This window comes from Trachurus japonicus, chromosome 13, assembly GCF_045865225.1.
Source record: "Trachurus japonicus isolate A0001 chromosome 13, Traja_1.0".
NCBI lineage: Eukaryota > Metazoa > Chordata > Actinopteri > Carangiformes > Carangidae > Trachurus > Trachurus japonicus.
Window position 1 is genome coordinate 16,439,432 of NC_140919.1, and position 288,358 is coordinate 16,727,789.

The 288,358-nt window shown below is 41.7% G+C and overlaps 4 protein-coding genes and 2 long non-coding RNA genes across 12 annotated transcripts; 5 read left to right on the forward strand and 1 right to left on the reverse strand.

Moving 5' to 3' along the window:
* The first annotated feature begins 409 nt into the window (after positions 1-409).
* On the forward strand, positions 410-17,218 carry alp3 (alkaline phosphatase 3). The gene is made up of 11 exons (XM_085795001.1): positions 410-646; positions 2,606-2,722; positions 3,004-3,119; positions 4,141-4,315; positions 6,360-6,532; positions 7,007-7,147; positions 7,829-7,898; positions 9,332-9,466; positions 11,843-12,034; positions 15,007-15,123; positions 16,596-17,218. Exons 1-11 carry the CDS (start codon positions 577-579, stop codon positions 16,910-16,912), a joined length of 1,623 nt encoding a protein of 540 aa, XP_085651127.1. The 5' UTR covers positions 410-576; the 3' UTR covers positions 16,913-17,218.
* Positions 17,219-20,570: 3,352 nt separating this feature from the next.
* fam131ab (family with sequence similarity 131 member Ab) lies at positions 20,571-52,748 on the forward strand. 6 transcript variants are annotated; one of them, XM_085795008.1, is made up of 6 exons: positions 25,530-25,681; positions 29,858-29,997; positions 40,077-40,170; positions 40,955-41,137; positions 48,288-48,419; positions 51,978-52,748. In XM_085795008.1, exons 3-6 carry the CDS (start codon positions 40,101-40,103, stop codon positions 52,709-52,711), a joined length of 1,119 nt encoding a protein of 372 aa, XP_085651134.1. In that variant the 5' UTR covers positions 25,530-25,681; positions 29,858-29,997; positions 40,077-40,100; the 3' UTR covers positions 52,712-52,748. The 6 variants fall into 6 exon arrangements, with proteins under 6 accessions (XP_085651131.1, XP_085651134.1, XP_085651132.1 ...); XM_085795002.1 differs by lacking the exon at positions 25,530-25,681 and adding an exon at positions 25,764-25,823; XM_085795005.1 differs by lacking the exons at positions 25,530-25,681; positions 29,858-29,997 and adding an exon at positions 20,571-20,687.
* A 3,629-nt stretch (positions 52,749-56,377) lies between these two features.
* Positions 56,378-57,425, forward strand: LOC146975769 (uncharacterized). The gene is made up of 2 exons (XR_015037360.1): positions 56,378-57,153; positions 57,184-57,425. It is a non-coding gene; the product is annotated as an uncharacterized LOC146975769 (long non-coding RNA).
* A 5,190-nt stretch (positions 57,426-62,615) lies between these two features.
* Positions 62,616-67,669, forward strand: hspb12 (heat shock protein, alpha-crystallin-related, b12). Its single transcript, XM_085794424.1, has 3 exons — positions 62,616-63,007; positions 65,010-65,161; positions 67,292-67,669. Exons 1-3 carry the CDS (start codon positions 62,767-62,769, stop codon positions 67,490-67,492), a joined length of 594 nt encoding a protein of 197 aa, XP_085650550.1. The 5' UTR covers positions 62,616-62,766; the 3' UTR covers positions 67,493-67,669.
* Positions 67,670-72,123: 4,454 nt separating this feature from the next.
* On the reverse strand, positions 72,124-241,692 carry LOC146975771 (chloride channel protein 2-like). Of its 2 annotated transcripts, XM_085795009.1 has the most exons (25): positions 241,372-241,692; positions 185,943-186,093; positions 156,299-156,430; positions 155,238-155,366; positions 154,301-154,434; positions 151,439-151,516; positions 145,384-145,462; positions 145,164-145,289; positions 143,133-143,217; positions 138,270-138,371; positions 136,889-136,973; positions 133,380-133,535; positions 121,438-121,507; positions 120,212-120,322; positions 114,989-115,202; positions 109,406-109,539; positions 107,068-107,258; positions 104,533-104,644; positions 101,638-101,708; positions 101,105-101,182; positions 99,161-99,193; positions 89,155-89,193; positions 85,308-85,412; positions 75,558-75,644; positions 72,124-72,450 (listed from the first exon to the last, which is right to left on the reverse strand). In XM_085795009.1, the coding sequence occupies exons 1-25, from the start codon at positions 241,420-241,422 to the stop codon at positions 72,256-72,258; spliced, it is 2,748 nt and encodes a 915-aa protein (XP_085651135.1). In that variant the 5' UTR covers positions 241,423-241,692; the 3' UTR covers positions 72,124-72,255. The 2 variants fall into 2 exon arrangements, with proteins under 2 accessions (XP_085651135.1, XP_085651136.1); XM_085795010.1 differs by lacking the exon at positions 99,161-99,193.
* Positions 212,819-214,144, forward strand: LOC146975772 (uncharacterized). The gene is made up of 4 exons (XR_015037361.1): positions 212,819-212,874; positions 213,246-213,317; positions 213,498-213,609; positions 214,077-214,144. It is a non-coding gene; the product is annotated as an uncharacterized LOC146975772 (long non-coding RNA).
* Positions 241,693-288,358: the final 46,666 nt, after the last annotated feature.

Consider the following 288,358-nt stretch of genomic DNA (forward strand, 5'->3'; position numbering starts at 1 on the left):
AAAATAGATGGCTGTGTGTTTGTGCCATTCAGCTTCAGTCCCTGTGGACTCTGTCTTTCTCACTTACATAACTGTGTCCCCTATCGTATTATCTGTCAGATACAGTCCATTCATGATTAGAACACACACACACACATACACACGTCATGCACTCTTTCCAAAGCTGTTTGGTAGATTCGCTTCCATTCCCTTGATCTTTAGAACAGCATCATAAATTATGCACGAAAACCCCAATCATTAAGCTTTAAATAGTGTTAATAATTAATTCTTTAGATTTAAACTATTTGTTAAAAACTGTTTACAGACTCAAGTGGACACATCTCAACTTTATTTATTGTTCTATAGCAATTTAGCCACATTTATAATTTTTCCTGCAGTTTTTTTCCCCAGCTCCATTCGAACTACAAGACTTTCCAGTCAGAGGTCGTAAAATCCACCAAAGGCCAAGGGGTCATTGGGCATTTATGACATGCTGTTGAAGATGATTGGCAGCTGGCGACTGGTGGAGAAGAGCATTATATCAGCGGAGGAGTTGATCGAAGATCAGAGGAGCTCATCTCCAGCCTGAACGTGGCCATGGAGTCGACTCGAGTGGCCGTCTTGGCTCTCTCTCTGCTGCTGGTGTTTGGATCTTCCAGTGCCAAAGGTAAGAAAAACAAATGACTTTGTTCATGTCTTCAACTTGTATTTGCAACTTTAAGGTTACTTTTATTCTTTGAACGTAAGGGAAATTTAAATTGTTCTGCTCCTTTTTAATGATCTGTGCTCCTATTCAGATTTCATTCTTTCTGAAAATGTACAATCTGCCCCTTTTTTGTTGCTTTCAAAGCTCAAACTGTAAAAACTCGACCATCCTTGAACCGTTTTGTTCTTCAGCCTCTTGAAACTCATTCATATTTTCAATCAGAAACTTCAGACCGTATCCACTCTTTGTACTTCATCTAATTAATTCAGAACAGATTCAGATTCATGTTTTGGTCTATAATCTCTTTAAGTTTCTGTCTCTTTGTGTCACAGTAACTTTTACCCGCTCACACTGCAGCTGCTCTCACTTGTTACCTGTCAGAGAACAACTTTAACTTACACTTAAACTGACACTTCACCTTCTTACAGTGAACCACTTCCACCGTTTTCAGCACTCTAAATATTCTGGTATTCAGCTTAATTCAGCTCACCCTTTTTTAGTGTCACCTCCACTTCACAGTCTGAGCTGCTTTCATCTTTAATGTGCCACTTCAACTGCTTTCAATGCTTCCACATCAGTTTACATTTGTGTTGTGTTTGCATTTTACTTTTCAACTGATGTTTCAACTTCTTATATTTTTCACATACGTTTTCCACACAACAGCTCATCTGCTTTCAGCATTTACACATCAACTTTCTTTTACTTTTCAACTGAAATTTGAAACTTTTTTCAGCTTTCACTTTTGATTTTACACTTCACCTGTTTTCATCTTTAATTACCAAACACTTCCACTGTTTTCAGTGGTTACTTGTCATCTTACATTTCAGCTGTGTTTGTTTTTCACCTTTCACCTGACATTTCAACTTCTTTCATTTTTCACTTTCGATGTGACGTTGCAACTGCTTTCGTCTTTTCTTTTTCCACTTACTTCATACTTCAACTGCATTCATTGGTTCCACATCAGCTTACATTTCTGCTATTTCTTTTACATTTTAATTGACATTTCAACTCCTTTCATCTTTCATTTTCTTGACACTTCAACTGTGTTCACTGGTCACTATTCAACATACATGTCCATTGTGTTCTTCTTAATATTTTCATCTGGCCTTTCAACTTCATTCACTGTTTCATGTCAACTTCAATTTCCTCTGCAGAGTTATTTCCCTTCAGCTGACATTTCGTCACCTTTCAGCGCTCACACTTCGACTGACTGCACTGGCTGCTTTCACGCAAACCAACACATTTTGATTTTTTTTCCCTTCATGATAACATCATGGTGGCCCGAAAATGTTCAGCTTGATGTGTGTCATTCACCTTTTCACCCTGGAGTCAGACACATTTTCTGTTTTTCTATGCTCTGCTTTAAAAACGTAATCATCTCTGGTTCAGGACTGATGTTCTACTTCTGCCCTCATTTCATTCTCCACGTTTTCTTTTCCTTTTCTTTCTTCCTATTCTGATTCTTCAGCTTCCATCTGTTCTTTCATTCTTTGTGATATTTCACTCTTTTGTGCACTTTCCTACCCTCTCTCTTTTTGTTAAGGGGCTCCTGAACTTTTCAAATCGGCACACTCGGTACTTGTGGAGTTGTGTAACTGGCTGCTATCAGTACTTAACAGCTTGTTAGTGGACGACTGTATTAACAAAACGCTACCTGTTACAGCCTGGAGAGTTGAACTGTTGATAAGGGAGCATGTGAGAGAGGTATGACAGGTGCTGATACAAACAAACATGCTAATAATAGACATATTAGAGCCCTAAAGCCTTTAGACTCCCTGCGTTTGTCATATACCTGCTTTAAGTTACACCTGTAGCGAGATGTGTAATACCACGTCCTCTAATCTTTACACCAATGTTCCCAATAACAGCAATATATTTGTACTAACTCCAGTGTGACTTGTGTGTGTTTTTGCCCATCAGTTGAGGAGGAGAACCCGGAGTATTGGAGGTCACAGGCGCGGAGGACGCTGCAGTCGGCTTTGGACAGGAAGCTCAACACCAACGTTGCCAAGAACATCCTGTTCTTCCTTGGAGATGGTAAGTTACACAACACATTAATTGCCTCACACTAATAACTCCCGACAGCCGTGCCTGCCCGGATGAGTCAGTACGACAAGCAGAATCGGGAATCACTGCCTGACCCACTTCTTTTTACAAGTAACGTTGCCACCTGTCCACCTGTCACAGATTCAAAAAGAACAAAAAATAAACAAGAAATTGCAAATATTTGAAGAAAACAATGTTTAACTACTTTTAAGAAGCATGGAGTGAATTAAAGTGTGTGTGTGTGTGTGTGTGTGTGTGTGTGTGTGCAACAGGCATGGGAATCACAACCTACACAGCGGCTCGTATCCTCAAGGGACAGCTGCAGAACGAGACAGGAGAGGAGACAGTGATGACCATGGACACCTTCCCCAACGTGGGACTGGCTAAAGTACATGCGCACGAACACACACATGCACACAATTGACAAGAAACACTTTTTGTGAAAGATAGCTGGTGAGATAGCATTAGCTTTCTGCTTCTAATGTTTCATATAAACACTAAATATGCATTGTTTAAAGCCCTGGTACGGAGCTTTTAACTGGATACGCAAAAGTCTCTGGTTTCTGCTGATGTGTCTTTGTTACCTACAACAGCAAATGAGCCCATCAGTGTGAAGATACGCAATTTCTAAGTAGTCTAATTCTACACCTCTGGAAGGCATGGTCGGGTCGGACCACTGACAAAACGATATAATAGATACATTACCTCATCCATATGCAAAAAAAAAGTTCCACACACAAAGCAAGTCCCGTCTTCTTTCTGACGTTTCCAAAACAAATCTACACGCGCCGGCCAGACAAACGTTTTCATGACAGTGGGAAATGCAGTCTTCATTCCGGCAAAACACCACCGCTTTTGTCCACAGGGGCCGCCAAAATCAACACTAAATGAAAAGTCTGTACAGGGGCTTTAAAGAAATTATTGTGACAAAATAACTTTATTTCTATCTCAATTGAACCTTGTACTATTGTTCTTCCTAGCCTGCTGAGTACTGTTATTAATCCAGATTAATAATTTCAAATTTATTGTATCATAAGATTGAGATTGATAAGGGTAATGTACAAGATAAAACACACGGTCAACATAAGATAACAGAAAAAAAATCCAATTTTACATCGATTGGATTTGATGGATCACTTCTGTGTACGAATGGAAAGTCAGAGAGTTACAGAAATAAACTTAGTATTAGAAAATGTAAGTGTACTGTTACAGTTCCATTTACGTGATAGATTACAGTGCTGTAATTGTTGCTTATTTTGCTCTTAATGCCTCATTTGCTCCTTCCTTAGTACATTGTTTTCTTCTTTACTTTTTTGTTATTATTATTTTCTGATGGAACAGCACATTTCCTATATTGGGAACATTAATATCAAGAGGTATTTCTTTTGTGTGTGTGTGTGTGTGTTCAGACCTATAGCGTGGACTTCCAGATTGCAGACAGTGCAGCTACTGCCACGGCGTATCTGTGTGGAGTCAAAACCAACCTGAACACTGTCGGCGTGAGTGCAGCCGCTCGCAATGGAGTCTGCAAAACTCAGAAGGGCAACGAGGTCACGTCCATCCTGAAGTGGGCCAAAGAGGCAGGTGAGACAAACACAAAGCAACAGTGTTAAAACAAACAGAAGAGAATATATCATCTCAAACTTTAGCGCAAACATGCATTCCTTGTCTTATTCAATAATTTTTCTAGACGAAAGAGCGCCTCACCTTCCTACAGCAGGGCCTTAAAAATGGCAACAGAACAATTTCAACAAAATGTCTATGATAAATATGAATGAAAGCACCACAGCTGCGCAGGATGATGCAGGAATAAAAAGTCTTAAATCAGAATATCTGTTTGGTAAACATTGAAAACTGCTCCTCGGAGCCACTCCAGACGATGCCGAGGGGACGATAATGCAGGATGTCTTCACATGCTGCTGTGATTGAAGTAACAAATTGGATTTTTTTTTTACTTTTTCTTGAGCAGCAGGCCCTTCTGTACCACACTTCACTTCTTGCTCCTGACAAAAGAAAATCCCTCAAGTCTTATAGCAAAACCTGATTTTACAGCTGAGCGCTCTGCCATGAGCTCCGTGTCCTGGCTGTTACAGGCGCCACCGGGGAGCTGAGGGCAGCAGCCGCCTGCGGCCGCTGGTTTCCCTGCCAGATGACACGCTGCACAAGGAAGCACCTTGACTCTTATCATGTTCCAGTGTTATCTACGGACATAAATATCTCATAACACACAGACACACAGCAGGCCGCGGCCCTGACCCCGGCACAGCAGCAGGGACTGACGCCAGGTGTGTGAGTGTCTTTGACCAGAGGACGACTCTGTTTCATGTCATAAAAGCACATTTTTTAGAAATAGATCATTCAGCCTTAAAGTCATTAAATGGCTCAACTTCCGACTCAAAGAAACCACCTGGAGACCAGGACCAGGACAAAAAAAAAACTTGCTCCTGCTCCTCAAAATCAATTATTTTATTTAAAAGTTTGGTAACCCTTTAATTTACAGGCTGATAATATCAAGAAATAAATAAGAAGTAACAATTAATTGTCCAGTGATGTCAAGAAATAGCCTAGAAACAATGGTAAATTTCATAGTAATGTCATGTTTTTCCAAAAGGCAAAAGATTACACATGCTTTTTATGCTTTTAATTTTTGGGGGAAAGGACAGAATTTTTCTCCACCAAGTCTTCTTGCAGTGGATGGATCTTTCTGGGCTATTTCTACGCAATCAACCGTTATTTCTTGGCCAGTTCTTGACATTATCTTGTAATTAACGGCCTGTTAATTAACGGGTTACCATTCAGATGTTATCACATTTTACAGCCTAACTGATGGTTTCACTGGACTCATTAGTCTGCAACACTCCTGCAGAAAACTTTTCAGTTCACTCACCACAACACACCAGTGGAACCATTAGTCATTGCTTTGCATTTTCATTGTCTTTATTCCAAATCCTGCCTCTTTAGGCATAAAATAACACATAATACAGGACATGACATCATCAAGCCTGTTGATTTTCTTCAGAAACAATCCCAGCTCCCTTTTCTCAGACTCATATTTGCACCTGGGTGAAAACAGTCACACAGCAGCTGTTTGGCAGTTTATGCCAGTCTGAAATGACACCTTGTTTTATTTGGAACTAATAAAAAAATTGTGTTCAGTGCAGCACAAATTGTTGCAATGCACCATTTAATTAATTGAAAGTGCCACAAAATAACAATGCAAAAAGCTTTGTTGGCTTCAGACAGCCGGGTGCAAAGAGCATCGTCCAAAAAATTACCTAAAGCTGCAGTGTGCAGATATTTTTTGTGCGTGATTAGAGCAGCCCTGAATTTGAACGTTTATTTTGTATTTAACAGATGTTTGTAGGAAAAGGTGAGTCTGTGTATTGCTTCCAGCTCGTTTATCTCATTGTCCAAATCTAACGAGGGATTCTGGGTATAAAGGTTGTTGAGAGGACAACAGCTGTATTTTCTACCCTACAGTCAACAACATGTTCATAATAACAGTACATGTATCCACAGGAGGAGGAGAAAGCTGCTGATTAATGACTGAAGCAATCACCTGACCGAACACACAGGCCTATTTAAATCCACTGCATATTAACCATTAAAACAAACTGGTCTTGTGTAGGGAAGTCTGTTGGGATCGTAACAACCACCCGGGTGCAGCACGCCACTCCAGCGACCACCTACGCCCACAGCGCCAGCAGGAAGTGGTACAGTGACGCCGACATGCCCGATTCCGCCAAGAAGGAGGGCTGCACCGACATCTCCTCCCAGCTCCTCAAAAACACAGACATCGATGTAAGACAGTCGGCCATGATGTTAGTCTCTTTTTAGGGGTGAATTTAGGGGTGAATTGAGAATAAATGGGTAACCTTTTAATTTACAGGCCGTTAATTACGTGATAATGTCAAGAAATAGCCACGAAATAACAATTAATTTCATAATGATGTCTAGAAATAGCCTAGAAATAATTCAAAGCATGAAAAGCATGTGTAATCTTTTGTCTTTATAAAAAAAACATGACATTACTATGAAATTGACCGTTATTTCTAGGCTATTTCTTGACATCACTACGCAATTAATTGTTATTTCTTGGCTATTTCTAGACACTATCACATAATTAACGGCCTGTAAATTACAGTAAAGGGTTACCCTATTAAAATAAATTAAATAATAAAGACTTGAAATGTTTCATTCTGTGTGTAATGGATATATAGAATGTATTAGTTTCATGGTCTAAATGTGTGTGTTTGTGTTTGTGTGTATTTGCAGGTGATCATCGGTGGAGGCAGGAAGTACATGACCCCCAGGGGCACCAAGGACCCAGAATACCCCAGGGATTACTCCTCTAGGGGCAAAAGGAAGGACGGACGCGACCTCATCAAAGAGTGGCAGACCCAGAAGACCGGAAAGGTGACACATTGTGAAAAGAATAAAAACACAGTCTTTAATCTTTAAATCTGTGTTTTTTATTGGCACGTGGCTGAAGACTAAATGATCAATACACTATCCTCTAATATTTCCACATAAATAGATGTAAACTTGGATTAATGAACATCTTCTACTCTATTTTATTTTAAACTTGTGCCATATTTAAATGAAAACTTGTTTTAGTGTAGAAGCACAATTTCAAATTTGCAGCGCTGTCGCTTGTTTAATGTTGTTTATTTTGCACGTCATTAAAACTTTGCATGCAAATGTTGTGTTTAATCTGCTGTGAGTATAATTTTACCGTGCACGGCTTTAAATGCAGATTCACTGTTGTTTGTTTCTTTGCTGGCAAGGAGAAGTGGAAGTGTCAGGGATGACACAAATGTTTACACTCAAAACACTTGATTAAAGAAGCGGTGTGTTGTTTTTTAATCACCGTAACGACTTTCTATTGTTCGTCTTTAATTACCAGGCATACGGTATAGTATGTACATCTTTTGTCTTTTTTGAAGGTTTGTTATCAGTGCTTATAAAGAGAAAGGTGTTTGTGTTTGGTGCACGGTGACTCGTGCGAACTCATCCAGTGACTAACAACAACAAGCACAAAGACCTTTACTATCCTCCTCCCACTCAGTGTTTTCAATGTGTTTGTGTATCACGCAGGTAGCCCACTATGTGTGGAATAAAACAGACTTCGATGCTGTTGACCCTGAAAAGACCGACTACCTCATGGGTGAGTTCTTATTTATTTATATATTTCTCTTTATTTTGTATTTTCTCTTTTTCCGAGCAGAACAGTATGTGAAGGTGAAGTAGTCCCATCAGACTTTAGAAGAACATTATGCCAACAGATATGTGATGTCATGTGGCGTCTTCGCTTTGCCCACCGGCTTAGTCACTTCGTCTTCAGATGTCAGTTTGAATACGACTGCTCATGTTTTCACTCCAACCACTGTACCTGACCTACATAAGGTTTTCAATGTGTGAAGACATTCACATAAACTCACTCGTACAATCCCACAAAGGAAGAGTGACCCTGCACTACTTTCTACAAACAGTCCCACAATGCATTGTGCCACATGTTCGAGATGCATTTGATTGCATGAGTCAGTCTGAAATTTCAGTTTGCTGCTCACTATTGAATAAACCGTCATTCTTCATTTAAAGATACAGTGTTAGGTTGTTTTTTTGTTTTGTTTAGTTTTTTGACCCTGGGGGCAGTGGATCAATATTAACATCAGTTTAATCTGTTGTTACAACAGAAATGCAAACAGGGAGATGTGGGAAAAATTAGCATTAGCATTGATCTAAGGTCCAGTATTCACACTTCTAGCTCTGTTTTTGGTCTCCACCTACTCCTGGACAGTTGCACAAATCACCTTCAGTTAAGAGCTTCCTTAAAGTCTGAGTTAAGATTACCTTTAAATAGAAACTGTTGCACAATAAACCCCTAAGTTTTATCTGCAAAGCTTTCTTAAAATTTTTTCTCCTTATCTTGGCCTTACACTTAAGGAATCACTTCAAGTCAAAAAACTGTTGCACAAAAAACCACAGCAAAAAAATTAGAGGTACATCTGACTTTACACAGCTAATTTTATGGCGATAGATAAAGAAAATTAAAATTAAATCAAAATTAAACATCCAAAGATGAGTGACCCCAACTATGATCCAGTAAAATCTCTTTCATTGGTGCAAATGCCTTAACTTTTAAAGAGGTTCTTGACAAAACCCTTAAAAATAACTCCCTCAGTGAAGGAGATACTAACCCTTAAGTACCATACTGAGGTAGAAAAGGTGTTTTGTGCAACCTGCCTCTGGCTCTTAGCAGCTAAATGGACCATTGAATGTGTTCACCAGCCAGGTGCCAACTTGTTTTTCTGTTACTGGGCACGAAGTAAACTCATAGTGGTCTTAGTGGTGTGTAACGGTGCGGAGGAGATGGAGAGATCCAGTCATCGTGCTGTTTCTGGACTCCTGCACTTTTCCTCTGTGCTTTATGACATCCTGTTTGAGCTGAAAATAGTTTTAGTAGTAGGAGGATGGGACTTTCCTTTGTGCTGCTCCTCCACTGTGGGCTGATAAAAAAAAAGAAAAAATTGATATGCTTCACTTTTACCCAAAGCTGGTTGTTTTATGTGGCGTTACCTCTCCCCCTGCTCTGCTCAGCTCTGTTTGAACCTGGTGACCTGCGCTTCGAGGCGGAGAGGGACCCCAGCATGGACCCGTCCATCGTCGAGACCACGGAAAAGGCCATCCGCATCCTGCAGAAAAACCCTAAAGGCTTCTTCCTGCTAGTGGAGGGTGAGGACAAGAGCTTCAACAAACCTTCCCCACACACTCCCATCAATTACTCTGCCAATCAAAGGTTGGATAACCAAATCCCCTGGTGGATGATGGCGCTGCTAAAAATAGGGGGGGGGGGGAAGGGACACGTGGTCGGCCCCCTGCGGATCAATTGAATAGCTGACCCGGTAACGATCACAAAGGGAGTTCGAGTGGCAATTAAGAAGCTACAATACAGTATAATTGGTGGTTGTTTGCTAAAACTTCAAGGTGTGTTTCATATATGTCTTTTTTCATCAATGTCATTGGGTGCGCTTGAGCCGATCCTCATGGAAGAGACAACCTACAGAATATATAAGGTTGGACAACAGTGGACCTGCTGACTTGACATTGATTGTTCATACAGTTCAATGAGTTTGCCGCAGTGTGTGTGTGTGTGTGTGTGTGTGTTTGCGGAGTGTGGTTGGCTGAGGTGTTTTCGTTCCACACGGCTGCCTCACCGGCCTCCTCATTCATCTCTGCTTTAATCTGAGGCAGCTGCCCGGGGACTCCATAATGCAACCGAGTGTCTTCACAATGACTTTAAAATAACAGGCAAATGTATAAATAGAAACGGGCATATGGTGCACCCAATCACTGACAGCTCACCGAGACCTGCAGCTTATTAACCGCAGTCTACTTCACTTTCCGGTGTAGCTGGTGAAGAGGACAGGTGCTCGATGAATTTGATAATGAAAAAAAAAAAAGAAAAATAGATGTTTATATGAGCTGCATCTCCCAGCAAGACGACTGATCTAAAATTCAAGTTTGATTCTGTGCAGGAGATTGAGGGAACTCTTTCCTCAGAGTCATTTCCTTTTAAGAAATCATCTCATCTCACCTCTAACAATACGAAGGGAAATGTAGCTTATTGCATTTTTAACAGGGTCCAAAGGCACAGCGTAGCATATACATACATATGTGTATACATTAATATATATGTATACATTAATATATACAGATATACTCCAGGCACTCAACTCTCGAGCTTATTGAAATTGAAATTCACTCCCCCTTGTTGCACTGCACAGGAAGATAATTTTTGATTTTTTGTCCAACGTCCACCCATGACACAACATAACCCCTTGTCCAAACAACCGAACATGGACATACTCATACAGCCACTGAGAAACAGAAAAAAATGTGAAGAGACGATTAACAACCATACTTAGAAAGAAATGAGAAAAGAAAGAAAAAACAAAACAAAGAGGGGTGAAATACATAGGGAAGAAAAAAAAAATCGGGGATGTTTTCTGAATGTCTCATAGACTAAATACGTGATTCAGAGTGGAGCCGTCCAATGACACGTTGAGTTCAAGTCTCAAGTCATTTATGACAGCGATAAAAGTCTAAAAACTAATTTAAGACAAGTCAGAGTCAAGTCTTTAGTCATCTAAGACAAATTGGATTCAAGTGTCAAGTTTTCCAGGAGAAGTTCCTGCTGTTAAGTCTCAAGACGTTTAAGTGACAGTTACAAGAAAAGTCACTGATCTAATATGAACTGAAGTCAAGTCTAAAATCTTTCAGGGCAAGTTTCTGCCAAGTCACAAGTCATCTAAGACATCTGGGACAGTGACAAAGCCCAAAAATCATTCAATCATTCAATCATCAAATGGATTCAACCCTAACCCTGGATTCAAGAGTCAAATTATCTAGTTCCTGCTGTTAAGTCTCAAGTCAGTGACTAAGTCTAAAAACTCATTGGAAACGGGTCAGGATCAAGTCTTAAATCAAACAAGACAAGTTCACGTCAAATCTCGTATCATTTAAGACAATGACAAGGTCCAAAAAGTCATATGGGACAAGTCTCAGTCAAGTCTTTAGTCGCCTAATAAGACAAGTCAAGTCTCAAGTCATTTAAGACAAGTTGCTAAATTCTCAAGTCTTAAGACAGTGGAAAATGTCATCTGAGAAAAGTCAGAGTCAAGTCTTTACTCTACTGAGATGAACAAGAGTCAAGTCTCAAATCAACCAGGACGACTTCCTGTCAAGTCTCAAGTCATTTAAGAAAACAACAACAATATCCAAAAGTCATTAAGGACACTCAAATCAAATTAGAAAAAATCCGAATGACGTTTCAACTGTCAAGTTATTTGGACCGGTCCAAGTTGGACTGAATCACAGTAGACGAGACAAGAGCGACGTCTCAAATTTCTGTCAAGTCGTTAGAAAAAGTTGGAGTCAAGTATCAGATCTTCAATCGGTACCGACGACAAGGTCCAAGTCGTGTCCTCTGAAGTAAATCAAACATTTTCTTACTTTTGTTCTCTTGTCACTTAAAAAACCCACTCAGCACCAGTGGCTGTTTCCTTCCCTGGTCCTCGTCTTTAACCCTTTCCCTCCCTCTGTGGTCAGGTGGGCGCATCGACCAGGCTCACCACGCCGGCCGGGCCTTCATGGCGCTCCACGAGGCGGTCGCCTTCGACTACGCCATCGCCAAGGGCCTGGAACTCACCAAAGAGGACGAGACTCTCACCGTGGTGATGGCCGACCACTCCCACCCCTTCACCTTCAACGGATACCCCTTCCGTGGGCAAAGCATTCTGGGTAAAGATGAAAAGACTTCATATGGTCGATGTGTTGTGAATCCTTGTAGCAACCCAAAATGTAATAATGACCAATAACGTAATCATTTTCGCCAATTTAAATGTAATAAAACCAATAGCGTAGCCTAATAACTTGCCAATAATGTAATAAAATGTTGCAGACAATAATGTAATAAACTATTACATTAATATTACATTAAATGTGATTTGTTTGGCAGTTTCTCACATATGTTTTCTAACAGGAAAAAAAAAGCATTGTAGGCTATCAACAACCTCGTTGTAACATATTGACATCTTCTACCCTGAAAAAACCAAACAAATAAATAAAGTTGGACATATATTATTACATTATCAACACCTGTTATTACATTTTCAAAGGGGTTTTTAATACTTGGCCAATAACGTAATAACCAGCCAATAATGTAATAACTGACTATATTAGTGGCAAAAAAAAAGTTATTGCGTTATTGGATCAAACATGTTATTACATTATTGGCAAGTTATTATGTTATTGGTTTTATTACATTCAAAAACTGCCAAAATTATTACAATATTGGCAGTTATTACATTTTGGGTTGCTACAATCCCCTTTTTTTTCCAGTTGAGTTGAACTCCTCCTTTTTTCCCTCCATCCACCTACAGTATTCCCCTCCAGGTGTCATCCTGTGACAATAGACACCCAAGGTGGCATTTTGTGTGTGTGTGTGTGTGATGCCTCTCAGTGTCTCTGCCACCAGCAGCTTGACATTTCCTCTGCTTTCTCTCCCCTGCAATTACAGCCTGCGTAAACACACATAGCCGGCAGCCTTTCTGTCCCTCGCCTTTTCTATTTCCGTCTCTCTCCTCCTTCTACCTGTCGCTGGCTGTCGCCCCTCTCTCTCTCACTTTACATTATTCTCTCCTGAGTCCTTTTCTCGCTCCAGTCGGTCTTCCTCGTCCGTTAATCTCCCTCGTTATCGACCTTACTTACCCACATTCCCCCCCTCAACTCCGTCACCTGTCGTCCTCTCTCCTTTTACCTGGAACGTCTAAAAACCTGAGATGAACCGACCACATTCATTCACAGAGGAACCAAGGGTTAAAATGATTTATCGGTTCTCCTGTATTGTACTGTAGTGTCCTTCTTGCTTCATTACTCCATCTCCATCTGAAATTGTCATGTTTTGTTTTGCGGACGCTTTTGATTGACAAACATTTCCTGTAAGTAAAAAACAAAAAACAACCATTGGAAAAGTTGTGTAACTTAAGAGCTCTGACTCAGTGAGTGAAAGAGTGTGGCTGATAAAATTACAATACAATAACACTGAATTACACGCTGCATCCTTAAATTTGCCATTGACAATAAAAGCTACTACAAGGAGAGGTAATCACACAACATAAACACATTGATTGGCTGCTACAGAACAAAAATGTTGACCATAAATAGAAACAAAAACTTTGGTTTGGTTTGGTTTAATGAAAGTCGTTCTTCAAAGCCGTGAGCATGCGAAGAGGTGGAAGAAATCTCAAAAAGTCTGAACAAATTCCAGGAAACTATCATTATAGAGCTGCAGGGAAATAAAAACTAAACCTTTTAAATGAGTGAAGCAGTCGCTCTCTTCCAAAGCTGCTAATCTACGTAAAAGTCGTCAGTGTCTAACGTCTTGTATCTCTGCTGTTGAACTCACCAGGAGCAGGTGTGATTTTTGCCATCATTACGTTTACATGACAAGAGGTTATAATATTATAATGTAAAAACGTTAGTCACTAAGGTAAAAAAACGCTCCATCGTCGTGTTCCCGTCTAAAGGGTAAAAACGCATTTACGTCACAGGCATGCGCCAGTACAGGAAAATACCAACAAACATGTCGGATTCCACAAACTTTTGCGTTACCGTATGCACAACGCAGTTTTCCCCCCAAAAAACGCTTGTCTAAACGTGGAAGAAAAAGTGAGAACGCAACACCACTTTTGCATTTTTTGTTCAGATCGTTTCCGTGTAAACGTAGCCTAAAAATCTAATCTAAAAAATCTATCCCGACTTCTCAGAGAATCAGTTGTCTGACGTCACACAACAGTCTGCACCCGTGCAAAACCACACACTGTCAACGGTAAAACATCGATTAAAATGCATTTAAATGCCAAAATACATTAAAACTTTCTTTTATAATTTTTTTTGTGCCCTTTGTAACGTTTTCATGCCTTAGCTACTTGAAGCAATTTGAATGCAAAGTTTGTCCCGGTCCGCCATGTTTTTGGTTATTCTGGCGCAGCGCGTCTCCAGCACTTTGAAGGAGTTTTTCAACTGGGAGATTCTGCGTTGCGAGTTGTCTCAACCGCAGCATAAGCAAAGAAATGATGTTGATGTTGATGCTGAAGCTGAACCTGCAGATTTGTCTTCTCAACAGCTGCAGATGCTAACGTTAGCTACGCAGCAGCAGCAGCAGCTCATCCTTATACATATCTCCTTTAATGATTCACCACCACAGAAATAAATCAGCGTCAGAAGCCGTATTGATTGGGTATTTGTGCTGTTTCCACCTCTGTGTGCTCTCTCTTTTTCCTGTCCTATCCTTAGTTTACCCTCCTCCTCTTCCTCCTCCTCCTCCTCCTCCTCCTCTCAGCGGTGCAGCAGTGATTAATGTGCTTGTGAAACTCTGAGCTCTTCATCAGCGGGGAGACTCACCAGGCTAATGGCTCATCTGGAGAGAAACACTGAGATACTCAACGAGCTCTAGACCTCCTGCAGCCCCCCGGGGATCCAAAGACCTCTCCTGAGTGTGTGTGTGTGTGTGTGTGTGTGTGTGTGTGTGTGTGTGTGTGTGTGTGTGTGTGTGTGTGTGTGTGTGTGTGTGTGTGTGTGTGTGTGTGTGCGCGTCTGTGTGTGTTTGCATATGTTTAGCAAATTGAGGCAGAGAGAAGCAGCAGCAAAATGAAAACAATAACTCAAAGATAATTTCTGAAAGTCTACCTGTCTCTGTGTGTGTTCTGCAGGTAAATCCCCTCTGTGGGCTACAGACCTGTTGCCTTACACCACGCTGATGTACGGCAATGGACCCGGACACAAAATCACCGACGGCAAACGCCCCGACATCCGCAACGTCAACACCAGTAAGACACACACAGTTTCTTCACTTAACCTCTTTAAGATAATTAGTAATTCATAGATGTTTGTCTATTTTCTTCAGTTTCACTACGTTGAAGGACAGAAACACACAACAAAAGTATATCCCACCCCCCCCAAAAAATAAAATAAAACTGGATTGACCTTTAGATTTCACCCGTCTGTATTTAGATCCATATCCACTAACACGCTCTAACCTTTCCTTATAATGTCATTACCTCCCGTCTCTCTTTCGCTGACATTTTTGTGATTTGATTTTCATATATATATTTTTTATAAGCCATGAAAGAAAATGACAGTTCAGTTAAGGTAATATGGATGATCATGATGATGACGATGATGGGACCCATGGAAAACAAATAACTCGACAAAAAGAATCAATTTAAAGGAGTTTAAGTGTTCAAGTAAGAAATAAAAACTATAAATAGTGTGTGATCATTACTTTCCCAATATGGATGATTAAAATGTAATCTTTTTTTATCTGCATTAGTCACTTATATTCATACACACTTTAATTAAAACTGCATTTATTTATATTTTTGGCCACTTGGGGGCAGCGCGACAAGCTGTAATCACAACACACCCCATGGCTAAGGTGTTAACCCTCCTGTTGTCCACATGGGTCAAGGAAGGAAGGAAGGACAAAGGAAAAGATGGAAGGAAAGAAGGAAGGGAAAAAGGAAGGAAAGATAGATGGGGGGAGGGAACAGATTTGTTCAAAGAAGGAAGGAAGAAGGGAGGGAAAAGGAAGGAAAAAAAGATGTAGGGTCAATTAGATCAAAACAGGAAGGAAGGAAGGAAGGAAGGAAGGAAGGAAGGAAGGAAGGAAGGAAGGACAACGGGAAAGAAGGGTGGAAAGAAGGAAGGGAAAAAGGAAGCAAAGAAAGATAGAGGGTCAATTGTATCAAAAGAGGAAGGAAGGAAGGAAGGGAAAAAGGATTGTGGAAAGAAGAAAGGAAAGAAGGAAGGATGGAGGAAGGAAGGAAGGACAAAGGGAAAGAAGGAAGGGGAAAAGGAAGCAAAGAAAGATAGAGGGTCAATTGTATCAAAGGTGGAAGGAAGGAAGGAAGGAAGGAAGGAAGGAAGGAAGGAAGGAAGGAAGGAAGGAAGGAAGGAAGGAAGGAAGGAAGGAAGGAAAGAAGGAAGGAAGGAAGGGAAAAAGGATTGTGGAAAGAAGAAAGGAAAGAAGGAAGGATGGAGGAAGGGAACAAATTGGGTCAATTTGACCCAGAAAGACAACAGGGGGGGTTAAAGTTGTTTATTCACACACAAAGTAAAAACTGTGCAACATCAGCATTTGTTTTTTCTTGTGTCTCTGTAGTTTAAAGTTATATTTTAATACATAAAAACGTTGATTATAGCAGTTTTTAAGTGAATTAAACCATCAGATGCAGTTGAAATGTAATATAATGTAAATATAGACAAATAAACCTAATGTAATATTTCTTGTGTCTTCCAGAAACTAAGGACTACGTCCAGCTGTCCGCCGTGCCCACGGAGTCGGCCACCCACAGTGGCGAGGACGTGGCCGTGCTCGCCCGCGGACCCATGTCCCACCTCTTCCAGGGCGTCCACGAGCAGAACTACGTCGCCCACGCCATGGGCTACGCCGCCTGCGTGGGCGCCGACCTGAGGCACTGCCGGGGACAGACCCAACCGCCCGTGGCTCACTCCACCATCACCGACGGCTTCAACGGGGCCGCGGGCGCTCACGGCTCCGCGGTTCTGCTCAGCAGCCTCCTCAGCGTGACGGTGGCGCTTACGCTGCTGATGTAAGACCCCCCCCCCCCACCCACCCGTCCTTGGTGGATCCCATTGATCTGATTCCAGTTGCCACTTCAAAAGGGATTAGAGGTCAGGGTCGTAGAGGATTCGGGGACTTTGCTCAGGGAGCGGAGGTTGTACCGCTGGGGCTCATCGAACCGGGGGTTTTCCTTGTCTCCTAAAGGCTGAAAACAATCATTAACGTCAGTGCTCAATCTCCAACTGATGAAGACAAATGAGAACAAACAGTGTCCAAATCACAACAAATCATCTTTATACTGAAGCGCTTTTAGAACAATAAAGCTTCCCTTGAAAAGAGAGTTGTTCCGTTGATTTATTACATTAATCAGGATATTGCTCTCAGGCTTGTTCCAGTGCATTTTACAGCTGATCAAAAAAAGTTTTCAGATGATTATATTTAGGCCTAGCTGCTCCAAATTTCAGATCACCGGTATATCACCTCACAAACTACCAGCACATTCCTGGGTGGATTTGGAAGAATGCGTCTGTCAATAATTGTTACTATCAGACCTCCTATTTCACTCAATCCAATACAAACAAAGCTGTTTCAAATGGTTTATTTATTGTAAGACTAAAGAAGTCATACATTCAAATTTACCAAATTGGAGACATTGGGAAAGCAATGAGCGTATACAGTAGGCTTTAAAAAAAAAATTGTCATTCTTACCACCCAGCTCAAATGTAGAAATGGCTCTGCTGCTAAAAGTTAAAAAGTTTTCTTGCCGCCATCAGAAAATTCACTCCACTCTTTTGAATGCTATTCATAATTAATATTATCAATACATTTGTTCAATTATCATCATTAAAGATACAGAATGAGAAAAGAAACGGATATACAGAAACCGTTTGACACAGTCAAATACAACTGAAAGTGGTACAATAAAACCAAATCAAACAGAGTGGAGGACGTACTGTATCGAGGATCTTTGACCACAGGTTGTATGTATATTTGTCTTTATCAGGACAGTCTTTGTTTTATGTTTCTGTTAATGTACAGATTAAAAAAAACACAAGATACAGATAGAGTATGGTGTTTATGCTAAGCTTAGTTACATTTACATTTAGCGTTCCTGCACACAGAGGAGTGGTATCTTGACTTCTCATCTAACTAACAAAAATACTTCTTTAAGTTATGTTTGTATTTACACAGTAGTCAAACATGAACTTATTCCAAGATACATTTTTAATACCCATCTGGCATACAGTGATATCCTCAGACTGTATTTTGTCAGAGTATGTCAGGATACATTAAATGGACTAGTACATTTTAATGTACATCATGTGTCAGACCAGATCTGTGTGATTAAATAGCTTTGTGTATTTGTATTTAAACACCACAGATGACTCTTCATTGCTTTGATCCTCTTCTCTAATATCCGCCCTGCTACCTGAGATTTGAGGACGACTGGGTTTGACGACATTAGGCCTACTACAGCAATCCATTAATAATGCAAAAATACTTAAAGATCACCTATTTTTATCTGCGGGAGACAGATTGTGGTAATTATTTTGGACATCTGTTGGGGTTTGGAGTTTATTAAACCTGATTTTGACTCTCCTTGTACTCATTTAGACCGGCCCGCGGGCCGTCGTTTGTGTTTCAGATGATGGGGCCCGTTCTCGTCTTTTTTACACACTTTCAGCCGGGGCTCATTTATAGATCACACAGTGGAGGGAAGCTCAACAGGCGCAGGAGGAAGTCTCATCTCTTCTGTCTGGTATTGAAGTTATATTTATGGGTAGAAAGGAGGCGGTGATCAGAGACGGTGTCTCTTTCATAAACACATGTTCCTGCTGTGTTTAACACATCAGCTACAGTATCTTCTATATCTCACAGTGGAAATACAGATTTAGAGAAGAAAACCTGATACCACTCTCATGTGAATATAAAGCAACCAGCAGTCGTAGTCCAACGAAATCCTTACATGAGAGTCAATAGCGCCTGACACAAAAAGGTCCATAAAACTACACAAAAACCTTGTAATATTCCCCCATACTGCTTGTCTGCTGCAATCCAAGTGTGTGTGGGGCGTGCTCTCACATGAACATGAACAGGACAGTTTAGGCTGTAAAATGTCCTAAAAGACATTGTTTCGGGTAAACTCTGGACTATATCCCCTCAGGACACTTGGATTGCAGCGGACGAGCAGTGTGCAGGAATATTACAAGGTTTTTGTGTAGTTTTATGGACCTTTTTGTGTTGGGCGCTATTGACTCTCATATAAAGTTTTCGTTGGACTACAAACCGCCCTCCCAGGTCTCCAGATGCACTTTGAGGAATAAGAGACTACTCCGGAGTATTCACCAGCATGAGGGTGAATTTCATTTTTTGGTGAACTATTCCTTTAACATCAGGACTGGAAACTGGCTCCATCTGAAGTTAACAAGGCAACAGCTCTTCTCAAGCTAATTATTTAATATGCAATAATGATTGTTTGATGCCTTTTGCAGTTGAATTACATCACACATGAGTTTTATTGACCTGTCTTTTACTTCACTATATTATATAATGATATATAACAACAATGACAAAGACATGGTTTCCACTTTTGGATCTATAGCAGACATGTCCCTTACAGGGACAGGAAAACCACATGAACTTCACATGTGATTCGTGAAAAATCACATGTGTGTTTTTCACATGGGAATCATGTTATTTTATTTGCACATGTGGTTTTGGCTGAATTTTTTGTGAATCACATGTGAATTCCGAGGTGGACCCATTTCCTACATGAGGTAACATGTTTTACACATGCGCTTTGTGAATTCCCATGTTTCACATTATGATTTACATAAAATTGGTCCAAAACCACGTTTCCCATGTGCAAATAACATGATTCCCATGTGCAAAACACACATGTGAAGTTCATGTGGTTTTTCTGTTTGTGCAGCACTTCATAACACACACACTAGAGGGGAAAAACTATATCATAATAAAAAACAACATATTTTTGTGATATAGATTGATTAAACACAACAAATCTATAGAAATAAACACAACAAGAAAGAAGCTTTTTTTTTTTTGATCAATAAGTTTGTGAAACCCATTATTCAAAAGTCCACTTGTTTCCCAGCACTGTGCGCCGTGGGCTGCTGCCAAGTATTTACAAAAAATACTTTATTTCCCCCTCCCTCTCAAATATTCCCAGTTGTTATTCCCTCGCTCCACATTGTCTTGTTTTCTTCCTCTGAACCTACATTTAAGCACCAGTCAGTATTTTATTGGCAGTGAAAGTGCACTGTAAATCACAGGCTGTATATTATAGACTGTTAGTGACAAACACTAACAGATAAAGACCGAATGTTTTAAATCAGATCCCTAATGAGAAGACATGGAGGAATCTGCTTCTTGTCTTTCCCTCCCTCTCTGTCTTTCTGGTTGGAGCCAGGACTCTTCAGCTGTCATGGCTTCCCTGACTTGTTTTCCTGCTCCAGATGAATACTCCTGTCCATCACAGCTCTCCTGCCTCCGTCCTCCTGGCTCTCGCGTTTGAAGCCCTGAGGGGACAGGACATCTCCTGCTGCCACAAGGAGAGACGCCGGCTCTCCCTACATTCGGCTTTCTTTCACCTGGGTCAAAGCATCTGTCACTCTGCTGTTCTCCGCTGCTCCTCAGCTCAGCTCATCCTCATCCTCGTCCTCGTCTTCCTTCTCAAGACTTTCCAAGAAGCTGAAATCTTCGGGGCCTCCCTTGATCAAGATCTCCTTCTTATCTGCGGCCTCAGCACTGAGGAAGCGTGAAACTCTGGAGAAGATGGATGTTACGGTTCGTTTGCGCTGCTGGCAGGAGGAGAGCTCTGTTTCATCACCAGCCTGATGTTCTATGCTGCTCTCTGAAGCTTCATCACTCAGCTCCAGGTCCAAACGTCCACACACACACATTTTGCTCGACAGGGTTTTCGGTCTGGTTTCCTCCACAGACCGGTGAGCTGAAGGCCTGTTATTCAGCTGACGGGTTGAGGGTTGATTTATGGTCAATTGCTGCTGCTGTAAAGGCTCCGCTAAAGAAGGTTTGGACCCAGAGGTGTGACTGATGAAGTAAAGGTAAAGTTTTCTGGAGGTGGACTCGTCTTTGTTGCTTTACATCACTTTGTAAAGGGTTTAAATCTCACTCAGCTTCCAGTCTGTGTTGTTCACTTGGCCTCTTGTTGTTTTTTCTTCCTCTTTTCTTTTCTCTATCTGTTAAGATTTGTATGGTGGCCCTGTTTCCTCTCTCCTCTTTTGGTTTGTGAGGTTTTGCTTTTTGAATTTGCATCATGATGGAAAAATACTGAGTGTTCATTTAAAGAGATAGTTCAACATTTTGGCAAATTGGCCCATTGCCATAATCCCTATAGTTTTAGGAGTAGGTTCATCACCTTTAATTGTCGGTGCAAGCTATTTTTAGAACGGTGGAGCAGAGTCGTGAGCTGCTCAGAACTATGCTATGGAGGCTAATGGGATTTCTTGGTTTCCCTCATCCAGCTCATCAAATACACAATCCAACAACTCCAAAACGCTCTGGTGGACAAGTTGTGACCTGCACATTCACCACGCTATGAGATAATAACAGAACGTTACGAGACGGAGTTGTTTTAGAGGTAAATTCACATTCATGATGCGCGTTCCTGTCTGGGGCAGTTTTTTGGGCAAGCAGTCTCTGCATTTACCTCTAAAACAACTCCGTCTCATAACGTTCAGTTATTATCTCATAGCGTGGTGAATGTCACAACATGTCCACCAGAGCGTTTTGGAGTTGTTGGATTGTGTATTTGATGTGTTTGATGAAGGAAACCAAGAAATCCCATGAGAATGCAGCTTGTTGCTCTGCTCTGACATTCTAAAAACAGCTTGCACCGACAATTAAAGGTAACAAACCTACTCTTAAAACTATAGGGATTATGGTTTGCCAGTTTGCCAAGATGTTGAACTATCCCTTTAAACCATGTTGATCATATGTCCTGTCTTGCATGAAAGTTTTGTGAGAAACTGTCCAGTTTTAATTAGCAAAGCGACCTTGAAGATAGTGGAGGTATGCAAACGGCTTTTAGAGGTACTGTAAAGTTTCGAAAACATCTTCCTTGCAACGTAAGAAATAACGTCGCAGTATGCGTTGTACTTGACTTTTTCTGTTCAGGAAGCTCTTCTCTCATGACTCTGTTGTGGGAGATTCTGTGCACAACTTGAATGAAGAGACATTAACTTCAAGAACCTGAGCGGTGACTCTTTTTCACCCACACGTCACATTTGTGTCTTTGCAGGTGTTTACTTGAGTTCAGATTCAGATTTCTTTATTGTCATGCACTGGCAGAATGAAATTACGTTGCATCGGGCCACAATAAAAACATGTGGATCAAACACTACAAGAAAAATAACCAGGTTAAAAAGAAACTGTGAAAATATATACAAATACATTCATAATAAAGATGTGTGGAGATGGGTATAATAAATAAGTGTCAGTGTCTAGTATAGTTGCAGTGTGTTGACCTCTTAGGGCTGCCGTAGTTTCAGCCTCTTAAATCTTTACACTCTTTTTTAATCACTCTCTCTCTCACCACCTCGATCTGCAGAAATAAGCAGATCCACGACTGAAAGCTTTAATTAAAACTATATTTCAGATTCAGATTCAGATTGCATATAATATATTCAACTCAGTTTCACCCCCAATGTGCCAGTTAAGTGCTTCATGGTTCAGTCACACGCTGCTCGTATCTTATAGAAACACCAGGTGTACCGCAAAACAATTCAACCCTGATGTTGAACTCTACGTTGCAGCTGCAGTCCAACAAACTTTTAAATACTTGTGTTGAGAATGTAAATCCAAAGCTGCACCACTTTGATAAAAAAAAGCTTCTCATCCACTTAAACAAACCACAAACTTTGGAACAACCTGATTTTGTTTTTCATCATTTCATGCACAGACACCCAACCATCTATCAGACTGATCCCAGGTCAATTTAAGAGGCAATTCAACAGATAGCTGTCCTGTTTTGTTTATCAATTTATTGCACGTTGATAAATGGTTTATATTAGTGGATAAAACAGCCATATAAATGTGGATTCAAATGCACAACACAACGCTTACTTCAGGTGCAACAGTGTCTGATACAAACCACTGGAGTGAGTTGTATGTTACGTATTTGTATGAGAGGTTTGCAGTGATGCTGTTCAGGCTGTGATTACGGCATCTCCTCATGTTCCCCCATGCAGCACAGCTCTGCAGTCACACACTGTACTGTACTGTACTGCGCAACAGGCTCCCCACTCCACTCCCCCTCCTTTTCCTCCTCCTCCTCCTCCTCCTCCTCCTCCCTGCAGCCTCCTGTGCCTCGGCGCGTCCTGTCGGTGGCGCTCGAGCACCAGACATACATGCAATGCCATTGTGTGTTGTTACGGCACAGAAAAAGGAGCAGCAAGCGATCGGGGTAAATGAGCTCTGGCTCTGCCGCAACTGTGATGTGTTATGAAATGAGAGCTGAGTGCGCAGTGCAGGATGAGAGAGGGAGCAGAGCAGATCACAGCAGCTCTGAGGGGGGAAAGAATCACACATCAGGCGGAGATAAAGTCTGACACATGTTTAGTGTCTGGATTTAAAGTTTATCTTCCACTTTTAGGACTTTTTTCCCCCTGTCAGTCAGTTAAGTTGAGTATTGGTAATTTATGATCTCTGAATGTTCTCATGGTGACACTGAAAGACACTGTTCAGGCTCACTCTGCGCAATTCTTTGTCTTCAACGCGCGTATTTACGCACGACGACGAAGATCCTTAATTCTCCCTTTGGGTGTTTCGCTGCCAATAGCTTTTAGATTTTGAACGAATCAAAAAAGGCATCCTCCCCTCATACTTTTCTGTAAAGGGCTGAAATTCAAGTGTATCGTCACCAAGACCCACTAAACCTCCACTGTGCGTAATTCTCTGCGTAATTTGGGGTAAATTTAATGAAACATTTGTTGATCCTTTCATTAAAAAAATATCACACTGTGCAGCTCGGTGCGCATGATTAGGATCAGTACATCATGAGTAAATCATAATCTGTGCGGGTAAGTAAATGTGGCTCTTTAATTGTAACCGAGCGCACACAGTGTACCCGTGTATAGCCTATGTGTGCCGTGCCGTGCCATTCAGGCCCGAGTCGGTGGTGGATGAATTGAAAGCTTGTCTCTCAGAGGAGGAGGAGGAGGAGGAGGAGGAGGAGGAGGACCCCCGGGTGGATCTGCTCCGCTCTCTGGTGTCACATAATAGGCGCAGTGAAGAAGATGCTCCAGCTTCAACCTGCATGGAGACCAGAATAGGTCTCTTTCAAAAAGGCCACAATGGACCCTTCTTTCTTCTTTAAATCACTCACGCCCACTTCCAATAGGGAGGAAAGGGTCAGTCTGATTGACCCTAAAGGATTATTTCTGGCCACGGTGTCTATATTTAGACGCGTGGACTGTGTAGTATAGGCTGTACTCTGTGATCTCCAGAGACTCGCGTGTGAAAATTGTTACCTTCCGCACATATACATAATTGGACCGGTCTCATTATTACATCACACTGCAACACCAGAGCTCCCGCGCATTTACAGGACCAAGATTATTCTCCATAAGGGGAAAAAGAAGTCAATGTCTCACATTATTATTATTATTATTATTATTATTATTATTATTATTATTATTATTATTATTATTATTATTATTATTGTTGTTCTTATTGTTGTTCTTATTCTTATTATTGCGCTCCAGGCTGCATTTTCCCATTCAGACCTGTTGACATAAGCACCGTGTTGCCTCTTTATCATGATGTCAGCTGATTTATGGATGAGGGGGAAACGCAATCCCTGAGTTGACAACTTGCTCCTCTTGCGCTCGCACCACTAACCCCGCCCTCACCCCCTCCCCCCTCCCCACCATGTCGGGGCTGGCATGTAAGGTGACACCAGCCAATCACGTCTCCTTCCGCTTCTACCTAGCACAGACAAACGGCACAAGGAGGCGGAAACCCGTTCCGGAGGGGAGGGGGCGGGGCCGGGTGGGGTGGGGGTGAGGGGGGCTGTACACATATATATATCTAAGCGGTGAAGCGTGGGATTTCTGTATCAACGTGTCACCCCCTCCGGTCGGTGGTTCACTTCACCGCATACACGCACATGCAACCAAGAGCGCATCACGCTGGGGGAACCGGAGATCCGTGATCCGTGGAGGTGGTAGTGGTAGTGGTCGTGGTGGTCGGTGCTTGTGCAGCTTTGTGTGACTTTGACCGGGGCTAAAGGGACCGAGAGGAGAGGGAACCCCCGCGGGAGCCTGCAGCAGCAGCAGCAGCAGCAGCAGTAGACCCCCCCCCTCTACACCCACCAACCCACCAACCCACCCCTCAACACAACACAACACCTCAGGCCGGGACCGAGACTCATGGTGCCGCTCGACGTGGAGCTGTCCGTCCGCTGTGGTGCTGAACCTGAACCTGAGCCTGAACCGCAGGACTCGACCCTGCAACCGGTGACGTAGAACCGAGACTCAACTAAAAGTAAAAAAAAATAAAAAATAAAAAGATAGATAAATAAATAAATAAAAACCAAACACTTTTATTTATTTATTTATGCATTTACATACATACATACATATATAGGCTACATATATGGATTTGAAGCAAGTCAACGCGGAGCAGAAGTGATGATGGCTGGACTCCCCCCCCCCCGCCCTCGGCGTCACTCCGGAGGTCTGAGCTCGCTCGCTCGCGCCGGAACCCAGCGGAGCCTCCGTAGATGAGGAGGAGAGTGACAGAGGCTTTCGATCAGTGAGGTACGCTGGTCGTTTCTCTTAACACGAGGGGAGAGATTGTATAGGGCAGGAAACATTATTTTGTTGATAGATTGCTTCCAGTGTAAAGAGGCTCTACATGCAGCTGAGACAATGGGCTGTATCAGCTCCAAATCGCCAGTTGGTAAGAGTTGTTTTTAATCTGCTCTTATTAAATAAAGCACGCTGGGAAGGAAGCCTGGTTCTGTTTTCTCTCTTTTTTTCTTTCTTTTTTCTTTTCCTTTTTTTTTACGCATTTTGTTTTGCTGCAGCCTTTCACGGGTGCAGAGGCTTTATGGGAGAAATTTGGGTGCTTGTGGTGCACAGCATGCTGTGACACATGACAGCGCTGCTGCTGCTGCTGAGTCATATATATGCATAATGCGAATAAGGAGCCTAATACATCTAACAACCTCATCTTATATGTGCGGTATATTTGAACAAGTCTCAGTCTCTGCTAGTAGAGGTTACATGGTGTAGCCCTATATGTACGCATGCAGGAGGTAGGTAGGGAGGGAGGGGGGTAGTGTTTTAGTGGTGGTGGTGGTGGTGAGGGGCTGGTATCTGCAGCCTAAACATCGCGATGCTACGAGAGTTGCAAGAAGGTTTTTTGGTGAGCACGCCAGGCTGAGACGGAGAGGGAAGGCAGAGGCGCTCGCTCTTGACACCGCTGAGGGATGCGCTGCTGCTGCTGCTGCTTTTGATAAACGGCCGTTTTTGTTTAGTGTGTGTGTTTGTGTTTGTTTGTGTGTGTGTGTGAGGAGGAGACACATCCGGACACGATGGTTCTGACCGCGCTGACCCAGTTTAGTTGCAAGGTAGGACACGTTTCTGCTCCTTTTACGCACGCAGGACATGATCATAACAATAAAACCCTCGGCTTATACATCACTGCTTATTTCTAAGGAATCTCCTCTTGGCGTTAAAGTGAAAATACACGGGATGCGTGCACGTTTTGAAAGGGGACTCTGGGCTCACACATGCAGCAGCAAGCAGCAGCAGCAGCAGCAGCTTGTTGCCAAGAGACGGGCTTCCTGTTGCCACCGCATCCACTGGCTCTCACGGTTGTTTACACCTCGGCCGTATAGAGCATCTACGTGTCTGTGTCTCCCATCAGGCTTGATGTCGCTCCTCTGTGGATGCTCTAGAAAGACCACGACCTCTGACGCGTAGATGTTGCCCCCAACCACCAACACCACAATATAGCCTCCATCAGTCAAACCTGCCCCACATCCATCCATCCATCCCTCCATCCATCCATCTTCGACCTTCCACTCTGATCCATCCGTCACATCCACGCACACAGAACAGATCCGCCGCTCCGCCTCTAATTGGTTGTGTAATCTGTCGCCTCAGTCACTTGATGATTATGGCGCCTCCTTGTCCCCGTCTCCTTGTCTCGGAGAGCTGCGTAAAAGGACACATGCCCCGTGGTCCCACGAAGCCACCGGCACCAGCACCACAGGCGTGCACGCTCCTGCGCGTTTTTGTCATACATACATATATACAGTAGGTTAATCGCAGCCACCTGTTTGACTCGCATCTTTTAGCCTGTGTGTATATATATGTGTGTGTGTGTGTGTGTGTGTGTGTGTGTGTGTTTGTGGGAGACACGTCGCCGCCGCTGCTGCTGCTGGTCTTGACCTAATTGTGTTGATTCGCTCATAAAGTCTCACAGAGAAGAGATGCGCGGCAGGCAGAGGTCTCTCCATCTGCAGTTTCCACGACAACGGCAGCTACACAGATAGAAGGTGTGTGTGTGTGTGTGTGCGTGTGAGAGAGAGAGTGAGACCTGAGTAAAATAGGCTAAATAAATAAATAAAAATAACAGAAAATGACTGCGATTGCCGTTGTCTCCGAGGGAAAGAAGGAGAAGAAGGAGGAGGAGGCGCAGAGATCACAGGCATGCAGGAGGAGGGGGAGGAGGAGCTGGAGGGGGGGGGTATTGGAGATTCATTAAGATAAAAAGACGTGGAACAAATGAAAAGATCAGCCACAGATGGAGGATGAGCTGCCACAAGTTGCAGCAAGAACGAACGCACCCAGAATGCACCAGTGTTTTATTTGTCCCTTTATTTCCAGCAGTGATTTCAGTTGTGTCTTTGCAATGACTCTGGGGTCAATGCAGCAAAAAAAAACCCCACATATGCAACACTGACTATAAGTGCTGATTAGTGCAAACAAACACCAGGCCTGTTTCTGTGCACAATCAGTGTCTCAGTAAGAAAACATTCATCACACGAGGAGGCGACACGCGTGTGAAACATGAGCGTTTCCTGACAATTAAAAAGTTGCTGCCGTGTCACAATTTACATAAATAAATACATAAATAAATGAAAAGCAAACCCAGACTGGGCTCAAGTGACTGTCACATCATTCTCATCAATCCACGTGTGCATCCCTCACTCACCCTCACCCCTCACAATACTTTTCATTCATTGATAAGGATGCCCCAGATTCAGCAAACACAAAGCATCCCCCCCCCCCCTCCACCCTCGAGGGGTATAGCCACCTGATCTCATCACACCCAATTAAATGGCAACATATTGAATTCTGCTGGTGGGCAACTTGAGCTCGGCGCGCTAAACGGCAGGTCTTTGACCCGGAGGAGGTGTTGATATTGGGCTCAGTATTTGAGCCGGGTGCCGGACAGTTGTTCTTTTCACCGACAGTAACTAGAAACGCTTCCCCCTGCAGCGGAGTGGAGGGCTGGAAAGAGGAGCCCGGCTCTGACATTTAGAGGGGCCCGCCTCTTAATCTGTTTTTTTGTTTTGTTTTGTTTGCAAATCTGATTTTGAAAAGAGTCTCTTTTATGTGTGACTGGACTGGAGCTGTCCAGGGTGCTGAAATCTGCTGTATAGGTGTGTTTGACGGTGCCAGGCCTCATCCACACACACAGACACTCTCACACACACACACACACACACACACACACACACCACCTGCAGACGGTTTCTAAGCACCTCTGGTCCTCTGTGGTCCAGGAGGCTGTTCGGGGTCACGACGATAGCAGCTGTTAGAAAGGTTAAACTCACATAATCCATACCTGTATGCCATTAAAGTGACGTTTAGCGACCAGGAGGTTACTCAGTGACATTTGTGGCGCTGCTGGGTTGTTGTTGTAGAAGCTGTTTCTGGTTCATGGTGAGAAATTTGTATTAGCTGGACAACATGTGGAGGGGTAGACAACGTGACAGTGTAGGAGCCTATATCTACAACTGATGCCATCTCAGGCATGTCCCTTATTCTGTGCTTTTTATTATGTTTTTATAGTAACCGCTTACCTCTCCTCCTCTGACAAAGCAGAACCAACTTCATAAAATATCAAACAGGCTTGGACTGCAGCCAGAGCCTTACCTGCATGACATGGCATGGCTTTAAAGTGCATGGATAAACACCCTCCCCCTCCTCTCCCCTTCCTACACCCCCCTATGTTATCTCACTACAAGTAATCTCTACAGAGTTTGCTGCAACAAAAAGGTTCCTGTTAAGGCCGAGCCCGAACACTTTGACTTGTACCATACATAATAGAAATAAAGGATGGGTGCTCCAGAAGTAAACCCTTTGAAAGTGCATGCATGGTACAAGCCCAAAGAGCTTTTTTCCTATATTTTTTATTTTAGTTCCACAGCACCCTCAGTGAAAGCCTAACTACATCCTGAGGGTGCTGTAAAAACTATTTAAAATGTATATGAAATCTTCAAACAAATTCCTTTGAAATACATTTGAGCTGTTTTTTTTGTTTGTTTGTTTATTTATTTATTTTTCCAATTAAATACTTTGAATCTCTCTTTTCAACCCCCCTCGGCCCCGTTGTTTGCGGGCTACGATGCATCTCTTATCAGAAAACCGTCTGGTTTGTTTATTTTTCGGGGGAAACTGCAGTGAGATATAGGCAACCTTACATTCCCTTTAATAGTCATCGCCCCTCAGTGGCTGCCCTGGAAACCCCCTATGGTGGCATGGGTTGGCATGGTGATTGCAACTATAACTCATAGTTGTAGCGATAGAAACACACGTATTATGAACAACAGCGTTTTTGCCGCTACGTCAAAGTGGACGCGTTGTTGTCATAATAGTGAATTAGTTACATTTTTTAAAAATATGGATCGATAATGTGGTTTCGGAGCTTTGTGCTTTGTTATTTTCTTTTTCACGTGGCTCTCTTCCTCCTGACAGTGGCGGTTGACGGTTCGTTGCGCGTGGACTGGAGCGCGGCAAGCTCCCTGTCTGACCTCGCGCTTTTGGGAAGCACGCGGACCTGCTTGGCGCGCAGACTGATTCTGACAGCACCTTTGGGCGTACTGGACTTCAGCGAGGTGCTCTCCCTCTCTTCATTTTTCTTCTTCTTTTTTTTTTTACTCTCTTGCCGTCTCTTCAGAAATCTGGTATGGTTTTGTTACATAGTCTAGTTTAGTTAACATAGCCTGGTTTAACTGACGTAGCCTAGCGCTACAGTCAGGTGTTCTGTCGATTTATGCTGCTTTGTCGGAAATTGCTACCGCCACATAAACCGATAGGTCTGTCTCGCTACCCTATCAAAAAATGCTACTTTATGGTTTTCTACCTTTGTATATCGAATGAAGGCATAAAGTAAGTGCTTTCTTCTCTCATGTGTCTAATGTACAAAAAGTGTAATGACATTTATTTCAGGGGTAGCATATTTTGATAGTCCAATCAAATAATGCTCCCTCTACTCTATGCATTCATGGAAGACTACTGATACATCTTTGAAAGGCTAAAAGCAAATAGAATAAGGAAGGACATTTTCACTGTTGATGATGACGTGAACATGTTGCTAAAGGCTAGAAAATTAACGTAACACGTGCAAATAAAAAATAAATAAATAGATAAATAAACATGTGCAAAAAGTGCTTACCAATAATACAACAGTAGTACATGTCATATTATCGACAATTATTCAGAATTTGCAGACTGTTAACAACAGCGTGGACTGACGAGCTGCAACACACGGTTTCAAAAAAATATGGGCGTGGAAATGAAACTTGAAAAATCGCCTCTGCGCATGTGCAAAACCACAACGTAGCAGTTCTTGAAAAGTAGCAGAAATCGACAACACAGGCCCAAGGCATAAGCGAACTAAGCACCTTCTTAGGGCCCCGTGACCACTAGGGGGCCCCAAAGAGCAATTGACTTTTTTAAAGCTATAGTGACTTCGTAGCTTCTGACGATCCCTGGAGAAATCCTGCGTAACTACAAAAACCCTTAATTGTTGCAAAGCATTGGCTTATTTTGTTACTTTTAGTTGAAAATGCTTTCCATCTCTGACAATTGTAGGAAAAAAGAAACAGAAAAACAAAAAGATAAATAAATAATAAAATATCACTTAAACAAAGGAAGGACACTCTTCAGAAAGGCACCTAACTTATAAATAACTTTTGCTTTATCAGCCTGTAGTAACAAGATTAGTTTAAACATAGATGGCGACTAACATAATGCTTTGGGAGATATTTTTCTCTGAAATTTATAATACTTGTGTTCTTCCTTGCACTCAAATAAAATATGAAACTCATTACCAAGACGGTTATCTTAAAGCAGAAGTAAGCGATCCGGTCGTTTTGGCTAACTTCTTGTCAGCCGATGGAGTTAGCAGTTCCCGCCCTCATCATGGATCTATTGGTCCTCGTCTCTACGTCACCACATCCACGCGCATCCCTTGGCTGCACACACAGCCCTTCATGCCGTTCTCTCTCCTCATTGGATAAAGCTTGTAGGATACAAGGAAGTATACAATAAGTTTTCTCCTCGGCTTACAGCAGAGCAGAGTGACTGACAGACCCGTGTTTCGGACCAAACACTCTATGTAAGTGATTGCTGTCGGAAGATATAACTATTTAAGACTTATATTAACACAAACATTCCGCTTACTTCTGCTTTAACAAATGTTACAAACCTCTGACTTCTATGTGGGCCTTTATACCTTCCAATGACTTTTGGTATTCTAGTGTTATTCACTCTAAAATTGCAGATGGCCTGTCTATACGTTGGATTTGGACACAGAGGTACTTTTCTAATTTGAACTCTTGTTTAAGCTCTATATAAATGTCACATGACATGACGTCATGCTACCAACTTCACTTTGTGGGAACCGATCTTTTAGTCTCTGTTCAACAGTTAGCTCCAGCCAACCAGTGTTGATACATTTTTGGGAGAGCCAAAGATACCACAAACCGCAGTCATCCAATATCTGCAGAATCCATGGTGACACAAATACACCTGAGTTATACAGGTTAAGTAGACAGTTCAATTTACTTTATTTACCTAGCATCCCACTTGGTACTATCACTTTGAATGTGAAGTGTAAGTCAACCCCAGGCTGCACTTTTAGCTGAATTTGCGACTATTTCAGATTAAAAACCAAAGATTGGGTTGAAAACATGCCAGGCTGGAATGATGAAGTTTGTTGCAGGTGTGTAAATGAATAAATAAGATTTCGCTTTTAGGGCCCCATGGAGGCTTGGGCAGACCCTGGCGCTAGTTTAACATTAAAGGGATAGCTCAACATTTTGGCATTTTGGTATTTGATGCGTTTGATGAAGGACAGGGAACCTGTACCATTCACCTCCATTGTGTTCGCTGAGCAGCTCGCGTCTCTGCTCTGCGGATCTCAAAACAACATGCACCGATAATTAAAGGTAATGAACCAACTGCTATGACTATTGGCATTATGGCAATAGGCGAATTTGCCAAAATGTTGAACCATCCCTTTTAATTAAATGTTAAGCCTTCAGGCATTGTTTAAAAGAACAGATTGTTGTTTCAGATTAATTAGCCTGGATGCTAATGTATTGCTAGCTTTGCCATCACTTCGCAGGACTTTGAAACCATTATTTGAAATATGGTAGGGCAATTTCTGATAATATGGGATTTGTGAACTGTGACACAATTCCAATAAAACACAGTATACAACAACAACTATTTTTATTTATTTATTTATTTTTAAGTATATTTTTTTGGCTTTTTTTTGCCTTTATTTGATAGATCAGTAGAGATGGACAGGAAAGGGGGAGGCAGAGAGAGGGGGAATGACATGCAGAATAGGGCTGCCCGACGCAGGATTCGAACCGGGGCCGCCTGCGTTGAGGACTATAGCCTCTACATGGGGCGGCCGTCTTAACCACTGCACCACGCACCGCCCCATACAACAACAACTTTACTGTTTGAAAAGGAATAACTAACTTGTTCGGATGGGTGTTGCTTTTTAGGGGTTCGACCGATATGGTTTTTAACTGATAACCGATGTTTAGAACCGATATTCATTTGCAGTAAAAATGAAAACGTCGGTGTCATAATTTAGAATAACACACCTGGGATCAGACTGAATACAATATAGTGATTGTTTGGGTTTTTTCTACACTGTAAAAATCTGTGATAAAAAGACCATGGGCCCTAGTTTGCTGGCGCAGCGCAGGTGGCGCAAGGTAACGCAGCTGGTCTAATGCAAGTTTCGACCAGCGCAGCCTAGCGCAAAGTCAGATTGGAAGATTGGCAGATCGCGCTGCGCTGAGATAGGCGTGGCCGCGCAGCAGGGGGAGGCGTCACAGATTCAGCTTGGTGCAGTGGAAGTTTTGTGCGAAAATGTCCCGCCGAGGTTGCGCTGAAAGCTCGCCACCTCCAACCAGGTCTACTCTCAGCGCAGGGCGGAGCGCAGCAGGTGCAGTGGAAGTTTGGCTGACTGACCTGCAGTGCACACACGTCACCAAGACCTCACAGGCAGATCTCCACAGTTCCAGACACATTTCAATGCAATAAATATCCACAATAACCACTATTTAATGCAACTAATGGAATCAACACGTGAATTTATATCTATATAGATTGTCCCGTCACATCTGACGTCAGATCAAAGCAGAGATCAAAGGCTGTGGCACGCGTAATGGAAACTCCACCTGAATTAACACAGCAGGGACGAACTGGCACTGAAAAGCAGCTGTGGATGTCCCAAGCAGGACTGAGGGTGGATGACTGCATGTCGCTGCCGTGTTGAGATACCACTCTGCCCTTGTGATGATCGCTTTATTTATTTATTTACTTGTTAATTCATTCGCGCGAGCGACCGCATCACGCAGCCGTAATGAAAAACAAAACACAAATCTTCATCTCTCTTAGCCCACCACAACAGCCTCGGTATCAGATAGTCAGTATATAGCCTACTACAGTATACTCAGCATCTCTATCACAGAAAAAAAGAGAAAAAAAGAGACGGACAGAGAGAGAGAGAGAGAGGAGGACAGAGAGAGAGAGAGAGAGCGTGCGTCCTTTACGCTGATTTATGTTGTGATTAGTGTAGGCTACACCTCTCATCTGTCTTACACAGGGAATAATACATTGAAATGAATAAATGTGAGTTTCTTTATTAGTTTATTAGTTGTTGTTTCTTACATTGGGCAGGGGTTCTCAGTGTATCAGATCAATCCTGGTTAAGTATATTAGTAAACTCATTATTCGGCCACTCTGAGCTCGGACCTCCGGACCAAAACAGCTGTTTCCTCCTGGGAGAGGTTCGGCCTCTGGCGTCGCTGTCTCCTCCGTCCATGTCAAAGTATAAAATGACAAACTTGCAGTGCGCATCACCCGCCGCGCAGTTAAAGGTGAGGAGAGGAGCTCCTTTGATTGGTGAAGATCCGAATCGGCTGTGTTAATCCCACTTCTCCTCCTCCTGTCTCCCTCCCGCCCTCTCTCCTCCCTCTTTGCCGTTTGCGCCGGTGGGAGGGACGAGGGGAGGGGCTGCGCTGGTCTAAGTCTGACTGCGCGGCCCACCAATCTTGCGAAATGGACCTGGGCCACACCCCGTTGGCGTGGCGAAGCTGCGCTGATGTTAGACTTCACCTGGTCTAAGAAACTAGGGCCCCATATTTTTGTAGAATGACACAAACACCAACACAAACCCAGTTCAGTGGCGACTTCACGCAGAGAGACGACTGCATCTGAGCCAAAGCAGCACATTTTAGAATAAATTTATTTGATCAGTTATTGGTGAAAAAAATGTCCAATACCGATTATGGTGAAATTGCCGCATACATCAGCCGATATCATTGGACATGCTGATAATCGGTCTATCCCTGTTGTTTTTGTGACCTTTTAGGATACACTTAGTACAGTTAGCAAACCACATCAGAATTGCCGACTGTATTAATTAAGTGTTAGATACAGTAGGGTTGTATAGTATATTTAAAGCCCCCCAGGTAGCTGTAATATGATCCATTTAGTAAATAAACTAACTTAACAACCCCCTACAATAGATTCTAAATATAATTTTTAGTAGTAGTTTGTCAAATAATTGTTAGATAATTTTGTTTTATCTGCCATATGTGGCCACACAAGCGATAAAAAGACATTTATACTGTGCCTAAGTGTTTAAATCAGCCTGCACTATTATGTTTTACCTACAATGTAATGAAAAGTCAGTCTCAGTTAGCTAATTTGTGAAAAATAAAGTTCTTAGGTATTGGTTTTTCTTCTAATATGAATTATGGGATGTTCTGCATACATCACCTCACGTGATTTTAGCCAGGCTACGAGCAGCCCAGTGCACCAAAACCTAGGTGGGCACCTAGCAGATACGGCTAATCAAAGCTGACAGTCTGAAATGTAATGCGCCATGTGAAGCAGAAAATTATTTTCTCAACCCTTCCTGGTTTAATAATTACCTTATTAATCAAGCCATCCAAGTCTTTAATGTGTGTTTCAACTCTGAGTTCTCTCTCCATTTTAGTTTTCATTAGTGTTAACCAGTTGGTCTCTAATTATTTGCAAGTCATTCAGCATAATTAGCAATTAATTTTTAATTTAGGATTTTTAATGAATGGAATCTCATGTGATACAGAGTGTAATGTAATGCTGCTCGCCTTTGGACAAAATGTAAAATGAAAGTTCTTCCTGAGAGGTGCGGTCAGTGAGACTTAACTGTTGTTGGCTGGATCAACTCCAGCTACCTTAAATATTTAATACAAGTCAAAAGCCTGCAGACACAGTTTCCTTTTCTGCTGGATTCTGGCCTGTTAGAGGCAGATTTAGGTGGATTAACAGGCTCGAACAGGCTCCAGTGACTTTTTGGTTGTCGGTTTAGCTTTGTCAGTGGGAGAATAATTTCAAAGACCTTGTGTTGTCTTTTTCTCTAATCACAGCTGTAAAGAAAATGTTCTTTTATGGCGCTCTGTTGTGCTGCAAACCATTTCATTCTGCTGCATATCACCTGCACTGTATTTATATGCAGAATCCCTGGACCTTAAGGCAAAGTACTGGCTGTGCTTTTTTAAGGCAATGGGATGCTTATAATTGTCTCAGATGATGATGATGATGATGGTAATGAGGATGATGAATCCACCTTGCCTCTTTTTATCCATCCATCAGGCGCACCATCTGGGTGTGAATCTGATGTGTCGCAGTGAGCCAGCGAGGTGACGATTAGCGGCGTCTAAGTGATCCATTATGAAATGCAGCCTCTCGGTCCTCACGGAGCGGGCCGGCTGTTATTGAATACTGGCCGTGGTGGTGAGAGACAGGTTTGGCTGGACTGCTGATCTTATCACATCTCTTTTAAAGAGGAAGGGCTGTCGAATGCTTTGCACTTTAAGTACCTTCCCCCTGCCCCCCTTCCCTCTCTACCTCAGATGTTTTACAATGCAACAAGTGAGATTGAATTCGGCTGCAGTGATGCAAAGAGCCCCGTCTCTGACGTAGTCTCGTCTACATCGAGTGCACGTGCAAGAGTCATCATTCATCTGGTTGTTGTGGTGGCCGTCGGGTTTGTGTTTTGAGTGCGTGACATCATCAGTGATTGAAGCGTGCAAGCCTGCCGGGAGGCATTGTTACATGGCGACCGGTTGCCATAGAAATGTTCCCATTGTGGAAAAAAGTTGAGATAGAGAGAGAGGGATGCAGAAACGTGGCGTGTCAGAGAAGGAGAGGGATGTTCAGGTTATTTTCCACCAGGGAAAGCAGATATCACGCCAATCTGTTCCACTGAAACCATTCATTTGGTTTGGTATAATGAAGTCCATGTAAATGTGTAGGTGTCTGTGTGTGTTTGTGTGTGTTTGTTTGACAGGAAACTGAAAGAGCAATCCAATCAACAGGCGAAACGCGTCTGTGTTGTTGTGTTTTGCGGCTGAGCTGACGTTTGATAAATAAGAAAAAGGAGATTTGACTCAATCAGCCAGTAAAATGGATTTAGTTTTTTCTGCTCTGATGTAACGTTAATTAGAACAATCAACACAAATGCGTCTTGGCGATCAAGGACATGAGCTGTTGTGCTAATGCAACACTAAAAGAAAGAAGTGTTTGCTGGGGAACAAACATTTGTTTTCCAAGTCATATAACTAACGCTGTGCAAAATGTAGTTGCCCTGATATTTCAGTCTTTAACCCAGTGTTTTTCAACCTTGGGTCGGGACCCAACGTGGGGTCGCCTGGAATTCAAAAGGGGTTGCCTGAAATGTCTAGTAATTACAAAAAATTACAATTCTTAAATTATTCTTTTTAAAATTGTGATTAAAAACACCACACACAATCTTAAACAACTGTATTCTATACTTTCACTTTTGCGAATATGAATCGAGTTCAAATAAAATGCAGCATATAAGAATATGAGCTGGTGCATCTTCATTGACAGTCGCCAGAAATGTATGATGTATAAAAATGGGGTCACAAGACAAAAAAGGTTGAATGGCTTTAACCTATAGATGATGAAATCTGGCTTATCAAAATAAAAGTCTCCAGATAATGATCTAGATTTTTGTTTAAAGTGGATATCATTATATTCATTGAGGTTTTGATGTTGTTGTCATTTATTTCACTTCAAATCTGCATTGTGATTTTGAATAGAGCGTCTAACCTGAAACATACACACCCAAAATCCTTGAAATCTTTGAAGTACTGTATACTGGATTCAAGGTGATGCAGACGGTGAGACACCAGTCACCTGCTGTCAGCCTGCAGCCTGTCTGCTCTCCACTCCTAACAGGTGCATCGTGTTGACGAATCTGTTGTGTTTTCTGTTTTTTTTTCTTCCCTCCTCTGCGTTGTCTCCAGGCCACGTTTTATCAGCCGCACTCACTCACTGATGGAGACAACGGTTAACCAATGATTTAAAAGCCAAACGTGAACCTGAGCTGCATCAACAACAGCCTCTCCACTGTCTGCGTTCACCAGACCATGAAGATTTACAGCCTCTTGGCGTTGCGTGTGTGTGTGTTATGTGTGTGTTTGTGCAGGGCCAGATAGATCAATGTGAGTATGGTAGTTTAGGATATCCAGCTTGATCTGTGTTGTTTATTATGTCCGTGTGCTGTGTGTGTGTGATGTAAAAGATGTGGCACAGTCTGACGGTCTGCTCTGAGCACCGCTCATGTCTTCGCTCTGCTGTTCAGTAGGGCAGTGGGAGACCGGAGGGGGGAGGGGAGGAGGGAGGGGGCTGAACGAAGGAGCCGAGTCGGCAGAGTGCAGCAGCAGTGCTGTTAAATGAAGCTGTGCGGCGTATTGATGCTCAAGTGCTGGTTACTAAAAGCTCATGTTGATTCATACCTACTATTTTGTGCTGCCAAACTCCAGAAATGATGCGATTTTTTATTTCTTTTTTTTTGCCTGAATAGAAGTGTCTCTAAAATCATCACTGGGTGTGTGGAACAACAACAAAAAAACGCCTCGCATCTGACGTTTAATTAAAACAATAAGGCCACAAACAATATATCATTGGAACACTACTCGAGGGTATATGTCACATCTCCAGCAGATTATCCTCCCTCTGATCTGTGAGCTGCTCTGCGGCACAAGAGGATTATCACGCCTCGCGGCAGCAGCCGCTGATGCCATCGTAAGCCCGGGATCCCCCCGCTCCGCTCCTCACAGATAATTTACTTGTTTGTTTGTTTTATTTGCCTTGGGTTTTGTTGGCTGTTAAAACGTGACGTGACAGAACGAGGGCAGAGCGACGAGCTGACTTCGCTGCAGTCATCCTCCTCCGAAAAACTAAAGCAGGTTGAAACTCACTGCACGCAATCTGTACCTGTTGAGATGCAGGCGCTGGTTGTCAGATCGCTCAGTCAGCCATGTGTGTTGTTGTTGACCCATATTGAGTAACAACAGGGCAGCGTCGGCTCTGCATGTGGCCTTTTACTGTTGACGTGTCCGTTTCCCACGTGAGCACAGGTGGGGCTATAAAAAGGGGGTTAGTAGACAAAGGGACCTGTCAACACCTGATACTCCCTCTGTGGTTTGACTTTACAGTGTCGACAGATTTGACGGACAGACACTGAGGGAGGAGGAGGAAGAGGAGGGAGATGGGGAGGGAGGTCCATCTTCAGCTGACTGTCTGATTCTGTTTGGCAAGGAAATTACCCATCAGGCCATGCAGGCACAGACAGAATGTGATTATCACTCTCTGCTGTAATTAATTCAATGTTTGCAGTTGCTTCAAAAATATCCTAATGACCACATCTGGCTGCAGAGGTTCAATATGCTGTGTGCACATGATGTGTAAATATATATACGCATTATGCAACTAACGGAAAACCAAAGATATGTACACTGCAGCTGTAATTACAGCAAAATACTCTGAGCTGTAGTTTGGAGGTTTCAGCTCAGTTAACTGACAAATGATTAGTCTGCTAATTATGGCTAATGTAACAAACCACTCCCACAGCTAACATGTGGCTACAACTAGCATCTAGTGTTGCTGCTTTTGTTTTTAATAGTTGTTTCCATGCTTCTTATGTAACGGAGGTCTGCGGTTAAAGCCACAGTCACGAGGTACCAGTGAGGAGAAGTGACGGCATGTGGTGGTAAGCGGTACTGAAGTTAAACTCACTCGTCCATAAAACAAAAAAACGTGCAAACCCACTTACAAAGTGGTCATTGACCTCTTGGCGAAACGCTTTGCATCGTCGCCTGCTGTGCGGGAGACTTGGGTTCGAAACTCACTCAGGGCAGGCCAGACAAAATCGGTCACACTTAGAAAAATAGTTTATGAATCAGATGTTAGGTCGAGATTGTTTGCAACCTTTTAAGATGCTACATAGCTATGTGCTTAAATTACACGATTTACAAGCAGTGACATATTTTAGTGCAGTTCTGTGCATGCATGCACATGAATGCACGTGTATGATGTTGTGGCACTCAGCTTTTGACTTATTAAAACATAAATCAATGTGCAAAGAGAAAAACCTTCAGTTTTCTTGAGGCCTTGAAGTACACTGCAGTAGCTGAAGTAGGCTTCTCGTGAGTTTCTCTGTCGCCCGTCAAAAGACAACGCTGGGTTTTCCAGTGACTCATAGCAGGACGTGTTCAGACTGAGGCTGTGCTCTCATTCATGCTGAGCTCAGCTAACAAACCTGTTTTCCGGAGAGTCACACTGTGTTTTTTTCCTCTTGTCATTGCAGGTGAATGTTGATGACACCATTGAAATGTTACCAAAATCAAGAAGAGCTCTTACCATTCAAGAGATTGCTGCGTTAGCGCGATCCTCCCTGCATGGTGAGTACAACATTTGCACTGAGACCACAGATTTTTGACCCCCCTCCCCTCCCTCTGAAGTATGCATATACAGGTGCATCTCAATAAATTAGAATATAATGGAAAAATCCATTTCAGTTGTTCAAGTCAAACAGCCCCAACCTAGTATTGGGTGCATATGGTGGACATACTTTTCAGAAGGCCAACATTTCCATATTAGAAATTTAAAATTAACCTTTTGTAATATTCAAATTTTTGGAGATACTTAATTTGAGTTCTTCATTAAATGTAAGCCATAATCATTACAGTTAAAAGAAATTGAAAAAATAAAGAATTGAAAGTTTTCATTCTGTGTTTAATGGATCTATAGAATGTATTAGTTTCACTTTAACCCTTTAAGTCAAGAAACAGGCTAGAAATAACGGTCAATTTCATAGTAATGTCATGTTTCTCATAAAGGCAAAAGATTACACATGCTTTTCATGCTTTGAGTTTTTTGGGAAACAATTTTTCTCCACCAAGTCCTTGCAACTGACCGTTATTTCTGGACTATTTCTACGCAATCAATTGTTATTTCTTGGCTATATTTCTCAACATTACTGTGAAATTGACCGTTATTTCTCGGCTATTTCTAGACATTATCACGTAATCAATGACCTGTAAATTAAAGGGTTACCAGTTTCACTTTTTGAATTGAATTACTGACATAAATAAACTTTTCCGTGATATTCTAATTTATTGAGATGCACCTGTATATTACAAGGTAATATGCTGTAGCCTGACTGCTAATGTTTTTGCCTTGTAGGAATCTCCCAGGTAGTGAAGGACCATGTGACGAAGCCCACAGCGATGGCTCAGGGCAGAGTGGCCCACCTGATAGAGTGGAAAGGCTGGTGTAAGCCCATAGACACTCCGGCGGCCCTCGAATCAGACTTCAACTCTTACTCTGACCTCACCGAGGGAGAACAGGAGGCACGCTTCGCTGCTGGTAAGACTTCTGTTGACTGTGCGTGGGATTTTGTTTGTTACATAAATATTAAAACACCCCGCTGTGCTACGTGTTTGTTGTATTTGCACGGGCCAGTTGACAACACACAACACACACCGACGAGATGACTCACACACACCTAGGGGCAAGAGAGAGAGCTTCTGAAAAATGTGTGAATTAACGATGAAAGATCACAGACGGGATCCTAATTACACGGAAAACCATCACAACAAAAAGCTCAACATGTTTTGTTTTTTTGTTTTTTTTAAAAGGAGCAGATGAATATTTATCTGGTCATTAATTCCAGTCAGTAACGATCAAGATGTTAAAAGTATCGAGATAATTAAAAGGGAAACTCTTCCCAGCAAGTGTTTGACAGACATGGATGTGCTGAATTAAGCTTCAAACGAGTTCAGTTTTTCCACATTACTGTAACATCATATTAACACAACGGTGGGAATCGTTTTGAACTGATGTCAGAAAAAAACAAACAAAAAAAACCCCAACTTGGATTCTGGTTGCAAGCAGAAACTCACATTATTAGCCCATTTAAAGCTGCTTTTAATGTGGACTTTGATATCTTATTTGATTAAAGAAGTAAACGTACAGACTGTAGAAAGCTCTGGCCATTCAAATCAGATTGGGCAGATGCAGAAGAGAGGCTCACATCCTTTTATTCATTAGTGTGGGTTCAGCTCAAAACCAGCTTATTTGTACATACATACAAATCCACATCTTCGAAACTCCACCGCTGTGACGTCATTAGGGTTCATTTCTCAGACTCTAGACCAGTCATCATCAACCTTTTTACAACCAAAGAGCTCGGCCAAAAGAAAGTCAATAAGTCCAACATTAAAATGAATGACACCAAGAATGCATTGTAATAGCATTAAACTAGAATTTCACAATAAATCACACTTACAATTCTAACTAAACAACTAATTTAATTCTAGTTTGTTAATATAAGATAAAAAAAGTTCACGTTTACAGTGAACAAATCATTTTAAGTCCCATTATTAACTTTTCAGCTGAACTGAAGAGTGTTAAAGTTGCAAATTGTGATCACATTTACCATTTTTACAAAACAACTGTGATATAAACAACAACAAAATTCTCAAACCAGTAAATCGAACTGGTCACGTGAAAACTTTGTTGTTTTGTTTTTCATAGTATTTGAGTCAATGACTGAAAACAGCGCCATTCCCTCATTGTGGTGGAAGGTGGAACTGCAGCTTCAATGACAGATAGAAAGACCCATATCTCTTTACGTTCTTCAGCTACAAAAACATCTATATATACTGGCGGTGCACATTTCTTCGAATGTGGACTAGTTTTTCTTTGTTGGGAGAAAAAAAAAGTCCATCCAACACCTTCAGGAGTCTCTTCTACCTTTCAAAGTGCACGTCAGAAAACTTTTGACAAACACTTCTTCAAAATCAAAATCAAGTAGCGCCCAGTCTGCACCTGGCCAACTTGTCCCGTCCACCTTGATACCATGTGTCAATCGTCAACTTCTTATTCTGCAGCTTTTCAGCCACATTTCTCCTCTGCTCATCTATCTCTTCCATCTTTCTCTCCCTCACTTCATCTCCTACTTTTCTCCCATTCGTTTCCTGCCCAGATTCATTTCCTCCTCCTCCACCTCCTCTCCCTCATTCACATTGTCCCTTCTTTTAATATTCCTCTCCGCCCGTCTCTTTATCTCCCCCTTTTTATTCACTCTTTTTCACCCCCGTCCGTCCGTCCTGCCTGCCCGCTCTCCCTCCGTTCTCTCGCTCGCTCCCTGCAATGCAGACTCTCAAGGTTAATTTGCACAGTAAGGTTTTGCTCCTGGCTAGTGCCACCATGACTGAGCGATTTTCCTCTGTGCCTCCTCTGTTCTCCTTCCCCCTTTTTTTTCCTCTCTCCGTCCGTCCTCTCTTTTATCTTACTATTTCCATGACTTCTCTTCTTTTAAGATCCATTTCAATGCTCTTTGGCTATGTGCGGCTTTAATGATGATTCGCACAAGCCAATTTATGAAAATGACAAAGTTCAAAGTACCCCAAAATTATCCGTCAAGTTTCTTTAAAAAAAAAAATCTGGCATTTCATTATTCTTTAAATAGGTTTCACTGCTCTTCCTCTATATATATTCTATTTAAATTTAAAACAGTTTGAACCTGTTCATTCATGTTATACATGATACACTTGTACTTTAAATGGGACAAATCCTGGGGAAGTTATTGCTGCATGTTACACTTCTCCTTGTCTCATCAGCTTACATCATCATCATCGCCACCGTGCACCCGCCCCATCAGGGAACTGCCACTTGTGCTGACTCCTTTTTATTTTTGTCATCCGTCTCCTTGTAACCCCGGTGACGGTGTTCCTGTGGGTGACTGGACACAACCGCGTGAATGTCAGTGAGCGCGTTAGCACATCAAGCGAGTGTGTTCGGAGGTGTGAAGTGAAGCTTTTGGTGTGTACATACAATCTGGTTACAGTAGAACACGCCACTATGTGTGTGTGTTTGTGTGTGTGTGTGTGTGTAGGGATGCATCCTAAGAATTGGAAGTTGCAGTTGTGTGTAGTCGTCCTATTGACAGACTGACACACGTGCACACACACATAGTTTTGTAACACTGCAGTGACTCTGTTCTGCATGAACCTGGCTGCCTGCCTTGACCAACACGCAGAGGAGCTTATGTCACCATGTGTCTGTGAGTGTGTATGTGTGTGTGTGTGTGTGTGTGTGTGTGTGTGTGTGTGTGTGTGTGTGTGTGTGTAAGAGACCAGCCCAAGTCACGTTTACACTTTCCCAGCAGCAAACAAACCTGTTGGGAAATAAAAAGCAGGAAATCAACACAGACAGTACTGCGAACTGCATCATCTCTAAAGCACTTGTTAGATGTCTCATAACTATGTTTAATTTGAAAAGTGAGTTACTCATCAGGATCAATCTTCAGAATATCATCACTCAACCCTGCAGTTCCTCTAAAAAAAGAGAGTTATAGAACTTAAATTAATCAAGATGACAAGAAACACAATTAGAGTTTGATGCTTATGTTTGTCGGACAAGGTGATGCAACAAATTTGTCGTATAAACTCTAAAACTACACATGATTATTTTGTTTCCATCAACTGGACAGAAATACCTATGAAGGACTGCTTTAACGTGATGCTGTGTATAAACATCCAACCCAAAGTGTTGTCATTTTGTTCAAATTCATTAGTAGTCTATGGATTATTTGTATGTTTGTTAAAGATACATGTTTGATTGACAGTTAATTCATGCACAACTGTGCTGTATAGTGATAAACCCGTGGTGCTGAAGTCACAGAACCGATTCATACAAACTCTCACCTGACATATAAACTGTCTCTAAATCAAATATGAAGTTCTCTCAGGACATTTTCAGAGACATATTGTACCAATGTCCAGAGTGACCTTGGTTTCCTGCAGCAGTGAAGCAGCTGTTATCAGAGTTAAATGCTGCTTCAGTGACCTCTGACAGCGTGACGTCCCTAAAATCTCATATATTAGAATTATAAACACTGTTTCTCTCCTCTCTCTCTCTCTTGCCTGATTGAGTTGCATGTGCTGCAGTAACTGAACGTGGGATGACAGTCATCTTCTCTGTGCGTAGCTCCCGAACTCGTGTTTTACCAATAGCCTGGTCGTGACGCATTCAGGGAACATCAGTACATTTTAAACAACCTCTTGTCCCTCTAAACTGCACGAGTCTCTATTTGCGCTTCAGTCACGCAGCCTGTGTGAGTCACCACTTACTTCTAAACAACTGAATATTTATGAGAAAAATATATAAAATCTCACACTTTTTGTGGCGTTGTTTAGCTCAGTTGGTAGAGCAGGCGCCCCATGTACAGAGGCTATAGTCCTCGCTGCAGCCCTGTATCGAATCCCGACTTTGGTGGCCCTTTGCTGCATGTCATTTTCCCTCTCTCTGCCTCCCCATTTCCCGTCTCTCTCCACTTAACTATGAATTAAAGGCAAAACTGGCCAAAACTATACTAAATCAAAAAAATCTCACATGTTTTACTTTAAATTGACATAAAAAAATTATTTAAACTACGCCTGGCAATCAAGCTAACCATGACTAACTGCAAATTAATTGCATGTTTTTATTTGTTTAAAATGTACCTTACAGGGAGATTTTTCAAATGTTTGATACAGTAATAGACCAATACTCTACTTTATGTATATTTAACTTAACCAAAATAACATGACAAATATTGTCCAGAAAACCTCAAAGATCTCACTGCATTCAAATAAAAACATTTCAGCTCAGTCAAAGTGGAAACCTGACTGCAGCTGATTTGTTTCCAGGCCCAAAGGTCAGTATAAAAGAACATGTACTAGTATGTTTTACTCATATTTTGTATTTTATGACTGGTATTACGTAAACCAGGTTCCCTCCCACATGTTGCTATCTCTTTATCCCAATTTATTGTAAAGGATTTATGTGTGGATGTGGGTCAGGGACATAGAAAAAGCACATATGCAGGTGAAAGCCTCTCTTTCTTCCTGAATAATAATAAATAAATAAATAAAGATAGAGTAGAAGCTTTCAAAGGAGAACTTGAAGAGAAGCATTTTTCCAGAAGATGTGCCAGTGTCTGCGAGGAGAGTTCAGGGCCCTGGCTATACAGTGGAAGATGAATGAGAGCATCGATCTCTCTCTGTGGGAGACAACACATGAATACTGAGCAATAACCAGAGTCAGAGAGAGAGAAGAGGGGAGGACAGAGAGGGAGAGCCAGAGAGATAGAAATCAAAATGAAAAGTGAGGGACAAGGCTGAAAGATCGCTCGGCAGAAGAAAAGAGAACGGCAGCAGGAGCAGAAAGAGGGGGGAGAGGAGGAGGGAGGGAGGGAGGTGAGTCGATAGAGCGTTTTATTGAGAGGTGGAAGAGTGGAAGAAAAGGCAGGAGAGAGAAAGAGAGGGTTTAGAGAGAGAGAGAGAGAGGATGAATAGAGAGGAATACAAAACAGATGGATCGAGAGGAAAGAGGAGGCAAGTAGGGAGACTCTGATTGGTCCGACGCTGATGATAATTGGAGGCGATTGGTCGCTTGGACCTTGTGGCTCACTGGTTCTGGCACATGCTGAGTCACCTCAACCAAACAATACAGACAGTCCATGATGTCCTCTCCCTTTGTGTGTGTGTGGTCATAAGTTATAGAGGAGCTTCAAATCCCAGGTCTGACATTAATTTGCTATTGTTTACAGGATTATTACTTCAATATGGATGAATTTTAGAGCCGCAGAAAAAAAAGCACCTGCAGTGTTTTGTTTTTTTTCTAGGTTTTTTATATTCACACACAGACTCATATGAGCTTCACAAATAAACCTCAAGTACTGTCTGGGGCCTTTATCCACCTCAGCTGCTACAGGAGCAGGTTTATTTTAGACTTTCATCCCCTAAATTCTTCTTGTTTCCCTGTTCTGGGTTAATTTAGCCTCCTCTGTTGATTTATGATGATCTATTATGGGTGAAATTCAACACTTCCTGCAGTTTTGTTTTTTATTTTCAAATTAAAATTAATTTTATTCCGGCTTTTATTAGTAGGCTTTTAGCTTTTTGTGCACCAGCATGTCTGTTTGGGAGGAAAAAAAAGAAAGAAAATACAATCTGATAGTAGCCGGGTGGTGAGAAGTGTATCGATCGGCTGTGCTGATGGAATTGTTGCTCCAGAAATGTGCATCATGCTGAACTCACCATGTGAGCCATTAGGCTGCAGGTAATCCCACACCACTCAGTGCTTCTTTCTTTCTTTTTTTTCCTTTTTTCCCCGACCTGCCCTTTATTGACGATCTGTTCTTTTAGTTTTATTTATTTCCTTCCTCCATTTGCACAGAAGTTACGGTAAGACATAACATGATAAAAGAAAGGAGCAGCAAGAGAGAGAGAGGAGGGAAACCATTCATTTCAACCAGTCATTAAACATGAAGGCTACATAAAGAAATAGAACATCAAATTAAAAACACTGAACAGAGGAAAATAATAATGATAAAAAAATAAAATAAAATAATAATAATAATAATAAATGAAGACCGAAGTTTGAATTCTTTAAATGTGATGGTCACAGGAACGAGGTCAAAGGCTCAACAAGCGCCATATTAGTTTACAATAACCTGCAACAACAGATAATTATTTCTTTGTTTATTTTATAATTTATTTCACAAAAAGTTCTGCAGGTGCCACAGGTACTGGGCTGTTGCTAAGCAACACACAAACATTTCACCGACCCTGCACACAAGCTTCCTTCTTTGTCAGGTGTTGGCTCACTGAAGCATCTTCTGCTTCCCTCCACATTCCTCTTCTGACGACCAAACATCATTTCATTCATTGGGTAACACTTTATAACAAGTACACACTATTACGCATTAGTTATTATTTATAACACATGAATACTCATTAGTATGTAGTTTATAAACACAGTTAAAAATGTTTTACTCATCATTGATAAGCACTAACTGTATTTATAAACTACATAGTCTACTAATGAGTATTCATGCGTTATAAATGAAGAATTCAGTACTTATTAATAAATACTTAACTAATGCTTAATAGTGTGTAATTATTATAAAGTGTTACCCATTCAAATGTTGTTGTTTCTTTTGGAAATACATTTGTCTTTGCAGAGATCGACGACGTCTGTTAATGTGTCGTTAATTAACCGTTAATTAATGACCTGTAAAGTAGGAGTGATACATGGGAGTTACCTCTGGTTTAATCAAACCACTTGTTTGGAACCAACTGTTGTATTGAAGTAATTAAAGATGATGATGATGATGATGATGATGATGAGAGCTTCTACCTGAGTCCAGGTGTTTTTACAGGAAATAAACATTTATACCTACTCCTGGTGTTTTCCTGTGACGTAGCTACAGATGTTTGTCTGAGCTGCACAACGACAAACTGTCAAGACAGCCATCTTAAGAGCAGCACACACACGACGGCAGCCGAACAACACACACAAACACACACACAAACACGCTGCCAATCAAATAAACCCCACATGACACAACGGTTCTGTTCTGTGTTCTTGTTACCATGCCAACCGTGTGTACATGTGCAGCTTGTGTGTGTTTATTTACCTATACATATATATTTGTCTTTGTGTGTTTGTGTGTGTGTGTTTGAAGGTGTGGCGGAGCAGTTTGCCATCGCGGAGGCTAAGCTGAGAGCCTGGTCCTCTGTGGACGGCGACGAGTCCAACGATGACTCATATGACGAAGACTTTCTGCCTGCCAACGAGCCCAACACACAGAGCACAGGTACGCACATACACACACACATATACACACACATAAACACACACACAATGAACCTCTACACCACAATAGCCGCTGTGACACTAAATCACATTTATTTCCTTCATATTGCGCCCTTCCTCTTTAATACCCCATCACACCTCCTCCTCCTCATCCATCTTCCTCCCTCCGTATCGCTCATTGTCCCAGTGCCCTAGTTTTCCTCCCCTCCCGACATTTTTCTTTTTTTTTTTTTTGTTCCCCGGCGCAATTTGATATCCCTCCTGCAAGTTTAATATCATTTCCTTTGCTGCAGAGACAGTGTCTGTGTGAGGAGGGTGCGTGACGGGGTTATAAATACACACTGTGTTTGACCCTCTGTGTGTGTGTGTGTCTCTACCAGAAGCTTTCATTTTGTTCACCACCAATAAACCTGTGCATGCAGCAGCTAATAACATTCATAACACACAGTGGTGTCGCTGCTGCTGCATCTTTAAAAACCTCCATCGACGACGGCGGGCGTCTGCAGCAGAGACCGTTTAGTGAATGAAACACTGAGTTTCACATGAACCGGTGACATTAATCAACTCTGTGTGAAACCTGATCAGAGTCGACGCCGCTACACGACCTGATTCTTTACTCCACTGTCACACAGATGTTGACCTTCAGCGCTGTTGTGGACACATAATCTAGAGAATGACAGTCAAAAGTCACAGAGCATATGTCATCATTTACATTTTGCAGCTGGGTATATGTTTTTCTTTTTTTTGCATTTTTCTTCTCATGGTATATATTCCTTATCTACAGTGTTATAGTTTTTCTTTGTATTACCTGCTTTCTTTTCCCTCATCTGCTTGTACTTTCCATTCCCTATTAGTTTATTAAAGGACAATTCCGGGCGAATTCAACTCTGGGGTGTATTTTCATATCATTTTAGGTCTAAAAGAATGAATCTGAAGATTTTCAGTTTAATCGCTCCTGTTTTGCGGTAGTTGCGTCTGTCCCCGCGTCCCCACGGCAGCAATGAATGGGAGTGGATGTAAGTTCCGCTGTTTAGGCTGTTTCCAGCCCTCAAAGCCGCAATTTTTTTCCACAGACAGCGTCAGATGGCTACTCAAACATGCACCGAGAAGTTTATTTACTTCAAGCAAGCCGGCATGTTTGTAAAACTAGATCTAATTCAAAGTCTCCCGGAGTCTCGCGCGAGCCCGAAGTTGCAGTGCTGGTGTATTCAGGCGCAGTCGGAGCTACCATTTGTGTCATAAACACAGGAATATCAACTCTTTACTTGCTTGAAGTGTACATTTTTTTCCACAGACAGTGTCAGGTGGCTACTCAAACATGCGCCGAGAAGTTTTTTTTACTTGAAGCAAGTAAAGAGTTGATATTCCTGTGTTTATGACACAAACGGTAGCTTTTCCCACTGCATGTGAACACACCGAGCACGGCAACTGGGTCTCGCGCGAGACTCCGGGAGACTTTGAATTAGATCTAGTTTTACAAACATGCCGGCTTGCTTGAAGTAAATAAACTTCTCGGTGCATGTTTGAGTCGCCATCTGACGCTGTCTGTGGAAAAAAATTGCGGCTTTGAGGGCTGTAAACAGCCTAAACAGCGGAACTTACATCCACTCCCATTCATTGCTGCCGTGGGGACGCGGGGACAGATGCAACTACCGCAAAACAGGAGCGATTAAACTGAAAATCTTCAGATTCATTCTTTTAGACCTAAAATGATATGAAAATACACCCCAGAGTTGAATTCGCCCGGAATTGTCCTTTAATTAATGCTGACTTAAAAAAAAAAATTTCATTTCAATGGTAACCAGTTCAGCAACACAGTTGGCTAGTTACTAAAAGTGAATGCAATGCTTTGCAACAGTTTTTCTTGGTATCTAATACTTCAAAGTGATTTTTCTTTTCTTCCTTGAGTAATTAATAATTATACAGTATAACAGTACAGTTTTCAGTCACACAAAAATTGTGTGCAACAGCTATGTTTATATTAATTCACAGGTGAAAATGAACTTAATGTGGGCAAAATTTTATTGTGAGCTCCTGCGATACAATTAATAATCAGTACAGAGGTGAGAGTTCAGAGTCACTGGAGTTCTCTCAGAACATGTGGACAGATGTTAGCTTTGTGCCACTTTTATTACATGGTCATCTTAAAGAGGAACTATGCAAGACTTTTACCTTAACTAAGCTACATTTTTACCTTAATTAAACAGCTTGGGAGTAATTGTGATGGTTAAATAAATGACTTGTAACTTGTTAAGGGGGAGAATGGAGGCTCTCTGCCTTCCACCTAGCGTCTCTTGGCTGAAAACCAACCTTGTAAAATCAGAGCCTCCGACCCGGTGTCCTGGCACCACGACAAAAACGCGCCCTGTAATCTCTTGTTTATGAAAGATAAGACTACACAAATATGTCGTAACACATACTGTATGTGATAAATAACATTATCCACCGCTTCATGGATTGATTTCTCGCCAGATTCATTGAAAACAAATGCACATGGCCGGGAGGAGCGGAGAAGAGAGACTTGCATAGTTCCCCTTTGATGGGACAGAAACCACAAAGTAATCATCATAAAAATGTTCTTAAAGGTATTCAGAAAAGAAAATTGAATTTGAGCCCACTATGGATCTTTAAATTAGTCTAATCACTCATCTATCAGATGATGTAGCCCAAACTTTATGCAAAATTCTATTTTTGAGTAAATCCGGGATGAAAGTGGGGTAGTTTTTTTCGCATTGGATAATGCAGGTGCACGAATTATGCTCACGATTCATCAGCCACTGATACTGGATCCGTCACCCATCAATCAAATGTCTGAGAAAAACGAGGAGACTCGTCCACCACCACGGACACAAACTCTCCTCCATCTGTACTACTCTCTTCAGATCCCTGCGGTCTATCACTTAGCCACGCTAGCTAAATTAACGAGCTACAAAGTAGCAAGTCTACTAGCTAACAGTTAGCTACGTTTGCTAAAAACACTCGCACACACACCGAGCTCAGTCCCGCCCCAAACATTGAATATCCCGCCCGCTCGATTATGTCCAATCAAATTTGTTTTCTTTACTCGGGTAAACTAGTGCGGCAACTCATGGAAACTTGTGGAAGGAGGCGCGACAAACAGGACAAACGGCCATTTCTGAACACCGGATGAGATTTAATCTGAGTGTGTTTTGATATTAGGTACGAGTCAGGTCTTGGTTGGTTCTGGACTCTGGAGCTTCGTTTCGTGAAGTATCTTAAACACATTTGAGGCCTAACAAACATATTTAATAACATCCTGCCATGTGCTTTTGGACGTTTTTGCGCCACTGCTGCCAACTCTCAGTCGGTGGAGGAGCAGGAAGCTGTTGGCAGGTACATGTGTTAGACAAACCTGAGATACAAACACAACTGAGGCCCGATCATCAAAGTGTTGCTTTATGGGGCCGGCGGGTGGTAAAAACTCTCCACAGGTGATTTTAAATGAGTCAACAAACACCGACTGGAACGAGTTTTTAGTGTTTTCACATTACGAACACCTGATGCTCACCTCACCGTCTGTGTCGTTGTCTCTCTCTAGATGTGCCGTCTTACCCTCCCTATCTGAAGGACCTGATCCACAGCCAGCTCTGCCAACATCTCGGCCTGCGAGGGCCTTGTTGTGATGGCGGCGGTGGCGGCGGTGGCAGCGGCGGCGGCGGAGTAGGAGGAGAGGGAGGCGGCAGCGGCAGCGGCGAGCCCTCCCCGACGGCGGGCTCTCCGGACACCCTGTGCTCCAGCCTGTGCAGCCTGGACGAGCACCACCCGCTGCTGCGTGACCTGGGCGGCGGTAGCCATCGTGGCAACCACTCCCACAGCAACGCCGCCGAGCTCGCCGCCAAGATCCTGTCGGCGCTGCAGGGCGGGGAGGAGCTGCTGGCGCGGCTTCAGAGGGTGGGGCAGAGCGGGCTCGGCGGCGGCGGGGACTGTGTCTTCCACAGCCTGGGCGGAGGAGGAGGAGGAGGAGGAGGCGGCGGTGGAGGTGGCGGAATCGGAGGAGGGGGGCGCGGCATCAGGCCCTGCGGCGGCCAGGACTCTCCCTGCTACTCCATGTCGTACTCGGAGACGTACCTGTCGCCGGGCGAGGACGACGACGACGACACGCCCTGCAAGGACTACGAGAGCCCCGTGTGCCAGGTGGAGGCGCCCGACTACGACCTGCGCAGGAGGGTCTCCGACGTGGCATCCTCCGGGGTGGTGTCGCTGGACGAGGACGACGAAGAGGAGGAGGAAGAGGAGGAAGAGGAGAGGGCAGGAGCGCCGAGCAACCAGTGACTCCTCCCTCCTCACCTCAGTGTTCGATTCCACTCATCACCTCGAGACAGACTTCTGCGCATGTGTGTTTTTTCTTCTTTTTTTCCCCCACATCTGACTAAAATGTAAAATCATCCGTCTTTGCCTTACTCGCAGCATTTCGACCTCCCTCCTCCTCCTCCGCTTCCTCCTCCTCCTCCTCCTCCTTCCTCTTCCTCCTCCTCCTTCAATGTACCAACTCTTTTTTGTTTTTCTTTAAAGGCGTCCAAACAATCTTTTTTATCAGTGTGAGAGCAGGAGCGTTGGCGGTGGCGGTGGCTCCGTCCAACGACTTACTGTACCCGCGGCGGGTATGACGCTCTTAAGTTTTCAGCTCCGTCTCTACCTGTGAAAGACCTGTGACAGGAAACAAACAAAACAAACTAACAAACTAAAAAAAAACAAAAACTAAATGGACGCCGACACCTGGGGGCAGACAGAAAGACTGAGTCCAGAACTCTTAATCTTTGCATGTGTTTTTGCAAGTGCTGAAATCGATGGGGCTGACCCGGTCTTGAGCACGGTTTGTAATCTCAACTGTTCTGTATAACCCCCGCCCCCCCTTCCTCCCCTTCCTCCTCTTCCTCCCCTCGGGATCTCCCACAGTGGGGCAGGTTGACACTGCATCCTGGGACCTGCCCTTACCCCACCCCACCCCCTCCCCTCCCCCAAAAATCCCTCCCCTCCTTTGCAAGAGACAAAAAATAGCATCCATTTGAGGCATGGCTTGCTGAGTATGCCAAACTATTTAACCCTGTCACTACCAATTATGAGCAAATGCTGGAATGTCTTTCAAAAAGTGACAGGAACATAGTATGTATTTTAAAAATAACGACGTTTAAGAAAAAAAGAAAAGAAAAAAAGAAAAAAGATTTGTCACAAACGATACGATAGAAATGATATGCTTTTAAATGTACTAGTTTTCTATCACTCCAACATGTTGTTGTTGTTCACATTATTCCAAGCATCGTTATGACGGACGTGGGTCATAATGATGATCAACCAATAGCTACTGGGCTGGGGGGCGGGCGGGGGCGGGGCGGGGCGGGGGGTTGTTCTCTGGATTCTTGCGAGGAAGACGCGAGAACTTTGGCTGTCTTTGAAGAAAAACAACACAACAAAACAACAATTGCAGCAACAGTGACGACAAACACAAACAGAATGTCCCTGAAGTGACCGTTCCTCGCTGAGGTTGAAATGAAAAGACAGAAAACGTTTTTTTTTTTTTCTCTGGGTTTTTTTGTTTGTTGTCTTTTTTTTTGTGTGTGTCTGCGAAGAGACGAAGTTGCATCGGAGATTTTTCTATATTTTTGTATGCGTTGTCTTGCTTTGATCTCTTTGCCTATAATGCGGCGTGCCAGTGTAATGTGGTTTTTTGCACGAAGCTAACGTGGCTGTAGATTTTCCTCCTTTTCTTCGTTATCACTGTGTGATATAGTCTACTGGGAAAAAAAACAAAAACAAAAACAAACAAAAAAAACAACAACAACAAAACAAATGTGAACAAAAAAGTTTTTATTTTATTTTTTATTTTCAAAAAGAGGATACTGTGATACGGTTTGTTATTGCCATTTGTCATGATCCTCGCGAAGAGCTCTTGTTTTTTCTTTTGTAAAAAAAAAATTCTAATTGCTCTTCCTCCTCCTCCTCCTCTTCTTCTTTCTTCTCCGTCCTCCTCCCCCCTCTGCTCATACTGAAAAGCTTTGGCCTTTTACTCTATACTTTCCCCTTCTTTTCTAATGATGTTTGCAAAAAGGGCGTGTTTTATTGCGACACATTGCAGAAAACTTCCGTAACGCGAGGAGCCCCCGTCGAGGTTCTCCCAGAGGGACCGTCATTCATACAACTCAGGAAATCCCATCGGACCAGAGCATCAAATGCATCCTGCCGCACCGCATTACACCACTCCACTCCTCCTCTGCCACGCGCATGTGTGTGCATGTTTGTGTGAGTGTGAGTGTGTGTGCGCAGTTATTTTCTACAGATAATTAAAGCACAGATCCTGTCCCTTCTGCATCCTTCTTTTATGTTGTTTAGAAAAAAAGCCTCAATGTGTGAGTCCGGGAAGTTTGTATGTACGTGTGTGTGTGTATTGTAAGATGTCAGCAAGCTGCTCAGGCTTGCACTTGTATATCCATTCCAAAAACCCCTCCAACGCAGCGATTCCCTTTAAAAAACAAAACAAAAAACAGTGTCTGGTGAAGCTGAGCTCTCGTTGGAGGCTGGACGGTAAATAAACCAGTGAAGAATTAGAAGAAGAATTAGAAGAAGACGTAGACGAGTCTCAGTCAGGAAAGGAAACTGAAAAGACAGTGACAACTCAGGGGGAACCATTGAAGCTGTGCCTTTCATTCGTCAACTTTGACCTCTCATCCTCATCCTCATCCTCATCATCATCACCATTCTCATCTCTGTCACTCAGGCCATAGCTTGGCTTCCTTCCCCTCTTTTTAAATGAGCATGAGTTAGAAGAGTGAAACGCTACCGGGTGAGTGAGTGAGTGGGTGAGTGGGGAGTAAATATCCTGTTGCATCTCCACTGTGTGTGTGTGTGTTTCTGTGTGTGTGTGTGTGTGTGTGTGTGCGCGCTTTCTCTTGCCGTAGCTGGAGGTTACAGCGGCCCGATTTGCGTCATTGTCCTTTTGGTTGACATTAAAAGCCGGGCGATGCTGGCGAGGCGAGGTTGTGCTTTTGTCCGGGCGCAGTGACGCGAGCGCAGCATTGTTCCTCCCTCCCTCCCTCCCTCCCTCTCTCCCTCTCTCTCCATCCACCCACCTCTATTTATCAGCTCACTCTCTCCACCGCTGTGCATTTTTGCTCAGTCTGTCTCCCCCGTGTCCCCCCTCCTCCTCCTCTAGTAACGAGAGTGTGTGAGTGAGAAGACGGGCACCTTGATGCGATGCACTTTTCATTCACCCGCTTGTCTTCTTCTAACTTTTCCTTTAACCCCATCCTGAATCTAACAGCAACACTTTGTCGACTCCCCACTGACACACACACACACACACACTCACACACACACACACTCACACACTGCACACACACACACTGCACACAGACAGCCTGATGAATGTCTCCCCTCTCCATCCTTCTGTCTCTGTCCTGTCATTTCCTGCCTCCTCCTTCATCTCCGTCCTTCTCCTTTTTTTTTTTTTTGCTTCCACTCTCTCCCCCCTTCCCCTTCCTCCCCATCATCCATCCATCCATCCATCCATCCTTTCCCACAAGGGGGTGGGCGAGAGAGGGGGGAGGAGGGGGGCTCATCATTACGTAACCGAGAGGACATCTGAGTGCTACCTTTGCTGACAGGCAATTAGCCCGTGATTATAAAACCGCCTGACGAACAGGAGATGCGTATCTCTCTCCCCTGTCTTTCTTTTTTCCCCTTCACTCCCCCCCGCCCCTCTCCCAACCCGCTGTCACAATCTTTTTCTACGTGCCATCTTTTGAGGTTGGCTGTCCCAGAAAGCTCCTCGCCGTTTTGTGTGGAAGGGATGACGGGTTGATGAAGGGGAAGTGCTTCTTCTCTTCTCTTTGCTCGCCTGTCTGTTTGGAAGTGATTAATAACATTTCATAGTCCAGTCCAGCGCTGTCCTTGAGTCGGACCGATGTCTTGAGCGTGAAACATGTCCCATGCACGTATGTATGTGTTTGTGTGTGTGTGTGTGGGTGGGCAGTGTGTGTTTTAGTTTGTTGCTCCAGGCAAGTGCTGACATTGGATACTTATCAGAGAGAAGTGCTCCAGATTCTGTGTGTGTGTGAGGTTGTATGTATGTGTGTGTGTGTGTGTGTGATAGTGACGGAAGAACCCAGCGCTATAAAAAGACATCAAAACATCTGTTGGACAGTGTCAAGGCAGGAGGGCAACGCATGAATATTCAGCTGCTGGTGGTGGTGGTGGTGGTGGTCGCCTGTAGCCTACTTTCCATTTTAGAACAAAGCTGAAGGGCCTGGGGACTGTTCATGCCAACCCCCCCACCCCGTCCACCTCCCAAACACACACACACACACACACACTCAATCCCACCCCCCTCCAGCTGTGAACATCAGGACAAAAAAACGTGCAAACACATAACTAAGAGTGTGAAAACTGCTGGAGGATCTGAACACAGAGAGAGACATGTCTGTGTTTAACCCACATTAGCCTCCAACGTCTTAATTAAAACGTCCCACAGTCCTCTTGGGGGGGGTGCACACAGTGACACCAGGCACACACACACACACACACACACACACACACACACACACACACACACACACACACACACACACAATGTGTATTGAATAGAAAGAGACCTACAGTGAAGACAGCATGTGAGAGTTCAGACAGCAAAGCCATACAGCTCAAAGACACTATGAACTAACAGGGTACGAGGAAAACAGATGACCCTGAATGAATGTACTGTCCCATCCACTGCAGAGTGGGTTGTGTATCACCATCAGCATCAGCATCAGTCACACACACAAACACTCACACACACACTCTCTCTCACACACACACCTTCTCGTCCCTCTGAAATCTCAATCCCGTCTTTCTTTCTTTTCCCCCCTTTTTTTGTTCCTTTTAAATACTTTTCTTCCTCTTTTGGCTGAATGTAATTATTTGAATATTGCCACCTTGGATTTGACAAATGAATCTTTGTTTGCTGCATCTGATATGATTTCGAGTTAATAAAAATATTGATAAAGTTGATAAATTATTGTTATTGTTCTTTGCAAAAAAAAAAAACACAAAACAAAGAAATATGGTGTTGTGTTAACATGGGTTTGCCCTCGAGTAAAAAACGACCCCATAGGACGTTTTTAGCAGCTTATACATATCGATATCAAGAGATTCTTGTATGAAACTTGTTGATTGAAGAGCGTTAACCAAAATAATAATCTTTTTCTAACTCAATTTGAGTACTTTAAGTGACTGAACCCAATGAAGTAGGCCTAGTTTTTGTGTCTAAACCCAATGAAACCACAACCGCTACAAGACGACTGCTACCTGCTGCACAGTCACTGTTGTTACTGTGACAACCATAACGGCCGAGTTCCATTACTGTGTGTTCACACCAAATGCAATGGAGGCAATGTCATCGTCCGTAACGTGAGTATCGCCTCGCTTGGTCACATTTGTCACATTTTTGATCACCGCTTCAATTGCGAGTTGATGCAATCCACCTCTCACTATTTTGACATGGTTGGATATCAACACTGATCAGGTGTCGCATCACAGCGTCACGCGATGTCGCTTGAAAAGTTCAAATTTTTCAACTTCAAACGACACACGCGATGAGGCGATGGACGTGATGGACGCTTCATCGCGTCGAGATTATCGCCCTAAACACGTCGCCTGAGGTGACATTGATTTTCAATGGAAGCGTTCATCGCCTCCTTCGCGTTTGGTGTGAACACTCGGTTATGCGTGACTTTGCTGTATAGGCCTATATTTCAGAAAACGTGTGAGAAGGTAAAATAACAACCACCTGTGTGGAAGGTATTTAAGACATGACCGTTATTTAAAGAAAATGTAATTTGATCCCACCTCGGGTCTTAAAATTAGTGCAATGACTCATCTATTAGACGATGTAGCCCAAACTTTGTGCAAACTACTATTTTCAAGTAAATCCGGGATGAAAGTGGAGCAGTTTTTTTTTTGCATTGGATAATGCAGGAGTGTGAAATATGTGTCACTGTTTCCATTGGATGGGCAAGGCTGAGCTTTGGGTGGGCCATGCCCTTCCCGGCCCACCTGTAGACACGCCACTGGGTTGGAGGACTTGTTGAGAGAGTAATTTTCAGTGTTGTGGAACCAGATGAGGGCATATAGGAATCTACATTAATCTCACGTATATAGGCTAGTGTTTTATGACTCTAATTAAATAATGAATTATCACTACTGGATGTTCACTCCGGTGCACACACCATAAAACCTGCTTCAATTAGCGCCCCCCACCCACCCCAGATGACATGACGACATCATCATCATTATTAAGTTATTACCGGGGCAGAGGACGCAGTCGGAGAGACACCAGCACAGGGTCGAGCTGGTCTTAGTGATTCTACAGCAGTGAGTATTTCATCTTTCCATGACATCATGGGTCCCCGGGGAGCGCTCTAATCCAATTGGTCGTTCAGGGAGGGAGAGGAGGGGGGGATATCAGAGCAGGACCTGATGGATTTCAAATCAAAGCGTGTGTGTGTGTGTGTGTGTGTGTGATCATGTGGTTTTCTTTTTTAGACATTTGGATCTCCTACATGTCCGGTGTGAATAAGATGCTCCATGATGAGGTTTCTAAAAATATGAAAATGCAAGGAAAAAGGCTCTATGAATTTTCCTATCTATCTATCTATCTATCTATCTATCTATCTATCTATCTATCTATCTATCTATCTATCTATCTATCTATCTATCTATCTATCTATCTATCTATCTATCTATCTATCTATCTATCTATCTATCTATCTATCTATCTATCTATCTATCTATCTTTTAGATTTTGCAATAAATCTTAAATCTTTTTGTTTTGCAATAAAGGCCTTGATCAGACCAACACAACTGCAGCACAACACCTTTATGTTGTGGATGTGGCTGGGTTGCTGATGAGTTTTGCTAGGTGAAGTTGGGTAATGACTTGCACAGAGAAAGACTGTTAAACAAAGCCTAGCCAGGTCAATCAGGTCAGGTAGGTACGAGGGAGGGAACAGAGGTACACTGGTTGCCAAGGATCAATATATTCTTGTGTAAAAGAACAGTATCTCTGCTTTATTTAATCCCGATTCCCAACTCTCATTCAGTCTTTTTATTTTCTCTCCACCTCCAGGTTGTCTTTTCCTCTGATGATCTCTTGTTGGCACATAAATTACCCGACAGACAGATCACCAATGTCCTTCTGAGATGAGAGAAAATGAAAGCCTGAGCCAGATGCTGCATTTCTGATGGTATAATGTAATGTATTAGATTCCTAAACAGACAGAAACGTCCATGAATTCCTTTAATGATTCAAACACCTCATGCAATGTCACAATCAAAAGGCTGGTAAAAAGAATCTTGTGCATAAAGAGTTTTTGTCACATCATGTCAGTGAAAAACGTGCACATACTTTTATCCTCTTCTAGATCCTTGTACCTACTGTACATTATACAGCAGATAAATGCAGTTACAAAACAGTTACAGGTACAAAAAATGACTCCTTTGAGGAAATCTTATCTGGTGTTGGCCATGGAAACAGGTTGGAACCATGTCTGATTTCCCCCGGTTCAGACAACCATGAAAAGATCAGATCTCTGTAACAGAGCGGGAAATCTGATGTTGAGGCTTGGTTGGCTGAATGGCTGCTGCACGCGCTGTGAACTGAACATAACCCAACAGTATTTGGGTCAAAACGTAAATAAATTCTCATTCATCTCTCATTCTAGTTCTCATATTTTTGAATCTTAAGAACTCTGTGACTGCTGGAATCCAAATTATCAGTAGAAGACTAATACTGTAGCTGTGCAGGTTCACAGTTTAGTGTCAGTGAAGTATTCCCGTTAACAGTAGCTCTTCAATAGGCTGTATTGAGGGAAGTAGCCTGTGTGAAGACGCTGCTGTTGTTGTCACCATCTTGACAGTGCCTGACTCCGCCTACTTAATGGCTAATCCAAAAATGCTAAGACTGAGTTCATACTGGTTTAGTAAGTTCCTATGAGCACATCTTGCTCAAAGGCTAAATCAAGGCTAATTTTGTTTAGTTTTTTTAGTTTATTAAAGGGACAACCAGGAGTTTTGGAAAAGCGAAGCGTTTTCACACTACATTTATGAGCCTCCGCGCACCGTAAAATTCTTTGACCGGCGCAAGACAGACTCATGTTTTCATTCATCAATAATTAAAGTCAGAGGTTCAAAGAGGTTCACATACCGTCGTAGTTCCGACCATAAACGACGATTCGGCGCCGTTATTCTCATGACTCGCCACGAAGGAAATGCTGGTCGGCTCGACCAGCATTTCCGCCACCACTAATAATAACAAAATAACGATAGAGACAGAACGATATATTTATCGAAAATGGGCCCATTAACAAGTGTGGGTAGCGAAGATTCATCCACATTAACATGAGACTTTTTTATAACCGAATAGAAACTCCTCGTTGTCCCTTTAAGGGGCAGTGTGCAATGACATTAATCATTTGCAGAAAATGAAGAGATGCACCAGATTTAGCTCACAGCTAATTTCCATCTGCAGTCCCAACATATAACACAGAAAACACAGACCACAAACTACTATACATGGATGATACATAGAATGACACAAATAGACAATAGACAACACATAGACAATACAGAATCACAGTTTCCACAACTAAAAAGACCAGGTCAAGTGCAATACATTTGAAGTTTAGTAGGCTAATTACCTAGTTATCAACTAAAGCTAACAAGCTATCAAAAGTAGCTACTGTAGTTTAGGCTCATTAGACAATGAAACTACAAAGTCAACATGTGCAACCATGGTCTGTGAATACTCTAAATTTAAAGATACTCCCAGACATTTGCTTTTGTTTATAAAATAGTCTCATATTAATGTGGATGAATCTACATTACCCACACTTGTTAATGTGTCCATTTTCAATAAATATATTATTTTGTCTTTATAGTTGTTTTGATAATATTATTTAGTGATATATGTCTAGGATTACATTTGAAAGGAGCTCTACTATAGCAGTTATAGTTTGAGAATTTCTGCCATTTATCCACCATTAAGTTCCTCTTCTTTCTCCAGCTGCTCAGTGTCTTGTTTGCTTTCGCCTTATTAACCTCAGGTCATAGTTTTCTCTCCTGTGAACTGAGCACCTACTGGAGATTCACCATCTGTCAGAGGTCTGTAGAGATCCTGTGTACAAGGCTCTGGAGACCACAGTGTTCAGCCCAGAGAGTAAACCCACTCCCCGTGGAGCTGCTGGACGTCTGGCTGAATATCTCAACTCCTCTGTTGCTGACAGCTGAGTCTCTACATTTTAAAATCTACTTTATTTTCTATTATCCTGCCACTTTTCTAGGTCAAATTGTATGTGTATAAACTGAAGATCTTTAAAAAAAAAAAAAAGAAAAGAAAAGAAAAAAACTCTGCTGTAGAAGATTTATCAATGCATAATATCTTACACAAGGACAGATACAAGTGTTTTGCCTGAGAGCACAAAGTGGGACTGTCATGTTGATTTATGCTGCTGTTATTAACTAGTATCTTCAGCTTTATAGCTCACACGTTAAGTGTCCCTTACTATGACTGAAGCACCATTATTCTGAAGGGCAAAGTATTACACATCCTTAAATGAAAACACACACACACAAACGCACATATACACACAGTACACACATATTAATAAAAGTATTAATATGACAGTCTTGAATGTCATTGTGGACATACAGCAGCACTTGGAGGACAATTGTGTCAATAGGCAAATGTCACCACAATTAACGTTTTTAAAAGCAGGAATGTAAAGGTCGACTGGGGACGGCAAAGAAATCACCCGGTTTCTGTGATTTTTTGGCCTCAACTTTGTTCCCACAGGAAGCTCTCATGGTTTCAGATGTAAACTTTAGAGTGTATCTGTTATTCCATTAGCAGGTAAGCAGAACTTAAATGGTCAATTTTCTCTTGCATTATTGATAAAGTGCTCATTGTGTTCAGGCTCAGTGCATATAACGGACGACCTGACCATCACACACCACTTTGCTATTTCTGACCACATGCCAGAAGCATCTCGAGACCCCCTTCATCCTTATCTCGACTGTGTGCGAGTGTGTGTGTGAAGAGGAAGGGGGTCTTCACTGCTTATCAGTTTGTCCGTTACATTCTTGGCTCCACTTGCCAGACCAACGGCCATTTATGGCTAAAGGAAGAACACAATATAGAGCTCAGGCTGTGCCCCACTGACCCACAATGCACCAGGACTTTATAAAAACCCCACAACAAAAAGCCCCTGGACAGTGACAGAGAGGTTAATAGCTTCTGGTAACCCACTTTCTGCTCTGAGGAGGCTTAACATTTTATACTATACCACATATCCTCTCCCATGGCGTCTCTGACATCGTCCAGCAGAAGATCGTCCTCGTCCTACCGATCATCGTCACGTTACAGCACCTCCAGCTCGTACCGGTCCGAGGGTTCGCTGGGCAGCTCGTCCGACTGTCTGGACCCCCTCTTTGAGCCGTTTCTGGACTCAGCTGATCGCTCCAGTCTGTTTGGAGAAGAGGGACCCGGCAGCTGCTTGACCCCCTTCAGCAGACAGAGCCGATCCTCCTATGGACTCAATGGTGAGAGAACTGGTGCTAAACCTGCAAAGCTTCTGTTTTTACATAGCATGCATTTTTTGATAGTAAAAATCAAAAGTACCACTGTTTTTTTTATAATAAAATTGATTTCATGTTGAGAAAATCTGGTATTTCTGGCAGAAATTTGATAAATTAGCCCATGTTAGAACAAGTCTGACTCAATATAGCCCAATTATGATACACATACAATTTCTGAAATAGAAATTTAAAAGCATAGGTATTTCTTATTCCAAATCTGTGAATCTGTAACCCCTTAACACTCTATGGCCTGTGGGTTGTGTTGCTTCTAAATGCATGCTGGGGTTTTTAGGGGTTAACTGAAAAAGAGGAACCTGTGAAACAACTTCGATATAAAGGCCAACCAACAGCTCTGGAGCTGTTGAAATGTTGGTGCCTCACTCATGGGCACTGCCTTGGTATAACAGAGTGCCTTTTTAATTCATTTTCTCCACCAGCAGGAAAGCAGCATTAGTATCTCACATTACAGTGATGGGTTGATTGAAAGAAAAAACAGAAGAAGACGGCACCATGGAGTAGAAAAAGACCTGCGGCTCATAGAGAGTAATGATCCAGCGCCGTAAGAGCTGCTGTGTGAGAGTCTGAGTCTGCAGGACTCCAGACGCCGTCCACTGGGCCACATAAAAAACTAATAATGAGAAGTGAAAAGAAAAGGGTGGAGCACTGATATAAAACACAGAAGCTTCTACAGACTTAACATAAAGTACTGAAGAATAAAGCAGTAAAAAGCGGTTTATTACCAGTGTGACGATGCATTATTTAAGTCGGCACTGTGTAAAAATGACATGAAAACTGATTGTGCCTCTAAAAAATTTCAGTAAAATGTCTTCAAAAGAGGACCCACAGGTGTTTGATGATCTAACCAAGTCTCTTTTTTTTAATGATAAGCATTTTTCAAACTTGTAGCCTAGTAACACATTTACAGCTTGAAAAGAGGCTTTAGTATTTTGCTTCAATAAAATAAATGTATATAAATAGGCTACATAAAATAAATGTCATTCTGAAATGCTAGCAGATGATAAACAAGATAGCCTAATAATAAATCTGTATGTAGTATTTTTTTTTTTAGCAAAATAATTTCATACATTTGTATTTCATTCAATGTAACTTTATATCACATTTTATTTCACAATAACACTTTTGCAAAGGTGTTTCCCCCTCATATTTCAGCCAGTCACAACACGCTATAGCACAACAGCTGCTACTACATTTAGCCAGTTAAAGCAGAAGTAAGCGGAATGTTTGTGTTAATATAAGTCTAAAGTAGTTATATCTTCCGACAGCAATCACTTACATAGAGTGTTTGGTCCGAAACACGGGTCTGTCAGTCACTCTGCTCTGCTGTAAGCCGAGGAGAAAGCTTCTTGTATACTTCCTTGTATCCTACAAGCTTTATCCAATGAGGAGAGAGAACGGCATGAAGGGCTGTGTGTGCAGCCAAGGGATGCGCGTGAATGTGGTGACGTAGGGACGAGGACCAATAGATCCATGACGAGGGCGGGGACTGCTAACTCCATCGGCTGACAAGAAGTTAGCCAAAACGACTGGATCGCTTACTTCTGCTTTAACTCTTGTTTGCCAGAGTGACATCATTTCCTACTTACATTCACTCATTTGAAATGTACAATCTGGATTATAAGAAAACTGATTGAGAAAATATCATATCATCAACATATATGCACAGTACAAATCTATAACAACAAGAACAATACATTTCAATTTCTCCTTTTACATTTACAAACATTTAAAACAAGATTAGAGGCTATTGTTATTCCATTTTTTAACACTTTCTGAATGCAATGGAGATCCAATAGCCTATTTAAGTTCCTATCGCTCATTTTCTTTTAAAAATATTTCAAAGAAAAAATGTTTTTCAACATTTCCATTTTAAGCAACATACCAGTGAATTACAACTATTTAAACGTCCTTTCACTACATTAAATACTAAATGTTTCTGCTCCTCTAGGTGGCTCTACATCAGGTCGTCAGAGCAGTACAGGCGGTGGTGTGTGTTGCCTTGGAGACAGTTACTACATGTCAGCTGACGTCAGCCAGTTTGAGCCTCACGACATCGTGGTGATGGCCTACAACCACCATGTCGTCATTCACGCCCAGAAGGTGTGTGAGTATGAACAAGCTCAGGTGTCTTTTACATACGTGAGTGTGTTTTCACTCTTCACACCACAATTATCACGTTCATCATGTATGAATCAGAGCTTCAGATGAACCCACTCACGTCAGCGGCCTCACTACTGACACACATAGTTTAAAGATAAAGCCACATATACTGTAAGCTACTGTATGTGCCACCGCATAAAATGTGATTTTAATTCAATGCATTATTTAGTACAAGCCATATATTCTGGAGCCTGTGCTGTTGTGTTTTCTAAAAATAAACCCAATTAAATGTAAGTGTTAAAAAATGTTCAAATTCAGATTGAAGTGATCATTTAAAGTTATTGTTCACATACGTATTTAATTGAACAAACTAAAACAAACTAAACAAACAGTAATAAAGAAATCAAACAAACATAATTATCATCATATAGCCCTTTTTCTGTGTTTTTTTTCTTTCTGTAGTATTTTGGGGTTATCAATGTATTTTCATTTGTCTTTTATGAACAAAACAAAACAACAACAAAAGAAACCAGAAAACCCATAATGTCCCAAGAAAAAATCTACGATCAAGATCAATGGTTTATATTAATAAATAAATAATGATGATAGTAATATATTCAATTTACCATGCATTTTTCATTGACCGTTGACACTCAGTCACCAAATTAATTTGGTTTAGGCCTACTGCCCGTCCAAAAATAAGTCACACACTCTAATATTTCATTGGACCGCCTTTAGCTTTGAGGACAGCATGCATTTGCTGTGACATCGTTTCAATGAGCTTCTGCAATGTCACAATATTTATTTCCGTCCAGAGTTGAATTAAAGCAGAAATAGAGGAATGTTTGTGTTAATACAAGTCTTAAATAGTTATATCTTCCGACAGCAATCACTTATATAGAGTGTTTGGTCCAAAACACGGGTCTGTCAGTCACTCTGCTCTGCTGTAAGCCGAGGAGAAAACTTTCCTTGTATCCTACAACCTTTATCCAATGAGGGGAGAGAACAGCATAAAGGGGCGGTCCTCTCTGTGTGTGCAGCCAAGGGATGCGCGTGAATGTGGTGACGTAGGGACGAGGGCGGGGACTGCTAACTCCATCGGCTGACAAGAAGTTAGCCAAAACGACCGGATCGCTTACTTCTGCTTTAATTTTTTAAAGATTCTCCGTGGGGTTCAGGTCTGGACTCTGTGGTCACATTGGACCACATTTCTTCCTTGAAGATGATGGTTCCCCACTATAGGCCTATCCTTCCAGTCTTTAATAATGCGTTGGACAATTTCAGTTTCAGCTATCTCCTTAGATATTTTATTTGCTTGATGCCAATAATTTGACCCTTCTGGAACAGATTAACATCTTTTTCACGACCACAGGATGTGTCTTCTGACACGGTTGTTTAAGAAATGAGACTCAGTTACAGTAGGGTTACAGAGCCAGCTGTAGTAGGCTAATTATCCAATGGGAGGCTTTCACTAATTAGCAAGTTAAATCCAAGTGGTAACTTTTTTTTGGGACAGGCAGTGTATTAGTAATACTTAATTTATAGGCCTTGGAAATATCATGAGTGCTATGAGGAGGCGTTAACATGCTATCATGAGCATGTTCTGTCATTGTAGCATGTTAGCATGTAGCTCAGAGCCCCGCCCTGCTGTGTGCAGCTAACTGCAGACATTAATCATGACAAAACCAACAAACAACAAACAACAACAGCTCATCCATCATGCTGAGTGAGCTGGTGTGTGTAGAAGCTGCAGCTCTGTCATTTTGTGTTTTGTTCACAGTTTGACGTTAATCGTGTTTAAAAGGAGCGCGAGAGAGAGAGCGGTGGAGTGAGGTTCACTTTAACTGGGGTCAGAGCACAAACTGGTGAAACTCCCACAGCCGCTCGGCTCGCTTCGTCTTCAGAGGGAACTCGTCAGTTTTCATCTCCTTCCTCCTCCACCTCCTCCTCTCTTGTGTTTTTTCCTCTCTGACCTCTTCTCCTCCGTCTCTTTCACTAGTTCTCACCCTCTTTTCTCACCCTTGCGCCTTTTTTCCTCGCCCCCCGACCCTCTTCTCACTTCTCCCTCTCTGCTCCGTGACCTTTTACAACAGAATCAATCTGTTTCTAACTTTCATCCTCTTCCCTCAGGTTCTGGATGATGGGAGCGTCAGTGACACCTTTACCCATAAGTCCCTGCTCCCCGACGACATGGACCCCCTGTCGGTCAGCGGGACCCTGGACCCCGACGGTACCCTGGTGGTGAGCGTTCGCCGGACCGCAGCGCTCAGCGGGCTCGAACCTGCGGGCGCATCTTCCACCTTCCACAGTGAGGCTCATCTTGACCTCTGACCTCTTCTCAGTCGCTTCTCGTCATTTCAGCTGCTGTAACTTTTTATATTATCACTTAATTACAGTGTTTTCAGTGGTGATAGAGTTTAAATGAATGGAAATATTATAATATTATTGGTTTTATTATTTACAGTTTATCCATGACCTTATGTGTCACAGCTGTTTGTCGCTTTCCCTTTATCAACATTTTAATATCACCATCCACCAAAACTTGGATATTTTTTGTATGCTTTTTTTTGCAGACACCATTTGTTCACCATATATTATTCATAATTAGCCTATAAAAATGATAATAATAATTTCCAGGATAGTTTCCTTTTTTCTTCTTTTGCAAGTAAAGTGAAGATCACAAAATGTTTAATTAAATAAGAGAAATAATTGAGAAATAATCCTGGATTTTTCACCATTTCACCCAATAATAAAATGTATAATAATAATAAAAAATAATGTGTAACTTTATCACTATTACTATAATATGAGTTATATAATTAACAAAAGCCATTTTTTTAATTTCAAAGAAAGAAAGAAAGAAAGTGATCCTGTACCACTGGCCCTTCAAGGCTTCCGTATGTAACGGAAAATTTAAGGGTTTTGTTGTAGAAAAAAGGCACACTTTTTAGTGTTCATTCATTTTCTTTTTTAATTTCATCTTGTAAAATCATACATGTACATCAGAGAAAAACATTAAACTTGAGGTCACTAACTTTTTCTGTTGTGTCAAACAATATGAAGCTGCAGTGAATAGCCTATATGTTTAATGAGAAAATGTATAATATCTACAATGTAATAATAAATATATTTTGTTAACTGTAACCATTGTTTCTTTAATGTAAACTTTGCACCACTCCCCCTGGAAACACTTCAAGGCTGAATTTGAGAGTTTGTGTGTATGAATGTATTGTGATTCTTATTTTTCTTTTTTGCAGTGCATGTGTTGATGAAGATTTTCTCAAGTCGCAGTGTGTTGAGTCCTCAGGGCCACCGTACAATACGCCTCATTCCATCTTTATTCAGTGAGTTTAACTTGGAAACATCAAATGTTTGTCTATTAAAACAAGTGTTTAGGGTCAACCTTTCGTCCAATTAGAAAGCAGGGTCAGGAACAAATGTTGCTCAGGGCTTTATAGCGATTTGGGGACAAAATGTTTTGAACATTGTGTTTCCTCTGGGAGGATGGGCATGGGGACATAAACATCCACTCCAGGTGTTTTCCAGCTGTTGCTAAGAGGAGAAAAAAACTCAAAAACAGCTGCAGATTCTGGGACAAAATGAGACAACACGTCAACAACATACTTGTTTGTTAAAATCCAATTTATTCATCCCTGATATACAAAACAAAGTTTCATTTTTCTGTGTGAAAAATAAGCTCTGGGTTTTGTTCAGCTCCTTCTGGTTTCGGCCCTCGGGGGTCAGGTGGGGGGTTGGTAGGGGTGGAAGGGGAAGTTGCCGTAACAAAGGTGGCGTCCAGTATGTACAGTTTATAAGAGCAGAGAGAAGACCCCCACTCCCCCTCACCCGCCTTCGACAGCTGATATCAGATCAGGTCTTATCAAAGGCTCCTCAGAAGGTCGGAGGTGATAAAACTGACCCAGAGTCAGCTCTTCATGGTGGTGGGGGGGGGTTCTTGTACGAGAGCGCCGGCTACGGTCCATGCAGCAGGATTCACCAGAAAGCCTTCAGAGACCAGACGGAGAAGGTTTCCCAAAAGTCGACATGCGATGAGTAAATTGCTGACTCCAGTATTCGCTGAGGCTTCTGGGAAACCCCCTCCCCTCCCTTCCCTCCCTCCCTCCCTCCCCCATCTCATCTCTTCTCTTCTTTCGTGTCTCTTTTTGAACATGAGCATCGCTTTTCATCACACCGGAGCGTCAAGTTCTCCTCATATACATACGTTATACTTTTTACACTTTTCAGGTTTTTCTTTACAAAAATAAGGTTATCTCGCATTCATGTCATCGATTAAAACTGGGTTACAAAGTGAGATGAACAACCGTTATTGCACAAAAAATCGATTACCAACAAATAAATCATCCATAAAAAGAAATGAAACAACAACAAAAAAAGAAAAGAAAAAAGAAAAATTCTACTTTTGATTAATAGAGACTAATAAATATGCATCTTCTACCTCAGTAGAGTGTGGTGGCAAATGAAATATTTTGTGGTGAAAAGCAAAAAAAGAAATCAGTCAGTCAGTCCCTGGGGGTGAGGGAGGGAGGGAAAAAGGGTGAAGGAAGAAGGGAGGGAGGGAGAGAGTGTATGCATGTGTGAGACGACGGTGACAACAGGTTGCCACGGTGACAGCTGCACACACACATCATCCCACCCTCTTTCCTCCACGTTTCTGTTTTGTTATTTGCTTGTTCCCGTTGATACAGTCAGAGGAGTTGATGCAGGCACTTGTGGAATGAACATGCTAACGCTAACGCTAACAGACCACACACACCGGACCCTCGGCTTTACATTCTGTGACCTTTGACCCCGACGATAATATTAATAATAATAGTGTTTTAATTGCAATTTACAAAAAAGAAAAAGAAAAAAAAGTCTTAGAAATGTTTCAGACACGTCAACATGAACAAAAACAAAACAACATAAATGACAGCATGAGAATCAACATTAAAAATCATCAAACATCATATAATAACAAGCCCTATAAAAAAATCAGATTGGTTAAGACATTAAATTATGATTTTATATTACAGGAATGATGTTAAATATATTAATCTGTAAGTATAACTAAAACCACACCCCCTGGTTTTACATCAGTCAACAGATAAAGCTCATTGGGTGAACGGAAGACGCCAAAAAAAAAAAAAAAAATAGCTTGAATAAGATAAGATAATAAAAACACACAGGCACACGATGGCAGACGACAGGAAGACGACACATCGCTCACTCGCGTTTCTCTTCGTTTTTGTGTTTTTTTGGTTTCGGATCCCATTAAAAAAAAAAAAAAAAAATCAATCCACATGCGCTTGCCTCTCATGCAGAAGTCATGCTGTCGTTGTTTTTAAAAAGGCGATGGCGCCGGAAAGAAAAAAATTCATCCATGCAGTGGAAACGACGAGGAAGCTGAGAGTGAGAGTCAGTGAGTGTGGGAGTGAGTTTTCTTTTTTATTATTATTATTATTATTATTATTAAGGCATCCAAACAGTGGAGGGGTAGAGAGAGGGAGGGAGGGAGGGGGGAGTGTTGTAAAGGACAAACAGTGCACAGGAGAGAAAAGGTAGAATAATAAATATGGAGGTGGAGAAGATGGAGAAGACGGAGGAGGCTCCAGCAGACATGAATTTTTAAATACACAGTACTCATACGTTTTCTGTCACGTCCGCTGCCGCACTTCCTGGTTTGAGGCTGGCTGGTTTCCTATTGGCTGAATCTCACTCGAAGCTTCGCTACTGGTCACTTTTCCTGTTTCCTGTTTTTATTTTTTCTGGTCCACATTAATCAAATTGCCTCCGCTCACTCAGAGTGAACCACAGCAGCTGATGTCTTCAGTCTTTCAGCCATCCATTTACTCCCTCCCTCCCTCCCTCTCTTCCTGCCCTCTTCAGCCCCCCTCCTCCATCCTTCCCCCCTCTCCTCCTCCATCCTCCTCCTCTGAAATGGTTATTAAGAGCTATATTTAGATAAACAGAAAAACCTCGGCTGTGGGGAGTGCGTCGCTGTGTGTGTGTGTTTTCTTGTGATGTGAGGAGTGTGTACGTTATGAAAAAATAATCTTAAAAAAAAAAGAAAAAAGAAATGGAGCTACAGGTGCTTTGTCGTCTGCTTTTGCATAGACCGGACTCTCCACCTGACGATGATGAGACGAGATGAGACGAGCGAAAAGAAAAAAAAAAAAAGAGTTGAAAAACACAGAAAAATAAGAAAACTAAGGCAGCTGTCATGACGACGCTCTACGAAAGAAATGGCGCAAAATATTTCCAGTTAAACCCAGACGACCTGATCAGTCAGGAAAAAACAAAAGAAAACAAAAACTGAAATGTGTCCTACAGGCAATAATAATAATAATAATAACAATAACAACAATTATAATAATAATAAAAATCGTATAAGAAATAGTCGTTTGCTACCTCCTTCGTCACGCACGCTCACATTTTCTCACCTCACACACACACTCTCTCTCTCTCTCTCTCTCTCTCTCTCACACACACACACACACTTATTTATTCTTCCTGGTCATCATTCGTATTTCTCTGGAAGACTCGTTCAAGAGGAAAAACTCCTTCAGGTCCAAACTTTGATCACGACTCTGAAGACACATGAGCTAAAAGTAAAGAAACATCCCTTTTTTTTTTCTTTTGAGTTTTTTTGTTTGTTGTTTTTTTTTTAAAGACTCAGCCCGGTCCCTTCGTTGAACTCCACCATCATGATCATGCGTCTTTTTTGTTGGTTCTTCCTCCTCCTCCTCCTCCTCCTCGTTCCTCTGATCCACGTCAGCTGGAGAGCAGGAGTTCAGGGGGAGATGTGGTTCACCCTCCTGTGGAGTGGTCAGTGCAAAGCTCCAGAGGAGGGAGGGATGGAGGGAGGAAGAGGAGGAGGAAGAGGGAGCGAGAGGAAGAGGAGCAGGTGAGGATTGGAGGAGGTCGGCGTAGCAGTTACGACTCTTCCCAGAATTAAATATTGATCCTAAGCCCTGAGGATTTTTTGCATGTTTGTGGCTTTGGGGGATTTAAGACTTCAATGCCTCACTCCTCCTCCTCCTCCTCCTCCTCTTCTTCTTCCTCCTCCTCCTCCTCCTCCTCTTCTTCCTCCTCCTCTACTGGGATTTCTCGTCGGACTCGGAGGGCGTGTGTTCGCGGGGCAGCGACAGGCTCTTGTGGCGGTCCCACAGCTTGTGGAGCTCGGTGGCCTCGTTCTCGCTGCTGCTGGTGCCGCTGTCACGGAAACTGGCCAGAGGAGGACGGACCTTCACGCCCTTCACCGTCACCGAGCCCTCGATGGCCTTACGGAGCTGCAGGAGGAGAGACAGGGACGGTCAGAGGTCAGAGGTCAGAGGTCGGAGGAGGAGTCACGCGGGTATGTTCACTTTAACAACAACAACTTAAAGTGGTATTCTTATCGATATTATTATTATTACTATGATTAACAGATGTGGGCAGGTGAAATTTCTGCTTTAGCATTTCATCCAAAGAAAAAAAAATGCTGACAGGTTGAGATGATGCATTTACTGTAACAGTTTCTGGTTAAACGACGTTTTATCTCAAACATTTGTTGGATATGTTGAAGGTGAAAGTGAAGATTTCGTTCACTGTCCAACAGAGTTGTTAGAGTTACGATGCTGAAATCACATTAAAACTCTTTAGTTTACTTGAGCTAATTTTCAGTGTTGGCTGAATGTTTCCTGCTCAACATCTACAGTGAATAAATAACATTATCATATATATCATATCATATCATATCATATATTTGTCATATGAATGATATAATGAAATACATGTACGGTAAATCACCTGTAAAATGGAGCCAATTTAGAACAAAAACCAAAGATACAATCTGTAAAACTACTAATATAAGAATAAAGACTGTAGTTCTGATGTCACAAAATCCTACAGAACAAAATCTGAAAACTGTTTATTTTGCGGGGAAAAGTTTTGTCTTCATCACAGCTACAGTGAAAGAGAGTGAGAGAGGGAAACAGATACATCCAAAAACATCCAATATTCAAAATATTAAACATGAGGGAGACACAAGACAAGACGACGCAGCATCAAAAGGAGATTTTTTTGACTCAAACTTATCAAACCACTCAGATGACATCACCACACTGACTGAAAGTTCAGGTATGTGGCTCTCTGGAGTTGGTGAATCAGTTTTCTATATAAAGTTCAGTGTTTGTGTTACATATTCAATCCTCAGTGTCTCGACTCCTGTGAAATGAAAGTGTGAACTCCGACACGGCTGCACAGAGTTCGATCATGCAGTTTGAGTCTGTTTTGAGCTGGTGAAATAAAAATGGCGGAGGTGGTGGTGGTGGTATTTCATGATCAGAGGGCGACGTGCACCACAGAGTGAGGTCACGGCTCGTCCATTAACGCGTGTTCCTCCTACGAACGAGTGACCGAACTCTGGGTCAGAGAAACGAACGCTGCCTCAGAGGAAAAGACGGCAGCAGCTTCTTTTGTGCTCAAGTCAGAACAGCTTGATTCATGTGTTTTATTATCGTGCTGGAACAAAGTCACACATGAGGTCAGATCAACTTTACACCTCCAGTCCGCACTGCCGCTGTTATTCATGCTGACTTTAAAATTGTAATTCATTTAATGAATTTTATGAATTTTACCTTTTATTTCTGTTCCCTTAACTATTTTATTGGAAATCTGTGTCTTTTATGATGTAAAGTGTCCTGGTGCGTGAAATAAAGTTGCCCTGACTCATACAGACTCCGACAGGACTTGAGAGCATCAGTCATTGGTATTAAACTCTATTGATTACTCATCAATACAGTTTATAATCTACCAGCACCATGAGGTCCATGTCAGACTCCCTCCAGACAACACAACAAGATCCACAGCCAGTGCTGCAAGGTGACTGCCTGTCTGAATTGTTTTTAACTATATTAAAACTATGATAATAAAACCATAAACTATTATGTATTGAAAAAAGAATATGATTATATTAAAAGATTATGACACAAATTATGATTATGGTAACAGATAATAACGTAAACTATGATTATATGAACAAAATTTAGGTGCATCTCTCCCAAATGATTTAAAAAGGAGTAATTTAAGAAATATGAAAGAAGCTGGTAGAGTACAAATATGTGAATATGTAAAAAGTAATCTACAAATATACTGTAAATGTTACTAGTGCATATTAACAGATAATGTCATAAATCATGATTATAATAACAGATAATAATGTAAACTATGATTATCTTACATGATAGATAACCAAAGTGAATACTATTACAATAGCATACGACTTCTATTTCAACGAGACAATTTAGTTTTTATTCAGAACAGAAATCCAAAATCTCCTCTCAGCACCTTCAAAATAAAAGCATTTCCTGTGGAATCGTGTTTTGTCTGATATCTGACAATTAAGGGTGAATAATATATATTAACTATATTTTTCAGCATCTTTATCAGCTCTTCTTCTTTCTACCACTTATCAGTTATATGGATTATTATGTTATGTATTCATGCGCCGGCAGTGACAGGTATTTGTTTGCTTTTTATCTGTTTGCATGTTTCCTCATGTTGCAGCTTCAACAACTATCCACACTTTATCAGATTGTGTATCGTTCAGTCTCCCGACGCCGCGTGGAGGTGAAGGTTCAGACTCTTTGTCGTCTCCTTCGTCCCATCACTCACTCACTTCGCTCTCTGTCTGAGAGTGCATTATTGAATTTTACAAGTTTTGCCAAGTTTCTCATTTGGTTGATTAGGACTAAAAAAAACTAAAACAACAACAACGTCTGGACGCTGCTGCAGTGACGAAACTAAACATCCCAGTGATGCCTCTTTGTCTGTATGGAGCAGAGAGGCTGTGGTGTGATATAACAGAGTGTCTGCAGAATGGGTGGGGGGTTATGGTGTAGAGCTGTGGTGGTGGAGAGGGGGGGGATTTTTTTGTCTGTTGAAAAAAGAGACTAAATGTCAGGGACGGACGAGCAGCGCTGCACTTAGCAACAATCCTCTCGCCACTTCATGGACAATTCACAGAGAGAGAGAGAGAGAGAGAGAGAGGGTTTTTTTTTGTTTTTTTTTTAACCCAGTTGTTTGTGAGGCAGCGCAGATGGATGGAGAGAGGGAGGGGGGTGACGAGGTGAGAGGAGGGGGGGAGGACAGACAAGAGAGACAACAGAAAGAGACAGCAATATTAAGCAGCCTTTTGTCTGTCACAGTACATAAAAGACAGAGGGAGGAGGAATCGATGCTGATTGAAATGTCTGTGTGTGTGTGTGTGTGTGTGTGTCTGCGCACAGCGGTGACAGTGATTTTACAGTCACAAAAGCAGTGAATGTGTTGCCAGTGTGAACGACGACAGTCACGACTTTTTAGTTGAAGAAGAAACAAAGACACACACACATATGAGGAAGAAGACGAGTCTTACTTCTTTGAGGGACACCACCCCGATGAGACGTCCGATGCTGGTGACGTAGGCGTGGTCGAGGCCCAACAGGGAGAAGATGGTGTGAGTCTGTGAGAGGAGGAGGAGGAAGAGGATGGAGACAATTAGAAACACAATAGAAACCAGTAGAAACCAGTAGATACAGTGAAGAGCTGTGGTTTCCTGCATCACTGATTTCAATTATCCAACAGTGACGAGTCCGTTCACACCAGGTTCATTCAGCTTCTCACATATTCAGTTGGAAAAATGGGAAAAACGACCACTTCAGGGACATTCAGAGAATTTCCGTTGTAAAGGTAAAAAGCTGCTGGAGGTTGGAGAAAGACGACCTTGTGACATGAGAGAGAGCTAGCCGCCGTTTTTATATGTGAGGGTGAGAAATTAGGTCATAAAGAGAAAAACCATAGCAACAAAGTAAAGTCCTGCTGCATCCTATAGCAAAGCAAAATCGAAGATGAGATCTCCTTTATGTCACATTTACATCTCCTAGATATAAATGAGCACTAATCAAGACAAAAGTGGTTTTCTCATTCTTCTCAAATGTCTCTCCTGAGAATTAAGTCTCACAGTGAGCACTGTGCAAGTTCTCTAAATTCTCTCACAGCTGTCTCTTTTCCTGATCTCAACTAAGAGAAAAATGAGACATGCTGTGCCGCTTTCAAATATGTCTCAATTTGACCTCAGTTATGTCTCAGTGAGAATTCTGTCTCTCACTGCTCACTATTTGAGTTCTCAGATTCTCTTACAGTTGTCTCTTTTCTAGTGTTTCAGCAAAAAGAAAAATGAGAGTAGTGCAAGCTCTCAAATTAGTCTCAACATGAGACATTATTTAATATTATAGCCTACCTCAATCATGTCTCAGTTTATCTCTATCCTCCAGACCAGAAGGGGGCGGTAGTGCACTGCACAACCGCCGAAAAACAAAAAGAGGAAGAAGAAGCAGCAGCTGAACCGTTTGCACGGCGGGAACATTACAGACGTGACCGTTAACTACGGGGGAGGGGGGGGCACAGGTGGGACAGAGAGGAGTGTCCGTTGGTCGCTGCTGCTGCACAACGTTTTTCCCCAGCCACGCCGAGACTCGAAGAGGTAAGAATGAAATTATTTTTGACATTCTCATGAGGTGAAAAATTAACAGTTGTGGCGACGGAGCGGTCCGCTGGAAGGTGGGGATTAGGTAATTAGGCGTCTGTCCAACAGAAACTCCGAACTGTAACGGTGGTAATGGTTAGCTAAGCTAGCTGCAGTAAGATACAATGGCAGATAAGCTAACGGCTAACGGCTAACGTTAACTCCAAGCTCCAAGGTTGAAACAGGGCTATTTTTTATTTTTATCATTTATTTCAAACCACAATCGAATTTTTCTATTGTCTGAGATGGAGGCAGATGACGGTTTGGAGGTAGCTTTCGTCACCGGCCACCAGCTCCCCGACCAATCAGCACCGGCTGCTGCCTGCCGCTAACGGTTGCTAGGCGCTCTAGCTGCTCTGCTGCGGAATCGTTAGTGCGGCCGGCGCTAACGAGCCGTTAACGAGCCGGCGGATCGGTTGTAGATGCTGTGTCACGGCTCTGGCGTCCTCTCCTAGTAGTGTCCGAGCTACTAGTGCTGTTAGAGTCGCTCCTTAGTAGCTCGTTAGCGCTAGCAGAAGTGTCCATGTGTGTTTATTACTTTTTTTTTTCTCTTTTGTGTGATTTCGCGGGTGTGAATTACTGTAAGTTAGTCCTAGTCTGAGAAATAGCCGATCTACAAGCTCACAAACCTACTGAGAACTTGCAGATCTAGCTATTTTAAATAAATGCCCACTATTAAATCTTTTATGGGGGTCTCTGGCAAAAAATATTTTCTAATTAGGTTCTACATTGCATATCAAACTGGGGGTCCTTGAAATTAAAACAGTTTGAGAGCCACTGAGTAAGTTAACTTGTGAAATCTCTAATTGAAATATTGATTACATGTTACCAGATGTTCATTTATTTATTCAGTTTCTTTGACTGTGAAATTCTAGGGTGTGGCAATTCTTGAATCCCATGATTTGATTTGACTTTTGATTTTTAAAAATTAAGGTCACGATTTGATTTTTTCATTCTCTCTCTCTCTCTTGCAGGATCTGGCTAAGCTGCCAAAAGGCCACCCAACTCCACAAAAAATAAATATGTTAAAAGGTGATGAGCCATCAGACTCAACGTCAGGGTCTGACACCATTATAATAGATGAGAGCCCAGTCTCTAAGCATGGCGAGAAAATCCCATCGCTGAATCCATCACCTGACGGGGGACATGCAACACAGTTGGACCACCACCCTATGGGTAGGTTTGTCATAATTATTACATAATCGCCTGGGCCCACATGTTCAAAACTTTTAATCATTATCCTATCAGATTTGGTGAAGTTCAAAACCAAAAAAACAGCAGTAAGATAACTTTGTTATCCAAATGCAAGGTTATCTAGGCATGTTTTAATTATGTTCAAAAATGAACTTGCCTGCCATTAAAGCTGAGTAGCTTGGTATTTTCTCACTCCTGTATTGTTTGTACTATTTCTCCCTTTCAGATCCAGGCCAGGTCAGAGAGCTTCAGACTCTTTGCGACTTAATTGGAGAGTGACATCGTGACAGCCCATCTTCATCATCAGGCCAGCAGGGGCTGTTTCCTGGGAGAAGCATGTTCGTCTCATCATTCTGCCTTACTGCCATGGATCACGCATGCATGCGTCTGTTCCATGCACTTTTTGAATCCTAAGTAAGTTTTTTCAAAAAAGGCTCTGTTTTTAGGCCAGGATAGTGGGAATAATGATTATATCCAATTAGGACAGTGTAGCAATGATTAATGATGCAAAGTCTGCAAACTAGTTCAGGCAGACAACTCAAGCTGCGCCCATCCTGATCAGCTGATCAGTCACATGCCCTCCTCATCCAAATAGGGCGGGCTATTTAAACCCCCCAGCTTACCTGCTCATCCCTGGCTATGCTGCTGCTGCCGTTGCTATTTTCTGCATACACTCTGCTCCTGCTGCTGCTGCTTCTGCATACATCTCACTGCTGCCGCACATGAGGTTTTGCAAACCCACCACCTCCCTAGCATCCACCTGTGGGCTCTGTCTCTATGCTTCATTCTGCTTCATTCCCTGTAATGTCTTGCAAAGCAGATCATTCAGGGAACAAATTTCTCAGTCAGAGCCTGACACTAAACCTGCTGCAGCCATGCTCAAGGATACCTATGCTGTGCTTCAGCTTGCAATGCATGCTTATAAATGATTTGTACTTATTTCAGAGTTGTCTGACTGAACTATCAGAATAGAAGTTTAATATCAGAAATTAAGTGTTATCCAGTATCACTTACAGCACTTTTAAGGATAACACTGTTGTTTACATTTATATTTATGATTGGCCCCAAAATCTTACTTGCTGATTTGCAATTCTCTGAACTGAAATGGACATCTCACGGTGTTATTTCCTTTTAACCTGAAGTGCAGTTGTGTATGGTCTATGTGGTAAGTCTTTTCGTCAAATTACTCACGACAGATTTTATGCTCTTGTCTTACAGCTTATGACCTGAGATGTGCAACTCTACCGGACTGGGAACCAATTGAGGAGGCCAAGCTCAAGAAAGCCTTTGTGAACAAATGTAGGGCCAGAGCAGGCTCCAAAGAGTAGGCCACTGGTATAGCCTGCCCTATGTGGACTGCTTTCTCTCTCACCCTTCTTTTTTTTTTTTTTTTTAATTTTTCTCATTCATTTTCATGGACCAGTAAATGCCAAGTTCATTTTGAGGTCTGGTAGTATGCGAGTTGTTAGTAGTAGTAGTAGTAGTAGTAGGTTCTCAGGTCCTTTTACGGTGGCCTGGAGGTGCAAATCAACATAACAAAATCTGAAACACTTTTACAAAGCTTGAGACAAATTTACATTTTAGAAAACATTTTTACATATCCTGAAACAAATTTACATTTCAGAAAACAAATTAACAAGAAACTAAACATTTTTACAAACACAGATAAATTTGCAAGTCCCAAAACAAATTTACAAATAACATCAACTGGAAAGGGAATGCACCAACTCCGGGGTTGAACCAGAGGTGATAACAGAAGCAGCCAACCGGTGTTATGGTAATGTAATTTTGTTTTATGATATGTAAAAATGTTTTCTAAATTGTAAATTTGTCTCAAGCTTTGTAAAAGTGTTTCAGATTTTGTAATGTTGGTTTGCACCTCCAGGCCACCGTACATTGTTGTTCCACGTACCACAGCAGTGCTGGTCAGTGTGTTTTTGCTTTGTTGTCTTTTTACAATCTGGAAGTGTTGTACGTAGTAATGGTGTCACAGAAATAAAGTTTTCAACTTTTCAATATTAAGAATTGTTTTTACAGTTATTTCTAATTACTAAAGTTTATTCATCTTTAAATTACATTCTCAATTTGTTCTCGTATTTCTCAAATATAGCTCAGATATCATTCTCATATATAGCTTCAGAAAGACATTTAAGAGAAATAATTAAGACATGGAAGAGACATAGGACAGACAATGATAAGATCTCTTTTAAGGCTCATACTTCTCAGATTTGTCTCATAAAAGTCTCAGATTCATCTCATGTTATTCTCGTCAATTCTCATTCAAATAACCAAGACATAATTGAGAACAGGGGTATACAATTATGAGATCTCATCTGTTTATCCCAATTCTCAAGTATTGCTCAAATTGTTTTCTCAATTCAACCTCCTTTGTCTTACTGGTGTCTTGTCTCTTCTTAGCTTATCTCTTGCTCCTAAGGGACCCTTAGGAGAAATAATTCAGAAACAAATGATCACAGAATGATACGAATATGAGAAGCTCAAATGTATCTCAAGAGACGAGATTGAACAACAGATGAGCAACACATTTTTCCTATGGGATTCAAAGACCAGAGGTCGGATTATCTGTACCAGACCCGACCTGGTCTGGAGGTTGGATAAATGTTGATTAAAAAAACTCACCCTTACCCTGTTGGAAAAACAAACAAAAACCTAAGAGCCTTAAAACAGTGAGATGAAGTTGTTGTTGTCACGGTTGCTAAGCAACAGGTGGTGGGCATCACACAATAAAAACATCTCTCCACAGACCAGAACGTCTCACTGTGGCTCAGACTTAACAAAGACCACATCTGAAGGAACAGCTGAAGCTCATCAATTATTTCTACAGTATATGAATCGATCTATTGATGTGAAAAAAGGCCAAATACTGAAGGTGACATGTAGAAATAGACGATTTACACAACAGGAAGTAGAGTGAAATCTTGTTTCCTGGAGTTTAACTTTCTAAATAAACAATATTTTCTACATTTATAAGACAGAAATGATGTATTTTAAAGGGACTACGAGGAGTTTCGGAAAGCGTGAGTGTTTTCAATTTCCCATGAGTGCACGGTGAAATTCTTGGACCGGTGCAAGACGGACGAAAGTGAAAACATTTTTCAAGAATGTTTTCATTAATCAAGAATGAAAGTCGGAGGTTGGAAGATGATCAGATATGGTCGTGGTTCCGACCATAAACGATGCCAACTAGCGATCCGGTGGCGTTACTCCCATGACCCACCGGGCAGCGGCCGGGAAACTGAAACTAGGAAATGCTGGGCGAGTCGACCACTAAATAATAATATCAAAAGACAAAACGATATATTTATCGAAAATGGACCCATTAACAAGTGGGTAATGTAGATTCATCCACATTAATATGAGACTCTTTTATAACCAAAAGCAAACTCCTTGGAGTATCTTTAAAGAGTCTGGGGGAAGTGATTTTAAAAGGAATATTTAAAGTTTAGTGTTGATATAGAGAGACGACCACACATTAACCTGCGACAGGTGTTTCATGAACTGGGTCAAATGCAGGTTGAGAAAATTTGTTTTTATAACGTATAAAGTCTGTGTGTTTTATATTTTATAATTAATGTAAATATTCTTATTTTAAACGATCTTGTCTTATCTCGTATCGAAGGATGTAAATATTAAGATGGAGTTGAAGCCAATTTCATCATTTACTTGATTCTATTTTATTTTATTTTATTTATTGAAGGGACATTTAATCACCCTACACACGTGGAAACTGTCACAACATTTCTTTCTTCCGTCATGTTGGAGGAACTTCTTCTTTGTCTTTAAAACAAAAACCCAACAACAACAATATGACAAAAACAACGGAGCTAAAATGTTCTGTGGATGCGCCGCTCTTCATTATGTGTCACTCATGTCATTATTCTTCTGTTCATTGATTCATCTATTTATTTATTTTTTACTTAGCGTTCCCGTGGTGATAAATGTCGCTCCTCTATGATCCCATGACCCTGTTTTTTTTTTTTTTGCTCTGTGTATTAAAACCTCTCTGGTCTATTAGTGCTGCATTAGCTGATGCGATTACTCAGTTTCCCCACAGGAACCATTAAAGTTTCATTTAATCTCATCCTCACCGCTGGAGTCACCGTGGACGACAGTGGGCTGTAAAAAAACAAACCAAAAACAACCCAAAAAACTGAAGGAAAAAAACAGAAGAGAACACTTCAGCAGGACCGACGCCAACTGGACTTTTAGTTCTGGACCCTTTTAACGTTTAATGGGACGTTTGACATTGATTGAAAAGATTGTTAAGTGTTTTTAGGCAGAGGCCCAGCTGTAATGTAATCTGCCCCCTCAACCACTGCCCGAACCCCCCACACAGGAGGATATTTTACCCTCTCTGGGGAGTCGATGTGGGGGGGTTGGAGTGTCACCTCTGTTTCAACCCATTCACATCTAGTACAGCTGCTATTCATTCACCTGATTAACGGTGTCGCCATCACTCAGTGTTTGGGATCGTTTTGTCCTCTTCTTCTAATCAGACTGAAAACGGCTTACACAAAGGTGAAGAGGATTTTGGGAAATGTGGTTTCAGTTGGTTTCAGAGGCACAGCCCAGAAAAGCCAGAGACAGGAAGTCTATACCAGTAACAGTGGTTTTGTGGACACTGAAAGGCCGGGGCCCATTAGTGGACAGTGATGGGTAAAATCAATACTATTAGAGATCCACGACGACCAATGAGGAACCTTCAAGACTTAAAGAAATAAAACCAACACAGATGCATGAACACCTGCAGGTCCTCTAATGGCCACTAGAGTGAATCTCCATAGACTTACATGTTAAAATGTCCAACTCTACAGCAGAAACAAACATGTCTACCACCTGTTTACATAACTCTGTAACATTTATTGACGATTAAAGTTCTGCATAATTGAGTGGGGGCGTGGCCTATTTGATTGACAGGAGGTTGGGAATTTGTCTCGTGCTCCTCCTCTTTGCCCATTTTAGACTAGCTAGAAGTCGAGGGGCGGAGTCAGACACTGCCAAGTAGGGGTGGGCAAAAATATCGATACGGCAATACATTGTGATATTTTGTATCGCGATACGATATTGATATTCAAAATTTGAATATCGATATATCGATTTTTTTCAAATAATAAATCATGTTTCAGACGTAAATCCAGTACAACTTCCGCACCTCTGCTCTGCGAGGTGTCACTGTACTGCTACCTCAGACAGTGTGTTGTTCATGCAAATATGTTGTTGTAACTTAAAATGGCATGGATAATTTGAATTACATTGTTTTGACTCAGTTTGTCCCATGAATTATCACTATCATCTGATGTACGTACATATAACTCGGATTTTGAGATGCATAATGTCTTTTACATTTTTCAGTGAACTATGTAGAATATCACAATATATCGCAAAATTTGGATATCGCAATATCATATCGTATCGTGACTCAAGTATCGTGATGCGTATCATATCGTGAGGTCCTTGGCAATGCCCACCCCTACTGCCAAGTGGTGACGGCGGAGCAGCAGCTCACTTAGAGCTTCAAACCACCCTTCATAAGTTCACATTGATGATTATTATATATATGTTAGGGATGACAATCGATTCACATATTTAGTAAATTGATGGCACATTTGAATTTGCATAAGATCATGGGATCTTTTTTTCCAAGTGTTTAATAATGGACAAATGTGCTGCTTTGTGAAATGAAACAGATGAAAGTTACCCCAGAGCTAAATCGGGCACAATATATGTATTGAGCTTTGTCTCTGTCAAATAAACTAAATACAAAAATAACAAATATCGCATTAAGAATTAGAGGAAATATGGTCAAATGATAATATTAATAGCGGAGACGGTTTAGCCGGATTAAACTACAGGTTGGGTCAAAGGTCAAAATGACAGAATATGTGTTAATCCTGTATAATAAAGTAGCATAAGGGATCTGCATTCACTTGTTATTATACAGCTCTGATACATATGTATATGAATATTTCATATGATGCTTGTAATTCAATGAATGATTTACTCCTGTTTTCCTCCACCTCACATGAACCGACAGCAGCTTCAGGGCAAAACTCAAAGACACATATTGTATTTTAATATTCAGAGGAAGTAGATTAGTCTGTTATTATATAAGACCCACAACAACAACAACAAACAACACACAACACAATAAGAGTAAGGAGCACAGGATGAATGGCGACCAGATTCTGAGAGAGCAAGGAAGAACAACTACACACACACACACACACACACACACACACACGGGCCTGTACATAGGGGCGTAGGGCGCTGTTTAATATGCTGAGGGAGATTGTGCGTGGTATTGGCTTTTGGCGGTGTGCAGCGGAGGGCGGGGGTGAGATGGATTGGTGCAGGATCCCTCTCTTAAATGTTTAAAGAGTATTCACACCGAGCCCAGAGGACACAAAGGGTGTGTGTGTGTGTGTGTATTTGTGTGTGTGTGGTGCAGCAGGTAACATTATGAATGGACGACATTAGGCAGCGCCACAGCCGCCGGCAAAACCAAACCACAACGTCAGAGTTTGTGTGTGTGTTTGTGTGAGTGTGGTGGACGAGCTCTGAAGAACTAAAGCTGCTTTCATGAGGTTGTTTTCTCACTTTTCTCCTTCACACGGAGGAAAAAATTCGACTCAGTGTGTGTTTGCGTGTTTTTTTTCCTGCTTTGTGAGGACATTTGGACCAAAGACATCATCACTCAGTAAGTTTTAACCTCTGGATTTCTGTTTTATTTATATCGTTTACTATTGTTTTATGAATGTGGTTTTACTTTCCTTGTAAAGCAGAAAAGAAAAGTACTTTATAAACTCATTATAATGAGACTGTAGGTTCAGGTTCAGGCATTATATCATTATGTTAAAGTTGATTTCTAGGCCAGTGGTTATGTCTAGAGGTTGTCCACATTAGAAACCATGAGAATAACTATAGAAAAGTCTTTTGACTCAAGGTTTCAGACTTTTATTCTTCTCTTCTACTTTATTCTCTCTTCTGTTTCTATTTTTAAACCTCATCTATGTGTCTTTTTTTAGTCCTGCAGCAGCTCTTTTGTATCTCGCCGCCTTTGTGTCTATAACGTTGAGACGCTGAGAGTCAGTCGTTCTCCTCGTTGCCGTTCGGCCTTGTGGCTGCTTCACAAACAAACTTGACTCGACTAAATCAATGAGTACTACTGCTGATGTGCACGTCCCCATGAACTGAAGCCGTTATTCTACACCGGCGAATCACAATCAATCGGATTCAGAGGTATCACAACACTGAACACACCGCACCTGCTTATAGTAGGAGAAAGGATGCACACACACACACACACACACACACACACACACACACACACACACACACATGAAGACACACACAGAGGTTGGACAGCAGCTGTGTTTGTAATCAGACCTTGTGCAGCGACGTGCGCTCCACCAGCTGGAACGGGGCGGGGTCGATCTTACAGTTGTTGAAGTTGACCTGCTCATCAAGCTGCTTCTCCTCCCACTCTGAAATCTGCACCAAAGAAGAAAAAACACAGAAGAGGAAGAAGAAGAAGAAGAAGAAGAAGAAGAAGAAGAAGAAGAAGAAATGAGCAATGAGAGTTTTGCAGCATTTACAGACTAGTCAATAAACAGGGCTCTGCTGTGTCTCTCTTGTTGAAGTGGCATCGTCCTCACAGGTTGATGCACACTTTGCACTCAAAGTTTGTCGCCTGAGCTCCTCTATGCGTTTACTGTGACAGCTACTGAAACCATGGAAATGTAAATATACAGTTCCACTGGTTGAGCATAACCGGCTTCCTTTTGTGATGTTCGAAAACATGTGGATAGCGACATAATCTAAACATACATGAGCCGACAGATATGCACACGTCTTTTCATATCAGAATCAGAAAGCCAATCAGAATGGTCATAGCTAGCACACAGCCAATCGGAGTATCCGATGGTCGATGCTTCATGTTGATTCAGGCCCGGCGGCTTCCGCGCGATCCTGACGAAGCTGATTACTGAACAGACACGTACCCAACCTCGTCCGTCTCACAGCAAAAATGGGGCAAGTGTGAGGATTTGAGCGAGTTTAGCAAGGATGACTGGGCCAGATCATCTGAAAAAGTGCAGCTCTTGTGGGTCGCTCCCGGTCTGCAGTGGTCAGGATCTACTAAAACTGGTCCAAGGAAGGAATGGACCGTGGTGAACCACATGCAGGGCCACAGGGTAAAGGGTCGGGCCAAGGCTCATTCATGTACGTGAGGAAATGAAGGCTGCATCAACAGACCAGCTACTGTTGCTCAAACTGCTGAAGAAGTTCATGCTGTTTCTGATAGAAAGGTGTCAGGAAACACAGTGCATCACAAAAGGGGGACCGGCAAAATGTGACACAGGTGGTCATATTGTTATGCTTGATCTTGAATTTAAACTTCAGGTAAATGAACGGTACTCAAATCCTAAAGCTTTTCCACAAGGATAAACCTTATTCTTTCTAAACAAGAGTGTATTCATCACACATCTCAATACTAGGAAACTCTACTTTTTCTGTTCCAGTTCCACCCGTCAGAGTGTGTGATAGCTGCTGTTAACAGATGACGTCTTTATGTCTGGTGTCAGTCACTAATCAGGAGTCAAAGCCGGTGAATAATCCCACACAACCTCCTGACAGATCACCTCCCTCTGATAGACAATCAATGGACCGGACACCGCACTGAACAACTCTATAAATCACCCCAGACGCAGGACGAGCAGAAGTGAACGGTGACGGTGGAGGCAGAGGTGGGGGATAACGAAACGATGACACGGCAGATGTATGGGAGCGAATGAACGGTGAGTGGGGGGGAGGAAAAAGAAAAAGAGACAAAGAGGGGACGGAGGAGGAGGAGGTGGGAAGCGTGAGGAATGTGCGGCTGACAGAGAGGAAATGAGAGGTGCTGTTGATGGATGAATTATGAATGATGTCATATCCAAAAATATAAGACTCCGGGGTAATCTATCCGTCTGGGGATATTGAGAAATCTGGGGGGGGGGGGGGCAGTGCGTGACGTCATCGAACGCTGAGACGAGGTTCGAGTTCTTTGAGGCCGATGGGATCAAACTGGGTCTGTTTCCTCCTGTCGATAGATCCCCAACCAAACATCAATACCTGCTATTAATTATCAATGACGGACGGGTCTGCTTCCCTGGTGCCACACAGATTTGTTATTGTCTAAAAAAATATCAAGAACACATCAATGAACCACAATGAGTAATATATTCACTCTTGTCCATAACTACGCACTATTAATCATTAATAATGAATGAATCCATCATTTACAAATCATTCTTCATACACTGGTACCAGTCAGTAGTTTATAAACAGACTTTTACATGTTTAACTCTTAATTAATAAAGCTTAAAACATCTATTAGCATACTCAGTAACTATTAGTTAATGCGTTTAAGTGCAGCAAATATTAATTCAGTTTAGTTCAACATTTTGGCAAATTGGCCCATTGCAATAATCCCTATAGTTTTAGGAGTAGGTTTGTTTCCTTTATTTGTCGGTGCAAGCTATTTTTAGAACAGCAGAGCAGAGCCGCGAGCTGCTCAGAGCTACGCTACGGAGGCTCATGGGATTTCTTGTTTTCAAATACACAATCCAACAACTCCAAAACACTCTGGTGGACAAGTTGTGACCTACTGTACACATTCACCACGCTATGAGATAATAACAGAACGTTACGAGACAGAGTTGTTTTAGAGATAAATTCATGCAAAACCGCTGATGCGTGTTCCTGTCAAGGGCAGTTTTTCAGCAAGCAGTTTCTGCAATTACCTCTAAAACAACTCTGTTAACTTTCTGTTATTATCTCATAGCGTAGTGAATGTGCAGGTCACAACTTGTCCACCAGAGCGTTTTGGAGTTGTTGGATTGTGTAATTGATGAGTTTGATGAGGGAAATCAAGAAAACCCATCCGCCTCTGTAGCGTAGCTCTGAGTAGCTCACGGCTCTGCTCCGCCGTTCTAAAAACAGCTTGCACCGACAATTAAAGGTAACGAACCTACTGCTATGACTATAGGGATTATGTCAATGGGCCAATTTTCCAAAATGTTGAACTATCCCTTTAAATAGTTTATTGATCATCTACTGGCACTTTATTAATGATCTTATGGACCACTGACATCGACTAAATAACTAGTTAGTGATTGATATAAAGCTTAATTATCTATAAATGCTGAATCCATCATTTATCAGGCACAAAAATACAACAATTAATCACAATATAGATGAGCTCATTATTCTAGAATTAATCATTTATATCTGTGTGGTATCAAAGTAAGACTTTATAAATGATAAATGAATACTTAACTGGTGCTTAATAGTGTGTGGTTACAGTATTATAACGTTCATGTTGCAGTTGGGAAAAATGGGATTTTCTGTCATTTTTCAGGAATTTTCTCCAGGGACCAAGAACTTTTTGAGAAACTTTACACACACACACACACACACACACACACACACACACACACACACACACACACACACACACACACACACACACACACACACACACACACACACACACACACACACACACTGTGGAAACTGATCTGTTTCTAAAAAAGCAGCTGCAGCTGACTGTTTAGTTTTGATTCTGCGTTTTCTCAAGATGGAGTCCAAGAAGAAAGATTACGACAGACAGACTGACAACAAGCTGCAGGCCTCGCTCAGCGTTTATATAAAAGACGGCGATGTACATCGGGAACTGGAAACGATAACCTGCATCACCATTGGCCTGATTTGCATAATCTTCTTGTGACTTTAGGTGGAAACATAGACGACAGCAGGTCACAAGAAACTTTTACTACCTGAAGAAAAAGTGCACGGATCTTACTTTTTGGTCATAATGCACCTGTTTTCACATCTTGTTTTTTCCTCTGTGGTACCATGATTCATTGCGACACATTTTTTGCACTTTACCACATCGTAGTTTTACTAATATTTCAACAATTTGACTGTAAAGAGTCAATACAGCAACAAAAGTGTGTTAATCCACAGCTGGAAATAGACCTTATTCTCCTTTGTGGGCCTTAGAAACAGCATCAGCATCAACATATCTTTGCAGGTTTGTGCTCAGTTAGTGATAAAGACTACAGTGCAAGTCTCTTTACATTAGAAATCAATACAGTAGGTTAATAAATGAAATATGCAAACATCATGTACAAGTTAAATCTTACAGAGCTTGAGGAGGAAGGAGGAGTGTGTGTGTGTGTTTGTATCTCACCTCTCTGATGGTCATGTCGTCCTCCGGGTCTGCATCATCCTGCAGAGATGAAGGGAACGGTAACACAGTCAGAACAGAAAACACACACTTGCACACAAATAACAATGTAAAAAGCATGATGATGAAACGGTAAACACTTTTTTGTCCAGTTGCTTTTTTTTTTTTAACTCCATAAACATTTACTTTGTAGCTGTTTCACCTCTGGCCTCAGCGCACAGAAGGTGAAGTGACTCTGGAAACACATTATCACCCATGCGTCACATCGTAAGTGTTGTACGGCGGCGGTGTCGGCGCCGTGTTGAGACAGATGGACAGAAATGGAATGAGCGACTAAAAGAGCGACTACAGTAGATCTAATGAGCGCGGGGGATGTGATGTATGACATGTCAGAGCAGATGATCATTATGATGATGGATCTGCGGCGAATCTCTCTCTCAGCTCACGGCTCTCGCCACTGACAAGCTGATACCGTTTGACACGCCGGAGTCAAACCGGCAACCCTGGCTGCAACCACTACAGAGGTACGGGAGTGTGTGTGTGTGTGTGTGTGCGTTACCAGGGTGTGTGTGCGTGCGTATGTGTGTGTGACGGGCTGTGAAATGCGATTTCAAAGTGTTTAGTCATGTGCTTGAGTATAAGTATTTACTTTCTCAGGATTGAACGCAGGAGAACATGTGTGTGTGTGTATGTATGTATGTGTGTGTGTGTGTGTGTGTGTGTGTGTGTGTGTGTGTGTGTGTGTGACCCAGGGGCTGATGGGAGCCCTGAGCTCATTTATCCCCATCGCTGTGGCGGCTGACTTGTCGGTAACCCTGGCAACCGCTGCCGCAGGGTGGAAAAAGAGGTGCCCTACTGTAGGATTATGCAAGCAGAGGCCAGACGTGCCTGGAGTTGATGAGACAAAACAAACAATACACACACACACACACACACACACACACACACACACACATACACATACACACATACACACACACACATGTACACACACACCTACAGCCCTTTATCACTGCTGTCTCACTGATCATTCTGCTTGTCACACAACATAAGGGCACTCTGAATGTCGCCAAGACACACTGTTGTTACCGGGTAAAATGTAAACTAAAGAAAGATGGAGGGATCAAGTCACTTTGGTGTGTGTGTTCGCAGGAGAGTGTGTGCAGGAGAGAGAGAGAGAAAGAGGTGGGTGTGTGCATGTAAAACAGGTGCTTTCAGGAAGATTAGCTGCTCGATTAAGAGAGCAAATCCGTGCTTTCAAAACATGAGTGAGGCGCAAGTGTGTGTGTGTGTGTGTGTGTGTGTGTGTGACAGTGAAATCAGATGCACTGTGTGGGCACAATTCAAATGAGATTTGAGTGACGAGCTTGCAAGTGTTTGTGTGTTTGTGTGTGTGTGTGTGTGCAGAGGCATGTGAGAGGCCACAGAGCTCGGTTGCCGTGACGTTTCTGAGACCAACAGACAAAAGAAACGATCCATCTTCACTTCCGTGCAGCGACCGCATTCATCCAATCAGTGGCTACTGTCAGTCCAACACCGGGTCAGAGGGGAGCACACAAGCTTGCACTTAAAGACTGCTGCATCACACACACAGACACAGACACACACACACACACTGCAGGATTATGTCGAGAGAGTGTGGTGATGGTGGAAGTTTGGATAAGAAGGAGCTTCCTCTCACTTTAAACTGAGCAGAAAGAAGAACAGGTGAGTTCTTTACACCTGCAAGTTTTTAACATCTGCTTCTTCTATAAAAAATTCAGTTCATCCACAGAATAGTAGCTATATTTACACCTAAGGGTATTTAGCAATGCAAAAAAGTTTTGGTTTTATTTGGAGTGTTTTTATAAGTTCTAGTGAAGCAGCGTGCATAAATCAAAAAAAGAAAAAAAAAAGGCCATAATTTTTCTAGTGTGAAGGGTTTATTTCGGCACAAACTTCACCATCTTTACTGAAAAAAATAGAAATGAAAAACATTAGATATCGATTTATTTAACAGATAAAAAGATGACCGTCCAGTTAATGTGCTAACATCGGTTAATTAGCACTAAATGTTAAGTACAGCTGAGGCTGATGGGAATGCTAACAGTTTTAGAGCAGTTTTGCCATAAACCAAACTAATGGATAAACATTTTGATTTGATGGTGGCGCTAGATGAAAAATGTACTGTAGCATGCTAGTGTGTTAACATTCACTGACAGAAAACTAACCATTCCAGTTTAGTTTATTAGCATCTGCTAATTAGCAGAGTTCAGTAGTGGCTAATGGGAATGTCAATGCTTTTTTTTTTTACACAGATATTTGGCTATACAGTATCGAATGTATTGTATTCATATTGGAACCGTATCAGATTTTAACTAAGATGTTTCCACTAACTAACTAACTAACTAACTAACTAACTAACTAACTAACTAACTAACTAACTAAGTATTAAGTACATAAGTAAGTAAGTAAGTAACTAACTAACAACATGAACCTGAAGTCAAAACCTTGGTAAATTAAACTACAACCACCTGTGTGGCAGAACACAACTTGAGGGACAAGAGAGGTTATTGAAACTAACGTCATTATTTCTAACCTGAGAATTAATTCACTCCAGTTTTCAATTGTGCGTTGGAAGCAGCTTGTATTAATATGTGCAGATCTGATTTTAGCATCATCGTCATTAACACCCTCTCCAAGTGTCTCAATGACACAAGACGCTATCAAGTTTATCTCTCATGCTAATTTTAGTCATGTGCGCTGTTTCTGCTGCTGCCAACACACACACACACACACACACACACACACACACACACACACAGACCAACACACCACATGGTGCAACAGGGACACATTGCAACAATAATTAGTTACCACTCATGTGCGACCAATGCTCGTTTTGCTTATTGCTTTCACACTCTATTGCCGCTCTGTTTGTGTATCTGATTGGACTGAAGAGAGTTTAACACGACTGTGGAACAAGATCTTTAACGACTTTGGTCAAACTACTGTGACGTGTGTGCAACAATGACGCAAAAACCAGTGGTACCCTGCAAAGACTACCTGAATGACACCCATCAGACGCCCAAAGCTCTTTTTAATAACAACACTGGAAGAGAAACCTGCAGTGGAGTCCTGACCCCGAAAGTATCCGGTATCAGACATTGCATCAGTTCACCCTCAAAACAAATTACAGTCAGTGTGTCGCACTCATCTCCTCCTGATAAGTTCACTCTGTCTGCTGTATATCTCCTCTGTGTTGTCTGAAATTATTCAGGAAATGAAAACTTCATCCCGTCCCCTGAATATTCCTCCTATCAGATACCTGAAGGACAGTTTTTAATGGAGTCGGTGTCTTTGTAGTAGCTACAACTTTAAATAAAAAAAAAAACTTGCAGCCATTGGAGCCTATTCTGAAAAAGAGCTAACACTTGACCCTGGTGATTTAATAATTACTGCCCCATTTCACTATTCATCCTTCTTGCTCTTTGGTTCTTTAACTGTAATCTCTTCTGTTTTATCAATGAGAACAGTGTCCGTTTGATAAGAGATCATCACAGCCGCCTGTTACTCTGAAATCCATCATCACTCGTCCTCTTAAACTACATTCAACAGTGGTACGCCACATAGGAAATCATTATCCTATTGAACTGTCTGGACTCGTCTTTTAGCAACAAGCTCATGTTAGTTTGATCAGTTAGATTATACCAGGCTGGAACTCATACTAAAATGGTTTTTCATTTAGCAAAGAATAAATCTATTTAGACTCAATCTGCACTGCAGTAATGAAAAGCTGTTGCAACCAACTCCAAGAGTATTTTCCAGTATTATGCAATGGTTTTGATGACTAAAGATCCTGCTACAACTGCCTGACCCTGTTGTTCTTTACTGACACACTGGCTTCAGTTAATCTGTTGGGTTGTATTATGCTCATCACAAATTCATCTCCTTGTTGGTATTAAAAGTTGTTCTTTGATTGACAAAAATGCGCTTCACCATTAAAATGTAGGTTTTGAACTCAGTGTTATCGATGTGTAAATCAGTCACCAGTGCTGTTCAGGGAAAACAGTCAATAATGTAAACAGGACGTGATGGTAGCATCACGATCAGCTTCAACAGGAGGAGTTTAGATAACTACACAACTAATGTAACAAACCTGATATGAGTTTGGTATCCTTACACATGCAAACATAGTGAGATATTTCACTTTATATATAACTTTTATACTTTTTCATGTATATACTTTTCACTTTGATTTTATCACTTGTCTTGTGTTACTGTATTTTCAAGCAGAATAATTTCTTGTCATCTATCTCATTTTTGCATTTCAGAGTTGGTAGTTGTGTTTGAGAAATATCTAATTATGCCAATGTACACAACAATATTTGCTAATCCAAGCTAACAACAGTAGTATTTTATTGTTTGAGGAAGTGTGTCTTTGCAATTTTTGTGAGACCGAATTCAAAATCTTTCTGATCTACATTGTTGGTTACAGAATTTGATCAAGAGTCAAGTCAGTGATCAATTTTAAGTAATTTCCTTTTTGATCTAGAAGGGTGAGTGGACCAACATTAGTTGAGTCACCTGGATCGATCACTACCACCTGGATGATACCAGGTCTAAATGTATAGTAACATCTAACGCGTAGGAACATCCCGGGTGTTCGAACTCTAAATGTCAACCTTCGACTTCACGCCGATGACACTGACATTTACTCCAGCTCTGTCCTCCAGAGCAATAGAAAGAAAGAAAACTGCACTTTCTCTTGAACTTAATGTCGGCCATTAAGGACAGAACGTCCTTAAATGTTGTGCAGCTGGATCCCAAAAAACATTGACATGTGTGTAATTGGACTCAGCAGTTCGACTCCAGATGTCACAATGACTTAGCTCATTATCTCCGAGCGTCGGAGATAATTCTGCAGCAATTCTTCATAATAATGTAGGATAAACACGACAGGCCAGTTTTCGAAGTTCTACTTCTTTTTCAGCTTGTGATCAAATCCTTCCTCTCTTGTCATTCGTACTTTTACATCAGTCTCTAGCAGAGCTGTAATTGTCTCTAGGAGCTGCTGTTCTCTCACTACATTTCTCTATCATTTTCTCAGACTGCTTTTCAAGGTGGACGAGTGGAAAGACGTGAAAGTATAAACCCAGTTTTGTGGGGTTTTTTTGACCCAGGGGTTTGTTGCTGAGCAGCCAAACAACAACCGTTAAGGCGACAAGCGATGGAGACATATATTACTCCTCCAACACTTCAATGCAACTTGTCTTTTCTCTCTTGCATCAAGTGTGTGTGTATTCCATGCAACTATATATAAATATATATATATACATATATACGTCAAGAAAGATGCACATCCCCAAATGATCTAAAGAAACAAGAAGAAGAAAGGAGAAAAACACTCAGAGAAATAAAGAGGGGAAAAACCGAGATGCCAAAAAAACTGAGCCCACAAGCCATCATAAATAAAGCATGGCTGCATTACAAAGATGCAAGAGTGTGGAGGGAGGAATAATGAGAAAAAACAGTGAGGAGAGAGGCTGAGCGGCATTATTCCTCGGAAACAGACTCCTGATGTCATTTACCCTGCATCAATATTTCACAGCCTGGATGGAGGGATGGAGGGAAGAAGGTGGGGGCAGATGACAGAGATATAAAAATGGCAGGAGGAGGAGGAAGAAGAGGAGGATTTTAGAAAGGAGGTAAGCTGCAGAGATCCAAACAAGATCCAGAAAACAAAGAGCGAAGGGAAACGATGAGAGCGGAGCAGACGGAGGACGAGGAGAAGGCGAGGGAGGAGGTGGAGGGAGGAAGCAATAACTCGATTCTTCCTCCACCGTGGGGGCGTATAACTCGGAGGTCTTGGGAGAAAAGAAAATTGATACATTTATTTGTCCACATTTTCGACTCAGGCCTCGACGGGCCTGGAGAAACCCAGTAATCAGCAGCGTTTCTCTGGCACGTGCACTTCTACGCTCCTGATGACAGGGAAATCAGGACGGCTGGCCTGTGCTACTGTAAACACACACACACCGAGTGCTACAGGGGTTCATTTACTAATTAGCTCACTGCAAGGCAATAATGACTAACACGCTTCTAGGCCCACTTAACACATCCAAAATTCATTGCACTAATAATACACCATCTGTCTGAGCGCTGACCGGACGAGACGCTCCTCGCAACAAATCACTGGACTTCATTAAATTACAACCAGCAGAGGCAGACGGGGGCCACAGGAAGCTTGACCGACGTCCACCAGCTCAGGTTAAACTCTGTAAAATATAAATAAAATCTGACATACTGTATGGTAAAATAGCCGTAAGCAAAAGCCGAAGTTAGTTAGTCACAACTGAACTGGCACTAAGATCTATTCTTATGTCCCAGACGCCCAAACAGTTTCACACTTGAAAGCAACAGATTTATATTTATTATCTGTGGAACTAGAAAGTTTCTGGTGCAACAGATGAGTTTAGGAGGACAAATAGTAAATAAATACATATCTCGGTGTTATTTACACCATTTGTATCAATCCAGAAGATTAACATTTTATTATGAAATTTAATGTTTATATTCTAATATTGCCTAATAATCTGCAGGTCTACATTGAAGACTTTTTTTAGATCTTTTTAAGACCATCAATAATGCAATTTTAATGCAAAACCTAGGGTATAAAGGAAAAACTGAAGGAATTACATGCAAAATACTTATTAATGACAATTAATTAACAGACTGAACCTTCCCAAGTTGCAACATTCCCCGCAGATGCCCTGTTAATAAATTAAAAAAAAGAAAAAAACACTAGATAAAACTACTTAAATCACATTTCTTATGTCAAATTTAGTCAAAAGTAAATACTGTTACTACCTTTCTTGTTTTTCATTTTTATTCAGGGACTTTTTGTAACAGAAGAATTTCCAATTCAATAAAGTAAATTCTGATTCTGATCAGTCCACTAAAGCGCTTAAGGAAAATAACACTACATCAACATTAACTACATTCATTCCTTTCTCTGGGAACTCTTCAAAGACCCCTCGGGGTCCGTAGTCCTGCTTTTGATAACCATTGTTCAAACTACAATAGTTTCTGTCCTGCAGGCTAACAGATACCAGATGTCACTGACAGCTAGACCAGTAGGGGGTTGGACTTATGTAAATGAGATGCAAATGAGCAGCACTGTGTTACCTGGCTCCCCAGGTAGGTGAGAATTCAGAACCGTTCAGGCTGGATTTCTCACTAAACTAGTTTGAGGAGTGCCTACATTCAAATGGCCACATCTTCTTTTAATATTTTCAGATTTCCATGTGTTAAACATCGTTGGAAAGCTTAGAAACTACAGTTTTAGGATCTGTAAATAACTTGCACATAAAACCTGTCACTACTAAACAATACATACATACTTGCATATTTACAATGGATTGTGTAAAGATTGAAATATGTAGAGTATTGTAATAAATGCAGCACAGACACCACATGCTAATTAACTACTGTCCTAAAGTAACATTTGGAAAGTGGAGAATATGAAAAATGATTCAGCAGCTTCTATTATTATTGAATTACATAATTTCCAAAATGCTACTCATGTGTAGCAGCACTTGGGGACACGATTTGATTCATAGACCAAATATCAATAAATGAGCTCAAGTGATATTAAGAAGTAGCTGAGAAGTTTTTAGTGAGTCTGTTGAAAGGTACAACACTCTTTATGATCTGCCGTGTAACAGCGCTGCAGCTCATCCTTCAAGGCTTCACTCTGAATTTCATTTCACAGCTCCTCTAAATGGGTCTCCGTGCTGCTCGAGCTTCCTAAATCTGCACCTAAACCTGTAATTGATGGAGTTAATAACCTTCTCTGCAGCCTCGATTATGTCCAACTCGGAAGTAGGAGTTTAAATAGGGAAAAAAAAAGTGGGATGACCTCTGTTTGAAACATGTTTGATAATTTGCCAAGCAATGTTTTCAGATTAGAGGAGGATCCTGTGTCCTGTGTGAATAAAGCCAAGAAGCCTCCCTGCGTCCCTGAACGCCACACTGTACCCACTGACTAACACACTTGAATGGAAAGATGTCATTTTGCAGGAATAAAGCTCCACCACTGTGGCGAATTAACAATGAGAGGTTTGAAAAATGAAAACTGTGACATTGCACTTACGACTTCTCAAAGTCTTTTAGAAAAAATTCTGACCTTTAACGTAGCGAGCAGCCCTATCAGGACAATCAATGTCAATTTAGCCGCCAGTGCACACGTGCTGAGCTGTTGCAGACGGACCGTGTAATGAGCTGCGTTTGTGCTGTAAATACGAGAAACTGGTACATCTTCTCTCTATTTTTCATTAATCTCTATGATTATACAGTTGAAGGAATGTGTTTCCTCATTCACCTCAAACTAAAAGTTCCTCCACTGTGTTTCAACGGCAGCTCTGTGGCGTCATGGTGTGAAATACAAGCCTCAGGGTTCACATTTTTACGCCTCTGACAGAAAAGAAAAAGGAAAAAAGAAAGAAAAAAACTCCCTCCTCTGTTATTAATTTTCTACTTTTCTTCAGGCGAGTGTGTGTGTAATTGTGCAGCATGGATTGTGTTAAGGAACCAGGAGTGTTTGATTTTGATTTTTGGGACCATATTTTTTTTTATATTTTATGGTATTTCATAAGTGGAGAGTGATGATTTCAAGAAACCACAGAGTTGGATGTTAGATGTTTCGATGGTATCTGTGCACAGTCTGAGGAGCTGATGTTGTCAGTGATTTTTCTCTTACATACCAACAAGATTAAGACTTCACGGTGTAATTTATTAGCTGTTGAACCACGAGTTGTAACAAAGCCCGGAGCAACAGATGACGAATGATCTGACACTGCTCTGTGCTTGTGAATGATTGAAAATGTGTACAAGACTTCAATAGTTGTCACTGACATGTGAAACTAATGGAGCCCTTAAAAGTGCCTGAAGTCTAAATCATTAATAGTGCTAATAGAGTTACACTGACACTGTGACTGAGAATCTCAAGCAATGTGTTTATAATTATACCCAAGTGACGTTGTGGACAAATAAACATTTCTATCAGGGTCAATAGTTCACATGATGTCATAGCAACATAGCGTAGATTAGGTAGAGTTAAGGTCTCCAATTAAGACTGGGCTGCTTTTTGAGATAATTATAGTTTAATTAACTGGCCTTTGGATTCTGCTAAAAACATTTTGATCATCTGAAAATTAAATCAACAAAACATTTTGCTTTGCATCATTTCTTTCTTCTTTCTTTTTAAATTTTTTTTAATTCATGTTTGTTTTATGTGTGTAATTTGTCTTGCACTGGTTGTATTTCTCTGTATTCACATGAAGTGCCCTTTAAAATGCTCCCTGGGTAACCAATAAAGTTTCTTGAATTGAGAATGCCATTTCATTTCACATCTGTTTAGAGTGAGTTATCACAATTTCATACACAGACAGTGAAAAGACAGGATTTTTATGGGAAACACACACTACAAGCTAGTTAGCAATTAATAGTAGCTACTTCAGCAAAATGGCTAACAAAGAGTATCATCTGCCAAATCAACCCACAAATTATCATAATATACACTAATCTAGTTGTCACAGGATGTAGCATGCTAACAACGCGCTAAAGGGTAACTTTAGATAACCACCCTTAAACTAACAAAAACTGTATTATGTTTTGAAGTATAAAGTAGAAGTCAATAAACACAATATATAACTATTCAACAGCTGTATTTACGTTACTATACTGTACCCTGAACACACTTTTATTTGCCTGCTGTCCCAGACAAAATGTCTCTATCACAACTGTTGTTTCTTTAATGTTGTTTTTGGATGATTAAAGCACTGAATTAGTAGAAAATGTGTGCAACAACGGAGACTTTAACAACCAGTGTACGAGATGATCAAGAAGACAAAGATCCACTGTGTTCATTAGCGAGTCTGGAAGTCTGTTTCTGCTCTTTCATCTTCAGACTCAATTGAAATAAAAAGTAAAAACAGACATTTAGAAGAAATGTGGACATCATGCTCACCCCGTAGAAACTCTTTAAGTTCGGCGGTGGCTCCTAGTGAATGAAATGACATTACACGTGATGAGTGAGAGGCGATTTCACGGTGATTTGATACGAAAGGCTTTAAATGATTATAAATGAATCACTGATGTCGAAACATGTTGAAAAATTGTGTTTTGATTGTGTAAATTTTAATAGTGTTTGATTTTTTGGGGGGTTGGACGTCGTCTGATCGATTGTCATGCAACGCCGGATGATCTGGTATCGTGGGAATCATTTGTCTCAATTCACAATCACACGCTCGTTCCATTGATTGACATGCATCGCTGCTTGGTCGCTGGTAATTGGACAGCGACGGGCGGCGGCTTCTGCTGCTGCATCCCAGTTTGTGGCTGATATCTTCCAATAGCTCCAAGGACTTCTCATGCATCATCATCATCATCATAATTTCGTCCGAGCTGCTGCTGGAGCGCTGTCGTTCAAATACCTGCCCGCCGCTAATGAAGAGATATGATGCTCCTATCCTGGAATTTAACGCTGCATGCACACAGGAGCTCACACCCCCCCGTCCCTCCCTCCCTTCCTCTCCTCCCTCCCCTCCATTGCACATTAAACACATATATAGCATGGCGACTTTCATCAATTACAAAGAAAGCGATGGGACTGTGGGTCACTCCAGGAGCAGGGTGGGGGGGGTGCGGGGGGGACTGCTCTGGGAGGCCGTCACTGATCGGACGCCTCGGGTGACACAGCTGATGATGGACAGCACAGCATGCTCGGTTGAACGGCCTCGTCCTCGTAGACCACTTGCCCGGTAATTTAATTTTAGAAGATGTCAGCAGAGGGATTTAATTTCACCCCATGAACCCAGGGCTCTGATGGGACTTCACAGGTTTTGAGAAAAACTTAAAGCGATAGTTCAACATTTTGGCAACTTGGCCCATTGCCATAATCCCTATAGTCATAGCAGTAGGTTTGTTACCTTTAATTGTCAATGCAAGCTATTTTTAGAACGGCGGAGCAGAGTCGCGAGCTGCTCAGAGCTACGCAACGGAGGCTAATGGGATTTCTTGGTTTTCCTCATCAAACTGATCAAATACACAATCCAACAACTCCAAAACGCTCTGGTGGACAAGTTGTGACCTGCACATTCACCACGCGATGAGATAATAACAGAACGTTACGAGACAGAGTTGTTTTCAAGGCAAATGCAGAGATTGCTTCCCCGAAAAACTGCCCCCGACGGGAACGCGCATCATGTATGCATAAATTTACCTCTAAAACAACTCGGTTTCGTAACGTTCTGTTATTATCTCATAGCGGTTGTAGTTGGATTGTGTATTTGATGGGTTTGATGAGGGAAACCAAGAAATCCCATTAGCCTCTGTAGCGTAGCTCCGAGCAGCTCGCGGCTCTGCTCCGCCGTTCTAAAAATAGCTTGCACCGACAATTAAAGGTAACGAACCTACTGCTAACACTATAGGGATTATGGCAATGGGCCAATTTGCCAAAATGTTGAACTATCCCTTCAAATCTGCTGATTGAAATTGTAGCGAAATAACTAAAGTGTTCCAGATGCTGGTCAAAACAGAAGTTTATGTGAGTCAAAGATAAAAAAAAAAAAGATATATTATATTAGATAAATAGAATATTTGACACATTGTTTCTGCAACCTCTGCTGACCACACGACCAGTTAAAGCTGATCAAGACGAATGGATCCAGTGAAAGGTGAGTGGGCGGGGCTTACAGGTTGGACGAGGAAGAGGATGTTCAACGCTTTTTTTGTTTGTTTGTTTGTTTGGGCACAATGGCACGGACGGGCTTTTGGCTGAGCCTGGGCCATCGGCATTTTTGGGATTAGCCCTGAGATGGAAATGACGGTGGTGGTGGTGGTGACGATCGATTGATTGGCAGATGAACCTGTTGCCGGGCGGATTCCGGTAGCCCCGATCGGTGGCTCTTACCACGACAGATATCCTGACTCGTTTGGACGGCTTCCTGAGCTCAGGAGACGAGGGGCGGCTCTCCATGTTGTTGTTTTTCTTCCCGGGGACGACCAGAGACAAGCACACAGCGTTACAACAACAACCTCAACGTCAGAGTGACTTTGCAAAATAATTGAAAAAAATAAAATAAAAAAGTGCAATTCTTCCTTGCAAACGCCACTTTGACATTTGCAAACTTCACTGCAATGCTGAGAGGAAGAGAAATAAAACTGAGAGCTTATTTTTTATGAAACAAGCCATTAGCAGCAGGAGCAGGTTTCTCTGGAAAAGGTTTTAAATCGAGGCCGACTGAGATACAGTGTGTGTGTATGTGTGTGTGTGGGAGGTGCTGTACTGTAGAGCGTGAAGGACTGTATGTGAGAGATAGCATAGGACTGTGTGGGTGCACAGAATGTGTGAACGACAGGATGCGAGACACCATGTGTGTGTGTGTGTGTGTGTGTATGTGTATGTGTGCGTAATGGGTGTATTCGAGGACACGGCTCTCTCACCTCGAGGCCTTCTGTGTCTGGGCTGGCACAGAACAGGTTCTTTAAAGCAATGCCCGAGTTATCATTTGGACCTGAGAAAGAGAGAGAGAGAGAGGAGAAAGAGTGAGAGCAGTGAAACCATCAGAGATCCCGGCTCTCCATCTGTTAGATAATCGGCTGCCGTCTGTTTGCGGACCTAATCTTGCCGCTCTGGTCTGAACAAGTGTTACAACAACGGTTACATCATGAGCAGAAAATCACTGAAACCTGAACCTGGAGGATGAATCTACACAGTTTTTTTTTTAAAAACTGATTAAACATGAAACTGAACAATTTACAGGTAATTTCACCTTGACAAGAAAAACTTTCTGTCTGTGACATTAATAACGTGCACATCATTTTCCAGGAGATTTTCAGTGATGATCTTTGCTCCAACAGGTCTGAAGACGAGTCATTTTCTACGTTTCTTTATTGTACATTTATTTACTCAGATTGCTGCTGTGATGATTCCTCTCCTCCACCCTCATTAATGTGATTTAATGTGTCCATTTAAAACAACTGAATTTATCATAAAGCTGCTCTCAGTTATGCATTCACAGAATTTACGGTTTCTGTTGTCAGAAAACGAAAAAAAACAAAAAAACATGTTTATCTGAGTCTCTTCCAAGCTGCTGTTTTATAACCTAAACATCATCTGACAAAAAACACCAACAAATTTCCTGTTCCACATCAACACACAACTTCTAAATCGTAGAAACAGAGGTAGGACAAATCATTTTCTGGGATGTCTAAATCTTTTTTCTTTTATCTCTCCCATTTTCCATGTGTTTTTTTCCACAACTGGAAAATTGTTCAGAATTGTTCATGTTTTCCAGGATGCATGAGAACCTTACTAATAAGTTATACAGACAGTCCACTGAGGCTACGTCCATACTTTTATATTTTACATTTAAAAGGCAGCTCCTCTGCCATGTTTTCACTTCTCGCCTGGATGGGTCTAATCAGCCTCGACTACCAGCAGTGAAAGCAACATGGAATATATCATACTGTATTGTATATAACTACCTGAAGGAGCCAAAACTCATACAGTAGCAGAATAAAAACCCTTAAGTCAACAAATATTTCTTATCCACACAGCTCTTGTTAATGAAATTTAGTTTCCCTAATTTATAATAAAGTAAAAAAAAAGCTGCACTAAAAGTCTACAGATTCATCCACAGTTTGATTTCGTCCACAACAAGATTCACAACATAGAAAACTCTACAGCTCCACACTTTTTTACTTCACAGTGAGTTTATACACTGTTAGATCAAAAGCAGAACCAAAAACAAACATCGAAATGTAAATGAATCAGCAGTTGGTCCATGCAGAAGGATCTAACATGTAAAAAATAACCAAACACACTCAAACCGAGAGCTCCAGACCTTCATTAGCTGTTGGACTCAGCAAACATAAGATATTGTTCTGCCCACAGCTGCTGCGTGTGTTTTGGTGGATGTCTGAAATGTTCCAGTTAGTTTAAAATCCAGTGGAAACACAGAAAGAGTCCAGACCCAGAGTCTCATTAGAAATAAAACATGACATATAAGACAATGACGATGGCACCAAACCTGGACGACAACAACCACCGGACATCTGTGACAGAACCAGAGTAAACTTCAGCACAGAACAGAACAAACTGAGCAGCAGATTATTTGGGCTCAGTGAGGAAGATAATAAATAAATAGATAAATAAATAAATAAAACACACACACACACACACACACACACACACACACACACACACACACACACACACACACACACACACACACACACACACACACACACACACACACACACACACATACAGACCACAGCCTGCTGGGCTCTGAGACTGGTGGACACAAACAAACAAACAGAAGAAAACAGACTACGCCAGCAGAAAAGCACAGACTCAGTGTTGACCAGAGGAAAAACTCACACTGACGACCAAGCAGCAAAATAAAATATATTAATTAATTATAGTCTTTAACTAAATCAAGTCTTATATTTAACCATGTTCTCTTACATTTATTATTGTAGTTACTGTGCATCTTGTACAAAGAGCTGTGGAAAACCTTCAAACCTTCAAACTGGCTGAAAATTTCAAACATGTTGGTGGAACCAGATCCAGAAACAACATAGAGGCCAGATAAAACAGCTCAGAGCACTTAAACCAACCTGTTTTATCAATCATTGATGATTGATCATCCAGAACCAACTCAGAGCAGGGAGGATCAATTTATTTGTTTATCTATCTATCTATCTATCTATCTATCTATCTATCTATCTATCTATCTATCTATCTATCTATCTATCTATCTATCTATCTATCTATCTATCTATCTATCCATCTATGAAGACATTTTTCTTTCCAACAAAACTGTGCTGAAACTACTAACTAATACAGAATGATTGATTGATTTATTGATTGACTAATTCATCTAGAAAATAATCAACAAAGCTTTTTTTTTTTAAATCCTACTGTATATTTATGCATTAGAAAAACTTACAGTTACAGGCGAACATTTAATTATTTAAAAAAAAATCTTTCTATTGAGAGTTTTTAGAGAACATCCCCATTTTCTACACCATACATTTTTTACAGGGGAACATTTAAATATGACGAAGTGAAATGTGTGTGTATCATGTTGAGAAAAAGAAGACAGAAAAACGGGAGGGAGAGAGAGAGAGGTTATTTAGGTAGAGAGACTAAGAGAAGCTTTTAGTGTTATTTGACTTTAGACAGAGAGAGAGAGAGAGGCCATTACAGACACACTCCTTCCGGATCTATTAAATCCATCATACTTTCCTTTCTTCATTGCATCAACTGTCTACTGTTTGGAAAGTGTGTGTGTGTGTCTGTGTGTGTGTGTGTGTGTGTGTGTGTCTTACTGCTGGGGATCTCGGTGGGCCGCTCGACCACAGACGATCTCTTCAGAGCGGGTTTGAGGGGTTTCTGAGGGACGGGACGAGTGGGACTGAAGGAGGACTCCTCTGTAGAGATCTGCACACACACACACAGAGACACACAGACACACAGACACACACACAGATAAGAAACAGCGCTCCTAAACCCCCGTCCTGCTTAAAAGATCAACCCCTCTCTCCGTCTCTTACAGGGAACTCATTAGACAAATGGATGCACTTGTGCAGAGTGATGAGATGGAGGAGAATCAAAAGAGCGAAGAGAGAAGAGGCAAGAAAAAAGAAAAAAGAAAAAACACAAAAAGAAAGAAAGACATAAAAAAGAAACAGCTGGAGCTCAGAGTTAAAAGACGAACTCTCATGATGTTAAATTTCATGACTTCAATGACTTTCCATGACCTAAAAAAAAAAACAGAACTGGTTTCAACCATAAAACATTTCACAGATCAAATACTTGTGTGGAATTATTTATAATTCTGTGAAGTCGCCCATTTTGTAAATTCATTAATATTCCTGATACATGAGGCTGCTGTCGTCCTTTGATTATTGGACATCGGCCGGCTGGAGTTCCTTCAATAAAAACAACTCTTCCTGTTCTGTTTCTTTTTCTTTTTTAATAATTCTCCTTTTTGTCTTATGCAAAATAATGAAGAAGGCGGAGAAGCTGAACTATACTAAAAAAAACAAAAAAACAGAGTAAGGGGGAGAAAGGAGTTAAAGTTACAGATGTTAAAAACGTCACTATCGAGGGCTTTGATAAAAAGATGGCCTCTAAAAACCTGCAGTCAAATACGCCGAAAGTTACAGAGAGAGTTGGAGGGATGGTGTTAAGTCAGAGAAATGAAGAAAAGAGGAGGGAGATAAGGTAAATGAGCATCACACACACACACACACACACACACACACACAACACACACACACACACACCACACACACACACACACACACACACACACACACACACACACACACACACACACACACACACACACACACACACCAGAGCCGGAGGGTGCTCCACTCAGCCACTCGCTGCAAACGGATGAAATTGAAATGAAGACGGAGAAAAGAGATAAATCGACATTTGGAGCAGCAGAGTGCAGGAACCAATTTATACATCCAGCTAAAACCACGGCCGCACATCTCCAATTGTCTCTCTTAAACACACACACACTGAGCCTCATACGATCTCCTTATCTCTGTTATTGATGGCTTAATAACACATGTTAATGCTCGGAGCTATCAACCTGTCGCCCACACACACACACACACACACAAACAAACACAGAAACACACTTTGTGTTTCTTTACCTCCTCTTCTGTTGTTTTAAACCACCAGGCATATAGCGTGTGTGTGTAGAAGAAGTGGAGAATTGCAGCAGATGCAGTGCGTTCAGAAAGTTTTCAGACCCCTTCACTTTTTACACTTCTTTTATTGCGCTGTTGATTATTTCTAAATGGATAAATTCATCATTTTTGCCCATTTCACACTGAATAACTCCACTCCAGAACAAGTATTCACACCTTCTGCTTTAATTATCTCTGACATGTAACTAAAACTCAATTAAAAACCGGGACAGAAACTGAATCAGGAAGTCCAGTAAACTCTCTGTTCACCCAATGCTGTGTATTATAAGTAAATAAAACTATTTCTGAAGCTTTCAGTGTTTTCAGAAGCTTGTGGCCTCAATTATTGTGAAATAGAGGAAGTTTAGAGCCACCAGGACTTTAAAGCTGTAAAGGCCTGGGTCTGAATTATATTATGAATGAGACATTGCACTTTTTGTATTAACAAATTGGCAAAAAATGATCAATAAACTGATTATGAATGACTGATACTGAGTGTGGACTGATGGCAAAATAATCAATTTATAATTATATCTACAAAACAACAAAGAGTGTACACAGTGAAGGGATTTGTGTGTTTTCTGAAGCAACTACAAACAACTGTGCAGAAGATCTTGATTTCTTTCATCAAGTCGACTATTCTGTTGTTGTTTTTACTTATTTGATGCGTCAGTCTTAATTTTAAATGTTAAAACTTTTAAGAACCTGGACTAATTTTTTTTTATGCACAATGTGATTTTACATCAAATTTCTTTTATTTGAGGTTTTATCTCAGTTTTTTCTGAGGCTCACCTGGAAAACACTGTTGTCACACTAGTGAACCAATCAGGATTAAGCGACATACAGAAGCAGGATGTTATTTCTCTGAATGCGACATCTATGTAACTGAATTTTAAGATATTTTTCTCTTTGAAATAAAAATTTTGTACAAAATGTTTTCATGCAGTCAATATTCAGGATATGGTCAATATTCCGGTTTCTTAAACATTCGGAATAACCCGTTAATAACCTGGTTGGAACTGTCTTTTGTCTGACCACATATTCATATATTTGAAAAAACTGCACTTGAGCATCAGCAGCATGTGAACAGATAATAAAGAGCCAGACGTCGCTGTCTCTGGCTGTTGTGTTCCCTCCGGCTGCGGTGACCCTGACCTGGAAGCGGACCTCCTGACTGGCCCGGTGGCTCTCGTCCTCGCTGCAGGGGTTCGACACCACGGACATGCGCTTCTTCTCGGCGGCGGCTCGCTCCCTGATGTACTCCAGACGTCTGGGGCGGCCGAGCTGCAGGGAGAGCAGCGCCTGGAGCTGGGCGCGCTCGATGGAGCCCAGCAGGATCATGGACTCTGGGAAGGAGAGGAGGGTGAGGATGGGAGAGGAAGGAGAGGATGGGAGAGGATGGAGGAGGGGGGGAAAGGGGGATGAGAGGAAGAGAGTAAAACAGTTTTAGTGTGAAGAGTGAGCAGACTGCAGGAGATTCCTAACACATGTTGCAGCACTGCAGAGAGATCAGCTGAGTTACATAACAAGAGCCCAGAACACAGTGAATGTGTATGTACCAGCGTGTGTGTGTGTGTGTGTGTGTGTGCATGTGTGCATGTGTGCGTATGTGTGTGTGTGCAGGCGGGTGGCAGCTTGCTTGCTTTAAGTAATTGCCTTTGTGACAGTACTTGCTGATTATGTATTTGGTTAAATGCCGGAGCTAATTGTTCCTGCGCGATTACATAATTGAGACAGTGTTGGAATAACAAATCTGCACTTCAGCTGCGAGGTGGCGAGCGCCGGCCATCCCTGTACTGTCAATCAATCAACCAATCAATCAAAATCGCAGACTAATGAATGAGCACGTCGCCAAGGTCGACGGTGGGATTTGTTTCGGGTACACAGTGTGAGGGAACGCTCGGTCCGGCATCGAACGCGGACATCGATGATACGACGTCAGAGTCAGACGCATAAAAGACCTCATCATCTCAACAGCTTTGAAACATCAGATGAAAGTAGATCCGTCTTAAAATTATGAGCTTCATAAAAAGTCTGTGCTCCCCTGATGATTTATTTTCTCCAATACTTTTATTTAATCAAGTAAAGTGAAGAGGGTCAACACTTTTTGGTTTCATCTGAATCCTTTACATCTGCACACAGTGTAAATCATCAGGCTCTCATTTTCATTTCTAGACTTTTTATTTATATTTTTGATACCTGAGTTTTGTTTTACAGTATTCATTGGAAATCCTATTATTTGCTTCTTTAAGGGTCTTAAAGACCATTGACTAATTGGACACGATATTTGCACACGAAGCAACAAAACAGTGAACAATAAAAAGTGGCCATGAATATGTTCCCAAATATCAAAAATACTTTATTCTATTTATTAAAGCTGCAGTAGAACAAGCTACACACCATCACTTTATTATGGCAGTGATTCCCAAAGTGTGACCACTGCCCCCTGGTGGATCATGCAGATACTGCAGGTGGTCATTTACAATATACATAAAACGTTTTCAGGATGGTTAAATTTCAAATCTTTTTCTTAAAGCAGATATCAGTGGAATGTTTTTGTTAATATAAGTCCTAAATAGTCCTATTTTCCGTCAGCAATCACTTACATGAAGTATTTCAGCCTAAACACGAGTCTCTCCGTCACTCTGCTCTGCTGTAACCCGAGGAGAAAATTTTCCTTGTGGGATACAAGTGTTATCCAATGAGGGGAGAGAACGGCATGAAGGGCTGTGTGTGCAGCCAAGGGATGCGCGTGAATGTGGTGACGTAGCACGAGGACCAATTGATGCCTGACAAGGGCGGGGGCTGCTAACTCATGGTGCGTTCAAGGAAACTCGTACTTTGTGTTTTTCCTTCCTGTGAAGTCATACCAGTTCGATCTGGTACGAGTTCACGGGTCGGAAGTTACGAGTGGCCGTTATAGGGAACTTTCACAGACAACAGGACGGTAAAAACACGAGCTACGGGTTACCTGGAACGCTACCAAGTCGTAGTTGTGACTTGAAGCTGTAACTTACGGTTTCAAAAGCCTGCCTTGAACACAGCATTAGCCGAAACGGCCGTGCCGCTGTTATCTGCTTTAATCTTTGTTTCTTCAGGTTTATATTGTGTCAGATGTTGTAAAATTTGCATTAAATTTCTAGTAAGTAATTCGTATTCGTAAATTTTATTTACCAATTGTTATGTGTCGACTTATATAAATGACTTATGACATTTATAGGGGGTAAGTACAGATTATGCTCTTAAAGTCCATAGATATAACATTTGGGGGAACAATTTCTGATTTGTATGTGGGCTACAGCATTAAAATCTGTTTTATTTGTGGAAAAGTTTTATTTGTGTCCAACAATTCCTCCTTTTTGCTCCATATTTGGTCTCCACCAGTTGGTCTCGCGCTTTAACTACTTTAACTACTTTAACTACTTTAACTAATAATTTTACAATTCACAATGTTATTTATTAGTAGGCTAATTGTTGAGTGTTTGCGTCTCACCTGCTGATTCCACCAGGGCCAGAGTCTTCAGGTGACCCGTCAGCAGGACGTTATGGAGGTCCCGGTAGCAGCAGTTGAGGGTGATGTATCTCACATCCCGCACCATGATGTCCTCCACACGGATGTTATACTTCCTGTAATAAGGGGAAAAAAACAAAAACAAGAGGAGAAGGGTTTAAAAAACTGGCGATTGACATGAAGGGATGGAGGCGAGCTGTGAGGTGAAAGACGGACCCATTAAAGTATCAAATAACATTTTCCCTGAACATGCACACACAGCTGAGTTTTACAGTTATACATCGACTGCACAGACTTGGCGCGACATTTTCTGATGAGTTGTCACTGAACCATGACCTCACAGCGACACTGACAGCGCATCCTTCCTGCAGCTGACCGCCCAGTCCAATAACACGCCGCGCTGTCAACACGTCATCCGGATGTTAGCGCTAGCACCGGCGCGGCCATGTGTGACATTGTGTGAGCAGATCTTGCCTCAGCACATTCACACGCCTCGGCTACAGCAGTCATAAACACTCAGCTCGCTCTTCCTGCCCGACTCTGCCAAAACCTGCAAACACAACAGCAGTCACTCTGCGGTTTCCGCTGCCAAAGTACCCGTAAGCCGTGCCAGGACACGGGCTTCGGCCAACCCCTCCGTCCGCTCCTTGTTGCGGTGACAACTCAATACATTGACCTCTCTCTGAAATACAAAGTTAATTTGATGACCGGCCCCCACAGCTCCACTGCTGCTCAACAGAGCGCTAAGTTGGTCAAGGAGCCCTGATACAAATTCCTGCTGCTGTCTTCTGAGCTCTGGCCAACATCTAAACCTCTTTATAAGGTTCTCTATGGGAAGTCATAGAAACCACTTTAGAATATATATTATCATGCAGTAGAGTCAGTTAATTAAAGTTATTCAAATGATAAAGAAATGTATATTTACTTTCATTTTAAAAATTGTGAGAAATCGGAGTAAATGTCAAAACCAAGTGGAAAAAAACTGCAGTTCCTCAACTGGCCACTTGAGGCTCCATAAGCAAGTAAATAAAAATTAAATAAGTGAACATTCGCCACACTATGAGGTAATAACAGCACGCTATGAGACAGAGTTGTTTTAGAGTTAAATGCAGAGACTGCTTCCTGAAAAACTGCCCCAGTGCCCCAGACAGCAACGAGCATCAGCGGTTTTGCATGAATTTGCCTCTAATACAACTCTGTCTCGTAACGTTCTGTTATTATCTCAGAGCGTGGTGAATGTGCAGGTCACAACTTGTCCACCAGAGCTTTTTGGAGTTGTTGGATTGTGTATTTGATGAGTGTGTATTTTGACGAACCTACTGCTAAGACATGGGCCAATTTGCCAAAATGTTGAACTAACCCTTTAATTAAGAGAGACAAGTTGTTTCTTTGTTATTTGGGTGAACTGACCCTTTAACGGGGGCTTACTGTAACTGAGGTCCCCATTTTGAATTCTGGTGCTCACAGTGTCAGTGCTGCTTCCTCCAATATCACCTGTCAATCAAACAGTGCAGGCCAAAGTCTGTTTTATTGAATTTCGCACTTAAAACTTCCCTTCTTCTTTTTTTTCTTCTCGCTGCTGTGACAGACATCTATCACACCGACTTCTCAGCCTCGTCCTCCTGCACCCACCGCTGTCAATAACACATAATGAAATTGACAGGGTGAATCTGATATATCAGTGTGCGATGGAGGATACAAACAAATATGGAAGTGAAAAAGGGAAAAATCGCCCTTGAAGGAAGCTTCGTTTTCCTGATGAACTGGCAGCCTCTTTTAATTTGCCAGTGGATCTGAGAGAATAATGTAATGCATGCCTCTGAACTGACCACAACCGCTGCCAAGACTAATTTCCCTCGGGGATATCAAAGGCAGTTGATGAAATCTGATTGGTTTCCTCTTAATTGAACCTCCTCCTCTTCCCCCCGCACGGGGCCGAGGCGATACATCTGATCAGTTGGAGCTATCTCGCTTTCATCCACTGGCTTATAGATTTAAGCCAAGATAAACAGAGTTATGGGGTTATGAATCCAGACTTATAGATCATCCATATTGTCCACAGCAGAAAAGGATGTTTGAAATGATCCGGAGAAAATGTGATCATCTCCTGTGGCTTCGCTCGCCGTCGGACGAACAGAGACGGAGACAAAGGTGGACCGAAGACGCTTCAACGCACTGTAATTGGCCGTTATGAAATGCTAAGAAACACACAGTGACAGCAATAGAAACAAATGGGACTGCACACACACACACGAACACACACACACACACGGAGAGTGATGTTATGTAATTGTTCCCACACTTGAGAGAGAGACTGGGCTGAAAAAAAAAGAAAAAAAGGAAAAAGAGGAGGAGGAGGAGGAGGTGGAGGAAGAGGTTTCATATGTGCTACTGGGTATGATTAGAGAGAAGGAGTGAGTACCAGTATATCTGTAGTGTGTCTGTGTGTGTGTGTTTGTGTGCATGTGTGTGTTCATATCTACAAAAGCTGCGCAGGAATAAAAGATAAGGAATCCAATTCGCTGCCTGTCGGCGTGGGTGTGCGAGCAAATGTACATGACATCATATGTGTGTGTGTGTGTGTGTCGCATGGCAGGCGTTACGTGGGTGTTCCTGTGATTTTGTGTATGTGTGTGTCTGAAGAAGAGGGGTGGGGGGGGGGGCTGGTGGGTGGACGGCTGCGTGGGTGTAAGATGGATAATTTCCAGTTTGAGTGAAAAACACATCCAGCTTGGAGGAGGCCAGGCTACCTACAGCGTCTCCCTCCTTCAGCCTCCTCCTCCTCCTCCTCCTCCTCCGCTCACGTATGCTGCAGTAATACAACACACACACACACACACACACACACACACACACACACACACAAACCCATAAAGGCTCACTGATGGAGTCCAGTGTGAGAGGTAAGAAAAAAAGTACAAGACGGATGGAGGAAGAAAAAGAGGCTTTCTTCTGCAGAGCAACTAAAGTTCACAATGTGTGTGTGTGTTATTAAATATAAATGATTTAAAGAGATAAGAATTGTGTGTGTGCATGGGGGGAGGGGGGGGGCTGACTTGTTTACACAGGGGATTCCCGACCGTGTCTTCGTGCCTCGTCAACTTTAAATATTTTTTGAAACGTGTCATTATGTCGAGATAATTTTTGTATTTTTTATTGATCAATGATCGTGCCATGATTTATGTTCACTTTGCACACACACAGATACACACACACGCTGACAGTTTCTCAATCATCTTAAAGCCTGGGCAACTTTTTACATTTAGAAACTGTTTGTCATTAAATATAAATGACTGATTGTGTGTCGATGATTGATGATCGTCTTGTGTTGTAATGACTCTGCGCACAGACACGTAGACGACGTCTCATGTTTTCCTTTCTAATTCAATTCACTTAAATGTGTTGAAACTTCTGATCATTAATATTTGACGAAGCTTAACAGACTTTGCGAAGACAGAGTTTGTCTTAAAGGGATACTTCACCCAGAATCGATAATTCACCAATTTTCTACTCACTGTCATGCCAAGGAAGGGTTCGGAGAACTTTCATTAGTCGTTGTAAACCATTGGATGTCTGATGTAAACACGGAAGAACATCAACACAGCCACTGGGAGCTACTACTACATCAAGGCTAAAAACAGAGATACAATTATTTTTTTAGGAACATCTTTTCCATGTGGCGGCTTCAGGACACTTGGGTCAGTACGGACGAGCAGTATGGAGGTATTTGGATGTTTCATAGTGTGTGTTTTGGACGATTCAAAAGTGAACTCTATTCGCCGCCATTATATGAAAATCCGTTGCCAGCCGGACCCCCCCTGGAACTCCAAAAGCATTATGATGACTCTTGCACAACCCAAAACTAACAATCCATCTAATAATCCATGACTGCACTGTATGCATGGAGGGTCGGTGTGTAAAACACCCAGTGGTAGTCCGGATGTTGTTAGGACACAAGGACCAATTCTTCCAATTTGCCTGGAATACCCACAATGCAACTTGGCTTGTTTCCTTTAATTCAACTTCTTTCTATGCATGCACACACACAGAGGACAGGAGAGTGAGAGAGGGGTGAAAGTGTAGAAAGTGAAGGACACAAGATGAAACTCTTCGGGGGGGGGGGGGGGGGGACGTGGGAAATGATGAACAGATGGAGGATGGAAAAAAAAAAATTCCCTCATTACTCCCAATTTGTGAATGATGCGCCGGCACTATTATCTCCACCTAATGATTTGCCAACATCCATAACAATAATTGCTTCCAAACAATTAAATGAAAAGTGCTTCTGTGTGGTTTCAGGCAGCTCGGAGGACACCAAGCAGCTGCTAATCCCATTCACTATTTTTTTTTGTGGTTGGTATAAATCATTAATGGGTGGTGGTGGCATTTTAAAAAGCCATGTAACGCTGAACCACCGCAGCCTGGCACCTCCACCCACGTCCGTCTCGCTGAGAGTCAGGGAATGATTCAGTTTGCAGTTGAAACACCTAAATTAAAAGCAACATTTGAAGCCATTAAGACTCACTGTGCTACTCGGCTTTCACAATTAAAACCTTAGATTAAGAAGACGGCAAACACAGACGCAGTTTCTAAGCCATTATGTAACTAATTAACCTTCCACAGTTGAAGAAACAAACCTCTGCAGAGCAAATAAAAACGCTCTGTAGCAACTCAAAATAAACTGACTGTGTGAAGTGAACTCACTGGCACCAAGTTTAAAAAGTGAAGTCATATTTGATGATGTGCATTTCCATGAGGATGCTAGCATTTGATTGACTGAGGGGGGCGGGGCCAATATGGAGGTTCAGGTCTCACATGATCTCACTTTATTTAAATTAATGATTTGCAGTATTTTCCTGTTGCAGCTCTACTGAATATCAACACGTTGATATTAGATGGTAAATATAATTTTTTTTTTTATTTTTGTCTTTTCTGTCATTTCCAAAAGATTCCATTCTTTTTCATCTTTAATCTGTTAATGCGTGTATGTATTCATTAAAAAAAAAAATACAGATGATATAAAATAAACCTTTTCTAGGGAACTCCATCTCAAAGTTTAGCTCAACTTTCATTTAAAAAAAAATGTTGTATGAATGTAAATCGCTGTAATAATGTCTTGAAGATTCATTCTTCAAGTTAATGCTGAGTTTTTGCAAAACTTTCCATAGAAAATAGTTAAACTGAAACAAGAATGCATGTTTCCATACTCACTACAGTACAGTATATGTATGCTAACATGCTAAAGGTTGGATACTTCTAAACTTGCTAACATTATCTAGACACTAACTTAAATATAATACAGGTAAAACCTAAACTTAAGCATGTTAACATTTAAAAATGCTGCTCAGTTAAATTGCTAAAGTCCTTAGCCGAGCAGAACGGATAAAACAAAAATGATGTTCAATACTAATTTTGAAAATCAGTAACTTTCACAATGACACCTTTTCTTGAAAAATCTCTAAATCAGCATGGTTGTGTGTTAGGTGCACATGCTATAATCCTGTAGCGTGTTATTTTGTTAATCAATAATGAGTATTGGGGGTTATATATACAGTATTTACGTACTCGTGGTGTCCCCAGCCGAGCTCTGGGAGGTAGGGCAGCTTCTTGATCCTGATGATGGAGTCGTAGAGCGACGGCTGCAGGGACTGGGCCACGGCGTTGGCCAGGATCACCGCTATCATCACCGGCAGGATGTGGGAGATCTGACCCGTCAGCTCGAACACGATGACGGCCGTGGAAACCGTGTGGGTGACCGCTCCCGACAAGGCCGCCGCACCTTTCAGGGTGAGAGAGGAGAGTGAGGTAGTGAGGGGTAGTTAATGTGGTTTCAAGGGCATCATCCATCTAAATGAGAGAGAGTTCAATATTGACTAATATTAATCAATCTTTCAAGTGCAATACACCAATAAAAAAATAATAATATGGGCAATAACTGAGGACTGTTTGTGATGTTAAGTGAGTAAAGACTTTTATTATTCAGGTCCTGTTATAAAGGTACAATAAATATTCCTATGCAAACAACCTCAGACCAAAGCGCTTTTGGCTTTCCTCCAACACATTTATTTGACAGTTACTTTAATGCCTCATGAAAAAGTCCCTAACAGATGTGTAGTTGTTATTATGTCGTATACTTGTTATTATATCACTTAGTATATTACTTTATTGTCTTCTTGCAGAACGTAATGTGAGTATTTGGTGTCTACACAGTCTTACATTCACACCACCTCACATGGACCCTAACGAACCCTTTATGGCTCCTTTAAGATAAATATTTACATTATATGATTAGCTTATATGATTTTATATGATTAGCTCATATAAAACAGTATTTTATCATATATGAAACTCTCTCTAAAGCAGTTGAGAATGGGCTTTACTCCACTTCCTACAGCATAAAATAAGGTTATTTTAAGATGAACCATAGAAATAAATAAATTACTGATAGATTAATAAACATCTTGGACAATTATTTGTACCTTTACCGCACCAAAAATGTAGCCTCGTAAACCAGCCTCTCGCGGAAATGCATTTCATTTCATTTCTCGGGAGAGTCTGGCCTCATCCCCATTCTAAGCGTTTGGACTGAAACCCTCAGAAGGCTGAGCCAATCAGCGTCGCCCGCTGTGATTGACACAGCACGTTGGCCAATCAGGGACCGACTGGTGCAAAGCCCCGTCACTACACCAACTTGCTGATTGGCTGAATGGGGTTGTCTGTCACCGCTACTACCAAAGATATTAAACCGTCTTTGCTACTACTCCCGCCCAGCTCCCGCCCACCCCAAACGCTTAGAGGGGGGATGAGGCCAGACTCTCCCTCGGAATGAAATGAAATGCACTTCCGCGAGAGGCTGGTTTACGAGGCTACCAAAAATGTATAAAAAGATTAAAAAAAATAAAATAATAATGATCTTAATTATGGTAATGGTTTGCACTTTGCTCCATATTTCCACATGCACAGTGCATGTGGTAAATAGTATTGAGTTTTACACCTACCAACATGCAAGAGTACAGGAAATCAATATTTGTAACAATCTCTCCAATATTGGAACATTCATGGTTCAGATCATACAATATAGTGTACATCCAGCTTTATTGATCCAATCTATAAAACCCCACTTCAAGTTATCAGAGTTATCATCCCGTTTTAAGTTTCCTCGACTCTCCTCTCCTCAGTTTACTCCCCGTCCAGCAAACTAGATTCATATTTTTTTATTCTCATATACTCCGACAGCAAAGATAAACTTATTCCACTAATTCAATACAAAATTGGAGCCTCAATATTTTCTAATCTTTTTTTTCCCCTTTCGTTTTCCTCAATAAAGTGTTGCAAAGAAAAAAAAGGAGCAATAAAAGAGCAGACGGAGCAGCCTAGGCCGACGTGAGGCGTCGTTGCTCTGCAGAGAAAATGGATGAATCCAATCCAAGGAATGAGATGAACACTGGGGGAAAAAATAGTAAAAAGAATAAAAGCATTAAACTGAAGTGAAAAGCGAGAAGGGAGCAGGGAGAAACAGATGGTGGATGAGAGAGCGCACAAAGGCAGGTTTCACTGCTCTGTCTCCTAAGTTAATTAAGCCTGTGTGTGTGTCTCCGAGCCTCCTCAGATAAATGCTGCTGCTCCCTCTGCCCGGCCTAACATTTAGTCCTTAAAGCGAGCTCCGCTGTGAGTTGAAAGAGGCTCATCAGACTGTCAGGCCTGTAAAGGACTGAGTCATCAGCTGCTGCATCACCACCAGCAGCAGCACAACAACATCAGCAGCAAAAAAAACAAACAAAAAAAAACAGCCGTCGCCAACTCAAGACGGTGGCATAATCATCGCGGCTGTCAACAAGTAGCACAGCGGAGGGGGAATCACAACACTGCATCTCATTAAACACACGACTTCAGGAAGGATGGAAATGTTGTGGTTATGGAGGGGACAGCTGGTGTACGCAAGCTACGAATAAATGAAGGAGTTTTCTGCTTAAAACATCACATTGTTAAGTCTTTACTGTTTTAAGAATAATGATAACTTTATCTGATCAGTTTTTAAAGCTTCATATATCACACGTATCTTGTGTTTACATAAGAACATAAATTTGTGGTTTTAAGAACGAAAAACCATCTCAGTGTAGCTTTCCATCTTCTCTCAGCTTCTCCCTGGAGTTCTAGTAACAACAGGTTGGTGTCAGCCAATCAGAAGAGAGGAGGCAGCTCTGAGCTTCTTTTTGATTGGCTGATTGTTTTTTAATGTGATCTAATAAAAACAGAGCAGATTTCAGAATAAAACACTCAGAGAAACCAAATCCTGCAAGTTGTTGGATGGATGGTGGTTCCAGGTGGTGAGGGGGCGGGGCTTTAGGTGACTGCTTTGTTGTGACATCACAAAGTGACAGGAAGTACTGACGGCTGGTTTTAAGGCTCAGTTTCTGAATACAGGCTGTGTGCATTTCTCTGTGGACTGAGGCTTTGATACTTTCACAGTATTAATATAGAACCTAGAGCTGCTTTATAATCACACTACACATGGACATCTACCTTTATACCGTATGGAGCTTTAACACAAACATCTACCTTTATACTATATGGAGCTTTAATACAAACATCTACCTTTATACTGTATGGAGCTTTAATACAAACATCTACCTTTATACTGTATGGAGCTTTAATACAAACATCTACCTTTATACTGTGTGGAGCTTTAACACAAACATCTACCTTATGAAGCTTATATACCGTATATTCACATGTGCATGTTCCAGTACCAGTTATATTATGTGCTCGATTTTTATTTTATCCCAAAATGTAAGAACTCAGACAAATGACATGTAATTTGATGGGATCCGATGACTACAATTAAATATCTTGTTATCTTTTTGTCTTTCCTTTGTTATTTTCTTCTCATTATTCCACGCTATATATTTTTTTTCCCAGTTCTCCAATTATATCGAAGACAAGCTGTTTTAAGCTCCCACAGAGTGCGGGAGATAAAGTTAGTGTTGTACTCACATTTCATAGCTTCTACTGTTAAACTGTTAATAAAAGCTTGACTTTTCCTGCAGTTGGCTCCCTGTTAAATCCTTATCTGCATTTCATGGGGTATAATCGAAACCGTTTATGTGCTGTTTCATTACTGAGGGAATTGCAGCTGCACTTTTACATATTAAAACAAATCAAACAGGACTGAAACGTGGTCTAAATACTGAGCCTGACAAAACTTTGTTCATCTCTGTCCCAACGCTGTGAAAATGTTTCCTCATGGACGTTAAATGCTCTGCTGGCTTCCTCAGCAACACTGACACTCTAAACTCACCTGTTTAAAGCTGCTTTTAACTTTTAACAACCCGCTCTGTCATCGATGCTTTTATAAGAGAGTATGTTTTATCTTCTACTCCTCTACTGTGCTTTTACTCCTGCTGCTGCCTGCTTCTGTATAACTTCTTTTTGCTCATCATTTATCCATGTAGAACATCTCTGAGTGCCTTTAAAGTGCTGTATAAATAAAACTATTATTTTTATTACTATTATTTAAGCAGGTGGTGACATCTGAATACTAACTTAGCTCCCTGGCTCGGCTACCAAGGGACAATGTCTCGTAAAAAACACCTACGCATAACAAGAATCACACATCTTAGAGTTGTGTGGTGAGATCAGGGAACAGAAAGTCAGCTCTTCTTATAATTTGTGTTACAGACAACTGTTCACATGCGTGTCTGTGCAATTACCCAATCAGCCAATCATGATCCTGCAGATACAGGTCAGGAGCTTCAGCTAATGTTCACATCAAACGACAGAATGGGAATAAAATGTGACCAGGTTTCTGCTGAGGCTCACAGATGGTCAGGACAGATTCTGGCTTCAACACTGTGGATTCATGGACCCAACCTGCCTTGTGTCAACAGTCCGGTCCAATGGTGTGTCCAATGTTTTAATGTTTACCATGTGTTTAACATCTTATAATGGCTGCTTCCAACAAGATAATGCTCCGTGTCACAGGGAAAACGTTATTTTATGAGAATGGCTGTGAGTTCAGGGAACACCAGCGTTAGGTGTGAACACTTTTGTGTTCACAGCATAAGTGTGCGTTATTATTATTTCCAGAGCAAAGGGAGTCCCACTCAGAATTAATATTGGGTTGCTAATAAAGTGCTTCTATATTGTATCTGTTTTAATTATTGAACTGATTTTGTTTGCATCTTTTGAGTCTCCTCACTTAAACTAATATATCTTTGCCATTTAACTTACTCCATGAGGTAACACAATGTCTCCAGAGATGTTTGAGGTTACTATCAAGCTTTTGTCAAATATTTCTGCAGGGGAATTTTTTGTCAAGTCTGATCTGGTGATCTAGTAAATGAAGTTTGAGTCTGTCTGGAGTGAGAGAGTCTGATCATATTCAATGTCTCCTTTAATCTGGGTCCATTTACAGTCTTAGCTTGGAGCCGTAACTTGAGCTATAGGAAAATAGCCTTTCACATTTATTCATTTTCTGTGAGTGGTGGAGAGAAAGGTAAAAGTGGCCGCACAGATTCTGCACAGAAACCTAATGAGAAGTTAAAAAAAAGAGAGAGAAATGTGCAGCTTCCATCTCGAACAGACTGAATCACTTAACCGAGCTGCTTATGAATGGGAAACATTTTCGCAGTTAATACAAAAATGGCAAGTGCCAAAGCCCTTAAATTTTAATGATCCGAGTCTGACAATAAAAACGGCTTTCAAGAAATAAGTAGAAGACGGAGGGGGTAAAAAAAAAAGAGGAAGGTATTAGAGCACAGAGTCTGGATGATTGTCTCTTTAACTTACCCACGACAGCGTAGCCTCCTGGCACTATTGGGTAGATGGTGCCATCTGTGTTAATGCCATCTGGGAACCAGGCTGCCATGCTTTCTCCAACCAGACGACCAAAAGCTGCCCCTAAAAAACCACAAACACACAAACACGAGGAGAAAAACACATTAAGTGTAATTAAGACATGAGATAACATTGGTGTTACTTCCCACTGCTCTTAGTGAAAAGTGTGATGCTAAACTCACAGTGTTTCCTCGAGACTGGTAGCTGCAGCTGCTAATGCTAATGCTAGCTATGTAGAAGGTGCAAAACTCATTTACGCTACAACAGAGTTACAATTAAGTTTTCTTTCTTAAAGGGATAGTTCAACATTTTGGCAAATTGGCCCATTGCCATAATTCCTATAGTTTTAGGAGTAGGTTTGTTACTAAACTAGCTTGCGCTGACAATTAAAGGTAATGAATCTACTGCTATGACTTTAGGGATTATGGCAGTGGGCCAAAATGTTGAACTGTCCCTTTAAGAAAAGACAAAGAAAAACTTGATAGCTGAAGGCCCCTCTATTACTCACAAAAAAACAATTTTTTCAATGTTTTAGTCTGAAGCTCCCGTTTGTTTTATCAACAAAGGACTATCCACTCAGAGGCACGACGTTTTTGTAGCAGTAAGAGAAAATCTGGCTATTGTTCATTCTACCTGTAAACACACTGAGTCGACTTGAAACAAAGAACATAATTCCAGAGTCTTTATGGCTTTCTTGTTTTCAGATTGACTAATTGTGTTGATGTATTGTTTGATTTCCTTTTCAAAACAGCAAAAACATGGCGTTTGATTACGGTTATGAATATGAGCCTTGGCTAAAAATAATAGGTTCATTATATAATATTGATGTAATTGGGGGATGGGATTGAAAAAAAACCATACAATACATTTTGATAATTTGATAACAACGTTTTTTTCAATGTGTTGACAGAGAAAAGTAGTGATCTTTTGCAAAAACGTCTGCAGGTGAAGGCATGGCCTGAAGAGGTGCTGCAGATCTTCTGGAGTCTGTTTGTTCCTGCCAACTGACTGTAGCTTCATAATTAGGCACAAGTGTCAATAAATGTCAAATTATTATTATTAATTAACAGTATCACTGATGAATATTAAAGAAAACTTTTCCCACTTGTTTGTAAATCACACATTTCTACCAAACACATATCTACCCACGCACACACACACAGTTATTTGCTTCTTACCAATAACAAACACTGGCATGAAGGCTCCGCAGGGCACTGGGATGGTGGTGGCCAGGGCAGACATCCAGAACTAAGAAATAGAAAAGAAAAAAAAGAAAAAAGAGGAAGATAAAGAAAGAGAAGACATAAAAAAGAAAGAACAGGGTGGCATTTCAATTAGCTTCAAAGTGCCATCCTGTGTGCCCCTAGATGATAGCCAAGTTGAATCTCTCCACCAGCAGTGAGGAGGCGGCCATGCAAGGCTTATTGCTGAGGTTAGATTGAGCTGTCACTTTCACTCTTCATTTGACAAAGACCCTGAAATGAACCCTGGGTAATGAGCGGTCTCTGCCGATTGGCCGACACTGCGCCAGGGCGAGCGGAAGAGACTGCTAATTAGGAAAGACAAACAAAAAGGGAAATGTCACGACTGACAATGTGTGAGCACTATTGTCAGGTGTGTGTGAGCTTAACTTAAAGCAGAGGGTTCAACAGATATGATACAAGACAATTTGTCTGGATTCATCATACTGTATATAACATTAGGTTGCTCATTAAAACTCTTTAAACTTCAGCTCCACACCAGTCTGTCATTGTAATATTGATCAATTCTACAGCAAATATTTGATCAATATCTATACCGTTGACACTAGAGGCTGACACCACCACTGTTTAATGCATGATCAGTATTGTTCGTCTAAATGCCAAATCACACACCAAAACAGCCGCCCGTGCCATTATTCTCCAAGCCCACGCCGTGACACGACACTTCACGCCACGTTTCTATTTCCAGCTTCGCCGGCCGTGAAAAAAAGAACAGGCTGTGTTTTGTACTCTGCAGCTTTTGTAGCAGCTTTCTCATCCTCGTGTTGTCTCTGTTTCTTCCTCTTGTGTGTAAAAAAAGGACGAGTAGAGATTTGTTGAGGTCAAGGTAATATAAAGAGCTATATGTCCCACATTCATGTTATTATAGTAGCAAATATTGTTGCTATGGATGGTTCTTGACCCTGTGGCTATGCAAGTTGTTGTCACACCTGTACATTTGATCCACACCCACAGTTCTGGTCATTTCCAATAAACTCAAACAAAAAAAGAGCTGTAAATACAAACACACAACAGGACTGACTGGAAACAGTGGTCACAAAACTGATAAGATCCAGACAGCAGGAAAGATCAAGATTTTTACACTGTAGCAATATTAATGGGTGAAAACAGACCATTCTCCAGCGTGGTTACCCTGAACTAAACCAAACAGGTGTGAAAAACATTCATCAACTGAAGTAGAAGTAAAATCTACTGTAGTTGCATCCATGCAGAAGTTAAAACTGTTGGTAAAGGACTCAACTACATAATCCTGAATTACAGTATTGATAAACATTTGTTAACAAACTCACTAACTACATGGTTGACCATAAAGTTGGAATAATTATGTTTAAAGACACATGCCTTGTTTTATTCCTATTATATAGTTTAATTGTGGTTTGGTTTCCATTGTGATATGTTTGGAACAGATTGATCAATAGAGTTTTGAGATAGATATACACTTTATCTATCAAGAATAAATCACATTTTCACAATCATTTTATGAGAAGAGTTATACCAACTTTATGGGCAACTGTGTATTAGTGCATGCAAAGTGCATGTCCATTTACTGACACTATAAATCATCATAAACCACTGAAATCTCCTAAATAACTGGTTTGTAATGATATAATACTTAATAATTTATTGATGATAAATATAATTGATCAAGTATAAAAATACAATCAATAAATGTGTATAGATGAGCCTATAGATTACATACTTATTAGTGTAAATGTAGGAATAACTCTATAAATTATAAATGAAGTATTAGATAATGCTTTACTAATGCTTAAAGGGTGTAGTTAATATAAAAGGTGAAAATTTGCAATTAGGATGTAAATGAAGAAATTAAAAGTAATGAATCAGTAACTATTGTAAAAGTTGATTAAATATTGAAATCACTTCTTGAAGAAGAGAAGCCGATGGTTCAATCCCGGTCTTCTTCCAGTCGGCATTTAACCCCAAATTACCTCCCATGATGCAACACCAGTGTATGAATGTGTGAAGACCATTTACATCCAGTGTTTGCATGCAGACAATAAGAAGCAGGAATTAGAGTATTGTACAAGCCATTACACAAACCTCATCGATGTAATAATCTCACGGTTTCAAATAGACTTTTTAATTACACTCATTGCTCTGTCTCTCTCTCTCTCTCTCTCTCTCTCCATCCCTCCCATTCTCTCCATCTCTTCTCGCTCCCTCTGCTCCGTCTATAGTTAGCTGTAATTAAGGCCGGCTGCCATGGTGAAGTAATGGATCTCCTTCTGTAACCTTACACTGCCGCCGTTTTCACACCCCGCACTGCACACACACACACACACACATACATATATGTGCGTAGGTGTTCACACACACACCTACTGTGACACAGACTCAGTGCTGAACATCACAGAGTGTAACAGACGCACAACCAGTTGAATAGACAAAATAAGCCTCGTGGGACAATGAGACAGTCATTGTAATAATTCTTTACACTTCTCTTGTACTGTCTGTTTCTCTCTCTCTCTCTCCTCCTTCCTCTCTTGTTCCCTCTCTTTCTCTACAACGTTCATAAGAGCCAGAAAGATTTAAAGGATCTAGGAACTCATAACATGAGCTTAACTTTATTACAGAGGCCATGAACTCGGCGGCAAGTGTGTGCTTGCACCCCCCAAGTGACGCTGTGGGACAGAACGTCTAAAACCACACTGAGCTGAGAACAATGGAGTTTGATCCAGCTGTAAATTTACAGTTTGCCCATAAACTCCACAGAAACTGAGAGCAGCAGCTGTTCACAGATGTTCGCGCCCACAGGACAGTAGCTCATCCTCACAGTGTGTCACAATGATGTTAACTAAGTCGTACAGATGTGTAACAATACATCTGATTAAAAATCTCATCTAGCAAACTATAAAGTCCTGATGTGCTACTACAATAAAAGCTATCAACATATTATATGCATATAGTGGTTGTAGCTGTTTAATGGTGCACCGTTCGATAGAAAAAAGGTCTTTTATTAGTCTATTTGTCACTCTCTTATAGTTATCACTGTAGAAAATATTAGTAGATAATATAGCAAATACAGAAAAAGACACAAAGATCCAACCTCTGTAGATCAGCAGATCATAACAGTACTTAACAATGGCCATAAAAATGTGTTAGTGTTTTTGTAGAGTGCAAACACTAAAGGACTGGGCTTTTCAAATCCAGTCTACAGTACAGAGTGAATAAAGAAGACGACAACCTCCAGCTCCCACTGTTGTATTTAAATATATCAAACATATATATGTATCCATATTTTACTCTGTCAGAAGATGGTGTGACTGTACACATGAAAAAAAAGAATAAATCGTGACATTTTCTGCATTTAAAACATGATGCCTGTGATGACAAAGAGGAAATACCACATGCTGGTGGCGATGCAGATGACAGTGTAATCTGGACCAGCTGCTTGTTGTTCACTCATAACAACACTGTGTCACTCAGAGCCACTTGAACACAGGTGAGTGTGACAGCACGACCAGGCCGAGGCCGATCACCCACCGTCTGCAAAGCGAAACGCCGGCTGACCCCCGTGGCTCTGCTCTCCTCCTGGATGTCTCCAGGTTGCCATGGAGATGCACTAATGGCAATAAAGACTCAATTCCCCTCTGTACTGGCTGGAAAATTTAGGTCCACGTGTATTGTGTATTAATGCTTAGTGTTACGCAGTTGTAACAACACAATGCAGACTGACGTAGAAAAAATAAATACAGTGGTATCGTCTGCTCATTATGCAGAATTGCCCATTCCTGGATGTCATTTTATTAAAGTGTATACTGTATATATTATAGCATAATAATGTACTGGATTAGCATATATATCTACAAGTATGCAGCACTTATATGCTGTAGCAGGTCAAGGTTAAATATACTGTGCTATGTAGTTCAATTTGTAACAGTGTCTCCTATTTGACAAAGAGATAATGAAGTGTTTTATGCACAAAATCTTATTCTGTAAGTAAATAGGTACTAGTTACTGTTCTTGCCTTGGTATGAAATGCGCTATATAAATAAAGATGCCTTGCCTTGCCTTGTTTATGTAATATTTTTCTTTTTATATTAACTATATTATATCATAGAGATTATTAGCTATCTGTGTTGTTCTTGGTGGTTAAATAGTTAATAGTTGGACTAGGTATGAAATGTCAATCAAAACTGTATTTTAATAAATCCTGTGTATGCTATATGTTATAAACTGATGGGCCCACACCAGAAATCCCATCTAAGGATGGATATATGCTAATTTCGGAAAAGAATAGCTCTCGTTAAGCTTTTGCTGATCTCCTTTTTTTTTTTTTTTTTGCCAATATGGGGCATAATTATGTGTTCTCATCCTGCTGACATACTGTACATAATGTAAAACCACACGGTGTGTCATTTACATATAAGAAACAACATCCAGTGCGTGACATTTGAGTGGGGTCTCCTGTGAATGCTGATGCACTCCCCTCCACGGTGGCCTCAGTGATGAAGTCACACTGACTTTGTGCCATTACTTCAATAACACAATGTGCTTCCCTGCACTTTCATACACTTGTATATTATTATACTGTAGTTGCCATAAAAAATGTGGATGGGAAGCGAGTCACTGCAACCTTGACTCTGGTCCTCTAGTGCATGGTTTATATATCAGCAACAGTACAACATCAACTATACTCTGAGTCTGAATGTGCAAGAAGGATAAAAACAGCCTGACAATTTATCTGTAACATGACGTAAAAAAAACAAAAACACATTTGCATTAGTCTCTGAGTCATCTGAGAATCAGCATGACCTGATGTATAACTCGATAGGTGAGTGTGTTTACAAGGTCATAACCTGGTCCTGCTGAAACTCCTGTTGGAGTTTACAAGGTCTTAGAGAGCTGGAGTCTGCAGGACATTCACTATGACAGGAAACAAGCAGAAGGACGGTCCTGATTGACATGGTATCAAAGCCTAATTGAGAGCTGATCGCTTTTGACGAGACGCATTAGCATTTTCCGGACATATTTCTTTGCCCTTTATTTGCTCTATTACTATTTATATCCTCCTTGCTATTGCTTTATCCAATTCTTTGCGGCAGCAATGACTCACTTTCCCCTGGAGGAATCATTAATTTTTCATCTAATCTAATCTAATGTAATCTACTAAGTGTACATCTCACTGAGGTAGCGCACAACCATCAAAATTTATGAGGATCTGTGACCTCCAACTGAAGGAGGATTTCGACGAAACCACCAGAGGAAGCCGGAGGACTCGTGGGAACAAACGCGAGCCAAAGACTTGACTTGTTGTCAGCTGGGGTTGTCGGTTTCAAACCCTACACGATGAGGCAGCGGACACGGAAACCTCTTTTACACGAAAACCTCCTGCATTAAAATCCCATTAAAAATTAGTTAATGAGCCACATGAATTCTGACGGTAGCTTTAATGAGACTTGCAATGTAAGTTATAGAGCTGCTCCAGGGCTAAACTATTTTAGAGGGGAAAAATAATTAAATTCAGTCAAAACATACGACGAAGCTTTCATCAGCAGACATGATTAGAAACGTATTTGCTGAGCTAATATAATAACAGGGTCCTTTTTAAATATAATTTCAGCTGGATTCAAACATTGGACTTAAGTTCAAACAAAGAAACCTGAGAAACCCTTTAACCTTTATTATTAAATCTACTTTGTATGCAATTATGAAAAAAAAAAACTGCATCAATGTTTGGTGCTTCACGTTCCAAGTTGGTACTGTAAGAGCTTCACATACTTGCATAGATATTATCTACTCCGCCAGACAAGGAAAGTTTGTCTTAACCTTTAAATTAAATGATATGAAGCTAAATTAGCAATTTGCTTCATTAATAAAGCGGCCTCCATCTTTATTATACATAGCACTTCCTCTAATTCTTTTATTGGCCTCTGGATACACGTTTGAGATACTGCTGGCTCCAGCAGCCTTTCTGCAGTTAATACAAACTGTCAGAGTGATAAAGGAAAAGGGAGTTATTTCGTAAGCTGAATTTATGGTTCTGTTTTAAAGCATCGGTAGCTACAGGGAGAGTGTTTTGTCAAAGCATTCGATGGTGTTTTCCCCTTAAAAGTTTCCAATACTGGTAGAAATTGTTGAAAGTGAAGACAACACTAAAGAAGTCAAAGAAAGATTCAAGAGTCTGAGCTTTTTACAGGAACACAACCATCACCACTCGCTGCTCTCTAATGAATGGGGAAAGTCTCAAGAGATCTTTGGATGCGACTCAAATGAGTAAAGTATGTGTAACCCACCATCACTCTAGATAAATCAAAACTTAGCGGATGTTGAGGGAGGACTCCTGTTAATCCCATTGCATCAACTATCAATCCAGTTAAAGAGAGCTGGACAAAGGCCAGATTCTGTTGTGGAGGAATCGTTAGTGTCTGTGCCAAAAGGCTGGAGACAATTACGCAGCCGTAACAAACCAATATGACTGATGGGATTTAAGCGAGGGTGGTTGCAAATGGACAAATCAGGACAAATGATTATGCAAATTACCAGAGTTAGGAACCGTTAATTTCCTCCCTGGTAATCAAGTAAGAACCAGTGTTGTTACGTAACCCGTTTTTCCTTTTTTTTACATTATGACTCAAGTCTGTACAAGTCTTGATTTTTCTCCTGCAGCTGGTGACCAGCGCTGAACAAGAAACAAGAGACGGCCATCAAAGTCTGAGAGCTGAGCAAGAGCTGAGGGTTTTAATGGAGTGGGAAAAGGAAAAAAAAGCTGTATCTTTATATTTGATTGGTTGTTTAATAAGAGTCTATGATTGAGTTTAATCAGGCAGCTTGTTCTATAGTTTACAGTATGAGACTGTTCTCACCTCTATTTATGCAAAGACTGCAAAAGGTCTGCGTTGGTGACTGGTTCATGGTGACCTCTAACAACAAAGAGTCTTGCTTATTAACTATGACAATATCGCTAATAGAAATGTCATAAAGCAGATAGAGACCTACATCCAACCAGACCTTAACCACAGAAGAGACAAATCAGGAAATACTCGTATCGTGACCTTGGCAGAATGTTTCACTGTAATTCCTTAAGCCGAATAAATGTATCTGTCAATGCAATTTCTGCTGAGCTGCGCACTCGAGGTTACAATTTTAATATGTAAAGACATGAGCTGCTGTACGGCTTAATAAGTACTGGAGCACCTGCTCCTGCAGTAACACTTCAGGAAGAAACAGAAGCCGACCAACGTGAGTTGCAGGTTAAATTCAGGTGAATATCAGCCCAGAGGAATGAGATACTGTTTGATGCAGTTAGATTAACTGCATATTAATTACATATTTTTTAACACTACATGGATTACTTCTAATATGTTTAATATCTTTTTAATTTAAAATTCTTGACACAACTCTTTAGGGTGGACTTTTATGTTAATTGCTGCTAAGCCGCAACGTTACCACACACTGCTTCGATCATCTCTCAATATTTCTGTGCGGTTTAATTTACAATAATCATGTTGGCAGATTTACCACGAAAATTATGTTTAAAAAAATAAAAATCTAAATACAGTGGTGGACAAAAGCTGGTTTCAAGGCAGCTACGTCAATACTGATGTTGACAGAAACAATGACTCTTGCGAGCAACATAATTATTAATGTGGTTGAAAACTTCCTAATCGTCACTGACTTTCTAATGTCTTGACCTAAACAAGAACCATGTAAATAGTTTTAAAAATGTATACACAATCAGGCCACAACACTAGAAGCTATAGTTTCTTATGCTAATTGCTTGTAACCTATTTTTAATGTACAAGTTAAGCCTTGAGCATTAAAACTAATCGATGCGTTTGTCAAGTGTCTTGGTGAAAACATTGGCTGTTAAAGTGTAAACTAGTAGCCATAGAGTGTTTGGTCTGAAACACGGGTCTGTCAGTCACTCTGCTCTGCTGTAAGCCGAGGAGAAAACTTTCCTTGTATCCTACAACCTTTATCCAATGAGGAGAGAGAACGGCATAAAGGGGCGGTCCTCTCTGTGTGTGCAGCCAAGGGATGCGCGTGCATGCGGTGACGTAGGGACAAGGGCGGGGACTGCTAACTCCATCAGCTGATAGGAAGTTAGCCAAAACGACCGGATCGCTTACTTCTGCTTTAATCAATTGTTTTTGTGGCTGTTTTTGGTTTTGACAAAATGAGATACCTCCCTCTTATGCGTTATTAAAAAGGTTTTTTTTTTTGCATTTTTCATGCAACTAGCGAAATACTGTAGGCCTACAAGCATTGTATATTGATCAGCCTGTTATGATTCATCCTGACTAACTGTAGTTCAACATAATTCAAAGCTTCAGTTTTAGAAATGGGCTAAAAATAGATAATACTAAAAAGGGAAACTAGAGAAGGGGGGGGGGGACCAAAACACTATAAAACATAAGTGCAGTAGCAGGGAGAAGTGAAGGATACTCAGGTCAAGGGTATCCTATCAGTTGTGACGCACTATCCAGGACATTTATATTCTATTTAATTCGTCAGTCATTTGGGACGCTCATGTGCTTCTGCGTGTCACATTCAGAGGACAGTCTATCGCCTGGGGGCCTTGAGGGACCCTCAGGGGCCCTTCTTCTATTCCCGCTCCAATTACAGTCCCGCCAGCTCCCTGTCACTCTTACACACACACACACACACACACACACACACACACACACACACACACACACACACACACACACACACACACACAGATAACAGAGGACTCACTCAGGCTAGAGGAGATGCTCACACACACAGACACACACTCAGAAACACACCTGTATTAATAAAGCTGTTCCTCACTAAGAGCTGTTGATGTGCATAATTGCACACCACTAAAAATAGCATTTAACAACACAGCATGCATTAGTTTGCAGGTTTACGTGTGTAAGACATCAAGTGTGTTATGAATCTGCAAAAAGACACAAAAACTCTTAGGACAGGTGCAGTGATTGTTTAACTTTTCACTTTTTGCAGCATTAAATTCCTGAAAGTGTCTGTGACTGAGTGAGTGAGCGACATAGTTGAAGGTTTTTAAAATTATGTGGGGCAAACATTTTATATTACTCCATCAGGGAGTGTTTACAGTGAATCTAAGAGTTAATTTTTGCTAATTCTGTCCTGGTGTCTCGTTTCATGCTGTTTAAAACCACATGTAATTAAACTATTCCTAGCAGCTTAATTAGCCAACCTGCTAATGAGAACTTTGCATTGCAATGCACCTCTATTTTGAAAAGTTCAGCAGCTGGGATGGGGAGCGAGGAGGGTTGGGGGTGGGAGTGGGTGGGTGGGGGGGCTTCGTCAAGTTTTCGGCATGAAAAGAAGCAACAAGACAAGATGGCTGCCAAGTGGAATAAAAGAACCATTCATTACGAAGAGGGAGAAGGAGAGAGCAATCACCCCTTTTGAAAATCACCAGGCTGAATCCAGGAAAACCAAAGGCTGTAATTAGACAGAGCCATTACAGCCTGACTTTGAATGCTGTGTGTGTGTCATAAGAGTTGGTGGTGTGTGTGTGTGTATGTGATAGAGAGAGGACATGATTCAGCGCATGCCCACAGACGTTGAGAGCAGCTCGATGTGGATGATTAAAGTTACAAAAGTGGGTATACGTGTGTGTGTGTGTGTGTGTGTTGTACAGTGTGTCACATATAGTAATCGCTGCATCTGTCTTTTGTAACCGTGTACCTGCATAAATGCAAGAACATGCACACACACCCTCTGTGTGTTAGACGTCACGCTGAGAGTAAAGCCATCAGATGATTTTTTGCTGAAGGGCAAACCACACACACATACAGTACACACACACACACACACACACACACACACAGAGCGTACAGCTGGGTTTCATCATAAACAGTTGACTCAGTGCAGCTTCTCTGCTTTATTAAGTCATCAAAATCCTTTTTTTTTTTGACATTCAGTTTTTCTAATTCATGACAGACAAAAAGGCCGAGACAGACGTCCTCTGTTGTGCTGTTCAGACCCAAAGACAAAAGAGACAGTGAGTCTGTTACATTACGGCAGCACACGCTGTCACTCCATCAGCTCCTGTGCTTACATAACGTCGAAACCGGAGCCTCCGGGTAACGGTGGGAGCTCGTTTCACGTTGCTGCTGCTGCTGCAACTCCAGGTTGCTTGGCAGTCTTTCAACTTATCTGTGGAAGGATCTGTGTTTTCTTTTTTTTTCTGAAGTTATTTGTTGTTATGTGAAGTGTAGTTGCAGTAATCCTCTTCATCTGTCTATTAAAAGGAGAAGATGTAGTGCCATGTTTGCTTCATTAATCCACATCAGTGTGTTTGGTTTGACATTAAAGGACCGATGAGTACAAGTTGAAAATATTTGACTTTGGAGACTCCAAGTGGTGAAATGAAAGAAAAAGAGGAAAAAAACTGCCAGATAACAAAACACAGAGGAAGCTAACAGAAGCACCAATAGGAGAAAAAATACACAAGTCTATACTGTATGTACTGTAGGTGCTTTAAAGTGACGGTGTAGCTTCTGCTGTAATTAGAAGATAATGGTAAATGCTAAAAAATAGAGTCATTAAATAATTGAGATGTTTTAGTAAAGGACAAAAAAAGGCTTAATAATGTTAATATATCAATATAATAATGTATTTTTGAGCCCTCACATTAACTAAGAGGAAGGCTGTAACACTCACCTCACAATATTATGATTAATAGTCAGACTTTCAGGTGGTATATTCCAAATTGAACCTTTATATATTAATGGAATCAGTATTTTCTCATAGCCCCCAAGCTGTGAGTTACAGAAATAGAGAATAGCCATTATTTTTTATTTCCTAGCCATGAGCGTCGCTGTCAATTTATGACATTTATTTTTTTTGAAACATTATTATTTAATGTAGTTCTGCTAGTCGAAGTGGGAGCCGCCACAGGTTGGCTTCAATAACTTTAAATGATGCCGTTTGTTGACATCTCAGAGCTGTTTTGTCGTGAAGTTATGAGTTTATAATGTTTGAAAAAAAAGCGTATGTGACACTTTCTCAACCGACTTGGTCTTCTGTGCAACTTAAGTTGATAAAACCCCACACATACTTTCACTGCAAATAAACTACAATGTCAAGGACAGTAACAGATTCAGTTCAGAAAAGACATTTGAAAAATTATTTCCCTGAGTCTGCCTGCAGCCGGCTGCCCACACACACACACACACACACACACACACACACACACACACACACACACACACAACCAGATGACACACCAGCAGCACTCTATTCTGCACCCACTTACACTTTCGGGCTCTCTTGATGTACTTTACTTACACTCACACACACACACACACACACACACACACACACACACACACACACACACACACTGTACTGCTCTTGATGCGGTGCTAGGAGATTTACAACCTTTTGTTTTTTTGTATTTGGAGATGACATTTCATTTCATTTCATCTGAACAGACCGGCCTGAATAAATAAAGGTTACATAAAAAAACAAAAAACAAAACAATTTAATAGCCCTCTTTTTCCCCACCAGAGCAAAATGGAGAAACAGTAACTGCTCATCAGGCTACGAGAGCAGAGAGACTTGGATCCACTACTTTATATCATGATGCATGTTTTTTCTCCTCTTCTCCTCTGTGACTCGGGGGAGTTGAGCCAGGTGCTGATGCTTTCACTGCACCTCCCCCTCAAGTCTCTGACCTCAGCTGAATCAAATCACCTGGGATCCCCAGAGTTTACACAGAAGCTTTTTTGCTTTTAACCTCAGAAATATTTTCCAACACTCAAAACGCCCAAACACCTCCAGCAGCCTTGATGTAAGCCTCTATAACTGCAGGTATTGGGCTCCTCTGTACTGTATGATATACCGCTGTCTGTTTGCACGTTTAAAACCAAACCTACCTTCATGACGATGAAGAGGACCAGGGTGACAAAGACGTTGACCTGCGGGTGTTTCCAGGCCGCAGAGTTGCCGATGTAGTCGAACTCCTCGGCGATGCCTTGTTTGGCCCACGTCCGGTTGTCCAGTAACGTCACCAGAGTGTCCTTCTGGGTGAGCTGTATGGGATCACAGGAAGTGACATCATCAGGGCCCATTTGTTGAAAAGGTGCAATCTGGATACAAAATATCCGGATTTTGAAATCCCTTTTTTTGCTATTCAGGGTCATATAATCCGTCTTGATTTTATCCCAGTTGTTCAAAGCGAAGTTGGATTGGATCAGTCCGATCCTAATCCTAACTTTTCAAGATTAATAATAATACTAATAATAATGAATGCATGGGGTCACTCAAAGTGTGTTTATTTGAAAACAAAGTGTATATATTGTTTTCTGTGCTCTTTGTTATTTCTTCAATGTCTTTTCCACCCGACTGCTGGGATCAGAATAATCCTGTTTTTGGATCAATGTTATCCCGATCCTACTAAAAAGTTTTGAATACAAACTGAGGGTTGGATCCAGATTAAAACCAAAATTGGATTACGTTATCTAATCTGATCTCAGAATCCGTTTTTGGTTTTGAACAACCCGTTTTCAAGATTTGATCCAATCCATTATCCAAAATCTGATCAGATTACTTTTGAACAACTGGGCTCAGGATACAAAAACACTGAATCACATGTTCAGTCCAATAAATGAATGCAACACGTGTTTCTCCTTATCTTAAAGCAGTGTTGAAACTTAATTGCTTATTAGTTATCATTAAAACCAATTGAGTGTTTAACAGAGGTGTAAACAGTTTTTTACTGTTCACTATTTTACCATCACTGTAGTTTACTGTATTTACACGGTTAGAGAATAAACTCACAAGTACCTGAAATATATAATATATGCACATGTGAGGTTTGAAGTCTTAAATAAAACCAAACTATGTGGAAAGAAATGAATCACTGTGTATACTATTTGAAGTAATGCAGTACATTAAAATGGATGTATAATCCTGATCCTTAAATACTGACTTTTGCTGAAAATGAGCACTTCTCCTTTCTTAAAATATATATAACAGTTATTAAAATTCAGTGCTGAAACACTGTGGTTTGACACAGATTTCTTCTACCTCTGTGGTGATAACTGACCCAAATCTATTGTAAAATGCTGTAACACAACAGACATTACAGCTGCGTAATGGCCCATTATTTCAAGAAAATTGCTAGCAGACACTTCACTTCACTTGTAGTAAATAGGTACTACTCTCTTTTGTTTGAGAGACTGCTTTCAACGTTCACCTACATATTGACCTCAAACTGTATTAAAACTTGCCGCGCAGCCGACTCGAGGTGTAAATGTAAATATCCTGCTACTCGGAAATAAGAGTACTTTAAATGCAAAAAAAAAAGAAAAGAAAAGAAAAAAGAAAAGTCAGCAGCTCATCAGCACAGGAGATGATGTGCTACTGCTGCTGAGAATGCATTAAAAAGATATCGCTGGAAATTAAAGAGTGTCAAACGACAAAGTCATCGGTGGCTCAGTTTTAAAGACACTAATGACAGAAGAAGCAGAAGAAGTGATGACAGAGGAGTGTGAGAGTAAGACAGAGGGATTTGAGATGCAGGACGTGGAGTGCGCTCTCTGGAGTGGTGCTTTAAGACGAGTGGGTCAGTGTAGACAGATTTAGAGCTTCAGAGGCCTGACTCACCCTCTCAATACTGGGGGGAAGCGTGTGTGTGTGTGTGTGTGTTTGTGTGTGTGCGCTGTTTGTGCACACACAAGGACTGAGGATGCATAGAATATTCCATTTCTAATTTTGATAATTAGACAGATGAAAGGAGTGTAATTGGAGGGAACAACACACACACACACAGGCACACACACACACACACACACACACACACACACACAGGCACACATGGTTATGAGTCATCCCAGGAGCTAAAGGACAGTGCGCCCGCCAGAGTCTCCGGTGTGTACACAGATGATACACACATAAACACATTTTCACCTGCGACGTGAATGATTAAAAAACCGCTCACGTCACACACACTGACATTAATGTTAATCATCAGGCGGTTGTGGAGAAACATAATGAGCTGCATAAAGACCACAACAAGAACATGTGTGAACACTGTGGTGTGGTGTGGTGGGTTGGATTGTGAACTTTTCTTGTCTTGGTTATAAAAGAAATTAAATTATTAAATCAAACTATCATATTGTGTTGTATCAGACTGGTTGACACGTGGTTTTCATGTTACAGGGTTGAGACTGTGAAGTTCAATTAAGGTTGAAGTCTAGATACTGAGTTTTCCAGGTTGTCAGTGAATGCCTCTTATGATTATGGGTTGTGAAGCCTGTCATTGATCACAGCTGCACACCTGTGATTGGCTGAGAGTGATGGGTACAGGTTGTTGTTGTTGTCCCTCTTTTACTATATACAGTCTATGTGTTGTCCCCTTCAAAGATCCTCTACTGTGACAAGATGGCTCATTACAAGCTGCGCCAATGATATGAAATGGTTCACTTCCTGTCTCCTAAGTGGGCGTGGTCACCTCCAACTCGTGTTGGTAACGTGTGTGTGGATTTATAATATAATTTATAAAAGTTGTTGATAGAGGAAAGTGACAGTAATTTCCTGATGATAAGATTAAATATTTACACAGATAACAGTCATATTTAGCATTACAAAAATGAGTTAGCATGGGCGTTTGCGAACGTTAGTTGGCGTTGCCTAGATGAAGATCTGTGCCAAATCTGACAAGAGTGTGTTGTTAAGACACAGGCAGGTCTTGAGCAAAATTCATTTTATCCTGATTTGTCTGAAATTTGTAATTTTCATGCCAAAATGTTAAGAAGAGATGTGCCGCATGAAAAACTGTCATTGGATTCGATAGACTCAAGACCTGCTGCTGCTGCTGGTCTCCTAAAGGGGGCGGAGTCATGTTGAAACCCACAGGTACAGGATTTTGATTTGGATGCCAGGAAGATGCTTGTAGTAAAACTTCCCCTAAGGAATCTGGTCAGTGACAGTGAGGGACGTTACATTTTGGTTGGTTGGTGTTTTGTCACATCAGTCTCTCTCTGAGTATTAATGATATGCAGGTGTATTGATTTATTTGTTATTGATGAAATTGTCTATAAATCTACAGTAGGGAATGACAGAAGAGGGGGCACTGCAGCTAATGGGGATAACGATGAATAAATGAACAAATGTATAATGTGTAGTTTTGACATTAGTTTCTTTCAGTTGCTTCGTCAGATGTGATGTTAATACATTTCCTCTTTTCACAGTCTTATTCAGTTCAGTTTCAACATTAGTCCTTTGAACATTGGTGAAAATTCAACACGTCTGAAACCTCCACACTCACAGCCACAGCCCCGATCGCTTTGCCACAGCTGAGTTATAGTAATAGCTGCAGTGAAATGTGTATTAAAACTAATAATGAAATAAGATATGATTCATTGGTATAAGGGGAACCCACCTTGCCGGCCATAAACTGTCCGAAGCCGGGGGGAAATGTGAGCGTTGAAATGAGTAAAGTGACCAGTGCTGGATACAGCAGACGCCTGAGAGACAGAGAGAAAAATAAAGATTAAAGCCGATTCAGTCGACATCGATACATGAAATGAGCTGAAGTGTTGATGTTTACACGGCTCAGAGTGTGTTAATGAGCGTGTTAACACACCGGTCGTTACTGCTTTCATTATTAATGTCACAGCAACAACAAGGTCTCACGATCACTGATGGACAAACAGTGGTGTTTACACAACAAAGCCCCGCTGTGTGTGTGTGTGTGAGCATGTCTTATTATATAACACACAACAAATGACAGTTATGTGACTTCACAGCTTATCGCCTGTACAGAACATGATGTATGTACAGTACAAAGGTGTTAAACTTTATTTATACAGACCAGCAACCTTTATAAATGTTAGCAACAAATCAGAGAACATGAGCTTCTGATATGACAACATGTAATCACTTCACATATTAAAATAGACAAATCATAACAAACTAAATGCTCAATATACAAATATATGATTTATTTTATTTTAACTTGAGAACATACTTGTTTTTAAGGATTAAAATCATTCTTTTCTTGCTGTATGTCAGTCCCAAACATGTCCTCCATGTGGACTAAAAGACGGACTTACAAAACACTGCAGTGGTTGAAGCAAAAATAAAATGCAGTATCTCTTTGTGTCTAAATGCAGCTGATCTCAGAGTTCTCGCTTTGAAAACCATCGCTTCAGGGGCATTCTCCCTCCACATCACTCACTCACTGTATCTGTAATAATGTTTGGTGGTTCATGTTGTAGTTCATTTTTCTGCTCCATATGTATCATCATGATTGTTTTTTGCCATATCTTAATAGTTATTACTAAGGAGAGTTTAATCTATTTGGAAGCAATCCAAAACTACCTCCATGGTGGCGGCAGTAGAGGTTTATGGGGTTGTTGTTTGTACTGAGGCTGCAGCTAATAGTTCTTTTCATCATCATTCATTCATCAAAGAAAAGCTGCACATCCTATCTTGATTATTTGACTGCAATGATTAATTGATAATTTTTTGTTCTTTACAAGTAATTCATATGATTTCCAGTTGCACTCCTTTAAACAGTGAAGCCTTTATCTGGTGTTTGTCTAACATAAAACTATGTGACTAACGACAGTAAACAGATGACATCAGTGTGAGATTTAAAGCTACAGCTTTACTCGTAAAAGACCTGGACTTAAATTCAAAAATACACGAGCAACTGTACATGAAATATCCAAATAAAAGCAATTTAAAAACAGCAGAATAATTGATTATCGATTATTATTTCCTTCTAAATATACCCAAATATTTCAACTTCTACTTACTTTTTCATGAGGAATTTGTTGATGGCCTTCTGTTTCCTGATGAACTGCACAATGAGTCGGTTTAGGTACACAAACAGAGCTCCACCAAAACCACTGGCAATACTGCAGAGACACAAACATACACACACACAGATCAGAAAGAGTTGCGCTAATATGCAGTTGAATACATTAGTTCAAGTGTAAACAAACCAAAGCATCAATTATAAACATTTTTCCCTCTCAATCCACCTCCATAGGTTTTTCCACTGTGTGTGCACCTGGCCACAATGAAAAACAATGCAAATGTAATGACTCTCCAATGGGCCGTGGGTGGACATCAGGTGAAGGGTGCAAACGTAACACAGTTGAACCGTAACGTACAGTCAATACAACCTACGTACTCTATGAGATGTATGTTAAAATAAGCATGGGGGACAGACAGAGAGAGAAACATAGGATGGAGAGAGGGAGAGGAGAGGGAAACATAGGATGGAGAGAAAGGAAAGAGGAGAAAAGATGTAGGAGGAATATGCTGTCGATATAGAGGAGGAAAAAAAACACTGACAAACATTGGAGAGAAAGAGAGAGAGAGATACAGTAGATAGAGAGAGGATACAGTGGAATGGGGATGTGAGGGGGAGTGGGAGACAAAGCAGAAAAGGAGGTTTACATAATCGTGCATTTAAAAGCTCAGTGGGAGTCCTCTTCATGGCATCAGGAAAAGAAAAGAAAGGAAAGAGGACAGAGGGAGAGAAAGAATAGACTCAGACAGCTACGCAGACAAGCTAATGCTTATAAATTTATCTCGCTGCATTATTAATTCCGTCAAATACCTCTGAATAAATGATGAACGGGATGATGAGGGAGTCTTTGCCCTCGCAGTGCAGCTCAGGAAAACACTGCATGTGTCTCTTTTTTGTGGTCTGCATGTTTTGTTTTTTTAATCTAAAGGATCACATGTCACTGTCACTGTGTTACAGGTGCAGCCAGGTAAAGGTGATTTAAAGCCAGCGAGGCACCGAGGCACAGGTGGGTGAGGTACGTGTGAACTAATATGACTCAGAGATTCATTGTTTAGTCTATAAAAAGTCAGAAATGAGTAAAAATTAAACCAGTTCATAGCAACTTTTTCAGATTTTTGTCTGTTCCGGCACCAAAGACATTAAAATTACATTAAAACAAGCAAATGAAAACATTTGAAATTCTCTAAACACAGAATATTTGTATATTATTAAGATTATGCAGCAAAAAAAGCCAAAGAGATGCCTTTATCTGTGTCTGTTTAACCCAAAAATGATCTGTAGAAGTACCTTTATTTGGATTTAAAGGGAAAACAGAAGTTGGCATGGTCTCAAATTTTACTTTAATTTTAATTTAATAATAGTTTCTAGATGAGAACAGACTTTAAAGATCACAAATTATGATGCGACATTAGATTAAAAGAAGTTCTGACAATATAGATGTCTTCAAATTGATCAACCTTTGCCACATAAATAACCATGAGCTGTATTTCCTTCACTATAATCAATTATCAGATTTGACTTATTGCTTTAGCTCTAGAAAATAAATCAGATGAAGCAAATAAATCTATTGAACTAATAAAGTAAGTGAGTGTGTTTCACAGTGCGACTCCTCCTGTACTCTATATTCAAAGTGTTTCACCACAAACACCATGAGTTTTAATTTGTCTGATGATAAAATATATTAGAACAATGTGTGTAAGTTGATAGTGAGCTACGACTCTGAGAATAAGTTGTGTGATGCTTATGAATAATGTATTTATATCCTCTTACTGTGCTGTCAACTCAACAAACAACACTGAAGGAGAATTATGTTTTTTTTTCCTCGTCAACAAATCTCTTAAAATAAAATAAAAACGGGGCGGTGTTTAGCTCGGTTGGTGGAGCACCCGCCCCATGTGTTGAGGCAGTAGTCCTCGCTGCAGGCGGCCCCGGTTCGGGTCCCGCGTCGGACGGCCCTATCCTGCATGTCATTCCCCCCATCTCTGCCTCCCATTTCCTGTCACACTCTCAACTGTCCTATCAAATAAAGGCATGAAAAGCCAAAAAAATATATATTAAAAAAAAAAAAAAATAAAAAAATAAAAACGAACCACCAAGAACTGGTTCCATTAGTTCTGTAAGTTTTGTGTGTTTTCACAGCCTGTTATTCTCAATCCTCTCCACTGTTGTCCAGAAACTATTAATAACACACCAACAGTTTGTTCTGAGAGGATCCCACACATCCTGCTGCCGCACTTACTCACCACAGCAACAAACACAAAGAGTATTAATCCACTTCTAAAAACAACAACAACTAAAAAAAATAGTCCCCCAACAAGTTTGCCTTTTTTTCGGACTCTGTATACAAGGTTGTGTCGCAGTGGCCCCAATGTTTCCAAGCTCCTCCTGGGGGGGATCCTGAGGTGATCCCAGGCCAGATGAGATCTATAAGCCCCTCCAGCATGTTCTGGGTCAAACCCCGAGGCCTCCTACCAGTCGGACGTGTCTGGATGACGTCCAGCAGTAGACGCCCAGGATGCATCCTAAACAGATGCCGAACAACCTCAAATGACAAATGACGTTCAACAACAAGGAGCAGCTAACTTTCTACTCCGAGGCCCCTCCTGACCATTTTGAAGGAAGCTCTTGAATTTATTCAGTGAGACAAAACGCTGTGACCTGTTTTCCATCATACTCAGTAGGATTTAATGTGCTTGATGCAGAGGGACGTAAGAAAGTATTGAGAAAAGGCATCACCAGCCTTGTCCTTGAAAGCAACGTGCTGAGTTTGTGACCACTCGTGAGGCTACGAACCATCGTGTTAAAGAGTGGGTTCCTGTCGTCTCTCCATCTGCTGCTGTACTGAAAACACCAGAGACACAATTTAGCATGGCTGCTATTGTGAGTAACAGGGAATCTAAAGCCTCCCTTCAATAGCAGGAACTTTCCCAGGTAAGAGATGGGAACCCTTTAAGGATCTATGCATGTTTCGGGCTCAGGAACCAGAGTTTGAAGTAAGGTCTGGGGAAATTCAGCCAAGCCCCAAAAAAATCTCTCGTCAAGGGAGCCGTGCTTCTGATGGGTCAAGTACTGACTGCATTTTATTTCACCCATCACATTCAAAAGCCCACAGCTGGAAGCCGACTGTTTTGGTTTGATTCAAGAGTCTGTTTTTCATCGTGGTTCAGGATGAGAGTCCCAGAAGAAAGTGTGGGACGACAAGGTACAGGCCTCGCTCAGAAGACGATATCCAGTGGAAAGTGGAATTGGCAACCCACAAAGAAAGAGTCTTTGCCAGAATATCAATGAGTTTGAATGAGCTCAACATCATCCACACTGATAAACAGGTTCGAGAGAAGTTAAAAAACTTAAAAAGAACTAGAAAAAACAATGACCAGAGTGGTTCGGACTGGAGGACCAGTACAGTAAGTGGTTTGACCTGCTCGAAGCTTCACTGGTACACGACCAACATCGGCCTGATTCTTCCTGGGATTTTAGGCCACAATGGAAACACAGAAATCCACAGGAACCTTTTAATTCCTTAAGGAAATGTACCTGGAACTAAACAAAAAAAATCCAGCTGAAATCCAACCTTAAATCATATTTTAAAACTCCAAATACTTTTGTTGCAACCACAATGAAAAAACGCACAGTGTATTGGCACATCCAGCTCATTTGTACACAACCAGTGTTCTGCATGTATTTGCATATGTGCATGTTATTTTCGTGTGCAGGAATCAGGTCGCTCTTCAGCCTCCACTGGTCCCAGTGCTTCTCATCTCTCCTGCCTGCAGGTGTAAACACCAACCAGACTCGTGTGCGACTCTTCAAAGACGTGCCCTTGGCAGCATGTAACACAGAACAAACTCTTTCTGGCCTAGTTGACTGAGACACTGACCGACTTTCCTCGCTTGACAGCTATTGGCAGGGGAAGATGGAAACTACACACACACAAACACACACACACGGACGTGCCAATGCACACGTACACACAGGCTTAGTGTAAAAGTGCGGCTGAGCGCTCTGGAGGCAGCAGCGCTAAACGTAACTGTATGTACGTGCACGTCAGCGATGCAGCAGTGGGTGTTAACACCTCCGGACGAAGAAAGAGCCAAAAGATGAAGCACAAAAGACAATAAGGAATAAGAAGAGAGGGATTTTCTTCTCTTTTTGTGGAGCCTACGCACAGTTACGCTCAGGCTTGTGCTTTAATCTGAGAGAGAGAAAGGCAGTGGAGGGAGGAAGAGCACCGCCACCACCTCTCCACCAGCTTCCCTTCTGGGAAGCCCGTGGTCTCATTCACAGGCGAGGAGACGCCCTCAGGCTCAGGCAGGATAAAATAAGACATCCCTCAGTGCGCGAGCAACTGTTGCAGGCTGAATTATCCATGTTGGGTGACTCACGCTGGCTGCCCTGAAGAAGCAACACCTTCACAAAGCTACAGAGAGAGAGAAAGTGAAGGAGAGGGGCAGTGACAGCAAACGTGAAAACCTGTCAAAACAACCGGACAGACGAAAAACAATGAGTCACAGTGTTTGGATTTACTTTACGTTCATGTAGACTTTTGTGCTAAACCAAACCTGTGCTCTGGGAAGTACATTTTTATAACTTTTTAAATAAGAAATTATTCATAAAGGGTCAATACGCTGGAATTTAGATCTGGCAACAACAACTTATCTTCATCTTCACCTTCTTTTACACCTTTTGTTTCTTTTTCCCATGCAGAACTATTATAAATACACATATGTCCCTGTATCCAGAGTGATAATGTCTTATATGTCACTTATATTATCATCACATAGTATATAGCCAATAGCAAAATTCAATTTGCACTTTTCCTTTCTTTTCATAATCAGATGAGAAGTTGCCGATGAAAACGTACCCAATGACAGCGAAGGCAGGAAGCTCCTGGAGGTCGAAGGGGAAGTCGAGCCGGAAGCGGGTTTTAAACAGAGCTGTGATGGTTTCTGCAGCGAAGAAAAAAGACCAGAGTGAGGTAAGAACAATCATTGAAATGATGCAGCTCTTATAAACAGATGCAGTACAGGTGTTATGGAAGTTCAGGCTCTCAAGTATTAATGTATGGTAATGAGGTTCTGACCAGACCTCCAAACATCTGTCTCTATAGACACTTTGTCTCTATAGAGACTTTGTTAATGTTTGGTTCAACCTTCCTATCATCAACAGCTCAAGTTTCTTCATCTTTTGCTGATCAAGAGGAGAAAAGCACTGGTGTAATAACATTAATGATGAACTAATCTGAACCCAGAGACACTCAACTGAAGCACACCGGACACACCTGTGCTTGTGTGGAAGTTAAAATTAATTAAAATGTCTGCTGTTAAACTTTAATTTTTCTATGTGACAGATGTGCAGCTGTAACTGAGCACATCTGTCAAACACATTTAAGCTCCATCAGCTTTATTTTCACCTCTGAGATCTGTTAAAGGACAATTCCAGGCGAATTCAACTCAGGGATGTATTTTCATATCATTTTAGGTCTAAAAGAATGAATCTGAAGATTTTCAGTTTAATCGCTCCTGTTTTGCGGTAGCTGCGTCTGTCCCTGCATCGCCACGGCAGCAATGAATGGGAGTGGATGTAAGTTCCGCTGTTTAGGCTGTTTCCAGGCCTCAAAGCCGCAATTTTTTTCCACAGACAGCATCAGATGGCTACTCAAACATGCACCGAGAAGTTTATTTACTTCAAGCAAGCCGACATGTTTGTAAAACTAGATCTAATTCAAAGTCTCCCGGAGTCTCGCGCGAGCCCGAAGTTGCAGTGCTGGTGTATTCAGGCGCAGTAGGAGCTACCGCTTGTGTCATAAACACAGGAATATCAACTCTTTACTTGCTTGAAGTGTACATTTTTTTCCACAGACAGCGTCAGATGGCTACTCAAAGATGCGCCGAGAAGTTTTTTTTACTTGAAGCAAGTAAAGAGTTGATATTCCTGTGTTTATGACACAAATGGTAGCTTTTCCCACTGCATGTGAACACACCGAGCACGGCAACTGGGTCTCGCGCGAGACTCCGGGAGACTTTGAATTAGATCTAGTTTTACAAACATGTCGGCTTGCTTGAAGTAAATAAACTTCTCGGTGCATGTTTGAGTAGCCATCTGACGCTGTCTGTGGAAAAAAATTGCGGCTTTGAGGGCTGTAAACAGCCTAAACAGCGGAACTTACATCCACTCCCATTCATTGGCGCCGTAGCGATGCGCGGACAGACGCAACTACCGCAAAACAGGAGCGATTAAACTGAAAATCTTCAGATTCATTCTTTTAGACCTAAAATGATATGAAAATACACCCCTGAGTTGAATTCGCCTGGAATTGTCCTTTAAAAGTCTTTTTAAAACCCCTTCTTCATTACTTTTCCTACTTTATTTAAAGGGCCTGTGTGTACGATCTAGTGACATCTAGTGATGAGGCAGCAGAACTGATCAACTCTCACCCATCCTTTTTCCCTGTATGTAGGAGAATCTACAGCGGTGTAAAAAATACAAAATGATCTCTCTGCATATACTGCTCAGTTTGTCCATTCTGGGCTACTGTAGAAACAAGGTAGTATATTCAATTTCTGCCAATAGTTCCACTCCTAAATCCTCCACACTGGTCCTTTAATCTCTTCGTTTAAATCTGAAATCAATAATCCTTTTGGTTTCTGGTTTGATCTTGTTGGTAAAGGCTGAATATTTGAATATTTTAAAACTATTTCTACAAGTTTGATCCTAATTTATAAGCAGTTAATTAAGTGTATCTTATCTTTCCTTGGTTCTTTCAAGGACCTTTGTAAACTTTTCATATTGCAAATTGGAGAAGTTCATACTAATACGTATCCCTTCTGTCCCACTAACACACAACAGCTCAGCTCTGTAAACATGTTGTTGTTATTGTTATTGTCATCATTACCTTCGTCTCTGTTCCACACAGCCAGTACTCTGAAGATGAAGGCACTGAAGGTAGCAGCAAAGAAACCTCTCCAGTAGTTCCTCACCGCAAAGAATGTGGATGTTACTTCAATACTGAACAGCACTCCTGAAAAACACACGCACAAACACAATCCCACATAATTTCAACACTTTATTCATTACAATATATTTTATTTTATGTTTTTTTTCTGGGGACTCACCTCCTATGGGGGCGGCAAAACAGCAGCCCACTCCCACAGCACAGGCTGCTGCCAGCATCTCAATGTTCCTCGACTCGTTCTGAAACACACACACACGCACACTGGTTAAACATCGAACCATTTCAGCATTTAACAAATAAACGCACAAAAAGCTAGCATTGGAAGAAGAAGCTGAAGTAAACGATACACAAATAAATTAATGAAAAAAATAGATAAATTAGCTCTGTGCTGCTTTAAAACAACTCCTTTCAATCCATCCATTCAGAGCAGATGAGGAGTTGTGGTGTAACACACAATAAGACGAATGGAAAGACAGCGCTGCATGACTGGAGGACAGGAGGTCACGGTGCATCATGGGAAATGAAGATGTTTTTTTGGTTTTTTTTCCCCCAGACAGGACGGATCTTGCAGGACTTACCTTCATTCCTATGAGACTGGCTTCCTTCAAGCAGCATGGCAGTGATAAAGAGGTTAGTGTGTGTCTGTGCATGTGTGTGTGTGTGTTTGTCTGAGACTTCACACTCAGTGGCTTATCCTGAACTTACAAACTTACAATGTGAAACTCTAGCATGCAGCACTGCAGCTTACACACACACACACATACACACAGATAGATGGTCACAGAATAATGAAAAGAAGTGGTCAACAAACATTTTTTTTTGCAAATACAGCTTACACTGCAAAACATCTTCATCTTTAATAAATATTTTATGACTCGCCTGCTTGGAATATTTCTGCTTCTTCAAAGTTCAAATCAATGTTGTCCAAGAAATAAGTTGAATTTTTTTTTTTTCTCTCTCTCTCTCAGAGTTTATTCTGACGGTTACGGATTCAAACATTCAGCTTCATGCTATTTACTTTTTTATGCACAAGTGCCTCAGGCTGCTTTTTGAAGGAAATATATAAAAACATAGGATCAAAATAGTGTCGGGTCTGAGAGAAAATATGTAGTTGTGTTTGAGCAAGGTGATGGAGAACACTTCATTTTAAAGAATGAAAAACCGGTTTCTGTTACTTGACACTAGAATAGAATAGAATAGAATAGGTACTTTATTGTCATTCAAGTACACATAGAACGAAATTTTGTTTCACTAACTCTTTGCACAAAAAAATATATAAATATAAATAAATTAAAAACAAGACAAGTGAGGTCGGTCACTCTAATAAATATTTAACTTTTTACTGAGTGAATCAGGAAACTTTCGTGGTGGGAGAAAAAAAAAAAGAAAGGACATGGGCTGCAAAGCATGCAGGGAAACATGAGAGTGAATTACCTTAATCCCTATAAGACCAGGCTCCTTCAGGTAGCACCGGAGTAAAAAACAGAGTTAAATTGATGAGGACAGATGAACGCTGAGCTGACGGAGGCAGATTTTACTATAGCAGTGGTTTTTAATCGTTCTGTTCTGCTTCATTAACAGTTTAATCTCTATAGACATTTATACAGTAGTTCCAATAAAAAACATAATTTTCAATAACATCTGATGCAGTGAGAACCCAGTGTGTGTGTCTGTGTGTGTAGCTCTGGTTTCTCTTCATCTTTTTTTTTTTTTTTTTAAAGTACAGCACACTATCTAAGAGCATGCTGAAACAAAAAAGCAGTTTTTTACAGCCCACAGGCTACATTAGCATACTGTACTTCAAACTGTGGAGAGAGGACGAGCTACTGCTGCAGAGCGACCCAACACACACACACACACACACACACACACACACACACACACACAGCATTAATATGCCATAAAATGCAGCACAACACGCTGGAGGGAGGGAGGAAGAGGGGCACAGGAGAGATTAATAGAGGGTTACTAGGAGACAGTAACTACGATGATGATGATGATGAGAAAAATTAACCGCATCAACTATGCGTGGGAATAAATTCCTCCTGTTGCAAATCCTCTGTCCATTTTGATTCCCCAGGTTTTCCCCTTCACTGTTACTCTTAATTAGTCACTGCAGTGAGAAACCATGAGAGAAAAAAAGCATGAAAAGCTGTTTAAGATCTTTTTTAAAAGGTTCCTTATTATATAAAGTTAAATGTCCATGTGTATTGTGATATAAAGCAGCTCTAAGTTCTATATTAATACTGTGAAAGTATCAAAGCCTCAGTCCACAGAGAAATGCACACAGCCTGTATTCAGAAACTGAGCCTTAAAACCAGCCATCAGGACTTCCTGTCACTTTGTGATGTCACAACGAAGCAAGTCACTAAGCCCCGCCCCCTCACCACCTGGACCCACCATCCATTCAACACTTTTCAGATTTGGTTTTATTCTGATATCTGCTCTTTCTGCTCTAACCTTTATTGGACCATTTTAGAAAATAGTCAACCAATCAGAAGAGAAGCTCAGAGCCTCCTCTCTTCTGATTGGCTGACACCGACCTGTTGTTACTAGAGCTCCAGAGAGAAGCTGAGAGAAGAAATGGAAAACTATGGATGGATTTTGTCTCTTAAAACCACAAATATATCTTTCGATGAACATCAAACTTAATATAAAACACTGGAAACTTTATAACACGGGACCTTTAAAACATTTAAAAACAATATTTATGCTTCTATTTTTCATAATTAGCCTACATTAGTATCTTTCTGTGGCTGTCCAGTTTAGCTGCTCCACTAAAACCACCTTTACGATTACGTAACGATTCAGTTTTTCCACTGCAGCCGACTACGTAACGTGTCCTCTTCCTGTAGCTCGAGGCCAACATTGCGGATGCAGCGCAGGGATTTTTTTTTTTTTTGCGGCTCTCACTCCAACCCTTCATTCGGTCCCACTGCCCTCTGTACTCGCTTCAAACCGTCCCATCTTCCTACCATTTCATCACCCAAGAGAGCTGCTCACATCTTCAGAACAGAGAGAGATGAGAGTCTCTGTGCCTTCCTCCAGCTCCCGGACTCCTCTCCCAGAGGATGGGAAAGATAGAGAGGAGGCAAAAAAGAAAGAAAAGAGGGAGAAGATGAAGAAAGAGGAGGAGGAGAAAACGTATTTTTTTCCCCTTTGCTCCTGATCGATCTGCATCTGTTCCATCCATCTTTTCCCCCTGACTGAAACTCTCATCTCGTCCGCTGCATCTCTCAAAGCAAAGTTGGTTTTTGAAGATGAAAAAGATGTAATTTGTTGACAAATAGCCGACTGATAAAACATTTATAAATTGAGGGTATTTCTGGAAGTTGACTTTACACGGGATGAAAGAAATCGATTCCTGAGGATAAATAAGAAAACATTTGCATTTCGTGTCTGTTTCAGCTTTTGTTTTATTTAATTTCCTTCCCGCTGTTTTCTCGCTCTCTCTGTGGACGTCACCAGCTGCTCAGACTTTACAGATCAAATTCAACTTGTGAAACCTCTGTTCATACTAATTCTTGGATATTACATGGGCCAAATTTATGTTGCGTTCTAGACACCTCGGAAGTAACAAGAAAGTCTGAACTCCAACTTGAAAATTTCTGACTTCCAACATCATAGCGTTCACCCTACAGGTAAACTCGGAGGAGAGAAAACATGGATGCCAGAAAGAAGTTCGGCATATTGTGGCTGAACACGACAATTATATGCAGCAGCAACTTTTGCTTATTTTTGAAGCAGATGAAGATGTGTGAAAACACCAATAAAAACTTTTGTTCCATTTTACTGTTAACAATGTCGGAAAATCGGAGTTCAGAGATGATACCTGGATTTCTAACCTGTAATTTCCATTTGACAACATTCAATTCATTTCTCAAAACATCGGGGTTGTTTTTTGTCTTTAACGCAACTTTGGAGTCAATACAAAACTAATGCTCATGTACTGTACTGACACAACGCACAGAAACCTCACAGGAAGAGAGAAATGGAAAGTCACCAGTGACCATTTTGACACACTCTTCCTACATACGTTCATTTAAAGCTGCTGTTTACTAATCGTCCTTCAGCTCCACCCACAATCCCTCTCTTCTGCCCAAATGTTTGAATTTCCTGGATAAGGAAAAGGTGTGGGCAGCACAGGTGCCATGTCACAGGTTAATGTGCCATTTCTGTACGATCTTGAGTCTGGGAAGTCTCCAATGTGAAATTATCACTACAAACAGCAGGTGTGCGGTCTCACAGTTTGGCCAAATCACCTAATGTGGAGGATTTTAATGTTAAAAATCACCCAAAACCATCCAAATGTCTGCAGTCTCCTAAGTTTTTAAAAGATTTTTAAATCGCCTGGTGTTTCCAGTATCAATCTGTGTGCAGAATAGTAACTGGGTGTTTCACAGAGGTTTTGACCTTAAAGTCTTGTAAAAGTAAACCTAGAAAGGTGAATAACAAATGAATGAAAATCAGATTACCAGGGCCGTAATTTAATCTGTCACATAACCCGTAAAACTCTATATTGTTTATACCTTCTTAAATACATACTGTATGGTACTCTGTACAATTATTGGCAATGTTCATGTTCATGTCTCTGAGTGTTGGAACAACACTCAAGGGAACATTTAAGGGAATACATGTATCTAACGGTAATAAAAAAGAAATATATATATCATATGCAGACAACCTGACAAAACCAAGGGTGAAAAAGTTTAGAAAACACTCAATAAGAGCTGAACAAAAAACATATTTCCAAGAAATAAATCAGAAAATAACTTGAGTTGGAGTATGGAAGTATTTCTTTAAAGACCTGGTGGATGGCATGTGATGGCAGTTTATATGAAAAATAATAACGATAAAGAATGAATAAGGGACCGTTCGTTATTTATGGAATGGGCCACCGGAGGAAAATGGGGGGGGGTCATGTCATAATATTCTTTGTTGAGGGGTGGGTCCACTAAAAAAAAAAGGTCAGTGAGGGGGGGTCATTCAACATTTTGTCTGGAGGACACTGCAATGCCCGCAGAAAACAAAAACAAAACAAAAACGGGACATTTCAAAGCTGCAAGCACTGATGACAATGAGAGCAACGGCCCCCGAATCACAACGTTATTTTATGTTGCCCTGATCTGCCCTGAGTTGGTTTCGAACCCGGGTCTCCCGCACCGCAGGCGACGATGCTAACCGCTTCGCCAAGAACTCAATAAAGGTTCTGCCCACGGCTTAGCACGTCTTTTATGGGTGAGTGAGTTTAACTTCAGTACCGTACAGAGGCTACGCTGCCTGCCTGCCTCATTGCGTAACTCTACATAGTCTGAGCAGCACGTACGTTCACGTTGCTTTTGTGAATTGTAAACAAACAGACGCCCCCTCGGTTTTAGCGTCCAGCAGTTTAGCGGCTAATTCAACTGCAGTGATGGATAACTGTATTACCGGAGAGGCTCAACTTCATGAACTACATTTGAGGAATAAACGGCAGCTTTTACCTGACGGGAGACCGACGCCTGAGCTACGGTAGCTAACAGTTAGCTGGTTTTACCTACTTTCTCTCTCTCTCTTTCCCTCTCTTTCTTACACACACACACACACACACACACACACACACACACACACACACACACACACACACACACACACACACACACACACACACACACACACACACACACACACACACACACACACACACACAGTTGTCTGCCATACAGTATCTGTCGTAAACCTTGTAATAATACGTTGTTGTTGAGTGCAGTTCACATTATTGTTGCTTCGGTTTGAGTGTGGATTAATTGTTAATGGCTTGTTGTGTAATGTGAGCTGGTCCACAATCGCGATTCTGTTATTGATGAGTTGGGTTTTAATAACAGCTGATAAATGGCATGGATTGATGAGAAGGTGTTGCACATAGTTGTCAAAATGAAATAATGTAGTGTCACGAGCTACGTGATGCGATGTCGCGTGTCGATGACTGGGGGGGGGGGGGGGTCATGTATCTTTTGATAAGGCTTAATGCAGGGTCATGTTAAAATTTACTGACTCCGACAGGGGGGTCATGTAAAAAAAAAAAAAAGTCCTGTGAGTCCCTCCGGTGGCACTGATGATAAATAACGAACAGTCCCTAATAGATGTTTCAATTTTAAGTTTTGCCAGGAGTTGGACAAAATGTAGAGAGAGTGGGAAGAAAACTGTAAAAGGAAGGGAAAAAAAACAGTGTTTACCTCGTAAATGCCTCCAAACAGAGACATGAACTTGCTGAGCAGAGCTGCACACAAACTGGCGATGTGAACGAACGGACCCTGACAGGAAGAAGAAAAAAAAAACAGACATTAAACACTACAGGTGCAAACATTACATGTTAAGAAGCCCCTCTGCCCTCCTGTTGGTTGTGTGTCACAGAAGACGGCACAGAGAAACACATCAGCAACAACAAAGTCTGAGTGAACATTAAAATTCAGGGAATGAAGTTCAAAGTGGAACTAAAGGGATTAAAAGTGAGAAGTGAAGGAAGTGAGAGGCTGCAGATACACAACAACCACAACAACACAACCAAAAAAGCCTGAGGCTTGTGTGTGTGTCCATGTATGTGTGTGTGTGTGTGTGTGTGTGTGTGTGTGTGTGTGTGTGTGTGTGGTAACATGTCTTCAGGCTTGGCAGGAGTCTACTGTACTTACCTGGAACTGTTTTTGCTTCAACATTATACACAAACCAGAGTGTAAATGTGCGTGTGCATGTGTGTGTGAGAGACATAAACAACATCTGCGCTGTGAATTTGGGGATTTCCACAATCTCCAGAAAAACATTCCTCCAGCTCCCTTTGGGTTTTACAAAATGTCCCGAGTCAACAGCACACCTTCCTTCAGCACTGTTGTTTTTGTTGTTGTTGTTGTATTCATGGTCTCCAGTTTTCACACTCTCGAACTGAACCCGAGCACGTCAGCATATTGTGTGTGCACCTTTACTTATATGATATCCTAGTACTGAGTGGAAATGAATGATAATTTATGTTATTTGATGTTTTTTAATAGCATAAAAATGTGATGAAAAATTGTGAAAATCTCCTCTTGTTTATAATATATAATAATAATATTGTACAGAGTGATATTTTATCTGGATGGACCATAGTGAGATATTAAAGGGGAACTATGCAAGTCTGGTCTCTCCTCTGTGTTGCTAACCCTCCTCTCCTCCATGTGCATTTTTTTTTTTCAACGAAGCTGGTGAGAAATCAATCCATGGAGCGGTGGATAACGTTATTTATCACCTACTATGTTACCACGTGTATATTTGTGTAGCCTTATCTGTCATAAACAAGAGATTACGGGTTACAGGGCGCGTTACGTTTGTGTGGCGGTGCCGCAGAGACGAGAGCTGGGACACCGGGTTGGAGGAGGCTCTGATCTTACAAGGTTGGTTTTCAGCCAAGAGACGCTAGTTGGAAGTAGGTGGAACTAGTTACAAGTCATTGATTTAACCAGCACTAGGACTCTGAAGCTGGTTAATGAAGGTAAAAATTTAGCATAGTTGAGCTAAAAATCCTGCATTGTTCCTCTTTAAAGTTTGGATATGCCAGACGAAGTACAATAATATGCTTCATTGTCCTTCCATGCACTTTTAACTGCAGGCTACATAAAGATGATAACTTACAATCAGAATCAGACTTTCCTGATCCCAGGGGGAAAATTACATAACGTATAAGTTGCTCAGAGAAAATGAAGAGACAATGAGGTGGATAAAGATGAAGATACAATTATAACCTTAAAACTTTAAAACAGTTGAGAAAAATAGACTGCTACCCCCACGAACCAGCCCCGGATAAGCGGAAGAAGATGGACGGAGTAAAATAGAATATGTAACCTCGATGCCAAAGGTAGAGAAGAAAATCTATAAAACTTTACCACAGGACTCCAGTGAGTTTAACTCAGTTTGGTTGATGTATTTCCATTTAAATGACTGGTACTGTAGTTAGTTTGGTCGTCGGTGGCTATTTGGTGGTGCCGTTAACGAATCATCTGTAAGTAAAAGCACTGAGGACGTTGGGAAGTGAGACGCTCAGGTCCTGTCCTTTGATGAAGTTGTGCTCTGATTTCTGACATAACAGAGCTGCTGGAAAACCCAATTCACTGCAGACACCTGTTCTCCAGTCGCTCCTGCTCTTCAAAATCATTTTTTAAAATATATTTATTATATTCTATATAATGAGTTGGATTCAAGCCTCAGACGGCCCGGTGTTCTTCTCTGATATTGAAGGTTTATGTGTTGTTGTTGTGTAAGCCGATGGCAGCTTGGTGCCAGACTGGGTTCTTCTATAATTTTCTGTCAAACAAAGACACGCTGAACTGAACTGAACTAGAACTGAACTGTGTTACCGAACGCCTTACAGTGGCTGCTGAATGTGGGTCAGCACTTGAGTTTTCCGGCCATTTCTGACCTCTGTGTCGGTGACAATGAGACGGATCTGTATGATGTAAGTTTATGTTACCTGGAACATCTATTTGTGCTCACACAGTAAAGCACATATGAGCAATTTACCTCAAGGTTTTTTCACTCAACAGCCTCTTCCTCTCTTTGGATTCACATATGGATGACTGATGATGAGACTGTCGGACTGTGCAGTGTGTGTGTGTGTGCGTGTTACATGCAGTCGCAGCACAGTGTGTCCAGATCCAACCCCCCCCCCCCTCTCAAAAAAAAAACAATTGCAGATCAGATTTGATACACACATTTTCAACACGGTTCTACTATAAAATAAGTTATGAAATATTAAGTAGTTTTACTTTGCATCAATGCAGTAACTATTCCTATTGAAGTTTCAGCAACAAAACAAGTTTTTCTTACCTTAACTTTTTCAAAATTGGCAAAAATATGAGAAAACACATTTGGGTCACTGACTGACAGCGGCCATATTGAAGGCCTGCTGGTGCATAAATAACTGCATCCTGGTGGATTATCTGATCATTGCATGTATCTGATTGTATACATTAGGTTTTTCAGGGGGGAAAAAATGTAGAGGTCTAAAAAACTCATGTATTTTCATGGGTTAAAAAGACCTGGGCAGCAGGTAATGCTGGTTGGTTCCTCACCTCCTTGCCCAGCGGCATGCCGCTGCCCAGAGCACAGGTGAGGCCGATGACTTTGGCCACGAAGGTTTTGAAGGTGAGGTACTCCTTCAGCACCACTCCTCTCAGGATGGTCTTCATCTCTGGGATACCTGAACCTGCAGGAGGAGAAACAGACCAGTGTCAGCTCAGAGAGAAACCACATATGGTTGTCTTCATCTGACTTCTGTCCTTCAAAGCTCCATTGAAAGTCGAATTTGAGGTTTTTGTCTAAAACTTTACACACTATAAGTACATGCGAAATGTCTTGTTGCCAGACATTGGAAAAGTGTTAGTTGAACTTTCTTGTGGCTGAGCGAAGGGAAGACTCACATATACAATCAAACAAAAAAGCCACATTTTTCATGACATATGGAATTCATTTATCATATTTTTGGAATCAAGACCTGATTTCCTAACTCCTTAAATTTAACTTCTTCCAAGTAAGACTGTACCTTTCTAATTTTATTTATGTTGGTTTTGTATTATTATTTGCATCTGTTGTCTTTTTAATGTTACATTTATAAATACTCTCTTTTTCTTATTTTTACATATGCATAGGTGTATATTTTGAGTATATGTATGTTTCTCTCTTTTTTTCTTTTTTCTCTCTCTCACTCTTGCCTATTTATTTCAGTTGACTATGTAGTCGGGGGGAGGGAGGGAAGTTGTTTAAAGACTTGAAAGATGTAACAAAATATTTTTGGACAAATAATGTACCAAGTTCAAAAATCAATATGTGTTAAAAACAAATTTTACACACTGATTTCTGTATAAGCAACAAAGTTTAAGGTTTGGTGAACCGGTCTGAGTGTAAACAAAGACGTCTGCAGCTTCTCTAGGCTTTAGAAAGTCCAACTTGTGAGAGGAGATTTAGGCCAATCAGATGTGGGACTGTCTAAAACCGTCCAAAGCGTCGTACCGACAGCCTGCGGGGCGAGGATCTGGGTGAAGCCGGCGGAGAAGGTGATGAGGACGACAGGATACGTGACCCAGGCCAGATACTGCAGGAAGACGTTACTGTCCAGACCACCGTACATCCACTTCTGTGCTGTGGACACACACACACATACGGATACACACAAAACACACACAGTAAAAAAGAGTGTTAGTGTTCATGTTAAGTGTAGATATATAACATTGACAGCGAAGGTACTGTGAGGGGAAACTGTGATGCACACATGCACATGCAAGAGAGATGTAGTATTAAACATTAAAAAGACATGAAACCTAATGGGACTGTGTGTGTGTGTGTGTGTGTCACAGGTGATGACGAGTCATGTTCTGCACTCAATTAAAAGAACTGTACATCATAACCAAAACTGACAAGACTAGGATGTCTTCTCCTTGAGAGTACAACACACACACACACACACACACACACACACACACACACACACACACACACACACACACACACACACACACACACACACACACACACACACACACACACACACACACACACACACACACACACACACACACACACACACACACACACACACACAGGAACCATCCATCCCTTCATCCTTTGATCCCCCTTCGATCCCTTTTCCTGTCTTCCATCCGTCCACCTCCACCTCCTTCATCTCTCACTTGTTCCTCTGTAACTTCTCCTTCCTGCTCATGTTCCTTCACTTCACTTGCATTCACTCGTTCTTTCTTCTATTTTTCTTCCTTTTTTTTTAACTGGACTTTTGTTATAAATAAAAATGAATGCTTAAAATTGATCCCATCATCCCACTACACATTTTCTAAGCTCTTATTTTTATTCATCCTCCCCTCCAGGCCTGACGTCCATTCATGTCGAGTTTATTTTATTTATTCATTCAGAAAAATGTAGTTTAGTCTAAATATAACAGTCAGTGAACCACCACTTCCTGTTTTCCTGTACACCTCCTCCTCCTCCTCTTCTTGTTTCTACCTCTTAAATCACCTCTTTTTATCCCTCCCTCCCTCTGTCCTCCCCCCGGTCCTCACCTTGTAGGCAGATGGCGATGCAGAAGTCCACCACCCAGCTGACCAGGGCCATGAGGAGTCCCAGCAGGATGAGGAAGATCCAGTCCTCCCCGACCCGCGAGATCAGGAACTTCTGACAGCGAACCGTGCAGACTACAGGGAGGGCAGGATAACAACACAAACATGTTAGGGCTGCAAAAACACACACTCAAAAAAACAAACAAACTACATTACCCACAAGGCACTGGGGTTGTGGAAAACACTGGTGACCAGCGACATTCGCTGCATTTCCATCCAAGAAACTGTAAACACATCACCTGCCCTGAAATCCATTAAATCCTAAATACTGTATCATTTTTGTTTTGATGAGAAGCAGCAGCCGAAGCCTCTCGTGTTAATGAGTCAGTGCAATTTTGGAAAACGCTGAAATCTATAATTTCACCCCGAAGGAACGCAGGATCAATGAAAGCTGGGTAATTTGGGCAATTTGGTTTTTACGGCTCAGTGATTTTCTAATAATTTTCTGGAGGGTTCCCAGGGAGAAACATGATTGATACTAATTACAGATAAGATAGAGGCAAAACTTCTGAGACTGTTTAAGGTAAACTGAGTTGATTTTATGATGATCGTGGCTGAAAATGGGCTGAATGTACCCAGCAATTACATTTAAATTGTGCTCCATATAGAAGGAAAGATTTATTCTGTATTTATTACTTATTATTGGAAACATCTTATGTGCAATGAAATTAAGTGTTTCTGCTCTTGTAACATAAAGCTATTAGAGGAGTTTTGAGAAAAGAAAGTTACAAACATTTATTTAACTTTTCTTTCTTCCACCAAAAGTAAACAAAGTTAGGTTTCCTTGAAAACTGATCACGGTGAGATTCAACGTAATTAGAAAACTGCTCCTCATTGACAAAATGAATTTCCCCTCTGGGATTAAATAAAGTATTTCTATTATATTCTATTGATGAAGCTTATTAGTTTATGCAATACTATTCAAAGAAAGAAGTTCACATTCCTTGAAAACTACAACTTACAAATTATAGTTTAGGTGAACTGGTTTTAGGGTTATTTGTCAGTTTCAGCTGTTGTCTTCTTTATAATACAAGCTGCTATAACATGAGCAATTTTGTTAGCAAAAATTGGGACATTTGGAGGTTTGTTTTTGTTTTGTTAAACTTTTTCTTTGTCAGTCTCTCCCAAATTTCACCAAACCTGTTTTCTTTCTTTCTTTTCTTCTGGACAGTTAATACAATGTAGCATATCTCCCTTTTAAAGGATTACTGCTTCTTTACTCATCCTTTGCAATCTATCACATCTTTACATAAAGAGTTGACTGTCATCGGCGTATCATTTAAGTCAACTACTTGTTATTGTTATTTTTAATTCAAGCTTGGATGGAAACTCAGCAAACTGTGGTGTAGAATAAAAATACTAGAAAAAATAACACAACCTCAGAATCCAGTGCAAAAACAAGAAGTAACAGAACAGAACAGAAACTGTTACTGTTATGACACAAGCCGACGGATTGTGCCGTTACCTCGTGTTAAGATTATTATTATTACCGAGTGGAGCAGGCTGACGACAGAGTGGACGACACTGATCTACGACGCTCAGACTATATTAAGTGCACAGCACAAAAATGGAGGCACTACAAAGCAGAACACAACACACACACAAGAATCGTCACAATCGGATCGACTGTACTCACCTGCCAACACCACAACGACTCAGTCGCAGAGTCAACACTCGCATACACACAGATACTTATTAAGACTAATTGCTGGGACAAAAAAGTTAGTTTTCGAAAGTGACTCTTTGCAGTGTGCACACACTCACCATTACCCATAATGCCCCTCTCTCCTCCTCCTCCTTTCCTACCATCTTTCAGGCCTGTTCTTGTTTCTGCATCGTTCAATCATTGATCATCACTTTTTTTCAACAGCAGCGTTTGATTGTGGAGAAACCAAACTCACACACTGCAGCTGTGAGTGTGGTGTGTTCACGGTGACGCTAAACATGTGATGCAACAGATTCGCCAGAGACTTTGTGGATGAAGTGAAATGAAACGGAGGCAAAGAAGACGAGAAAACACAGAAAGTGGAGGCGAGACTGACACCTCAGTTTGACTGACAGACAGAGAGAGAGAGGGAGAGAGATGATGGATGCTGCAAGGATGGAGAAAAAAAACACACACATATGATCACATTCTTCCAATCAACACCTTCAAGAGCCGTCTCACACACACATACACACAAATGCAGGCAAAGACTGTCACACACACACACACACACACACACACACACACACACACACACACACACACACACACACACACACACACACACACACACACACACACACACACACACACACACACACACACACACACACACACACACACACACACACACAGCTCTCCATCACTGTGCAGACAGTAATGTGACAATTCTAAGAAACAGGCTTTGTACATGTGTATATTTAGATTTATGTTATTTCAGCATGTGTGTATGTGTGCTTGTGTGTTTGTGTGTGTGTGAATGTGCTTGTGCGTCATCTCACCCACGGGCCGTCTGTGTTCTTGGACCCCTTCTGTCATCTAGACACTAGTCAGTGTAAATGGGTGTTAGTGTGTGTGTGTGTGTGTGTGTGTGTGTGTGTGTGTGCAGACATGATTTCTCTGTAGCCTACTTTTATACATGGTGTTTGTGTGTGTGTGTGTGTGTGTGTATGTGTGTATGTGTGTGTGTGCGTGTGTGTGTGTGTGTGTGTGTGTGTCTAGCAGCAAGTGTAATCTTGTCTTTTTGGAGATGTAATTTAGTTAGCTCCGTCTGTGCTGGTATTGCTTAATAGGTTTTTCTGCAGTACGCACACACACACACACACACACACACACACAGACACACACACCTACTCTCTCTCTCTCACACACACACACAGACACACACTCTCTCTCACACACACGTGCAGACTGGTTGCTGACTTTATTCTTCCTGGCATGCAATAAGCAGCATGCTAGTTCCCAATCACTCTCATTGCCTTCTGACTCACCCTCTGCACCACTCTCCTCCCCCCTCTCCCCTCCCTGATCCCATCATCCCTCACTGCACTGCCCCCTCCTCCCCCCTTTTTTCTTTTTTTACTTCCCTTCCTCTGCTCCCTACTAATCACATTCAACCTCTGACTTTACCTCTCATCTCCTCCTCCTCCTTCTCCTCCTCTCTCTCTCGGTCCTTATCTCCCGCCTTGCACTCCTCCTCCTTTTCCACACTTTTCTTTCTTCTTTATCACCCCTCTTCTTCTTTCCCATCTTGCTCCCTTCATTCTCGGTTGCCTGCTTGCTCGTTCACTCTCTCTTCAGTGGGAGATGTAATGCCCCACATACCTGCCAAGACTAATTTAGGTTGCCGTGGCTACACAGTGCATCCATTTCCTTGGCCTAGCATTAGGAGACTGGCACATATGTGTTTCTGCTGGTTTTTACTTTAGCGTCAGGTCTTTCTTTCTTTCTTTTTTTTCTTAGGACTCAAACTACAGATATTTGATATTTAGGAGCTAATAAAAGTTTAAAGGGACCTTCCTGCAAATCTAATGTAACACTAATGTACTTGAACAAATTGTATGTGCTTCTGCCATCATGAGGTGACCAGGTGACCTTTGACCTCCAAATACTAATCTTCAAACGGATATTTGTTCTGAATCTGAAGGATTTCCCTCAACGAGTTCCGAAGATATTTCATACAACACATCATATGACTCACTATTTGACTTTGCGGCAATTTGAAGACAGTTAAAAAAAAGAAAAACTACTGTATTTTCTGGACTATATGTCGCACCAGAATATTAGTCGCACCCATCAAAAAATACATCTACTAATACGGTCTATAAGTCGCATTTATTTTTGAAACATTTAATTAATAGCCAGGTGATGGTCTCACATAATGGCCAGGGCTTTGTTTACATGAACAAATAGGCCGGCACCAAATAGCCTTGGAAAGTCGTCAGATTTAGCGAGAAAGTCGCCACACTGTACGGCGTCATACATGACATGGCGTATATTTTTGATATATAAGTCGCTGCTAAATATAGGTCGCATGGCCAGCCAAACTACTAAAAAAAGCGCGACTTATAGTCCAGAAAATATGAAATTGTTAAAATTTAATGTTTCAAATTTGATATTACATTTTCACAGACTACAAAGGGGCGATTGGAGGACACTTTCAGAGAAGCTGCTCTAAACCTGAACTCTCTTTAACCCAGAACCAACAATTTCTTTTCTAAAACTAATCAAACTGTGATCGCTCTATGAACTTCACTTTCATTGTGGGTTTATTATTGTCAACATGATGACCAAGGTTGGATAGATCTCTCTGGTTCAAATCAGAGATAAGAGACAAAAAACCAACATGGTTATGTAGCTTCACAACTGTTCTGTATTATAATAATAATCTCTGACAAACACTCCTGACTGAATAATCAGCAATCGATCAAACTGCACCATGTTCATTATCTCAGGCGAAACTATAAAAAACAATATTTAATAGAATAATATCAGAAACTGAAAACCAACATGTGGCTTACCTCTACTGTGATAATGCTGAAATCGAAGGGAAACACACACACCTCCACTTTCTAAGAAAACCACTACCGGTGCAGATTCCCTGCTGCTGCTCCGACTTAAAACCCAATTATTTAAATCACCCCCTCATTTGTTATGCAAGGTGACAGCTATATATGGGTGTAAAGGGTGAAAGAGCGCCGCCACCATTAATGCCTCAATTTCGCACAGTCATACCAATGAGGCCTATCCCCGTTCGGTGTGTATGTGCCCCCACATTCATTATGTAGCTTCATGCAAAAGGAGGAGATTCAATTAGAAATGCCTGGCTGTGTTTAAGACCACCAGCTTAATTAGATTAGCATTAAAATAGATAGAAAGTGACCATTCAGCTCTTCTGCTTTTCAAACAGCAACTCAGGAAGATAAAGATCCAGTGTGGACAGTATAGTGGAAAAATGTACCATACGTACAGATCACAATAAAGGGATAAGTGGCTGATTCTTCACTTAAAGTTGGGCCATTTCCAAACTGTAATATCTTTAGTTTTTATATTCTGGTATTGTTTTGGTTAAGGAAAAACGGATGCTGTCTCTGAACAGCAGTTTAAAGTTGTATTTGTTCCATTTATTTGCCACAGACATGACAGCATCACATACTGTTAACTAAATGTGAAAAAGTAGACAGTACTTAATAGAATGTTAGTAGAGTGCACGGTGTTTAAGAATTAGTAGAGTGGGCGGTCATTAAAGTGAAATTCCGGCGTAAGTGTAAACCATGGTCAAACACACCGTAACACCGAGTTAGACCCCCCCTCGAGAGATCAATTTGCCCGACCGCTACATTCACGAGATCCACCAACTTCAGCAAATACCGCAATATCGCCACACACGGCGCTGTCCGGATCCACTGTCTGACCGCAACCAAAACGCCACCATTTGCCCAAAATAATGCTCAGAACTGCACCAAATGTCATCAATAGTACACACAGGGTCCCAGCACGTAGTACGAGTTGTCAAACATCTGCTAGCTTTGCCTGTTTTCTTTAGCAAGGAGATGCAACTCAACTCACCTACTTCTCCTCCGGGAGCCGCTCGTTCGTGAGGAAGCCCTGACGAGTCGATCACCGAGTGCACCGGAGTTCCGCAGCTCTTAAAAATGCTCATTTGCGCCTATATCGTGGCCAGCACTCGATAATAATAGTTATAAAGTGATATGCAAGATATAAAAAAAAAACTCTGATTGTATTTCCATGAGGTAATTGTTGATTGAGCTGCGGAACTCCGGTGCACTCGGTGATCGACTCGTCAGGGCTTTCTCACCAACAAGCGGCTCCCGGAGGAGAAGTAGGTGAGTTGAGTTGCATCTCCTTGCTAAAGAAAACAGGCAAAGCTAGCAGATGTTTGACAACTCGTACTACGTGCTGGGACCCTGTGTGTACTATTGATGACATTTGGTGCAGTTCTGAGCATTATTTTGGGCAAATGGTGGCGTTTTGGTTGCGGTCAGACAGTGGATCCGGACAGCGCCGTGTGTGGCGATATTGCGGTATTTGCTGAAGTTGGTGGATCTCGTGAATGTAGCGGTCGGGCAAATTGATCTCTCGAGGGGGGGTCTAACTCGGTGTTACGGTGTGTTTGACCATGGTTTACACTTACGCCGGAATTTCACTTTAATAGAATATTAGTAGAGTGGGCGGTCTTTAATAGAATATTAGTAGAGTGGGCGGTCCTTTAGAGAACGTGGTAAAGTGGGGGGCCCTTAATAGAATGTTAGTAGAGTGGGCGGCCCTTAATAGAATGTTAGTAGAGTGGGCGGTCCTTTAGAGAACGTGGTAAAGTGGGCGGCCCTTAATAGAATGTTAGTAGAGTGGGCGGTCCTTAATAGAATATTAGTAGAGTGCACGGTGTGTAAGAATGTTAGTAGAGTGGGCGGTCCTCAATAGAATGTTAGTAGAGTGGGCGGTCCTTAATAGAATATTAGTAGAGTGCACGGTGTGTAAGAATGTTAGTAGAGTGGGCGGTCCTCAACAGAATGTTAGTAGAGTGGGCGGTCCTTAATAGAATATTAGTAGAGTGGGCGGCCCTTAATAGAATGTTAGTAGAGTGGGCGGCCCTTAATAGAATATTAGTAGAGTGCACGGTGTGTAAGAATGTTAGTAGAGTGGGCGGTCCTTTAGAGAACGTGGTAAAGTGGGCGGCCCTTAATAGAATGTTAGTAGAGTGGGTGGTCCGAGAATGTAGTAGAGTGGGCAGTCCTTAATAGAATGTTAGTAGAGTGGGCGGTTCTTTAAAGAATGTTAGTAGAGTAGGCAGTCCTTAATAGAATGTTAGTAGAGTGGGTGGTCCGAGAATGTAGTAGAGTGGGCAGTCCTTAATAGAATGTTAGTAGAGTGGGCGGTTCTTTAAAGAATGTTAGTGGAGTGGGCAGTCCTTAATAGAATGCTAGTAGAGTGGGTGGTCCTTAAGATAATGTCAATTCAGTGGGCGGTCCTTAAACGTTCACTCTGATACAGTGATGTGGACATGTGGTCCAGACGAGTTGAACACTTTACATTAAATCACCTGAGACGGACGTTAACTGAACCCATCTTACCAGTCCAGGAAGCTCAGTGTCTTGTAGCAGTGCAAGTTTACATAAAAAGTAGTTTGCATGATATAATCTATATGAAAACTTTGCCTGACTCAAATTCCAGCACTTTCAAGATGGTTTGCAGCTGCTCAACAGATCAAATTGATCAAGTTTGCCTTATTCAAACGCTCAGTGTGGATTCACAGCATCCACACTGAGTTTATTAAAGTTATTAAACTTGACATGTGCAGTGTGAGAGAAGATGGAAAGACAAAAGCAGCAGAGGAAGAACTAAAAAGAGTAAAACCTAACAAGACAAATTGGCCCCTTAAGCCAGAACAGAAACATCGTCAGAGTAATAAAACCAACAAAGCATCTGTAAATGTTTCCTCTCCTACTTAATACGACCGTCTCCATTCCCTCAGCTCGCTGCAACTGAAGCATCTCCTTCTCACCCTCCGCTCCCTTCCTCCCTGTTCATCCATTCATTAATCCATCTCTCCATCCCTCCTCCGCTCTTTTTCCTTCGTGTTGATGTTTTCTCTATGCTAATGAGATGTAAAATGAGGTGGTGTTTATGTAAATGTGCTGTAACGGCGGTCCCGGGCGAGCGGGCAAAGCGCCTCGTCTCGCATTCAATCACTCCGTTCTCTCGTTGAGTAACGACGGTTGTGACACCTCTCTTATGGCTGCAGTACAATGTCTGCTTAATGAGGTGTAATGCTGTATCTGCAGCCCCTCACAACACACACACACACACACACCAACACACACATACACAACGCACACACACATATTAACAGACCAGCACTATCACTAAAGCTATTATGCAGAAACAGCCTCGCTATCCCTCCTTTAATCGCCTCCGAAGAGTGTGTGATGTATGTTTAACGTTTCTTTCGGCACTGACACTAAAACCCAGCGCTCTCCACTGGGATGTTTTTTTCCAAATTAAAAAGCCAAACATCGAGGATCATCAAGTGGACTCGTACAGTAAATGTAGAAGCACTGTTTCTGTGACTCAAACGAGGCAGAGGAGGTAGTGGCGAGCAGGGACGATGCTCCTGAGGTCAGATTGCGTTTTTATCTTCACGTTGGTGCCTCACTGTTGTGTGTTAGGTGACATACAGTATTTCACTTTAGATGGTCTTTATTAAGCTCATGTGGGGAGGTTCTGGTGACTCTTGTTGCTTGAAACTCAACTTTCAGGACAGTTTTTGAGAGCCTGTCCGTCCACATGGATACAGGTTTAAGTGAATCTGCATATGTTTTTTGTTTTTTTTAATCATTTCTGTGTTTCGTCCAGACGGAAACAACATTTTAGGTGGCGAAAACCGTATTTTTTAGAAACGGGTCCCAGAGTGGGAAAATCTCATAACGCCACCCCAGCGTCTTTGTGTAGACACCCAAAACGGATCTTTTGTGAAGCAATGATGTAATACCCCCAACCAAACTGTAACCTGAGCCACACTGCTAGACGTAGGCCTATACCGTCTATGGACAAATGGCCGCAGGGTTCTTACGGATCCTTAAAAAGTCTTAAAAGGCATTGAATTCATTAATCTAAAAACAAGGCCTTAATTGGCATTAAAATGTCTTAAATCAATTTTTCAAAGGTCTTAAAAATGTTAACACTTGGTAAGTGGGATTTTATGATTGTAATTAGTCTCAAATCTCAAAGTAACTGTCCTATGTGCACTGATACGACTCCCAGTCAACATTTAGTCGACTTGTAATGTTTGGAGTTTGATACATAGGGGAAGCTTTCCATTTTCTCTGTTTTTGGTGTTTATGTGCAGCAGCGTTTAGTGTTACCACAGCGTTTTGAGTCGTTTTAGTGCATCCGTGTGTACACAGATATTTCTGGAAATGATGCCGTGTTTATGGAAAACTTTTTCAAAATTAAGAAGAAAAAGATTGTTTTGGGTAAAGCTCTGTTTCCGTGTGGACAAGGCCTAAATATCAGATTTGCAAAACATCCTCAAACCGAAACAACTATACAGGTTGTTTTGAGGTCATGTCAATCTCACGAATGATAACAGTTCCTCTTTGTTCATGATGAACAGGTACAGTATCACAGTTGTGGCACTTCTTGAAGATAAAAATGAAACTGATGACTTTAAGTTATTGGATGAACAGCAAGCTAACCTATACTGTTGCTGAGTAACGATGGACTGGTAAAACCTTAAGTGCATCAATTTTGACAAAGTGCAAATAAGCATATAGTATAATATATAAAAAAGCATTTACAAATGCTTGTAAAACAACAATTCAACAATATCAAACATAAAGTTATAGACTAGCCTATATCTATACTCTCAGGATATCCTGGGCAATCAGAAGATTCATTCTGAAGGTAAGAGGTCATATTTTGTATAAATAATAATATAAACATGAATAAAACTAAGTTGAAATTGATTTCCCAGGGACCAATAAAAGCAGCACATATATCTACATGTTGGTGCACAGCCAGTGACAAATAACTAAATACCAATATGAAAAAAATAATACTAATTTGTTGATGGCACAACCAAATCTATGATGAATAAATCTACATATGTGGAGAATATGCATGAATACAGTCTACTTCAATAGTATCTGCCTTTATTCATAAGGAAACAAGAAAGAACCAGCTCATTATTTCAGCCCTGAAGACACTCAGTGTGTAAATAATGTCTCGCTCTCTCTGGAGACGTCCCCCCTTTCCTCAGTGTCTGTGACCCACAGTCTGCAAACTCCACGGTCAGTCGCAGAATTAAAGCGTCCGACTCGAGGAGATTTCTCATCCCCGCCTCTGATGCCCACAGATCCTGACGCTTGGTTCCCTTTTAGTTTTAAACCCACAAGGGCTTTCCAATAGGTTGAACCTCATGTGTGGTCGTTCATCACCTGCAGGTCCCTGGATGCTGTTTAATAAGAGTCACGCCCACATGTGTCAGAGAAACGCTGAGGAAGGCCAAGAGCTGGAGGAAATTAGTTCCTGTCTGCTGCTGTGTTTCAACCACGGTCGTACTGCAGCACTCTAAAAAAAAAAAACTTAAAGGTCCCATATAAAGTGATATATTCATGTGTAGTGTGATTATAAAGCAGCTCTAGGTTCTATATTAATACTGTGAAAGTATCAAAGCCTCAGTCCACAGAGAAATGCACACAGCCTGTATTCAGAAACTGAGCCTTAAAACCAGCCGTCAGTAGCCTACTTCCTGTCACTTTGTGATGTCACAACAAAGTGGTCACTAAGCCCCGCCCCCAAGATGGACCCACCATCCAACACTTTGCAGGATTTGGTTTCTCTGACTTTTTTTATTCTGAAATCCACTCTTTGATCACTCAGAAAACAGTCAGCCAATCAGAAGAGATGTTCAGTTGAACCCCCTCTCTACTGATTGGCTGACACCTACAGAGAGATGCTGAGAGAGGAGATGCAAAACTACACTGAGATGGTTTTTGGCTCATAAGAACCACAAATACATCTTCTCATGGATCAAAACTAGAAAATAAAACAACCGGAGAGTGTAAAACATGGAACCTTTAAGTTTGGTAGAATGGATTATGAAACAAATATGGAAATTAGGGTTTTTTTTAAACTGTTTTTAATAAAATATCTTGGAATGTTTCAGTCTAAGGTGAACCATAACGTTCAGGCTGAATCAGGGTTTAATCGGCCTGAAGCTCCTGTCGTCTGAGCTCGGCTTAACGAGTTGGCAAGACAATCCTCCATCGCTTTGTCACCACCTTCTGAAATTGGTCCCATTCATATTTAAATCCAATACTCCAATATTTCTGCAGCGTGAACCACTGGCATCGGCGAGCGAGTGAAGGCGAGGAGCCTTAAAAATATCAGCACACAACAGATGGTTCCTGTCCTCGCTTCATTTCACTGCTTAGTTTTATTTATTTATTTATTTCTAAGTCCGAGTCTGAGCGCCAAACTCTTTACTCCAACTTTAAACTCCTCGATCAATCGTGCTTTTTCATCTTCAACCGAACACACTCAAAGATCAATAAAACGGTCCTGACATCTCCTCTAATGAATTGATCAGGGTCGTGGGTCACTGGGTTTATTTTCTCTCTCTCTCTCTGATCAGAGCTTCAGAACCAGCCGAGCCAGGAAGCTGCTTGCTGACTTCTTGGTTTGAATCAAGAGCATCCTACAGTAGCTATACTACAGGTTGTTCACCTTCCTCTTGCCTGCTGAAATAACTTCACCAAATGTGGATTCATCCACTGCAGAAAATAGTCCCACCACACACCACATTCCCTAAAACTAAAGTCTCAGTTGGCCGATTGACTTAAAGTTAAAGTTTTTTAAAAATGTGCTTCCAGATTTCCAGACTTGGAAAAACTAAACAACTTTAAGTTTATTACACTAATTAGTTGAAATTTAAGAGCCACACCAGGCTTGTTGCAAAAAAAAGTTTCTTTTACAAAATCTATCTTTTTAAAGCCTAGAACTGATGATTTTGTAAGAAAGATCTTTAACATGTCTCCACTTTTATAGTGAAAAATCAACTCTCTGCACTATAAACCACCAAAAATATTTAATCAACATGGTGCCATGCATGAAAACGGCAGCTTTGCTCTTGTTTTTAGTTATGTATTCCCAGAAATAAGGACATAATAATCTTCTATAATTGCATCTGGTTTGGTAACTTCACTCCAACTCATCATGGCAACTGTTTAGACTTTATTTTGGATATTTAGGGTCAATAAAGCTCATTAACATCAAATTTTGGCTTCAGTTATGACCTAATGAACACGCATCGATTGATTATCAAGGACAGGTCTATGTCAAAACTTCATCAGGAGACAGTTTGAGACCTAACACCTTACTGTAGTGAAGTGTGTGAAACTGAAAAATGAAAATAGTGATAATTAATTACATTTGCAACAAGTGTGATGGGGAACCATTTGTGTTACTTGTACGCCCACTACAAATGATGCACATAATTAAAAAAAACAAACATATTTCTGATGTAAAAACATCCGGATATTTCAGGGTTAAGATGAGTCACCTTAATTAAAAATCTTACACATTAATGATGTAAATATTCTGATGATTTAAGGTCATTAACGATCAGTTTGGCTCTGATCAGCAGTGTGTACTGTACAGTGAGTCCTGACACTTGAGACCTTATTGACAGTTCATGTCTTAATTAACTCTGATGAGCTTCTGTTTTATGATCCTCAGTCAAACACTGGTGGTGAACAAAATTAGCTCTGCATCAACACTGAGGCTGCCATGATGTGATTCAGATGATTCAGAAAGCAGCAGTATGATTTCTCCAGAGGCCACACACACAGGCACACACAGGCACACACAGACACACACAGGCACAGGCACAGGCACAGGCACACACACACACACACACACACACACACACACACACACACACACACACACACACACACACAGACACACACACGCGCGCACACACACACACAGGTAGACGGTGACAGTGATGATGACAATAACAGTCCATCAACTTAATTGTGGGTGAGAAAGTATAAATGCGCTGGGGAAACATATTTCTATCTGTTTTGTGTGTGTGTGTGTGTGTGTGTGTGTGTGTGTGTGTGTGTAGCCCCGTGCACAAAGGCGAGGGAGGGGTAAGTTGTTTCATTTCCTGGATGAAAGCCTGGTGAACCAAAAGCCAAGGGACCTGCTGCTAACGCTCTGCACCTCTTCTCTCTTCCTCCTTTCTCACTCCATCTCCATTTATTTCATCTATCCAATCCCCAGACCTTTGCCATCCATTCATCCATCCATCCATCTGCCCCCCTGCCTCCTTCACTCACTTTATTTCTCCCTCCCTCCCCTCTCTCTGTCTTTTAGCCTCTCTATCTCTCTCTCTCTCTCTGCCTCCTCCAAGTTTTCCCTCTCCTTCAAATCATTCTCCCATTTCCGCTCTGCCTCCATTCATTTCTCTTACTCTCTCTACTTTTCCCACCCCAACCTCCCCCCCCACCATCTCCATCTCCACAAACCCCCACCCCACCCCCCACCACCCCATCCTAACCGCCCATCTCTGCCGCTGCCGAGTCAGCACTTCCGTTCTGCAGTCCTCTGCAGACACACAACTGCACTGATTTACACTTTTACACCCGAGCACAACCAATTTCACAGCTTTTCCCCTGCACATGCCTTTTTGCTGTTATTTAAAATGACAGCAACACACCCAAACACACACACACACACACACGTATATATATATATATACACAAAACAGCAGCATACATACAAGGTTACACATTCATACATATGCAAGCAGAGAAATGAAGCAAACACACCATCAATCTTAGGAGAAACAAAAGAAAAAGTATTAAAAGTTGCAAGCGAATGCACCACAAAACACACACACAGACACACTGCACACAGCTGAGGGAAAAGGACTACATAAGTGTGCATATATCTATGTTTGTATGTGTGCGTGCGTGTGTGTGTGGCCGTGGCATATTCATCTGTTCTTAAGCAGCCCTAAGAAAGAAGACATTGATCATCATGCTTGTCTGCAGCTTGCACTGCCTAATCAGAACCATTCATCTCATTCATTCATTCACACACAAACACACACACACACACACACATATATATATAAAACACACTGCTAAACTAAGATGTTCAGAGCCCTTTATTACTTTCCATTAGAGCTGCAGGCTGCTGTAATAAGGCTGGGCCGGGCGAGTTAGTCTTTTTTGGCACAGAAACACACACACACAGCAGAGTGGGAATAACACACACACATACACACACATACAGATATTTTTCATGTTGGCTGTTGATTAATATGAAGCCACAAGGTGAATGTGCGTGCGTGTGTGCATGTGTGTATGTGCAGGCGTTAGTTTGCAAACTGCAGGATCATCAGACTTTGGCTTGGAGTTTATTTCCTGTTTTTTCGCCCTCACACACAAACACAGACATAAAAACAAACCAAGATATATACATGTATATATAAATATTTTAATATTATTGATGGCGGCATTAATATGTTGGAAAGCAGAAGGGGGGGAGGGGACGTCTCTCAAGCGCTTGATAAAGCTGGAGCAACACTTAATGATCACTTATTAAAGATTAATGATGGCGTAGTGATGCAGCTGTAGCTATTAGGGGGCGTGTCAGAGGGCTGGAGCTGCAGGAGCCGACTGGGGGGGGGGGGGGTGATACACAACATGTTTTGTCTATTGTTTACCAGAGATAAAGTCGTGGGCCGGGGCTTCCAGAACATACGGGTACCCTGACCCTGGAGGACAAATAACAAGACCACATAACATAACATAGTTAAACACAAGCAGTGTCGCTCCGCGTCGGCACAATCCATCCTTCATTTCAAACAAGTTTCTTTTTCCCCCCTTCAATGTAAAATGAAGGAGAAAAATCCATCCATTTCTCCACGTAATATTATTATTTTGTGATGGATGCAGGTCCTGTGCAAACTCAGCAACACGGCAAATGAACGAGCGGCGGCGGCGGCAAAGAAAGAGAGAGAGAGAGGAAGGGAGAGAGTGATGGGGAAAATGCAAACCCTGAAACAGAGAGGGATAAAAGTGGTGATGAGAGGAAGAGGAGGAGGAGGAGGAGGAGAGGGGAGAGTCTGAGATAAGGATGAAGAAAAAATAAGATGGTGAAGAAGGAATATATAAAAGGAGGAGAGGACATAAAAGACAGGCACTTTTATAATAAGTCTAGGTAATGAAGGATATAGCTCTCATGAGGGTGACTTACTGGTTCGATCACATACACATATATTATCATAATGGACGAGAGCGGCTGAATATTTACTCCTGGAAATTGAGTGTTTGCTGAAGCACTAACTCACCTGGTGGGCGCCCACAGGTGACACACAGGCTTACGTGACAAAGTAATGAAATACTTCCGTAATAACATGATTTATTATGTCACAGGAGAGTTATAATAGCAGACTAATATACTGTTCTATTGACTATATAGATTTACTAAAAAAGGCAAATGATGCTGTTAAATTTGACAGACTATGCTTCTGGCAGGTCATTAGCTAACAATATTTAGTGAGGATATTTATATATTATATATTTATTCATGTGATATTGAGAATATTTAAAAAATATTGAGAAAAGTATTTGTTTTAACGACTGGAACATGAATGAAAACCAGGATGTCAGTAAAACAGCATTTAAGCTAATAAGCTAAGCAGCTAAGTGTATTATTTTCTCTGATTTTACACATAGCCTATATTTGAATAGTATTATATAATAGACTAAATATCATTCGAATGATAATTCTACACTGCTGATGTTTTATCCTGTTTCCATTGCTTTTTGCATCTGCTAACAAGGATGCTAACTTTACATTTTTAGCAAAAAACTGGAAACATTAAAAGCCACTTTTCATGGTGCTACTGCTAAAATTTGCCGAATCCAAAAAGTTATGAGACTGCTTTTTGTTTACAGTAGTTGTGCATGAAATTTAAAGGTTTGATGGTTTAAGAATTAAAACAGGTATAAAGAAAAAAATCGCTGCTAACTGTACCTATGTGTGCTACGAGACATACAGTATCAACGCATACACTAGCTACATTAGGGCACAACATTTCAGCTATTCACAGTGTCTTATTGAGCAGTCAGTTAGTAGATATGATCAATCAAATCTTCAGCCCCTATAATACAGTCAGATAGGAACAAACTGTGAGATCATTACAACAAACACAGTAAGAGCAAAAACTAATTGAAGACTATTAAACCTCATTTGTTTCTCCCACAGGATTTCTTCCCAACCCTTCATAAAGATGATGGAGAGATAGAAAGTTTTCTTCTGGAGACGAGTGAGGATACAAATCTGCAAAGTATGGAAATAAAATAGTTGTGTGAGTGAGCGCTGTGGATCAGCTCTGGGCTCACTGATGATTAGAGAGTAATAACTCAGAACATGGGGCTCGGATGGATGGATGGAGAGAGAGAGAGAGAGAGAGAGGGATACACCAACACACACATACATTTCAGATTATACCCAGTGGCGATGAGGGGGCGGAGGAGGCGGTGATGGATTGCAGACGGAGGGAGAAGTGAAGAGAGCTGAGTGGTGAGAAAGGATGGAGAGGAAACGGAAGGAGAGGAAAAAGGAGAGTAAAAGAGGGGAGAGGATGGAGGAGGAGAGGGTGTGGAGAAAGGATATGAGGAGAAAGAAAGAAAGAAGAGGCTAAAAAAGAAAGAAAGAATAGAAAGATAGAAACAAAAAGGATAGGAAGAAAGAAAGAAAGAAAGAAAGAAAGAAAGAAAGAAGGCTAAAAAAGTAAGAAAAAAGAATAGATCGATAGAAACAAAGACTAAAAAAGAAAGAAAGAAAGAAAGAAAGAAAGAAAAGGCTATAATAGAAAGAAATAGAAAGAGAGAAACAAAAAGGATAGAAAGAAAGAAAGAAAGAAAGAAAGAAAGAAAGAAAGAAAGAAAGAAAGAAAGAAAGAAAGATAGAATAGATCGATAGAAACAAAAAGGTTAAAAAAGAAAGAAAGAAAGAAAAAGAGAGAAAGAAATCGGCTAAAGAAGACAAAAGAAAGACAGACTGATTGATTGATTGATTGATTGATTGATTGATTGACAACAATATAAACAAATGGGAGACACCACAGAAAAAGACAAGTACGTTCAATGAGACTTGTGGATACAGATGCGATGAAAATGAAGGAAGGATGGAGGAGAAGAAAGGAGGAAGACAAGGAAGAAGAAATAAAAGCAACAAACTCTGAAATCAGAGGAGGAATATCAATAAATTGAAAATATATATTTTTTTAAAACAAAGCTCGTGCAGCCTTGGCGTCGGTCGCAGCCACATGTTGATGATGTCACAATCTAACACATAAAAGCTAACGACGGCGTTAATAAAACTCTGGCCTGTGTGATCACAGCCGCAGTAAAGACTCAACACAGTGATTTACACACGTGCAGCTGCGCGAACACACTCACCTCTAAACGCAACAGCTTCACAAAATAAATCTGCTTTTATTGTCTCTACTCAACTCAGCGCTCTGATACAGGAAGTACAGACTTTTTATAATTGCACTTTATTTCCTTCAGGTTTGTTCACGGCTGAGAGGAGAAGTAACTCTCCTCCTCCATTTAAACCATCAGCCACAGACGGAGATGGAGAGAAACTGATCTGGGAACAGCATCGGTCTCTCAAACCGCTCCCAGCTGACTCAGAGACCTGATGACTTTAGCAACCCCACCGGTCCCTGAGTGACGGCATCACGACGGCTCGCCGCCTCTCAGCCTCTCAGCCGACCGACAGACAGGAGGAGAGTCTCACACAGAATCTCTTCACTCAACAGAGCTGAGAGATACTGAGTTTTATTTATTAATGACCGTATTAATACTATTATTATTGATTATAGATTAGATTATAGAGTGTGTGTTTAGAAAAGTGATGTATAGGTACATTTTATTATAATATGTTTGTTGGAAAGACACATGGAGCATAGATAGATACTGTAGATCGACAGAACGATAGATAGAATGATAGATAGATAGACATAACAATAGATAGATAGATAGATAGATAGATCGAACGAATGATAGAGCGATAGATAGAATGATAGATAGATAGACAGATAGATCGATAGAACGATAGATAGATAGATAGATAGATAGATAGATAGATAGATAGATAGATCGAACGACAGAACGATAGATAGATAGATCGACAGAACGATAGATAGATAGACATAACGATAGATAGACGATAGACAGAACGATAGATAGATAGAACGATAGATAGATAGAACAATAGATAGATAGATAGATAGATCGACCGAACAACAGAACGATAAATAGAGCGATAGAACGATAGATAGATAGATCGACAGAACGATAGATAGAACGATAGATAGATAGAACGATAGATAGAACGATAGATAGATAGAACGATAGATAGAACGATAGAACGATAGAACGATAGAACGATAGATAGATAGATAGAACGATAGATAGATAGATAGATAGATAGATAGATAGATAGATAGATAGATAGATAGATAGATAGATAGATAGATAGATAGATAGATAGATAGATAGATAGATAGACCAGAAGTTTTGATGTTTAAAAGTTCTGAGGGGAAAATTTAATTTGGATTTCACCAAACATTGGCCTTTAATCAAATCAATAGTCAAATTAGGAATCAAACATACTTTATGTAATAGACACAGCCAGTCAGTGTGTGTGTATCTCTCTGTTGGACTTGAACGTGGCCCGTTTGGCAGCGCTCCTGCTCCACACACTGGAGTCAGCACAGGACCAGTGATTTAGGGACCCAGGGACAGGTGTGTGTGTGTGTGTGTGTGTGTGTGTGTGTGTGAGTTAAATATGAAGTGAGCGTTACTGTGGCCATCTTGGCTCAACCTGCTGTCGCCCAGACGATAAAATCAATGCGAGACCCACACACACACACACACACACAATCTGCTTGAGTGAATCAAATATTGATCACTGGCCTGAGTCTCCTTGGTTACTTGATATTAAAGTGAAAGTTCCCTCACACACACACACACACACACACTCAGCCACACAGGCGACAATTTAACAGTGTGTGTGTGTGTGTGTTTTTGTGTGTAACATGCAAATAACTATTGTGTGCACTGTGCAGCCCAGAACACGCGTCAGTTTCAGATCAAACAGACAAACAAAAACATTATTTCAGATTTGCCCTGCTGACCCGAGCCTCAATATCCACTTCAGTTTTATCACAAACCCGTTGTTGAAACTATTGTTGTAGTAAAAATATTGATTTGTGGAGCTTTAATTGCTCGTCAGGTTGAATGAATGAACTCTGTGAAACACAATCAACCTGCTGTGAAGTGTTTTCTGCTGTTTTCCTGTAAAGTGACTCAACTGTAAAATGCACAGCAGCCGCTCAGCCTTTAAAGTCTGCAGGCGGCCGCTGTGGTTTGATTTGTGTTTGGTTCAGTTGGATAAGCGGCAGGTCGGAGCTGTGGTGTGTGTTACCACATGAGTATTGATGAGGTGGGCGGCGGCGAGGAAACTCTGGACCCGACAGCAACTGGTGGAGTTTAAAACACATCTGATGGGGCGTCGCGTGGCGTAGTGGTTAGAGCGGGCGCCCCATGTATAGAGGCACAGTCCTCGCTGCGGTCGGCCCCGGTTCGAGTCCCGCGTCGGGCGCCATTTGCTGCATGTCATCCCCCCTCTCTCTGCCTCCCCATTTCCTGTCTGTCTCAACTGTACTATCTATAAAGGCATAAAAGCCCAAAAAATATACTTTAAAAAAAAAAAAAAAACACATCTGATAAAACTGAGGAAGGAAAGAAAATCCATCTTTTTTTTAATCCTCCTCTTAATCTCTTCGTCTCATTCCTTCACTCTCCTTCAATTTCTGCCGTTCTTCCAGCACTAATGACCTTGATCTTAACTTTTAGTATACGGATGTCTGTTTGATGAATATTCATCAACATATCTACGTACAGTAGAGGTTTGATATCTCACCAAAGCTTTTTCTGAATTCCATGAAACTTCATGTGTCTTGTAACTTCTCAGGACAGATCATCACTGCCTCATGCTTTTAAGAAAAATGAATACACTACCATTTTAAAGAAATATAAACATTAAAACACATTTGCCAACTTTGCAAATTGCATCATAAAGACGGTGCTAGGAACGTCATCTCACAGTAATGCAGTATTTAGTGGAGATCCCCAGTTTGAGTCCTTAACTATGTTTATCCAGGGCTGATGGATGAAAATACCAAAATTCTCTGGGGTTCAACCAATAAAATGATCCGAAAATCCACATTCAATAAGAAGAAACAAGATGGTAAAAACAAAAATGACCTTACAGTATATATATATATACCAGGGCCTAAAACTTTTCAGGTCTTGGCTATTTTTTTATTTTTACTTTTTTTGTTCAAACCACAGATTATAAACAAATCAATACGTGATGTTGCCGACTGGTTTCTCAAGTGCAGGTCAATTTAGAAGCTCAGGCTGGGCTGCTCCACCATCGCCATCTTGGCAGCTCCTGACTCCGTCCCTAACCAATCCAAAAAAGGGCAAAGAGGAGGGGTTTGAACTGACTTAACTTGACTTTGTAAAAAAAAAAAAAATGTTCTGCTTTGTTTTTGATTAAAATCGCTTTCCCATAAAAAAGTTGTTTTAAAAAACTAAAACCAACTGAGTTTTAACTCCTCTGTTTCACTCAGACAAGTCTTAATCATACATAAGTTCTCAGCCTGACTGTGTCTCCTTAGTGCATCTTATATTGATAGAAAAAACACATTAATCGTTGCAGATGAGGCCAAATTTAATATTATCGGGTGGAAAAATACTTGGATATTTATTCAGTGTGGTTTCACTGCCCAGTTAGACTGATTCAAAATTTACATTCCTGCATCTTCTGTTTTGCTAATCCTTCCTAAACTACTGTGACAACATGTCAGGAGACATTAGCAGGCCAGGAAAACACACATTTTTTATGCATGCATGCACACGCACACATACACACACACACCTACAGGTACACTCATATACACCTACACACAACCAGTGGCAGTATGGGAAGTGTCAATAGTTAAGGAGTATTAAAGTGTGTGCACATGTGTGCTGTGTCCAATGTCCACCTGGACCGGCCATCAGCCAATCAGGTGCTTCGCCGCTCTGTCATTTCAATCTCCATAAAAATGGATGGGTGAGACAGGAGAGGGAGAGAGAGAGAGAAAGAGGGAAGAAGGGAGGGGAAGATGAGGGATAGGATGGAGGAGGTGAAAAAAGGAGGAAGGAGAGATTGAGAGGAGACAAGGAGACGAAGAGGAAGCAAATAAAGGAAAAGAGAACGAGAGCATATGAGCAACTGTTGGTCGCTAGGCGCCTGCCGGTCACCATAGCAACACGCTGCGCCATGCTGAGCTCCTGCTGACATCACACCTGTTGAAGCAAAATGCTGTGTGTCTGTGTCTGTGTGTGTGTGTGTGTGTGTGTGTGTGTTGGACCCAATTAAATGACATAGCAGCAGTGCAGGTGGACGGAGGGACGGAAACAGAGGGAGGGAAGAGAAAAGAAAAAGACAGCTGTGTATATTTCATCAACCCTGTGGACACAGCTGCTTTGTGTGTGTGTGTGTGTGTGTGTGTGTGTGTGTGTGTGTGTGTGTGTCTGTCTGTGTGTCTGTGTGTGTCCCTTCTAGGATGCTGGGAACCCATGTGGGAGCCCGTGACATCAGCAGTGAGAGTGAATGACAGCAGCCTGAAGCCACACACACACACACATACACACATACACACATACACACACACACACAGTCACAGCTGGAGGTTACCTGACCCTTTCCACAGCAACAGATAGGAAGACAGATTGAGATGGAGAGATACAAATAAAAAGGCAAAACAGATCAGATTTGGGGGGGTTAGAAAAAGAAGAAGAAAAGAAAAGAAAAGAATAAGAACCGATAGAGTTGATGTCGATTTGTTTTGGCAACTGCCATCAGATCTCTAAGTCACATCTGTGGGTAAATGAAGCTCGACTGGGATTTGGATTGGTGCATCACTGCAAGTTACCTTCTACTGCTGTGCGTGCGTGTGTGTGCATGTGTGTGTGTGTGTGTGTCAGGGCAAGTAGTTCCTCTTGTCAGCTGAATATTTTATGTCCGTTCTCATGGCTGACCTCTTTTAACAGAATTCGTTACGCTGCAGTCACGCACAAACACACGCACACGCTGAGTAATGTAATCAGCCTGCTTGTGTAATCTTTACCTTTTAACCCTGTCTGGTGCAGGGATTCATTTGAAACCAGACTTGACGCAAGAAACAATTAATAACGAAGACAAAGAATAAACAAATATTTATCTGTGATCATGTGACGCAACAAGAACTGACACACTTCATCACACACACATGCACGCACATGCATAACCACAGAAGACAGAACGACCACCACCACCACCACTCTCCTATACGCTGCAGTTCCTGTCCTCATGATGCTGCTGCTTCCGCCGCCACCCGACTGTGCTGCAGTGAAGCTCGATGCTGCACCCTGCTGGACAACTCATGCAACAACAGGCTTCACCCCCTCCCACAGGAACGGTCGGTACTGGGTGGTTGAACAGCCAACAGCGAGTGAAAACACCGTATGTTCTTTCCTGTGCCGCTTGTTTTTCACTTAATGGACTCCAAATGGAGGCATTGTGGGTAATAGGAGCCCCATTGCTGCTGCTCCTCGTTTTACAAGCAGACAAACTCCGCTAATTCTTATATAAACCAAAGTTAAAACCTCAGATCATTATCCAGACTTTCATTAACACAACTCAGTGGAGAGTAACCGAGTCATTTTACAGGAATCTGCACAACAATCAGGAGGGAAATACAGTCGTTTTGACCCCAGTACACTTATTGACAGCCATATACAGTAAACTACAGAAAGTTAATACAATGGTTTCCAGCTTTTGTCTACTTTTTACAGGCCTTTAGGTAAATTTCATTACGTCCAATTTAATAATATGAATATATATTTGTGCAGTAAAACAACTCTGATCACTTCAGTTTAAAGAAGTTAAATGTTTCCTATGGGGAAATATTGATGGGAAGGTGATAACATTCATTGGGTGGCAAAAATATGGCAAAATATAGCTTTTTTAGTTATAATATGTAACTTTTCCACATTAAAATATCTAATAATGACAAATCTCAAACCTAGATAAATGTGATTTTAATCATGATTTTAGTGTCATTTGGTCATTCTACTGTATACCGCCCATGGGTCAGTATTTTGAAAGGTCAAAACTGAATTTTATCAGTACGTTTTAAGATAAATTTTCAAGATATTCTTTCAACATTGTGATTGTTTGCGTCCACAATGAAGCATCAATGAATCTCTGATCTTCAATGTGATTTAGATTCTAATCAGCGGACACTGAACAAATCCGAACTGGGAAAATAACTCAACACTACATTAACTTCACTGTAAGTTTCATACTGTGTCTTAAAGCAGATATCAGTGGCACGGCCGTTTCGGCTAATGCTGTGTTCAAGGCAGGCTTTTGAAACCGTAAGTTACGGTTTCAAGTCACAACTACGACTTGGTAGCGTTCCAGGTAACCCGTAGCTCGTGTTTTTACCGTCCTGTTGTCTGTGAAAGTTCCCTATAACGGCCACTCGTAACTTCCGACCCGTGAACTCGTACCAGATCGAACTGGTATGACTTCACAGGAAGGAAAAACACAAAGTACGAGTTTCCTTGAACGCACCATGAGTTAGCAGCCCCCGCCCTTGTCAGGCATCAATTGGTCCTCGTGCTACGTCACCACATTCACGCGCATCCCTTGGCTGCACACACAGCCCTTCATGCCGTTCTCTCCCCTCATTGGATAACACTTGTATCCCACAAGGAAAATTTTCTCCTCGGCTTACAGCAGAGCAGAGTGACGGAGAGACTCGTGTTTAGGCTGAAATACTTCATGTAAGTGATTGCTGACGGAAAATAGGACTATTTAGGACTTATATTAACAAAAACATTCCACTGATATCTGCTTTAACTCCCTAATATCAGTCACCACCATCCTCATATAGTTAAATTGTCTTAAATGGCTATTTAAACTGCACCTACAGCTCCTTTCTCACCCTCTAGACACGAGGTCTCATAAGATCAGAGTCATCACCATCACTGACCCATTATGTCAAGTGGGCACTTAAAGATTTAAGTTAAAAAGCTATACAGCAATTTTCACCTGCTGATACTCCTACAGCGGGGAAACTGCAAGAACAGCAACATCAGTGAATTTATAAAGCACCTTCACAGCATTGTGAGTCATCCATAAATGTCTATTTTTCTAATAGTGATTCAGAACAAGTTGCTCTGATTGTCTGATCTTGGGGCGAATGTACAGTTCTTCAGAAAAAGACCCACTCAGCTTTTTTCGCAGCCTTGAAAAAGGGCAAAGGTGTCCTGGCTGATGATGCAAAGGCTGGGCTCTGCCTTATAAGTATATGATAGATGTGGGGGTATAGCTGGAGGGGAAGAACCAGTTAAGCCTTAAAAGTCACCAGTTGAAAGCTAAAAAAAAAAAAAGTGAAAGTAAATCAATTCTAAACTTCACAAGTCTTATCCGGGGCTTAGAAACCACCATCCCGGTTCAGGTTGTGAGCTTTGCTGCAGTATTTTGTATTAAGCTGTGGACATGTCAAAGACTTCAGGGCTTGACAAGTGCAAATAAAGTTACTATATAGTTCTTATAAGCATGTGGAAGAAGGTATTTTGAAGTGTTTTGATCATAGAGGCTGGGTCCCACCTCTATTTTTAATGTGCACTAAACATTTCCAAAAAGAGCATTTGAATAACCCTGGATAAAAGGACATTTGGAAAAGCGACTTGAGTAAAGTGACAGTTTCCACAGTTGACCGAAAGTTCATTAGCCTAGTGGCATAATACTTTCTTGTTGCTATGTAACACTTTTAATGGTGAAAGGTTTTTAAAAACACCTACATGGCTGATGTCTGATGTGGTACACTCACTTCCAGTGCAAAAGGCAATAGCACAATACAGAAAAGCAAACATAAGTATCAATGTGTCTGAAATCAATAAATGAACTCATTAAAGGATTGGTGATGATGTGGCATCTGAAGTGGAGCCATACTCTTGAAATACATTAGTGTAACTGTGCATTACATTTCCACAATATGACTTTTTCGAAGGTAGATCAATAACTGGAAAAAGCTGAATTTAAGAAAATTTGTTTTTTAAGAATTCAGACGCACCTAGCCTAGGCTAACTGTGTAACTAACAGACGAGATGATAGGCCTACTTTAAGAGTAGGCTACTGCAAACATTCTTCAAAAATCATAGAAACTGATATAAAAAATGTATTATAATCTTATTTAAATATGTAGATGTGGTTTCAAAAATAGTATTGTAAACAGTAGGAGGCTTTATCCAGGGGTTAGCCGTGTTTATCTCACTAGCTCTAGTTTTCTATAGTCCTATTTATGTGGCAAAAAGTAGCTAAGTAAATTTAGCTTTTAGCCGTTGTTATCTTACTGGCTAGATTTGAACTAGATTTCATTGTCTTGTTTTGACAGTTTGGTTTTCAACCCTCCTCAGCAACTGTAAATGTATTTAACATTAACTAAAACATATACATATTAAAATGAATATGATTAAGTCTAACTCTAGTCTTAGCCACATAAGTAGCCTATTACTGTAACTGTATTTTTTTTTTTAGCTTTGTAAAGCACTGGTTTTCTGTTGTAGCCTACAGTAAGGTGTAAACTACACAGATTTTTATTTAACAATGCTGAAGGTCGATGGCTATTAGACTTTACAGTTGTTTTGTTTTATCAGAAAAGTTTGTAAAATTGCACTTTATTAGTGTAATATTGATCGACTGCCTGAAGTCCCTCCAGCCTAAAGGGGAGAAACAGCTGCACTTGTCACACTGCTCCATGAGAACTGACACTTATTGAATCTGACACTTTATACATATTAACAGGCTGGACTGTGCACTGAGCTGCCAGCAGCATCGTGTGACTGACACACACACTGCCGGCCATAATTAAAGAGATGCTACCTGTTGTTCAAGCTGCTCGGCCGTCATTACACTTCACTGTACGCACACGCACACGCACACACACACACACACACACACTTGAGATGATGACAGCTCCTACAGGGACAGAGGATGCTGATGATGGGCTGTAGATACTGCTGCTGCTGGCTGCAACACTCAGCATCATTAAACAGCAGCAAACCAATAGGAGGATGTTACGTGTGTGTGTGTGTGTGTGTGTTTGCTTCTCCCCTCTGTGTGTGTGTGTGCAAATATAAATTACAAAAGATGGCGAGTGAGCAATAATAAAGAGAGATTGTGCCGATCTAAGCAGGGGTGACAGTGTGCATTAATGTGTGTGTGGATGCGAGAATCAGTGTATCTCCCACAGCAGCTGTAGTCATAACCCACAGAAGAATGTGTGTGTCTGTGTTTGTGTGTGTTTTTTTTATATTCACATATATTTTCTGCCAGTCCCTTCATGTTTTATGCCTTTATCTAACTGTGTGTGTGTTTATATTTGACTTTGTGTGTGTGTGTGTGTGTGTGTGTGTGTGTGTGTGTGTGTGTGTGTGAGAGACCACATCTTGTGTTTTAAACCTCCTCCTGGGTGACAAATCAATTCGATCAGTGGCATTTTGGTGTCCTGATCCTTATAGAGGAAAAAGGAGGAGGAGGAGGGGGAGGAAGAAGAGGAGGAGGAGGGGAGGGATAGATAGCTGACTCATCAGCTGCCAGAGAAACAAGAGCAAAAATCTCATCATTGAGATGAGAGCAGAGGACACACACACAAACACAGGTCTGCAGCATTTAAGACAAAAGAGTGTGAGTGTGAGTGATGAGTGCTGGGTGCATTGTTTACTTGTCAACAGCAGAGGGCACTCTGTTTACACAGAACAGGCAGCGGCGAGGGAGAGAAGATGCTCAGCAGCACTTCAGCAGCAGCGACTTCATCCAGTCTCTTTGATTGTCAAGAGGCAGAATGGTGGTGGTTTAAATTTTTGCTTCTGGGTGAAATTTTTAAGAGGGCGTTTTATTTTGAAAGGGTCATGCTCCTCCTCAGTAATCAATCTGTAATCACATGTCTATGTAAAAAGAAAAAAAAAAACTCAAATTACACCAGAAGTGATGGGGAGATCATCCACAGGCGTAGTTCTTTTTTAATGTTTTTTCATCAGAGCATCTGACTTTTGTTTTAACCACAGACTGAACGAGCTGTGACTTGGCCCTTTAATTTGATTAATCACAGGAGTCACAGGATCAGTCAGCAACTTCTTCTCACAGCGTGAATCCCTGGTCTTGATTTTTATCACAGCTACAAACACCCATGCACACGACTCAATTGCTGAGTTTTCAGGTGACTGTCTGACTGCAAAAAAAGGACAAATGTTTATTCTGTTCTTACAGCAATGTTTCCTGTAAACACTGTTCGATGTGTTAATCTGATTTGCAGGTTTTTAAAAGAAAAATGAGGGAGCTGTCTCAATAAAAGTGGGATATAAGCTGTTAGTAATGATTTTATTCTCTTAATAAGACACAATAGATGTGATTAGAGAAATAAAGAGACGGAGAAAGAACTTAAAATGACATTTCCTACATGTGTTTACAGCCGGTTTTATCCTGTTGTGTGTCCTGAACGCAGCGTTATCTAATCTCATTATAATCTGTCCCACACACATACATACACACACACACACACACACACGTTATTATTATTACTAGCAACAGTACAAAGACAGAGGTGGGGGAATGTGCTCATGAAACCACCCGTGCGTTTCAAGACTGGATACACCGACTTTGTGTTGTCCACACATTGCTGAGCCAGTCGTTCCTCAGTCGTTCCCCCTCTTTCCCCCCTCCTTTCTCCCTCTCTCTCTCTCTCTTTTCCGAGTGTCCGGCCTGATCAATGCTTCCCGAGCAGAGAGCAGTAAAGCATTAAGTCCATTTCAGAGCAGCCAAAGTGCCGTCGGTATCGCATTTCCAGCACTGAGGTAATGTAGAAATGATGTTTCCCCCGTTGGGTAGCGGTGCTGAAGACGGCTCAGGCTGCTTTATGAAGCGGATACTGTTACTATTTCTTTTAATGGGGGGGGCAGATATAATGTACTATCTAATCCCAACACTTACCACCACCGCGGCTGTGATGTCAAATTGCACGAATTTCCTCAACTGAGTCATCATGAAGACCATTAGAGAGGAGATGGTTTCCTGTTTTTGTAGACGGAGGGGAGGTTCGGAAACTGTTTTGGAAAAATAATTCATTTCTTTTTTCGGTCTAAGTTCTTTTAAAACCTTTTGACAAGAGTCAGAGTCAACTCAGACGCTGTCTCGTAGTGTCTCGGTCCATTAAGAAGTGCTTTCTAGAAACAGTCTCAAACAGCTGGAGTGGATGTCGGTGCAGTGAACTGAAAACACCGCCTCCAAATTCAGAAAAGCTTTGATGCCGTTCACCTGGTTTATTGTTTAACCTGCTAATCTGCAGGAATGGCTGATAGGAGGACGTGTAGGACATTGTGATTATTGACCTCTGGGTCGGCTCGACATGAAGCTCTGACACATACCATGTATAAATCTGATAAAAATCAAATGTCAACAATGTCTAGAGGTGTAATACTGAGTCTATAAAAGCTTTTATTGACAAGTTCTCCAGGTCATGGTCCTCCAGATCCAGATCCAGATCCAGATCCAGCAGGACTGGGCTGTAGATACATGAAATCTCTGACTGCAGAGGAGATCTACTTAATAAATCATTCGGGTTGTTATCAAGACCATTGATGGCTCCACCCATACACCTATGTTTTCATTTTAAAACTGCACTTTGAAACAAAAATGATCTGTTTTGGCTCTGTATCAGAAACAATGTGTCCATTACAACACACCTGAAACAAGCACAGACCAAACACGTACAGTTTACTGACCATGAGGAGTTGGCGTAACCGGAAAGTTGATTGTCTACTCCATTGATTGAAATACTACAAATGATGAGCAGCAAAGAGCTGAGGGATTAAAATGCTGAATTTACCTGGACGGCAGCTGCAGCAAAGACAACAAGAGGCTGATAAGACCTGATCATGGAGTGTCAGCCAGCGTCTACGTCATTGTTTTCAATGGTCCCCAATTTTGCCGTCCAGGCTACAACGAGCCACCAAGTTTTCAAACCGAAATGGGATCAGCTCCATCTTCAACTGAAGTGGACTGGAGGTCAAGACGTAGCAAAAAAGATGCATTTTAAAATGAAAAGTGTGGACGTAGTAGACGTCATTTGATCTGTTGGTAGCTCCTTGACATTCTGTTCCGTCGGAGGCGATTTGATTTGTTTTAATTAATGGTTTATTTACTGATTATGGTTTTATAGCCGATCAGTGACCTTCATTTAGAGCAACGTAATGTTTTTTTTCTTCATTTTTTGATGATATCAAAGTCAAATGTGAAAATATCGACTTAATTCAGCCAAACCAGCTCCAAGCCTGAATAATGAAGAATGAAGATTTCTCCAAATCAGAGGAATGAGCAGATCAATAAAGACAAAACGAATTAAAACTGTGTTGTTTATACAAGTGTTTGATATGTCCACTCTGTCTCTATTAGACATTGTTTGTCTACATATGTTTCTCATATGCTTTTTATTTTATTCTATGCCTGCAGCACTATACACCCTAGACATATTTCTCTGTCAGGACAGTGAAGTTTATTTGATTTGATTGATTGATTTGATATAATTAGCTGTATAACAACACATATTGCAGATGCTGGATCATCATCAATCCATCCATCATCTACACTACTCATCCTTCGCCAAGGGTCAGAACAAGAGGTGGGAAAACGTCAAACTGTTCACGTTCACATTCACACTCCACAGCCGATGGTATTGAACCCAGACCCTGTTAACCACTACACCACCGTACGACCTTGATAACCGCGCTTTAACAATCAGTAATATAGACATAGTTTCCATCAAGATTGTCCATTTGTCAGCAGAAGCAGTTTCGAACGTCGACCTCGTGGTGTGAAACTTACTGCGACACTTTGCGCAGCGTCCCTTGTCGTACTCCAGCAGGTCCAGGGTCCGACTCCGGTCGGTGACCGACCGCCGCTGCCCGCTCTCCCTCAGCCGAGCCGCCTCCTCTTTGGCGTACACCCCGAGTTCCTGCGTGTAGCGCCCATACATCTGCAAACAGACACATCAGCAAACATCAGCCTCGGAATTTAATGCACACATAGGTTACTGCAGATTAAAGCAGAGAGCTGCAGAAAAAAGGTGCAATCAATTTATTTGACTTTATTGGCGTTTGTGCATCGTCTCCATGTGTTTGTAAAAGAAACAAAGGGTGTGATGTAACAACACGACACAGAGCTGCTGACTGGCTGCTTTACTTTTGTTCAAACTGATAATAACCTGGAAAACCTCTGTATCATCAGGGCCCACACCCTAACCCACAGGTCAGAGGTCAGCCTGCAGGCCAGAGTGGAGGAATACCCTGTCTTTTTCCTTCAAGGAAACACACACACACATATAAAAAACACACACACACACACACATCACATAAAAGCACACATCACATCAGTCTCTCAGTCTCACAGTCTCGGCAATAAACCAAATAACATCTCAGTGGCTCCACACTGGCCGAACCTCAACCTTAACTATGACCCCAGTTTAACAACCCACACACACAAACAAGCTCACCCCAAAACACACACACACACATAAAAAAAAAGACGTCAAGTCAGCAGTACAAGAAGAGACAGGAAGAGGCAAGTTCTCTACACCGCCCAGACACCAGGCTCCCCCACCCATAATGCTCCAGGGCGGTGGACAGGAACAGGGCCACTAATGACTTCCTCTCGTTCACCCGTCACAACAAAACTCGCCTCAGCAGGTCGATCAAGGTCATCGGGGCCGACTTCAGCAGTTGCTGATGAGCAAATGTTGGATATAAAAAGGATCAAACATCAGTATTATCTCACACACACACGCAGCCTCAGGAGATTTTTAACCCCTGGACCTCAATGAGAGACAGCGTAAGGGCAAAGGTCACAGGAAGCCACATTGGTGTTTTTTGATGGATAACTTCTGAATCAGATTTATTTTACTCAGATTGCAGGAAATAAAAAAGAAAAGAAAACAACAGATATATCAACTTTGATTATTGACAGAACAGTTTTATGCAAAACCGATCCAGCTGTGACAATGTTTCACACACAATGTGTTTGATTCTCCTGAAGCTTTTACATCTATTACTCCTCAAGTCTAAAGTGTTATATAGCTGCAGCCTCAGTCCTTATTATATATGCATGGTGTTAAACTATTGAACTTCAGAAAGAGCTAATGTTGTTCTTGTGGGGGATGTTGGAGCCGTTGGTCTTAATAGTTAGATGGATCTAGACTTTATTTGTCCCCTGAAGGGAAATTTACATCTAGCGGCTCATTAGTAACAATGATAAAAAAAATAAAGTGCACTGTGCACAAGTGAACTGTGGTGCTGCAGCATCAGATTTCAAACAGATAAGACAAATATATACTGTAGGAAAAGAAAAATGAATATGAAGATGTATAAGCAGAATATGTAAAGGAGGATGAACAAGAATAAAAAAGGAATATGTAGAAGTAGAGGTAAGGATGGAAGAAGAAGCAGAAGTAGAAGTGGAGGAAGAAGACTCACTTTAACCACAACTGTTGCTTATGCTGTTCATATCAGATCTGTTACTGGTGCTGTATTTTTTGTTGTTGTTGTCATCAATTTTATAAAGGCCTGATAAGTGTTGACAGAGTTAATGAATGTGGTTAATATTCGCTAACAAAATGTGATAAAATCTCTATTTAATATTATCTTCTAACATCAAACTATGCCTTCAGCCTTCAACAAAAGATGTATTTTGCTGCTGTTGTATCCTCACTTTAGGAAAAAGTGTTGTTGTTTGTTTGTTTTTTATATCCCCAAGGAGCCTAATTAACCAAAGAGATCTCCATCTCCTCTTCTCCAAAACAAACCGACCCAATAATTAAAACACTTTCACTCCGATGCTCTTGGCTGGACACGGGACATCTTGCCCCAGAGAGAAGGAGCTTGATTCTCAGATAAGTTCAGGTCCAGACACCTGACGACTGAAAATCTTTCTTCGGGTCGGAGTTATAAGGTCATAAAGAGAAACAGAGATATCAGTGGAAATGGTAAGAAAGTAGTCAGCTATTCATGCATGAGTGTCTCAATAGCTCTTCTTTAATACAGTGCTAATAGGGCTGTAGCCTCATCAGATAATTAGTAAGGTAGTAATATAATATAATATGGCCCTGCAGCTATAAAACAGATGGTAAATTAGGACTCTTACCAAACCACTAATGTAAGTCTATACAGTCTTCCACAGGTTGAAGTTGACTTAATGTAACTACTGTAAAACTCACATTATGATCTCAGAATAATAATTAAGTCTAATAACTTGACAGATTGACCCCATGTCTCAGGATATTTAAACACTTCTACATATGTTGTGTGTTTCTGCCTCTGGATCAAAACTGTCAATTACAGAATATCTCACGATGTGAACAATCATCAGTTTTGATCTATAAATAGTGGCACGACCTTGACACAAAGCTCAGACTCTGTCTATGTGACAACAGTGCAGCTTCCTCCTCTTTTTTAAAAACTTTTTAAAGCCCTGACAGGGTGGTGTTTACACAGCAGCAGCATCTCCGCCTGCGTCTGTTTCAATCATCAAATGTTCAGATTCACTAAAATTTCCGCACACGACAGGATGAAACAGACGCTGGTGTCTGGTGTTTCTCGGAACGAGGCCCCCATGGCCTGATGGGAGAAAGTGTTTAGACAACACACACACACACACACACACATGCACTTGCTTAATTGAGAACGATGACGGAGATATTCACTTGGCACCTTATAAAACACAGTCAGCAAAACACACAAAGTGGAGGCCTGCTGGCTATTTTTAGCCACACACACGCACACAGACACACACACACACACACACACACACACACAGACACATACACTCTTGCATAACTTTGTGTGTGTGCCTGTAAAACCGACTTGTTCACTGCTGTTTTATTGGGGTCAACGATCACAGCAGGTCGACTGACAGCAGGGCGGGACCTAACGTTAGAGAGCTTCCAGTCAAAACACAGGATGAAGTGCATTCACCTGAATGAACGGCAGGAAGTCGTTCACAGAGACGGCGGCTTCACGTCAAGACAAAAACCGTCTGAATGAGTGTTTATCACAAACCACGCTGAGAAAAGGTCGACTGCTGCTGCCCCTCCCCCACCCCCTGACCGCCACAACCTCGTCTTGTGCAAGTTCTGTCCATATCAAACGCGCCTGGTATTTTTTTGTAAAGCTGCAGAGTCAATAAAATTCCTGTAAAATCTCTGCAGACGTGACTCATCTACTTCAAACACTGTTTCTCAATTTACTTTCCCCCCAAGTCGTCACAAATTCACCTGGAAACGATAAACTTAAAGAGATAGTTTGGGTTGTGTGGGGTGTTTATCTACAGTCATTGTGTCACCTGTTGTAGATTTACTGTAGGTCATTGTGTTCTTAGTTTAGACAAGCAGCAGGAGCTGAGAAATGAGCTGATGTGGACGGGACCATCCACAAATTCATGTGTCAAAAATATCATTTTAAATATTTGTTTTATTTTGAATTTTTTCGCCACATCACCTTGCCATCAAACATCTCCATCCGTCCTTTGGCGCTACAGTTTGTGAACCGTTGAACTACCGTTTTCTTATGGCGTGCACTTTAACTAACTGCTCTACAGATTAATTGTAGGTTCAGAAAGAATTTATGATAAGAACTAATGTTACTAAGGATAGATTTGGATAGATTTAGATAGACAAAGACTGTTTAAGTGGTAAAATCTTCAAATTAATTTGGCTACAATATTTTTGCGAATGGCCCCTGCTCAGTTCCTGTACCGGTGCTCCTGCTGCTCCTCCAAATAACCTGACAGCATGCTTCAAATAAAGTCCTTATTGTTGGATGATCTAACATCATCTCATATCCCTTTACATGTGAGAGATACAGGGACACTAATCAAACATTTTCATAACTTTCTGATCACTTACAGCAATTAACAAGGTAAGCAGAGATTAATTAAGTAGGATTTTCTGTCACTTTTCATTTGTGCATCTATGTGAAACTTTATGAACGCTCAGCCGACAGACTGTCCGAAATAATGCCCCGACTTTTGTCATTCATATGATAATATCTTCCAGCCCCACTCCGCCTTGTAGTGTGGCCTCCAACGAGGTCTAAACAGTTGGTGCAGCCACGTTCATTTTGAAGCTTTCAGACACATTTACATTTAATGAGTGTTGAGGCTCTGACTAGATGGACCATACATCAAATCAATAACAGTTTCGGAAGTGAGAATTGGAAGCAGTGTGTGTCCGGTAAGTGACCATCTGCCTCTCACTGAGCTGGCCGTTAGAAATCTGCTGGAGACCGAGTTAAGCTAAGTTTGAAATCCATCACCGCCACCTAACTATAATATAACCGGAACATTTCAGACTGTATTTTCCTCTGTGTGCTTCCAATTATATCAACATTAGTTTATTCATGAACTATATTTCATTATTGACCTCTTCTCTGTTTGGGTAAACCGACGACTACACAACTTTATATGGCAGGGCTATTCAATTACAAAAATTAGTGCCAAATTATTACGGCAAGACCAGACCAGAGGAAATGTTGCAAATAACATTTAGATTTTTAAGCTGGATGTTCAGTGTTTTGCACTTGTTGATAACCTGTACTTCAGTTTTCATTATCTGATTTGGTCTGGGGGGAAATACATGCACAACAGAGGACGTTCAAGGTTGTTTGATGGTTTTGCAGCAGTTTCCAGACTCACATCAGCTCAATATTACACATACACATAGACAGATGCATTCATAACCAGGGATATAGACAAAAGGTTCAGCATTGGCATGATAAACAGGATCAAGAATTTTAAAAAGTGCTGTCATGAGATGCTGTTCTTAAAAAAACAAGGAACTGGTTGTGATTCAAAACAATTTCTGAATAATTATAATAATAAAACCGTCACTGGTAGAAAATAATTAATTGACTGACAAGTATCAAAATACCTCACGGGATCCATGTAAAAGCTCAATCTGGGAGTAAATAGAAGGAATGAACACAAACAGTGGGGAGGAAAAAAAAGAGGAAAAATCAACAAGGGAAACATTTGAGGAGTGATTTGGGGTTTCTGACATCAAATTCCAACCGCCGTTCTACCCAAGATGCCATTCTGCATGGCATTCTCGGCCACATTCATGATCGCCAACCCTAAGTTTTAATTAAGTAAGGAGACTTCAAACGCTATGGAAACTCAAAAGACCCGAAAACAAGAGGGCAGAAATAGACCTTCTCAGATGCACCCCCTTGAAACTCGCATCTGACCAGAGGAAGAAAACAAACAGACCCATCCAGAACAAAGGCATTACTGGTTGAAAGCCTATCATTATGTTGAGCATAGTCAGAAACGGGCACTCGGCTCAGCCTGCCCGCCTGGGTTAATTGATCCCAGATGAACGGGTTGTCCTGGACTCATTGTACCGACCGCTGGGGCAAAGGGGGAGTTGGGGTGGGGGGAGTGGGGGTGGTGGCATGGGTGATAAATAACTCCAGCATCACTATGACAGGTATTTGAATTGTCTTTAAGGAGAGACTATGGAAGAAGAAGATCCCACACAATTAACATTTAACACGAGAAACGCAGCTCAAAGATTAACTGAGAAAACTTGTTATTAACAAGCGACAATTACAACACCTCTGAAGGGTCAAACGACCTCCTCAAAACAGACGAGATAACAGGTGAGATAGAGGGGGGAGATAAGTCCGACTGACTGCCCTTGACCTGTTTCTGTTAATGCAACAGAGACTTCCAGAAATTCTACGAAAAAACAGGTCAGAGGAGGGAAAAGACGGAGATAACACCTGAACATCCGAGATGGGTCAGGAGTCAGGACTGAATCTTTTGGACCACCTTTTGGAATAGGACTTAAAGCAGATAACTGAGGTTTATATTTTGTCACCTGTCAAAGTGTTTCAGGTTTAACACTGTCAGGAAGTTAAAAGTTTACGACCTCCAATTTTACGACCATGCATTTGCAAAAACCATATGAGTGATGGAGGTTTCTCCAAACAGAGCAGGAACAAATGCCCTTCAAGCATCAGAACTCACACTGACACTGAAATACATTCATTTCAGACACAACATCAGTGGAAAATGACTTCTCCAGCAAAATATATTTAAAAAAAAGTAATAATTCCTAGCTGCCAAAGACTGAGCAGTAGAGATGCACAATATCAGCCCGATATTGGCTGATAATTATCGGCCAAAATACACAGATAAGTCCGAAAATGACATGACAAGAGCCAATTATACACTCAGCCAACTTTGCCTTGATTTCACTCATATTCAGCCCATTTGCCCCCTGAGTTGATTTGAAACAATTATAAATGTTGACTTTTGAAGAGTCATAACTGTTTTTGTTGTGATTACAGTAGTGATGTCGGTCATATTATTGTGTTAAATCAGAGGCAGAGCTAATAGCCCAATGTTAAATTCATCTTTACTCACTTCATCTTAGCCTTTCTTGAGCTCAGGTGTGGATATAAACCGTTAAAAATGTTATTGGTTATCGGTATGGGTGGGAAAAAGAAGAGTTATCGTGCATCTCAACTGAGCAGGTTTAATGTGACTGAAAAACAACCCAATAGGGGAAATTAGTGTTAATTTTAGGATAAAGATATTCCTCTGTTTGATGGGAACTATTAGCCTCTGTTGCTAAAGTGGATTATAAATGAACCAATACAATAAGTCGTCCTAAATGCCAAATGCTGCCACAGATAATTTTTCATTTTAAGTTTAAAATACGGGACATTTAAGAACAAAACATTTAAATTGATGCTCCACAAATAGCCTACTCATTATATGATTCCTCTGATCTTATTCAGCTGCTTCTTTCATTTCTCACTTTAATTTCCTTTCTGTTTCCTAACATGTACATCCCTGTCCAATGATTCAAATTGCATACACACACTGGACAGTTGCTTAATGTGCATTTAAATTACCATGCAGGTCACATCCAATGCTGTGGTGCTCTCCAGCACCCAGGTAACCTAGCAACAACACTGCATCTCAACAGATGTCAGTCATAAGTCAGTCAGGAACAAAAACTAAAAGAGATTTCAGTTTGACTTTTAACTTCAGGGAAAACTTTGGTGTTTTTCTAGGGAAATATAACTGTATTGATAAAACACACACACGCACAGACACACACAGACACACACAGACACACACACACACACACACACACACACACACAATACTGTTATGTAAAACTAAAAGAATCCAGGAGAACAAAGATTGGCAAAGTCAAGTTTTTACAAAGGTAATGTGGGGCCACTGAGACAAAAGCTTGTGTGTATTTGAGCGCTAAAGTCTATGTGTCTATGTGTGTGTGTGTGTGTGTGTGTGTGTGTGTGTGTGTGTGTGTGCATGTGCGTGTGTGTGTGCTATCTTTTGTAGCATTGCGTGTGGTTCGAAGCCAACTACTGTACAAGCAAGTCAGGACAAGTATAGTGGGGACCCTAAATGAGGGAACAAAAACCTGAAATATACATGAATGGGACTTGAGAGCTGAACACACGCACACATACAGACACACACACACACATACACACACACACACACACACACACATGCACACACACAGCTGGCTGCAGTCCAAGCGGTCAACCCCAAATGACCAGGAGCCTCGCTGATCTCGCCCAGCATGCCACCACTCACTTCACCTAATGAGCTCCCCGACAGGGTGTGTGCTTGTGTGTCCAGTTGTGTGTGTGTGTGTGTGTGTGTGTGTGTGTGTGTGTGTGTGCATATAATGGAAAAAGACCATTGATTGCGATCACTCAGATTCACAGTGGTGCAGTAAAAGGAGACAAAACGCAGATAAGCTGGCGTTCCCTCTTCCCTCCGTCAACCTTCCTTTTCAAAACATTCAACTGTACAATAACAGGTAGAGAGCAGTGTGTGTGTGTGTGTGTGTGTGTGTGTGCGTGTGTGTGTGTAGCGGAGGGGAGGGAGTCCTACTGTTTCTTTTTTATGTGTGTGTGAGTTTAAGTGTGTCAGCACACTCATGTGGGAAGGAAGGAAGAAGAGAGTTTGAAAGAATCATTGTGCAATTAATCTAAAGGAGGGACTGTGTGAGTCTGTGTGGGACAGGGGGAGGAATTCGATGGTGTGAAGACTTTTCCACCGCAAGGAGGAGAAACACTGCATCCTTGTTGATTATTTAGTTTCACAGTCTTTTATTGAACACAGCAACTTTGTCTGGTTTTTGAATGGATGAACTAGGACGTCACCTTCACCTGCACCCACACTGAACTTTCTGGCTTCCTAAAACATAAAAATGTTAAAGCTCCTTCAGTATAAAGGTAGATGTTTGTATTAAGCTCCATACGTTTACTTTTTATATCATTTATATCATATCATTGTTATGTAAGCTGCTGGACGATCTGAATTTCCCTCCTAGGGATTAATATAATAAGTATGTTCTATTCTAGCTATTCTACAGTATAAAGGTAGATGTCCATGTGTAGTGTGACTATAAAGCAGCTCTAGGTTCTATATTAATACTGTGAAAGTATCAAAGCCTCAGTCCACAGAGAAATGCACACAGCCTGTATTCAGAAACTGAGCCTTAAAACCAGCCGTCAGGACTTCCTGTCACTTTGTGATGTCACAACAAAGCAGTCGCCCAAACAACCTGGACCCACCATCCAACACTTGACACTGCACTACATTGTTGGACTCACAATAGACGAAAAACAGTGCAACATGGGCTGCTCGGTGGTCGAATGGTCCAGAGCATGTCCCATGTTGGTAATGTCTAATGCAGTGATCGCCGGATCAATTCCCGACTATCCCAATCTGTACTGCATGTCATTCCCCCAGTCTGTCTCCACTATCCTATTCATTAAAGGCAAACATGCCCAAACAAATAACTTTAAAAACAAAACAATGCAACATAGTCAGATTTTTCCTTGTTTTATTTCATGTGCTCATATTCCTTGCTAAAATCTGGTGCCCACATTACCCATAATGCCACTCTGCAGCTGACAGCTCACACAGCTATTCCCTCTATTAACACCTTTGAACAAACTGATCCGTATAATCAGTTAACTTCGGCCTTTCAGTGTCACCCTAACAAACGAGAAGAAGTGGAAGAAGAGGAAGTAAAAAAAAAAAAAAAGTATTAGAAGAGGATAAAGAACAAGGAGAAGAGGAAGATGTCAAGTAAAAGAAGCAGAAGTGAAACACTCAGATTTATTTTACAGTTTGTATTCAGGGACTTTGTTCGTAAAATTGATTCGGAGCGACATATGGAAAAATGTACAGTAAACAGAGATTTCCCAGAATGCCTATAGAGGACCCCCCTGGGTTAGAGGGTGGGAGGGGGGGGGCAGTGCTAGTCGGGAGGTTTGTGTGCTTGTGCCAGGCTGCCATGCCAACCCCTGAGGGCCTCTCTCACACTGACCCAGACCTGGACAAACAGATGGAAGAAAGGGGAAGGAAGGATGGATGGACGGATGTCAGGGAAAAAAAACAACAAAAAAACAAAATAAAATAAGGAGGCAGGAAAAAGCTGCAGGAGGCGTCTGAAGAAAACAGTGACGGACGGACTGAAAAGAGAGGTGCATAAAAACAGAAAAGAAAAGAGAATGGGTTAATGTGTGTTTGTGTGCGTGTGTGTGTGTGGGGGGAAGTTTGGCTCCATATACAGGATCCATCCTACAGTGTGAGCTGAATTTAGATTTTAACTGTGCATTCAGGAGGGAGGGAAGAAAGAGTGCAGCTGTGAACAGTGGAGGAACGACGAGTGATTAATGACGGAGGCTCCACACCTGTCTAACGTCGGCGCTATACAGGCAGTGAATTACAGCGCACGTGAACGCACCACCACCACCGCAAAAAAAAAAGAAAAAAAAGAGCTGAAGACGCTCCAGCCGCTGCGATGTGATACAATACACACATTAATTACACTCCACAGCTTCACTTACATTAATATAATTATTCAGTCTCCCAGAGGACGGACTATAAACACACACTTAAACCTCAGCTGCAGACAGATGAGCAGTGGCAGCATGAATCTATCTCTCTCTTTGTCTAGCTCTCTCTCTCTCTCTCTCTCTCTCTTTCTCTCTCTGTTCATTTGCTGCCTCGTTCGCCCGGCTCCAGGAATCAGGTCCAACAGCAGGCTGGCAGCTGCACATTGATATTGGAGCCACGTCTTGAACACGGCCACAAGGAGAAAAAGAAGAAAAAAAAAAAAACACAAGCCACAGATCCGGCACAAGCTCTGATATTCACCTGTGGACTGTGTGTGTGTGTGTGTGTGTGTGTGTGTGTGTGTGTGAGAGAGAGAGCAGCAGGTGCATTTTCCTGTTGCCTCATTAAGAAAACCCATATTTACTTGGGCACATTCAGCTCTGCTGGCAAACTGCTCCTTCTCCTGCTCTTTCCAAATCCTTCACTTCACTTCCATCACTCTGTGTGTCCTTCTTCCGTCCAAGGTTTTAAAAGACACATGCTGTTCTTTCAAGGCCAAACGTTGATACTCATTCATCTCCTCAACTGAAAACTCTTGTAGACACAGTAAAACTTTCAAGTGTCACTTGATAAAAATGGATTTCGTTATAACCTAAAAGGAGGACACTCAAAGTGACAAACCAAATCATCTCAGCTCTATGTTTCAGCATCCTTCAGCTCATTGATTTTGGTTTTCTTATCTGAAACTTTACTGTTTTTGGTTTTGGTTTATTTCTGCTGCTGAGACACCAGATACAAGAAAGCTTGGCCAAATGATAATAAGACCTCTACAGTCCTAAACAAAAAAACATTAGGGTCCCATATGTATAAAGGTTGATGTTTGTATTAAAAAAATTACGTTAATCATATTTTCATCGTCATCACGATGTCAACAGGCAGAATAAACTCATCACAAAAGGTCGCCTGAAATGCAATGAGTACGTTTTAGGGACACACTGACATAAGCAGACAACATAAGCAGTCACCAAGCCCCTTGGTTTCTCTGAGTGTTTTATTCTGAAATCTGCTCTATTTTTATTGGATCACTCAGAAAACAGTCAGCCAATCATAAGAGACTGACCTGTTGTTACTAGAGCTCCACAGTGAAGCTGAGAGAGGAGATGGAAAAATATACACAGGAAAACACAGAGGAAATGTGTAAAATATGGAGCTTTAACACAAATCAAAACATGATGCAGCACCAATTAGACCAGCAGCTGTCGTAAAGAGGCCAATTTTATATCAAACCTCTGATTTAAAAACAACAACAACCAGGATTCAGAGACATTCCTACACACACACACACACAGAGATACAGACACAGGGAGTGTGGATGAGGACACTGCAGTGAGCGTGGTGTCACTACAGGAGCGGTGTGCTGGACAGATTCCCATTAGTGGAGCTGTTCAGGTGACATGGCTGACAGCAGCACTCCGAGACTCAAACCACCAACAGCTCAACGCCACTGCCGCCGCCGCACACAGTCAAACAGACACACACATCATGGCTTTGCAGAGTAAAAAATAAATGGGAAAAGAAAATCATCCCAACCCCTCTTCGCGCTCCACGACTGAATGTTTATGCCTAAGTGTGAGTTTGACTTTGTGCAACTGGAGGCTAAGGAGCTGAGATGCACAGGTATCATCTATTAAAAAGCTGCGTGACGTGTCAGTCACTTCCTGCAAATCACACAGTCATAAAAGTTTCCCTCTAGGCCCCAGACTCGCATTTACCCACGGGCACACACACACGCACACACACATCGGCGCTCCAGTGATTATGACACTAACTCCTCTAAATGCTCTCAGACCTGACAGTTTCCTGAGACACCAGAAATAACTGCACATTTGCATGAGGCGGTGGTGAACACCAGCCACAGCACCAAGGAGTCTGCAAACAGTCCACGGAGGTGACGCTTATCTGCAGGTTTAAAGAGACTGATTTGCTTATTTTAACATGTGTTTGCAACTTTTAGAAAAAAATCCACTCTCAGTTAAAGTGTCCGCTTTATTTTGAAATTTTTCACCACTTTATCCAACTTTTTTTTATTTTTTAAATGCAGCACAACACTCGGCCTCGGTGTCAGCACTCCAATATCATAAATATATGAAGCAGATTAATCATTTAACTTCAGACTGAGCCTTTTCCGCATTTGTTTCAGGGAATTCTAGGAAAACTGTGTGATTCCATCAACTCGTCTCACCTGCCACAATGAGTCTATCGTGTTTTTCCGTCAATATATCAATTAAACAATCAGCCTTTATTTGAAGATATCTCTTCATACAAAGTGTTTTAAAGCAATAAAAAAATACTGTATCAACTTCAAACTCAGCAAAGAACAATTAATGACCAAGTAATGAATAAAAATGAATGAATGAATGAATAAAAACTAGATAAATAAGAACAATAACAACAGTCTTATATTTCAGCAGATAGCATTGATGAACATCTCTCTGCACGAAATGTCAAATCAGAAAAATCCCTGAAATGTCAAAACTCGTTAAAATGCCGATCATGAGCTCCCGGAGCCTAAAGTTAAATATTTAAAATGTTTATTTCATTGAACCAAATAAAAAACGAATTTATATATTTGTGAGGCTGGAAAAAAGTGAATGTTTACATGTTTGGTTCAATCTGATCAATTAGTTATTATGATCATTGATATTCCGTCAATCTTCTGTAGGTTTTTCTCCACCGTCACTCTATTAGCACTCATCTTTTCATGAGCCCACTGTCATTTCCTGCAGATGCTGAATTCAACTCAAGTGTCAGACTCACAAGTCGAAGCCAAAAGTGACAAAGAAGAATAATAATGTTTTTTTTCTGACTTCTATGAAAACGTCACGTAAAGAAAATAAATCAGAGTCTGTTTCCACCGTCTGATTCATCTGTCACATCTCAGCTCCTCTATCGTTTTAAAAAATCATCCCACAGTTTTCCAACATGTTGAGATGAAAAAGCCTTAATATTCAAGTCTGCTGCTGGCCGAGTGAAAACCACAGATTCATTCATATCATAAATATTTTTTAGCTGTGGAGGAAGTTCAGACGCTCATCAATACGAGGGCAGAGTTAATTTTTACCCCCCTGTAGGACCCTGAACACATTTGTCTCATGGAAGTTGCATAAGCTCGTAGCTGAGATGTGTAAACATCACCATCTTATTGGACCATGGGCAGATAAACAGTAATATTTCTCTATGATGATGAGTTATTTTCCACCACATAAGTTTAAATTCAAAACAGAAGTGATAATTATCTAAACTTTTATTTCTACTCTATACTGTATGTAAATGTCACCTCCACACTGGAGCAGACAAGAGCGCCCTATAAAGAAGATGTAATGTTTCCAAACCATTGATAATCACTGCTTTTTATGGAGATCAGTGATTACATCTTAAAATAGTGAGTGGAGATAAAACCTTTATTCCTACTGCACATAGATTATAAAATAAAAACATTATGGAGCTTTCTTTATCCTAAAAACAACACAACTTGTGCTCCAGCCTGATCCAAGATGGTGGTGACATCCTCCAGCAGTTAACCCCTTAACACCCACAGGCCCATCGATGAGCCCAGCATTAATGTGGGGGATTATTAGGCCCGAGCGGCGAGTAGCACTCGCCCGGCGAAGGCCTATTGAAATCGCGCTGTTTTTTATTCTTATTATTCCGTCACCTAAATGCCCCAATTTGGCCCCTTTCCCGACTTCGAAAATGCGTGAACTTTTGCCCGGACGTCCGGCCTGATCCGAAATTCGATATATGTGGTGGTCGCACATGTCCGACGCGACATGGCGAAATAGCGCCCCCTACAAATTTTGAAAAGTCCCATAGACAATTTTGCTTACTTTGGCGTAGACCTACAAAATTCGGTACACATATGTACCATACCCAGATATACAAAAAAAGCCTCTTAATGTCATGGTGAAATGTCAACAGGAAGTCGGCCATTTTGAATTGGTCGTTTTTGGCGCCAAATTAACTCGTCCGAAACGGTTCGCCTGACACGCTCCAAATTTGATAGACAACATCTTCAGACCTAGCTGAGTACAGCTTGTGCTCCGTAGGTCAATACGTCAAAGGGCGTGGCTTCCAATGGGCGCCAAACATAGGCTCGATCGCCACCAACATTCGGTTGGCTGTCACGCCCACATGCTTTATCCTATCAACTTCAAACTTGAAGGAAATTATGGGGGTGAGTCACTGATTCGCCCGATATATCAATATCTCACTTTACTCAAAGCGCCCCCCGGTGGTAACAGGAAGTGACCATTTTTTACATTAAAATCTTTAACTCCTCCCACTTATTTCGCCCGATCTACTTCAAATTGCCTACAGGTTATCGAGATGCCATGCTGATCCAACCTTGTGCTCCATAGGTCTCTACGTCAAAGGGCGTGGCTTCTGCGGCCTTGCCAATTTTTGGCGACTTCATGTTTCCTCGCCATTTCACCTTCTAACAGCTCTATCGCCCACATACTTCATCCTATCAGCTTCAAACTTGCTGAAGATGATGATGGCTCCACCCTGAACGTTCCGCTGAATGGCACGCCCACTTTACTCAATGCGCCCCCCGGTGGTAACAGGAAGTGACCTGGTTTACACTTAACTTGTCCGATCGACTTCAAATTTTACATATTTGATGAGCCACTGCCCCTAAACACACCTACCCACATCTGGGTTCATACAAATGTGCCCCCTGGTGGTAACAGGAAGTGACCTGTTTTACATTTACATTGTCCGATTAACTTCAAACCTGACATGTGTGATCCTGGTCAGCCCCTGATCACACCTACCCACATCTGGATTCATACAAATGCGCCCCCTGGTGGTAACAGGAAGTGACCTGTTTTACATTTACATTGTCCGATTCACATCAAACGTCAGGGGCTTGATCCCGGTCAGCTCCTGAACGCCGCTACCCGCTTCTGGCTTCGTAGCGCCACCTAGTGGACGAACCGCACGTTGCGTTTTTCCGCTCCCGCAGCGCTTTTTCGCCATTCTCGCTTCGCACCACGGCCCCCGCACGCCTCAGGCCCCCGCGGTCGCATGGGTCGAGCGAGGGCCGATCATCGCCGCTTGCGGCTTTAATTTTCAGATTATTCTGTTAAGTGATATTATGTATAGGTTATTGAAGTTTCTAATGGTATATTTGTGATTATTTTCTGTATGTTGTCATTATTTTGAGTCTGATGTAGAGGATTTATATCCTGTATCAAATGTATTTTCATTGAATTTCATTAAATTTCATCAATTAAGGGCTTAATGCAGAATCTGCATACAGTAAATGTGACTATGATTAATCTGATCACTTAAAACCACTACAAAACTTTATATAACTTTATACAACTGTACATGTAGGCTAAATTACCACCATGGAGGACGGCTGCACCTGGTCAAACAGTGACCACCCAGGAGAGACGCTGCAGGAGGTAAAGTGATTACGTCATTGGCCGACGTCCGACCTGAATTTCTATTGGTCGGTGGAGTTTAACAGGAATCTGACAGTGTGCGCTGCTCCTGAGCAGGTGCGGAGACAAAGTCGAGCTCGAGCAGCGAGTAAGAGGAAGAATTAGAAGACATGTGAACGTGAAATCAAGAACGAATGTCTCAAAAAGACGGAGAGGGAAAAAAAACAACAACAACATTTATGCAACTGATAATAAACAGCTGGAACAGGGAGGGGGGGGGTTGCATGTGTGTGAAGCTTATTTCTCATTTTCATATAATAGCAGAGAATCTCAGATGAAGAGACAATGGAGTCCCAGTGAGAGATGGGTGAGAGTGGGGGAGGAGGAGGAGGAGGGAGGGGGGAGACAACGACATTCACGCACAATGCTTTCCAGTGTTCGGTTTATGTTTCGGTTTCTGCATCTCGCACGTGCTCAGCTGGGACGTGGGAAGGCAGCAGCACCACCATGGCACGGCCCTGTACACCCCCCCAAACACACACTCAACACACACACACACACACACACACACACACACACACACACACACACACACATAGAAACACACTCATGAAAACACACACACACACACACACACACACACACACACACACAAGAGAGAGCTGGGGACACACTGTTCAGTAAACGTATCACCGTCATCTGACTGAGAAAACACAGCTGTGACAATAACTGTCCGCAGGATGTGATGGACAGACGACTGTGAGACAGGGACGAAGACAGGAAGACAGAAAAACACAGAGAAAGAGAGAGAGAGAGAGAACGGCGTTCAGAAAGAAACAACAAGCGGAGGGAGTAAAGAGAGAGAGATGAAGGAGAAAGAAGAAAGAGAAAGAAAAAGAAAAGTGGTGTGAACCCTCAAGAGATGGAGGTGGAGAGAGCATGAGAAAACATTATGCAGAGAGAGAGAGAGAGGGAAGGAGGTCGAAATATGAGAGTCATAACATAAACAGAGCTGCAGAGTGTGGGAACGACAAAAAAAGAGTGAGAGAGAGAGAATACATGAGAAAGTCAGAGAGAGACCGAGGTGAGAGGAAAATAATACGACAACAGAGTCTGAATGAAGACAGTCAGAGACTGCAGCGACACACACACACATTTTCACACAGAAAACAGGAGGAGGAGGAGGAGGAAGAGGCTACAGCTTAGTGCCAGTTTTGTGTCAATATCTGTAATGGAATAAAGGGGCTGCCTCAGACAGTATCCAATCAACCAGTGTGTGTGTGTGTGTGTGTGTGTGTCAAACCTGCAGCCATCAGCAAGCATACAGCCGCATTGCACACCTCCACCACCTCCTCCAATTATTTTAATAACAGCCTCTCACTTTGCTTATTAAACTGTTTGTGTTTTAAATCCGAGACCCAAACACAACAGAAACAGGTTTGCTGCTTTTTACACGTCTGAATCGTCGTTTATTAATTATAATATATATGTAAATATATATACTGTATATACAGTACTGTGCAAAAGTTTTAGGCAGGCGTGAAAAAATGCTGTTAAGTCAGAATGCTTATCCATCATGCAATACCTTCAGTGAGGCGTCTGATTGGACCCAAATTTATTCACAACAACCCCAAACATTCAGCCAGTGTCATTTAGAAATAGTATAATCAGCATAAAGAAGAACAACAAGTCCTGGAAGTCCTGGAAGTGATGGTGTGTTGATTTGATTTAGGATTCTCGTCTCTTTGTTCACTGCATTTTGTTAATTGATGAAAAAAAAAAAATTAAGACTTCCATCTTTGAAAGCATTCAGCTTTTTTCCACACCCGTCTAAAACCTTTGCACAGTACTGTATATATATACAGTATATGTATTGGGTGAATAATGGAGCTGATTCAAAAATAATCTCCATGAAATGACGAAATATTTTATTTTTAGTGCACAGGGACGTAAAAGAAGAAGAGGGTGTAAAAAAGAAGCAGAAGGAGAAAATGTGGAAGTAGGAGAAGAAGATGGAGAAGTTACATGGAACAACAACAGGAAGAGGAAGAAGAAGTAATGGAGGAGAAAAGGAGCAGAAGAAGGAGAAGGAAAGATGCAGGAGTGAAAATGGAAGAAGAAAGAAATTGGGGTAAAAAAAGAGAGAATGACGGGGAAAAGACAGGCAGTATAAAAAAGAGGTTAAGAAGGAAGAGGACAAAGAAGAGGAAAAGGATGAGAGAAAGGAGGAGGACAGGGATGTGAGAAAACGACACACAAGAAGATGAAGAGGAAGAATGATTGTTTTGGATCTTAGAAGTGCAACTGTGACTCTGGACCAATACAAATTAGCCAGGGATCATGATGGCACACAAACACGCACACACACAAATTTATTAATATAAACAGAAGCTTTTTAAAGAATCGGGGTCTCACAGGAAATATACAGCAAGTGACACACACACACACACAGAAATGACTTTTACTCCATTTTAAGGGATTAACTTCCTTTAGCTTTATCACGCGAGATGAGATTAGCTCAATTAAGTTTACTCACTTCACTTCACTTCACTTCACGTGCACACACACACACACACACACACACACACACACACACACACACAGGGGACAGAGGAAGCATTTGGCCAAACAGTGTTGAAATAAAAGCTGAGGGGAAGAAGTGGACAGGGGAGCACACTGAAATGATTAAACTAGCAGGTTTATTAGGTGTGTTTGTGTCCATGTGTGTGTGTGTGTGTGCGTGTGGTGAAAAAATCTTACACTAGAGCAGGCAATAAGAGCAGCTTTTGTGGTGTAACATCCCCTAAAACCAGAAGAAGTCCGATATAATCCCTATTTCATAACCCCACGCTAATCTACATATATATTGATCTGGCATCAGTGAGTGTTGTGCGGCCATGGTGAGAATAGTTTTGGGATTGTTGCCCCCATCCAAACTTAAATCTCCCAAATAATCACAGAGCTAAAGAACTTGGACGGGGGGTTGGGGTGTGGGGGTTGGGGTTTGAGCACGCTTCGCTCTGGCGCTTTGGCTAAATCCACTTATTGGACCAATTACGTCAGAGCGTTTTGAGGATATTAAAGGTCCCATATCGAATAAAGTGAGATGTTTTTTTTTGTTTACTACTGATCAGCTCTAGGTTCTATATCATATACAGTATCAAAGCCTCAGTCCACAGAGAAATGCACACAGCCTGTATTCAGAAACTGAGCCATTAAAAACTGAGCCGTCAGGACTTCCTGTCTCTTTGTGATGTCACAACAAAACAGTCACCCTTAGCCCCGCCCCCTCCACCTGGACACCCCACCATACAACACTTTGCAGGATTTGGTTTCTCTGACTGTGACTCTGACTCAGAAATCTGCTCTGTTTTTATCAAATCACTTTGGAAAACAAGTCAGCCAATCAGAAGAGAGGCTCAGAGCCTCCACTCTTCTGATTGGCTGAGACCGACCTGTTGTTACTACAGCTCCAGAGAGAAGCTGAGAGAAGAGATGGAAAACTACACTAAGATGGTTTTAAGACCTTAAAACCTTTCTTAAGGCAACACTTCAAATAAACCACAGAGGAAGTAGAAAATATAGAGGTTCATAATAATTAAAGAAAAAGTGAAGTTCATGAACACACCGGGTACAAACAACTATGAACTCATCTTGATTCTGCGGCTGCTCTGATTTGTGCCAACAGAAAAAACAAAGGTCTGACCGATGAAACGCTGATAATGAAATGTTTGGACTAAACTCTCCAGACATTTGTGTCAATATCAAACTTAGACACGTGACCAAAGATCACGCCAAAACAAACTCCTCATATCGTTTGATTTCCTGGTAAAAGGGTATTATTGTCAGGATTATACAAGGTGATAATACAGGTAATGGTAATACAACACCAAGAGGCAGCACCCATTTCTAGAATTTGCTGATGAAGCAAATGACTTGGCATCTTAGATTTTAATAAACTTTATTTACACAATGATATATGAGTCTGTAACAACATCTATTGCGTCTGTCCGTCCTGGGTGAGGGATCCCTCCTCTGTTGCTCACCCTGAGGTTTCTCCGATTTTTCCCTGTTAAAAGGGTTTTCTATGGAGTTTTTCCTCAGTCGATGTGAAGGGCTAAGGGCAGAAGATGTTGTAATGATGCTATGTGAAGCCCTTTGAGACAAACTGTTTGTAAAAATGGGCTATACAAATAAAGTTGCCTTGCCTTACCATGATGAAATCTGGTTGTGTTAAAATGAGAAATATTGATTCTTTATCAGAAAAATTTGTATTTTGTAAAATTATTGTAAATTATTTTGTAAATTATCCATAAAATTAGCAATAAGTGAAGTTAATGTCAACTGGAAACACTTAAACCATAGTGTTTGATTAGAAATAGGAGAAACTAAATAAAACTTGATGTTGAAATGAGATGAGAAAGCTGAAAGAACACAGGCTGTTGTTCCCACAGTCCTGATTTGACTGTAATTACTCAGATGTGTGGGTGTTTCAGGTGTGTTATTGTGGACAGAGATTGTCTCTGATCAGGAGCTAAAACACTCGTCTGTATAAAGATTATCTCTGATTTAAAACAAAAATGTCGTCATGTGGCCTCAGCCTCGGTTTCTGAATCATTAGACTCCTCATTGATCAAACTGAGCCAATAGAAATTCATTAATATTTTCGAGTACTGAGTGTTTAAAGCCACAGGTGGAAATGATGAGTCGACCCTAAAACTTCCAAACTGATGAAAATATCAACTTAATGATCCAAAATGTTCCTAAAATTGAAAATCAGACATCAGACATCAGTCCAGTCTCATCAGGAGCAAAAGTTAAACCCGAGATAATGATCAAACTGTCAGAGACTAACATTTCTGAGACGATGACTAATGAGTGATCAATAATATTCAGTTTTCACTGGTCATGTCCATCCCCTCGGGGCCGCGAGGTGTCGAGTCAAACCAGTGAACGAGGTGAAGTTCAGGAGGTCAGAGGTCAGAGGTCAGCAGCTGTTTGTCCGAGTGAAGCAGGACAATAACACGACGCCTTCGCTCACACTGTGGTTATGTAAGACACACAAAGGCTGACGCTGCGTTCAAGAGCTGCAGGGAAATTCCAGACACCTCGCACAGATCTGAAATATTCAATATTTATCTAATTTAAGTCCATTAAACAAACACCGGATGTTTAACCACAGGTTTAACACCATGACTCTTGTTTTTGTGCTTTACATTGTCTTTATTCAGACGTTAGCTAGAGCAGCTCAGAGGCAGCACATAGGTCAAAGGTCAAGACTGGTTTATGACCTGCTGAATAATGAATGACTGAAAGATGAGCATGAAAAATTAGATTTCATTTTTTTCCTAAATAATACATAAGATATTAGTATAGAAATTTTTTTTCCTCTGTGTCCCCTGGAGCTGTGTTAACTAATTATTTTGTTTTTTTGGGGGGTGTTTTGTTTGTTTTGGGATTTTTATTATGCTGCTGCGTCTGCTTTTAATGTGTAATTTCTTTGTTTATTTGTATTATATTCTCCTCATATAAAGCTGTTTGAGCTGCATTTAATCTTATGAGACCTGTTGTATAAATAAAGTCTCTTCTTCCTCTTGTCCTATAGCATTTCTTCTTCTTCTTAATATCTTTATCATTATCTTCATCATTTTCTTCTTGCATTTAATCTTATGAAACATGCATTTTCATAATAATTTATCATGATTTTATAACTGTTGTAGCTTTAAACATGTTTGCATTTTCTAATTCATACAGACTAGAGCAGAAAACCAAAACAGGAGCTGTGATTTGTTCCTCGATCCACCTTTGACCGGGTGCTTAGTGTGTACGACAGTGGATTAAACCTCAGTGTCCTCAGATCTTTGAATAAATTCCCCTTGATGTCAAACCGGGACCCTTTGGGTGTCCTCTCACAGATGTGGGCCGTCCACTGTGGGACGTGTCTGGACTGAGAGACCAGCGCAGCGCTGATTATATTCAAGGCCGCAGGCTGCAGCAGCAGCTTCATCATCATCCACACAGGAGTTCATGTGTCCGGGGCAAAGTCTGTCCGGCCGCTGCTCTGGAAAGAAACTCAGGTAGCTCCAGCTGCAGATCCTTTTACTGGAGCCTCTCACACACACACACACACACACACACACACTGAGATCCCCGTCAAAATCCCCCACTGCTTCCCACTGATCTGAGTGAATAATACTTGTGCCACACACACACACACACACACACACACTTGCCCCCCCACAGGGCTGAAGCTCTGCTCCGTAATGAAAGTCTCAAGATAGAAAAATATTTTTGCTGCAGTCGTGGATCAATGTACGATAAAGCCGTCTTCAGACCAACATCTTCTACAATACGGGTCAATGTACCGTGTGATATTAAATCATCATGGTGTCGCCATGGTTACACAAGAAGAGTCAAAGGTTTATCAGGTCAATACATTCCTGAAAAGTATTGAAAATCATGATGTCAAAGGTCATGAATTTTTTTTTTTTTTTGGCATTCGCTTCAGCTTTGTTTTGTTTTGTATTTTTTGTCTTCACACGTCACAACCTTTGACCTTTGAGTGAGTGGAGCTGTGTTACATCACTGACCTATATTTAGTGTCATCTGTTCAAAGAAGAGGCCACAGTTATGAGACAGGAGCTGACAGTAGACATACATCCAGGGTGTAAAATTAACTTTTGAACTCATCGACGGCCATTGGCTAGTGAAAAAAATTTACCAGCCAAATGAAAAAATCATGCCCAACACACTTCTGCTGGAGGAAGAGTGAGGACGAGGAATGAGTCATAATTAATTTAAGGTTAATGACGCTCATCTATCTCAGAGCAAGTGGGTGTCACTGGGAAAAGCCTGCGCGCACACACACACACACACACACACACACACACACACAGTGACTGACTTAATGAATCAATCCCACAACTCCCTCACGAGGAGTCCAGCTACTTGTACTAATGATTGTTGCTGATACATCTGCATTTGTGGTGTGTGTGTGTGTGTGTGTGTGTGTTCTTTGTGCGTGTGTGTGTGGCTGCACAGGGTGGAATATAAATAAGATATTACCGGCTGCTCCGACAGAGCTGCCACATATGCATACATAAGGACGCTTAGTAAAAGATTAAATGATTCATTGAGGACGGTCACTGAATATGTAATGCATTTACCTTCAGAGTGTGTGTGTCTGTGTCTGTGTCTGTGTGTGTGTGTGCGTGTGTGTGTGTCTTAGGGGATCTTGTCGACAAGCTTAGTTGAGTTGTTGTGTGCTAACAGGTACAAGAGCAAATCGATGAAGCCCACAAACAACTGTCACCAACACACCGATGGGAATAAGACTTGCCACTCTGGATAACCAGCACTCAAAGGAACAAACAGCCGCGTGTCCTTGAAGGCAACACTTCAGCTTTATCAGAATAAACACTCTTCTTAATGAATCCTCGTCCACTTTGTAAATGTTTACTTTTCTAACTGTTCATCCAGATTATTTAAACTATGGCAACAAGACGATGTGATATATTGATCAGATTGGAAATAGAAAGTGACATGCACTTATTAGTTATGTACAGATAAATAAGAACAGCAGTGTCAAGATATAAGCTAATGTCATTTTATTTAATTTATTGAATCCAAATCATTTTCATCCTCCAGATATTTAGAAAATCTGGATCAATTTTACACAGATTATTAGATATAAAGCAATTTAACTCATATAATTAGTACATTTACACCAGCTTCACCATAATTAGCAAATATAAACTAATTTCACCTAGATAATCAGTACATATGAATCAATTTTGGAGTTACTAAATATTACATATAGTTTTGTTTAGAAAACAACAAAACAGCAACCGCACACTCAAAACACTGTGCATATTTCAATTTATTGCAAGCTTTCGGTCATTGTGACCTTCTTCAGGCATACAAGACAAGTGAATGTAGCTGTACATACAGTAAGGCGGCAGTTATAAAATATAGTAATATAGTTTTGTTAAAATGTACGTAGTTAATTGACTCTTTTTAATCAATCTGTTCAGTTACATCACATAATTTCTCCAAGTGTGTCTCAGTCTCAGATGACGCTCTGAGACAAAACATTTACATGGGAAGTGAACTAGCTGTGTGTTATTGAGTTCAAAGGACACGTGTCTGTGTGTGTCTGTGTGTTGCTCTTAGACTCATAATGACTGTGTTTACTTTCACATGTGTAAATGTAACCTCTTATCCAGTGTCATCATCATCAACATGAGCTTTAGTCAGAGCTTTTATCTAGTGAAAGTTTCAGACTAATTTCTAATCAATGAGCCTGCCATCTGACTAATCCATCAATTATCTAATGAGGTATTTTGATCTTATCTCATCACTGAACTTAACTTAAAGCAGAAGTAAGTGATATATTTGTGTTAATATAAGTCTTAAATAGTTATATCTTCCGACAGCAATCACTTACATAGAGTGTTTGGTCTGAAACACGGGTCTCTCAGTCCCTCTGCTCTGCTCTGAGCCGAAGAGAAAACATTTATTGTATCCTACAGTTTTTATCCAATGAGGAGAGAGAACGGCATGCAGGGCTGTGTGTGCAGCCAAGGGACGCCGTGAATGTGGCGACGTAGGGACGAGGACTGTTATGGTGCGTTCAAGGAAACTCGTATTTTTCCGACCGTGAAGTGGTACCAGTTCGATCTGGTACGAGTTCACCGGTCGGAAGTTACGAGTGGCCGTTATAGTGACTTTCACCGGTAAAACAGGTCGGAAAAACACGAGTGGGTTGCCTGGAACGCTACAAAGTCGTAAATTGTGACTTGAAGCTGTAATTTACGATTTCAAAAGCCTGCCTGGAACGCAGCATTAGCGAAAACGACCGGACCACTTACTTCTGCTTTAACTTAAACCAACATGTCTGACTCCTCTCACTTCTCTCCATCATCTCCACGATCTGATCGACGTGACCTGCTGATAACCTGCCGGTCGATTGGATTACAGCTTAACCCGAATGTGTGTCAATATGCCGGCTGCAGAAATGTGTGTGTGTGTGTGTTTCTGGTCAGGTGTCAGTGGTGCAAAGCAGCTGCTACATCAGTGTTTAACAGCCTCTGCTAAAGACACGGTGTCTGGAAACAACCACAACACAACCGGTGATGTGCATCGACACACAATCAGTTTACCTGAGCTGCACCGGAAAATACAGAGGAATGTGGCCACAATCACACGCACACAGACACACACACAGGCCGGGTGTGAGGTAGGCTTATCACATGACAGCAGCTCTGAGGCACAATCACTCATTCTCATTGTTGCATAACTTTAACAGTCTCTCTGTAGATGGATTACAACATCTTCTACAAGCTGCTGTTATCATGTCAAGAAGCTAACAAGTGCTCAACGGATTTTTTTTTAGCTTTAACAGGTCGATATGGGACTTTTTTTTTTTTTTTTGGCCTGTGACAAATAACTGAAACTGCCATTCATTGACAGCAATGCATAGGCCTATACATTAAACACAATAGGAAAAAGAAATGTGCTCTGTGTTCAAGAGGCTAAGCTAACAATTAAACCATTAGCAAACTCTCTTTTTCTCTCTCTCTAATAATAACAAATAATCCAGTCATTCCAGTTCACATTCTGTACAATAGTAACAGATAGCATAAACAAAAGAAGGAAACAAACAAATGAAAAAAAATAAGATCTTGGTGTGAAAGATTTCATAATCCCACATACAAAAAGAGAATTGTAATTATAATTGTTGTGACAGATTATTAGCAAACTCTCAAACTTTGCTTCATTTTCGTTGTTTTTTATATTATTATTTCATACAGTTAGCATATCTTGATCTGTAGTTTTAACCTGCACTTTAACCTGATGTTAAATTAACCTGTTGTTTCAGCCAACCTAACAGTAAATCATCTTATTCTTCTTGTATTACATCTTCTCCTTCTACTTCTTCTGGTACATCTTGTACTACCTCGTTTTCTTCTTCTACATCTTCTACGACTTGATATTCTTCTTCCATTCATAGATTCTTCTATTTCTTCTTCAACCACATATTGTTCATCTACCTTCTTCTTCTCCTTCTCCTATTACATATTCTTCATCTACCTCTTCTTCTTCATCTTTTACTACATATCCATTCTTCTACCTCTTCATCTTCCTCTTCGTCTTTTTCTACTTGTTCTACTACATATTCCTTCTCTTCTCCTTCTCCTTCATATTGTTCTTCCACTTCTACTTCTTCTGCTGCTGTGGCTCCAAATTAGGTCCAAATTAAAAAGGTGTAATACCTGTTTTTAACGTCGCCTGCTACTGAGAACATCTTAGTGAACAATGGCCTGTTTGTATACACACAACAAACTGAATTTCTTTGTCTTTTTTAACAAAAGAGAGAAAAGCAATTAAGGAACGCACTGTACCTACACAAGTGAACACCGAGGCGAATAATATGTTTTTTTATTTCTCTGTTTTATCGCCTTCACTGGGGGAAACACTCCGGGCTGGTTCGATCAGACCCACTGCAGCAATAATACCAGCCGACACAGACCTGTCTGTTGTGTTGCAGCAGCTACGTGTGAGTGTGTGTGTGTTCATATTTAAACTGTAACGTGCCTCCGTGTTGAGCTCATATTGCAGCTCAGGTCCAAACAGTGAGATATTAACACGGGCTCTAATCTCTACGGGCTCCACCATTAAACAATGATACAGTGACCAACGTCCACCTCCATATCAGTGTGTGTGTGTGTGTGTGTGTGTGTGTGTGTGTGTGTGTGTGTGTGTGTGAGACCACAGGAATACTGCATCATCAGCAAGGTGCCTCCAAGGTTGTGTGTGTGTATGCATGTGTGTGTGTGTGTGTGTGTGTACTGTATGTGTGTGCCATATCACAGCTTGTGTTGTTTAAACTGCAGCACAGTGAAGCCAGACAATGTATCAGACAGTTACTGCATCTGAAAAATGCTTCAGTATGTGCATGTGTGTGTGTGTGTGTGCGCATGTGTGTGTGAGTGTGCGTGTGTGTGTGTGTAGATCCCACGCTGCTGTCTGTGTGCATCAGTCATAGCTCTCACATGCCTGATCCTAGCGCAGTGTAGCATGGCGTGGCCCTGCGGCACTGTACACTCTAAAAATGAAAACTTAAAGTTGTTGGCCTTACCATATTTTTTCAGCTGACTAAACAAAAAACATTGAGTTGTGTTGTAAACTAATAAACATTATTTATTTCAACTATCTTTTTCAAGTTTTTTGGCTAAAGTTGGCCTAACTTAATAACTTGAGTTAGCAAACCTCAAAACTGTGCATTTGAGGTCAGGACAAGTTCTAGAAGTTGAGACAACAAGAACTGGGGTCTCCAATGCATATCTGCAGGGGTTCCACCACAACGACACTGCTGCCATGTGCTGCCGACATCTCTTACACTTCTTACTCTCAAGGTGAGTATTTTGCTCAATATGGTACTAAAAGTCAGGGTTCACGTGTGCAGATTATACATTATTATATATTTATTGTCCCCCTCACGGCTAAAGAGAGTTGTAGATGTTAATTGTTTACCAGTTAGCTCTGTTAGCTCCGTTAGCTCTGTTAGCTCCGTTAGCTCTGTTAGCTCCCTTAGTGCCGCTACAGTGGAACTGGAGCTCATTTATTAAACACAATGAGCAGTGCTACAAATAACTGGTATACTGCTTATGTGTGCCTCTGATGTTAAAGTTTAATGTTACTTTAGAGACTCATTTTTACAATTGGGTGTCATGTAAACATGAATATATGACATTAATTGTTGTTAATTGTCTTGGTGGACTGACAGGAGAAGATTGAGGTGCAGCCCATGGTCACAGAAATCCAGGAGAGATGGCCTGCCCTGTGTCTTAAGGAACAGGTAAGAAAATGTGTGTGAAAAAGTTGCTAACTATTTTATATCACAGAACTATTGCTTGCCTTATACAACGAGTAATTCAGCACCTTGCCAATAAAGGTATTCAGAAACTGACTACTTAAGAGAAAATCCATGTGAACTGGTTCGGTTGGATTAATGTGTGCTGTTTTTTGTTTATTTCAGATTTGCAGCAAGTTCTGATGTGTAACCAAGGAACTGTTGTGGACATTTAGAGCAGCCGTGCCAGGAAAAGGGACAAGACAGGGAGAGACGCTTGGCTGTTCTTGATGAACAGGTGAATTCATGTTATAAATATCATGTATTTTTGATTATGGTTCAGGGTTACCTGAGCAAGCCCTTAAAGGGATAGTTCACCCAAAATTGAAATTTCTCTCCTTGTGTCGACTAAGGGCTGGGAGAAGTTTCAGAGTTATCTGTCGCTTCTCTGAGTTACAGGGGGTCTTGGCATAGCAGTGCATGTCCATATAACGGTTGCAAATGGATACCAACTGTCTTCGTAACAAAAAGCCACACCAAAAAACATCCAAATACCTCCATAGTGCTAATGTCCCTCTTGTATTGAAGCCCCGAAATGCGATATTGTCCTGAAAAAAATTAAATCTGTCTGTCCTCTTCCCGGTTCGTCCAAATTTGATGGATGCCACCCCAATATAAGACCTAAGTTTAAACTAGTCACAAATTAATCTCAGCTGCACTGTTTTTAACCAAATGTCCTATGGCTTTCCTGTGTCCAATTTCCAGACATCACAATGCATCAAAGCAGAGCATGTCTAGACCTCAGATTTCAGAGACACTTTTCCTGAAACGCCTGGTGAGTACAGAATGTCTGTTTTTATTTTTGGTCAACCATGAGTGCACATTAATTATCATGCACATATAATTCTCTATGCCATATTGCTTTAGAATATAGAAAAGATGAAATATCCACACCTTGGATTGTAGCTCCCAAAAAACCGTATTAATCACCAACGCCCCATATATTTTTGCCTTCCACCTACAGTAGCGTAACCCAGCTTAATGGCTGAGAGCCTCCTTTCTCCCTGGAACACAAGTAATTTATTTAACCAGCCATTTAATTTAAGGTTGAATATGGAGTTTTACCAGAATACCACAATCTATTGATCATTGTAGGCAACAACAACAGAAGAATAATTCCTGCAGTCCGTTGCCAGACCGCTGCTTAGTGTAGCACACTGTTGCTTGGGACGCCGCTCTGACCAGAGTAGCACAGAGAAAAACTATTTAGGATATTTCATTTCATTTATTAGTTTATTTCATAGGGACAGTGCACCACTAATCAACAGAGTTAAAAGAAAACTGTAAGTGGGGCAGAGTTAGCCAACAAGGCTAGTTACCTGATGTTTCATTTTTACCGCCATTGAACAGCTTCAGACTATTGTGATGTTAGATAAATGACTTGTAGCTTGTTACAGGGATGAATAGCAATTAGAATCACAGGCAAAAAAACTGTATAGCACAGTAACTGTACACTACAGGTTTACTCAGGCTGAGACACAAATTTAAAATTACACGCTGACATAGGTGTTTAGTTATCTTAACAGTGTTTATATTGAATTTGGTTGAATTTCTGCTTTCAACAGGACACCGATCCAGAAGACAGACAAACAAAAGGGTCCAAATGGGAGTGCTCACCGTGTTCGTGGATGGTGCACCGGCCTCGCTTCAAACTGTTAACAGCATTGCTGTGGTGTTGCTGTAGTGCTTTTTGACTGTGTTGTGGTTTGGACTCTTTTAACAAGTTTGGCCACACCAGTCTGCATCTTTTTGTTTGTGGGTGCAGTGTACAGTACTTGCACTAGATAGATTTAATCATATTTGCTGGAATATTGCATTAAATGTTTAAATAAAGATGTTTTACTTAACTAGTATTATTTGTATTTGTATTATTTGTTGTTTTAGTTGCCACAACTTGAGAGTATTTATAAGTACAACTTGAATTTTTGAGTTTTGATGCATTTGAAAGGTAACTTATCTGAAACAAAAATAATAAGTTGAGACTACTAAATTTTAAGTGTTTAAAAAACTCAAAATTTGAAGTTATCTTTAAGTTAATTTACAAGTTATCTCAACAAAAGATAATTTGTTGGCTTAACTTTATGTGGTTTTATTCAAAACTTGAGAGTTTTAGTTGGACTCAAAACGCAAAAATCTATTGCAGCCAGTTACCTAGAATTTTTGAGTTTTCACAGCCCTTTATTTTTTACGGTGTACGGGAGCTAAAGCCCAACAGGTTTCCCTCTCCTCTCCTCCCTCCCTGCCTCTCCCCTCTGCTGAGGGAGGCAGGGGGGAGGTGCAGAATTGCTGAGGCTTGGGCCAACTTATTAGAGGGAGATCAATGTGTGTGAGCTCTCAACACTGGCAGCAGGAGGTGGGAGGACAAGCCAGCGTGCACACTTTCTGAGAGTGGACGGGAGGAGAGGGAGGGAGGAGGTGAGGAGGGGGAGTGAGGAGAAGGAGGAGGAGGGGGAGGGAGGGAGGGAGGCAAGAAAGTGAGGGAGGCTAAAAATAGCATCTATTGATTCAACTTTAACGTGAATATAGTGAAGCAGGGGAGGAAAAAAAAACTCAATCAAGAGTCCCAACAGCCCAGTCGGCATTTTACAACCAATACATCACACACACACACACACACACACACACACACACACACACACACACAAGCACTAATTACCTCTGCATAACAACAAAGTCATAAACACATGAGGGATTTAATGCAGTTGAACAAAAGCTACAGACTGTTTCCAGCTGCACACAGTCAAAAAAAACAAAAAAACAGACGACCTGACTCTCATACAAACACTCCTCCTCTCCATCACACACACACATACACGTGCACACAGACACACACACACACACAGGAGCAAGATTGAAAAGCTTCCTATCAGCTGTTTCGACTGTGTGCGTCTCACCTGGACGAGATGGAACAAAGACAGAGGAAAGACAATTTGAGACGCCTCCTACACTCTCATATCTGTCCTAACTCAGAGATTGGGAGGAACAGGACACACACACACACACACACACACACACACACACACACACACACAGAGAGACAGACACACACACACACACACACACACACACCAGGAATAGTCCTGGCTACGGGAGAGTGAGCACAGCCGTAGGTGCCACACTTATTTAAAAAAAAAAAAAAAATCACAAACACCCACCTGCAGTAAAAATAAAGCGCTGATATTTCTGCTACAGATTGAGACAGAGTGGAACAACGAGTACAGAGCAACAGAGCAGAACCGCGGACACGACGACTCCAATACACCGCTCGTATTAATAACTACCTTTAAAAACCTGTAGCAGCGGACACAATCTGGAACTTAAGTCCTGCAATAACTATGGACTCTTGCGATCGAGAAGCTGTAATATACAGTATATATATTCAGATAGACATCACTGTGAAAATAAAGTTGTGATTTTGACAGATAAAAGTCGTATGTTCACAAGATAATAAGACAAATTTATCTGTCAATGGAGCAGAAACCTAAGGTCAAAACGATCCTTCACATGTCAAATCCAGATTATCAACAACAAACTTCACAAAGTCAGAGAAGAAGTCGACACCACAAATAGACACTGCCTACAAAAAGGTCTGTTAATTAAAATATATATCAATATCGCATTAATATTTATCCCCTTTAAAAAAGTGACTGACCTAATTCAGCTGAGGTCCAGATAATTGAGCCAAATTATATTGATCATGACTTCATTTATAAAAAGCATTAAAAGGGGAAGACATCAAAGTTGGGTGAACAGTTTTTATAGGCAGGTTATATCTAGATTCAGAAATTACCTCCTGAAAAAACTCAAACTTAAAACGTTAAGAAAAAGTGATGTACTGTGTGTACTGCAGTATAAAAACCCTGCACATAAAACCAAACCCAGGTGAAAACACAACCTGCTGATGGATGTTTAAAAGTTTTATTTTGAGAATAAAACAAGCTGCTCTCACCGACTTTAAACAGAAACTAAAAACTCCACTGTTTTCTTATGATGATGTAATCTCACACTTTATATGACCCGTTTCATAATTTGTTTCACACTGTTTTATTGTTGTTCTTTTTACTTTTTATGCCTTATTCAGTATACTGAATGATCCCCATGTGTAATGATGTGCTATAATATAAATCTGCCTCTCCTCCACTCAGCAACAGCAACATCCTTTATAACTTTATTATAAAACATTTAGAATATTTAGCTATTTTGGCGAGTCATGTCCCTGTGAGGACATTATACTGGACTGTTTTAATATTACAGATATATTTTGATTATGTTGACAGATGTAAATAGAGATCACTGTACAGAAAATAATATTTCATATTTCTATTTATTCGTTTTTATATCACCTTTCATGTCTTATCACTTGTGAGTTTATTATTATTGTTAATAACTGATTGAAGATGAAGAAGTGTCACAACTTTATTACTTTATCTAATGGGACGGTTGTGTGTTAAAGATGAAAACACACTAAACTTTAATCCATTTTATCTATGTCTCTGTTGCACATCGATGTCAGTTGATCCGTCACTCTCTCTTCTCTCTTCCCTCCGTCACTTCACCTTTTCTTTCACTCGCACTCTTTTGTTAAGAGGCCTTTATCGTCTGTCACCCTTGGGTGGCATCAGGTGGCAGAGAAAGCTCAACCTGCACAATGGACCCCGTTCTCCCATGATGCACCAGCCCCCGTGTGAAAGTGAGAAAAGAGAGAGCGCCATGCTGCACGCCAACATGTCTGCTGCAGCACGGACGTCATCACTGACCGACTGACTGACGATCCCTCTCTGTCTCTTCCTCCCAGGAGAACAGGTGAGGAGAGGAGGATGAATGGATGAATGACTTCACTGTCAGGTGCTGAGGGAAACACACAGACTTCCTGTTCACACTATTGTCCCTGAACGCACCACAAAAGACTCACACTGCGACAACGGCATCGAACTGAGCTCGTCCACTCACACTACCTCATCCTCAGGGGCCACAATGGAAAACTATTATCGCTCTTATCATTATCAATCAGTTAAGTACTTTGTACATTTTGTCAATGAGACGTTTTCATCATTGATCCTATTATTATTATTTATTTGGTTTCTCTTTCCTTTTATCTGCATTTCTTTGTTTGTATAATATTTGTATGTATTTAATGAGATTTAATGAAAATACATCTGATACAGGATATAAATCCTCTACATCAGACTCAAAATAATGACAACATACAAAAAATAAACACAAATATACCATTAAAAACTTCAATAACCCATGCATAATATCACTTAAATACATAATACAACACATATGTATGTATAATCACAGTAAAGGTGATTCTCATTGTGATTCTCCTATTTATCAACAATAAATCATAATCTTTATATTTTTTCTTGACTTGTGGACAACAAGGAAAACCAACTTTAAAGGGATAGTTCACCCAAAATTCAAATTTCACTAATTTTCTACTCACCCTCATGTCGACTAAGGGTTGGGAGAAGTTTCAGAGTCATCTGTGCCTTCTCTGAGTTACAGGGAGGCTCCTGCATGTCCATATGACGGTAGCGAATGGGGCTCACTTTTCTTCATCCAAAAAGACACACCAAACCAAACACCATCCTCTTGTATTGAAGCCCCGACATGAGAATTGTTCCGAAAAAAATTAAATAAGTCTATATTTTAAGCTTGTTTGGAGCGGAAGCTCCCAGTGTCTCAGTTCACTGCTCTGCCTGTTTCAGTGCAAATCGCACACCCAGTTCACGGCTACCAGGGCTTCAATACAAGAAGGACATTACAGACGAGCACTATGGAGGTATTTGGATGTTTTTTGGTGTGTCTTTTTGGACGAAGAAAAGTGAGCCCCGTTTGCGACCGCCTTATGGAAATGCAGTGCTGCGCGGAGTCCCCCTGTAAGGCACGGAGGACTCTGAAACTTCTCCCAACTCTTAGTCGACATGAGGGTGAGCAGAAAATGAGTGAAATTTGAATTTTGGGTGAACTATCCCTTTAATTTTTTTTCACATCCAGGGCTGAAAAATCAAGTCAACACCGGAGCTGTAGTTCCTTTAACGACCACTAGAGTGAGTCTCCAGCAGTGAGACTCTCATGTTGAAATGTAAAATGTTACAGCAGAAATAAACATGTTTTCAGTTCTGGTACGTAAACAGTTTGGGTCTCTTTTCTCCTTCATGGCGTCTGTTTATAGAAATCACCTGTTTATATGTTTATTGAGGCTTCAAACTCTGCATAATTTAAGGGGCGTGCGTGGCCTCTCTGAGTGCAATCTGCACATTTATGGATTAATCAGGAGCTAAGGGGGCGGAGTCAGGCGCCGCCAAGATGGCGACTGTGGAGCAGCTCACTGAGCCGGTGTCATCCATCTTTATTTATAGTCTGTTCTTTATTTAAAAACATATTTTTTTTGTCTCCCGTTTTCTGAAAATAGCCAGAGCTTCTGTGTTTGCAAAGAATTAGATTATTTTGTCATTTTGGGATCTCAGTCGTCTCCAAAGTGCTTTAACGCAGAGAGTTTGGGGAGGGAGGGAAGGAGGGAGGGAGGGAGGGGAGATGTTGCTGGAAGATGCCGCAGATGCAGGAGCTGGTGAACAATACGAGGTTTCACACACACACAGACAGACACACACAGGCCCCTCCCATCAGGTGAAATAAACAGGCTGGAGACTCAGGCTTTCTGGGTTTAAGTGTTTGAATTATGCTCCGCCAGATAAAGCTGGATGTGAGATAAGAGAGGGTCTGGGAGTGAATGGGGGAGGCAGACCTGAGCGCCACACACACACACACACACACACACACACACACACACACACACACACACACACACACACACACACACACACACACACACACACACACACACACACACACACACACACACACACACACACACACACACACACACACACACACACACACACACACACACACACACAGGTTTGAATGCCAAATGTGTTCCCACCCTGCTGAACTCTTTGATTCTGATCCTCGGAGCTGCATCACACAAACTCTCTCAGCTCGTCCATGAGCGTTTGAGCCAGACGGGTCAGAGATGAACACGGATATCATTACTGCAGTGCATCTCACACACACACACACACACACACACACACACACACACACACACTCCATCAGTACGCTGCTCCGACCTGATGCTGATGTGGCTTTTTAATCAGGTTTAGCAAATCACAGCCACTTCGACATACACATGACAACTGAACATCGTTTGTCCAGATGAGTTTATCACCACGACAACAAGCTCATCTGAGGACGAGGATTCAAACTCGTTAAGGTATTATGACATATTCTCTGACATGCAACCTCCTCCCTCAGACTAATCTGAGCTTTAATCATCGTTTTGATCATTAATTAACATTTTTAAATGAGTTTAGCTCGACAGGCTTCAACACTGAGGATGGTACCTGTGCTGCACATCCTGGTTCGTTTGGTGCTGGTTTAACTAAAACTGATCAATAACAGATATCACAGATGTGTCACCATGTCCAGCTACTGTCACTGTGTCATTCACATTCACATTCACATTCAAATTCAAATTCAGCTCCATGTGCAACGAACTCAAAACTCTGCAACATCTGAGTCACACTGCTGCTTTATACCAACTGTATTGTAAATATCACCACTATTATTATCTTTATTCATATTTTTAATTACATATAATATCTAAATATTATTGGCTCTAGAACTTTGCCCTCTTATCTGTGTGGTTTCAGTTTATTGATTCATCATTTATTTACTTATTGAGGGCAATGAGTTTATAGCTGTGTGTCTCATTTTGAATTCCTTTCACTTTTACATGTACAGTTTAATTAAAGATATAGTTCACCCAAAATTCAAATTTCACTCATTATCCAGGGTTTCCCACAGCGCTTTCCTGTTAAGGCGGCCGCCTTAAAGGCTAGGGAGGCAGCTTTTTTTTGACAGTATTAGGCAAAAACTTACACACTAACCTTGGGGATAATGTAAATGAAGTGATGTGAAAAAAGATCAGACGTCTGCGTCTCCCCTAGGCTCTGTTTTCAGCCTGCAAAGAATCTACCCGTGACGGTTGATTTTGACCAATCACAGAGCAGCAGCCCTTATTCGTATTATTTGGACGTTTTAAAACGTAAGAAAGAGACGTTTTTTCTCTACTCGCTGCTCCGGCTGAGGGGATGAGAACCGTGTGGACTCAACTCAAAGCTTTTTTCTAGATTTCTGCCTCCCTTTCCTTTAACAGCAAAGAGCTGGCGCCTAAACTAACGTCTTAAAAAAAAAAAAAAAAAAAGTAGCGATATTCGCCGCCGCTGCCGCATTATCTACTCACCCTCATGTCGACTAAGGGTTTGGAGAAGTTTCAGAGTCCTCCGTGCCTTCTCTGAGTTACAGCGGGGCTCGGCGCAGCACTGCATGTCCATGAAGGTTGCGAACGGAGCTCACTTTTCTTCGTCCAAAAAGACACACCAAAAAACATCCAAATACCTCTATACTGCTCGTCTGTAATGTCCCTCTTGTATTGAAGCCCCAACATGAGAAACTGTTCCGAAAAAAATTAAATAAGTATATGTTTTAAGCTTGTTTGTAGCGGAAGCTCCCAGTGTTGCTCTGCCGGAATCTTGTGTGAGATTTGAACAGACACAGGCAAAGCAGTGAACTGCTTAAAACCTATACTTTCTCATGTTGGGGCTTCAATACAAGAGGGACGTTACAGACATGCACTATGGAGGTATTTGGATGTTTTTTGGTGTGTCTTTTTGGACGAAGAAAAGTGAGGCCCATTCGCAACCGTCATATGGCCATGCAGTTGCTGCACGGACCCCCCCCCCCCCCTGTAACTCAGAGAAGGCACGGAGGACTCTGAAACTTCTCCCAGCCCTTAGTCGACATGAGGGTGAGTAGATAATGAGTGACATTTGAATTTTGGGTGAACTATCCCTTTAAAAATTGAACATTTCCTTTATAAAAAACCCACAGAACACAGATACAGAAAAAACAACAAACTGAAATGCAACGACTGTCAAGTCCAATCCCAGGAGACGAAGCAGACGACACAACATACAGACACTCAGCCAAAGATCCTTCGTGAGGGAAGAGCCTCCACTCGGCTGCACAGAGCGCTGCGTCTTCTCACCTCTAATCACATCACATCAGTAATTTGCGCTCATCAAATTAACAGTTTCAAACCAGAACCTTCAGTAATTGGATCAAGTGGCTCGTAAATAATAAACTGAGCCAAATTAAGTTGTCCCACACAGCTGTTGTGTCAATGAGTCCCAGACATGTTTAATCAAAACCTGGGTAAATATCGAGACTGGGAATCAGCAGATTTGTCTCGGACTGCAGCCAAAAACATAAAAACAGACACACACACACACACACATGACCCGAGTCAAACTCTGGGACGAGACCTTGTTCTCATTCAAAAGCTGGAAACCGGTAAGAAAATATCAATCACCTACAGTAACAACAGGAAGAAACTGTGAGACGCGTTTGTTGCTTTGCGCAAAATTTGTCGATTTGAATTTATTTACTTTGTTGTAACAACGACTAATCAAATCTGTTTCACCATTTTTAACAAACACTAAACTTTTAAAGATCAGACGTCCTCATATAAAAATGTAAAATATGGGTTTTATTTAAAATACATGGGAGGAAAGTGGTAGAAAAGCTGAAAATGTGTCTCCATGTGCTGAACTCTGGAGGTCAACTTGAAGAAGAAGATGAATAAATAAAGAGAGAAAAAAGATGGATGTGAAAGAAGAAGAAAAGGAAGAGAGAGGGAGGAGGAGGAGGAGGAGAGAAGAGAAGAGGTTTATCTGTGAAATGAATGGATCGACTCCAAGAACCGACCAGTTAAAAATCCAGTCACACACTCGCCCCGCAACTGGGACCCAGTGGGCCGGTCCTCACACACACACACAGTGTGTTTAATGTGTATGTTAAACACTCGATGTTGCAACATCTCTGCATGTGTGTGTGTGTGTGTGTGTGAGAGAGAGAGTCCACATGCCTTTGGGTACAACCAATATGCCCAGGCCCTGCCATATTGTGTACGTAAGTGTGTGGGAAGACTAATCGTATGTTGTGGCGAGAGCGTAAAGGGGCGTTCAAAGGCATGCAGCCGTTCTCCCAGGGGAGAAAGAATGCTGCGGAATATGTGGAAAACAGAAAACAACAGAAACAGAGAGAAAAAGAAGTAATGGGGAAAAAAAAGACATTGGATTGTTTGGATTCTTCTTATAAATATAGATATAATGTCAATATAATAAAATAAGCTGTACTGAGCAACAAAATGTTGTTTTTTTTGTCTTGTTTTTTCTTTGTTTTGGCTTTTTGTGCATTAATTTGACTTATTTACTTTGGTTCCATACTGTACCTCATGTTTTTGTGTTCATTATTTGGTTTGTTTTAAATGAGACCTAATGTGTTCAGTTTGATCTGTGTTTATTCTACTGTTTATCTAATAACATGTTTTTGTTCTATGAATAAAAATAAATCATCTGTATTTGTACAGCGTTTTTCAAAACAGTGCCACAAAGTGCTGCACAACTATTAGCTGAACAACAAGATGTGAAAACACAAAGATAAAAACGAGCAGAATAAAAGAAAAAAAAGAGACGGTTTCTACTGATGCTGAAACACAAGGAGGATTCACGTCAACTCAGATGATGAAAACTGTACAAGTCCCACAAACAGGGTCTGTTCAGCGAATAAAGACAGAAGATGTGTGTGTGTGTGTGTGTGTGTGTGTGTGTGTGTGTGTGTGTGTGTGTGTGTGTGTGTGTGTGTGTGTTTATCGTTGGTTCATGTGTGTAATTGTGAAAGTGTGTGTGTTGGGGGGTCTTTTAGTTGAGCCGTTAAAGGAGGAGGCCAAGTTTCGAACTTAATCTGTCCTTTCTCTCCCTGCTGTCACATCACATTACACAATCCATCCATTCAACATACACACATTAGGTACAGACACACACACACAAACACACACACACTTGGCTGCATTGTAAAACATGGCGTCCGTGGTGGAAACCAGTGAAGTGGATCATCACTTCTGAGCATCTCCACTTTAAACACAGTGAGACATTAGAGTGTTTGCTTGATAATCGGTCAACGTGCCGTTCTGGAAAAGGACTCATTAGAAAGAAAAAAGAAAAAATAAACCCTGTTAATATAAAACCAACATCACAAGATTCATATCTTTCACTTTGTTCTCAAATATTTACAAATCCGTGCGAGCCAGCGAGCGAGTGGCTCTTAATCTGGAGCCAACAGCAGCAGCTGCTGCACGTCCTGTTCATCTGAAATAAAATCACAGACTGTGGAGTTTAAAAGACGCGTAACGACATCATCTGTGCGGTTCATAGATTCTTCTTTCTACTCTGGACTTTACAGAATATTACATTTACTCATTTGGCAGAACATTTAATTCAAAGCGACTCAGAGAGTGAAGTGACGTTAGTGTAGGAGGACGTTCTCCTATGTGGGCAATTAGGTTACTTTAAATGTTATTTATGTGAGTTTGTTGAGTACATGTATAAAACATGATGTGACAGAGATGTGCATTTTTTATTATGATGTACGTTTTGTGTTTGTGTGTCCAGAGACGGCAGATGGAAATTAGCAAATTGCTGAAACTTGGTGCAAAGTGTTGAATCTCACTGAGCCCCTGATAAATAAATAAACTCAACTTATCTTTCTCCTCTGGACCCGAGCCCGAATTAATTATTAAAAACCAGGCCCGACCCGACCCGATACCCGAAATATTATTATGCAAAAGTCACGTTATTTTCAATGACGACAAACAGCGGCAACGCAGCTTCTCCTGATGAGACGCGAGCCAGCTCTCTGTCCACACTGAATCCGTGCGTCTGTTGGAATGGAAGCACACATCAGCTGTGCGCTCGTCCGCTCGACATCAGACTGGAGACACAACTACCCAGTTAAAAGATGGGTGAATACTTGGTTACGTTTGTACCTAAACATAATGCAGGATTTTCTGTAACATTAAAAGACGGCGCCACAGTCCAGTCAAAAGCACGTAGAGGGTCCGGCGGCTCCTGTTACATTTTTCATGTAGGCTATTAAAACGAATAAACACACTCGGCATCCGAAGGAGGCGATGCGTAAACGGGAAGCAGAGCAGACCGTGGTAGTTTTCATTCACACACTCCCCGTTTGTTGCAATTTTAGAAAATATAATCCAGGAAAAAATAAATTACAAACATGGTCCAAAACAGCTCCATAACAGTCACTAACCCTCCGTCACACACACACCCCCACACACACCCACCCCCCTCTCTCTCTCCCTCTCTCCCTCTCCGTTATTTGAAATGAGAAGCGGTAGTGGAGGAGGAGGTAAGGCGGCTACCGCCCGTCCATCGTTTTAATTCACCAACTGAAAAACAGCCATCCATCATTTCATGAAGTATGCTTAATGAGCGCTCATGAGGAACGTCAACGTTTATCTCATCACAGTCCGTCGTGCAGCCCGACCCGACCCGAGCCCGAATAAATTCATTAAAAACTCGGCCCGGCCCGGCCCGTTACCCGGGCGGGCTGCCCGACCCGAGCGGGTACCCGGCCCGATTCCAGCCTCTAGTGCAGTGGGTTGTCCAACTCATCGGAAGGTAAATGGTTCGATCCCCCGGCTCATCCTGTCCGCATGTCGACATGTGACAAGATACCTAATCCCCAAAGGTTTTTATGATAAATCATCGCTGTGTGAACGCGTGTATGGTAAAAATAAGTGCTATATTAGGAAATATGTGTGAATGTGACTCATGTGAAGTGTTTTAAGTCGTCTTGTGATACATAAATGATGTTGATTGACCATGTCCTGAAATGAGCGAAGCTATGAGCTACTGGCGATGGCTTTGCACGGTACAAGTAAAACTCAACCGTGTTTGAACTACTGCATCCATTCAATCAGCACAAGCAGGTCGAGTAAAGAAGTGAATCGAAGGAGAGAAGTAACTGTTTGTGATTAAGATGAGACGCATCTTTAGTGACTTGATGGATATTGAGATGATGATGCTGATTTCAATATGTCTGGAGTCGGAGCTGAGCTGAGCACCTGGTTGAGCACGAAATGAAGTGAAATCTACACTACACTTGTGTAGAATGTGATACAATCTCTTCATCATAACGGAGCTCCTGGCCTTCAGCTCCTTTACATCCACTGTTTACATGATGAACAGGAGCAGTGATCAGCTTATCAGGGAGCTAAAGACAAGAGTGAAGGTGAAACAGGCAGGAGGCGAGATTGTGAGGCCCTCTGGTGTGTGCGTGTGTGGCAGAGGAGAAAGCAGCAGGAGAGGAGGTGAAGAGTTTAAAGGAAACACACAGCAGGTGAACTGCAGATAAAACCTCACATTTACATTAACTCAAAAAAAAAACACACACACACACAGTACTCATGCTGAATGAGCCGTGCTGTGATTGGTCAGTCTGGACCTCTGGCTTCATTAGCACCGCTTTAACTCGCGGCCTCATGACGAGGTGTGCAACATTAAGACAGAGCTCAGTCACACAGGAGGGATCTGCAGTGTGTGTCTAAATCACACCTGCATGAGTATGTGTGTGTGTGTGTGTGTGTGTGTGTGTGTGTGTGTGTGTAGCGTGCAGATCTGTGCAGCTCTGTAATTCCTGCTGATAACCAGTGTTTGGTGCATCAAAGCGCCTTCAATCTCGCCTCCCGATCTGTCAGCGCGGGGACCGCTGGGCCTCGGCTGCCAAATGCTGCACTGATCAACTCTATCAGCGGCTAAACGCTGCCAAGCGTCTGTTTAATTACACTCCATCAACGCTAAACTAACGGCAATTAGAGAGGCAGGCGGGAGGGGGGGGGGGCACTGTAACTCTGGGCTGACGAACTGAGGACAAAGCTGAAGATGAGCTTTGTACAGGATGCGATTTCACAGGAAAGATACGACACAGGGGAGGAGGGAGGGAGGATGTGATGTTTACAACTCCTTTTACCAATAATCAAACGGTTATCTGGGATTTAAATTGAATTTATAGACAGATAAAAGAGATACGGCAGGGTGGACTTTATTTATGACGTAGGACTGATTAGAGGCTCATAGTACAACTGTTTATAGATCAAAAAGTCTGGTTATAAAGCAGCAGGGTTTGGCTTCAGCCACAGAGACACTGACCAAAGTTAGAGGAAGAAAACTGAGTTATAACTGAAATGTCTCAAACATCCCATTAAAATACCTGCAAAACTACTTAATGTAAAGTACACTGTGTTCTGTGTATATATATTTTTAACAATGCTACTCAAAGCCTTTGTGCAATATAACAGGCTATACTTTTTTGTGTGTCAATTCTATAGTATTTCTATTATATAGACAGAAAAATATGCACATTATGTTGACAAACATCTTTACAAATATAAGTAGGCCACTTGTGTTATTTTTCTACTTGAGACTGTGATATGTTCTGTGCTGCAGTAAGAATTGAATTTCCCTAGTTTATCTTAAAACTAATGATATTAATATTGGCTTTAACTGCATCTTTGTGTTTTAACAGACCAAACTGATACAGTAAACATTATAAAAACAAATAGGGAGCTTGGGGAATAACACAATAAGCCACTCCATCGTCTGAATGAATCATGAACCAACACATTAATGCTGCGTTTGAGACCAGTCTGAACTCAGATCTTTCCGACCTCCTACTTGAAAAAGTCCAATCGAACACCACCTCAAGTTGGAGCTCCCACTCAACGAAGTCGGAGAAAAGAATCTACCCCGACTTCTCCGGGAATCAGAATAAAATACATTAAAACGTTCATTTTGTATTGTTTTTGTTCGCTTTGCATTCAAAGTGCTTCATGTAAGGCGTAAAAATATTACAACGTTGGGGTAGCTCGCTGGTTAGCAAGCAAATTTAAGTACAAGAAAATCCATGACATGAATAGAACAGTTGCTTTCTCCACATCTGGAAACAGATGTTAGTGAGAAAAGGAATTAAGTTTTGTACAAAACTTGAATCTTTTCTTCTAAACCGATACACTGTGTGTGTCCCAAGAGAAAGTTTTGTAATAAAAAGGTGTGAATTTCTCTGAATCAGTGTTAATCATAGATTCTGGTTTCAGGAGGAGGTTTTTATCAGCAGAGATGTGACATCGGGGTCACTCACAGCATTTTCCCTGATGAATAAGATCTGATGGTGTCACAATAACGTCGACCTCCTGACACTCCCCCGTGTGAGCCGAGAGCCGCCGGTGACTAATCAAAGTGGACGCTCAACAATGTGCTGATGACACCGTACGGATGCATAGGCAATGAGGCAGCGAGCCACGACCAGGAAGCTCAGGGAGAGGAGGCGACTGAGAGCCGGACCACAGCAGAGGTCGTCGCCCTGTCAGACCGCATACAGTACAGCATCATGACGGTGACGAAGCCAGTGGAGGAGGAAGGATAAGCCCCACACCATGTCCTCTTTTCTGCAGCTGTGACAAACATCTGCATGAGTAATAGTCAGCTCAGAGAGGTTATTCCTGCAGCCGCCCACAACACACAGCAACTAGACCCCATGTACAAGATGTTAAATATTTTACACCCGTGAGGCTGATTCTAATATGTTTGGACTGCATGAACGACTTTGATGTGTCTGGTATTTATTTCTGTTTTAGCTACAACTTAATCCATTTGGTTTTTCTCATATGATTTTCCTTATTTAGTTTTCAGAAAATGTGTTGATGTGTGTAATAATAGAAGATATTAGACCTTACTTAGGGATTTTCACCTTTTAGTCGTTACTGACTATTTTATTGACATTTCTGTTGAAAAATATCAAAAACTCAGAAAAATGCCAATCAATCTCAATTGGAGCTAAAAGTGATTCATTTCTCTGTAAATGGCCCAAACCCACAGTTTTTTGTTATGCAAGACAAACAAAATAGGTGCCTCTTTAAGTCAGCTCTTTTTTTTTGTCTAAAAGATTAAAGAGTTTCCCAGAATCTAGGGTGACGTCTTCAAATAACGTCTTGTGTCCAACAAATGGTCCCAAACCAAAATAATATTCACTTGATGGTGATTTAAAAGAAAAAGAGAGAAACAAAAGCTCCACACATCGAAGTGTAATTTGTGCCTCGTGAATGGCTTTAAAGTAATTAACCAATCATCATAACTGCTCATTGATTTTCTGCCCTTCAGCTAATCAATTACTGGACTAATCACTTCAGCATTTCCATACCACATGAATCCCAAGGATTCACACAGATTTGTATTTAACAAAATGCAACTAAGGCTCTAAAATAAAAGCATGAGTAAACTATATCTGTTTATATTAAAGCTCCATACAGTATAAAGGTAGATGTATAGCTCCTTCAAAATAAAGGTAGATGTTTGTATTAAAGCTCCTTCAAAATAAAGGTAGATGTTTGTGTTAAAACTCCATAAGGTATAAAGGTAGATGTTTGTATTAAAGCTCCATACAGTATAAAGGTAGATGTTTGTGTTAAAGCTCCATACAGTATAAAGGTAGATGTCCACGTGTAGTGTGATTATAAAGCAGCTCTAGGTTCTATATTAATACTGTGAAAGTATCAAAGCCTCAGTCCACAGAGAAATGCACAAAGCCTGTATTCAGAAACTGAGCCTTAAAACCAGCCGTCAGGACTTCCTGTCACTTTGTGATGTCACAACGAAGTAGTCACCTAAAGCCCCGCCCCCTCACCACCTGGACCCACCATGCAACAACATGCAAGATTTGGTTTCTCTGAGTGTTTTATTCTGAAATCTGCTCATTTTTTCATTGAATAAAACAATCAGCCAATAGAAGAGAGGCTCTTGTCTAATTGTCTCTCCAGAGAGAAGCTGAGAGAGGAGATGGAAAACTACATTGAGAATTTTTTTTTAGATCTTGAAATTTGTCTTCTTACAGTTCAACACTCAAATAAAAACACAGAAGGAGAAGAAGAAAATATGGAGCTTTAATTAATAATCACTTTGATTTGATTGAGTCTGAGATGAGACTGAGATTGAGTCGTGCACTAAGACTGAGCTCTCTTCTCTCTCTTCTGTCTAAATAACATGACATAAGACAGAAATTAAAAATGCAGGAGATCATCGTATCAGTGTTATGACCCATTAGGATGGAGCAAAATGAAGGATGGTAAAGCCTCGGGGCCCTTTCTACTCAGCCCACAGTTATCGATCTCCTCTCAAGGAAAGTGCATAAGTATCCTTGTTAAAAGCAGAGGAAGGAAGACAAAGGCACACACACGTACATACTGTACACACACACACAGCTTTGTGAACAATTAGGCAGTCGCTCAGTGAGTTTTAAAAAGTACAGAGGAAACTTTGGTCGTTCTTACATTCTGGATCTTTTTCACGACACAGTTGATCCATCAACAAGACCGACTTTTATCAAAAAAACTGGTGTTTCAGGTCAAAGCAGATCTAGACGTGGAAAATCTCAATGCAAACACACACACACACACACAACTGATAGTCAGGTGAACATCCACTGATGTGTCAACTGTGCATTAATCGCGGCTCCAAGGTGACTCAGCTCCAACTCAGTCCAGACGGTTTGAGTTACTGTACACACGAGGTATCAACACTTTCCTTTATTTGAGAGTTTTGTCCTTTAATTTGTTTTAGTGTGAGAACCAGAGTAAATGTGTATGTGTATGTGTATGCATATTAAGCATTTTTTCCTCTATTCTTTATCTCTTGAACTTGTTGATTGTGTTTTTGAAATTCCCTTTATCTTTTGAAAACACTTGATAAATTAAATCGTCATATTATTGCTGTTCTATTATCTAAAAATAATACATCTGTGAACAGATCCCAGTGTAGGTTTGATCTTAAAATAAAAAGTATGAATGTTATTTGAATATCAGATGAATGAATTATGGAACTTTATTCACCATTTACTTAGATTATGATATTTAACAACTACTTGCTTTTGTTCATTTCGTACTATTTCGTACTGATCCCATTAAAGTTTGACTTGTATTTTTCCTGAGAGACAAGACTTAGGGCAAAATGAATGAAACTGTTAAACTTCTGCGATCCAACTTTCAGACAAAGCAGCGGAGTAATTAAAAAACCTCTCAGGTAAAACTTAAAATGAGTGCATTCAAGAACTTCCTGCTTAAGAATAATACAACCTCACATTCAGCAACGTGATGTGAGTTGGACGGGATGGATGAAAACACAAGAACAGGGGCGTTGTATAGCTCATATACAGATGCCACAGTTCTCGCTGCAGTGTCATTCACCCCACTCTCTGTCTCACCATTTCTATCTCAACTGTCCAGTCAATTAAAGGCAATTAATAAATACTTAAGACAAGAATATTCATTTTAGTTTTAAAAGGTTGCGTTTACACCTGTCGACGTTTCTGAGCCAAGTTTCTGACTTCCAACAATCACAGTGGTTGAATATGAAGAGTGACTGGCACAAAAATATAGAGTTTAAGTCACTGTTCATGAGTTTTGTCTGATTTTATGTTCCCCTCCTTTGATTTGTTCCTTTTTATATCTAAATAAAAAGGAGAAGCTGAGGAATGGGCAGAGGAACCTCTGCCCATGTTAATGTTGGAAATAAGAGGAAAATATAATAGCAGCGATTTAGACTTCTTCTCCTTCTTCTTTTTCTTGGACCTTTTTTGTGTGTGTGTGGAGGAATGCGTCAGAATGAAAAGTCAGAGCTGAGATGAAACAGTCGACACTTGTTTTCTGCTCTCACATGCTGCACATGTTATTGGATTTTCAAAATAAGATTTTCACTGTCGTTGATTCATCTGTTTATCAAATAAGAAACAAAATGTTTTAGTTGAGCCTGACTCTGTGTCATTAAGTCGTTAGTGGGACATCAAACAAAATAATAGAAGAAATCACACAAGCACTTCAAAAAGATTGATTTACGGTCTTATTAATAAACTAATATCTGATTGTTCCTGTGACTCCTAGATTAAACACGGCTGGATTTTGTTATTGTTGCTGAACAAACCACTTGTTTTCTCACCGCCCGGCTCTACCAGGTCACTAAACCACCACTTGTTCTGATCCACGTCACCGTCCACATGATCACGGACACTTTGCCAAAAATCCCTGAGTTTCCAGGAGCTGCAGGAGGAGGTCGTGACCTCGCCTCTGTCCTCCTGCATCTTAATGTCACAACTTCAATCTCTAACAGACGACTGGGTCTTAAAAGGACCTGGATTTGTCGAATTTACACTTTTAATTTCTCTTATTTCTCCTTATATCTAATTGCATTAGCTGTTCTGCTTTTGTTTTAGGAGCTGCAGCCGATCCCTGTCGACGACAGATGAGGAGGTGGAGGACATCCTGCGCTGAGACACTGAGAGACAAACTACCATTAATTGGTCATCAATTAACCCTAATATTACATATGTAACTGGGCTGTGACAGGAAACCACAACACCAGGTGGAAACGCCCACGCAGGAACCAGGAGAACATGGAGACAGTGGTTACCACACCGGCCTTTTAATTCCTCAAATTTCCTTCATGAGCTCAGTTTGGAGTTGGTTTCTAATATTCAACATGTGGGAAACTTGTGGGAAAGCAGCAACATTGACTTTTATCTTTAACTAAATTGAAAATTGTACCTTCAAAATAAAAGTTGCAAATCTGTTCATTTTGTTTGTAAAAGAAACAAAATTGATATTCGAGATCTCGACTGAAAATCTCCAAACTCTACTAGCTCCAAGGTTTTAATCAAAATACAGAACATGAAGAATCCAAATTTCCTTTTTTTAAATCACAATTTTATCATTAATTTTATTTTTTAATTCAAAATAATCTTAAATCAACCTCGTCCTTTTTAACGCTGATGTTGCCTCAAGATATTCTGAGCAACTCCAACAGTTAATGGTTAAAACTCATCTCCAGCTTTAACCACTTTTAAGTTTGTATTAACCAACATCCACTGCTATAACATGTTGCAGCTAATTAAAATTAGCCGACAATAGCGACCTGTTCCAGACGGTGTCACGGGGCTGAATCAAACTTAAGTAACAAACAATATGACGACTCAGTCCAGATAAACCAGCTCCAACACAAACAACACAACATCTTCTCATTTGTTATCTTCGATTTGGAGAAAAATCATGCTTAAACTTGAATTTTTTACACCACTTTATGGACGAAACACATCATTAAATAACCAACACCACAAACGGCACTCAAATAAGTGGAAGTCGATGGAATTTTAAGGTAAAGCTGAAAAAAAAATGTGGAAAGCTTTGGTAAATCTTAAACAATAACTCAACTGTGTTTAGTTGTACAGTTGATTTCTGACATAATGAGATTAACCTGAAGCCTTAATGTACTTGTGTTGTTGTTTACTTTACTTTAAACCCTGTATCCACCTTGAGTAGCAGCCTAATCTAATCTAATCTAATCTAATCTAATCTAATCAGGACGGTTACCACTTAACTTAACATCCACTGGCCTGGGGTCAGTTTTCCATCTATTCTCCACTAATCCATGTTCATTAAGGAAGAAGAAATAATTGCATAGTGCTAATCAACACATCTGTTCATCTACTGGCCCTTCCCGCTCGTTCCCTGGTTCCCTCTCACTCATTAATCATCTACACGATCGGGCTGCCCCGATCAATGCATCTAAGAACAAAAACACACCACAACTCATTCCACCTTTGGTTTCCACCTTAACACACACACACACGTCGTCCGTCTTGTCGAGTGTGTGCCAAATCCACTTTTTTAACAAACAGCTCCTCATTAAGAGGCTTCACTCTTTTGCCTTTGTGCAAACGTTTGCGTTTGATCCGTCCACACCTCGAGGAAATCCATCACAGCCGTTTGTGCAGAGAGCAAATAAAAGGTGGAAAAGTTCATTTAGCAAAAGAAGAAGAAAAAACGATTTAATCTTTTGTAACAGAGAGAGAGAGAGAAAAAAAAACCATTGGAGGCTTTTGATGCTCAGTCCATTCACGACTTCACCCTGGACAAGTGTTATGCAAATACTCTTTTGTCCGCACGCTCAAAAAGCAGGAGGTCAAGGAGCTGTTGACCTGTGTTGCAAAAGATTAAAAAACACACACACACACACACACACACATGCAAGAGAAAAGACTTTGGCAGCAAGGCGTGATGAAGTGATAGAGAGATGGATAGATAGAGAAACAGAGGAGTGGAGAGCTTAAGTGTAAGGAGAAATTTCCACTATGGCTGCGAGGGAGCCGACATCAAACGGCCGAGGCCACAGCTACATAAAGCCTAATTACCACAGCGAGGCAAATAACACAGGGTTACAAATTACCCCGTGTCACTGCAAGACAGATGGCCACAACATACACACACCCACACACTCACATACACACAAGAGGCGAACACAAATTATTACGACTCCATACTTCTGCTGCAGAGTTTTTCCTCCACGTTGCTTTGTTCAAAACCCAGAATGAACTACAGTAGGAGTCCTGCTGAGACTGATATTACATTTACTTTACATTAAACAGCCAGATCCAACTCTGCTGAGGCTAAAGCCAAAGTTTTATATCACAGTAAGTGAGTTAAGGGTGAACAGACGTCATGTAGACACGTGCAACTCTGCATCTGTCTTATAAAACATGAAATTAAAGGCCTCATACAGAATAAAGATGTTTGTATTAAAGCTCCATACAGTATAAAGGTAGATGTTTGTGTTAAAGCTCCATACAGTATAAAGGTAGATGTTTGTGTTAAAGCTCCATACAGTATAAAGGTAGATGTTTGTGTTAAAGCTCCATACGGTATAAAGGTAGATGTCCATGTGTAGTGTGATTATAAAGCAGCTCTAGGTTCTATATTAATACTGTGAAAGTATCAAAGCCTCAGTCCACAGAGAAATGCACACAGCCTGTATTCAGAAACTGTCTGAGCCTTAAAACCAGCCGTCAGGACTTCCTGTCACTTTGTGATGTCACAACGAAGCCCCGCCTCCTCACCACCTGGACCCACCATCCATCCAACACTTTGTAGGATTTTAGTTTCTCTGAGTGTTTTATTCTAAAATCTGCTCTATTGTTATTGGATCACTTTAGAAAACAGTCCGCCAATCAAAAGAGAAGCTCAGAGCTGCCTCCTCTCTTCTGATTGGCTGAGCTCCGGAGAGATGCACCAAATTTATCTCTTTATGAATCAACACTGGCCCCTTTGATGTTTTTTTTTACAGCTTCTATGTACGTGTCAGAGTGGAGAACGGCCATAAACCAATTAAAATCGCACATTATCTTTTCACTGTGTGTCACCTTACGCAACACCTTCACACACGCAGACGCACACACACACACTCTGGATACCTGGTCATGGGCCTCCACACACACCTTGTCACTTTACACGCACACACACCATTACCCAGCACATTCATATTATCGGGTAATAACAATAACAAGCCATCAAATGCAGCCGGCGAGACAAGAAGAGGAGGCGTGACAATCGCCGTCCGGCCAGCAGCGACGAGATGAGGACGGACATAAACCGCAACGAACCAAGACGCCCGAGGGTGGGGATGAGTCGGGCATCACGGGCGCAATGACGCGAGCAGGAGGCAGTGACACTGAAGTGAACCGTCCTCTGTTTCCACATTATTGTATGATGAGTTCAATGACAAGAAGGGGCCGTTGTGATTGTTGCTGTCGATATTTCCTCAGCGAGGCGTCTCAGTGTCGCTGTCTGTGATCTTTTCCTCACAAGATATTTTAGATTGTTTCAGTTTAGTGTCTCTGTCTGATGCTGCTCTAATTATATCTATATACAGCAGACGCATGTGTGGGAGTTAGCTACGTTAGCTTCATCAGCTAAATGAGGCTAACGACATGTACGAAGAACACAAATAAGAAGCCAAAAAATAAAGAAGTCTTGAAGTATGACTCTTGTATTAAGGGAAGAAAGCTGAATATCAATTCACTTAAAAACTTTTAATGCATGATATTGTTCATAATAAAAATTACAGCTGAACCCATTATCAATTAATCCACCTGACATGAATCTGAAACACTTTTGATAATCAATTAATCCCTTTTGAGTAATTTAGTCATTTTCAAAGAAGAAAAAGTCCAAAAAAGTCTAGTTTCATATGTTTTTTTCTTGGTCTTCTATAGCTGTGAAATCTAATTTCTGTTGGTTTTTGATGGTTGGATGGACAAAATAAGCTAAATTAATTTGCCACTTGTAGTTTTTGGTCAATATTTACTAATATCCAATGTGGATTTATATCCACATAGTCTACACTATCTAATATCAAGTAAAATTGTAAATCATATCATATTGAGTGATATTTGACCTGGATCTAAAAAATTAGATTAAATCTTGGATATTGCTTAGGCCTAGTGCTTGTCACAGGCTAATTTCCCACTTTCTCCCAACATTTTGCTAATGAAACAAGAAAATTCTTTGTTAAAGTTAATCAAAAATTTAAAAAAGCAGCCCTGGTCCAGAAACAATACACCAAAGGTGTCAGTCTGGAAAATGTCCTTTGTTTTTTAAACTCTTGTCCACAGGTTGTAACAAACATTTTTTGTTTCTTTACTTTGTAAACTGCTCTGGATCTGTTAAACTGGTGTCCTGTCCCTTTAAAGCTTCACGTCGCCTCGCTCCATGTCGCACTTGGACTCGTTGTGATTATCAAGTTAATTATTACAGATATGGACAAAGAGCTGAGGATCAAATAAAAGACACTGTCAACACTGTTTAACTAAAGGCACTGGTCCCATATGTCTTTGCTACATCAAACAAGCATTAAAACATGTGACGGTGGTCCAGTGGGTCACATGGACCAACCGACCGGGGTTCGAGTCCTGGTGCTAATCCAACAACATCTAAATCCAGGGGAGGGTTTGTAGTTGGAGGAAACTCTCGGGACTCGAACACACGTCGTAAACACATAGTTATTAATTAAGACGGGACAACAAACGCCCCTGTCATTGTTCATAGTCGTAAATCTCAGCCTTTAACTTGTGATTATGAAACAACTGACGCCAACTAATAAAACGTTACCTTTGATAACAACAAGGCTCTTTTATCATTTAATGACATAATAAATACCACGGGTCACGACTGGAAAAATACAAAAACAAAGGCAAACCCAGGGCCATGGTCACGTTTACTTTCATGTTCACGTCAAAATAAAAGCTCAGTTTGCTTAAAAGATATTGAATTTCAACTTATCTTTAGATTATTGGTTCACAGATAAAAATAAAAAAGAACCTTCAGGACAATGACAATCTCATAGTAAAGTATGATTCAAGACCTTTTACCTCATGGGTTTCCATTGATAATGATTGTTACTAATGGTGAGTCGTCACTGATAGTGACTTTCTCTTTTTGTCAAAGACACAACTGAACAAACCGATGATATGCAAAAAAAAGACATATTGCAATGTTTGATTTTTTTGCAGACTTTCAAAGAAAAACTGATGAAGATGTCAAATGAACAAACATGTTCTCTCACGTTCCATACATCTTATCCAATACATCCATTTATGTTCTGTTGTGTTTACATTTGATTTTCACTTAATTGTTGTAAAAACAAAAAAAGGTAATCTTGGATACTGCACGTGACCTATTGCAATTTTGATCAGATTTTGATTAGTTACTAATCCTCATTAGTATGTTTAGATAACAGCTGTAGTTTGTTGTTACTCTGGGCTCAGTGAGAGACGGCTCTCAAAGCCGTGAAACTCTGATTTCACAATTAATTCATTCTTTCGTTGATCACATGACACTAAAATCCTGGACAAAATTTACTAACTTGTGAATATTTGTGTAACCTTCAACTTTTACAGATTTCATAATGTATCTGCATATCTCCGATCACTTTGCATAAATAAACTAAGAATAATTGTTTCCATCAGATAATTGTTGCATAATATGCAAAAAACAATACATTGCTGATGATGCTGAATGGTCATTTCTGCTTCATTTTCACTTAACAAAAGATAAAATTGAAACTTGAACATTTCTTGGGTCTTGTACCAAACAAACCTGTCTCTTAACATTGTCTCAAGATGATGATTCATTGATGAGGGCGTCTCTATAGTAACACAACACTAATGGTGTTCACAATACACAACAATGTTCAAAATGCATCAGAAAAACTACATCTCCTGTGATTTGGATACGACTCTTTACCATATTAAGACTTCGATCCCACATTAGTGATTTATAAACAATCAAGTGTCATTCAACTCCAATTACAAATGCAGTCAAACCATTTTTTTAATAATCCAACCAGCCGTGCATCCAGCATCTCTCCGCTGTAACTGACAATATGTTGAAGCTGGTTTAATTTGCAAGTGCTCCTTCTGCCTGGCTCCAGCACAGGCAGCCTTTCAGCCGCTCTCACAGCCAAGCTACACTGGCCTCTTTGAGCATCCACTGCCCACAACAAACCCACACAACCACCGCGACTGCCAGCACCACACAAAGACACCATGTTACTACAACCCACGGTGAGGAGCTGAGGGAGGGGGCACGGAGCAAGCTCATTTATGCTAAAAGAGGTTATTCTCACACTCTGGTTATTTTTATTTGATTGTATTTAGATGTTTTAATGCTCATGTAACAATCGTCCACATGCAGCAGCAGCAGCAGCAGCAGCAGATCTGGGATCAGCAGGAGGAGGAGGAGGAAGGTTGTGCCTGGACTCTTTCTCTTTGCAGAGCACGAGACCCCGCACAGGGTGACAGAGCGTCCAGCGCTGAATCAGCGGGTCGCACGTTGTGTAATCTCTCGCACAAACACACACACACACACACAGATTAACAGTGCACAGAGAGGTGGGAGGGGGTGAGGAGGGTGAGGAGGGGAGGGGGGGTTCCTTTACAAAGAAAGTTTTTCAAGAAAAAGGAAACAGAGGCCTAAAGAAGTGTTACAGTTGTGGCTCTTCTTAATTTAAAGCCTCGCTGCCACTGAATGGGTCCAGTCGGCCTATAAAACTACTCTCTTCAAATAGCAGACTCTTTAGGCCTGACAGAGGTTTTGTCAGTCACAAACACACAAACACACACACAGACACACACACACACACAATGAGTACAGAGAGTCCCAGTCCTAACCCCACCCTGACTCCTTCTGAGGGGCACAATGTAAACCCACGCTCCTCCAAGTGGGATCCAGGAGCCTCAGGGAGTCGTTCAGCAGGAGGAGGAGGAGGAGGAAGTGTAATTTCTCTAAATTATATCTCACTGTACCAAAACAATTCTACGGTGGCCCAGAGGAGTCAAACCACTGCAGCTTAGGAAAACACAAGCACAAGACACAAACATCCAGAAACTTGACAACACAACACATGTGTGCTCCAGAAAATCTCAGCAAAAAGTGTTTCTGGGGACACTAAAAGGTGACGGACCAGGCTGAAGGGCGCTTTGTGCAGCTGTGATGTTTGAAAATAAGGTTTATTAAAAAAAATCAATATTGAATAATTTACATATTTTTCCAAATATGCACTGTTAGCTTAGCATTACTCTTTAGCCGGGTCTGTCACTTTATTGCGTCCCCTGAAACAGGTTCTGCAGCACGTGTATCGTCAAATTTCAAGATCTTTGAGTCTTTGCATGTGTTTTCTGAAGTTCAGGTGCTTTTTGAGCCTCCAGGGCCACCATACAGAGTAATCAGTTCTAATGGAGATGCTAAAGACAGAAACACCCCAACGTGGACGTCCATGGGCCCAGATCAGCACCAGGTTCAAGATCCCTCTGCTCTGTGTGTGAACTCCTCTGTCTCCTGATTGGTTCACAGACCGACTTCGTGTCCTGGTTATCTCTGCTATAAAGGAAACGACCTTAGACAGTGGTTATGAGCCGAGCGGAGGCTTATGAAGTCTGACCTCAAATTCAAATCACTGTTCACACTCTCCTGCTTAAAGGCACCTGCACCACATAGCTACACCTGTCGGGTGCATGTCACCACCACCACGGCGCATCATGCATAGGACAGTAGACTCTCCATGTGCTTTTCCCAGCACAACAATGAATCGATGCATTGTTAGTTGATGTCAATGCAGCCCACACAAACTTTAAGTTCCTGATTTAGCATGCCAGCCAGCTGGTGTGGAGATAACATCACCCTCCTGCATGAATTACTGTAGCTGCACACAGCAAAGACTTCTGGACAAATCATCATGGCTCTGCACTGACAGAATTTTCATGCAAAAAAACCTATTAAAAGTCATAATTAATTGGCTTTTTGACAAAATATACATATTGCAAAAACATCACTGCAGGCTTTTTTTGCAAATCACTAGGAGGCTGTTGTAAATTCAGCTTATCAATAAAGCACCAAGCAGCACTTGAAGTCAACTTTTACAACCCTCACGCTGCTCCTACCGCCCGGTAGAGCTGATGACTGCAAAATAACTTCCCTCCTTCATTAAATAATTCATAAACTGCACATTTTTTACAATTCAAAACAGACTAAAAGTCGTTCAGGACAGTTCACGCCTCTTTCTTTAGTGTGACTTTTTTTTTTGCAGTGGAGTTTGGACACAACCTGGAGAGGACTAGACTAGACTACCTGTTTGGGGAGGTGAGGGGAGGGGGGAGTCAGCCAAATCCAGATGTTATGACAGCCTGTACAGTTGTTAAACTACCACATAAACAACATTCAGCCCCGTGCTGCTGCTCAGTTTCCTTAAGTTCCCAAAGTAAAAAGGGGAAATCAGAGTTAAAACCACACGCAGCTGCTTCCACTCGGCCACTTTTCACGCGAGTGGACAGGAGGCCAGACTCCGTTTAGAAACATAGAAACTCATGCATAACTTGCTTTCTCCAAAACACACACACACTCAAGTGAGATATAACGCATCACACTTACACACTCTTTAATTCGGCTCACACATTTCACAAATACAAGAGTGTGTTTTTGCATAATTTCCACTTTTGGCCCCACGCTCCCCGTTGTATGAAGCAGCCAGGCGGCGGTAAAGTGACAGTTTTTGCCGGTGCGGTCCGGTCCGGTTTTGTCACGGAGGCACCGTGCCGCCGTCAGTGGACAAAGTTCAGAGCAGCGACAACAAGTCAAACTTACCAGAGTCTGTTCATACTGCAGCGCCCGCTGGTCCGAGCCGTCCCCCGCCATGGCTGCGCTCTGCTCCGGCTCCGGCTCCGGCTCCGCTCCGCGTCTGATCTGAACACCCGGCGGCCGCCTGGTGAACGCTTTCTTCGGCTTTGGGAAGTGAGAGGGAGCCCGACGTGTCTGTGCGTGTGTGGTTTGATCTGGAGTGTTGAATGGTGATTAAATCATTGGACTGAGTTTGTTTTTTTTAATTTGTTAAGTTCCTGTGCTGGAGTTCACAAAGGAAACTCCAACTAAACTGTGCGTCCCGGTTACTGTAAGTTCCTTCATTTTATAGCCTCAAGTCTCCCAGTCAGATCCACCACACTGCGAGGCGGGACTTAGGTGGTTTCAGCTGGAATCGACCCTCCCATCTGGAGCTGGCTGTCAATCAAAGTCAGGAGGAACTACTCTCCAACTCAGTTACTTCACATCTTGACCTCCCGTGTGTTTGTTTGCTGTATTTCTCCACGGTTTGGACATATAGGCTAAATAATAATAATAATAAAAATACTCATTACGCATTACTCAGAATAAAAATCAATAGATGAAGTCAGTGAGGTGTAGTCCAGGTGTATTAATCCTCCACTGCACTGGATGTTGATGATTAACTACTTATAACTTTATTTATGAGAGCAAATAATTTAATGGTTGATAGGCTATTGATGTTTATATGTATGAGAAACTTATTTTAGCTTCACATTATGATACCCGTTGGCCGTAAAGAAAGCAAATACATAGCTTTAACTATCTGTATGTTTATGTAGGCTAAATAAAGTTTTTATTTGCACCCGTATTTCTCTCTCAGACAATAAAAATAGTGATGATGATAGTTATGAGAAAAGTTGAAAAGTTGTGTTTTATTATTGCAAATTATTTAATGGATGATATATTACCGGTGTTAGTGCTAATGTATGGACTAAAAAGTACATAAAAATATTGACTTATTTTGAAAGGAACCTTCTAACCTGATCATTACAATGGTAATGCATATGCAAATGCATATTTTACAAGGCTGACCATACTGATTAGTTTATTTTACAACATTTAATCAGTTTCAGCATAATGTTGTCACAATTATTTAAGGAATATATATTATTGTTGTGTATTTCAATCATACCATCATAAAACTCTCAAATATTGGCATCAGTTGGCTCAGAGTCCAGTATAGACCTCAACTTCTTGTGTTGTGTCACCAACATTCAAATGAAACACCTGAGACACACTAAAACTTTGTTTTGTAGCGCCTCTAGTGGACAAACCCTCCACAGGAGTCCACACACCTCACCTCACAGATACTTTTATTCAGAACTAAAGTCAGATATGATGATGTAGTAACACAATCAAACGTCTGGAGTGAGGTAAAGAATTTTAAAGTCTGAGATAAAAAAAAACAAAAAACACCCAATATATATAAATATATAAATATCATGCATTACTCTCAGATATCCAGACGTTAACTCCTCTCCTCTGTTTTCTCTGCTCAGGTCCAAACTGAGCTATGATTTAATTTCAGCTTCGGGACATTTGATACTGAGAAACTGAAGTGTTTGATGTTCTTTTGCAGTGATGTGAAACAAACACAGGGAACCTATTCATAGCTGTCAGCGGGGAGTTCGACCTAAGATGGAGTTCCACAAAAAAAACAGACACACACTTGAGCTCGCAAGGATATTTTTCCATTTAAATGTGCATGAGATAGAGAGTGTGTGTGCATGTGTGTGTGTGTGTGTGTGTGTGTGTGTGTGTGTGTGTGTGTATGTTGGTGTTAATCATTACTACACCTGAGCTTTGTGTGAATCCCGTTTGAAAGTGACAGCCTTTGTAGTTTAACCCCCACGTCTTGTCAAACGTTTCTTTTTCAAGGTTAATGCATGAACTCACATTCTCCACATTCTTTGACAGCTCGGTCCTGTCGCAGTGGAAAATGACTGGAGGAGTAAAACATGATGAGGAGGACAAACACTGATGCTCAACAAGAACATCCATCCCATTTACCCACAATTATCCAGATCCAGGTCTTGATGTCAGCAGGATGATCCAAGGCCTCAGGACAGATCCATGATCCTGATCAGGTCTTAAAAACCACCTTAACTTCAAGATAAGTTGCACAAAACAACTTTAAGTTTTCTACTTAAGTCTGACGGCATGGTAAAAAGTTTGTTGAGTTAAAGGTGTATTTTCTATGTTTTTTTAAAATCCTGTATATGCCCTTTTTACTGTAATTGTTCATTGATCTCTTGATGCCAACCGATGGTGCTAGATGTACATTCAACTCTATGGGCTACTGTAGACAGAAGAATCAATCTATGACACTCTGACTTTATGTTTTTGATGGGAACCTGTAATTATGTGGAAATGAACAATGCTCTGACTGATGGGGGAAGTCTTTTTATTTGACTCCTGGTTGGTTTTCCTTAAAACTTGGTCTAATCTTTCCTTCTGCCCACTGATACAGCTCCAGCGAAAGTGACGGACAGAGTCCACAGTGTTGTTGCAGCCAGGGCGGTTGCGAGGAATTCTGGGGCCCCTAAAAAAAATACAATAGTGGAATCTCGCCCCCTGACTTTTCATCATCGGTGATAGTAAAACCTTCTTCTTGCACTGTACCAGCTATCAGTGAAATGTGAACCCCAACCTCCCAGTCCAAAGTCAATGGCATTACCCAGAGAGCTACCCGGCCTACCTTACATTACACTTCCTGATAGTACTACTTACTAATAATGAGACAGAACACAACACATTGTGATGAAAAGATGTGAAAAGAATCTGCTCTATCACAGCTTTGAAGCAACACAGAGTGACAATGTCAGATGGTAATTTAATGGAGCTGAGGCCAGGTAGGTCAGTGAGTAACGCCATTGACTTTGAATTGAGAGGCTGGGGATTCAAATTGACCTGATGTCCTGTTTTGTGTGGGACTGCAGCATTTTCATCCCTTGTTGTCTCATGTTACACATATTGAGACAGTGTCTTATTTTATTAACCTTCAACATTCATCCGTTTGACAACTTTTTCCTGTAGAATGAGGATGGTGGACTCTGTCATCCATCACTCACAGTTTTTGGACTCTTATTTCGGAGAGAAATGTCCTTACCAAAGCTGAAGGTCAGAGCTTGTATCATGTCTTTTAATGTTCAGTTTACACCTGTGTTTGAATCACCGCTGCAGCTGGGATCAATAGACACAATAAACATGAACACCTAAGCAGGTTGAAGTTAAGCTCATCTGGAAAAGGTCTGAGCCCTGTATACTGCCTGCATCTTATTGCCTATTATTAAGCAGAAATGTGACAAAAATAATGTAAAAACCAAACAAACCAAAAGTGAAACTGTTGCGAAATGTCTTTCTTTGGGAAACAAAGAGGTAAAGATACTTTGCCCTTTAGCCTTTAGCCAATCAGAGGGCTTTTCCGCATGTTGTAATAGGGCCAATATCCAGATACTGAGTACAGATGATTGTAAAAGAAGGAAAAGTACCAGCCTCAGGTAACAACAGCCCAGAGACCGGCAAAAAAAATATTCCTCTGCTCTCACTTCCTTATTCCTCTATTTTGCATTTGATGCATTAAAAAAAACCTGTTTGTCACTGGATAACGCCATCAATCAGCCGGCTTAATACAACAACAGCTAATGGCTTTTGTTTGACTGTGTTGACAGCTTTGTTTGCTGGAGGCCTCGGCTGTGACAGATAGGGCCACCAGGAGTAAACACACCTACAGAATGGCAAATTAAGAGGTCTGACAACAAAGCAGCCGTGACCAATTGATGATAATTTGTCTTTTATGAAGATGTTTATACGTGTGTTTTGTCGGCAGGTCTAATCTTTGTGAGATTTCCAGTCTTATTCACAAAGGAGACTTAGAATAATATGATATGGGACAGAGGAGTGGAGTGGTGATGGCGGTGGTGGTTAGTCAATAAACTATTAGCTAATTCAAACACTGACTCAGTGATGAAGTGTGTTGCACAATAGAAATGCTGCATTCCTCAAATGGTTACTGAAGAATGGAGGTCAATGAAAGACCAGAGAGATCGACACAACTGGAAGCCATTCAGTGTGTGTGTGTGTGTGTGTGTGTGTGTGTGTGTGTGTGTGTGTGTGTGTGTGTGTGTGTGTGTGTGTCAGGCTCAGGTAGGCCGCCACCTTTGCTTGACAGGAGCCGCTCAGCTGTGACCGTCCCGCTCTGGTCCAGATTACAGCTCTTCACATGGGCTGTGTTGACAGGACGGATCAGTGTGTCTGGATGAAAGTCCACCACACTTCACTGTTTCTAATCCTCCTTTGATTTCCCCTCACAGCTCTGCCTGCCCTGCAGCCTCCTCTTCCTCCTCCTTCACCCCGCTGCCTCTCAATACTGGAGCATAGCTGAGCACATTGTATTAAGACGCTCTATTTGTTTTCTACTTTATTCCTCTGGTACTGCCAATTGTTTTTGTGTTTTACTCTTGGTTCACAAATGCTGTAACTGATCTAGCGAGACAGGACCAATTCCGTTTTCTTTTCCATAGTTTTCTTTTATATAATCACACAAAAATGGTTTATTTGTGATATGTCTGTTTCTGGCCTCTCGGTTCCCATTGCTGGTGGCCACAATACAGTAAGAAAACCTTTGCCTCTCTCACACTCTCACAAACCACACATGTTTTGAAGCCCAGCCTCCCAGTCCAAAGTCAATGGCATACCTATCATACTACTGTCCAGTTGGATGTTGTCACCTCCACCAGTCTATTATCTTACATCCTCACACTCACTGATAACAATTACTATCAATGACACAAAATACAATTCCTTCTTATTACAGACATAAATTCTCTTCTTATCTATTTGGTATTACACAAGCTCTTCCTCTACAGATCTTGTTGACAAACAACGTATTAGGCCTAATATAGATAGATAGATAGATAGATAGATAGATAGATAGATAGATAGATAGATAGATAGATAGATAGATAGATAGATAGATAGATAGATAGATAGATAGATAGATAGATAGATAGATAGATAGATAGATAGATAGATAGATAGGAAAAGGAGTGAATGGATGTTGCATCAAACACTGTAAACTTTCTCAATGGTGCACCAGTAAGAATTTGTGTTACATCCCCACTGTTCAGTCCAGGGTGGAACAAATGTCCCTGATATGAGTGGTAGAAAAACGAACCACACCTCCAAGATGAGGCGACTCAATCTGACGCTGTTTATTCTCACTGTAATGGCGGAGGTATAAATTCAATATTTTAACGTGTCATTTTCACCGTGCTGGGAAATGGTTTTCATAATCACAAGTTACTAGACCTGTCAAAGTTCAGCCTCTCTTTCCACTGGTGCAAATGAAGCTCATTATAACACCAGGAGTTACATCATCACATCACCAAGCTTTTGTGTGTAACATAAACATGACAGTAGATTATTTTGGACTAGAGCTGTTCTGTTCTTCACTTAACTGTTTTCTGTTACTTTTTCTGTGCACAGGCTGTGGTGAAATAGGACGAAGACCTACTGATAGTAGTTCTTTAGCTAGCAACAACTTTTTATTTGCAAAAGTTACCATCAGCACATCCACTGTTTGACATTTCTATGCTTTTAAATGCTACAGTACTAGTCATTTTACTGTACTGTATGTGACCTGCCCACTTGAATAGTTTCTGGCTTTAATGGAATTGTGTTATAAACAATAGATTAACAAGTCCAACCAAGGATCCATTTCTCCAACCAACCAACTAATGTAACAAATTCTTTCTATTAACAAGGTGCCAAAAGGAAGTGACACCCAGGTACCAAGGAATATTGGGCGAATATCAGGGTGTACACTAAGTCAGCAGCTGCCAAACTTGCGCTCACCAAACAGATTTAATGTTCTTATAAAAGCCTTAAATAGTGGTGAAACCAAAAAAATCACAAACCTCTTTCTTGCTTGTTCAAGTATGAGCAGGGAAGCCAAACAGATTTATGAGGTAGCAATAAAAATAAAAGGGGTCAAAACGTGCTAACCATAGTGTTATGTTCATGAGACGCTCTTAGTTGTCAACTAAAAGCCTTAAATAGTGTTGAAACCACAATAGACCATAACTTCCCCTGCTGTTAGGAAGCTGAAAATGTACAGTAAGATCAAGCTCATGATACCTACTGTATGATACAGGGACTAAGGATGCTACAATAGCGTAGCTTTAGCCACAACATTTAAGAAAGATATCATGCATATTGGAAAGGCGTCCTTTACGGGGGGCAACCGCCATTCCGACATCTTACCAGTCTGGTGGGAATGACGGTATTTTTTTTTCTTTTTTTAAACATCCTGCTATTCTGGCAATTCCTTTAATAATGTATTTTTTCCCAAAAAAGATTTTGCACTTGTTGGGTTTAGGTAATGATGAAAGGAGTTGGTTAAGTTTAGTAAAAAGACCAGGTAGAGGCTAGAGGACAGGCCAGATAGATAGAGAGAGTCCAGAAGTAGAGAGTCCAGATAAGTAGGAAGGAGTCACCTGTTGAGTAACGCACATTTCCTTATATTGAAACCCTTGTCGGAAAGGGGGAACGATGGCATGTCGGAATGGTGGTATGTCGGAATGGTAGGATGTCGGAATGACAGCATGTAACCGTCCTTTACAGGATCATAATTTTAAGAAACATTAGCTGGAAACCTGGAGACAACGTGTAGGCTAGACCTTAACTCATCATGGAACTTAACGTTAGCCAGCTACTGTAACTAACATTGATAAAACCTGCCAGAGAAACTGGCTGCAAATGTAACGCAAGGCCTTGTTTACTTGTCTGACATCAAGAAAAACTTGAAAAAAAAGAAACATTCCCAAGAATTTAAAAAGAGTTCTTCCCTTGCTAATTAATTAAGATATTTTTTTCCATCAGTTTTAGACACAAACAGAGAAAGTAAAGAAAGCGGTAAACAAACACTCATTTCTTCCTCACTGTGACCCCACCAAAGGTCATCAGTGTCTGGAAAGTTCAAACTTTTTTCTCGGAGAGTTATTATCCCTGCAGGCTTTGTTCCTGTGTTCCTCATGAGTGGCTGATGTGTGGTAAACCAATTAAAGAGGTTTTTCTTTTAACTCTTAACCACATGCCTCACAGCTGAGGACGCTGCTGCTTTTAGCAAGCTTTATTTATATCATTACACATCAGTAGCTCTTGTTTTCACATTTGTTTTTGTCCCGACGTACACCTACACACACGTAAACACACGCTCATTCCTTTAACCACTGATATTTCCCTTTAAAGGCTGATTGTTATTAGTTCTCTATGCAGCTTTCCTCCATCTCCTTGTGACCTCTTTGGACTTTGAACGCTCCTCAACCCCGTCTCCACCACTTCATTTATTTATTCTCGGTATGTCTGAGTGTGTCTGTGCATACACATGTTTCTGTTTGTTTCATGCGAGCCTACTCTCTGCTAAAGCATGTGATGTTGATTGTTTAAGCCTTGGTATTTTCATTTTTCTGTGTGTGTGGTTTAATATGCATGTCTGCAGCAAAAATCAGACACGATCTCTCAGGCTTCCACTTCCCCTATCCTCCTCCTCCTCCGTCTCCTTTCAAGCCATGTGGAGAACTCACGAATATCCCCGAGCTATTTGTGGTTTCTGATCGTGCATCAAAGTTCACAAAGCTGTTGAAAAATCACGTCAGACAAACAGATCGTTTCCAACAGAGGAGTTTACGAGGCAGTGATGCTCTGTGATTCTAACAATCAGGCTCATTCATACAGTGGGAACTCCTGCTTCTGCAACACTGCAACACTGACCCCTTTTGTTGGATCCATACAGATACCCCAGATACAGTAGATACACAACAACACACTCAACAGCCCGTGGCCTTCAGACAGTGAAACCTACTTCAACTCTGTAAAAGCCAAATAAAAAATCTGCTGCGAGTATCTTCAAATACATCATTTTATAACCCCTAAAAAGGTATAAAAGCCTCTGCCGCAGCTGGAGCAGAAACCACCACAGAGTTAGTTTTGAGTCCTTTGGTGAGGCAGGTTTATTTATACAGCACCAATCAGGCACGAGGCAATTCCAAGTGCTTACAGAGGCGTGGAAATACATTAAAATACAACACTGAGATGGCATTAAAACAGCATTTAAAAGCCATAAAAACACATTTCCATCCATCTATTAGCTGCAGCACATATCTGTGCAGGGGTGCAGGGGGAGCTGCAGTCTGACATATAGAGACAAACAACCTCACACTCACACTCTCACATTCGCATCTATGTTCATTTGCAAATTAACCTATTTTTGCACTTGGAGAGAACCAACACCCTGAAGCTTCTTGTTGTGGGGTTACGGTGCAAAGTGCAATTAAAAGAAAATACTTACATAAGTCATGAAATCAAGGAAGAAACTTTAAAAAAAACTCTGGTTTTATTGGTTGAGCTGCAGTAGACTTTGGGTAAAAGACCATTTAGTGCTTCAGTAGGATTTTAACACCTGTCTTCTGATATGCAGGTGGGCGGTGCAGTGAACCACCTACTAACATACTGCCTGCTACAAACTCAGTGAGTATAAGCTGCAGAATATACTGCATACGTAAGGAAATAATTAGTGTACCATTACTAAGCTGATGTTTACACTGAAGCTAACGGCCACTAATGCATTTCACATGAACCAGCAGCGACAGTGCCGACTAGCGGGGATTTTGAGGAAGGCTGAAAACTGTTAAAGAGTTTGCTAAAAACACTTTTTATCAGTCACTTTTTAAAGTTTTAAACCATTTTCCAGATAAGAATTAAACGCGGTTACAATTTATGGTTCATTTATAGATGTTTATAAATCTGATTAGATATCAGGAAAACAGTGTGCTGTGCAGTAACGTCAGTAACAGAGCATCCACCATGTAGCCCACCATTTTGAAGCTGCAGTGCATCATGGGGCAGTTCAGTATGCTCACAGTGCACAGTCAGACATTTTTGCAAATCTAGTATACATCCAATTCATATACTTTTGCAGTATGAACACACAAAAGAGTAACTTCAACACTCTACTCAGTATTAGTAGTACATTAGGTGAGGGTGGAGGGAAGGGGTTGTGCAGGGGATTGTGGGTGGGATATGGTGTTTTTTATTATGCAAAGCACATTGTGCTTAATTTTTTAATTGTATTAAGAACGCTATAGAAAAATGCTATAGAAATTAAGCCCGATTGATTGATTAGTACTGTATGTGGTTCCCTGCTCAGCCATAGGCTCAGGACAAATGGGCTGGACCACACTCATCTTTGAGCTTGGCCTTCATTTAGATCTCAACTACACACCTGTAAGGTATAATGGAAACAAAATCTGTGTGTAGATCCTGCTACAGTAGGTGTCTCCAGAACCACACACACAGGAACATGCATATACTTTATTCATGACCCAAAATTAAGTTTTAACCCTCAACCAAGGTGAGGACTTGTCAAAATGTCCTCACATGGTAAACTAAATGTATTGGTCTTTATTATTGTGCTCTATAATACACAGAGGCTCACAAAGTGAAAACAACGGCGGCCATACACCAGAAACTTCAAATATCAGCGGGGCTGTAAATGAGTGAAGACAAGGAAAGTCAATCTGGAGGATAATCATCAGTGCAGTGGGATTAAAGCCTGTGAAGTCTGGATGAGGAATCGGCAGCCGGGGGCTTCAGGGTGAACTGACTGAGTCCAGCTCACACAGATCTAACCCAGGCCCTGCACACCGAGGCCATTACACATTAACAGCCTTATCAATTATTGATCGCAACATCCAAAGGCTTGCATAACTTATGTCTACATTGAAAAATGTTTATATACTATTATGTTTCTGTATGTGTGTGTTGGTGTGTGTCCCAGGGCTTCTGTTCGTGTGTTTTTTAGTTTCTGTCCACACACTGATGGAAGCTGAAATAAAAGAATGAAGTGTTTTCTCAGGGGGGGATTCGGGAGGTGACTGGTGGATCCTACCTGATGTGGAGCTGCTGAGTTCGACCAGTGCAACATGAATAAAACCATGACACGCACGCACACGTCACCACAGAAACTTTAACTCACCAACTCGATTCTGAAGTATTTATTCTTAAATCGCTGCTGTGTTTTCATGTGCCAGATGAGCAGCTGGCTGTCATCCTCTTAAGTGACGATAACACAAAACATCAAAAACATTCATGTGTCACTCAGAGTTTTGGGCTCCGTGCGGCTCTTCACTTTAACACAGTGTTGATGACTAACGATGGCATTTAATGCTTAAAAAAGATGGAGATAAATGAGCGCTTGTCACAGCACATGAATCCAGTTGCATAGTCTGAAAGTTAAACAATTTATAGAGAATGTAAATTATGATTTTTAACAATTTATACAAATAGTGTGGGTCATGAAAAGACCAGGATAACAAAGTGATTTCAGAGTTAATCAGGAATGACTCAGGCACATGAAAGCAATATGATGATTCAGAGATGTTAAAGGTCCCATATTCATAATAAAAAGGTAGATGTTTGTATTAAAGCTCCATAAAGGTAGATGTTTGTATTAAAGCTCCATACAGTACAAAGGTAGATGTCCATGTGTAGTGTGATTATAGGATCTATATTAATACTGTGAAAGTATCAAAGCCTCAGTCCACAGAGATATGCACACAGCCTGTATTCAGAAACTGAGCCTTAAAACCAGCCGTCAGGACTTCCTGTCACTTTGTGATGTCACAACAAAAGCAGTCACTAAGCTCCACCCCCTCACCACCTGCACCCACCATCCAACACTTGCAGGATTTGGTTTCTCTGAGTGTTTTATTCTGAAATCTGCTCTATTTTTATTCGATCACTCAGTAACCTGTTGTTACTAGAGCTCGAGAGGAAGCTGAGAGAGGAGATGGAAAACTACACTGAGATGGTTTTTGGTTCTTATACTCACCCAATTATATGAAAACACAGGTAAAGTGTAAAATATGGGACATACTGTATTCATTATTTAATAATTCATTGATGCATTACCTCCTACTCTGTTCTCTGGTAACTCTGGTAATAATCCATGTCATAGTCCTAAATGAGGGGATTGGTGACAATACAACTAAAATTCATTATATATCAAAATGTATGTGTATATGTATGTTATTTACATGACTATTGTTGTCAGAATACAACCTGACTACATCCACTTAAATCATTCGGGCTGAAAGGCTGTAGGCAGAACACTCAGTCTTTAACGGCCCCTACTCACACTGTTGTCAGCAAACCACTAGAAACACCATCAAAACATGAGAGTGTGTAATAATAATGGAGGTTTGGGGGTGTCAGTTTTATCTCATGCAGAAGAGGTTTGTTGATTCGACTGGTTTGTTTCTGTCGATTCAAAGCACAAAGTTTCAGTTTAGTTTGTAAAGAAAAAAAGTAAAAGACAATAACATAAAATTCAGCAGCTCAGAACAAAAATGGATCAAGAAAAGTATACAGTCATTTAATTTCAGGCGTCATTTCCAGTTTTTTATTTGTGAATTTCCATGATGTTTCTTGAACTTATTCTTAAGACTTTTTTTTTGTGTGTGACGGGACTCTCGGGAACACCAGAACTTCTCCAGCCTTGGAGAAGATTAATAATTCAGACAGTGATCAGACGGCACAGGCAGCCGCACACTGACCATCTGGAGGCTCTGAAGAAGTGCAGCAGAGCAGCAGTCACGTCGAGGACATCTGGGCAAACACTGTTAATCCAAGAACCAGAATCTGTATTATATTTAATACAATTTCATATTCTGAATAACTCAGGACATCAATGAAATCCTGAACTAACTTCATTCAGCTTGTATCAGTTTGAGAGTAATTAAAACATGAATGATGCCGAGCAGGTGGACAGTCAATTGGTGTTTAATTTAATACTGTTTAGGTGTCTGCAGGGGGAATTTGGACTTGTTATATATAACTGATGACAACAGGTCCAACACCCTCAGCTGAATTCCTAACTCCACCTGGCAAAACGCTGCTGTGCTATGACTCATGACTTTGTATTAAAAAGGTAGAGTGTGTGACTCAGACCACAAAGTGTGCAACAGTGTGAGAGTCTTACACAATATTTCCCAGGACAGTGTCTTAAAATAATGTCCCGGTCCAGTCCACAGCTTCTGTTTCACTGTTTGTAGATAAGAGCCCATCCAAGCCTGGCCCTGGCTCTTCTGGACGATACAAGGAGGAGACTGTGGATATACGGTAAGTACTCCGAATCCAGTGAGGTCAGAAAATAAGAGACCCAAATGGCTTTTAAACAATTCGAAAATCAAAAGAAGTTATTAATCCTCTAAATGAGAGTGAACATTAAACCTAATTGCCCAAATAATCCATTAACCTTGCCCTTGAACTGGCTGACACAGTTTCCAAAACTTGGTATTCATCTGAAGGAGCTCGATCATTAAGGTGTTGCAGAAAAGAGACACATTTACTGAGGAAATGATCCTGATATCAGATTAATGAAACTTCCTCACAGAACTAAACATAGCACAAATAAATAAGAAGAGACTGTGGTAAATGCGATCATCATTTTAAACATTAATAGTGCTAGTTGTCACCTCTTTAACAGGAGGTATAGCGCTGCACAGTTTTGTATGCATGCTCGTAAAACAGACTTTAAAGATGTATATTCTGTAAAGTCGATAAAGAGTTTGGCAGCGTGGATACTCTTTGAGCTCTTTGAAATGCACAGAGAGATGTTCTGGGCAGATTTGCGTCTTTGTTGATGCTGCAACAAAGATCGAATTGATAAATATAGAGCTTGGCAGCGTAACGAGTCTGATAGTCGATGAATGAGCCACTGTCTTTCCAAGAACCTTGAAAATCAATTGCAGACTGCTTAAGGATAAAACAATGAAAAAGCTCTCACTCTGTCATCCGTGTCTCCGTCTGCTGCTCTCATCATCATCACCACCACGTCTGCCTCTACAACTCTTTGTTTTTGGGAAATCTTCCCTAACTTTAACTGTACTGTAGCCAACACAGGCCAAACCCCAAATCTGTAACCTTAACCTAATCAAAGACTTGCAATATTGTCAACTGAGATCAATCAGCTCTGTTTTTTCAAATATTTAAAAGTACCCACTAGTTATAAAGAGTTGTTTTCATGTCTTTCTTCTTACAATGGCCAAATACCTTATGTAGTACGTACAGCAAACCAAGACAGGCAACTACGTAGTCAATGAGTATATTCTGCATACTACCAAAGTACCGTATTAACCTGAATATGATTAACTGAGGTTATATTATCTGATATTTGGGGTCTCAAATTTGGTGGCAACTCATACAGTACCAGTTACCTGTGCCCACATGATCAAAGCTGTCAATCAAAACTACAACAGTTGGCGGGGCAGGCTTGGGTAAGGATAGGCTAACCACTGGAACTTCCTGTTAAAGGTACAAAAGGCTGAACCATCGCAAAAAAAAAAAAGCTTTCGCACTGCAAAAGTCCAAACCATGGTTTAGTTTGGTCCTGACCGAGACCACCTCTTTTGGTCCTTGGACCATGGTCCGGCGGAGTTTTCAAATCTTCAAATTTGTCCATAAATTTGGTTTAGATCAAATGGAAAAGTCTGAAAGTTCGGGCCTAAGAAGGTGCGAAACCCCCCTAAGAAGACTGGCATCCGACTAAAGACTCCAAAAAAGCTGTTCCACTTCATGATGCTGATGCTGTTCTCGTCCAGCAGTTCTGGAGTTCTGAAGTTCAGCATCTGAGCCTCTCACTTGATCTGAAGACCCTTGCACATTTTCAGCCTGTCACTCTTGACAAAAGCTTGGACTTGAGGGAACGTCCCCAGTTTTCATCTACACACCTCGAGGATGGCGCCTGTGGTTGACCTCTAACCATAAGGTCAGTGGTTGAATTCCTGGTTCCTCCAGTCCATATGTAGAAGTATCCTTGGGGCAAAATACAGACTTATCCTGGGGCAAAACATGCCCCTCATGGAGCATCAATGTGTGTAAATACCATAATCTACAATCTATGGAGATAAAGAGCGCAGAATGGTGATAATAGTTGGATACCAAGCCATTCTCCTTTGCCGAACATCTATTGTGCTCGCTGTGCGTACTTCATTCACACACTGTGCAGGTGAAGCACTACTGGTACAACAGTACATTCGCAGGTGGTTATGGACATAGCATTCAAGATTGCATCCACTAAAAAGAGAGATCCTATCAAATGTCAGAGTTAATCAAATCAAGTCATCTTGTAAAATTGATGGATTTCTAATAAAACAGTTTGTTTCTTCTCACTGAGCTGAAGCACAGATACTGGAGTCCTTTTGGTTTCATTCACACACAGATGAAGATCTGTGGGAAAAGTACAGAGAAGCTAAATGACCTCAGGAATCAATAAACCCAACTTTATAGATTCAAATAAATCCATACACTGGCCTCAACTGTTTGCTAAACCTGTGTGTTGCACAATGTGCAGGTGAGTCAGTGTGAACACCTGTCGGCTTGTACAACATAACTGACACAAGTACACAAACAAACTGCACAACAACACAGAGCTGGTCGTTGTCCATCTGCAGTAATATATGACATGCATCGCCAATTAGGCTCTGTCTGCTTCTACCAGTCATTCACAACAGCCTGAGGGCATAAAAACACACACATACACAAACACACACACACACACACACACGGGGTGAAGCTACAGTAAGACGAACAGCTTGAAGTGGATATTTTCTGGATGATGCTGTTTCTCTTCGGTGGGACTCAGGTCAGACATCGATGCACTCTCCATAACATTCACTACATGACTTCCATTTTCACTCGGTGCCACCGGGGATGAAGGCGCGCACACACAGATACATTTCACATCTGCTGCACAACACATCTGTATATAACAACATGGTAAATCTGTAGACTGCCATAAATACACCTGTTAACACATAAATAACTTACCAGAAACCTTTCTGTCACAAGGTTTAACAATCTACGGTCATGTTTTACTGTAACGTTTAGTGGCCGTAGGAAATGTGGCAGGCATGAAGGAGGAAGTCAGAAGGAGGAGGATAGACGGAGAGACGGGGTGACACAGTGTTGTGCATGAACAATATGAACACGCTGAATGGATATAAGAAAAAATAAATCTACATATGCTGATAAACTTCAGATTTTTGGGTTAATTCTGTTTTCGTTCTCATTGATCTACAGAGGAAACAAACCTGTTACGTACAGTTCGCTAATTAATGAAACAAATAAGTGACCTCAAGAAAGAAAACATATTAGATTATTAATTAATTGGAAAACAATATAAAAAGTTTATTGGTTTTTGGGCTTCTAGGCCTCTGTAGTTTCTCAATCTCAATGTTTTCTTTTCATTTTAGATCTAATTCAAGTCTCTTATTCTCCAGTTGTAGCCTACAGTAATTCATTTTGTTTGGCAGTGATAGTGATGGTAGAGGGAGGTCAGATTTGAAAATGAATAAAGTCTATGTATTTAAAAATAGATGGAACAATTAAAAAAAAAGAACTATGAATGTGAAGTAATTAATTTTTTCATCTGTATGAACTGAACTTTGAACTTGCGCTTTTCAAGTGTGAACACTGGTGACACTGATTATTATCCTTAACAACATTTTTTAGTATAACCATGACAACCAAAGTCCTAAACTAAACCTTCTCTTTAAACCCAAATCACAGTCTTTTCTTAAAGGAATAGTTCAACATTTTGGTAAATTGGCCCATTGCCATAATCCCTATAGTCATAGCAGTAGGTTCGTTACCTTTAATTGTCGGTGCAAGCTATTTTTAGAACGGCGGAGCAGAGCCACGATCTGCTCAGAGCTACGCTATGGAGGCTAATGGGATTTCTTGGTTTCCCTCATCAAGCTCATCGAATACACAATCCAACAACTCCAAAACGCTCTGGTGGACAAGTTGTGGCCTGTACATTCACCACGCTATGAGATAATAATGGAACATTACAAAGACGGAGTTGTTTTAGAGGCAAATTCATACAGTACAAACCGCTCATGCATGTTCAGATTTTCAGCAAGCACTATTTACCTCTAAAACAACTCCTTCTCGTAACGTTCTGTTATTATCTCATAGCATGGTGAATGTGCAGGTCACAACTTGTCCACCAGAGCGTTTTAAAGTTGTTGGATTGTGTATTTGATGAGTTTGATGAGGGAAACCAAGAAATCCCATTAGCCTCCGTAGCGTAGCTCTGAGCAGCTCGCGGCTCTGCTCTGCCGTTCTAAAAATAGCTTGCACCGACTATTAAAGGTAACGAACCTACTGCTATGACTATAGGGATTATGGCAATGGGCCAATTTGCCAAAATGTTGAACTATCCCTTTAAACCTAACCAGGTAGTTTTTTTTCAAAGCATAAGCATGTTTTCAGCACTATAACCATGATGATGACAATCCAGGTAGGAACAAGCGACCCATGTGGTTGTTTAGGTTGTTGTGGAGTTTGATGACTTGTTGATATCTTCCTGGTTTATTCCACCTGTCATTAGTCGTAGCTTCGTGCTGCTGGCTTTTACAAAACAAAATATAAAACAAGCCGTGTTTGAATCGCCTGGTCTGCACTGAATAAATCATCCTGCAAATCCCCCTGAGCCAGATGGGGTCCACCATGGAGGTTCACACAGCGCTTCCTACAGTATAACCCTCCCGTCACAGGCTTTGCGGGAAATGTAAAATGACACATCTTCAGCAGAGGAAGCCTGTTTTAAATTCATTGTATAAAATTTTGTAGCACTGGTTAGCTCCATGGGGCGTTACTACCATGTTGGCATCTCCTCTTAGTAAAAGCTGCTACCCGCTAGCTGCAGGCTAACAGTATTGTCCACGAGTAGCACTGTGGTGTCTTATAATGTGTTGTAATGATCCTTTCCTGCAGGCACAGTTGACAGTAAACACACCTCCTTCTCGCAACATTTGTTACAAGACGGGCTCTGTTGTCGTTAGCACAGTGTGTGTTGTAGCGTGCAACACCTTGCAATTTGCATGACTGAAAGCTACTTTGTATTGCACACATACATGGCACTTGAAATAGTTATTGGAGTGGTCAATGGGTTCGTCCGTGTTTACATTAGATTATATTTGACAGTGCACAAGCTCCTCAGGGTTTAAATCTAATCTGATGCTGTCACTTTGCCAGATGTATGACAGGAGAGCACTGTGTGTTCTCCTGTTTATGTTGCAGTGAAGGAACTATACTGTGTGTTAACGGCTCTCTGTAATTTCCCACATATGATGAGTTGTGTGAGATTATTAGATCTGAGATCTGATTTGATTTGTTGGTATGTCGTGTCTTGGATGTCTCGTCTCGTCTCGTCTCATCTCTGTGCAATGTCCTTTTTTTTCTTAAATGGGTTCACTCATGTATTTTCTATGTAACTGGTGCCTGAGCTACAGAGCTGTTGCTGTCTGCTGTGAATTAAGTGACTTCCTGACATTGACAGTTTCATGTTTTTATTGAAGCTGCCCTGTGGAGGCCTCATGTAAACAAACACTTCTGTTTACAGTTAGTTAGTTTTTTATTGGAAAATGGCGGTGTTCAACCTGGAGGTGTTGAAGGTTTTCTTTAAGTGATTTTAAAAAAGGGCTTTTTATAAATGTTGCTACTGCTACATAGTTAAATAAAGGCTGATTGATTAACGTTAGCATCATCAGCTTTTCACTTGCCATTCGTCCATCCATCCAGCCGTCCGTCCATCCATCCATCCATTCATCCATCCATCCATCCATCCATCCAACTATATAGCCATCCACCCATCCATCCATCCATCCATCTGGCATCCATCCACCCATCCATCCATCTAGCATCCACCCATCCATCCATCCAGCCAACCATCCATCCATCCAGCCATCCATCCAGCCATCTGTCCCTTCCACATATCCAGGGTTGACTTAGGAACCTCTCTTCTGCAACACCTTACACATCTTCCTGAAGCATCCCAAGACGTTCCCTGGTCAGATGGGACTCTGGGTCTGCCCTGGGCTCTCAAAGCGAGGCATCCTCATAAGATCTCCCGTACCACCTCAGCTGGCTCCTTTCAACATGAAGGAGCAGCAACTTTGCTCCAAACTCTTCACCCTATCTCTAAGGCTGAGACCAGCAGACATCCTATGAAGCCTCTTCCGCAATCCTCCAACTCTCACCAGTTCCGGAGGAGAAGTTTGGCATCAAAGTCAAATCCTTCAAGCACTAAAAGTGACACCAATGTTAAAGCAGAAGTAAGTGATATATTTGTGTTAATATAAGTCTTAAATAGTTATATCTTCCGACAGCAATCACTTACATAGAGTGTTTGGACCGAAACGAAGGTTACGATATTGTAACCCTAGTTATATTAACACAGGCGGAGCCCTCTACTGGACTCTATGGGTATATCTCTCCTCCAATCGCGTACGCGCGATGGCCCACTGAAATTTGCATGTACGTAGCCGGCCAGTATGGCGTGCCTACCTTTCCCGCCCTTAGCGGGCTATATAAGCAGATGCACCGCCAGCTGCCCTCATTCCACCAAACTTCAGCGTAAGGCGAAAGAGCGGCAGGGCCCTAAGTAGAGGGCTCCGCCTGTGTTAATATAACTAGGGTTACAATATCGTAACCTTCGTTATATCTCACACAGGCTTCGCCCTCTACTGGACTCTATGGGTACAGTAGGCGAAGCCCCGATTTATGTACTCCCTGCCGCGGGAGAGGCTCCGCCCACTGACCACACCAGCTACCGGTTAGGTACCAAGACCCAGTCACCACTTTATTAATTTTAACCACCGTATGGAGTGATAACGGGTCCAACTTCATCCCAGTTAGCAGCACCTGACTAGGCTGGGTGAAGTTGTGGTCTAACCTCGCAGGGGTCTCAACCCTAGACCTCCTGCGCACCTCATTGACAGTGTCCTAGCAGAGCACAGTCCAATGCAGGTGCATGACACCCTGTGGGGATCAAGTATTTAAAACACTTGACACATCCTTCCTCTCACATGTCCTGTGACCCTACAGTGAGCACAGACCTGGAGAAGGAGCCTGATACATCCAAGAGATAGAACCTTATGAACGGGCAGGGTGAAGACCACGATGCCGCCGTATATATGTCCTCAACACTCGCACCACTGAACAGGGCCGTAGACGTCGCCACACTTCTTGTGGAGTGTGCCCGGACCACAGTGGGCGGCTCTCGACCCGCTTGACTGTAGGCTGAGAGGATGCATTCACACAGCCACCTCGCCAAGCGTTTCTTGGACAGGGCTCTGCCAGCCGTCCCGTCACCATAACACACAAACAACTGGTCGGTGTTCCTGACAGTGGCTGTTCGGTCGACATAGTATGTCAACGCGCGCACAGGGCATAGGAGATGCAGTTTCGCCTCCCTCGAATCCTCATGAGGGGGAGGGTGAAAAGCCTCCAACTGGATGATTCTGGACCGAAATGAGCTCCTTATGTTCTTAGGAAGAAAGGAGGGGTTCGGTTTAAGGATGGCACCACTGCGGTCCCCGCGAAGGAGTAAACAACTCGGGTGGACTGACAGGGCACACAATTCGCTCACTCTCTTGGCTGACGTCAAAGCAAGAAGCAACGCTGTCTTGAACGACAACACCTTTAAGGAGGAGCGTTCCAAAGGCTCATAGGGGTCCCTTGTGAGGGCCTCGAGTACCAGTGGCAATTCCCACTGTGGTACAGAAGTGCGTACCACTGGTCGTAGCCTTCTGACCCCCTGCAGGAACCGTTTTACCAGAGGGTGGGCGAAGACTGGACCTCCGCCCAACCCTTCATGGCATGATGAGATGGCTGCAGCGTAAACCTTAACAGTCGCGTGAGACAGCCCTCTATCAACCAAAAGCTGTAGAAAGGAAAGAGTGTCTCCCACTGAGCATGTCAGTGGGTCCACTTCCCTCTCTTCGCACCAATGCTGGAAACCTAACCACTTAGCCCTGTAACAGGCAATGGTGGATCCAGCCCTAGCCGCTTGGATGGTTTTCACCACCTGCGCAGTCAGCCCAGTCCGCATTAACCTGTCCCTTTCAGGGCCCAGGCTTGAAGCGACTGGCCCAGGATCGGCAGCGCCTGTATTGCGCCTGCCTCCTGTGACAGCGCCCCCCGGATTTGGGGAATGGGCCATGGTGGGGCCGCCATCATTGTGGTCAGCTCTGCGTACCACGGAGCCGACCGCCGGTCGGGAGCCACCAGAATGACCCTCAGCCGCTCCACTCTCACTCTCTCCAGTAGCTGGGGGATGAGACGGAGGGGGGGGAAGGCATAAAGTAGCCCTCTTGGCCATGGAGCGTGTGCAAACGCGTCCACTCCCAAGGGTGGATGGTCTTGCGGGCTCAGGGAGAACCAATGGGGGCAGTGGGTGTTCGACCTGTTGGCAAACAGGTCCACCGTTGCCCTCCCGAATCGTGTCCAGATCTGCTGTACCACTTCTGGTTGCAGTCTCCACTCGTCTTCCAGGGGGCCGCCCCTTGACATGAGGTCGGCCCCCCTGTTCTCGATTCCTGGAACGTGGAGGGCTCTCAGAGATTGTAGGTGCTCTGAAGCCCATGACCACAGGTTCTCCGCCATCGCTAACAGGGCAGCGGAATGTACACCGCCCTGTCTGTTGATGTAAGCGACTGTGGTGCGATTGTCGGTCCTCACCAACACGTGTCTCCCCCTTAACAGGTGACTGAAGTGTTGGAGAACCAGGAACACTGCCTGTAACTCGAGGAGGTTGATGTGGCGGTCCTCCCCCGGAGGCCACACACCACCTATCGCCCTCCCCAGGCAGGTGCCTCCCCACCCCATCAGGGAGGCGTCCGTGAACACCGACGTGTACGAGGTCACTCGTCCTAGTGGTGTCCCGGTCAACAAATGTCGTGGGGACCCCCAGTACTGCAGGTTGCCCCGCACTGTTGGGGGGACCGTCAGCAGCCGAAACTTCTGCCTCTTGAGGTCTAAGCGTAGGCTGGCGAACCATCTCTGCAGGCGACGCATGTGCAGCAGTCCTAGTGGAACCACCGGGTGAGCTGCTGCCATGTGCCCCAGTGCTTGCATGACGGTCAAGGCTGTGACACGTGGACCCTGTTGCAGCTTGAGAACCTCCTGCTGTAGGGCTGTCCGTCTGGACTCCGACAGAGTGGCTCTCAGGCTGACAGAGTCGAGCACAATCCCCAAGTATTCGGCCCGCTGGTTTGGTTGGGGGTTGCTCTTCTTCCAGTTGATGGCAAAACCCAACTTGGTCAGGTGAAGTATCAACTGAACTGTGTGAAAAATGGCCCATTGTTTGGACCTGGCCATCACGATGAGGTCGTCCAGATAAAAGAAGACCCTCATCCCCTGGCTGCGCAGCGGTTGTAGCGCTGCGTCCACACATTTGCTGAACGTACGAGGGGCCAGGGAATAGCCAAATGGCAGCCTGTTGTATTCGTAGGCTGTTCCCTGGAATGCAAAACGCAGGAACTTCCTGTGTTTTGGTGCCACCTCGACGTGAAAATAAGCGTCCTTCAAGTCGATGGTTGAGAACCAATCGCCTGGTTGGACGAGTTCCAGCAGCCTCCTTGTGGTTAGCATGCGGAACGTTTTGCGACCGATACGTGTGTTCAGGGCACGGAGGTCCAGGATGGGTCTGTAGCCCCCTGTCTTTTTGGGAACCAAAAAGTATGGGGAGTAAAAACCTCGTTCCTTGTCGTGAAGAGGGACAATTGACACGGCCTGTTTTGATAGCAGGTCCTGAATTTCCCCTTCGAGGAACTCTATCTCTTGTTGAGAGGATAGATTCATCTCTTGTATTCCCCTGAACGCTGGGGGGAGCCCGCAGAACTGGAGAGAATATCCTAGTCTGAGGGTCCTGTCCAGCCAGTCTGTCAGTACGCAGCTGCTCTGCCATGCTTTGTAAAAACACGTGAGAGGACGCGCAGACAGCTGTGGAGCAGCTTCTAGAAAGCTGTGGTACACAATTTCGGCCCTCTCCGCCGCCAAACCCGCCATAAACGGGAGTTTGGCCCATGGGGGGCCCTCTGTGAAAGGGCTGAGTCGTCCCTGAACGCACCAGGCCCGTTGTCCGAGCTCGCGGGGCCGTCCGTGAACGCATCTCTGTTGTCCGAGCCGGCGTGGTGTCACCTGAACGCACCACCGCCGCCCGGCACCTCGCCGTCATGACGTCCCTGCTGCTGTTAGATCCGCCCGTGGAAATAACAGCCACAGGATCAGAGCGGTCAGACACGTTGGCCGCTCCACTACTGTTTACCGGGGAGACAGTTCGTGTTAGCCCGGCCGCTTCACTGGAGCGGCGCGGGTTAAACGAGCGTGAAGCAGCCGTCTCATTGTCCGGAAACACAGCCCTGCCGTGCTGCTGTGAACGATGCTTGTCACCGCTGTAGCCGTTAGCTCGGCGGTGACAACCATCGCTCGTCAGCCGGTCAACACGCTGAGCCGGACGCACCGTGGAAGTGACACGGTGTCGGCTAGCAGCGCGCGGGGCTAACTGTGTGGTCGCTACAACCAGTGGGGAGCGATGTTTTCTTGTGCAGCCTCGCCGGTTGTAGCGCTCATAGAGAGGGACAACGGTAGCTTTTACCCGGTTGACAACAGTGCTCCGCTCTACCGCGTCTCCCACAACGGGGACGGTAGAGGGTGTGTTGTGTGAGTGTGCTTGTGGAACCGTGACCGGGGGGCCTTGCTTGCCGGGCCCGCTGCGGGGATGTGACGGTGTAACACAAGCCACCGGCAGCCTGACCGACGGTGTAGCGGTGACTACACCGGCCGGGGCTGCGCGGCAAGCGGGGAGCATGGTGGAGGTGGGAGGGGGAAATTTTGCTCTGTTAGTGGAGTAACATGTTTTAATAAAAACATTTTTCACATCCACAGAACAGTGAACACAAGCAGAACATACAGAACCATATGAACAATGAGGGAGGGCGGCGAGGCAGCCTGCCGGTGCCGTCCCTCCCGTTAACTGTCACTTTGGTCGCTGTGTGCCCCAGGACAGCTTCGGCCTGGGTGTGCTGCGAGCCGCCGCGGGACGAGACGCGCTGGGGTCCCGTGCGGGGCGTTGCTGAGGCGGGCCCGCTGGGGCTGGCTGTGGGTCAGCTGGGGGATCCGCCGCGGAGAAGCCTCTTCGCTGGCGGCGATCTCTCCGCCTCGCCGTGGCGTTGCGGCGGGGCAGCTTGACCTCTCCCTTCTGCTTGGCGGCGACAGCGAGCGGTAGATGACGGCTCAGCTGCGCCTTTTCCTCCTCCAGCCTCTTTAGCCGCTGCGTCACCGTAGTGAGGGAGCCAAAGAGACCATCAGTAGAGACCGGTGCAACCAGAAGATCCTCTCGGTCCCTTCTGGGGAGGGCGGTGAGACCTAGCCAGACGTGGCGAGAGCCGACGACCGACAGTGACATCACTCGTCCGGCAGCAGTAGCAACTCCCTGTATGAGGTTGTTCATCTGACCGATGGTCCGGTCGAGAAACTCCATAGTGTCAGGGGAAGGGGGGGCGTCGCGCGGGAGTGAAGCCGCCGCTGCTACGCCCAGCACACCGAGGTTGTTAGCTGCTGCTGCTAGTTGCGCGCCCAGCTGGAATATCTTGTCAAAATATTCCAGCGTGTCCTTATCCTGCTGCAGCGGTGGTAGTGGCTTTCTGTGTCCTGACCAGCCGGCTGAGTGTGGGATAATGAGCGCTGCCAGAGCTTCTTCGAGCGGGGGCACACCGGGGAACACAGTCTCCGTCTCGCCCTGCACACGCAGGAAAGGCGCCATCCCCGTGACTGTCGCCTTGGTCCTCAGCGGCTCCTGCCAAGACGCCTTCACGCATAGCCAGATGTCGGGAAGCGCTGGGGAGACGAACACGGGCTGGGGTGGTTGAGCCGGGCCGTAGAACCCCTGGCGGAGACGGCTCACCGGCTTCGGGGGCAGCGGGGGGGGCAGGGGAAGCCCGACACACTCCGCTGCAGTCGTCATGACTCTCGGGAAGTCGAGCTTGATAGAAGCGGCGCCAAACACCGTCGAGCCGGCGGAGAGGGAGAGTTCATCCTCCTCGTCTCGTAGCGGCGGCGCATCTGCAGCAGAAGCTGAGGCGGGTCTGGGCGGCGATGCTTCATCAGGCGGCGTGGAGGTGGTGTACGCTGGAGCGGCATCCTCCTCCTCCATGGCGTCGTCCTCCGACTCCCGCTCTTCCTCCTCACTGCCATCAGGAGACAGGGTGAGAAGAGCTTCACCGCCGGTGAAGTAGTCCGCTCGCTGCTGGCGGCGAACCCGGGGGATGTCTCGGCAGCACGGGCAGGCCGGGCGCTGCTCCAGCCCGGCGGTGGCGTGCTTCCTCCCGAGGCACTCGAAGCAGAGAAGATGTGGGTCTGCCGGCGCGATGATGCCGTTAGGGCAGGCCGGGCAGTTGCGTTGTTCCTGAAGCGGCGACTCCATCCTAGGAGCTAGTGTGACAGTGGGCACTCGCCGACGCTGAAGTAAAAAGGAATGAGGGCAGCTGGCGGTGCATCTGCTTATATAGCCCGCTAAGGGCGGGAAAGGTAGGCACGCCATACTGGCCGGCTACGTACATGCAAATTTCAGTGGGCCATCGCGCGTACGCGATTGGAGGAGAGATATACCCATAGAGTCCAGTAGAGGGCGAAGCCTGTGTGAGATATAACACGGATCTGTCAGTCACTCTGCTCTGCTCTGAGCCGAGGAGAAAACATTTCTCGTATCCTACAGTTTTTATCCAATGAGGAGAGAGAACGGCATGCAGGGCTGTGTGTGCAGCCAAGGGACGCCGTGAATGTGGTGACGTAGGGACGAGGACTGTTATGGTGCGTTTAGGGCAGCCCGTAACTCGTGTTTTTCCGACCTGTGAAGTCATACCAGTTCGATCTGGTACGAGTTCACGGGTCGGAAGTTACGAGTGGCCGTTATAGTGCACTTTCACCGGTAAAACAGGTCGGAAAAACACGAGTGGGTTGCCTGGAACGCTACAAAGTCGTAAGTTGTGACTTGAAGCTGTAATTTACGGTTTCAAAAGCCTGCCTGGAACGCAGCATTAGCCAAAACGACCGGATCGCTTACTTCTGCTTTAAATCTTGTCTCTCACATAGGGTTGTGCCAATGGACGATGATATTGGTGATCAACGATCATCAGAACAATCTGCAAGAGCTCGCCTTTGAAAAGGTCAAGACAACATCAGCAGCCCAATCATATCGGCCATCATGGTTAAGTTTGTGCAACCGTAATGCCGCATATTTCTGTCATAACTGACTGAATAAATTCACATTATCTACATGACCAAATAAAAAATACATTCTGAAGATGTCCTCCTTTTCTTCTGTTGACCAAATTATTCAGGCACTGGATCCTGAAACTATACTATATATAGTTAGTTATAAAATATGAAACATCCAGTTGCATGCCACGTTTTTACATCTGCAGTCAACAACCTAATCAAATCATATTTTGCAATTTGATTTAGAAAAGGGGAAATACTCATGATTAAACAATTGATTTAAACTATTTGTCACACTTGCATGTACCTGACAAAGAAAAGAGGATTCACTGATAATTTAATTGGCGGTTGGTCAAAACGGTGTCATTGGATTGACTGGGCAGGTGACAAGCTGTTTAAATATCAGATATTAGATTTGAATATTATTTTCAATGGTTGACATTCAATTTCTCTCTTATTTACACACACATTGACGCACAAATCTAACCAGTAATTTGTTGGTTTCTTCCTTTCAGAACTGACTCTTTAAAAGTGTGGATGCGTCTGATCATTTGACAATTCTGAGTTAAAGTCATGAGTGTTTCCTTCATGCTAAATCTGATTGCAAAGCTTAATCATTTCATTAGATCATCTCCTGTCCTGCCGGCAAACTGAAGCGACATGTTTCCTCAACAAGGTTTGTTTCTTATAAAATTTGTTACTTTAATTTCCGAGAATTTCAGATTTTTCTCGTAAAAAGGGACAACTTTATAATCTCAGAGAATGTGCCCAGATCTTTTTTCTCATGAATTCACAACTAAGGAAATTAACTCATAGGCTTTTTTTCTTATGCACAATGGCCGTTGTACTAAATCATTGCACTATATCTGCCTTCATTTATTGAAAAAAAATCCACTTATTAGTTTTCCACCATTATCAAGTGTTTTTACAATGCTAACAAGACTGAATGTCTGATAAGGGATGTTAGTGATGGGTCTCTTCTAGGTATTTCACCTTTGACCCAAACTGCCTGAGTTGCCTTGGCGCTCCTCATCAGACTGTACAACTGCTGTAGCCTCTTGGGCTAATGGCCAATTTCCTATCAACAAAATGTCAAATCACATTAAAGAAACTGCATCTAAACTTTCCATATCCCCTCTGTCTGACATCGCTGGCATCTCAGACTGGGATGAGACAAAACCCTGTGGTTGCACCTTCCCTCTCTCCCTCTCTTTCTGTTTGTTTTTGGACTAAATCTACTTAAGCCATTTAATCAGTTAAACAGTCAAAAATGTGTGTCAGCAAAATCTGGGTCTAAGTCATTTGCAAAGACAAAGACTGGATCAAAGACTTCAATCTGCTCTGCCTTCCCACCAACAGAATATGTCTTGTCATTCTCAGCACCTGTTTCAGTATGTGTGTGTGTATACTGTGTGTGGGTGTGTGCAGCGCTTACATGGCAAACTGACGGGCAGCAGATTGTGCACAGTGTGTATTCAAGCTCCAGTTGGTAAGTTGACGAAAGTGAAAGTAAACTCCGCGACTTGGTCGGAAATTTCAAGACAATACTCCGTCAGGTCCCTTTATGAACCTCTGCCAAGCGCCCCACACACACACACAGACACACACAAAGTAGCCATGAACGCACCCACAGAGAAAAAAAAAAAAAAAAAAAAGATGTACCGTATCCATAGCACGACGTGTAGGAGCGGCGATTGGCTGCTCCTCCTGCTCCCTCTACCTGACTGGTGGAGAATCGTCGGGCGCGGTGGATTTTGGCAAATACGATTACAGGCTGTAGGTGGAGCCAGAGGAGTTGGATTTTGTCCTAAATTACTCATTTAATGTCTGACCATCAGAATATAGTGACAATTCCAGCAAATATGACTGAATAATTGTTACCAACTGAAGCTTTCAGTGTATTTTGTGCGTGCATCTGACAGTGACCTTGGGTTTAGGTGCTGACTGGTCTCTGCTCGGATTAAAAGCCTCGAGATGATTCAGTTACAAGAAATAAAGATTGTATGATCAATCAGAAAAGTGTGTGTGGTGTGTGTCACTCAGCGGAGACACAGCCTCCTTGTATGTTCAGTCATTGACAGCCTTGTGTGTGTATAAACGATCTACGTCGTGTGCATGTTCTATCTGCAAACACTCTTGCTTAAAGGTTTCTCTCTGCAGAAAGAGCTTCATTTCTCTGCATCACCTGTGCAGGGAAGTAATTTCTATGCTGGGAGCCATAAATCCTTGACCCCATCTGAGTAATGACTGTTGCACCTGAGAACTCCCCTAACTTACTTACAGGCTCCGGTTGATGGAGTGCACACAAAAACAACCTGTCGTCATCACTTAACTCATTGAGTGCCGCGCTCCTTTCCAAAGTTTTAGTCAAGTGTACCGGCAAATTAGACCATATTTGACTTTTTATTTTAGAGCCATAGTGTATTCTATATTATTGCCACCAACACATACTGTAGCTCAATTGAAAGGTTTAACTTTATGCTTCAAATGACCACAAACCGTTTGTTTCTACGTGCCTCCGTTCCTGAGAAAAGTCAAGCTAAACATGGCTGGGTTTCACCAAAATCCCTCCTTTTTTTCTAGAAAAGGAGATAGAGCGTCTTTTATGAAAGGTGCGCTGTTTGTGTCTGTCGCTCTTCTGACACTCGCATTTCTGGATCAAAGGGCTCGTATAAGATAAATATACACAACAATTGTTGTTCTATTCACAAAACCACCATCGGGGGCGGGGGGGGCGCCACTAAACAGCAATAACACAGACGCACCGTGCCGTGTCACAGCCTCTCGCCGCGGAACGTGAGGCTCTGTCGGCCACAGCGGCTCGCGAACACCGGTCCCGCCGGTGGTCGGGGTCCTTCTGGGGTACGGGTCGGTGGTGCCGGTCTGCTTTGGCCCAGAGACCATCAGATTTTACCGCGGGAGGACTTTGGGGAGGACATGGTGTTGCTCCAGATGAAGACCGGGCGGGACAGTGGGCTGAGAGCTTCCTGGTTCAGCTCCCAGCTGCTGCAGCCTCTGCAGGTGAGAGCGGAGCAGCAGCGGAGCAGCAGCGGAGCGGCTGCGCTGCATCCACATGCAGAACTCCATTTGCAGAAGCTGAGTTATGATAAAAACTTCCAGATCATGAGCTGTCATGTGACTTTGATCGTCATCTATTTCAGTTCTCCTCGTCGTAGAGTCCCCAAATTTACATATAATGTGTATTAAAGTGTCTATTTTCATAATTTAAAAAAAAAGCAAAAAACGAAAAATTTCGTTTTTGGCACTCAACGCATGGGGACGAAAAACGAGAAATTACGTGGTTGGCACTCAATGAGTTAACCTGCACGCTCCAGACTTAAATATTCTGAGTTAAAACATTCACTGTGAGTAGGTTCGATTGAAACCCAAGTGCTTCAGGAGTCAAGGGTGTTTAAAAATTAAGCAAGCTCTGTAAAATGTGGCAGTCCAGGCCATTTTTTATTTTATTTTATTTTTTAAACCAAGTCTCGTTCTTTCGTATTTCCACCCACTGTCTCAGAGCTGAGCTGGAGGAGGTGCCCCGGTTTAATATTTGTCTGGAGGCAAAGGGAGAAGAGAAGGGAGCACTCGTGTTCACCATCAAAGAGTTGTATTTTTAAAACAATGGATGGGTCTGAGGTGTGAAGATGCCTAGGTTATGGGGAAACAGATTCTGGCTTTAATAGACGTCACCATTACTCTGTCTGTCTGTGTCTTGGTGCTTCTGTCTGCTTTCTCCAGTCTGGTTTTCTTTAGCGACAGTGGCATTGATGTGGACTTCTAAAGGCTGGCACATGTATATTTAAGTGTCATATCAGATTGACAAGACACATCTCATACTCTGTTATCTCTGTTGGCCTACAGTAGCCTACATTAGATGTATTGACAAGAGATATCAGAGGCAAGGATTGCTGGGTTTAATCAGGCGGTGTTGGGAGCTGTCACTAGGTGCATGAGAGGCAGAAAAATTTGAATTTATTCAAACATTTTTGAAGCAGATTAAAGTTTGTCACGTTGTGTCTGTTGCTTTTTCCTTCATCATTTCTGAAATCACATATCCAGTGTTGGAATGTGTTGGAAATATAGCGTTTTTCCATTAATAAAAAAGCCAGGATGGAAAAGGCCTTTTGCTACTGCTACATCATTTGTGTTAACAGCTGTACTTTAAACTATTTAAAAAAAAAAAAAAAAAAACTGGTCCAGATTTCATTAGCCTACTTTAATCACCAACATCTGTCCCCAGATCCAAACTCTAATGTTGAATCTGCTCTGAGGACGTATTATAATCCTTTGTCTTGCAAACAAAACAAAAAGCAGTTTACAAACTTCACGCGGAGTAACACTTTAGCATCACCTACAGTAGCAAGTTGCTATGGCTAGCATGCTAGCCAACAATCAATCCAGCGGTAGGCTAATAGAGCTACGTACCTTAGCATATTCAGGGTTGTGTTTTGCTTTCAGTTCTGTTTTTAATCAACTTTATAAGGGAATTTCTGCCTCTTTAGCTGCTACATCTTCCACTATATTCACCTAAAAGTCGCTAACTCTGACTGTAGTTTGGGTGGAGAAGCTAATCACAAACAAGAGGAAGCTAAGAAAAATATATTGAGTTGGGTGATAATTTTCTGCTAACTCACAACTATGAACGACTCCAACGACACTGACCACCTTCATTTGATACATCATTAAAATAAATTATTTATCAGAGCAGTTGTAAAGCTTGGTAAATTTGACCACTCAGGCCTGTCAGATTTCAGTGAAACTTTTTTTTTTTTTCAAATTCAGCAAAATGACTTTGAGAAACTTATTGATAACATGGTTAACATCAATATATTATTATTCCTCACCAATCATCTCGTCCTCCAGTTTGTGACATCACGCTTTGAGCAGCCAACTACTCTGATTAGATTATTTTATTACTGTTGCTCACCTTGGCTGAGGGATAAATTAAACGAGTCTGCTATTTAGATATTTATCATTTTAACATTTTAAATGTCCTCATGTCTTTTTTTTGGTGGGTTGAGGTGTATGTGTGTGACATCATCATCTTTCCTCTGTTTACCTGCAAGGACTTCTGGTGGTGTCCTTCGTCTCTGGCCAGACTTCAGACACTCTGTCTGGATGTGGTGTCTGGATCTCTTACACTGCAGAGATAGCTACTCCACTTATTTTCTTTTGGCAGTGTGATGTTGATAAGATGAAGACGGACTCAGACTCAATGGTCTGGTCTCAACTCCATTGTGCAGCCGTGTCACCTGCAATTTTGAAACTCACTCTTGATCTGGTTTGTCAGGTCGTCATTAGAAAGCTTGTGTCTCTTTTTAAGGATTTCTTATGAACTGTGAACTTTCTCTGTGCCTGGGGAACGGGACAGACTTTGGTTGTCAGATTCAGCCTCCGAAGGACGTGACCCCTGAAATGATTCAGGTGCAAGAAATAAAATGTCATCTAAAGTACATCTCTCTCAGATTGTTCTCAAGAAATTACATTTTTAGTGTTTTGATACGGTCACTGTGTCAAATGAAGCAATCCAGGTATAAACTCTGCTGTGACATGGCAAATAACATGTTGGACCCCGACCAATCACAGCTTGTCGTCGGCTTGTCGTACATCGGTTCCACCTGACGGCACCGACAATGAAACCAGTGCACATTTCACGGTGAGGGGTTCCTGAGCTGCACGACGCTGTGTTCGCTGCTGAAGAGACAATTTAAGGCGAGAGAGTTCGCAAACAAAAGTAGAGACACAATTTATTTCCTCAGATGAAATCGTTCACACAGAAGATGCCTCATCCTGCAACAACTATGGGGATGTAAAGATTTAACTGACAAAAACCAAACACTGCATCATTGCCAAGATTCCTTTTTTTTAATGTATTTGTCAACAAAGGTCTACAATTCTATTATTATTATTATTACTATTAACTTATTGCTTTTTGTAATTAAATTAAAGCCCCTTGATTAGAGGGGAGGGGTTGGAGGGTGCGGCCTCACCCTACACAAACAGAATAGCAACATTATATTATATCACATTGTTTTTCTTCATATATTTGCTACCATATATTTATAATATCATTAATATTACTCAATATAAGTGGCACACCCACACCACCAACAACATCACCAGGCTAATTCATCTTCATCTCTATTTCTTATTTTCTCTACACCATGTAAATTATGATTTATGACATCTTCTTTGTTATTTTTTGGACAATTTGTCCAGTTATTTCACCACTTAAGTAAGAAAAATGATTTTCTAAAGTGCACGTCTGACATTGTGAGTTGGTTGTCTGCTACACTTTTCCTTTTCCTTCCCGACTGCTGATGTAGTCTTGTAAACTAGTAATTATAGAAACAAAGAGAAAGTCTTCTGCAACATCTAAGTAAAATGTGGACAGAATTATCTTCTGCTCTCAATTCAAAAACTATTTTCTGACTAATTTTGGACTTGAACTTCATCCCTTTCTTTGTCTCATGTTGTGTGGCTTTATTAAAGGGATAGTTCAACATTTTGGCAAATTGGCCCATTGCCATAATCTCTTTAGTTTTAGGAGTAGGTTCGTTAGGTGTAAGCTATTTTTAAAACGGTGGAGCAGAGCCGCCAGCTGCTCAGAGCTACGCTATGGAGGCTCATGGGATTTCTTGGTTTCCCTCATCAAATTAATCAAATACACAATCCAACAACTCCAAAACGCTCTGGTGGATTAGTTGTGACCTGCACATTCGCCACGCTATGAGATAATAACGGAATGTTACAGAGTTGTTTTAGAGGTAAATTCATGCAAAACCGCTGATGCACGTTTCCGTCTCTGCATTTGCCTCTAAAACAACTCTGTCTCATAACGTTCCGTTATTATCTCATAGCGTGGTGAATGTGCTGGTCACAACTTGTCCACGAGAGTATTTTGGAGTTGTTGGATTGTGTATTTGATGAGTTTGATGAGGGAAACCAAGAAATCCCATGAGCCTCCGTAGCGTAGCTCTGAGCAGCTCGCGGCTCTGCTCCGCCATTCTAAAAATAGACAATTAAAGGTAACAAACCTACTGCTATGACTATAGGGATTATGGCAATGGGCCAATTTGCCAAAATGTTGAACTATCCCTTTAAACTTGACTACACCTTGCATGTAGCTCCAGCAGCTGATCTCGGTGAGTCTCAGTGCTTCACGTCGTTACTGTCCCATCAGAGCATCACCAACAACACGACAACTGTAATTTGCTCAACATCAGAGCTGAGCCCCAGAGAGAGAACAAACAATCAAAGGAAATGATTATCCAGCACTAATTGAACAAGAATGTTTGCAGCAATTTCACAACACAGACACGCACAGAAACACACACCTTTTTTTTTGCAGACTGAGCTGTTTGGAGAACAACATGGATTTAGAGTAATCTCCGATTTCTAAAACATCACCCACAGACGTGAGATGATTAACTTTCATTTAAAAAAAACCCACACATTTCCGTCAGCGGACTGCAGTTTTCATTTGAGCGAGATCTGAAAACCAAACCTCTGATTTGATCTCAACCTCGCTCCACGTCTGGCAACACATCCTCTCTCTCTCTCAAGGGGTTGAAGGAGGCACGATCCGAAGATCAATATTAAAAAACTGGGAGCAATCCAACCTCTCTCCATCCTCCTCCCCCCGACCCCTCCCTCACGCCTTCCTCCCCTCCTGTCTCAACAAAAAGTCTACATGCCGTCCCTCAAGTGGTGAACTTTAAAAGAAAAATCCATGGCACGCCTTGGGCGCCATGTTCGCAGATACACAAGATGTTTATTTGGTGATAGACAACTCCATTAGTCTGGTGGATGTGTTGGGACCGATTCACGCGGCTCTTGGCCAGCTCGGCTGCTGCCTCCGCTAATTGTTTCACACTTAAATGTCAACTAAAGCGTTAATGAAATGTGTGTAAAGAGCCCGAGGGACAGAGCGGAGATGAGAAGATGTAGCGAGTTTGGCTGTGGAGTGAAGAGTGAGTGATGCTCTCACTGAAGCTCATTTAGACTGCAGATCTTTTAGCACCATTCAGCCAACAGTCTAATATTTATGCATCAAGAGTTTTAAAGTTCTTATTGAGAAAACTAAGAAGGATTTGTCTGTGGAAAAAAATATGCATGAGTGTGTTTGTTTGTGTTTGTGTGTATGTTTGCAAGTTGTGATGTGCATCTCTGCATTGATGCAATAAGACAATAATGATACAACTTTTTCCATATTTTCAATTAACTCAGGTTGTTTGTTTTTAATTCAATTTCTTGTTTTTCTCATTTGTTTTTTCTCGTCTAATCTCTGAGATCTCTTTTTGGCGTTGTTTTCCTGAACTTAACCTTTTGACCTCTGTGTGAGAAAAACTAAACTAAAAAAAGGCTGAACACTGTTGATTTACCTTATTCTTGTTTTACCGTTGTGGAAGGTTTTGGAAAATGTCCCGAAAGCAAATTGTTCTCTTCAGTCATACAGTGTTTACAGGCCTGATGATGAATTTAGTAAAAACAGAGGCAGCTACACGCACATCCCAAAAAACTGAAGTCTAGGTGCTGGACCACCAAGAAAGACACAGGTAAGGAAAAAGGAGACAGCACACTAGTTAAAAGCTTTAATGTCACATGTGACGTCACATGTGTGAGTGACATTAAAGCTTTTAACTAGTTTGCGGTCTCCTTTTTCCTGATGATGAATTTAACCTTGGGTGCTCAATTAAGTATTTATAGATCCATCTATTGACAGCAAACTAAGAGGACAAGATCTGTCCCTTCGTACTGTAAGTCGACAGCTGCCAAAATCATCACAAATCCAGCTACTAAACAAATTTTCTGCAAATCAGATTTTGTCTTGTGGGAGCACTGTGAGGAATTTTAAAGCCGGTTTTTCATAAAATATATCTGTTTTTACTAGAATTTCTTGTTTTTGTCAAATTAGAGTATTAATCCCAGTTGTGATGTCATCACTGAACAACACCAGCAGCTACTCAGACTATCGTAAAAAATTAACAGATGACTAAACAAACTTTTAAAAAAAAAATAGCAGTGTGATGATGGGAGTCAGTAAAAAGCAGAATAGGTTTAATGACTATATTCATTGTGTCAAAGAGCAGCATGAGCCATCAGACAGGAATTAAAGGATGACGCCATGATTCATAAGAAAGAGAAAGGTGACAAGATTTATTTTTATAAATAAAATATTTATATAGATGGAGGTCTTAAGAACCACCCCCACCCTGAGACACCTGAATGTTATTATTATATAACGACACACAGGTCCTTTAAAAAAGAGCTGGTCACTTGCTGTTTCAGCTGCTTGACTCTATCAGTCTAATCAACATGCATCACAGTTAATCAATCAAACTGTATCAATATGAAATATTTCTGAACTTTCATCATCAGCATCAAGTTTAAAAAACGGAACATCAAAACCTCAGCAGGGGATCAACCAGGTGTTCAGAAAATGAACACACATTTAACGTCACTATCGTCACAGCACGTGGTGAGTTCACTGAACGTCACACTGTGGGAATTTCAAGAAACACAACAGATAAACCAAGAATTCAACAAGTAGATGAGACACAATGAGAGGAAACTGACAGAAGGGGGATAAAGATAACAGCTCTGAGCCCCCTAGTGGTACAACACGGGTAACTGCATGGTCCTCGTGCAGCCATTCAACACACTGAAGTGTTCATTGAGGACCTGTGGAGTCGGTGTTCACGCTCTGCTCCGCTGCAGGGCACCGACCGGATCAGAGCGATCCGGTCACCCAGGGCCAGTTCAGCATCGTGCCAACAGTCTGTGTGTGTGTGAGAGTGAGTGTGTGTCTATGTGTATGTGTGTATGTGTGTCTATGTGTGTGTGGGCATATGTGTGTAGAAGCTTCACAAAAATTAGGGGAGATTTTTCCCTTTGCTGGGCCACATGATGGTCTCCCGCTAAAACGCATGCAATGTGCGTGAAGCGCGGAGCCGCGTCATGTGATGAGCAGATATCTCTATCTTGTGACAGGGAGAAGATCCGTGACCCACCGAGATGGAATGCGCGTGCGTGCGTGCGTGTGTGTGTATGTGCGTGGAAGAGGAGGAGGGGAGGAAGTTGACCATGAGGGGCGACGTGAAGACATCAGGGGAGGCATATCATCATGGAAATCATTGTTTCACCAACACACACGCGCACACACGCACGCACACACGCACGCACATGCTGGACGCGCAGTGCGCAGCTACTCACCATCCTGCCCGGGGCCGCTGGGTAGTGAACCCCCCGGTGCCGTCCAGTTAACCCCCGGTAGACTTCCTGAGGCGGCGGTAAGTCACCTGCAGGTCTCCATGTCTCACCCTGCCGGTGCTGGGGTGCGTTGGAGAGGGGGAGGAGGAAGAGGAGGAGGAGGTGATGATGGTGATGGTGATGATGATTGAGGGGGGGTCGGGACTGATGATCAAAATCCAGCAAGTTGAAAGATAAAGTTTGATTCAAGACAACTGTTTCTCCTCCTCAACAACTTGACTGTCGCTGCTGTGAAGACTGAAGACTCCTCCGCTCCGGACTCTGTCTGAGCTCCCAGCCTGTATTCACATCCCAACTTCAAGACGCATTTAATATCCACAAAAAAACAAAAAAAAATGCACCTCAGTGAAATCCAGAGAGGGAGATGAGAGCTGACACCAGGTGCTCTGCTCGTCCTGTGCGTGTGTGTGTGTCTTCTCACCGCTGGACGTGACCAGATAATATCATGTAAAAACAAAAGAGAAGAGCGGAGAGATGCTCCTCACACATTCAACAGCCTGCATGTTCCTCCTCAGCAGCAGAAGCAGCAGCAGCATCATCCTCTGTCTGTTGCAATGCGGGGAGCTGCCGCTGCACACGCCGCGTGCGGTCCCGCGTCTCTTCCTATCCTATACCCCGCGCGCGGGATCCCAGACGCCGGGCAGATGTTGCAAGAGCCGCTGGACTGGACTCAACAAACACCCACTACCACACACATACAAACACACACTTAGACACACACACGGTCTGGAGATGGGACTGGGCAGACTGGGATGCGGTGCAGCGGGGATGAGAGGAGTGGAGGAGCTGTGCGCACTGCTGGAGGAGGAGGTGATGGAGGAGGAGGAGGAGGAGAGGAGGAGGGGAAGAGAGGGAGGCAGCCGAGCGGGAGAGAGAGGAGAGGAGGCTTCACCTGTGGGAGGTTTTTCAGGATTCACCGACACGGCAGCGGACTCAACGTGCGCGTCAAGAAGTGCGCATGCAGCGACGTTTCATCACATTCAGAGGTTTTTTAATCACACACTTATCAAAATCTGATGTGTTTAATAATCTGCTTAGAATAAGTTTATTATAAGACCTCAGGTTAGCGAGTGAACACCTGCTTTGCGCGTTGGAGCTAAAAGAATCTGAATATTTTTATATATCCAATTTAAATATAACAGCTGATTTTATCAAACAAATCAGGATTTTAGATTTTAAAGTGTTTTTTTCCCTTCCATCCACTGGCTTATGAAGCCTTCGGGGGGAAATGAGCGTTTATGTAAGGATTATAAATTAACTGCACTTCTTTTTATCTTCATTAATTTAATGATGCGTTATATTTCAGTTATAGAAGTGCACGATCCTTTGAAGTCTGTCTTCTTACAAGATTGAATTTTAAAGAGCTTTAATGTGGTTTGTTTGGTGTCTACTCAATAGATGAAAAGCTGGTCAACCTCCTCTCTGGTCGTCAGTGGATGAACCTCCTGCTTCGGTCTGTGTGGATCATGGATGAAGAAGACGTTGCAGCTGGGCCTCTGTCAGCTTTGCTCTTCTTCCTCATTCTTCTTTGTTAAACTGCTGCAGCTCTCTTGTTGCACAGAAACCATTTATCCAGGTCTGGACCTTCCAGTTTGCAGGTGATCTGCCTGGTGCAGCTCTGGTTTTGAACTTGAGTGGAGGTCATTGTTCAGCAGGTGGTGAGGTTTCATGCAGGTTCCCCTCCAGGTCGTCCCTGTTAGTTTGCTGCATCAATTTATCTGGAGAACCGCATCAACACACAGCAGGAGGCATCACACTGTGTTAACTTTGTTATTTAGATTTAATTTGATCTTAATTTAATAAGAACTTATTGACTTCATAAGAGCTCTGAATATTTGTAGGACGCGGTGTCCCTCTGGGACTGGTTATGGGCTCACAATAAAAGCTCTAATGAGATTATCAGTGTCCTCTGTGAACATGTGATCCTGTCGTACGACTCAACAGCTGTTCAACTTGACTCTGTCAAGATGTGTGACATTATTTCCTGCAGCTGTTTTGTCTGTTTTGTGTTTACATTTGTTCTGGATTAATATTGTAACTGCCTCCCATGAAAGATGCACGATACAGAGCCTAAAATAGAGTTTGAAAAGTAATACAAAAAAACTTTGTATTTACAACTTTATGTTCAAATATCCAATTTCCACTCTTTGTTTTTTGTTGTTGTTGTTTTGTTGTCTTTTGCCTTTAATTGGTATTTCACAGCATATAAACAAGAAATACAAGGCGAGATATAAACCTTAACCCTTAGACACCAGGGGTCCGTTTCACAAAGCAGGTTCAACAAACTCTGAGTGTAATCCTGAACTCTGAGTTGATCTACTCTGAGATAGGAAACTCAGAGTTTTGGGTTTCAGAACAGGTGATAACCAGGGTGCGATTTGTGAAAAAAACAGAGGGGGGGATAGTTTGCGCTGGGGGGGGGGGGTTCCTATAGTCACACAAATGATGATGGAAACGCCGTGATTCGAATTAAAATCCCCTGATTCGCACAAACTAAAATACTCTCGCTAGGGCCGGGTTTTGGTTGATGATTCGAATTAAGTGTGACGTAGCGCACTTTCCCCCCATCTGCTCCCGTGTTTGCAGTTCACTCACAAGACAACATCAGGGTTTCACTACATGTATTAATTGTGGCGCACCGCCACGGCAAAATAAAAGCCCCCACACACCTTCATAATGATGTTACTGCACTTCTTCATAGTTCCTCCTCAGTAAAAACGAAACTTATCAACCAGTGCATCCAGCGTTTATCATTAATAAAGTCTGTGACAGCCGCGACTCTCTCTCTCTCTCTCTGTCTCTCTGTCTCTCTCTCTCTCTCTCCCTCTCTCTCACACACACACACACGGACAGGTCGCATCATGAAGGTAATAAACATATGCGCCAAATCGCACTAATGTGTTCAGATCAGACCGTCCGGAGGGGGGTGCAAAGTCCGTAGATGGAAACACACATGATTCAAATTTCTTTTTTTCTTTTAATGCGCATTTCCCAGTAATTCGAATCACTTTGGATGGAAACATGGCTACTGTCCGCTGCGCATCTGTCAGTAGCTGCTCCAAACAGACACGTCACTAACTTTATTTTGAAGGGACAGATTAGATGTTGATTTTGTTACAGTGACTTTGTTGCACCCAAACATTAAGCATATATATAGAAAGAGACCCGGCTTGAGACCGGCTTTTATTTGCTCAAACCTGGAGAGAGACCCGACCCAGCGCAACCGGCATCTCGAGACTCGCCTTTTTTTTTTCTTTTTTTTTTGAGAATTTACAGTAGTCTAGGCAACATATGACGGTCTGGGAGACGTTGTGCGCTACTGTGGGGGGGATGAGAAGGCTCGCGGTTCAAATGATGTAGACTTGATCTAAAGTAGGGACTATTACTCTGTCTGACCAGAGGGGGGGACAACACGTATCCCCACCGGGGATAATAATAAATGACCAGAGGGGGGGACATCGAAAACAGAGGGGGGGAAAATCCCCACCATCCCCCCCGGCAAATCGCACCCTGGTGATAACAGGTAGTTCAATCAACTCTGAGTAACTTGACTCTGAGTTACGGGGAGATGAAAAGCCCTCATCAATGGAACAAAGATAACATGATTCACCATGGCAACCAGCAAAACAAAGCCTCGCCCCTCCCACTTCTCACGGTGGAGTGACATAATGCTGACGCAGAATCACGTACCACCCCCCCACACCTCCCCACCCCCGAAAAAAAAAGAAAAAAAAAAAAAGATTCTGCAGCAGCGCCGCAGCGGCAAATGGACGTGAGCTCGGATTATTTATTTATTTATTCTTTTTATTATTTTTTTTATTTTTATTTTTTATACACACCGCGGGACAGTACGTGAGTATTAATCTAAAAAAAGAAATCTGGAGAGTTATTCAACATTGTGTGTTGAGCAGGTGCAACTCCAAATGTGTGTTTGATATGTTCAAGTTTGTCTCCATACCGTGACGGGGATGTGCATGTAGTCATCAATCACCTGGAAATAATCCATAAGTGGATCGATCTACTACGAAAAAATTAAGAGAGAGAGAGAAGTGCAATTTTCTTCTGGGTGCGTGTCCGTGTCGTGTCATGTAAGGGTTGTTCAGATAAAGTGACGGTGCAGAACAACAGGAAAGAACAAATCCTCATGGAGAATAAAACATTCTCCTGACGGAGTTTACACGTCCTGTCAGCCGCTGCTTTCAGTCCGCAGGCTTCAGATAAAAAGGAGAAACTCAGGGTTAGTTGGAGAAAACCTGCTCCCGACCAGGTTAGGTTCACGGAGTGTGTTGCCATAGTAACTGACTCCGAGCTTCAGTTACCTCTCTTTGTGAAACGGGCTGGAGTTACTCCTCTTTCCCTAGTTTGAGTTACCTCCCTTTCTGAAACGGAAAACCCAGAGTTTGCCTCATTTCAGGGTTAACAGACTCAGAGTTTTCACTAAACCTGCTTTGTGAAACGGACCCCAGGTATGGGGTATAGCGGCTCGTGCTGAAAATAACACCAACATTTTGTCACATTTAGCTTCAAACTATGTTTAAAAAAGTGGTGTATGTTTGAAAGTCTAGCACATTTACAACAATAGGTGTTCTAAATATTAAATGTTAAATGCTAAATCTAAATCTAAATGTTAAATAGCCAAAACCAGAACACCTCTGATTATCAAAAAGTGTAACTGCATAATAATAACCAAAAAGAAACAATAAACTATCAGACAGGCTGTCAGCTGATCTCATTAATGTCTTACAGAGAGCCTGGGGGCCGATAAAGAGACTGTGTCACATTAGGATACAGAAGAACCTGATTCTGGATCAATAAACCTTTTCCTGGAGGTTGTGATCAGTTTTCTTCTCTCCTGCAGAGTAAAGTCGTTGTTTTACTCAGAGCCCTTATTTAATGGGTTTTGGGGGTTTAAGACATTATCTACAGCATGTGGGGACATCAAAAAGCTGATGAGTGCTTATTTTAAAATCAGCATGCTACAGTGGTTTTATATACATTTCTAAATGTGACACAGCTGCAGGCAGTGTGGTCAAAACTAACACCTCAGCGAAGAGCGTCGAAACTGAGAGAAAAAAAAGAAAGATGAATGGGACGGGGCCTGAAGGGGATATAAAATCTAAATGACTCTGTGCCTCTGCAGACAACGGCTCTCCCGACAGAGACAGAGAGAAAACTGAAGATGAAGCAGACTGACTTTAAAAAAAAAATGTTACACTGCAATTAAGAATCTCTTAAAAGCCTTAAGACAGGATGAAATGAGCATTTGTTCCAGTAGAAAACCTCAGCACGTCTAAGTCGGTTGAGGAATTAAAGAGTTCAGAGGCAGTGTTTTGTCTTTTTTTTCCCCTTGTTGTTTGTTTTTCTGAATTAAACGCCACATTTATTAACAGCAGCAGAGTCAGAGGAGGTGTTTGGGTCGACTGACGACCGCCTCAGACCAGAGTTTTCCTTCTGTGGTTTAGAAGCTCTTTGGTCACGGTTCAACAAAAATTGTGTTTTTTGTTAAATGTAAATAAACAGATGGAGTCTGACGTTACTGTGAACTGTTTCTGCATTAAACCAGACCACAATCTTTCCTCAGCTTAACCAAGAGCGTGAGTGACTAAACAATGACTGTACGAAAGTGTGTGACTCAATACAGATGGATATTGTAGTAGGAAATTTGGGTGGAAAACAAACAGATCACTTCTGGTAGCAGCTACTTTTACTGTTATTTTCATTATCAACATAGTTTTAACTTCCCAAATATTGACTGAAAATTTGTATAAAACATCTCAAGTGTTTCCAATTAGTTATCATTTCAAGGAGACAGCTTAGCTTAATAATCATTTTATTTTTATGCACCTTTCATACAAAAAACACACCTCAAGGTGCTTGAACAAAACAACAATCAATAAGACAAGTGATAAACAATAAAACACTAGCAATCAAATTAGCCAGAGTTAAAACCAAGTTAAAAATTAATAGATTTTTAATTGTGTTTAAAAAAATAATATTTAAATAAAAAATTAAAAAAAACTTGAAGAGAAGTTGACATTCCTGGATCACCATATACTTTTTTAAAAAGGAAGGGTTTAAGTTGATTCTTGAAAATAGAGATGTTAGTGCTAGTAACCTAGCATTAGGCTACTAGGTACTGTAAAGACAACCTAGCATTACTAGGTAAAGACAAGAAGCATGTCACCAGGTATCAATAGCATATAGTTCACGACTTTCCGGACGAAAGACTGAATAAAAATGTAGTCGATTCCAAGACAATACCAAGACCTTGAAAATGTGGTCTTGAATGTAACAGAACTAGGTACAGGTAGTAGAAGCACAAGCATCTTCAGAGTTACTAAAGGCAGCTGATGGTCACTGAAGTGAGCAGTTTGAACACCTGTAGACTGAACATCTGACAAATAATGCATCAATCAAAACTGTTTTACTCTGTGGTGTGTTTCATTAAAATGGCAGCTGACGTTTCCAGCTGATAAACATGTGAAGCCGAGGCTCTAATTGTTTTCTGGGCCTTTTAATGTTCACGCGGACGAGACTCTTCTTCTACCGCCGGCGGCGCTCTTACAACATGAAGCCCAGAGCGCACACAAGTCAATAACTAATTTGCGTCACCTCTGTATTGCCCCTCTGTGGTCTCACTCAATTAGCACATGGATCGGCAAACCAGCTGCTGCAGCCCCCCGCCACCCCAAGCAGATTCATCAGAGCAACACCGTGCTGCAGAATTCATCAGGACTCAGGGGTGCATGGGAATCTGGAATCTATAAACACTAATTAGAGTCTGAATGTCCCGGACCGGGGGTGTCGGGGGTTAGAGAAATGAACAGGAAGCTTCCTTGTGGTGCTTCTCGTGTCACATCTGCAGCATCTCTTTGTCGACGGCTCACCTGGCGACATTCAGCTACAGCTACCTGTGTGTGCGTTATGGTTTCCTGGCTGATTTGCATTTCATTTAGATAGATGCTTTAAATGCAAAAAAAAAAAAAAAGAAGCAATGCATATAAAACAATTCACATGCTTTCAGTGGTTATGATTTACTCTGGGGACCAATTTCAGCAGAATCGAGTTTTTGGTTTGTCTTCTTCGCCAACGCCAGAATCAGCCCCTCCACCTCCTACGTTAAAGCATTAAGTGTATCCATACAACTGTGCATTGATAACAAGTGGAAAAGTTGAAATATATTTAAGCTCTTTGCTTCTCTTCTCCGCTGCCACAGGGAGATATGGTATAATTTTCTCTGTCTGCACGGTTCGATAAGCTCAGTGGAAGTGACAGAACCCCCACCCCTCCTCCTCCTGTCCCTCCACCTTCATATACAATAATAGAGTGCAACACTTCTGGACATTTGGAATTGAACAGCCTGAATTGTAAGTGGTTTGCTATATAGGGTGTAAGGAATGAATACGGTATGTGTTTTGGGGAAAGGTCATTGTATACAACTCTGGCTCTAACGCTGCACCATAGCTTTCATACATTAGAAACATTAGAAACATGGCTCAGGGGTTACACAGCAGCAACAAGCTATTTACTCTAATGAAACTGTGTGTTTTCAGCTGTGAACATGTTACTGCTCTCATTAGACTATAGGAGGTCTGTTTATTTGTTCGTGAGGAAGTCTGTTATGGTTTTTTGAATTTTGCTGAATCAGGCTTAATGAGATCTGGATGGAGTCCGTGATGAACTGGGACTTTACTCATAAAATCTGTGCTTTATTTTATTAATTAACCTTAAACGAACCATGTAAATCAGTCAGAATATCGACATTAATCTGCATTAAAACACAGACTGCCATTTGCAGCAGTGACTGCACAGGATAATGTGTTGATATAAGTGAACACAGCATCAAAATATTAGATAGTAAACACCAGAGACTTTATTTGCTCAGTTTCTCTGTCAGTAATTCCTTCTTTTTTGGGTAAAAAATTGTGTTTATGTAATTTAGGAACCAACTGATATTTAATCAAATTTATAAGAGAAAAAAAAGTATAATATGTAAATATTATACTCTAAAGTCAAAAATAGCAAGTCTTGTCCACATGACACTCTTAGACTTAAAGTTACGATCCCAGGCGGCAGGATTTAGGATTATTTTACGAAATGCACAACTGATATGGACCGTTGCTAAGTAAAACAGAGATTGCTAGGGACGCCGCACTGATCAGAGTAGCACAGAGCAGAAGCACTTTGCAGGATATTTACCTTATGTTTCATTTTTTTACCATCATTAAAACAGCTTCAGACTAATTGTGATGTTAGATAAATGTTGTGGGAGAGTGGAGGCTCTCGGCCTTCCACACCACTGCTGAAAACCAAACCTGCGATCAGAGCCTCGCATAGCTCTCCTCTGTGGCACCACGAGTCCACGACACAAACCTGTCCCATAAACCGTAATCTCTTGTTTATGACAGATACGACTTGACAAATACACACATCGGGTTAGCAAAACAGAGGAGAAGTGACCGGACTTGCAGATTCACTAAATGATGCAATTTGTAAATCGATAAAAGCCACATTTTGATCAACATTACGTCTGAAATTAATTATTTCACTCCTAAGCGGGATAATGTAGAGTTAGGCTGTTGTTTTGGAGAAATAAAGGTTGAGACATCCTTCATCGTAGCCCAGACAGGTTATGATCGTAGCTGTGCCTCGGTCCCTGGTGGGTCCTCAAGATGGCGCTGCATGATTTGGCAGTTTGACTGACAGGCGGGCCATCCAACCAAAATTTGATGGTAGGACAAATTTTGGCCCCTGCTCCTTACACAGATGACCAGATTTCGTCATTGATATGTCAAATCACTTATGTCATCAATTACTGTCTAATACTTTCCAGATATACTCAGGTTTTTATAATTTTGCCAAAAATGAGCCACCTGGGATGGTAGGCTACCTTCAATAAAAAGCTCTAAGAGACGAACATTCAGCTTCTGGAGGATTAAAATCAAAAGCCTGTTTCTATAGGCAAAAGAACAAAATAATTACAGTGCTCTTCCCCTGGCTCTTTCATAATTACATTAATATGTAGGATAACAGCATTTCTCCTGCAGGTTGTTTTAGCTCTCACTCATTAGTGTGTGAGTTAATTAACCGGCGATGAAACGTATCTACAGTCAAAGGGAAGGGGAGACAAAACAGACTCATATCTGCTGCCGAGTCAAGTGTTGGCTATAACAGCATTAAAACAGAAAAAAAAAAGAAAAGTAAATCGCTAAATGGTTTATTTACTCCGGCTAACTCGTTATATCAACATCCAATTAAAACCCTGGACAAACAGAAGAACGATCATAGGTTAATCTGATATTTTCAAAAACACAATTGATTTTTTATTAATACTTTTTGAACTAAAATTGTCGTAGAAGCAGATTTTTTTCAATCCTGTATGCATTTTAAATTCTTGTGCCTACGTTACCCACAATGCAACTTGATGACCGACAGTTCATTTGCAGATTTAAGTGAGTTTTGCTAGTCACAGCTAAAAGGACCTTTAACCTTTTAGAGAAACTCTTAAAGCTATGGTCTACGATTTGGAGCATTGGTAATTATTATTAACATCGTTTATACAGTGATTATGGTCCTGTGGTCCGATATACACAATATAAATAGCAAAAAGAACCAAAAAAATCCATTCAGTCTATCAGCCGTGGGCCTGCATAGAAATTGACCAATGGGCGCCGCGCGCCCCGTCCGGCTCCCACTGGCTCGTACCCTCCATCCAATCCCCTCGTCTCGCCTGCTCCTCCTCGACCCGCCTCGTCCCCACCCCCTCCGCTTAGAAACTACAAGTAGTTGTAACCGCTCTGAGCTGCTCAGCCACAGACACATGAACCCACCAATTCAGCCCCTGCTGCCCCCCACCCCCGGTCAGTCTGCCGGAAAAAAGCCCCACTAGGATTCAGAGAAGCACAGTACAGAAGCACAGAATGTGTTGCTGCCCGTATTACCGGTACCGGTGTCGCGTCGAGTCTCCCTGATCCTCTCCCTGACACACAGCTGCTTCCAGCTGCAGCTGACCGGGTCTCTCTGCACCCTGAACACCACGGCCCTGCTGAGCTACTGGTCTTCCTCCTCTCCCCAACACACAGCCGCTTCCAGCCGCAGGCAGCCGCAGCCTGACCAGTCTCTCTGCACTGCGGTGCTGCGGAGCTACAGGCCCCGGTCTTCCTGCTCCTCTTCCCCAGAGACAGCACCCTGTGGCCGGTCACCCAGCGCGAGGAGTCTCCCTGTAGCATGAGGCTGTGCTAATGGTTGCTAATGGCGGCGCTGCTCGTACCAGCGGTCGCCGCGGTCCCGTTGCCGGGGACGGCGACGACGGTACTGGCACATCGCCTCATTACCGGCAGCTGGTGCACAGCGGCGGCGCCAGCCCCGATGCCGCCGCTGTGCACCAGCTGCCGGTAACGAGGCGGTATTAGTGGGCTAGCGCCGAGCACAGCCTCATGCTACAGGGAGACTCTTCGCGCTGGGTGACCCAGGACAGGGTGCTGTGTCTGGGGAAGAGGAGCAGGAAGAGTCGGGGCCTGGAGCTCCGCGGCGCCGCGGTGCAGAGAGACCCAGGCTGCAGCAGCGGTGCTGAGTTTATGTTGAACAGGTAATCTTTGGTTTTATTGTGGAAGTTGTGACTGTGAATATGACATTTTACTCTGCATTCAAAGCCGCGTTTGGTTTCTGCAGGCAGCAGGCTTGTTGCCTGCTCCACTCTGCTCTGTGAGGGGAGGGGGGGGGGGCGTGTCGCGAGGAGGTCCCGAGGGGCTGGCCATACGAGCTCAGAGGGGAGGGGCGGGGGTGTGTGAGAGGTGCTTTTTTCAAATTTTTCTCATCCTCTTTCAAAATGTAGACCATAGCTTTAAGAGGTGCCCTGACTGTGCGACAGGTTTGTATTAATCATTAAGTCTGTTTTATTTTCATGACCACTCTTAAAGCAGAAGTAAGTGGAATGTTAGTGTTAATATAAGTCTTAAAGCAGATAACAGCGGCACGGCCGTTTCGGCTAATGCTGTGTTCAAGGCAGGCTTTTGAAACCGTAAGTTACAGCTTCAAGTCACAACTACGACTTGGTAGCGTTCCAGGTAACCCGTAGCTCGTGTTTTTACCGTCCTGTTGTCTGTGAAAGTTCCCTATAACGGCCACTCGTAACTTCCGACCCGTGAACTCGTACCAGATCGAACTGGTATGACTTCACAGGAAGGAAAAACACAAAGTACGAGTTTCCTTGAACGCACCATGAGTTAGCAGCCCCCGCACTTGTCAGGCATCAATTGGTCCTCGTGCTACGTCACCACATTCACGCGCATCCCTTGGCTGCACACACAGCCCTTCATGCCGTTCTCTCCCCTCATTGGATAACACTTGTATCCCACAAGGAAAATTTTCTCCTCGGGTTACAGCAGAGCAGAGTGACGGAGAGACTCGTGTTTAGGCTGAAATACTTCATGTAAGTGATTGCTGACGGAAAATAGGACTATTTAGGACTTATATTAACAAAAACATTCCACTGATATCTGCTTTAAATAGTTATATCTCCGACAGCAATCACTTATATAGAGTGTTTGGTCTGAAACACGGGTCTGTC

Excerpts from the sequence above, each read along its gene's own strand:
- LOC146975771 (XM_085795009.1), bottom strand. The coding sequence starts at position 241,422 with ATGGCGGGGGACGGCTCGGACCAGCGGGCGCTGCAGTATGAACAGACT. Across the intron at positions 151,517-154,300 it reads GCATGCCGCTGGGCAAGGAG|GGTCCGTTCGTTCACATCGC; the intron begins GTGAGGAACCAA and ends TCTTCCTGTCAG. Across the intron at positions 99,194-101,104 it reads GAGTCAGGATATCTGTCGTG|GAGCCACCGCCGAACTTAAA; the intron begins GTAAGAGCCACC and ends TTCATTCACTAG.
- fam131ab (XM_085795002.1), top strand. The coding sequence starts at position 25,793 with ATGGGCTGTATCAGCTCCAAATCGCCAGTTG. Across the intron at positions 29,998-40,076 it reads GCGTACTGGACTTCAGCGAG|GTGAATGTTGATGACACCAT; the intron begins GTGCTCTCCCTC and ends TTGTCATTGCAG. Across the intron at positions 48,420-51,977 it reads GCCCAACACACAGAGCACAG|ATGTGCCGTCTTACCCTCCC; the intron begins GTACGCACATAC and ends GTCTCTCTCTAG.
- hspb12 (XM_085794424.1), top strand. The coding sequence starts at position 62,767 with ATGGCGTCTCTGACATCGTCCAGCAGAAGATCGTCCTCGTCCTACCGA. Across the intron at positions 63,008-65,009 it reads ATCCTCCTATGGACTCAATG|GTGGCTCTACATCAGGTCGT; the intron begins GTGAGAGAACTG and ends CTGCTCCTCTAG. Across the intron at positions 65,162-67,291 it reads TCGTCATTCACGCCCAGAAG|GTTCTGGATGATGGGAGCGT; the intron begins GTGTGTGAGTAT and ends CTCTTCCCTCAG.
- alp3 (XM_085795001.1), top strand. The coding sequence starts at position 577 with ATGGAGTCGACTCGAGTGGCCGTCTTGGCTCTCTCTCTGCTGCTGGTG. Across the intron at positions 2,723-3,003 it reads CCTGTTCTTCCTTGGAGATG|GCATGGGAATCACAACCTAC; the intron begins GTAAGTTACACA and ends TGTGTGCAACAG. Across the intron at positions 6,533-7,006 it reads TCAAAAACACAGACATCGAT|GTGATCATCGGTGGAGGCAG; the intron begins GTAAGACAGTCG and ends GTGTATTTGCAG.